This window comes from Dendrobates tinctorius, unplaced genomic scaffold, assembly GCF_039654945.1.
Source record: "Dendrobates tinctorius isolate UK_male_01 unplaced genomic scaffold, ASM3965494v1 ptg000074l, whole genome shotgun sequence".
NCBI classification, from domain to species: domain Eukaryota; kingdom Metazoa; phylum Chordata; class Amphibia; order Anura; family Dendrobatidae; genus Dendrobates; species Dendrobates tinctorius.
In genome coordinates, this window is record NW_027361742.1 from 16,110,725 (window position 1) to 16,399,082 (window position 288,358).

Consider the following 288,358-nt stretch of genomic DNA (forward strand, 5'->3'; position numbering starts at 1 on the left):
GAGCGTACCTACGATGATCCTAGATGCCTCGTCACAGCCGGAGAACTAAGCCTAAAGCAAGAAAAGGGGAAATCTAAACTGCCCCAGAGCAGACCCCAAAGCAATAGACAGCCCCCAAACATGTATTGTCGGTGAGACAAGATGAAAACACAAACACAGATAGAAAAATAGGTTGAGCAAACGATGGGGCCCACACTAACTAGAAAGGACAGGAAAGGAAAGATGCTGTCTGCAATCACGCACAAAACCTTGCCAAAAAATGTCCAACACTTTCTGATAGCAAAAACCCTGAAGTTGCTAGACTTCAATTCCCTATATCAGCACTCTGGTATAGTCTGAAGACAGAGCAAAAAGAGACCAATCTGATCAGGGACAAAATGCAAACTGGCATAAACAGAGACATAAGAATGGAAATTCAGCACAGCCCCAGCAGGGGCTGGCTGACCACAAAAACTGAGTAAACCAGACCAAATCTCATGTGAAAAAATAGCAGAGCACACTTAGCTTGAGAAGGCAGGAACAGAACTGGAAACCAGAACCTCAGGGCAGGAAAAATCACCAGCACAAAATTAGGGAGTCGGCTGTCTTAAATCCAGTCAGAGACTCCTGATGTCCACTCACGGTCCTCCTCCTCAGGTGGCAGGTCTCTGCCATTTAGATCAGCTTCATTACCTACTGTCACCACCAAAGGGAGCCCAGATGGAGAACTCACGACTCCTCTGTCAACACAGCCAGCTCCACCACCCTCACCAGAAGCCAGAGACAAACCAGAAAATGAGTTCACAACAGACGTAGTGTCAGGCGCAGGGGATGTAGTGGTGCTGACTAGGTTGACGCAGGAATAAGTGGAGGACACCAGGGCATGTAGTTCCAAAGCTTTACTCACAGTCTGTTGTGGTACAGGTGCCCGCATCCGTGCCGTGTCCTCCGGGTCAGGAGCTCAGTCAACCTCCAGGCAAGATGAAGTACTCCCTTCCAACACTCCGCCAACATGTGCCTTTTCTGAACGTCTCCTCTTATAGCGCCTTTAAAATGAAATACTCCAGCACTGAGTTACACTGGGGTTCCTCCTGTCCGATGTTCTTATGAACTCTACTTGTTCGGCAGACAGCTGTAGCCTGCTTCGGGGACTCCTTGCTACTAAGTCCCGGCTCACTACCGTTGCTGTTGTGCCCCCAAGTCTTGTGTGGGAATAAACTGGTAACTACTTCTATTCCTCCAGTGTCTGCTTCAGGACCATTAGTATCCATACAACCTCGGGGACCGGACCCTGGCCTTGCGCTGTGAACTTGGGAAGGGTTCTCCTCCAACCCTAATCCTTAGTCCTCCTATTCTCCTTACGTTCCGTACAAATCCTTTCTTTCATGTGGAGAATCAGGCTTTCATTCTAATGTCTCTTCCCTGTGCCAGCGTACTCAAATCACTGAGGACGGCTGCAACACTTCCTTCATCCATCCCTCTCAGGGGATCTTCTTTCTCTCTCTCCTGTCAGACTCACTCACTGACTTAGTCAGACTGACTGACTGACTGACTGACAAAACCCTAAGCTCTTCCTGCTCTTTTGAATACAAACTAAACTCCACCCGCCTCCCCGCACGCTTCGTGTTCCAAGCAGGGAGCCACCAAAGGGTGCTTTGCTACACTACTATGTTGTGTGGGATGCAGGTGTTGGAGCGTGGTCAGGTGTCTCCACCTTACCTGGATGGTGGGGTACCACACCTCAGGAGGAGGTGCAGTACCTCTGTGGCGACTGAACCCTCAGGAGCGCCACACACAGTGTAAGACAGACTAAATGCAACACAAAGAGATTGGAAAGGGGAACCAAACACTAGGGAAGGAGGAAGTGGAGACCCGTAGACTGATCTAACGTTACCCTGCCTATCCTACCGTCCCTATATAGGTTCCGCACCTATCGCCGGACAGGATGCGTAGTCCCTGTGTGACCCTGGTGCTAAGCCCTAAAGACAGTAAGGATAAAGGAAACCAGGGGGACACTTAGCTTGACTAGAGTCAGAAATAAACGCCACGCCCTCCAAACTCCAAGAAGATGCTAGCAGACTGCTACAGCTCCAAGCTTCAACATAGAAGTGTAAATAGAAAGTAACACCCACACCTCCCAACAGGAAGTAGGGAGTTATAAACAATGAAGTCCACAGTGTGGTCATTATCACTGGGGGAGGTGGCCACTAGTCTTCAGAGCAAACATCTGCAACCTTCTGAAGATAGAAACAGTGCAATAGTGTGCAGCCTCTGACACTTCCGTGACAAACTGGGGCCAAGTCACTCCCTTCCATGGCACATGAGCTCCTGATGCCGAGGATTGCTGGTCTTACTTCAATTAGGGTTTCCGCCACCTGCTATAGCAGGCGCAAAAAGCAAATATACAAGTATACAGTCAGGAGTGTAGTACAAGGGTAGGGTACCGATAGATTGCAATTACTGTGTTTTGTAGAATGTGACCACAGGGAGGTGCTGATGGATCACAGGTCCAAATCTTTGTTACGTGATTCTCTGGCTGCATCAGCTAACGGGCCTTCTTCCAGAGAAAGACTGAGGCGAAAATGAGTAGCTACCTATTATCCCCTAAACTTCTCCCTCCCACATGCTGTGCCAGCCCCTGGGCTGGACAGCCTCCCTCATTCCATAGCTGAGAGTATGGTTTTCCTGGCAAAACCGTGGATGCCCATAACTTTAAGCCCGAGGGTCTAACTAAGACGGCAGCAGCACCATTGGGTTCTGCTGGATTTTATATGGGCAGGGAGACCAAATATGCCTACCATATGTAATTCCTGGTAGCTATGCTTTATAACTCAATAACTCCTTACCCTGGTGATAAGCCCTGCATAGGGAAGGACAGGGTATAAACTTATCAATCCCCACTACCACTAAAGACAACTGAGGTAGACAAACAAGGGGAACACTTATCTTGAGAAGACTCAGAGTAGCAACACAGACGTCCTCTAGCAACACCAAAGAGGAAGATAGCTGACTGCTATAGCTCTAAGCCTCAAAGGGGGAAATGGAAATGTTACCGGCAACTTCCAGCAGCAAGCTGGGAGTTATTATTACCCTGATCTAGGCGTGTCAACTAGAGCCAAGGGGAAGTTGCCACTGGGTCTTAGAGTCAAAAGGACCAGGAAGAAGTCTGCAAAACAAACTGCTGAGACCTTCTGCAGTCAGATGCATTACAACTGCCTGCAGCCTCTGACACACCCGTGACACCTCTTTCTTTAAAAAAGGGTAAAAATCTATACTTATTTCTTCACTGAATGAATCACTTCACTAGTTGAACCGTGCACTACTATTAATTAGAACACCTCCTTTCATTAAGTGAGTCAATTACACCCAATTAGCAGCATATATATCATGACTGTTGATTCTGTTGGTTGCCCATTACACGCGTACACCTAGTCATAAATTTGTTACCAAAGTTGTATCATCTTTTCTGCCAAAAACAATAAGGATATGTGCGCACGTTGCGTATTTGCTTGCAGAAATTTCTGCAAGGTTTCTGCCTCTCTTGTGGAAAATACATGCGTTTTTTATGTGTTTTTTATGTGTTTTTTATGCGTTTTTGCATGCATTTTTGTAAATCCATAGAGCTAAATAAAGATATATTAAAAAAACAAAAATTGTGATGTCATTTCCTTGTCCAACCTCTTCTTTTCCATTCTCTATTGAAGACCATAATATCAGAACGAGTATATGTTTGGTTTATTATTTTTGTTTGCTTGCAGGAGACGTCGGAGATTAGGTGTTCGGTGAGTATGAATTTTGTATGTGAATATATATGTAATTAATTATGTAAATGTTTTGGGGTTTTTTTTTGCAAATGAACACAGGCGCCGGATTTTGGGATATTCTCCCATCATCGGCTCATGCTGTCTCTGTTATATGTGACAGCAAACATAGCCGGATGGGAGTAGTAGACACCAAAGTACCATCACTTCGTGCTGTTCATCACATGGGTACACATACACACAGACAGACGCAGACACCCGCAGGCAGACACACAGACACATGCAGACAGACACAGACACACACATACACCCGCAGACAGACACATACATATTCTCCGCTCACACACATTCTCCGCCCACACACTCTTCCTCCTTCTGACATAATTTCCTTTGACAATTCTGCTGCATTTTTGGCAGCAAATCTGCAGCAAATATGCAAACCTTTTTACACCTGCGTTTTTGCTGCAGATTTGACTGACTCAATTGAAGTCAATGAGTCAAAAACGCTGCAGAAACACAAATAGAAATTGACATGCTGCAGAAAATAAAACACTGCAAACACAGACAGAAATGTACTGATCATGTGCACAACACTTCAGGATTGTCATTGAATTACCTTGCTTCAGTATTCCATTGTGTTTTTGGAGCATTTCCGCGCATAAAAAAAGCATAAAAAATGTATTGTATGCACAAAGCTTTAGTATTCCATTGCATTTTTGGAGTATTTCGGCGCATAAAAAATGCCACGAAAACGCATCAAAACTGCATCAAGTGTACATAGCCTTATTAAACAAATCAGTGATGTCAGCTATTATTTTGCACATAACCATAAAAGCAAATCATAGTACATATATCATGAACCAATCAAAGTAAATAGAATATAAATCAAAGTGCAAATTCAATATTATACAGCTCTGACAAAAATTAAGAGATCACAGCACAATTTTATAAAAATCAGCTTCTCTACATGTCTGACAGCCATTCCATTCCAGTGTCAGTTAAATTCCAACCAGAATACACCTCATTCTACATAATGTGCTTCTGATTAGGTGATCACCTGAACCAAATCTTATTTAACGAAGGAAAGTATAAAAAACCCTGCAGTGGTGTTCACAATCCTCTTGGAATAGGACAAGCTGGATGCAAAACAAGTGCTAGTAATATCCCAAAAGTAATAGGAATGAAAAAATAACTTTTAACCATGCCAAAGGAGATGAAAAGAAAAGTCTTGAGTGAGGAAAAGAAGGGCTCAGTTACGGCTTTACTAGCAGAGGGATACAGTGAGCGTCATGTTGCCTCCATCCTTAAAATTTCTAAGATGGCAGTCCATTACAATAAGGTCAAGCAGCAGACATTGGGGACAACAAAACTCCAGACTCTCTACTGACAGGGATGACCGTCATCGTATTCAAATGTCACTCAGCAACCGCAGGATGACTTCAAGTGACCTACAAAAGGAATGGCAAATGGCAGCTGGGGTGAAGTGCACTGCAAGAACAGTTCATAACAGGCTCCTAGGGGCAGGGCTCAAGTCATATAAAGGTAGAAAAAATCCTTTCATCAATGAGAAGAAAAGGAAAGCCAGGTTGAAGTTTGCCAAAGACCATAAGGATTGGACCATAGAGGAATGGAATAAGGTAATCTTCTCTGATGAGTCTAATTTTTAGCTTTGTCCAACACCTGGTCGTTTAATGGTTAGACAGAGACCTGGAGAAGCATACAAGACACAGTGTTTTGCACACACCGTGAAGTTTGGTGAAGGATCGGTGATGATCTGGGGATTCTTCAGCAAGGCTGGAATTGGGGAGGTTAATTTTTGCGAAAGACGTATGAATCCAGCTGCATACAAGGTAATCCTGGAAAAACAGTTAATCCCTTCTGCTCAGGCAATGTTCCCCAACTCTGAGGACTGGTTCTTCCAGCAGGACAATGCACCATGCCACACAACTAGGTCAATCAATGTGTGGATGAAGGACCACCACATGAAATCCCTGTCATGGCCAGCCCAATATCCAGGCCTGAACCCCCATTGAAAACCTCTGGAATGTAATCAAGAGGAAGATGGATAGTCACAAGCCATCAAGCAAAGAAGAACTGCTTACATTTTTGTACCAGGAGTGGCATAAGGTCACCCAAAAGCAGTGTGAAAGACTGGTGGAAAGCATGCCAAGACAAATGAAAGCTGTGATTAAAAATCATGGTTATTCCACAAAATATTGATTTGTGAACTCTTCCTGAGTTAAAACATTAGTATTGTTGTTTCTAAATGACTATGAACTTGTTATCTTAGCATTATTTGAGGTCTGCAAGCACTGTATTTTTTTGTTATTTTCACCATGCTATATTAGAATTTTGGATAACTAGAGGAGGAAGACCTGTGAAGACTCAGACGTCAAGGTTAGATTTCAGAAAGGCAGATTTTAAGGGATTCAGAAAGAGAATTGGAGGGATCCAATGGCTGGATATCCTTAAAGACAAAAATGTCCAGGAAGGATGGGAAATCTTGAAAAATGAAATTCTCAAAGCACAATTGTTAACAATTCCGAAAAGAGGGAAGAATAGGAAGCATTTAAGGAAACCAGGATGGATGAACACAGAACTTAAGCACATGCTAAAAAGGAAGAAAAAAATGTTTATAAAATGGAAAGAGGGAAGCAAATCTAAAGAAGAATATAATGCTGTCTGCAGAACCTGAAGGGCACAAATCAGATTATCTAAAGCTGACAATGAATTGAGGCTTGCAAGAGACGTCAAAAGCAATAATAAAGGATTTGGGGGATATGTCAAAAGTAAAAGAAAAGTTAAAGATGCTATAGGATTTTTACAGGATGAAAATGATGAAATGGTAAGACAGGATGTTGAGAAGGCCGAACTTTTAAATTCCTATTTTGCATCTGTTTTCTCTCAGAAAGGAAATGTAACATCAACTGTTCTTCACTGTCCTATTAAGGGAAAAGAAGAATCCAGGATATCTATAAACAGAAAGATAGTGAGGAAACACTTAGCAAACCTAAATGAATTAAAGTCTCCATGTCCAAATGAATTACACCCCAGAGTACTGAAGGAGATAGCAGAAGAAATTTTTGAACCCCTCTCCATAATCTTTGAAAATTCTTGGATAAAAGGAGAAGTCCCAGAAGACTGGAAAAGAGCAAATGTTGTTCCTATCTTCAAAAAGGGGAAGAAGGTGGACCCAGGCAACTATAGGCCGGTGAGTCTGACTTCTATACCAGGAAAGATCTTTGAACAAATTATTAAACAACATGAATGTCAGTACCTGGATAAGAATGAAGTGATTAAACAAAGTCAGCATGGGTTTGTAACTAATAAGTCATGTCAGACTAACTTAATTTCCTTGTATGACGGAATCACTGATTGGGTGGATCAAGGAAATGCTGTAGATATAGTATATCTTGACATCAGCAAAGCAATTGACAAAGTATCTCATACAATCCTTATTGAAAAAATGACTAAGTATGGAATGGACAAGGCAACTGTTAGGTGGATTCATAACTGGCTTAGTGATCGGACCCAAAGAGTGGTCATAAATGGCTGCACATCCAGTTGGAAGAATGTCTCAAGTGGGGTAACACAGGGCTCTGTCCTGGGCCCTGTATTGTTCAGCATCTTTATCAATGATTTAGATGAAGGAATTGAGGGTAAACTGATTAAATTTGCTGATGACACAAAGCTAAGGGGGATAGCTAATACTAGAGAAGAGAGAGAGGATTCAAAAAGATATAAATAAACTGGAGCAGTGGGCAGCAACTAACAGAATGGTTTTTAACAGGGAAAAATGCAAAGTACTACATCTGGGCAATAAAAATGAAAAAGCATACACAGAAAGGGAGGAATAGAGCTAAGCAACAGCACATGTGAAAAAGACTTGGGTATACTAAAAGATCACAGACTGAATATGAGTTAACAGTGTGATGCATCAGCAAAAAAGGCAAATGCAATTCTAGGATGTATTAACAGAAGCATACAGTCTAGATCACGTGAAGTCATTATTTCCCTCTACTCCTCTTTGGTCAGACCTCATCTGGAATATTGTGTCCAGTTTTGGGCACCACATTTTAAAAAGACATCAACAAACTGGAGCAAGTTCAGAAAAGAGCAACCAGAATGGTGACCGGTCTGCAAACCCTGTCTTATGAGAGAAAGGTTGCAGGATTTGGGAATGTTTAGTTTGCAAAAGAGAAGACTGAGAGGAGACTTAATAGCTGTCTACAAATATCTAAAGGGCTGTCACATTGTAGAAGGATCATCTTTATTCTCATTTGCACAAGGAAAGACTAGAAGCAATGGGATGAAACTGAATGGGAGGAGACACAGATTAGATATTAGAAAAAACTTTTTGACAGTTAGAGTGATCAATGAGTGGAACAGGCTGCCATGAGAAGTGGTGAGTTCTCCTTCAATGGAAGTCTTCAAACAGAGGCTGGACAGACATCTGACTGGGATGATTTAGCGAATTCTGCTTTGAGCAGGGGGTAGGACCAGATGGCCCAGGAGGTCCCTTCCAACTCTACGATTCTATGATTCTATGATTCCATTTCTCATTTTCTGAAAATAAATACAAAATTTAGTGCTTGGAAATTTGAAGACATGTTGTCAGAAGTTTATAGAATAAAAGAGCAATTTACTTTTTACTCAAAAATATACCAATAAAGAGAAAAATCAGGCAAACTGAAAATTTTGCAGTGGTCTCTTAATTTTTGCCAGAGCTATATACACTGCTCAAACAAATAAAGGGAACACTAGAATACCACATCCTAGATATGACTGAATGAAATATTCCAGTTACAATTCTTTATTCATTACATAGAGGAATGCGTTTCGAACAATAAAACACAAAAATGTTCAATTTAAATCAAAGTTAATATCCCATGGAGGTCTGGATTTGGAATGATACTCAAAATCAAAGTGGAAAATCAAATTACAGGCTGATCCAACTTCAGTGGAAATGTCTCAAGACAAGGAATTGATGCTCAGTAGTGTTTGTGGGGCATCCACATGCCTGTATGACCTCCCTACAATGCCTGGGCATGCTCCTGATGAGGCGGCAGAGGGTCTCCTGAGGGATCGCCTCTCAGACCTAGACTAAAGCATCCGCCAACTCCTGGACAGTCTGTGGTGCAATGTGACGTTGGTGGATGGAGCGAGACATGATGTCCCAGATGTGCTCAATCGTATTCAGGTCTGGGGAATGGGCAGGCCAGTCCATAGCTTCAATGCCTTGATCTTGCAGGAACTGCTGACACACTCAAGCCACGAGGTCTGGCATTGTCCTGCATTAGGAGGAACCCAGGGCCAACCGCACCAGCATATGGTCTCACAAGGGGTCTGAGGATCTCATCTCGGTACCTAATGGCAGTCAGGCTACCTCTGGCGAGCACATAGAGGGCTGTGCGGTCCTCCAAAGAAATGCCACCTCACACCATTACTGGCCCATTGCCAAACCGGTCATGCTGAAGGATGTTGCAGGCAGAAGATCACTCTCCACGGTGTCTCCAGACTCTGTCATGTCTGTCACATGTGCTCAGTGTGAACCTGCTTTCATCTGTGAAGAGCACAGCGCGACAGTGGCGAATTTGCCAATCCTGGTGTTCTGTGGTAAATGCCAAGCATCCTGCACGGTGTTGGGCTGTGAGCACAACACCCATCTGTGGATGTCGGGCACTCAGATCATCCTCATGGAGTCGGTTTCTAACCATTTGCTGAGACACATGCACAATTGTGGCCTGCTGGAGGTCATTTTGCAGGGCTCTGGCAGTGCTTCTCCTGTTCCTCCTTGCACAAAGGCTGAGGTAGCGGTCCTGCTGCTGGGTTGTTGCCCTCCTACGACCCTCTCCACGTCTCTTGGTGCTCTGGCCTGTCTCCTGGTAGCGCCTCCAGCCTCTGGACACTACGCTGACAGACACAGCAAACCTTCTTGCCACGGCTCGCATTGATGTGCCATCCTGGATGAGCTGCACTACCTGAGCCACTTGTGTGGGTTGCAGAGTCTGTCTCATGCTACCACAAGTGTGAAAGCACAACCAACATTCAAAAGTGACCAAAACATCAGCCAGAACGCATTGGTACTGAGATGTGGTCTGTGGTCCCCACCTGCAGAACCACTTCTTTATTGAGGGTGTCTTGATAATTGCCAATAATTTCCATGTTGTCTATTCCATTTGCACAACAGCATGAGAAATTGATTGTCAATCAGTGTTGCTTCCTAAGTGGACAGTTTGATTTCTCAGAAATTTGATTTACTTGGAGTTATATTCTGTTGTTTAAGTGTTCCCTTTATTTTTTTTGAGCAGTGTGTATATATATATATATATATATATATATATAAATATATAATGCTCAATGTGTGTGTGTATGTTTGTATTGTGATAAAACACTCCGGGATCGCCTTTGCTGGGGTCAAAGGTCACGTGCGTTCAGCATGAAACTCAGGCGCAGAGCTGGGATTCGGGTATAACTGACACTGGGTCAAGTTTATTAACGGTGAAAGCAATGCATAAAGGAAAAAAAACATAAAACAAATCCTTGCCTGTCTGGCACTAACTAAACAATGTACAACCTAACTACCAACTGGCGGGCTTCTCCCGTCCAGCCAAACCACTGTTGCAGTGGGCACTGCATTCACTCACGTGTGTCTCTCACACAGACAGGCTCTCTGTGTTCCCAGGCTGAGAGACTCACACAACCACCTGGCATCCTTTTATATCCACCTCCCATTCATTATTCATTAGCAAGCAGGTGCGATACTGACCAGACTAGGCCACATAGGAAAGGAAACTGGGCGAGATATACCTGCACTCATCCACTATTCCCACATGATTCTCACAGTATGTATTGGCAACTGCACCATCATAGCTACAGCCACAAAATTTTGCACAGTCACACGTCTAGACCCCGAGAGCGTCATAGGCTATGTTGTGAGGCAAAATTTTAACCCCGCGCGTTCCAATTCACCAAACAATTTTGCCCCTATCTACATAATGGGGAAAAAGTGAAAGGAAAAGTGTTGGAGGCAAATTGACAGCTGCCAGATGTGAACAAGGGGGACTGAAAGAATGAGAGCGATGGCACCAAAGAGTATGTACCGTACAGTTGCTAAGTTGGGGCCCTGACATGGGATACTTGTGACACCCCAGAGTCCGGTTGTCACAGTAACATTACCTCCCTCTAACGGGTAAAGTCATGCTTGGAGGCAGAAAAGGGACCCCATGCCAGGCAGCATAGATTAACCCCTTTCTGTCATGTGACGTACTATCCTGTCCATGTGCCCTGGGATCTAATTCCCAGGGACGGGATAGTACGTCACAGCGATCAGCGGCGCCCACGTGGCGAGCGCCGCTGATCGCGGCCAGGTGTCAGCTGATTATCACAGCTGACACCCGGCACAATGTGTCAGGGGCGGTCACGAACCGCCCCCGACATGTTAACCCCTTGCACACCGCGATCAAACACGATCGCGGTGTACCAGGGGTTAAAGGGAAGCATCGGCAGGGAGGGGGATCCCTCCGTGCTTCCCTGAGCCCCCCCTGCAGGTCCCCGAATCCAAGATGGCGACGGGGACCTTCGGGGGCCTGCAGGGAGCTGGCTTCCTCATGCCTGCAAAGCGCAGGCAAGGAGGAAGCCTTGTGCAGTGCCTGTGACAGATCGCTGATCTGTCACAGTGATCTGTGATGTGACAGATCAGCGATCTGTCACAGGACAGTGATGTCCCACCTGGGACAATGTAATAAAGTTAAAAAAAAAGAGTGTAAAAATAATTTTTAAAAAAATCGCTAAATAAATTAAAAAAAAAAAAAAATTCCCTAATAAATTCATTTTTTGGAAATAAAAAAAACAGAACAATAAAAGTACACATATTTGACATCGCCGCGTCCGTAACGACCCGCCCTATAAAACTGTCCCATTAGTTAACCCCTTTAGCAAACCCCTTAAAAAATAAAAATAAAAAACGAAGCAAAAAATAATGATTTATTATCATATGCCAAACAAAAAGTGCAATAACGCACGATCAAAAAGACCCATATAAATATGCATGGTACCGCTGAAAATGTCATCTTGTCCCACAAAAAACGAGCCGCAATACTGTGTCATCAGTGAAAAAATAAAAAAGTTATAGCTTGCAGAATAAAGCGATGCAAAAATAATTATTTTTTATATAAAATTGTTTTCATTGCATAAAAGCGCCAAAACATAAAAAAAAGACCTAAATGAGGTATCACTATAACCGTACTGACCCGAAGAATAAAACCGCTTTATCAATTTTACCACACGCGGAACGGTGTAAACGCACCCCCCAAAAGAAATTCATGAAACGCTGGTTTTTGTTCATTCTGCGTCCCAAAAATCGGAATAAAAAGTGATGAAAAGATGTCACATGCCCGAACATGATACCAATAAAAGCGTCAACTTGTCCCGCAAAAAAAAAGACCTCACATGACTCAGTGGGTCAAAATATGGAAAAATTATAGCTCTCAATATGTGGTGATGCAAAAACTATTTTTACAATAAAAAGCGTCTTTTAGCGTGTGACAGCTGCCAAATATAAAAACCACCATAAATAGTAAATCAAACCCCCCGTTATCACCCCCTTAGTTAGGGAAAAATAATAAAATAAAAAAATGCATTTATTTCCATTTTCCCATTAGTGGTAGGGTTAGGGCTAAGGCTAGGGTTAGGGCTAGGGTTACGGATGAGATTAGGGTTAGGGGTGTGTTGGGGTTAGGGTTGGAGTTAGAATTGGGGGGTTTCCACTGTTTGGGCACATCAGGTGCTCTCCAAATGCAACATGGCGTCTGATCTCAATTCCAGCCAATTCTGCGTTGAAAAAGTCAAATGGTGCTCCTTCCCTTCCAAGCTCTGCCATGCACCCAAACAGTGTTTTACCTCCACATATAGGGTATCAGCTTACTCAGAACAAATTGGACAACAACTTTTGGGGTCCAATTTCTCCTGGTACCCTTGGGAAAATAAAAACATTGGTGACTAAAAGATCACGCTTGTGGAAAAAATACGATTTATTTTATTTTCATGCCCGGGCGTTATAAACTTCTGTGAAGCACTGGGGGGTTCAAAGTGCTCACCACACATCTAGATAAGCTCCTTGGGGGGTCTAGTATCCAAAATTGTGTAATTTGTGGGGGGTTTTCACTGTTTTGGTACATCAGGGGCTTTCCAAACGCGACATGGTGTCCGATCTCAATTCCAGCGAAAAATGTCAAATGGCGCTGCTTCCCTTCCGAGCTCTGCCATGCGCCCAAATAGTGGTTTACCCCCACATGTGGGGTATCAGCGTACTCAGGACAAATTGCACAATAACTTTTAGGGTCCTGTTACCCTTGGAAAAATAAGAATTGAGGGTGAAAAGATCATTTTTGTGGAAAAAATATGATTTTTTAATTGTACCACTGTACGTTATAAACTTCTGTGAAGCCCTTGGGGGTTCAAAGTTCTCCACACACATCTAAATAAGTTCCTTGGGGGGTCTAGTTTCCAAAATGGTGTCATTTGTAGGGGTTTCACTGCTTTGGTACATCAGGGGTTTTCCAATCGCGACATGGTGTCTGATCTCAATTCCAGCCAAAAAAGTCAAATGGCGCTGCTTCCCTTCTGAGCTCTGCCATGCGCCCAAATAGTTGTTTACACCCACATATAGGGTATCAGCGCACTCAGGACAAATTGCACAATAACTTTTAGGGTCCTGCTACCCTTGGGAAAATAAAAATTGGGGGTGAAAAGATCATTTTTGTGGAAAAATATGATTTTTTAATTGTACCGCTGTACGTCATAAACTTCTGTGAAGCCCTTGTTGGTACAAAGTTCTCTCCACATATCTAGATACATTCCTTGGGGGGTCTAGTTTCCAAAATGGGGTCACTTGTGGGGGGTTTCCACTGTTTAGGTACATCAGTGGCTCTCCAAACGTGACATGGCGTCTGATCTGAATTCTAGCCAATTTTGTATTGAAAAAGTCAAACGGCGCTCCTTCACTTCTGAACTCTGCCATGCGCCGAAACAGTGGTTCCCCCCACATATCAGGTATCACCGTACTCAGGACAAACTGCACAATAACTTTTGCAGTCCAACTTCTCCTGTTACCCTTGGTAAAATAAAAAAATTGAACCTGAAGTATTTTTTTTGTGAAAAAAAGTTAAATGTTCATTTTTTTTTTAAATATTCAAAAAATTCCTGTGAAGCACCTGAAGGGTTAACAAATTTCTTGAATGTGGTTTTGAGCACCTTAAGGGGTGCAGTTTTTAGAATGGTGTCACTTTTGGGTATTTTCTGTCATATAGATCCTTCAAAGTGGCTTCAAATGTGATGTGGTCCGTAAAAATAAAATGGTGTTGCAAAAATGAGAAATCGCTGGTCAACTTTTAACCCTTATAACTTCCTAAGAAAAAAAATTTGGGTTCCAAAATTGTGCTGATGTAAAGTAAACATGTGGGAAATGTTACTTATTAAGTTTTTTGTGTGCCATATCTCTGTGATTTAAGGGCATAAAAATTCAAAGTTGGAAAATTGTGAAATTTTCAAAAATTTCGCCAAATTTCCGCTTTTTTCACAAATAAACGCAAGTTATATGAATGAAATTTTACCACTTGCATGAAGTACAATATGTCATGAGAAAACATTGTCAGAATCACCAGGATCCATGGAAGCGTTCCAGAGTTATTACCTCATAAAGGGACAGTGGTCAGAATTGTAAAAATTGGCCCGGTCATGAACATGCAAACCACCCTTTGGGGTTAAGGGGTTAAAAATCACAATTTCCTGCTGCAAGTCAGAAAAAGGAGATGCCTTATAAATTCTGGCCAGCAGAGGGGGTTGGGGAGTCAGCTAGAAATCAGCTGAGGGAGTTGTCATGGAAGCAGCTGTGAGCTGTGAGGAGAAATGATGACAGTTTTAAACGTAAGGACGTGAGGTAAAGAGATCTTTCTGGAAGATCCTGTCAGATGAAGACAGGGAGCTGATCTGTGAAGAGGGAAAGTACAAGAGCAGAGACTGAGAGACTCTAGGGAAGCTAAAATTCTGCATATAGCAGACCCCTGAGTGAAGCGCTAATAAAAAGAAATGGGACATCAGAGTCCTAGGCTGACAGGAACTGTTAGTCCTGATAGCCGAATCTGAAAGTACATGGGATTGTAAATTCCTGTGCACATTAATCACCTGAGGGCACGGCAGTGGATAAGGAGCCAGGAGCCAACGGTGAAGAGAAACGGTACTCGTGGAATAGGCTCACGCTGACAGCCGTACAGGTTAGTGAAACCATCACGAATAGAGGGTCGCAGCATAGTTTTATACAGCGGAGACCCACACACAAAGCGCAGGAAGGAAGGTCCTAAATCCCCACCTGGCAAGGTGGATCCCCTGAATGCCTCCAGGCAAGCCGGACTCATTCCACCACCTGTATGTGGTACTCCGGACTGCAACCTATTACCAGTAAAAGGTAAAGAAACTGCACCTCTCTGTGTCTTTCTCTCATTTATCTGCACCCCAACGTTTACAGCCATTTTTACTATTTATTTAACATCTTTGCCCTGGGACTACAGCCCTACCTGTGGAGGGCTACAACATCATAGCTGCGCCCAACATCCATCCCAGAGAAGCAATTCCGCAGCGCTGGTCACCTCTGACTAGAATACCACAGGTGGCGTCACGTATTTCACCATCTTTAACCCCTTTCTGCCATTAGACGTACTATCCGGTCCATGTGCCCTGGGACTTAACTACCAATGGACGGGATAGTACGTCTAATGCGATCAGCGGCGCCCACATGGTGAGCGCCGCTGATCGCGGCCGGGTGTCAGCTGATTATCACAGCTGACACCTGGCACAATGTGTCAGGGGCGGTCACGGACCGCCCCCGACACGTTACCCCCTTGTACACCGCGATCAAACACGATCGCGGTGTACCGGGAGTTAAAGGGAAGCATCGGCAGGGAGGGGGCTCCCTCCGTGCTTCCCTGAGCCCCCCACGGCAGCGCAATGTGCAGCGCTGCTGCCGGGGGCTCTTTCCCTACAGGCCCCCGGATCCAAGATGGCGACGGGGCCTTCGGGGGCCTGTAGGGAGCTGACTTCCTCACTGCCTGCAAAGCGCAAGCATGAGGAAGTCTGCAGAACTGCCTGTGACAGATTGCTGATCTGTCACAGTGATCTGTGATGTGACAGATCAGCGATCTGTCACAGGACAGTGATGTCCCACCTGGGACTATGTAATAAAGTAAAAAAAAAAAAAAAAAAGTGTAAAAATAATTTTAAAAAAATCGCTAAATAAATTAGTAAAAAAAAAAAAAACATTCCCCAATAAATTCATTTTTTGAAAATAAAAAAAACAATAAAAGTACACATATTTGGTATCGCTGCGTCCGTAGCGACCCGCCCTATAAAACTGTCCCATTAGTTAACCCCTTTAGCGAACCCCTTAAAAAATAAAAATAAAAAATGAAGCAAAAAATTATGATTTATAATCATACCACCAAACAAAAAGTGCAATAACACACAATCAAAAAGACGCATATAAATATCCATGGTACCGCTGAAAACGTCATCTTGTCCTGCAAAAAACGAGCTGCCATACAGCATCATCCGCAAAAAAATAAAAAAGTTATAGCTCGCAGAATAAAGCGATGCAAAAATAATTATTTTTTATATAAAATTGTTTTCATTGCAAAAAACCGACAAAACATAAAAAAACATCATAAATGAGGTATCACTGTAACCGTACCGACGCGAAGAATAAAACCTCTTTATCAATTTTACCGCACGCGGAACGGTGTAAACGCACCCCCCCGAAAGAAATTCATGAAACGCTGGTTTTTGTTCATTCTGCGTCCAAAAATTGGAATAAAAAGCGATCAAAAAATGTCACGTGCCCAAAAATGGTACCGATAAAAATGTCAACTCGTCCCGCAAAGATTAAGATCTCACATGACTCGGTGGGTCAAAATACGGAAAAATTATAGCTCTCAATATGTTGTGATGCAAAAACTATTTTTACAATAAAAAGCGTCTTTTAGTGTGCGACAGCCGTTAAACATAAAAACCGCCATAAATAGTAAATCAAACCCCCCGTTATCACCCCCTTAGTTAGGGAAAAATAATAAAATTAAAAAAAAGTATTTATTTCCATTTTCCCATTAGGGTTAGGGTTAGGGTTAGGGCTAGGGTTGGGGTTGGGGTTAGGGCTAGGGTTAGAGTTAGGGTTAGGGCTAGGGCTAGGGTTAGGGCTAGGGTTAGGGCTAGGGTTAGGGCTCAGATTAGGGTTAGGGGTGTGTTGGGGTTAGGGTTGGAGTTATAATTGGGGGGTTTACACTGTTTGGGCACATCAGGTGCTCTCCAAATGCAACATGGTGTCTGATCTCAATTCCAGCCAATTCTGCGTTGAAAAAGTCAAATGGTGCTCCTTCCCTTCCAAGCTCTGCCATGCACCCAAACAGTGTTTTACCCCCACATATAGGGTATCAGCATACTCAGGACATATTGCAAAACAACTTTTGGGGTCCAATTTCTCCTGTTACCCTTAGGAAAATAAAAAATTGGGGGCAAAAATATCATTTTTGTGGAAAAAAATGATTTTTTTATTTTCACGCCCAGGCGTTATAAACTTCTGTGAAGCACTTGGGGGTTCAAAGTGCTCACCACACATCTAGATAAGTTCCGTGGGGGGTCTAGTTTCCAAAATGGTGTCACTTGTGGGGCGATTCAATAGTTTAGGTACATCAGGGGCTCTCCAAACGCACATGACACCCGCAGACCAATCCATCAAAGTCTGCATTCCAAAACGTCACTACTTCCCTTCCGAGCCCCGACATGTGCCCATACAGTAATTTTTTCCCACATATGAGGTATCAGCGTACTCAGGACAAATTGGACAACAACTTTTGGGGTCCAATTTCTCCTGTTACCCTTGGGAAAATAAAAAAATTGGAGACTAATTGATCATGTTTGTGGAAAAAATACGATTTTTTTATTTTCATGCCTGGGCATTATATACTTCTGTGAAGCCCTTGGGGGTTCAAAGTTCTCACCACACATCTAGATAAGTTCCTTAGGGGGTCTAGTTTCCAAAATGGGGTCATTTGTGGGGGGGTTCCACTGTTTAGGTACATTAGGGGCTCTCCAAAGGCAACATGACACCCGCAGACCATTCCATCAAAGTCTGCATTCCAAAACGTCAATACTTCCCTTCCGAGCCCCGACGTGTGCCCATACAGTAGTTTTCTTCCACATATGGGGTGTCAGCGTACTCAGGACAAATTGGCCAACAACTTTTGGGGTCCAATTTATCCTGTTACCCTTGGGAAAATAAAAAAAATGGGTACTAAAAGATGATGTTTGTTGAAAAAATGCGATATTTTTATTTTCACGCCCGGTCGTTATAAACTTCTGTGAAGCACTGGGGGGGTTCAAAGTGCTCACCACACATCTAGATAAGTTCCTTAGGGGGTCTAGTTTCCCAAAATTGGGTCACATGTGGGGGGTTTCCACTGTTTAGGTACATCAGGGGCTCTCCAAAAGCAACATGACACCTGCAGACTATTCCATCAAAGTCTGCATTCCAAAACGTCACTACTTCCCTTCCGAGCCCCGACGTGTGTCCATACAGTAGTTTTCTCCCACATATGAGGTATCAGCGTACTCAGGACAAATTGGACAACAACTTTTGGGGTCCAATTTCTCCTTGTACCCTTGGGAAAATGAAAAAATTGGTGACTAAAAGATCATGTTTGTGGAAAAAATACGATTTTTGTATTTTCACGCACGGGCGTTATAAACTTCTGTGAAGCACTGGGGGGTTCAAAGTGCTCACCACACATCTAGATAAGTTCCTTGGGGGGTCTAGTTTCCAAAATGGTGTCATTTATGGGGGGTTTCTACTGTTTTGGTACATCAGGGGCTTTCCAAACGCGACATGGTGTCCGATCTCAATTCCAGCCAAACACGTTAAATGGCGCTGCTTCCCTTCCGAGCTCTGCCATGCGCCCAAATAGTGGTTTACCCCCACATATGGGGTATCAGCGCACTCAGGACAAATTGCACAATATCTTTTAGGGTCCTGTTACCCTTGGAAAAATAAGAATTGAGGGTGAAAAGATCATTTTTGTGGAAAAAATATGATTTTTTAATTGTACGGCTGTATGTTATAAACTTTTGTGAAGCCCTTGTGGGTTCAAAGTTCTCCACACACATCTAAATAAGTTCCTTGGGGGGTCTAGTTTCCAAAATGGTGTCATTTGTAGGGGGTTTCACTGCTTTGGTACATCAGGGGTTTTCCAATCGCGACATGGTGTCTGATCTCAATTCCAGCCAAAAAAGTCAAATGGCGCTGCTTCCCTTCTGAGCTCTGCCATGCGCCCAAATAGTTGTTTACACCCACATATAGGGTATCAGCGCACTCAGGACAAATTGCACAATAACTTTTAGGGTCCTGCTACCCTTGGGAAAATAAAAATTGGGGGTGAAAAGATCATTTTTGTGGAAAAATATGATTTTTTAATTGTACCGCTGTACGTCATAAACTTCTGTGAAGCCCTTGTTGGTACAAAGTTCTCTCCACATATCTAGATACATTCCTTGGGGGGTCTAGTTTCCAAAATGGGGTCACTTGTGGGGGGTTTCCACTGTTTAGGTACATCAGTGGCTCTCCAAACGTGACATGGCGTCCGATCTGAATTCTAGCCAATTTTGTATTGAAAAAGTCAAACGGCGCTCCTTCACTTCTGAACTCTGCCATGCGCCGAAACAGTGGTTCCCCCCACAAATCAGGTATCACTGTACTCAGGACAAACTGCACAATAACTTTTGCAGTCCAACTTCTCCTGTTACCCTTGGTAAAATAAAAAAATTGAACCTGAAGTATTTTTTTTGTGAAAAAAAGTTAAATGTTCATTTTTTTTTTAAATATTCAAAAAATTCCTGTGAAGCACCTGAAGGGTTAACAAATTTCTTGAATGTGGTTTTGAGCACCTTAAGGGGTGCAGTTTTTAGAATGGTGTCACTTTTGGGTATTTTCTGTCATATAGATCCTTCAAAGTGGCTTCAAATGTGATGTGGTCCGTAAAAATAAAATGGTGTTGCAAAAATGAGAAATCGCTGGTCAACTTTTAACCCTTATAACTTCCTAAGAAAAAAAATTTGGGTTCCAAAATTGTGCTGATGTAAAGTAAACATGTGGGAAATGTTACTTATTAAGTTTTTTGTGTGCCATATCTCTGTGATTTAAGGGCATAAAAATTCAAAGTTGGAAAATTGTGAAATTTTCAAAAATTTCGCCAAATTTCCGCTTTTTTCACAAATAAACGCAAGTTATATGAATGAAATTTTACCACTTGCATGAAGTACAATATGTCATGAGAAAACATTGTCAGAATCACCAGGATCCATGGAAGCGTTCCAGAGTTATTACCTCATAAAGGGACAGTGGTCAGAATTGTAAAAATTGGCCCGGTCATGAACATGCAAACCACCCTTTGGGGTTAAGGGGTTAAAAATCACAATTTCCTGCTGCAAGTCAGAAAAAGGAGATGCCTTATAAATTCTGGCCAGCAGAGGGGGTTGGGGAGTCAGCTAGAAATCAGCTGAGGGAGTTGTCATGGAAGCAGCTGTGAGCTGTGAGGAGAAATGATGACAGTTTTAAACGTAAGGACGTGAGGTAAAGAGATCTTTCTGGAAGATCCTGTCAGATGAAGACAGGGAGCTGATCTGTGAAGAGGGAAAGTACAAGAGCAGAGACTGAGAGACTCTAGGGAAGCTAAAATTCTGCATATAGCAGACCCCTGAGTGAAGCGCTAATAAAAAGAAATGGGACATCAGAGTCCTAGGCTGACAGGAACTGTTAGTCCTGATAGCCGAATCTGAAAGTACATGGGATTGTAAATTCCTGTGCACATTAATCACCTGAGGGCACGGCAGTGGATAAGGAGCCAGGAGCCAACGGTGAAGAGAAACGGTACTCGTGGAATAGGCTCACGCTGACAGCCGTACAGGTTAGTGAAACCATCACGAATAGAGGGTCGCAGCATAGTTTTATACAGCGGAGACCCACACACAAAGCGCAGGAAGGAAGGTCCTAAATCCCCACCTGGCAAGGTGGATCCCCTGAATGCCTCCAGGCAAGCCGGACTCATTCCACCACCTGTATGTGGTACTCCGGACTGCAACCTATTACCAGTAAAAGGTAAAGAAACTGCACCTCTCTGTGTCTTTCTCTCATTTATCTGCACCCCAACGTTTACAGCCATTTTTACTATTTATTTAACATCTTTGCCCTGGGACTACAGCCCTACCTGTGGAGGGCTACAACATCATAGCTGCGCCCAACATCCATCCCAGAGAAGCAATTCCGCAGCGCTGGTCACCTCTGACTAGAATACCACAGGTGGCGTCACGTATTTCACCATCTTTAACCCCTTTCTGCCATTAGACGTACTATCCGGTCCATGTGCCCTGGGACTTAACTACCAATGGACGGGATAGTACGTCTAATGCGATCAGCGGCGCCCACATGGTGAGCGCCGCTGATCGCGGCCGGGTGTCAGCTGATTATCACAGCTGACACCTGGCACAATGTGTCAGGGGCGGTCACGGACCGCCCCCGACACGTTACCCCCTTGTACACCGCGATCAAACACGATCGCGGTGTACCGGGAGTTAAAGGGAAGCATCGGCAGGGAGGGGGCTCCCTCCGTGCTTCCCTGAGCCCCCCACGGCAGCGCAATGTGCAGCGCTGCTGCCGGGGGCTCTTTCCCTACAGGCCCCCGGATCCAAGATGGCGACGGGGCCTTCGGGGGCCTGTAGGGAGCTGACTTCCTCACTGCCTGCAAAGCGCAAGCATGAGGAAGTCTGCAGAACTGCCTGTGACAGATTGCTGATCTGTCACAGTGATCTGTGATGTGACAGATCAGCGATCTGTCACAGGACAGTGATGTCCCACCTGGGACTATGTAATAAAGTAAAAAAAAAAAAAAAAAAGTGTAAAAATAATTTTAAAAAAATCGCTAAATAAATTAGTAAAAAAAAAAAAAACATTCCCCAATAAATTCATTTTTTGAAAATAAAAAAAACAATAAAAGTACACATATTTGGTATCGCTGCGTCCGTAGCGACCCGCCCTATAAAACTGTCCCATTAGTTAACCCCTTTAGCGAACCCCTTAAAAAATAAAAATAAAAAATGAAGCAAAAAATTATGATTTATAATCATACCACCAAACAAAAAGTGCAATAACACACAATCAAAAAGACGCATATAAATATCCATGGTACCGCTGAAAACGTCATCTTGTCCTGCAAAAAACGAGCTGCCATACAGCATCATCCGCAAAAAAATAAAAAAGTTATAGCTCGCAGAATAAAGCGATGCAAAAATAATTATTTTTTATATAAAATTGTTTTCATTGCAAAAAACCGACAAAACATAAAAAAACATCATAAATGAGGTATCACTGTAACCGTACCGACGCGAAGAATAAAACCTCTTTATCAATTTTACCGCACGCGGAACGGTGTAAACGCACCCCCCCGAAAGAAATTCATGAAACGCTGGTTTTTGTTCATTCTGCGTCCAAAAATTGGAATAAAAAGCGATCAAAAAATGTCACGTGCCCAAAAATGGTACCGATAAAAATGTCAACTCGTCCCGCAAAGATTAAGATCTCACATGACTCGGTGGGTCAAAATACGGAAAAATTATAGCTCTCAATATGTTGTGATGCAAAAACTATTTTTACAATAAAAAGCGTCTTTTAGTGTGCGACAGCCGTTAAACATAAAAACCGCCATAAATAGTAAATCAAACCCCCCGTTATCACCCCCTTAGTTAGGGAAAAATAATAAAATTAAAAAAAAGTATTTATTTCCATTTTCCCATTAGGGTTAGGGTTAGGGTTAGGGCTAGGGTTGGGGTTGGGGTTAGGGCTAGGGTTAGAGTTAGGGTTAGGGCTAGGGCTAGGGTTAGGGCTAGGGTTAGGGCTAGGGTTAGGGCTCAGATTAGGGTTAGGGGTGTGTTGGGGTTAGGGTTGGAGTTATAATTGGGGGGTTTACACTGTTTGGGCACATCAGGTGCTCTCCAAATGCAACATGGTGTCTGATCTCAATTCCAGCCAATTCTGCGTTGAAAAAGTCAAATGGTGCTCCTTCCCTTCCAAGCTCTGCCATGCACCCAAACAGTGTTTTACCCCCACATATAGGGTATCAGCATACTCAGGACATATTGCAAAACAACTTTTGGGGTCCAATTTCTCCTGTTACCCTTAGGAAAATAAAAAATTGGGGGCAAAAATATCATTTTTGTGGAAAAAAATGATTTTTTTATTTTCACGCCCAGGCGTTATAAACTTCTGTGAAGCACTTGGGGGTTCAAAGTGCTCACCACACATCTAGATAAGTTCCGTGGGGGGTCTAGTTTCCAAAATGGTGTCACTTGTGGGGCGATTCAATAGTTTAGGTACATCAGGGGCTCTCCAAACGCACATGACACCCGCAGACCAATCCATCAAAGTCTGCATTCCAAAACGTCACTACTTCCCTTCCGAGCCCCGACATGTGCCCATACAGTAATTTTTTCCCACATATGAGGTATCAGCGTACTCAGGACAAATTGGACAACAACTTTTGGGGTCCAATTTCTCCTGTTACCCTTGGGAAAATAAAAAAATTGGAGACTAATTGATCATGTTTGTGGAAAAAATACGATTTTTTTATTTTCATGCCTGGGCATTATATACTTCTGTGAAGCCCTTGGGGGTTCAAAGTTCTCACCACACATCTAGATAAGTTCCTTAGGGGGTCTAGTTTCCAAAATGGGGTCATTTGTGGGGGGGTTCCACTGTTTAGGTACATTAGGGGCTCTCCAAAGGCAACATGACACCCGCAGACCATTCCATCAAAGTCTGCATTCCAAAACGTCAATACTTCCCTTCCGAGCCCCGACGTGTGCCCATACAGTAGTTTTCTTCCACATATGGGGTGTCAGCGTACTCAGGACAAATTGGCCAACAACTTTTGGGGTCCAATTTATCCTGTTACCCTTGGGAAAATAAAAAAAATGGGTACTAAAAGATGATGTTTGTTGAAAAAATGCGATATTTTTATTTTCACGCCCGGTCGTTATAAACTTCTGTGAAGCACTGGGGGGGTTCAAAGTGCTCACCACACATCTAGATAAGTTCCTTAGGGGGTCTAGTTTCCCAAAATTGGGTCACATGTGGGGGGTTTCCACTGTTTAGGTACATCAGGGGCTCTCCAAAAGCAACATGACACCTGCAGACTATTCCATCAAAGTCTGCATTCCAAAACGTCACTACTTCCCTTCCGAGCCCCGACGTGTGTCCATACAGTAGTTTTCTCCCACATATGAGGTATCAGCGTACTCAGGACAAATTGGACAACAACTTTTGGGGTCCAATTTCTCCTTGTACCCTTGGGAAAATGAAAAAATTGGTGACTAAAAGATCATGTTTGTGGAAAAAATACGATTTTTGTATTTTCACGCACGGGCGTTATAAACTTCTGTGAAGCACTGGGGGGTTCAAAGTGCTCACCACACATCTAGATAAGTTCCTTGGGGGGTCTAGTTTCCAAAATGGTGTCATTTATGGGGGGTTTCTACTGTTTTGGTACATCAGGGGCTTTCCAAACGCGACATGGTGTCCGATCTCAATTCCAGCCAAACACGTTAAATGGCGCTGCTTCCCTTCCGAGCTCTGCCATGCGCCCAAATAGTGGTTTACCCCCACATATGGGGTATCAGCGCACTCAGGACAAATTGCACAATATCTTTTAGGGTCCTGTTACCCTTGGAAAAATAAGAATTGAGGGTGAAAAGATCATTTTTGTGGAAAAAATATGATTTTTTAATTGTACGGCTGTATGTTATAAACTTTTGTGAAGCCCTTGTGGGTTCAAAGTTCTCCACACACATCTAAATAAGTTCCTTGGGGGGTCTAGTTTCCAAAATGGTGTCATTTGTAGGGGGTTTCACTGCTTTGGTACATCAGGGGTTTTCCAATCGCGACATGGTGTCTGATCTCAATTCCAGCCAAAAAAGTCAAATGGCGCTGCTTCCCTTCTGAGCTCTGCCATGCGCCCAAATAGTTGTTTACACCCACATATAGGGTATCAGCGCACTCAGGACAAATTGCACAATAACTTTTAGGGTCCTGCTACCCTTGGGAAAATAAAAATTGGGGGTGAAAAGATCATTTTTGTGGAAAAATATGATTTTTTAATTGTACCGCTGTACGTCATAAACTTCTGTGAAGCCCTTGTTGGTACAAAGTTCTCTCCACATATCTAGATACATTCCTTGGGGGGTCTAGTTTCCAAAATGGGGTCACTTGTGGGGGGTTTCCACTGTTTAGGTACATCAGTGGCTCTCCAAACGTGACATGGCGTCCGATCTGAATTCTAGCCAATTTTGTATTGAAAAAGTCAAACGGCGCTCCTTCACTTCTGAACTCTGCCATGCGCCGAAACAGTGGTTCCCCCCACAAATCAGGTATCACTGTACTCAGGACAAACTGCACAATAACTTTTGCAGTCCAACTTCTCCTGTTACCCTTGGTAAAATAAAAAAATTGAACCTGAAGTATTTTTTTTGTGAAAAAAAGTTAAATGTTCATTTTTTTTTTAAATATTCAAAAAATTCCTGTGAAGCACCTGAAGGGTTAACAAATTTCTTGAATGTGGTTTTGAGCACCTTAAGGGGTGCAGTTTTTAGAATGGTGTCACTTTTGGGTATTTTCTGTCATATAGACCCCTCAAAGTGGCTTCAAATGTGATGTGGTCCGTAAAAATAAAATGGTGTTGCAAAAATGAGAAATCGCTGGTCAACTTTTAACCCTTATAACTTCCTAAGAAAAAAAATTTGGGTTCCAAAATTGTGCTGATGTAAAGTAAACATGTGGGAAATGTTACTTATTAAGTTTTTTGTGTGCCATATCTCTGTGATTTAAGGGCATAAAAATTCAAAGTTGGAAAATTGTGAAATTTTCAAAAATTTCGCCAAATTTCCGCTTTTTTCACAAATAAACGCAAGTTATATGAATGAAATTTTACCACTTGCATGAAGTACAATATGTCATGAGAAAACATTGTCAGAATCACCAGGATCCATGGAAGCGTTCCAGAGTTATTACCTCATAAAGGGACAGTGGTCAGAATTGTAAAAATTGGCCCGGTCATGAACATGCAAACCACCCTTTGGGGTTAAGGGGTTAAAAATCACAATTTCCTGCTGCAAGTCAGAAAAAGGAGATGCCTTATAAATTCTGGCCAGCAGAGGGGGTTGGGGAGTCAGCTAGAAATCAGCTGAGGGAGTTGTCATGGAAGCAGCTGTGAGCTGTGAGGAGAAATGATGACAGTTTTAAACGTAAGGACGTGAGGTAAAGAGATCTTTCTGGAAGATCCTGTCAGATGAAGACAGGGAGCTGATCTGTGAAGAGGGAAAGTACAAGAGCAGAGACTGAGAGACTCTAGGGAAGCTAAAATTCTGCATATAGCAGACCCCTGAGTGAAGCGCTAATAAAAAGAAATGGGACATCAGAGTCCTAGGCTGACAGGAACTGTTAGTCCTGATAGCCGAATCTGAAAGTACATGGGATTGTAAATTCCTGTGCACATTAATCACCTGAGGGCACGGCAGTGGATAAGGAGCCCGGAGCCAACGGTGAAGAGAAACGGTACTCGTGGAATAGGCTCACGCTGACAGCCGTACAGGTTAGTGAAACCATCACGAATAGAGGGTCGCAGCATAGTTTTATACAGCGGAGACCCACACACAAAGCGCAGGAAGGAAGGTCCTAAATCCCCACCTGGCAAGGTGGATCCCCTGAATGCCTCCAGGCGAGCCGGACTCATTCCACCACCTGTATGTGGTACTCCGGACTGCAACCTATTACCAGTAAAAGGTAAAGAAACTGCACCTCTCTGTGTCTTTCTCTCATTTATCTGCACCCCAACGTTTACAGCCATTTTTACTATTTATTTAACATCTTTGCCCTGGGACTACAGCCCTACCTGTGGAGGGCTACAACATCATAGCTGCGCCCAACATCCATCCCAGAGAAGCAATTCCGCAGCGCTGGTCACCTCTGACTAGAATACCACAGGTGGCGTCACGTATTTCACCATCTTTAACCCCTTTCTGCCATTAGACGTACTATCCGGTCCATGTGCCCTGGGACTTAACTCCCAATGGACGGGATAGTACGTTTAATGCGATCAGCGGCGCCCACATGGTGAGCGCCGCTGATCGCGGCCGGGTGTCAGCTGATTATCACAGCTGACACCTGGCACAATGTGTCAGGGGCGGTCACGGACCGCCCCCGACACGTTACCCCCTTGTACACCGCGATCAAACACGATCGCGGTGTACCGGGAGTTAAAGGGAAGCATCGGCAGGGAGGGGGCTCCCTCCGTGCTTCCCTGAGCCCCCCACGGCAGCGCAATGTGCAGCGCTGCTGCCGGGGGCTCTTTCCCTACAGGCCCCCGGATCCAAGATGGCGACGGGGCCTTCGGGGGCCTGTAGGGAGCTGACTTCCTCACTGCCTGCAAAGCGCAGGTATGAGGAAGTCTGCAGAACTGCCTGTGACAGATTGCTGATCTGTCACAGTGATCTGTGATGTGACAGATCAGCGATCTGTCACAGGACAGTGATGTCCCATCTGGGACTATGTAATAACGTAAAAAAAAAAAAAAAAAAGTGTAAAAATAATTTTTAAAAAATCGCTAAATAAATTAGTAAAAAAAAAAAAAATATTCCCCAATAAATTCATTTTTTGAAAATAAAAAAAACAATAAAAGTACACATATTTGGTATCGCTGCGTCCGTAGCGACCCGCCCTATAAAACTGTCCCATTAGTTAACCCCTTTAGCGAACCCCTTAAAAAATAAAAATAAAAAATGAAGCAAAAAATTATGATTTATAATCATACCACCAAACAAAAAGTGCAATAACACACGATCAAAAAGACGCATATAAATATCCATGGTACCGCTGAAAACGTCATCTTGTCCTGCAAAAAACGAGCTGCCATACAGCATCATCCACAAAAAAATATAAAAGTTATAGCTCGCAGAATAAAGCGATGCAAAAATAATTATTTTTTATATAAAATTGTTTTCATTGCAAAAAACCGACAAAACATAAAAAAACATCATAAATGAGGTATCACTGTAACCGTACCGACGCGAAGAATAAAACCGCTTTATCAATTTTACCGCACGCGGAACGGTGTAAATGCACCCCCCCAAAAGAAATTCATGAAACGCTGGTTTTTGTTCATTCTGCGTCCAAAAATCGGAATAAAAAGCGATCAAAAAATGTCACGTGCCCAAAAATGGTACCGATAAAAATGTAAACTCGTCCCGCAAAGATTAAGATCTCACATGACTCGGTGGGTCAAAATACGGAAAAATTATAGCTCTCAATATGTTGTGATGCAAAAACTATTTTTACAATAAAAAGCGTCTTTTAGCGTGCGACAGCCGCCAAACATAAAAACCGCCATAAATAGTAAATCAAACCCCCCGTTATCACCCCCTTAGTTAGGGAAAAATAATAAAATTAAAAAAAAGTATTTATTTCCATTTTCCCATTAGGGTTAGGGTTAGGGTTAGGGCTAGGGTTGGGGTTAGGGCTAGGGTTAGAGTTAGGGTTAGGGCTAGGGCTAGGGTTAGGGCTAGGGTTAGGGCTCAGATTAGGGTTAGGGGTGTGTTGGGGTTAGGGTTGGAGTTATAATTGGGGGGTTTACACTGTTTGGGCACATCAGGTGCTCTCCAAATGCAACATGGTGTCTGATCTCAATTCCAGCCAATTCTGCGTTGAAAAAGTCAAATGGTGCTCCTTCCCTTCCAAGCTCTGCCATGCACCCAAACAGTGTTTTACCCCCACATATAGGGTATCAGCATACTCAGGACATATTGCAAAACAACTTTTGGGGTCCAATTTCTCCTGTTACCCTTAGGAAAATAAAAAATTGGGGGCAAAAATATCATTTTTGTGGAAAAAAATGATTTTTTTATTTTCACGCCCAGGCGTTATAAACTTCTGTGAAGCACTTGGGGGTTCAAAGTTCTCACCACACATCTAGATAAGTTCCGTGGGGGGTCTAGTTTCCAAAATGGGGTCACTTGTGGGGCGATTCAATAGTTTAGGTACATCAGGGGCTCTCCAAACGCACATGACACCCGCAGACCAATCCATCAAAGTCTGCATTCCAAAACGTCACTACTTCCCTTCCGAGCCCCGACATGTGCCCATACAGTAATTTTTTCCCACATATGAGGTATCAGCGTACTCAGGACAAATTGGACAACAACTTTTGGGGTCCAATTTCTCCTGTTACCCTTGGGAAAATAAAAAAATTGGAGACTAATTGATCATGTTTGTGGAAAAAATACGATTTTTTTATTTTCATGCCTGGGCATTATATACTTCTGTGAAGCCCTTGGGGGTTCAAAGTTCTCACCACACATCTAGATAAGTTCCTTAGGGGGTCTAGTTTCCAAAATGGGGTCATTTGTGGGGGGGTTCCACTGTTTAGGTACATTAGGGGCTCTCCAAAGGCAACATGACACCCGCAGACCATTCCATCAAAGTCTGCATTCCAAAACGTCAATACTTCCCTTCCGAGCCCCGACGTGTGCCCATACAGTAGTTTTCTTCCACATATGGGGTGTCAGCGTACTCAGGACAAATTGGCCAACAACTTTTGGGGTCCAATTTATCCTGTTACCCTTGGGAAAATAAAAAAAATGGGTACTAAAAGATGATGTTTGTTGAAAAAATGCGATATTTTTATTTTCACGCCCGGTCGTTATAAACTTCTGTGAAGCACTGGGGGGGTTCAAAGTGCTCACCACACATCTAGATAAGTTCCTTAGGGGGTCTAGTTTCCAAAATCGGGTCACTTGTGGGGGGTTTCCACTGTTTAGGTACATCAGGGGCTCTCCAAAAGCAACATGACACCCGCAGACTATTCCATCAAAGTCTGCATTCCAAAACGTCACTACTTCCCTTCCGAGCCCCGACGTGTGTCCATACAGTAGTTTTCTCCCACATATGAGGTATCAGCGTACTCAGGACAAATTGGACAACAACTTTTGGGGTCCAATTTCTCCTTGTACCCTTGGGAAAATGAAAAAATTGGTGACTAAAAGATCATGTTTGTGGAAAAAATATGATTTTTGTATTTTCACGCACGGGCGTTATAAACTTCTGTGAAGCACTGGGGGGTTCAAAGTGCTCACCACACATCTAGATAAGTTCCTTGGGGGGTCTAGTTTCCAAAATGGTGTCATTTATGGGGGGTTTCTACTGTTTTGGTACATCAGGGGCTTTCCAAACGCGACATGGTGTCCGATCTCAATTCCAGCCAAACACGTTAAATGGCGCTGCTTCCCTTCCGAGCTCTGCCATGCGCCCAAATAGTGGTTTACCCCCACATATGGGGTATCAGTGCACTCAGGACAAATTGCACAATATCTTTTAGGGTCCTGTTACCCTTGGAAAAATAAGAATTGAGGGTGAAAAGATCATTTTTGTGGAAAAAATATGATTTTTTAATTGTACGGCTGTATGTTATAAACTTTTGTGAAGCCCTTGTGGGTTCAAAGTTCTCATCACACATCTAGATAAGTTCCTTGGGGCGTCTAGTTTCCAAAATGGTGTCATTTGTGGGGGGTTTCTACTGTTTTGGTACATCAGGGGCTTTCCAAACGCGACATGGCGTCCGATCTGAATTCCAGCCAATTTTGCATTGAAAAAGTCAAATGGCGCTCTTTCCCTGCTGAGGTCTGCCATGCGCCAAAACAGTGGTTCCCCCCCACATATCAGGTATCGGCGTACTCAGGACAAATTGCACAATAACTTTTGCAGTCCAATTTCTCCTGTTACCCTTGGTAAATTAAAAAAAATTGAACCTGAAGTATTTTTTTAGTGAAAAAAAGTTAAATGTTCATTTTTTTTTTTAAATATTCAAAAAATTCCTGTGACGCACCTAAAGGGTTAATAAACTTCTTGAATGTGGTTTTGAGCACCTTAAGGGGTGCAATTTTTAGAATGGTGTCACTTTTGGGTATTTTCTATCATATAGACCCCTCAAAGTGGCTTCAAATGTGATGTGGTCCGTAAAAATAAAATGATGTTGCAAAAATGAGAAATCGCTGGTCAACTTTTAACCCTTATAACTTCCTAACAAAAAAAAATTTGGGTTTCAAAATTGTGCTGATGTAAAGTAAACATGTGGGAAATGTTCCTTATTAAGTTTTTTGGGTGCCATATCTCTGTGATTTAAGGGCATAAAAATTCAAAGTTGGAAAATTGCAAAATTTTCGCCAAATTTCCATTTTTTTCACAAATAAACGCAAGTTATTTGAATGAAATTTTACCACTAACATGAAGTACAATATGTCACGAGAAAAGAATGTCAGAATCAGCGGGATCCATGGAAGCGTTTCAGAGTTATTACCTCATAAAGGGACAGTGGTCAGAATTGTAAAAATTGGCCTGGTCATTAACGTGCAAACCACCCTTGGGGCTTAAGGGGTTAAACATTATCTTTATTTTTGTCACAAAAATACCACACAACTTTCCCCTATTCCATTTACTGGATGCCTCTGGGCCACGGACCGGGTCGCCGCCGCCGTGACACCGTCCCCCATGGAAGTCGACGGGCCCGGTACTGAGTACCCCCAGGCCCCGCGGGGCGCTCCATACTCACCACACACAGGGATATGAACACACACAAAATGCGCCACACACTACCACGTGCTTCAGCTCATATATCACCCTCAGCACACATTTCACCACACATACACCAACCTCGCCACATAAAAGTTGAAACACAAAAGTCGTCACTCAAAACTCGCCACGCTGTCCCAGAGCTGTTTAAAAGATGAAAAATGAGCTGTGATTGGTTGCTATGAGCAACAGTTTTCTTTGTAGACAGTTGTGGTAACTGAGGCCTATTATTCTTAGCATTTCTATGGTGTTATCGTCCTTCTGTAAAGCTGGAAATAACACAATTTATTACCGTGCCAACACAGACCACCCTCTGACACAGACTGCAGTGGGAGCCCAGTATCACACAGCATAGGATTAGATACACGGCTCAGCAGTCAGTATCACACAGGATAGGATTAGATACACAGCTCAGCAGTCAGTACCACACAGGAGAGGATTAGACACATGGCTCAGCAGGCAGTATCACACAGGATAGAATTAGATACACAGCTCAGCAGTCAGTATCACACAGGAGAGGATTAAATACACAGCTCAGCAGTCAGTACCACACAGGTGAGGATTAGACACATGGCTCAGCAGGCAGTATCACACAGGATAGGATTAGATACACAGCTCAGCAGTCAGTACAACACAGGAGAGGATTAGACACATGGCTCAGCAGGCAGTATCACACAGGATAGGATTAGATACACAGCTCAGCAGTCAGTATCACACAGGATAGGATTAGATACGCAGCTCAGCACACAGTATCACACAGAATAGTATTAGATACACGGCTCAGCAGACAGTATCACACAGAATAGGATTAGATACGCAGCTCAGCAGTCAGTACCACACAGGATAGGATTAGATACACAGCTCAGCAGTCAGTATCACACAGGATAGGATTAGATACACAGCTCAGCTGTCAGTACCACACAGTAGAGGATTAGACACATGGCTCAGCAGGCAGTATCACACAGGATAGGATTAGATACACAGCTCAGCAGTCAGTATCACACAGGAGAGGATTAGATACACATCTCAGCAGTCAGTACCACACAGGAGAGGATTAGACACATGGCTCAGCAGGCAGTATCACACAGGATAGGATTAGATACACAGCTCAGTAGTCAGTATCACACAGGATAGGATTAGATACGCAGCTCAGCACACAGTATCACACAGAATAATATTAGATACACGGCTCAGCAGACAGTATCGCACAGGATAGGATTAGATACACAGCTCAGCAGTCAGTATCACACAGGAGAGGATTAGATACACAACTCAGCAGTCAGTACCACACAGGAGAGGATTAGACACATGGCTCAGCAGGCAGTATCACACAGGATAGGATTAGATGCACGGTTTTTATGTGCAATATAATCATTATAATTTGTTATAACTAATCACAGTTGGTTACTATGCCCAGGCAACGCCGGGCTCTTCAGCTAGTATGTATATATATATATATATATATATATATATATATATATGTGCTTCTCACAAATTAGAATATCATCAAAAAGTTAATTTATTTCAGCTCTTCAATACAAAAAGTGAATTTCATATTTTATATAGAGTCATTACATAGAGAGTGATCTATTTCAATTGTTTGTTTCTGTTATTGTTGATGATTATGGCTTACAGCCAGTGAAAACCCAAAAGTCATTATCTCAGTAAATTAGAATACTTTATAGCATCAGATTAAAAAATTATTTTAAGTTCTGAAATGTTGGCCTACTGAAATGTATGTTTAGTAAATGCACTCAATACTTGGTCGGGGCTCCTTTTGCATCAATTACTGCATCAGTGCGGTGTGGCACGGAGGCGATCAGCCTGTGGCACTTCTGAGGTGTTATGGAAGCCCAGTTTGCTTTGATAGCAGCCTTCAGCTTGTCTGGATTGTTAGGTCTGATGTCTCTCATCTTCCTCTTGACAATACCCTATAGATTCTCTATGAGATTGAGGTCAGGTGAGTTTGCTGGCCAATCAAGCACACTGATACTGTTGTTTTCAAACCAGGTATTGGTACTTTTGGCCGTGTGGACAGGTGCCAAGGCCTGCTGGAGAATGAAATTTCCATCTCCAAAAATCTTGTGAGGGAAGCATGAAGTGCTCTAAAATTTCATGGTAGACGGTTGCACTGACTTTGGTCTTCATAAAACACAGTGAACCTACACCAGCAGATGACATGGCTCCCCAAACCATCAATCATTGTGGAAAATTCACACTAGACCTCAAGCAGCTTGGATTGTGGCCTCTCCACTCATCCCCCAGACTCTGGGACCCTGATTTCCAAATGAAATGCAATATTTACTTTCATCTGAAAACAACACCTTGGGACTACTGAGCAACAGTCCAGTTCTTTTTCTCCTTGGCCCAGGTAAGACACTTCTGGCGTTGTCTATTGGTCATGAGTGGCTTGACACAAGGAATGTGACACTTGTAGTCCATGTCCAGGATACGTCTGTGTGTGGTGGCTCTTGGAGAAATGACTTCAGCAGCAGTCCACTCCTTGTGAATCTCCCCCCAAATTTTTGAATTGCCTTTTCTTAACAATCCTTTCAAGGCTGCGGTTATCAACTTTCCATTAATATCCTTGGATACAGCACTCTGTGACCAGACAGCTTCTTTAGCAATGACCTTTTGTGGCTTACCCTCCTTGTGGAGCGTGTCAATGACTGCCTTCTGAACATCTGTCAAGTCAGCAGTCTTCCCCATGATTGTGGAGCTACTGAAACAGACTAATGGACCTTTTTAAACACTTAGGAAGCCTTTGCATGTGTTTTTTGTTAATTATTCTTATTTACTGAGATAATGACTTTTGGGTTTTTATTGGCTATAAGCCATAATCATCAACATTAACAGAAATAAACAATTGAAAAAACACTCTGTTTGTATATATAATATACACTCACTGGCCACTTTATTAGGTACACCATGCTAGTAACGGGTTGGACCCCCTTTTGCCTTCAGAACTGCCTCAATTCTTCGTGGCAGAGATTCAACAAGGTGCTGGAAGCATTCCTCAGAGATTTTGGACCATATTGACATGATGGCATCACACAGTTGGCGCAGATTTGTCGGCTGCACATCCCTGATGCGAATCTCCCGTTCCACCACATCCCAAAGATGCTCTATTGGATTGAGATCTGGTGACTGAGGAGGCCATTTGAGTACAGTGAACTCATTGTCATGTTCAAGAAACCAATCTGAGATGAATCGAGCTTTATGACATGGCGCATTATCCTGCTGAAAGTAGCCATCAGATGCCTGTTCTTAGCTGAGAGGAGTGGTACCCAGTGTGGTCTTCTGCTGCTGTAGCCCATCTGCCTCAAAGTTCGACGCACTGTGCGTTCAGAGATGCTCTTCTGCCTACCTTGGTTGTAACGGGTGGCAATTTGAGTCACTGTTGCCTTTCTATCAGCTCGAACCAGTATGCCCATTCTCCTCTGACCTCTGGCATCAACAAGGCATTTCCGGCCACAGAACTGCCGCTCACTGGATTTTTTTTCTTTTTCGGACCATTCTCTGTAAACCCTAGAGATGGTTGTGCGTGAAAATCCCAGTAGATCAGCAGTTTCTGAAATACTCAGACCAGCCCTTCTGGCACCAACAATCATGCCACGTTCAAAGGCACTCAAATCACCTTTCTTCCCCATACTGATGCTCGGTTTGAACTGCAGGAGATTGTCTTGACCATGTCTACATGCCTAAATGCACTGAGTTGCCGCCATGTGATTGGCTGATTAGAAATTAAGTCTTAACACACAGTTGGACAGGTGTACCTAATAAAGTGGCCAGTGAGTGTATATATATATATATATATTTAGTAATTAATTACAACATTTATCTTGAAAAAAATGAGATTTATTGTAAATGGTAAGAAGCTTCTCTATAATGTATTTTTGGATAAAGTCTGTTCCTTTTGTTCAGCAATGGCATGTCTACCTGGGGAATGATGTGCTTGATTGTTCCAGAAAGTTTAATCAGATCAATGTTTATTATATTTAGTAGCAGAAATAAGAATAAAGACAAGTAAATAAAATGATCAGTAAAAAAATGAGCTATATATGCAGTATAAGATGTCAGATAATGAAATAAAATGGAGGTTGTGTTCACATACAGATATTGGATTTTTCTCATACTTTGTTACTTTATTTTTTCCCTCATTTCAAGAGACTTCAGGCAATAAATTCTTAATAATTTACTGACAATCTCAACAGTAATGTGATTGAAGAGATTACGAATAGAGAAGCCCTAATCAGGAGTGCAAAGTTGGAAGCATAGTGATAAATAACTATGATTAATACTCCTTGTACAACTCTACTTGCTATGCCATCTAGTCTCAATATCTATCCCCTTCCTAAGTTCTTCAATATAAAACTTGTGTCCAATTCAGTCTTGCAACAGATAATTAAAAAAAAACAACGGTTTACTAATAAAGCTGTTTTGTCAAACTAATGTGTTTTCTCTTTTTAAATCATAATGACAACCCAAAACATCCAAATGACCCTGATTAAAAGTTCACATACCTCATTTCTTAATACCGTGTATTACCCGCTCTAACATCAATGACAGCTTGTAGTCTTTTGTGGTAGTTGTGGATGAGGTTCTTTATTTTCCCACTCTTCTTGGCAAAACGCCTCCTGTAAATTCCAGGGCTGCCTAGCATGAACTGCGCGCTTGAGATCGCCCCAGAATGGCTCAATGATATTGAGGTCAGGAAAGTGAGATGGTCACTCCAGAACCTTCACTTTGTTCTGCTGTAGCCAATGACAGGTCGACTTGGCCTTGGGTTTTGGATCATTGTCATGTTGGAACGTCCAAGTACATCCCATGCGCAGCTTTCTAGGCTGATGATTGCAAATTTGCCTCCATTATTTGCTGATAACGTGCTGTATTCATCTTTACGTCAACTTTGACCAAGTTTCCTGTGCCTTTGGAGCTCACACATCCCCAAAATATCAGAGATCCAATTCCGTGCTTTACAGTAGGAATGGTGTTCCTTTCATCGTACGCCTTGTTGACCTCTCCCCAAATCTAATGTTTATGGTTTGGCCAAAAAATTCAATTTTGTTCTCATCACTCCAAATTACCTTGTTCCAGAAGTTTTGAGGCTTGTCTCTGTGCTGTTTTGCGTATTGTAGGCAAGATACTCTTTGTGGCATTTGTGCAGTAATGGCTTTCTTCTGGCGACTCGACCAATGCAGCCCATTTTTTTTCGAGTGCCTCCTTTACTGTGCATCTTGAAGCAGCCACACCACTAGTTTTCAGAGAGTCCAGTATTTCAGCTGATGTTATTTGTGGGTTTTTCTTTGCGTCCCAAACAATTTTCCTTGCAAATGTGGATGAAATTTTTGTTGGTCTACTGTACCTGACCGTGGTTTTGTTTTTACAAAGCCCCTGATTTTCCATTTGTTAATAAACGTTTGAACGCTTTTCCCATAGATCTGTTGACAATTCTTTTGCTTTCCCCTTGACTTACAATCCAGAAACATCAGTGACTGGATGAAAGTGCAAGATTCTGTCTGGATCCTAGAAACTCACTCAGCTTTTATATACACACTGATTCCAAGCAAACAAGTCACAGGTGAGGATGTTACCTTTAGCAGCCAATCAAACCCATTTGTGTCAACTTCTGTGCATGTTATCAGGCCAAAATCACCAGGGTAGGTGAAATTTTATCAGGGTCATTTGGATGTTTTGGTTGTCATTATGATTTAAAAAGAGAAAACACAGTAGTCTGACAATAAATGGCTTCACCCAACCACTAACCATGAGTGGAGAAAAAGTTTTGGTATTATTCATATTCTCTAAAAAAAGGCCAAGAAAGCAAAAATTCTGCCAGGATATGTAAACTTTTGAACACAACGGTATATATAAACACCGACAACAAATGCGTTGGGACTGATTTACTTAGACAATCTAACATTTAGACAGTACTAACTTACCATAGACAGTTTTAAAATTTATCAAAGTGGCTGACGTTGTTTGATGAATTCAGAGCATACTTAGACAGTCTATTCTGCATCTAATACATCCATTAGTTGGTTTACTTTCATACAATAACTCATGGGATGGAAATTTTTCAGGGGGAAAAAACAGGTCTAAAAATATCTAATGATACTAAAAGAAAATGAGAACTGGAAGTGTGCACACAAGAAAAGTGTGTAATGATACTAAAAGGTCTAAAATGCACCATGGTGATGCAAAGATTATTTTGACACATGTAGCCTAGCAAATCACCCGACTATCTCTTTTGTCATTATTGTGATTTTTTTTTTTTTGGCAAGTATCAAATTTTTTAAATGGGCAATCTTAAAGCTAATGGTCTAAAAGAAAATGTTGGGACCAATCTCTGAATGTTTTAGGCTATGTGCACACGCTGTGGATTGGTCTGCGGATTTTTTATCTGCGGAACCGCAGGTAAAATGACCTGCGGTTTTACCTGTGGATTGGCCTGCGGTTTATCATCTCTACAATGGAGGAGATGGTAAACCGCAGCAAAATCCGCAGAAAAGAAGTGACATGTCATTTCTTTCTGCGGATTCAAAACCGCAGCTTTTCCGCAGTTAAAAATACGCAGCATGTGCGCAGCAGATTGTAAATCTCATAGGATAACAAGCTGCTGTACACTGTCTGCAGAACTGCTGCAGCTTTGCTGCGGCCAAATCTCAGGAAAGCTCTTTAGGTTTTGTCTTTACTACAGTGATGTATTTTATGTTCTCATTTGTTATTACTTTTATTGCTCTAGGACATTTTTTACTGTTTCAGATATTTATCACTTCCTGAGCCATGTCTTTATGTTATAGTCATAATCAGTGAGGGGAATGCTACAGTCTACTACAGTATTTATGTCATAGATAAAATCAATGAGGGGTCTTCTACAGTGTACTACCCCCATGATAGTACTCAAAAATGCATGTAGGCCTGCATGCATTTCACTGCAATCTGCGTCATTATCCATCAAGGTATTCCTGCAATTTATTTGATATCTATCTATGTTTGGTCTCTGAACCCTAATTATCGAACACACTGCATCTGCACATCTATGACAGAGGTAATATTTTGTACATGCGCTTTACTATAGAAATACATTTTAGCTGATTTTAATTAAATAATGTTTCCCTGACACTTAATCAGCATTATATAAACTTGGTTACACATGCATTTTACTAACATTGTTCATACCAAGTATATATGCTGGATATATATTGTGACAAGCTCACTGGTAAAGTACTGGAGGGGATATATGCATCACTGACGTTGTTAACTCAGTGATACAAACCTAGGGTACAATGCTCCAGCACACTGAGTGCTGAGAAGGCTTGTTGCAACAGCTCCAACAGCAGCAGCAACAACAGGAGGTGCTTTTGCGGCAGATGGAACTCCTCATAGCGGCTCTTCGTAAAAGGTCGGCAACCCTTCCTCCAAGTCCAGGTGATGACTCATACATACGGAAAGCAGTAAGACAAGTCATGCAAAAAATGACCACAGGTGATAAGCGATAATATTGAGGCATTTTTGACTGTGTTTGAAAGAATAGCAGAGCAGGAGAAGCTGCCACTGGAGCAGTGGGAAGAGGTCTTGGCCCTCTATCTAACTGGTGAGCCACAAAAGGCTTATTATGACCTGGACACAAAAGAATATGCCAAATTAAAAATGGAAATTTTGGCACACTCAGCAATGACTATGTCTGCTCGAGCTCAAAGGGTCCAACACTGGGCATATTGTGGTGACAAACTCCTCGCTCCCAAATGTTTGACCTGCTACATCTAGTACAGAAGTGATTTCAGAGTCCTCTACTCCAGCCCAGATGGTCAAGCTGGTTGTTATGGAAAGATTTTTCCACTCCTTTCCTAGGCCGGTGCAGGCCTGGGCTGCACAGGGAGACCACCCTGAGATGCAGATGACTTGATTGGCCTAGTGGAAAGGTACCAGGTGTTTGAGAGGTCCCTTAGGAAGCTGGACATTGTTGCATCCCCGTACTAGGGTACCAAAAAGGAGCCTGTCTCTCAAAAGAAGGGTAGTAGAGCCACAACAGGGGGGAGTCCGAGATCCCAAGGGGTTACTTAGGGGTCACCAAGGGCCATGGGTAGAGACTTAATTTGTTGGAGATGTCATGGTCCTTGGCACTTAGCTGTCCATTGTCCTACGTTCACTAAACAGATGGACTGCACCATATTGAGATGCTGCTCATATTATGCCTATCCAGACTGTAGTGTGGACTATCAACCCGGTGAGGGGCCACAGGCATGTTCTGTGACAATAAATGGGGTACTGGCATCTGAACTCCTGGAATTTGGTGATCCTGGAAAGGGCCACACTCCCCCACCAATTAATCCCCAGAAAACTTGTGGGAGTCCACTACCCCATTGCCAGAGTGACTATAAAAGCGAACTATGGTATAGAGTCCCATGAGTTTGGACTAGTTAAAGACCTAATACACCAAGTGATAATAGGGCATGACTTTAACTTGTTGTGGTGCTTACTGTAGAAGGCAGGGTTGCCAAGTTACTCAGACAGGAGCCGCTTCAACCCTGAAGAGTCCACATTGCAGTCGGAGGTGGATGAGTACTCCCTGTGTGTCCTGGCTGGTGATGAAGATGAAATAGTGACCCATGAGGCCAAGATTCCTGAGATAGGGGTTTCTGGGTGAATTTTGCAACTAGCCATAGGAGGATGTTACATTAAAAGGGGCATAGGACAATGTTACTGTGATAAATGGGGTTGCTCAAGAGCTGGGGGCCGATACAAGGTTGCCATATTTCGCAGTACATGAGGATTTGCTGTATAGGGTCACTAAACTGAGACAGGAAGTAAAAGAGTAGCTGTTAGTATTGTGTCTCTATAGGCATAGGGTACTAGACCTGGCCCATTCTCATGTCTTGGCTGGGCATCTGGGAGTAGACAAAACACAAGAACGGGTCCTTCAGAGGTTCTGCTGGCCTGGATGTCACTGAAAGATTGCCAATTATTGCTGGTCCTGCAATACCTGTCAGCTAACTGCTTCCATCTCCCACTTCTGAAGTCCCCTAGTGCTGTTAAGTTTTATAGAGTTCCCATTTGACCGGATTGCTATGGATCTTGTCAGACCACTAGTTAAGTCTGACAGGGGGCACCAATATATCCTGGTGGTGATGGACTATACAACATGGTAACCAAAGGTGGCACCACTGAGAAACTCCTCACTCAGGAGTATGGGCCCGTGAGCTAGTCTATACTTTCTCCTTTCGGGCCTGCCAAAGGAGTTCCTGATGGACTAATGGACTCCTTTACTGTCCAAAGTGATGAAGGAGTTGTATAAGGCTCTTCTGATTAAACAACTTAGTACGTTGGTGTACCATGCACAGATGGATGGCCTTGTGGAGAGGTTGAATAAGACCTTGAAGGCCATGCTTAAGAATGTCATCGAGAAGGATGGCTGAGACTGGGATTGACTCCTCCCATACCTGCTGTTCTTTATTAGGGATGTCCTACAGGCCCCTTACAGGGTTCTCACCTTTCAATCCATTATATGGACGGCAGCCTCGGGGACTTCTGGATATTGCAAAGGAGACCTGGAAGCAGAGGCTACACCCCAACCGAGCATCATCGAGCATGTGGTCCAGATGCAGGACAAGATCGTGAGGGTAATGCTAATTGTGAAGGAGAGCCTTCTTCAAGCACAAAATGCCCAGGCAAGGGACTACAAATGGTTGGCGAGGCTGAGACAGTTTAGCCCTGGAGACCAGGTATTGATGTTTGTCTCCAAGTTCGAAAGTACATTTCTGGTCAAGTGGCAGGGGCCATAAAAGTTGGTTGAAAAGCTAAGTGACTTCAAATTCAAGGTCCACCAGCCCAAGAGAAGAAATCTGTACTAGGTGTACCACACCAACCTGCTTAATCTTCAGCGAGAAAGGGAATCTGTGGAAGCTACGCGCCTGGGGGCCGATCCTGAAGCCAAGGTTGAGGATGTCACATTTGCAGAGACACTGTCACTGGCCCAGAAATAACAGTGCAGAGGAAGCAGGACCTGTTTTTGGAGTTGCCAGGATGTACACAGGTTGTTCAGCATGAAATCCTGACAATTCTGCACGTGCAAGTGAACCAAATGCCATAACGAATTCCCAAAGCCCGGTGATCTCAAAGGAGGTGAGGAGAAAGTTGAGACTGGGCATCATTGAGGAATCAAAGAGCAGTTGGTCCAGCCCCATTGTCCTGGTGCCACAGCCTAATGAAGAATTGCATTTTTGTAACAATTACAGGAAGCTAAATGAGATGCCCAAATTCGATGCATATCTGATGCCCCACATTGATCAACTCATTAAGAGGCTAGTGTCAGCCAGATAAATCACCAAATTGGACCTAACGAAAGGGTACTGGCAAATCCTCCTGTCCCAAAGTGCCAAGGAGAAGATGGCATTCTCTACACCTGATGGTTGCTTCCACTATACCAGAATGCAGTTTGGTCTTCAAGGAGCCCCAAGTACTTTATAGTGGACCATGGACCGGATCCTAGCCCCTCACAAAAAGTACGCATTTACACCATTTAGTGACTGAAGGTGCCAAAATCCCTGGCTTTGGACAGAGGAGGAAGATATGTGACACGGTCACTGGTCAAGTACTGGAGGGGGGATATGTATCACAGAAGTTGCTAATTTCAGTGATATGAACCTGGGGAAAAATGCTCCAGCACAATGAGTGCTGAGAGAGGATAAATGGCCAAGATAAAGGCTGAGTTTTTTATGAACAGCTGAAGAGTAGGTGAAAGACTGTTCACCATATCTCCACCCCAGGGTGGTATTTAGAAGGTAAATAGTCAACTTTCTGAATCATTCAAAGTTCGGTATGCCTGAAGGCGAGAGCTCAGAGCTATGTTTATAGTGAAAGCTAATTGCTGGACCCTGTTGTTTTTCCAGAATGGGCAGATCTACGCAGCCATATAGACTACTATACTATACTGTACTATATGTTATCTTTTGTTTTCCCGTTATACCAAAAAGGCCATATTTATTTTTGTTGAACTTTTCACTGGTTTATGCCATAACTTTTAATAAATCAGAAATATTCCTGTGCCTACCTTTGTGAGCAGCCAAGTGAGCCAATATACAGTACTGCAATATATATATACAGCTCTGGCAAAAATTAAGAGACCACTGCAAAATTTTCAGTTTGTCTGATTTTTCTTTTTACAGGTATATTTTTGAGTAAAATGTAAATTACTCTTTTATTCTATAAACTGCTGACAACATATCTTCAAATTTCCAAGCACTAAATTTTGCATTTGGTTCACTACAATACCGAGAAAGGTTATCAAAATTAGGTATATTTACTCTAGAAAAGAGAAGACTTAGGGGAGACTTAATATATATGTGCAAGTATATCAGAGGGCAATACAGAGATCTCTCCAATGAACTGTTTGTACCAAGGACTGTAACAAGAACAAGGGGGCATTCTCTTCGTTTGGAGGAAAGACAATTTCTGCACCAGCATAGAAGAGGGTTCTTCACGGTAAGAGCAGTGAGGCTCTGGAATTCTCTTCCTGAGGAAGTGGTGATGGCCAACTCACGGAATGAATTTAAGAAAGGAATGGATGCTTTTCTTGTGAGTAACAGTATAGAAGGTTACGAATAACAGAATATTATAGGTGGATGGTTGACCCAGCTTAGGGGAAGGAATTTTGTTCCCTATGGAGAAAATTGGCTTCTACTCTGTGGGTTTTTTGCCTTCCCCAGGATCAACAATGCAGAACAGCTGCACTAAAAATAGGCTGAACTAGATGGACATAAGGTCTTCCTTCAGCCTTCAAAACTATGTTACTATGTTATTTATTTTCAGAAAATGAGAAGTGGTCAAAAAAACCAAAAAAAAATTAGTGTTTGCAGACCTCAAATAATGCTAAGAAAACAAGTTCATAATCATTTAGAAACAACAATGCTGATGTTTTAACTCAAGAAGAGTTCAGAAATCAATATTTTGTGGAATAACCATGATTTTTAATCACAGCTTTCATGCGTCTTGGCATGCTTTCCACCAGTCTTTCACACTGCTTCTGGTGCAAAAATTTAAGCAGTTCCTTATTTGATGGCTTGTGACTATCCATCATCCTCTTTATTACATTCCAGAGGTTTTCAATGGGGTTCAGGTCTGGAGAATGGGCTGCCCATGACAGGGCTTTGATGTGGTGGTCTCTTAATTTTTGCCAGAGCTATGCATTCCCCAAACGATAGTCCTCTGTATCCCTGATCACACTGCCTTTGGGTGACCTTATGTCACTCCTGGTACAAAAATGTAAGCAGTTCTTCTTTATTTGATGGCTTGTGACTACCACTTCCTCTTGATTTCATTCCAGAGGTTTTCAATGGGGTTCAGTTCTGGAGATTAGGCTGGCCATGACAGGGATTTGATGTGGTGGTCCTTCATCCACACATTGACTGACCTAGCTGTGTGGCATGGCGCATTGTCCTGCTGGAAAAAACAGTCCTCAGAGTTGGGGAACATTGCCTGAATAGAAGAAATCAGCTGTGTTTCTAGGATAACCTTGTATGCTACTTGAGTCATACATCTTTCGCAAAGATTAACCTGCCCAATTCCAGCCTTGCTGAAGCATCCCCAGATTATCACCGATCTTCCACTAAATTTCACAGTGTGTGCAAGACACTGTGGCTTGTACACCTCTCCATCTAATCATTAGATGACCAGGTGTGTTAGGCGTCGAGTTTCCCCCACTGCACAGGGGGAATCTCAAGCCATATCCTCTGCGGTCTCCCATTCCTCTGCAACCGCAGAGACTCCTGCTCAGCAGAGATGTCAGTCCAGGCGTCTTGCCCAGGCTGATGCTAGGCGTCTGGTTGCTCCCTCTGGCTCTGCTAGAACTCCATGCTTGAGTCAGCAGCAAGCAGACTCCTCTGGGACTAAGTCCTGTCTTTTGCTTACTGTGCATGCCCATGGGATGACCTCTCATTGGAGGTCGGAGGTCACATGCGCAGGTCCCATTCCTGCTCGGATTGGTCCACTCCTGGGAAGGTCCCGGAAGGACGCCGCTATAAAAGAGTCGCATGGCCGCTTGGCCATGCGCTAGTATAGACTCTTGTGGCTTAAGGTGTGTATGATGATGGATGTTTGTGACTGCGAATGACTCATTATGAAACCCCTACCCTTGGTTGTGACTGTTGTTAGGGCTAAGTGGTTAGAGTCAGCGCCTGTCAGTGGCTAAGCTATATGCCACAGTGCATCCCAGTCCTCTGCACTATCTAGCGTCCGACTGTGCCTCCCTGCTCAGGGCACTGTCGTACCGTGCCAGGTAGCAGTAACCGCCAGTGCGACGCCGTGCGCACCTCTAGCGTTTTCCTCCCCACCCTGGGTGGTTAGTGACATCCGCCGAAGTGGTACTGTGCGCACTTGGCGCGATTGTATATGTTCTCATATGGTATCACTCTCCCCACATATAGAGTGGTCCTCGGGGAGGATTCTTGGTTGGAGTAAGTCCTGTGAGGGTAGATGTCAGAGGAAGTGCATACAGGTTGCCTCCACTGAGGTCCCCGCAAATCTTTTCTCGCTCCCTAAACACTATCAGCAGTACGCAGACATGTTCTCCAAGAAAGCAGCAGAAACTCTTCCGCCGCAACGCTCCTATGACTGTCCTATAGACCTCTTGGCTGGTGCCAAGCCTCCCCGAGGTCATGTGTATCCCCTGTCTCTCCCAGAGATGGAGGCCATGTCACAGTATATCAGGGAGAATCTGGCAAGAGGAATTATTGGGAAGTCGGTGTCACCAGCGGGGGCGGGATACTTCTTTGTTCAGACGAAGAATGAAGAATTGCGGCCTTGCATCGATTACAGGGGTCTTAACGCCATCACCGTTAAGAATAAGTATCCACAAAAACTTGGTCTACTTACAGACAGCCCAGCGACTAAATTCTCGCCAGGCCAGATGGTCGCTCTTTTTCTCCTGGTTCCACTTTACCCTTCATTTTTTGTTCATTGAGAAGAACGTCCAGGCTGACACTCTCTCTCGCTCCGTGGTGTCATCGGAGGAGGAGGAGACAGAGCCTCGCTTGATCATCCCATCTGAGAGCCTGAGGACCATAGCTCCAGTTGCTCTAGGTTCGGTGCCCCCGGGCAAGACCATTGTCCCTGCCCGTTTGCGACCGGAGGTCCTCTCTTAGGCTCACGCATCCAGGGTGGGTGGACACTATGGGACGAAGCGGACAATCGACCTCTTGGCGAGAACATATTGGTGGCCACATATGTCCCGGGACGTCGGAGACTACATTCGGGCGTGCGTCTCTTGTGCCCAGAATAGGTCTCCTTGGCAATGGCCCGCTGGGCTATTTTACCCCCTGCTGGTGGCAGACAGGACCTGGGAGATGGTCGGCATGGATTTTGTGAAGGGACTGCCCAAGTCCAGTGGCAGCATGGTCATCTGGGTGGTCACTGACCACTTCTCTAAAATGGTGCATCTGGTGCTTCTCTTCGAGGTTACCTTCTGCTCGGGGTCTGGCAGCGCTCTTCATTAAACATGTTTTTCGCCTGCATGGTATACCTGGACTTACTGAAATGCTTGTATGGATACAAATATAACTTGTTGCATCGTTAACCTGCCTAGGTGATTACTAACACCCACAACTCTAGATCTTCACAAGTGGTGGCAGCGGTGGGATCACCTATCTCTGAACAGCGTAGCAGAGAAAGTTACTGATGGTGACTTGGCAGAAGAGATGGCAGACTCCATCTACAAGAGACACAAGTAGGAGCAGCTGAGAGCCCTGTGCTCTGGGAGAGAGCTGGAGTGGTCGATGGCGGACAACCGGATGGCCCTAATACAACGCTTAGACGAGTGGGATCGAGAACACCCACAGGAGGAGATCAGTCCAGATGTTGAAGAGAACAGCCCAGTGGACGGACAACAGCCGCGGGCAATCATTCCAATGGCAGAGGATCGATTGACCGAGTTGGGGCGGGTGCTGGCTGCGCTAGGAGAGCGGGCCACAGAAAGAGAACGGGCGGCTGTGATAAGCAAATATCTTGGTGTCCATGTAGCCGTAACCCCACCACCCGCTGCGCAGATGACAGTGGATAACGGGAGAGAGGGACCCGCATCTTTGATGTACCGGGACATACCACAGTTTAATGAAGACACCACGGGTATTGATGACCATCTTCGATTATTTGAGAACCTCTGCCTGCTTCATGAGGTGTCCATTGAGGACTGGCCGAGATTTTTGAGTGTTGGCCTGACCGGAAAAGCCAGAGAAGCTTTTAATAACTTGTCTTCTGGGGATCAGAGGTGTTACGCTACCATTCGCAGCGCATTACTGGAGAGGTATGCCGTCACACCTGAAACTTACCGGAGGAAGTTTCGGGAGACTGAAAAGCCCAATGCACATACGCACCGGGAGTTTGCCAACACATTACGTACAGCATGTGCTCAGTGGATTGAAGGACTGGTAGCTCAGGAAGCTGAACATGTCTTGGATATATTCATGCGGGAGCAATTTATGTCCAAGCTCCCACGTGACATAAAGGAATGGGTGGCGGATAGAAAACCACTGAGTCTGGAGGAGGCTGCAAGATTGGCTGATGATTGGTCTGCCAATCGTCCAGGGCGGTGTGGGAAAACAGCTTCGGCAAGTCTGGAACAGGGGCTTCCCGAGAGGCCAGCGAGACCCATGGTCCAGCAAGAGGAGGAACTGCGAGGATTTCGTACTCTACAAAGAGGAGGAGGTCTTCAAAAACTTCAAGTACGGCCAGCATCAGGGCGAGGGGGATTAAGCTGCCATAGCTGTGGACGCATGGGACACTTCGCCAGGGAATGCTGGGCCCATTTGGGTCCACATCATCCGCATTTCCAACCTGTGAACAGTGTACTGCAATGGGGCTGGAATGCTGGGGGCGAGAAAAGAGGGGGAGGTCCACCAAAACCCCAAGTATGGCCCACATCAGGGCGAGGTGGATTAAGCTGCCATAACTGCGGACGCAGGGCACACTTCGCCAGGGAATGCTGGGCACATTGGAGTCCACGTAGCTGGAGGAGAATCTCTGAACATTCGGACAGCCCGACTACATTTAGACTGGGGACACAGCAAGGGAATGGTGGATGTGGGGGTAGTGCGACACCTACCTGTGGATGTGTTGCTGTGCAACAACTTTGGTCCTGTGGCACACCAACCCTGCTCCTGTGTCGCAACCCGAAGCCAAGGACTCATTCCCGCTGCATCAGAAGACCTTGACATGCCAAATAACCTCCCGCCAGTGTGGGAGAAACCACGGCAATGCTGATGGACTATCGAGACAGACTGAGGAAGCCACGAACTCTGGTAATTGTCGTCAGAAGAAGGATAGTCAATTTCATGAATTGGAGCCCAATGCTTGCCGTGCTGGAAAAGTGGGGGAGGAATGTGAGGAACTGAAATACTTTCCCAGCACAGATGACTAGTTACCTCAATTTATGTTGTATTTACATGCAATGACCTTATCTGGTGGGGGAATATGTGCCTTTCTTTCTCTCGGCAGGGTGCCACTTGGGTTCACACCACTCCAGACTGGCTGGAGACTTCACTCTCTGTGAATTCAATGTACATTGGTTAGGGGGTTGGGAGTAGAGTTGAGAGACTTGATGGGGGAGTGCAGTTGTGTCTGGGGATCTGAAGCGAAAGGAGCAGAGTTAAGTCCACTCCTGGAACCCATGAATGGACTATCGAACTTGGAACTAAGTTTTCTCGGGCTTCGGTCGTGAGATCTATATTCCCCTAGGAATTATCCCATGGACTATTTTTACTAACTTGTTGCTGATCCCGTGGACTGGGGCATTACATTGGGGTCATCTACCTGGACTTACTGAAATGCTTGTATGGATACAAATAAAACTTGTTGCATCGTTAACCTGCCTAGGTGATTACTAACACCCACAACTCTAGATCTTCACACCTGCTACCCTGGGCGGAGTTTGCGTTGAACAACGCTGTGGCCGATTCCACCGGTCAGACCCTATTCCTCCTCAATTATGGCCAGCATCCTTGCGTCCCTGTTCCCATGCCCGTGTCTTCCACCGATTCTAGGGTGGCAGACTGGGCGGTGGAGGCACGTGACATTTGGGACCGCACTCAGGATGCCATCCGGGCCATCAAGGAGAGAATGAGGTCTCCGCCGATGCACACCGGTGCCTTCTCCCCTGGCGACTTAGTGGACTCGACCCACAGCCTGATGTTACGGGCGGAGAGCCACACAAAGTTCGCACCTCACTACATTGGTACTTTCAAGGTCCTCGAACAGGTCAATCCTGTTGTCTACCAACTGGCCCTTCCCCCATGCCTGGGTATCACTGATTCCTTCCACGTTTCTCTACTTAAGCCGTTCACATGTCCCGGTTCTCCGAATCATCTGCCGGGACATCAAGCTTGTCCTCAGATGAGTTTGAGGTGAACGCCATTGTGGGCTGCAAGGTGGTACGTGGAAAAAAGTATTATCTGGTGAATGGGAGGGCTCATGGCCCAGAGGATCGGACCTGGGAGCCAGTGGAGAACATCCGCGCTCCACTACTCATTGCGGCCTTTGAGCGTAGCGAGGCTCAGGGGGGCCTAGGTGGGGGGTAATGTTAGGAGTCGAGTTTCCCGCACTGCGCAGGGGGAATCTCAAGCCATATCCTCTGCAGTCTCCCATTCCTCTGCAGCTGCAGAGATTCCTACTCAGCAGAGAGATCGGTCCAGGCATCTTGCCCAGGCTGATGCTAGGCATCTGGTTGCTCCCTCTGGCTCTGCTGTAACTCCATGCTTGAGTCAGCAGCAAGCAGACGCTTCTGGGACTAAGTCCTGTCTTTTGCTTACTGAGCAAGCCCGTGGGATGACCTCTCATTGGAGGTCGGGGGTCACATGCGCAGGTCCCATTCCTGCTCATGTTGGTCCACTACTGGGAGGGTCCCGGAAGGATGCAGCTATAAAAGAGTTGCATGGCCGCTCGGCCATGCGCTAGTATAGACTCTTGTGGCTTATGGTGTGTATGATCACGGATGTTTGTCACTGCGAATAACTACTTATGAAACCCCTACCCTTGGTTGTGACTGTTGTTAGGGCTTAGTGCTTAGAGTCAGCGCCTGTCAGTGGCTAAGCTATACGTCACAGTGCATCCCAGTCCTCCGCACTATCTAGCGTCCGACTGTGCCTCCCTGCTCAGGGCACTGTCGTACCACGCCAGGTAGCAGTAACCGCCAGTGTGACGCCGTGCGCACCTCTAGCGCTTTCCTCCCCACCCCAGGTGGTTAGTGGCATCCGCCGAAGCGGTACTGTGCGCGCTTGTATATGTTCTCTCCTTTTGCTGGCACCGCAGCTGTGGCGCCGAGCGCTGATGGTTTAGAGGAGCTCTAGTTCTGTGCCTCTGGGACAGGGCTCTGTGACCTCTAATTAGTGCTCACTCAGCCGAGCTCTGTGAGTTCAACAGGCTCCGGCGTTTGTTTTAGCGGCTCTGTGGAGCAACAGAGTTCGCTTCCATTCACACTGGGTGACGTTAACCCACATGTGAGCAAGCGTTCACTTACCATCTAGTTCCACCATTACTCAACAGCAGGTTCCATCTCTGTCCGGGCTGCGAACGCACCTCACAGCTTTTATTTTATTTAGTGCATTCCGCAGGCCCTAACAAGGTGTTGAGCAAAGCTGAAAATTAGACTCATCAGAGAAGATTACCTTTCTCTAGTCATCTATGGTCCAATAGATCTTCAGTCTTTGGCAAACTTCTGCCTGGCTCTCCTTTGCTTCTCATTGATGAAAGGCTTTTTTTCTACGTTTACATGACTTGAGCCCTGCCTCTAGGAGCCTGTTACGAACTGTTCATGCCATGCACTTCACCCCAGCTGCCATTTGCCATTCCTTTTGTAGGTCACTTGATGTCATCCTGCGGTTGCTGAGTGACATTCGAATAAGATGACGGTCATCACAATGAGTGGAGAGTCATTTTATCCCTCTGCTGGTCTGTAGCTTTGTTGTCCCCAATGTCTGCTGCTTGACCTTGTTGTAATGTTTGTTGCCCCCAATGTCTGCTGCTTGAGCTTATTGTAATGGACTGCTGTCTTAGAAATTTTAAGGATGGAGGTAACATGACGCTCACTGTATCCCTCTGTTAGTAAAGCCAGAATTGAGCCCTTCTTTTCCTCACTCAAGACTTTTCTTTTCAACTCCTTTGGCGTGGTTAAAAGTTATTTTTTCATTCTTATTACTTTTGGGATATTACTAGAACTTGTTTTGCCATCCAGTTTGTCCTATTGCAAGAGGATTGTGAACACCACAGCAGGGTTTTTTATGCTTACCTTTGTTAAATGAGATTTGATTCAGGTGATCACCTAATCAGAAGCACATTAAGTAGAAAGAGGTGTACTCTGGTTGGAATTCAACTGACACTGGAAAGGAATGGCTGTCAGACATGTAGAGAAGCTGACTTTTATTTTTATAAAACTGTGCTGTGGTCTCTTAATTTTTGCCAGAGCTGTATATACATGTGTGTGTGTGTATACGCTGCTCAAAAAAATAAAAGGAACACTTAAACAACAGAATAAAACTCCAAGTAAATCAAACTTCTGTGAAATCAAACTGTCCACTTAGGAAGCAACACTGATTGACAATCAATTTCACATGCTGTTGTGCAAATGGAATAGACAACAGATGATAATTGCCAATAATTTCCAAGACACACTCAATAAAGGAGTGGTTCTGAAGGTGGGGACCACAGACCACATCTCAGTACCAATGCTTTCTGGCTGATGTTTTGGTCACTTTTGAATGTTGGCTGTGCTTTCACACTTGTGGTAGCATGAGACGGACTCTACAACCCACACAAGTGACTCAGGTAGTGCAGCTCATCCAGGATGGCACATCAATGCAAGCTGTGGCAAGAAGGTTTGCTGTGTCTGTCAGCGTAGTGTCCAGAGGCTGGAGGCGCTACTAGGAGACAGGCCAGTGAACCAGGAGATGTGGAGGGGGCCGTAGGAGGGCAACAACCCAGCAGCAGGGCCGCTACCTCAGCTTTTGTGCAAGGAGGAACAGGAGGAGCAATGCCAGAGCCCTGCAAAATGACCTCCAGAAGGCAACAAATGTGCATGTGTCTGCACAAACGGTTAGAAACTGACTCCATGAGGATGGTCTGAGTGCCCAACGTCCACAGATTGGGGTTGTGCTCACAGCCCAACACCATGCAGGATGCTTGGCATTTGCCACAGAACACCAGGAATAGCAAATGCACCACTGGCTCCCTGTGCTCGAGTCACCATTGAGAGCAATCTGCTGCCTGCAACATCCTTCAGCATGACCGGGTCAATAATGGTGTGGGGTGGCAATTCTTTAGAGGGCAGCACAGCCCTCCAGAGGTAGCCTGACTGCCATTAAGTAATGAGATGAGAGCCTAAGACCCCTTGTGAGATCATATGCTGATGCGGTTGGCCCTGCGTTCCAACTAATGCAGCACAATGCCAGACCTCATGTGGCCGGAGTGTGTCAGCAGTTCCTGCAAGATGAAGGCATTGAATCTATGGACTGGCCCACCCATTCTCCAAACCTGAATCCGATTGAGCATATCTGGGACATCATGTCTCTCTCCATCCACCAACATCATGTTGCACCACAGACTGTCCAGGAGTTGGCAGATGCTTTAGTCCAGGTCTTGAAAGACATCCCTCAGGAGAACATCTGCCACCTCATCTGGACCATGCCCAGGCATTGTAGGGAGGCCACACACACACTATTGAGCATAATTTCCTTGCCTTGAGGCATTTCCACTGAAGTTGGATCAATCTGTAATTTGATTTTGATTATCATTCCAAATCCAGACCTTCATGGGATATTAATTTGGATTTACATTGATCATTTTTATGATTTGCAACTGGAATATTTCATTCAGTGATATCTAGGATGTGTTATTTTAGTGCTCCCTGTATTTTTTTGAGCAGTGTGTGTGTGTGAAGATATATATATATATATATATGTTAGGCGTCGGGTTCCTGCCTCTGCACAGGAGGGAACTCGAGCCTTGCCTTCTGCGGTCTCCCATTCCTCTCCAGCCAGAGAGGAGGCTGCTCAGCAGAGACATCAGTCCCAGCGCCTTGCTCAGGCTGATGCTAGGCGTCTGGTTGCTCCTCCTGGCTCTGCTATTGTATCATGCGTGAGTCTGCAGCAAGCAGATGCTCCTGGGACTAAGTCCTGCTTTTCCCCTACTGAGCATGCCCGTGGGATGACCTCTCATTGGAGGTCGGAGGTCACATGCGCAGGTCCCGTTCCTGCTCTGATTGGTCCACTGGGAAGGTCCCGGAAGGACGCCACTATAAGAGTCACATGGCCGCTCTGCCATGCGCTAGTATAGACAGTTGTTATAACTTGTGTGTGTGATGATGGATGCACGGAACTGGTGAATGACATTATGAAACCCCTCCTTTTGATACGCATGTTGCAGGGTTATCTAGTTTGAGTCAGCGCCTTATAGTGGCTAAGCCTAGTGCCACAGTGCTTCTTAGTCACAGCACCTCTCTCAGCACCATATTGTGCCATCTAGCACAAGGCACTTAGTGGCTGCATCCGCCAGCATGGCGCCGTGCGCAGGTCTAGCGCTTTCCTCCTTAGTCTGGGTGGTTAGTAGCTTCCGCCAGAGTGGTGCAGTGCACACTAGTGCGTTATTTCTTTGTCTCTTGCTGGCTCCGCTGCAGTGGCGCTCATCCGGCTGAGCCCTCTGAGTTTAACAGGCTTCGGCATTTACATTGTGCGGCACCGCAGTTCTGGGAATCAACAGAACTCGCTCCTGTACACACCGGGTGACACTAACCCGCGTGTGTTCATTTATTATTTGCCGTATAACCTCCACCATTACCGAGCAGCAGTTCTACATCTCCGCACGGTGGACCCCAGGCTGCGAACGCACCTCATTATCATCTTTATTATTTGATGGGTTCCGCCAGCCTAACATATATATATATATATATATATATATATATACACATAGTGTATAATGTAGAGTTGTGCGTGTGTGTGTGTGTGTATATTAGGATAGCATGATACTATATTATGTTGCATACATCATATAGGTGAGTGCTGTATATACATTATATAGGTGATACTGCTGTATATATGCTATATAGGTGATACTGCAACTATACTCACCTGTCACAGTATCACCCATATATTGTACTAAAAAGGCCGGTTTCACATTAGCATGTGTAATGCAAGAAACTTGCACAAGTCTCTCGCATCAATACTCAGGACCAGAGCGTGTGGCTGCATAGAAATACATGCAGCCTCACGCTCCAGTCCTGAGTGCCGGCGGTAGCACCGGCTGTTGATGATCACAAGGGTGCATATAGTTGGGGGGCACAGATCACAGGGGGGCATATTTCTGGGGGCACAGATCACAGTTGTGCATATATCTGGGGGGCACAGATCACGGGGGCATTTAGTTGGGGCACAGATCACGGGGGGCAAATAGTTGGAGGGCACAGATCACAGGGGTGCATATAGCTGGGGGGCACAGATCACAGGGGGGCATATATCTGGGGGCACAGATCACAGATGTGTATATATTTGGGGGGCACAGATCACGGGGGCATATAGTTGGGGGGCATAGATCACGGGGTGCATATAGTTGGGGGGAACAGATCACAGGGGGCATATAGCTGGGGGGCACATATCACAGGGGGGCATATAGTTGGGGGGCACAGATCACAGGGGGGCATTGTATTGTAAGGGGTTCCAAGGATTGTAATGAATAAGAAAATGTTCACACGAGAATTGAATTTACTTATCATTTATTAAGTAAATAAATTTCAGATGAAATAATAAACAGTATAAACAATAAATGCATATGAATCAGAAAGCAAGCATTACATACAATACATTATTAAGAGAGAAAATCCTTCAATCTGCATCCATCTCTCTCTCTCATCTCAGTCTCATCTCTGACTGTCACATCTCCCCTCTGCTTCCTGTGTCTGTCCTCTCCCTCCCTGTATATCTGTGTGCCCTTTTATGTGTAAAACTTCTTTGATGTCAACAAGGTATCTGTACTGGACACCAAAACTGCCTCCAATTAGGATAAACATCTCCTGGGCAAAGGTCCTTTTGTTAGAAGATGAATGTAAATGACTTGATCATTTGCATTCATTTGTTTGGAAGATATGTATTTAGATAATAAAAAAAAAACAGTTATTTGCCCTTCTTTGGTCTGTTTGACCATCTAGTTGAACAAGTTTCAATGACTTTCTGGGAACCTCCATGGTGATATACTCGTGTATAAGCCGACCCAACTATAAACCGACCCCTAATTTTGTCACAAAAAACTGGGAAAACTTATTGACTCGTTAATAAGCCTAGGGTGGAAAATACAGCAGCTACTGGTAAATTTCAAAAATAAAAATAGATAATAATAAAAGTAAACTTAATGGAGACATCAGTAGGTTAAATGTTTTTGAATATCCATCCATATTGAATCAGGAGCCCCATGTAATGCTCCATACAGTTCATGATGGCCCCATAAGATGCTCCATACAAAATACGCCCCAGATATGGCTGCACAAAGGTTAATAATGGTCCCATAAGCTGCTCCATAGAATAATATACCCCATATGCTGCTCCATAATGGTTATGGCCCCATATGATGCTCCATAGAATAATATGCCCTATATGCTGCCCCATAAGATGCTCCATAAGATGCTCCATACATTATGCCCCCATAAGATGCTCCATACATTATGCCCCCATAAGATGCTCCATACATTATGCCCCCATAATAAGCTCCATAGATTATGCCCCCATAAGATGCTCCATACATTATGCCCCCATAAGATGCTCCATAGATTATGCCCTATATGCTGCCCCATAAGATACTCCATACATTATGCCCCCATAATATGCTCCATACATTATGCCCCCATAATATGCTCCATAGATTATGCCCCCATAAGATGCTCCATACTTTATGCCCCCATAAGATGCTCCATACATTATGCCCCATAAGCTGCCCCATAAGATGCTCCATAGATTATGCTCCATATGCTGCCCCATAAGATGCTCCATAGATTATGTCCCCATATGCTGCTGCTGCTGCTGCAAATAAAAAAAATTACATACTCACCTCTTGTCGCTGGGGGCCAGGTGCCGGTGTCCTGAGCAGGCGGGGACACTGGCGCGCTATGTGAGATAGGTGCCGGTGTCACCGCTCTCTCAGGACCCCGGCACTGGCGATATTCACCTGTCCCCGGTCCATTGCTGTGCGCCGCTCTATCTTCCGGGTCCCTCTGTCAGTGACTGTTCAGGCAAAGGGTGCAGCGCGCAGTAACTATGTCACCATGCCCTCTGACCTGAACATAACAGCCAGAGTATGCGGAGGACAGAGCAACCCGCAACAGTGGACCGGGGACAGGTGAATATAGCTTATACTTAACCCCTCCTGGTGCGGTGTCTGCAGCCTCGCTTCTCCCACGTTCTCCAGCAGCTCTTCCTTCCTTCAGCAGTCATGTGGTACCGCTTATTAAAATCTTGAATATGCGCATATTCATGCATTTAATGAGTGGTACAACGTGACCGCTGTAGGAAGGTGCCTGAGACCAGGAGAAGAAGGGTTGCTGCAGAGATCGTGCCGGGGGGTCAGTATGATCTGACACCCCCGCTCCCCCTCCCCCGCCGACCCCCGGTATATGACTCGCATATAAGCCAAGAGGGGGACTTTCAGCCCCAAAAAATGGGCTAAAATCTCGGTTTATACGCTAGTATATACGGTATATATATATATATATATATATATATATACACACACAGTATAACTGATTGAAACCATATCAATAGCTGGTATTAATTATTTGAAGTGTTGAAACCATTAAAAATAACTTGTAGTATACAGGCATATAGCTGTGGGGCAAAGATCACAGGGGGCATATAGTAGTTGGGGGCAAAGATCACAGGGGGCATAAAGTTGGAGGGCACAGATCACAGGGGGCATATAGCTGGGGGCACAGATCACAGGGGGCATAAAGTTGGAGGGCACAGATCACAAGGGGCATATAGCTGGGGGTCACAGATCACAGGGAGCATATAGCTGTAGGTTCCTTCCCCACCCATTTTAAAGGGCTGGCAGTGGCAGCGGCCCACTTAGCCGCCAGCCCACCGGGCATCTGCCCGGGCATCCCAACAAGGACAACATCTGCAAGGAGTTTGTATGTTCTCCCCGTGTTTCCGTGGGTTTCCTCAGGGTACTCCGGTTTCCTCCCACATTCCAAAGACATACTGATAGGGATTTTAGATTGTGACCCCCATCGGGGACAGTGATGATAATGTGTGCAAACTGTAAAGCGCTGCAGAATATGATAGTGCTATATAAAAATAAAGATTATTATTATTTATTATTACTCTGCACTCATTACCTATATTAATTGCACCTGTTTGCACTCATTACACTCCAACCTCTCTAGCATGGCCAAGACCAAAGAGCTGTCTAAGGACACCAGGGACAAAATTGTAGACTGCAGAAGGCTGGAATGGGCTACAGGTCAATAGGCAGGCAGCTTGGTGAATTATTACAAAATGGAAGACACTCAAGATGACTGTGAATCTTCCTTGGTCTACGGCTCCATGCAAGATATCACCTCATGGGGTAAGAATGATTCTGAGAAAGGTCAGGAATCAGCCCAGAACTAAACGAGAGGAATTAGTCAATGAGCTGAAGAAAGCCGAGACCACAGTCATTACCGCTAATAACACTACACCGTCTTAGCTGAAAATAATACATGGCATGCAAGGTCCCCCAGCTCACAACGGAACATGTCCAGGCCTATTTGAAGTTCGCCAGTGACCATCTGGATGATCCAAAAAGGCATGGGGGGCATCGCCTAGGACCCTGGCTATGTAGGCAGCAGGAGTCCAGAGCTCCCGGTCTAATATCTTAAAAGCGACACATAAAGCGACTGGAGGTCCACTCAAAGTATTTTATTTGGTTCAGAAGAGATCCCTGACCACCCTGAACCACTTTGATTCTACTATCAAGCTCCTTTGTAAAGGGAGAAGTGAAGTTTCAATTTTCCAGAAGCAAATGGTGAGAGCAGTGGGGAAGCGGCCGAAGGATACCACTCTGCGCCATGGACTTTCATGAAGAGAAAATTTTACGTGCAGAGATTATCTGACAAGAAGATACTGTAACTAAATTCATCATCCCTTGTTCTGAGGTACCCATTTTTATTGTTTAAACAGAAGCACAACCACGTTCTGAACTTTCAATCCCAGCGGGCCTGCAGTGTAACAGAGCGGGGCTGAGGGGCGGAGTGATACCACTCTCCACTGTGAGCTCCTTTGAACAGAGGATCTGAAGACAAGCGCGGGCTCCCCTCTCAGAGAAGACCACTGGGACTGGCTTCCCTAATCTTAAGGTACCCATTGCCACCCGTTATTCCGGGGCACACCCGGCTCCTGGTCCCCTGGAGTCGGCATCCAGGCAGCACGTCGGCCGGATCTTTTTCCGCTGCGTTTGAAAATTGTTCCAACAGCTGTATAATATTATACTGCAGCGGGAATAACTTTGGTGCAGGGGTTCACATCGTAGGAGAAGTACCTATCCCTATGCCCTAATCGGAGACATAGCAATGGTCCTGCCTTTTGACCCAGGCGGGGGAACCTGCAACGCAATGGAGTGGTGCTGAGTGGCGGAGTAATACCGCTCGCCATTAGTGCGCTCCCTCAGGCTAAAATTTTCAAACGGTGTGCGCGTTCCTCTCCCTGTGGAGACTGACTCTCCTGACCTCGGGGCACCTCTGGCTACCCGCTAAACTGAGGCACACCCGGTTTTCAGCACCTTAGACCCGTGTGCAGGTGACGCGCCAATTAGATCTACATCCGCAGCACGTGAAAATAGTCCCTGCAGCGATACCAGGACAAGCAGCACAGGTCCTGCTCTGAAGTGGCTACGGCTCCTGGTGCATTACTGCTACTCCTCTCTACCCTTTGGGAGTACCCTGTTGAATCCTATTATATACTACACCGGGTTGGACTTCTTTATTGTAGATTGTTCCAGTGGTGCGCTTGTATCACCTGGAAACATTTCAAAGGCGGGAAAACTCATCTCTCATGAACAGGCTTTGTTACTAAGTCACAAAGGACCCTGCACATTGCTCAGTTAGGATCCCTTACATAAAGTCCTTCTTTCTATGCAGGAATAACTCTTCCTGAGGATACCTTGTCGGTGCAACATCTGGCTTTAAAAGGGACATTCACCAGGTTGACTCAATCAGACTTGGAGCAAATTGACTGCCCCTTCTCTGAAGGAGAATTATTGTCTGTTATCAATAAATTAAAAACCCAAAAATCCCAGGAACCGGATGGTTTCTCCTCCGAATGTTTCAGGACCTTTTCTAAAGCCTTGATCCCACATATGGTCTCAGTATTTAATGCAGCGTCCTCTCGGGGCTCCTTCACAAAAGAGATGCTGGAAGCTGTAATTGTTCTGATTCCGAAAGCGGGGGGGACTCAGAGAGGATGCAAAATAACAGGCCAATATCACTTATAAACAATGACATTAAAATTTATTCTAAATTACTTGCCGAATGGTTAAATATACTCTCTCGATTGCTCTCTGATGACCAGATTGGCTTTATAGGGGGACGTCAGGCGGCGGATGGAACGAGGAGAGTTTTGCATTTACTTCCCAGGGGCAAATCTATCCAATACTAGATCGGCGTTTCTGGCGTTAGATGCAGAAAAGGCCTTTGACAGGGTGAATTGGTCTTACCTGGAAGCAACTTTAACTAACTTTGGTTTTAGCCAAGGATTCTTGTCATCGGTCTTCGCATTATATTCTGCACCCACCGCCAGAATTTATGCTAATAATTGCCTCTGAAACCCGTTCCCCATTTCGAACGGAACAAGACAGGGGTGCCCTTTGTCACGCTTGCTCTTTGTATTAGCGATAGAGCCACAGGCTGAAAAGATCAGATCCAATAAGAATATTGCAGGATTTGATTTCCCCTCCCGTCGTTTTAAGATTGAACTATTTGCCGACAATCTCTTTTTGACCCTACTGGACCACTTGAATTCCATCAGAGCACTTGCTGCTTGGAAATGTTTTCAAGGGCCTCTTATTTCAAGATTAACTCTCACAAGTCGAAATTCATGACCCTCAACATGACTAAAACGGAAATCGAGGAGCTAAAGAAAAGTACTGAGTTTGCTCTATTTTTTTCAGACGCTCCCGATCACTCTCCCATTTCAATCCATACAAAATTTGCAAAACCTCCTAAAATCATTTGTGTGGAATGATAGGAGACCTAGAGTGTTTACAGAAATTCTATATAAACATAAGAGCAGAGGAGGTACGAGCATGCCTAACCTGCATGCATACTACTCGGGCCTTATTAATTAAGCAGAGCTGGTATTGGCTCAACAATAAACAAAAATTTCCAGTTTGGTTTTACCTGGAGAGACATAAGTAAATTTGGCTCTCTAAAAGAGTTGCTTTTCTACTTCTTGTTTCAAGAGCCTCGAAAGGTATCTTCCCATCCTATTTTCAGTCCCATCATTTCTGCATGGAGATCACTGATCAAACCATATAAAAAATTTAACAAAGTTGAACAGGCTTAGAGGTTTCCACTTTGTGTAGTGGCTTTAATATTTGACTTCCCTCTCTCAGAAATCTGGAGTAATTTAGGTATTAAAAAAATAAAAAACATACACAATGGGTCTAATTTTCTCACATTCAGCTAAATAAAAGCCAAACATAATGTCCCTTCCCTGAATTTATCAAATTCTTAATGCTGAAAGACAAGGTACAAAAAATCCTATTAGGCAAAGCATTTAATTATGAAATTGTGTCTTCACTGCTGTGCAGCCTAAATCACAAAAATACCTGGAGCTTAAGGAATATATACTCCTTTTTTAACAGAGAGGAACTCTCTTGCAAGAACATATATTTAAGGAGATGGGAGACCGACCTTGGGACTGTTGTTCCAATTGAGCAATGGGACATCGCCATAAAAAATACGTATAAATCTATCATATCAATGACTCTTCACAAGTCTTATTTCAAACTGCTTAGGCTAGTTTCACACTTGCTTTTTTTTGCAGCGCGGTTTTCCCGCAAAAAAACGCATTGAAAAAACGCATACATAAGCATACAACTGCTGCGTTTTTTTCAAGCATTTTTATGAGCATGCATGAAAAAAACGCAGCGTTTTTATGCGTTTGTATGCGTTTTTAGTGCGTTTTTACCGCGTTTGCGTTTTTTTCCAACATTTTTAGGTGGCCCCTCACACTACCCAAACCATGACTTTACTAACCCTAACCCTGACCCTAACCCTTAACAAAACCATACTTAACCCTAATCCTGACCCTAACCCTGACCCTAATCCTTAACAAAACCATACTTAACCCTAACCCTGACCCTAACCCTAACCCTGACCCCAACCCTAACCCTAACCCTGACCCTAACCCTGACCCTAACCCTTAACAAAACCATACTTAACCCTAATCCTGACCCTAACCCTGACCCTAACCCTTAACCAAACCATACTTAACCCTAACCCTGACCCAAACCCCAACCCTAACCCTGACCCTGACCATAACCCTAACCCTAAACCCCCTTAACTAACCCTAACTCTAACCCAAACCCCTAAATTCCATGGTTAAAAAAAAAAAAACGCATATGCAAAAAAACGCATACATGAGCATGCCAGTGCGCACATATGCGCATCCATAGGCTATAATGGCCATTTTTAGCGCAAAACATGCGCATATGTGCGCATGCGCTTTTTTGCAGGGCCAAAAAATGCAACATGCTGCGTCTGGAAAATACCAACGCACACCCCAAAAAAACGCAGCGCATGAAAATCGCATACATGCGCTTACCAGCGCGCAGGTATGCGCACCCATGTTAAATATAGGGGAAAAAACGCATGCGCAGGTATGCGTTTTTTTCCAGCGCTAAAAAACGCAAATGTGAAACCAGCCTTACCAGGTGGTATTATACGCATATCAGACTCTCCCACATTAACCAGGCCCACTCCCCCCATTGATGGAGAAGATGCGGACAACAGGGGAATCTTTTCCACATCTTTTGGTGTTGCCCGAAACTAAAACGTCTGTGGCTCCAGGTTTCTCGTCATATTGACTCATTTACAGACAATTTTACCCTGACTCCCCAAAAAGCATTGCTTTCTTTGGACTTGGATCAATTACACCCGTCGGTGAGACAGGTAGTTATTCACATCCTTTTGGTAGTTAAAAATAACTTGGCTTATTTTGGAAGAAGTCTGACCCTCCTAAATTCTCAGATATCCTAGACAAAATCTAACAACATAATGCTTTTGAATGGAGGTTTGCAGTTAGTAACAATAATATTCTCGCCTATACTAATAAGTGGAAGGTCTGGAATAGTAAATTTAGATGAGTTTAAATTTCTCTCATGCACCTCCTTAAGTGGTTGGACTAGACCGCCTTCTTGTATCTCCTCCTTAAAGGTTCAGCATTATTGTGCCTCTTATTGACATTAGTATTTTGTATACTTATTAATGTATGCTTTGTTACAAGGGTTCTCTATTTTTTATGACCCTTTCCCTTCCTATGTACATTTACCCTTTTCCCCTCCCTTTTTCTTGTTTCCCCTCCCTATCCACCTCCCAGTTTTATAAAAACTTTAATAAAAATATTTAAATACAAAAAAGGCATGGGAAGTCATGTGTTCAGATGAGACCAGAATAGAACTTTTTGGCATAAACTCCACTCACTGTGTATGGAGGATGAAGACGGATAACATTGTAAAAACCGTGAAGCATGGTGGGTGAAACATCATAATTTGGGGGTGCTTTTCTGCAAAGGGGATAAAACAACAGCACCGTATTGAAGAGATGATGAATGAAGTCATGCATTGCGAGATTGTGGCAAACAACCTCCTTCCCTTAGTCCAACAACCTCATTCCCTCAGTAAGAGCATTGAAGATGGGTCATAGATGGATCTTCCAGCATGACAATGACCCAAAACACACATCCAGGGCAAGTAAGGAGTGGCTCAGTAAGAAGCATTTCAAGGTCCTGGAGTGTCCTAGCCAGTCTCCAGACCTGAACCTTACCCATATGTGAGAAAAAAACGGTCCGTAATCTGGACCAAAAAAAACGGACGAGTCACATGGGAGTATCATGGGAGTACAATGCAATTTCTACACCTAGCATCCAACTTACATTCAAGTGCATTGCGATTGCTATCCAATTACAATGCGATTTTAGCATGAGCTTTTACATACAGCAGTTCTCTTTGTCATTTACACATCGTTTTCAAAGGTAATATTTGTCAAAACACACATATATATATATGTATATATATACTAGCTGAAGAGCCCGGTGCTGCCCAGGCATAGTAACTAACTATGGTTAGTTATAACAAATTATAATTATCCTCCATCCCATAGGCCCGTGCCCATATACCCATCACACATCCTCCATCCCATAGGCCCGTGCCCATATACCCATCATACCATCATACATATCCTCCATCCCATAGTCGAGTACCCATATACCCATCACACATCCTCCATCCCATAGTCCCATGCTCAAATACCCATCACACATCCTCCATCCCATAGGCCCGTGCCCATATACCCATCATACATATCCTCCATCCCATAGTCCCCTGCCCATATACCCATCATACATATCCTCCATCCCATAGTCCCATGCCCATATACCCATCATACATATCCTCCATCCCATAGTCTTGTGCCCATATACCCATCATACATATCCGCCATCCCATAGTCCAGTGCCCATATACTCGTCATACATATCCTCCATCCCATAGTCCAGTGCCCATATACCCATCACACATCCTCCATCCCATAGTCAACCATTATGACATCATAATGAGCAGCGGCGGGGCTTGCAACCTATGATGACATCAGCGTCGCCATGGCAACCGTTGTGACATCATAATGAGGGACGGGGCTTGATACGCACACACTGCTTCCCCATTATGCAAATAGGGGCATTATGACATAGAGGGGCGGGGCTTGACACGCACACACTTTTTCCCCAGTATGTAGATAGGGGCAAAATTGTTTGGTGAATTGGAACGCGCGGGGTTAAAATTTCGCCTCACAACATAGCTTAGGATGCTCTCGGGGTCCAGACGTGTGACTGTGCCAAATTTTATGGCTGTAGCTGCGATGGTGCGGATGCCTATCCCGGACATACACACACACACACACACACATACATACATACACACACATACATACATACATACACACTTTGAGCTTTATATATTAGATATATCTAAGATTGGGCTGGACATGACAGGGATTTGATGTGGTGGTCCTTCATCCACACATTGATTGACCTAGCTGTGTGGCATGGCGCATTGTCTTGCTGGAAAAACCATTCCTCAGAGTTGGGGAACATTGCCTGAGCAGAAATAATTAACTGTTTTTCCAGGAGAACCTTGTATGCAGCTTGATTCATACGTCCTTCGCAAAGATTAACCTGCCCAATTTCAGCCTTGCTGAAGCATCACCAGATCATTAGTGATCCTCCACCAAATTTCACAGTGGGTGCAAGGCACAGTGGCTTGTATGCCTCTACAGGTCTCCGTCTAACCATTAGACGACCAGGTGTTGGGCAAAGCTGAAAATTAGACTCATCAGAGATTACCTTACCCTAGTCATCTATGGTCCAATCCTTATGTCTTTGGTAAACTTCAGCCTGACTCTCCTTTGCTTCTCATTGATGAAAGGCTTTTTTCAACGTTTACATGACTTGAACCCTACCTCTAGGAACCTGCTACGAACTGTTCTTGCTGTGCACTTCACCCTAGCTGCCATTTGCCATTCCTTTTGTAGGTCACTTGATGTCATCCTGCAGTTGCTGAGCGACATTCGAATAAGATGACGGTCATCCCGATCATTGGAGAGTTGTTTTCGCCCTCTGCCAGTCTGTAGCTTCGTTGTCCCCAATGTCTGCTGCTTGACCTTGTTGTAATGGACTACCGTCTTAGAAATTTTAAGGATGGAGGCAACATGACGCTCACTGTATCCCTCTGCTAGTAAAGTCAGAATTGATCCCTTCTTTTCCTCACTCAAGACTTTTCTTTTCAACTCCTTTGGCATGGTTAAAAGTTATTTTTCATTCCTATTACTTTTGGGATACTCCTAGCACTTGTTTTGCCATCCAGCTTGTCCTATTGCAAGAGGATTGTGAACACCACAGCAGGGTTTTTTTACACTTTCCTTCATTAAATAAGATTTTATTAAGGTGATCACCTAATCAGAAGCACATTAAGTAGAATGAGGTGTACTCTGGTTGGAATTCAACTGACACTGGAATGGAATGGCTGTCAGACATGTAGAAAAGCTGATTTATATATACACTGCGTGCAGAATTATTAGGCAAGTTGTATTTGAGAGGATTCTTTTTATTATTGAACAACAACTATGTTCTCAATCAACCCAAAAGACTCATAAATATCAAAGCTTAATATGTTTGGAAGTTGGAGTGGGTTTTTTTTAGATTTGGCTATCTTAGGAGGATATCTGTTTTTTTCAGGTAACTATTACTGTGCAGAATTATTAGGCAACTTAATAAAAACCAAATATATTCCCATCTCACTTGTTTATTTTCACCAGGTAAACCAATATAACAACACAAAATTTAGAAATAAACATTTCTGACATTCAAAAACAAAACAAAAAAAATCAGTGACCAATATAGCCACCTTTCTTTACAATGACACTCAAAAGACTTCCACCCATAGATTCTGTCAGTTGCTTGATCTGTTTACAATCAACATTGCGTGCAGCAGGCACCACAGCCTCCCAGACACTGTTCCGAGAGGTGTACTGTTTTCCCTCCTTGTAGATCTCACATTTTATGAGGGACCACAGGTTCTCTATGGGGTTCAGATCAGGTGAACAAGGGGGCCATCTCACTATTTTTTCTTCTTTTAGACCTTTACTGGGCAGCCACGCTGTGGAGTATTTGGATGCATGTGATGGAGCATTGTCCTGCATGAAAATCATGCTTTTCTTGAACAATACCGACTTCTTCCTGTACCACTGCTTGAAGAAGGTGTCTTCCAGAAACTGGCAGTAGGTCTGGGAGTTGAGCTTCACTCCATCCTCAACCCGAAAAGGTCCCACAAGTTCATCTTTGATGATACCAGCCCATACCAGTACCCCACCTCCACCTTGCTGGCATCTGAGTCTGAGTGGAGCTCTCTGCCCTTTACTGATCCAGCCTTGGGCCCATCCATCTGGCCCATCAAGAGTCACTCTCATTTCACCAATCCATAAAAACTTAGAAAAATCAGTCTTAAGATATTTCTTGGCCCAGTCTTGACGTTTTATCTTATGTTTTTTGTTCAAAGGTGGTCGTTTTTCAGCCTTCCTTACCTTGGCCATGTCCCTGAGTATGGCACACCTTGTGCTTTTTGATACTCTAGTAACGTTGCAGCTCTGAAATATGGCAAAACTGTTGGCAAATGGCATCTTGGCAGCTTCACGCTTGATTTTCCTCAATTCATGGGCAGTTATTTTGCACCTTTTTTTATCAACACACTTCTTGCGACCCTGTTGGCTATTTACCATGAAACACTTGATTGTTATGTGATTCTGCTTCAAAAGTTTGGCAATTTCAAGACTGCTGGATCCCTCTGCAAGACATCTCACAATTTTTGACTTTTCAGAGTCCGTCAAATCTTTCTTCTGACCCATTTTGCCAAAGGAAAGGAAGTTGCCTAATAATTAAGCACACCTTATATAGGGTTTTGATGTCATTAGACTACACCTCTCCTCATTACAGAGATGCAAATCACCTGATTTACATAATTGGTAGTTGGCTTTCAAGCCTATACAGCTTGCAGTAGGACAAGTATAAAAAGGATGATGTGATCAAAATACTCATTTGCCTAAAAATTCTGCACACAGTGTATACTCAGTTTATGCATATAATAGATAGATAGAAGAAAAGCTGGCAATTCCTGTGCGTGTACAATAAAATCACACTGACAGGTTAGAATAGAATAGATAGAATAGATATCTACACATAGACTACATATATATAGATGTCAGTGACACACACACATTATATATATATATATATATATATATATATATATATATATATATATATATATATATAGTGAGAATCATGGGGGAATAGTGGATGAAGGCAGGTATATCTCGCCCAGATACCTTTCCTATGTGGCCTAGTCTGGTCAGTATCTCACCTGATGACTAATGAGCAGAGGGAGGCGGGTATAAAAGGATGCCAGGTGGTGTGTTAGTTGCTCAGCCTGGGGAACACAGAGAGCATTTCTGTGTGAGCGACACTTGTGAGTGAAAGCAGTGCTCATGGTAACCCTGGTTTGGCTGGACAGGAGAAGCCCTCCAGTTGGTAGTTAGATCGGACCCTGTTTAGTTAGTGCCGGACAGGCAAGGTTTTTGTTTTATGCTTTATTTTTCTGTATGTTTTGCTTTCACCTGAAATAAACCTGACCCAATGTCAGTTATGACCGGATCCCGGCTGTGCATCTGAATTTCATGCTAAACCCACGTGGCCTTTGACCCCAGCACAGGCGATCGCGGAGCGTTTTATCACAAATTGGTGGAGAATACGGGCACCACGTTGAAAGCATGAACATGGAGGACGTGGTGAAAGCGCTGGTACAGTCCACCGCCGTGCAGCAAGAAGCTAATTGGGTGATGATGGCCCAGCTGAAGGAGTTGGTGGACATGACAGCTACAGATCGTTCGCTTCTCCAGCAGGTGGGGCAGCGCATGGCGGCCTTACCTGAGGTTAACCCGGAAGCCGAGTCGAGAGTGATTCACGTGAATCGGTACTGGCAGAAGAAGACGACCGAAGATGACGTCGATACAGGCATACTTGACCACGTTTGAACGGACGGCAGTGCAAGAAAAATGGCCGAAGGCCCGCTGGGCCGGCCTGATTGCCCCGTTTCTTTCCGGTGAGGCCTAAAAGGCTAATTATGACTTAGAACCTGAAGCCGCGCAGGAATTTGACAAACTGAAAGCCGAGATCTTGGCCCGGCTGGGAGTGACGACCGCTGTCCGTGCGCAAAGAGTGCATAAATGGACTTTTCAGCCGGATAAACCACTGCGGTCACAGATATTCAACCTGATCCACCTGACGAAGAAGTGGCTACAACCCGAGGTGCTGACGGAGCCAGAAATGATCCAGAGAGTTGTCCTGGACAAGTACCTGAGAGCTCTACCGCCAGCCCTGAGGAAGTGGGTAAGTCATGGAAATCCTACGATGGCAGATCAATTGGTGGATATGGTTGAGCGTTACTCCGTGGCGGAAGGACTCCGAGACGACGTTACCCCACCTCAGTCTTCATCATCTCCACGTGGAACCGGTAAGACTGTTCCCGGGAGTAGGGGAGAAGGAAAAATCCCTAAGACGGGGGGGAGGAAACCAGGACTGCCCGCACGGTGAGGCCAAGAATAACGAACATTGGTCTAGGCAAGGGGCCTGTTAGGTGTTTTCGCTACCAAGAGATGGGCCACATCGCTGCGAACTGTACAGTCACTACTGAACCCATGCAGTGCGACGCCACAGACTCTCAAAAACGCATGTCTATGGTTGCCCGGGTAGTGAGTGTGAATGCCGGTCAAAGTAAGGTGGAAAAACACCTGTGTGATGTAATGGTGGATGGAAAAAGGGTGGTGGCATTGGTAGACTCTTGAAGTGTGGTGACCCTGGTGAAGGCCAGTCTGTTGTCAGCCCCGACTGGATCATCAGACAAATTTTCTGTAACATGTGTGCATGGAGACACCTGTTCGTACCTCACCGCGGTCATATGCATTTCTACTTCCTATGGGTCTGTGCAACATAAAGTGGGACTTGTCCCCGCATTGTTACATGATGTTATCTTGGGCCGGGATTTCCCCCACTTCTCGCAATTGTGGGAGAATCAGTTGATGCCCTAGGGTAACAGTGTATGGGATTCCTCTCCCAGGGCGCGTGTGGGTCCCGAACCCCTGGAGGAGGTTCCCCAGGGAGACTCTAGTGACGAGTCTACTAGAAATGAACTTCAGTTCCCGTTTTCAGTCATGGCGGGGGATATGAGGAGACCAGGGAAGAGGAGGGGGCAGGCAGCCGACCACCTCCCCGTTTGCTGGATGTGGAAGTCCAAAAAGATGACTTCCAAAGCGAGCAAATAAAGGATCCTACCCTTTCTCAGGCTAGGACAAATGTAAAAATGATAAATGGGGTACCCGTAGAACCTGGCACTAGGCTGGCATATCCGTACATGGTCCTGGAGAATGATTTATTATATCAGATAGAGAAAAAAGGGGAAGACACGGTGCAAAGATTATTTGTGCCAAAACCCTACCGGCAGAAAGTGCTGGACCTGGCCCATGGACATGTGATGAGAGGGCACCTGGGAGTCCAGAAAACCACTGAAAGGATATTACACTGTTTTGTTTGGCCAGGCATGCATTATGATGTTTGGGTATATTGTGAGTCTTGTCCTGACTGCCAGGCCTCTGCGCCTAAACCCCGGTTCCGTAGCCCTTTGGTACCCCTACCTATTATTGAAGTCCCGTTTGAGAGGATTGGGATGGATTTAGTTGGGCCCCTTCCACGGTCTGCCCGTGGTCACCAACATATCCTGGTCATCTTGGATTATGCCACTCGTTACCCAGAGGCCATCCCTTTGCGTAACACGGCCACCAAGACGATTGCCAAGGAACTAGTGCATGTGTTTAGTCGGGTCGGTATTCCAAGACAAATACTCACCAACCAGGGGACTCCCTTTATGTCACGGGTAATGAGGGAGCTCTGCAGGCTGCTACAAATCGAACCGTTATGCACTTCCGTGTATCACCCTCAAACAGACGGGCTGGTTGAACGGTTCAATAAAACTCTGAAGCAGATGCTGAGAAAGGTGATAGATAAGGATGGGAAAAACTGGGATTATGTACTTCCGTATTTGCTTTGTGCCATCAGGGAAGTGCCCCAGTCTTCCACGGGATTCTCGCCTTTCGACTTATTGTACGCCCGACGTCCCCATGGACTGTTAGACATCGCAAAAGAAACCTGGGAGGGTCAGGTCACTCCGTTTAAAACGGTGATAGATCATGTAACACAAATGCAGGACCATATTGCAGCTGCTATGCACATCGTCAAAGAGCACATGATGCAGGCTCAGGGAACCCAGAAAGGAATCTATGATAGGGGCGCCAAGATCCGTACGTTTACGCCCGGAGATAGGGTGTTGATCCTGGTCCCCACGGCCGACAGTAAGTTCCTGGCAAAGTGGCAGGGCCCCTTTGAGATTAAGGAAAGAGTTGGTGAACTAAACTACAAAGTGTATCAGGCAGGTAAAAGGTAACCTGAACAGATTTATCATGTGAATCTGATAAAACCCTGGAAAGATCGGTCTGCCTTATCAGTGGATTTGGCCTGGCCTGTCTGCTCGCATACCGTGCCGGAGGGTTGCAGAGACTCTCTCGGAGCGGCAAAAGACTGAGGTCAGGCAGTTTCTACTTCACAACCAAAAGTTTTTCTCGGAAAAACCCGGGCAGAATATGCTTATGAAACATGATATAACGGAACCTGGGGTCACTGTCAATGTGAAACCCTACCGAATCCCGGAAGCACGCCGTGAAGCCGTCTCCCGAGAAGTCAAGGCAATGTTAGAGTTAGGGGTCATTGAGGAGTCGCACAGCGCCTGGTCCAGCCCGATTGTGTTAATTCCTAAACCGGGCGGCACCATCCGGTTCTGCAATGACTTCAGGAAACTGAACGCGGTCTCAAAATTTGATGCCCACCCTATGCCCCGGGTCGACGAATTAATAGATCGGTTAGGGAAAGCCCGGTATATTACGACCCTAGATCTAACAAAGGGGTATTGGCAGATCCCTCTGGCGGAGGCTGCCAGAGAGAAGACAGCCCTTCCGGTGTAGCAAATGCCATTTCAGTATGTGTATATGCCGTTTGGACTGCACGGAGCGCCAGCGACATTCCAGAGACTGATGGATTGAGTCCTGAGGCCACATAGGCAGTACGCTTCTGCCTATTTGGATGACATTGTCATTTACAGCATGGACTGGGAGACACACCTCCGGAAAGTGCAAGCTGTGATTGAGGACCTGGGGGAGGCAGGTCTAACTGTGAACCCCAAGAAATGTCACATCGGGTTAGAAGAAGCCCAGTATTTGGGAGGGGTATGGTTAAATCCCAGGTCGATAAAATTCAAGCGGTTCAGAACTGGCCGCAACCAGTTAACAAGAAGCAGGTGCAAGCCTTTCTGGGGATCACCGGCTATTATCGCCGGTTCATCCCCAATTTTGCTACCCCCCTGACGGATCTTACCAAAGGGAAAGATTCCGTCATAGTTAAATGAAACTCAGCGGCTGAAGAAGCCTTCCATAGCCTAAAACGGGCACTTTGCTCTCAGCCCGAACTGGTGACTCTGGATTTCCGCAGCGAGTTTGTGGTACAAACTGATGCCTTTGAGACCGGTATAGGGGCCATACTGTCACAAGAGAGGGAAGGAGTGGAACACCCGGTCCTCTCTCTCATCAGGAAGCTGAATAAACATGAGCAAAAGTATGCGGTAGTGGAAAAAGAGTGCTTAGCCATTAAGTGGGTGATAGAGTCCCTTAAATATTATCTGGTGGGCAGAAAGTTCAGGCTGATCACTGACCATGCCCCTCTCAAGTGGATGCACTTGCACAAGGAACGGAATAGCCGAGTGACCCGGTGGTTCCTTTCCCCTCAGGCCTACACTTTTACGGTGGAGCACCGCCTGGGGGTACAGATGGGGAATGCAGATGCCCTGTCCCGAGTGCACTGTTGGGCGGAGGTTCTTGCTCGACCGGAGTGGTCTGAGCAGGGGGGGGATATGTGAGAATCATGGGGGAATAGTGGATGAAGGCAGGTATATCTCGCCCAGATACCTTTCCTATGTGGCCTAGTCTGGTCAGTATCTCACCTGATGACTAATGAGCAGAGGGAGGCGGGTATAAAAGGATGCCAGGTGGTGTGTTAGTTGCTCAGCCTGGGGAACACAGAGAGCATTTCTGTGTGAGCGACACTTGAGAGTGAAAGCAATGCTCATGGTAACCCTGGTTTGGCTGGACAGGAGAAGCCCTCCAGTAGGTAGTTAGATCGGACCCTGTTTAGTTAGTGCCGGACAGGCAAGGTTTTTGTTTTATGCTTTATTTTTCTGTATGTTTTGCTTTCACCTGAAATAAACCTGACCCAATGTCAGTTATGACCGGATCCCGGCTGTGCATCGGAGTTTCAAGCTAAACCCACATGGCCTTTGACCCCAGCAAAGGCAATCCCGGAGCATTTTATCACAATATATATATATATATATATATATATATATATATATATATATATATTGCATAGAGAGATAGCTAGAAGAAAAGCCGGTAAAACATCTGCCGGGTTATGTAAAATCACTGCAGGAGCCGACAGGATAGAAGAGATGGTTTACATACAATAAAGACAAATGGAATAGGTAGATCTATAGATATCAGTGACAAATACAATTAGTACAGTGTGTGTGTAAATACTTATGTCCCCCCAAAAAAATTGGGAAAAGTATTCAAGGAGTGATACCTTTATTGGCTAACCAGAGAGATTATATTTGCAAGCTTTCAAGGCTCAGAAGGCCCCTTCATCAGGCTGTTAAGGTACTGTCACACTTAACGATATCGCTAGCAATATCGCTATAACTTGTGACATAGCGATATTTCTAGCGATATCACTGTGTGTGATACTTACCTACGACCCGCTCGTTATCGCTGATCGTGCGAGAACGTCCAGGACTGTTTCTCGTCGTCAGCTTCCTGCAGCGCTTCCTGTGGAGAGACGAGCGACGAGCGTGGACGCGGGCAGGAGGACGTCAGGATCACCTAGTGTGACAGGTAAGTAGCGACCCCCGACCCCTGCGATGTCGCTGGTGAGATCTGCCTGTATGGCAGCTCACTAGCGACCACGTAGCGATGCACCAGCGATCCTGACCGCATCATATCGCTGGTGCATCGCTAAGTGTGACAGTACCCTTACTGAGAAGAGATGGCAACATTTATATAGGAATTATACAAAGACATGAGAGATGCTTGCTAGAGATAGGCCAAGGAAATCAAATTAAGGTTTTTGAATACATGTAGATGAGGTGGAAGTGTTCTATAAGACATCTGAAGATCTTCTTGTAGAGGTTTGAACTATAAGTGTTCTGTCAGACATCAGGAGACCTTCTTGAATGTTCATGTGAGGGTTGTACGTGACCACAAGCGGCACCCTGTTGTTATCCTCCTTCTGTTAGGAAAACATTCCTCCTGGATTTCAAAGTGATAGTAGGTGTAGCTTTCTATCCTCGTTTGAACAGATCCGAATGTACCTTAGAGCTTGACTGTAGATTATTGATTTTTTTTGTGTGTGTCTCGGATGAAAGCTGTTGCATCTCAAGTATGCCGGACGTCCTGTGGCTTTATGGTAAATAGTCGTTTGTATTTGTCTTTGATGTATATGGTCGTGTCTAGAAAATGGATTTGGGATTTTGAAAAGTTGACGGTGAGCTTGATGGTTGGGTGGAAAACATTCCTACAACAAGGATATCATCCACTTGTAATTGATGAACAGATCCACAGAGCTACAAGGATCACAAGAAGCAGCCTCCTGGATTACAAACAGAAGGAGGATAACAACAGGGTGTCGCTTGTGGTCACGTACAACCCTCACATGAACATTTTAAGGAAAATTGGCGCTGACCTCCAACCCATATTCCACAGATACCACAGACTGTAGGAGAGCAGAGGCAGTTCTGGGAATGGGAATACTACTTTCAAACAGCCTCCCAACCTAAGGAATATCCTTGTCAGAAGTGCCCTCGCATCACCATCAAAGACGGGCACAGTTCCCTGTAACAGTAAGAAATGCAAGACCTGCACCCACATACAGTGGGGCAAAAAAGTATTTAGTCAGTCAGCAATAGTGCAAGTTCCACCACTTTAAAAGATGAGAGGCGTCTGTAATTTACATCATAGGTAGACCTCAACTATGGGAGGCAAACTGAGAAAAAAAAATCCAGAAAATCACATTGTCTGTTTTTTTTCATTATATTTGCATATTATGGTGGAAAATAAGTATTTGGTCAGAAACAAGCAATCAAGATTTCTGGCTCGCACAGACCTGTAACTTCTTCTTTAAGAGTCTCCTCTTTCCTCCACTCATTACCTGTAGTAATGGCACCTGTTTAAACTTGTTATCAGTATAAAAAGACACCTGTGCAAACCCTCAAACAGTCTGACTCCAAACTCCACTATGGTGAAGACCAAAGAGCTGTCAAAGGACACCAGAAACAAAATTGTAGCCCTGCACCAGGCTGGGAAGACTGAATCTGCAATAGCCAACCAGCTTGGAGTGAAGAAATCAACTGTGGGAGCAATAATTAGAAAATGGAAGACATACAAGACCACTGATAATCTCCCTCGATCTGGTGCTCCACGCAAAATCCCACCCCGTGGGGTCAGAATGATCACAAGAACGGTGAGCAAAAATCCCAGAACCACGCGGGGGGACCTAGTGAATGAACTGCAGAGAGCTGGGACCAATGTAACAAGGCCTACCATAAGTAACACACTACGCCACCATGGACTCAGATCCTGCAGTGCCAGACGTGTCCCACTGCTTAAGCCTGTACATGTCCGGGCCCGTCTGAAGTTTGCTAGAGAGCATTTGGATGATCCAGAGGAGTTTTGGGAGAATGTCCTATGGTCTGATGAAACCAAACTGGAACTGTTTGGTAGAAACACAACTTGTCGTGTTTGGAGGAAAAAGAATACTGAGTTGCATCCATCAAACACCATACCTACTGTAAAGCATGGTGGTGGAAACATCATGATTTGGGGCTGTTTCTCTGCAAAGGGGCCAGGACAACTGATCCGGGTACATGAAAGAATGAATGGGGCCATGTATTGTGAGATTTTGAGTGCAAACCTCCATCAGCAAGGGCATTGAAGATGAAACGTGGCTGGGTCTTTCAACATGACAATGATCCAAAGCACACCGGCAGGGCAACGAAGGAGTGGCTTCGTAAGAAGCATTTCAAGGTCCTGGAGTGGCCTAGCCAGTTTCCAGATCTCAACCCTATAGAAAACCTTTGGAGGGAGTTGAAAGTCCGTGTTGCCAAGCGAAAAGCCAAAAACATCACTGCTCTAGAGGAGATCTGCATGGAGGAATGGGCCAACATACCAACAACAGTGTGTGGCAACCTTGTGAAGACTTACAGAAAACGTTTGACCTCTGTCATTGCCAATAAAGGATATATCACAAAGTATTGAGATGAAATTTTGTTTCTGACCAAATACTTATTTTCCACCATAATATGCAAATAAAATGAAAAAAAAACAGACAATGTGATTTTCTGGATTTTTTTTTCTCAGTTTGTCTCCCATAGTTGAGGTCTACCTATGATGTAAATTACAGACGCCTCTCATCTTTTTAAGTGGTGGAACTTGCACTATTGCTGACTGACTAAATACTTTTTTGCCCCACTGTATCACCAACAGATAAAGTCCACATATCCAACACAAATCAGGACTATAAGATCATGGACTATTTTTCATGTACATCCTCCAATGTCGTGTACATGATACAATGTACAAAGTACAATGCAGGGACATACATAGGAGAAACTAAACAAAAACTTCAAACAAGGATGAATCTGCATAGACATACGATAAAAAATGAGCTGGACACACCTGTACCTGTAAGAATACACTTCTCTAGCCCTGGACACAGTATGGCAGATCTAAAAGTCCTAATATTGAAAGGTTATTTTGATAGTGACAAAGAAAGAAAAATATGGGAGTTCAAATTTATACATATGTTTCAATCTCTAACAATAGGACTCCTTGTCAGAAGTGCCCATGCATCACCATCAGAAACGGGCACAGTCCCCTGTAACAGTAAGAAATGCAAGACCTGCACCCACATATCACCAACAGATAAAGTCCACATACCCAATACTCAATTTTTGGGGGTGATATAAGTATTTACATCTATTTTTATGGTTAACACGGTACCACAATATTATTTTGTATTGTACATCGTACAGTGTGTTTGCAAATTACTGAACATGTATTTAATGAATAAAAGATTACATACAATAATTAATAGCCAGCAAAGGCTATGCAGACCGCTGCGGGCTGATATTAATAGCCTTGGAAGGCTTCGCAGGAATTAGGCGTGGTCGTAAGTATGGTTTAATTAAGAATATTAAAGGAGTCTTCTGTGTCTTTATTTCAATTAAAGGATTTTTTACTGGGTGTCTGTTTTTTTCTCGATTGGATTCAGGTCTGGACTTTGACTTGGCCATTCTAACACCTGGATACGTTTATTTGTGAACTATTCCATTGTAGATTTTGCTTTATGTTTGGGATCATTGTCTTGTTGGAAGACAAATCTCCGTCCCAGTCTCAGGTCTTTTGCAGACTCCCAACAGGTTTTCTTCAAGAATGGTCCTGCATTTGGCTCCATCCATCTTCCCATCAATTTTACCCATCTTCCCTGTCCCTGCTGAAGAAAAGCAGGCCCAAACCATGATGCTGCCACCATCATGTTTGACATTGGGGATGGTGTGTTCAGGGTGATGAGCTGTGTTGCCTTTACGCCAAACATATCGTTTGGCATTGTTGCCAAAAAGTTCAATTATGGTTTCATCTGACCAGAGCACCTTCTTCCACATGTTTGGTGTGCCTCCCAGGTCAGGGGCGGACATAGACTGTAGTGGGCCCCTGTGCAAGAAATTTTTCGGGCCCCCCCCTGCTCTTCATAGGGCAACAAAGTTATTTGTTATTTGTTGTTATCTAATATTGAGGCTATGCAGGGCTGGATATAATATCTGTAGGGTGCAGCTGGGCTGTATTTATTATTTGCAAGTTGCAGCCTCCAAATTATATACACAGGCCAGCACAGCCTCCAAATAACATATATAGCCCACTAGCCCAGCATTGCCTCTAGTTGTTAATATATACAGCCCAGCACAGCCTCCAAATAAAATATGGTATACAACGCAGCATAGCCTTCAGTTAATATATATAGCCCAGAACAGCATTCAAATAACATATACAGCCCAGCATAGCCTCCAGTTAATATATACAGTCCAGCAACAGCCTTCAGGTAATATATACCGTGCCCAGCACAGACTCCTGGTAATATATACAGCCCAGCACAGCCTCCAGTTAATATATACAGCCCAGCACAACCTTCAGGTAATATATATGGCACTCAACACAGACTCCAGGTAATATATACAGCCCAGCACAGCCTCCAGGTGATATATACAGCTCAGCATAGCCTCCACTCCAGGTAATATATACAGCTCAGCACAGCCTCCAGGTAATATATACAGCCCAGCATAGCCTGTAAATAACATATATAGCCCAAGACAGCCTCCAGGTAATATATATAGGCACCCCCATTTCCCTTTGTTTCATAATGCTCTCTCCTATATGCGGTCTACTTTTGGCATAGTGCTTCTTGCACTACGTGGCCCCCCAGTTTATGCTGCTTCTCCCTATGTGGCCCCCCCAGTTTATGCTGCTTCTCCCCATGTGGCCCCCCAGTTTATGCTGTTTCTCCCCCTATGTGGGCCGCCCAAATCATGTTTCTTCTCCCCCATGAACTGCCCCATTCATGAGCAGCCAAGCATCTCCCCCAGGGACCCCTCATTCATGAGCAGCCATGCTTCTCCCCAGGGGTCTCCCCATTCTTGAGCAGCCAAGGCCATGCTTCTCCCCAGGCCAGGGGCCCCCCAATTCATGAGCAGCCAGGTCATGCTTCTCCCCAGGCCAGGGCCCCCCCATTCAAGAGCAACCAGGCCATGCTTCAAGTTCTCCCCAGGCCAGGGGCCCCACATTCATGAGCAGCCAGGCCATGCTTCCCTTCTCCCCGGCCAAGGGCCCCCCATTCATGAGCAGCCAGGCCATGCTTCCCTTCTCCCCAGGCCAGGGGCCCCCCATTCATGAGCAGCCAGGCCATGCTTCAGTTCTCCCCCAGGATGGAGCCCCCCAAAAATCATGCCTGCCATGTTTCAGTTCTCCCCCAGGAGCCCCCCAAAATCATGGCTGCCTCGGTCCCAGTCCCTCAGTCCTGCTCAGCTCTGGTACTCTTGCCTGGAGCAGGCAGGGCAGGCCAGACCAAGAGGATCCATCCACTCTCCGCACTTTCCTGAGCTGCAGCATTTAGTTATGGGGTACGGCACAGTGACTTCACAGACACACACTGACGCTGGTGCTGCGGCTGCAGCCACCGGCCGGCCGGCGCCACACGCACAATGAGTGACAGTCAGTCTGTCTCCTCTCCTCCCCCACAGTGGCAGCGCAGCACAGCACTGATGTTGATCTCACCTCAGGGCTGGCTCCTCTGCACTGGCGCTTGCACTCTCAGGACCCGCTCCCGCGCCCCTCCCGCAGCGCTGCTCTCCTCCTTGCGCCTCGGCTCCGCTGCGCTCCACATGGTAAATTTGAATAGGTAAATAATTAGCATACCACCCAACTTTTGAAGAAGGGAAAGAGGGACAAAGGCTGCGGTGCAAGTTTTAGGCCACGTCCCCGACCACACCAAGTTCACGACTAGTCACACCCATGTCCACGCCCAGCCACTCCCATTTAGCACTGCTGATCACACTGATTGCTATTAGGGGCATAATGGCTGGCATTATGGGCACAGTGGCTGATACTGTGGGCACACTGACTGGTACTAAGTAAAAGAAAGAAAACAGAGAGAGAGAAAAAAGAAACTAGAGAGAGAAAGAAAGAAAGAAAGAAAGAAAGAAAAAGAAAGGAGAGCGAGAGAGAAAGAAAAAACAGAGAGAAAGAACAGAGAGAAGAACAGAGAGAAAAAGAAGAAAGAACAGAGAGAAAGAGAGGGGAAAGAAAGAACAGAGAGCGAAAGAAAGAGGGGAAAGAAAGAACAGAGAAAAAGAAAGAATGAGAAAGAAAGAACAGAGAGAGAAAGAAAGAGGGGAAAGAAAGAACAGAGAGAAAAAGAAAGAGGGGACAGAAAAAAAGAACAGAGAGAGAGCGAAAGAAAGAGGGGAAGGAAAGAAAGAAAGAAAGAATAGAGAGAGAGAAAGAAAAAGAAAGAAAGAGAAAAAAAGAAAAAAAGAATAGAGAGAGAGAAAGAAAAAGAAAGAAAGAGAAAAAAAGAAAGAAAGAAGAGAGAAAAAGAAAGAAAGAGGGGAAAGAAAGAACAGAGCAATAGAGAGAAAGAAAGAGGGGAAGAAAGAACAGAGAGAAAGAAAGAAAGAAAGAGGGGAAAGAAAGAAAGAAAGAACAGAGAGATAGAGAGAAAGAAAGAGGGGAAAGAAAGAACAGAGAGAGACAGAGAAAGAACAGAGAGAGAAAGAAAGAACAGAGAGAGAAAGAAAAAAAAGATTAGAGAGAGAAAGAAAGAACAGAGAGAGAAAGAAAAAGAGAGGGAAAGACAGAACAGAGAATGAGAAAGAAACAGAGAGAAAGAACAGAGAAAGAAAGAAACAGAGAGAGAAAGAAAGAAAGAAAAATTCTATAAAGATACTATAGCAGCCCGGCTCCCATTGTAATGCCCACCTGAGCCTCCAGGTGCAGGACATATCATGATCTGCTCACATGGCCGGCATCCCTGATTCCAAGGCGATCCTGCTGTCCGCACGGTCAGTGGAGGACATGGTGATGGATCTAAAGCATTCCTGGTTCTGTCACAATCTCCTCATGAAATTACCTCATTTCCGGTCAGCTTCCAGCACATCACTTCCGGTGGAACGTCATGTGCAAGTTTTAAAGTGCTCCTCGGGGCTCTGCCGTATACTCCTGTGTCTGTGGGAAAAGTCCACTTTGTATGCCTCATACACACTTGGCTCCGCTCCGTACATCCAGTACACATATGGCTCCGCTCCGTACACCTCGTACACACGCGACTCTGCTCCGTACGCCCCGTATATGCGGCTACTCCGCTCTGTACACCTCGTACACATGCAGCTCCGCTCTGTATACCTTGTACACATGCGGCTCCACTTCGTACACACGCAATTCTGCTCCGTACACATCATACACATGTGGCTCCGCTCTATACACCTCAGACACACGGGGCTCCGCTCTGTTCACCTCATACACACACGGCTCTGCTCCGTACACCAAGTAAACAAGACTCCGCTCCGTACACCTCGTACACACGCGACTCTGCTCCGTACGCCCTGTACACGCGCTACTCCGCTCTGTACACCTTGTACACATGAGACAGAACAAGAAAACAGACTTGCAAAAATACTCTGCAGTAAAATATATGACAGTAATCAGCAAGTGCTGGATAACAAATACAGGGTATTTAGTCGATACTTTTTTTGCAAAAAAATGTATACCAAGCTGCTTCACCGTGTCAAGGTAACCCGTATCGAAGCAGTCCCTATCTAATGTATTTAAAACCTGAATTTCTGAACAGTGTCTAAAATGAACAGGATTCGGACATGCGCTTCTTAGTATGGGCTTGTGGTGCAAGACAGCTCTTTTGTGCATGCCACACAAGAGAGGGGTGGGGTCTCTCAAACCATGCTAGGCAAGGAAAAAACGGATTAAAAACACATGTGACATGCACAAGTGTGAACAAGTCGGTAAGACAACGTTCACACCACCCACTAACTGAGACACAACAAGAAAACAGATTTGCAAAAATACTCTGCAGTAAAATATATGACAGTAATAAGCAAGTGCTGGATAACAAATACAGGGTATTTAGTCGATATGTTTTTTTGCAAAAAAATGTATACCAAGCTGCTTCACCGCGTCAAGGTAACCCGTATCGAAGCAGTCCCTATCTAATGTATTTAAAACCTGAATTTCTGAACAGTGTCTAAAATGAACAGGATTCGGACAGGCGCTTCTTAGTATGGGCTTGTGGTGCAAGACAGCTCTTTTGTGCATGCCAAACAAGAGAGGGGTGGGGTCTCTCAAACCATGCTAGGCAAGGAAAAAACGGATTAAAAACACATGTGACATGCACAAGTGTGAACAAGTCGGTAAGACAACGTTCACACCACCCACTAACTGAGACACAACAAGAAAACAGATTTGCAAAAATACTCTGCAGTAAAATATATGACAGTAATCAGCAAGTGCTGGATAACAAATACAGGGTATTTAGTCGATACTTTTTTTGCAAAAAAAGTATACCAAGCTGCTTCACCGCGTCAAGGTAACCCGTATCGAAGCAGTCCCTATCTAATGTATTTAAAACCTGAACATCTGAACAGTGTCTAAAATGAACAGGATTCGGACAGGCGCTTCTTAGTATGGGCTTGTGGTGCAAGACAGCGCTTTTGTGCATGCCACACAAGAGAGGGGTGGGGTCTCTCAAACCATGCTAGGCAAGGAAAAAACGGATTAAAAACACATGTGACTTGCACAAGTGTGAACAAGTCGGTACAGTGTCTAAAATGAACAGGATTGTGCATGTCACATGTGTTTTTACACCTTGTACACATGCGGCTCCACTCCGTACACCTCGTACACACGCAATTCCGCTCCATACACATCATACACATGTGGCTCCGCTCTGTACACCTCATACACACGGAGCTCCGCTCTGTACACCTCATACACACACGGTTCTGCTCCATACACCTCGTACATGTGCGGCTTCGCTCCATACACCTAGTACACACGTGATTCTGCTCCGTACACCTCATACACACGCGGCTCTGCTCTGTACACCTCATACACACGCAGCTCCGCTCTGTACACCTCGTACACACATGGTTCCGCTCTGTACACCTCATACATACATGGCTCTGCTCCGTACACCTTGTACACACACGGCTCCGCTCCGTACACATCTTATTCAAACGGCTCCGCTCCATACACCTCGTAGACACGCGGCTCTGCTCCGTACACCTCGTACACACACGGCTCCGCTCCGTACACCTAAAACACACACGGCTCTGCTATATCCACACTGTAAAACCCTCCTGACCCCACACAGAAACTTTACCTCATCCAGCCAGCACCATGACAACCAGCACAGCAGGGTCCTGCAGAGTGCAGACAGACACAGAGGCAGACACGGCCCCTGATCATGTGATCCCTTACTCCTCCCCTCTCACAGGTCTTCTGCGCACAGATCACACAATGCCCAGCCACATCATTGCAGACTGCGGTGCGTCTATCTGGGAGGGCGAGAATGGCGTCGGTGGATGGGGGGGTGTGGTGGCTCAGTGCAATGCGGGAAAAATAGCGTCCTGGGCGGGAGGGGGGTTAGGTCCGCCCCTGTTCCAGGTGGCTTGTTGTAAACTTTAAATGACACTTTTTATGGATATCTTTGAGAAATGGCTTACTTCTTGCCACTCTTCTATAAAGGCCAGATTTGTGCAGTGTATGACTAACTGTTGTCCTATGGACAGACTGCCCACCTCAGCTGCATCTCAGATCACTCTTCTCCTTGTTTGAGATGAAAGTTTAGAGGGCCGGCCAGGTCTTGTTAGATTTGCAGTGGTAAGATACTCCTTCCATTTCAATATGATCGCTTGCACAGTGCTCCTTGGGATGTTTAACCCCTTACTGCCATGTGACGTACTATCCCGTCCATGTACCCTGAGACTTAATTCCCATGGACGGGATAGTATGTCATAGCGATCAGCGGCGCCCACGTGGTGAGCGCCGCTGATCGCAGCCGGGTGTCAGCTGATTATCACAGCTGACACCCGGCACAATGTGTCAGGGGCGGTCACGGACTGCCCCCGACATGTTAACCCCTTGAACACCGCGATCAAACACGATCGTGGTGTACCGGGGGTTAAAAGGAAGCATCGGCAGGGAGGGGGCTCCCTCCGTGCTTCCCTGAGCCCCCCACAGCAGCGCAATGTGCAGCACTGCTGCGGGGGGCTCCATCCCTGCAGGTCCCCGAATCCAAGATGGCGACGGGGACATTCGGGGGCCTGCAGGGAGCTGGCTTCCTCATGCCTGCAAAGCGCAGGCAAGGAGGAAGCCTGTGTAGTGCCTGTGACAGATTGCTGATCTGTCACAGTGATCTGTGATGAGACAGATCAGCGATCTGTCACAGGACAGTGATTTCCCACCTGGGATAATGTAATAAAGTTAAAAAAAAAAGAAGTGTAAAAATAATTTAAAAAAAAAAAAATATATTCCCTAATAAATTCATTTTTTGGAAATAAGAAAAAAACACAATAAAAGTACACATATTTGGTATCGCCACGTCCGTAACGACACACCCTATAAAACTGTCCCATTAGTTAACCCCTTTAGCGAACCCCTTAAAAAATAAAAATAAAAAACGAAGCAAAAAATAATGATTTATTATCATACCGCCGAACAAAAAGTGCAATAACGCGCGATCAAAAAGACGCATATAAATATCCATGGTACCGCTGAAAACATCATCTTGTCCCGCAAAAAACTAGCCACCACACAGCATCATCAGCAAAAAATAAAAAAGTTATAGCTTGCAGAATAAAGCGATGCAAAAATAATTATTTTTTATATAAAATTGTTTTCACTGCATAAAAGCGCCAAAACATAAAAACGACATAAATGAGGTATCGCTGTAACCGTACTGACCCGAAGAATAAAACCGCTTTATCAATTTTACCGCAGGCGGAACGGTGTAAACGCACCCCCCAAAAGAAATTAATGAAATGCTGGTTTTTGTTCATTCTGAGTCCCAAAAATCGGAATAAAAAGCGATCAAACTATGTCACGTGCCCGAAAATGATACCAATAAAAACGTCAGCTCGTCCCACAAAAAATAAGACCTCACATGACTTGGTGGGTCAAAATATGGAAAAATTATAGCTCTCAAAATGTGGAGATGCAAAAACTATTTTTACAATAAAAAGCGTCTTTTAGCGTATGACAGCTGCCAAAATTAAAAAACACCATAAATAGTAACTCAAACCCCCCTTTATCACCCCCGTAGTTAGGGAAAAATAATAAAATTAAAAGAAAATGTATTTATTTCCATTTTCCCATTAGGGCTAGGGCTAGGGTTAGGGCTAGAGTTAGGGCTGAGATTAGGGTTAGGGGTGTGTTGGGGTTAGGGTTGGAGTTATAATTGGGGGGTTTCCACTGTTTGGGCACATCAGGGGCTCTCCAAAGGCAACATGGCGTCTGATCTCAATTCCAGCCAATTCTGTGTTGAAAAAGTCAAATGGTGCTCCTTGCCTTCCAAGCTCTGCCATGCGCCCAAACAGTGTTTTACCCCACATATAGGGTATCAGCCTACTCAGGACAAATTGCAAATCAACTTTTGGGGTCCAATTTCTCCTGTTACCCATAGGAAAATAAAAAATTGGGGGCAAAAATATCATTTTTGTGGAAAAAAATGATTTTTTTATTTTCACGCCCGGGCGTTATAAACTTCTGTGAAGCACTTGGTGGTTCAAAGTGCTCACCACACATCTAGATAAGTTCCGTGGGGGGTCTAGTTTCCAAAATGGGGTCACTTGTGGGGAGTTTCAATAGTTTAGGTACATCAGGGGCTCTCCAAACGCACATGACACCCGCAGACCATTCCATCAAAGTCTGCATTCCAAAACGTCACTACTTCCCTTCCGAGCCCCGACGTGTGCCCATACAATAGTTTTCTCCCACATATGGGGTATCAGCGTACTCAGGACAAAATGCACAATAACTTTTGCAGTCCAATTTCTCCTGTTACCCTTGGTAAAATAAAAAAAATTGAACCTGAATTATTTTTTTTGTGAAAAAAAGTTAGATTTTTTTTTAAATATTCAAAAAAATTCCTGTGACGCACCTAAAGGGTTAATAAACTTCTTGAATGTGGTTTTGAGCACCTTAAGGGGTGCAGTTTTTAGAATGGTGTCACTTTTGGGTATTTTCTATCATATAGACCCCTCAAAGTGGCTTCAAATGTGATGTGGTCCTAAAAATAAAATGGTGTTGTAAAAATGAGAAATCGCTGGTCAACTTTTAACCCTTATAACTTCCTAACAAAAAAAAATTTTGGTTCCAAAATTGTGCTGAAGTACAGTAAACATGTGGGAAATGTTAGTTATCAAGTTTTTTGTGTGCTGTATCTCTGTGATTTAAGGGCATAAAAATTCAAAGTTGGAAAATTGCGAAATTTTCAAAATTTTCGCCAAATTTCCGTTTTTCTCACAAATAAGCGCAAGTTATTTGAATGAAATTTTACCACTAACATGAAGTACAATATGTCACGAGAAAACAATGTCAGAATCACCGGGATCCATGGAAGCGTTCCAGAGTTATGACCTCATAAAGGTACAGTGGTCAGAATTGTAAAAATTGGCCCGGTCATGAATGTGCAAACCACCCTTGGGGGTGAAGGGGTTAATATCCCACATCATCCCGTCAGCCTGGAGTCAGAACCAGAGCGCTGAGTGGAACGGTCCTAACTTCCATACTGGGGATCCCTTTAAGAGAGGCCTGGCATCAGAACCAGAGCGCTGAGTGGATTTGCCCTGACTTCCATACCAATGATCCCTTTAATAGAAACCTGAGTTGAGAATTAGAGCGCTGAGGGATTTACCCTAACTTCCATACCAGAGATCCCTTTAAGAGAGGCCTGTGGTCAGTACCAAAGCGCAGAGTGGATTTTCCCTCACTTCCGTACCAAGGATCCCTTTAAGAGGGGACTTGGGTCAGAAGCAGAGCGCTGAGTGGATTTGCCCTAACTTCCATACCGGGAATCCCTTTAAGACAGCCTGTGGTCAGTACCAGAGCATTTGAAGGCAATTGCCCTGACTTCCATACCAGGGATCCCTTTAAGAAAGGCCTGGGGTCAGTACCAAAGCGCAGAGTGGATTTGCCCTAAATTCCATACCAATGATCCCTTTAAGAGACCCTGAGGTCAGAACTACAGCGCTGAGTCGAACAGTCCTAACTTCCATAACGGGGATCCCTTTGGTACTGACCCCAGGGTCTCTTAAAGCGCTGGATGGATTTGCTCTGACTTCCATACCAATGATCCCTTTAAGAGGGAAGATGTGCCTACGGGATGGAGGATGTGTGATGTGTATCTAGGCACGGGAGGGGGGATTCATTTCTGTCATGTGATCTCTGCTCCTTTCAGGGGGGCAGGCAATGGCTGGGAGCTTATGTTTCCAGGGATGCTATATTTCTCCCACCATGTCAGTGTCTGCTGAGGTGTTGTCAAGTGGGAAAACTGTTGGTCATAGCAACCAATCACAGCTCAGCTACTTTAAGCATCTCTCATTTCACCAGAGCTGGTTAAGTGATTGGTTGCTATGAGCAACAGTTTTCCTTGCAAACAATCACAGTTCAGCTTCTTTTGAACAGCTCTGGTGAAATGAAAGATGCTTAGTGATTGGTTGGTGATACACACACACATTCATTTTTATATATAGAGATATAAATATTGCAATACTATCACAGTACCAGACTGTTAGAATAACACTATGGGTGTAACTAGATTACACAGGACATATTACCACTATAATTAGAACCCCGTAAACACCCGAAAACCTCAAATAGTTAAAGTCCAGTAATGAAAAAAGTCACCCAAATAGGTCCACGCAAGTGGTCAGACTACGCAGCCCCATACCAATGATCCCTTTAAGAGACCCTGTGGTCAGAACCACAGAGCTGAGTGGAATGGTCCTAACTTCCATACCGGGGATCCCTGTAAGTGAGGCCTGTGGTCAGAACCAGAGCGCTTAGTGGATTTGCCCTAACTTCCATACCAATGATCCCTTTAATAGAAGCCTGGGGTAAGAATTAGAGCACTGAGGGATTTGCCCCAACTTCCATACCAGAGACCCCTTTAAGAATGAAGATGTGCCTATGGGATGGAGGATGTGTGATGGGTATATAGGCAGGGAGGGGGGGATTAATTTCTGTCATGTGCTCTCTGCTTCTTTCTGGGGGGCAGACAATGGCTGGGAGCTTATGTTCCCAGGGATGCTAGATTTCTCCCAACCGGTCAGTGTCTGCTGAGGTGTTTTCTTGAGTGGGAAAACTATTGTTCATAGCAACCAATCACAGCTCAGCTTCTTTTAAACAGCTCTGGTGAAATGAAAGATGCTTAGTGATTGGTTGCTATGAGCAACAGTTTTCCTTGCAACCAATCATGAAGCATCTTTCATTTCACCAGAGCTGTTTAAAAGAAGCTGAGCTGTGATTGGTTGCTATGAGCAACAGTTTTCCTTGCAACCAATCACAGCTCAGCTTCTTTTAAACAGCTCTGGTGAAATGAAAGATGCTTCATGATTGGTTGGTGACACACACATTCAATTTAATATAAATATATCTACCGTATTTTCCGGCGTATAAGACTACCAGGCGTATAAGACGACCCCCCAACTTTTCCAGCTAAAATAGAAAATTTTCTTAGAAGTCGGGCGTCTTCTTATATGCGATGTGTCACCTTATATGCCGGGTGCAGGGGAGTGGTCCCGATGACAAAGGGAGGGTGTACGTGGAGTTATCATCCCCCTTTTACCTCATTGGTGGCAGCAGTGCTGTCTGCGGGTCTCTGTGCTGGGGATCGGCGGCTACTCCATCTGCACTGTGGCGGCTCTGTGCTGGGGATCGGCATCTCCTCTTTGTCCAGCGTGGGGTCGCTGTGCTGGGGGGCGGCTGCGGAGGCTCTCTGTCCAGCGTCGGGGCTCCTCCAGCATTTCCCCAAAGCCTGGAGGGTGTAAATGGTGTTATCATCCCCCTTTTACCTCATTGGTGGCAGCGCTGCGGCGGCTCCTCCAGCAGTGTGGCGGCTCTGTGCTGGGGGTCGGCGGCGGCTCCTCCTCTTTGTTCAGCGTGGGGGCGCTGTGCTGGGGGGCGGCTGCGGAGGCTCTCTGTCCAGCGTCGGGGCTCCTCCGGCATTTCCCCAAAGCCTGGAGGCCCAGGCAGCTCCATTGCTGCGATGCGGTGGCCTCCCTGAAATGGTCACCGGAGTACGTGTATGCTCAGATTCAGATCTCGTCTCCCGAGATCTGAATCTGAGCATGCGTGGGCTCCGGCGGCCATTTTCCCGGTGGCCACCACATCGCAGCAATGGAGCTGCCTGGGCCTCCGGGCTTTGGGGAAATGCCAGAGGAGCCCCGACGCTGGACAGAGAGCCTCCGCAGCTGCCCCCCAGCACAGCGCCCCCACGCTGAACAAAGAGGAGGAGCCGCCACCGACCCCCAGCACAGAGCCGCCACACTGCTGAAGGAGGAGCCGCCGCACCGCTGCCACCAATGAGGTAAAAGGGGGATGATAACACCATTTACACCCTCCCTTGTTCATCAGGACCACTCCCCCCATATGCACTCGTCGTATAAGACGACACCCGGCGTATAAGACGACCCCCGACATTTAAGCAGATTTTCAGAGGTTAAAAAGTCGTCTTATATACACATAGAATACATACCGTATTTTCCGGCATATATCTATTCTATTCTAACCTGTCAGTGTGATTTTACTGTACACCGTACATGAATTGCCGGCTTTTCTAAGAACACCGGTGCGTGAAAATCGGACAGCACTCGCATAGTGCAAGTGCTGTGCGATTTTTTGTTGCACCTATTGACTTGCATTGGCGAGTCTCATCAGAAATACGGAGCAAATTGCAGCATGTTGCAATTTTTTTCTCAGTCCAATTTCAGCTGATAAAAAAATGGCAGATAAGATGTAACACATTCAATAACATTGGTCCGAGTGCAATCCGATTTTTTCTCGGATTGCACTCGTCCGTTTTTCTTGCAAATAGGTACGTACCCTGAAGGAGAATCTTTGGAGGGAGATGAAACTGAATGTAGCCCAGCAACAGCCCCGAAACCTGAAAGATCTGGAGATCTGTATGGAGTAGTGGGCCAAAATCCCTGCTGTAGTGTGTGCAAACTTGGTCAAGGACTGCAGGAAACGTCTCAACTCTGTAATTGCAAACAAAGGTTTCTGTACCAAATAATAAGTACTGTATTTCTACTGTATCAAATAGTTATGTCATGCAATAAAATGTAAATTCATTATGTAAATATCATCCAATGTGATTTTCTGGATTTTTTTTTAAGATTCTGTCTCTGACTGTTGAAGTGTACTGACGATAAAAATTACAGACCTCTCCATTCTTTGTAGGTTGGAAAACTTGCAAAATTGGCAGAGTATGAAATACCTATTTTCCTCAATGTAGCGTTTACCTTGGTGGCCAAAAAGTTCAAGTTTGGTCTCATCTGACCATGGCACCATACTCCATACATTTGGAGAGTCTCCCACATGTCTTTTGGCTAACTCAAATGAGCCTTATAAGTTTTGTGTGTAAAGGCTTTTATCTGCCCACTCTCCCATAAAGGCCACTTCTATGGAGTGTACTGTTTATTGTGGTCATATGGACAGATACTTCAGTCTCAGCTTGGGAACTCTGCAGCTCCTTTAGTGTTACCTTTGGTCTCTTTGCTGCCTCTCTGATTAATGCCCTCCTTGACTAGGCTGATAGTTTTGGTTGGCGGCCCTTTCTTGGCAGGTTTGTTGTGGTACAATGTTTGTTTTTCATTTGATGATAATCGATTTGATGGTGCTCCAGGGGATCATCAGAGATTGGTTTTGTTTTTATAACCCATCCCTGATTTGAACTTCTCACTAACTTTGTCCCTGGTTTGTTTCAAGATCTCCTCAGTTTTCAGGGTGTTGTTTGGCTAGGCTGGTTTCACACTTGCGTAGGGCAGAACTGTGGAGGGCTGCGTAGTTCCTTCATTAAGCCCCGCCCACTGCTGCATCTCTTCCATTCAGCTCCGCCTACGTCGGCATGCGTCCTGCGTACCCTATCTTTAACATTGGGTACGCAGGCCATGCGAATGTATGAGGATGCCTCCGCATGCGTCATTTTGATGCTGCGCCGACCGCAATATGTTGCGTTTGATGCAGTTAGGTGCGACGTCAAAATGACGCATGCGGAGGCATCCGCATATATTCGCAAGGCTCCGTACCCAATGTTAAAGATAGGGTACACAGGACACATGCTGAGGTAGGCGGAGCCAAATCGAAGAGATGCGGCAGTGGGCAGGGCTTAATGAAGGAACTACGCAGCCCTCCACAGCTATGCCCTATGCAAGTGTGAAACTAGCCTTTGTGGTGCCTCTTGTTTAATGGTGCTGCAGTCTCGGAGGCCTTTTAGAAAAGGTAAAGTGTATATACTGACAGGCCATGTGACACTTAGGAAGTGCCCGTGTGCAAGCTAAGCATGTGACTTATGAAAGTAATTGCTTGCACCAGATATTTTTAGGGGCTTCACAGCAAAAGGAGTGAATACATATACATTTAATCCCATAAATGTCACTCATGCTTATATTTTTCTCACTTGACCAACTTAGACTATTTAGCGCTGATGCATCACAAAATGGATTACAGAAATATTTAAACACATGATGCGAAAGAAGCCGTTTCTGCAAGCATGCCACAAACAGAGTCGCCTGAGGTATGCAAAAGCACATTTGGACAAGCCAGTTACATTTTGGAAGAAGGTCCTGTGGACTGATGAAACAAAGATTGAGTTGTTTGGTCATACAAAAAGGCGTTATGCATGCGCTGTATTGTTGACCGATGCACAGTGACACCATCTGCAGCAAGATGATGCTGCAGGTCTTTGGAGGTGGTCTGTGGATTGTCCTTGACTGTTCTCACCATTCTTCTTCTCTGCCTTTCTGATATTTTTCTTGGCCTGCCACTTCTGGGCTTAACAAGAACTGTACCTGTGTTCTTCCATTTCCTTACTATGTTCCTCACAGTGGAAACTGACAGGTTAAATCTCTGAGACAACTTTTTGTATCCTTCCCCTGAAACGCTATGTTGAATAATCTTTGTTTTCAGATCATTTGACAGTTGTTTTGAGGAGCCCATGATGCCACTCTTTATAGGAGAATCAAATAGGAGAACTACTTGCAAGTGGCCACTTTAAATACCTTTTCTCATGATTTGATACACCTGGCTATGAAGTTCAAAGCTCAATGAGGTTACAAAACCAATTTAGTGCTTCAGGAAGTCAGTAAAAAGTAGTTAGGAGTGTTCAAATCAAGAAAATGATAAGGGTGCCCATACTTTTGCACCGGTCAAATTTTGTTTAAATGCAGATTGCACATTTTCTGTTAGTACAATAAACCTCATTTGAATCCAGAAATATAACTGAGTCCATCAGTTATTAGATATATGAAACTGAAATACCTGTTGCAAAAACCAAAATTGTTATAAAGAAAAAAGGTTAACATTAATAGGGGTGCCCAAACTTTTACATATGACTGTATAAGGTATGTTGAAAAGTTTATTAACTGCTACAACCCAGTTTGATTTTCCATATTTTTTCCACCCCATCCTCCAGGAGCCTTTTCTTTGCAGGGCGAGTTGTATTTTTGAAAGACATCATTCATTCTGTCATATAGCATTCTGGAAAACGGGACGAAAAATTCAATTGCAGGGGAATTGTGGAAAAAAAAAAAGTGCAATTCCACAAAGAATTTTGGGGTTTTCTATTTACCTTGTTCACTATATGGTAAAACTGACCTGGAAATATGATTCCCCAGGTCAGTACGAGTACAGATACCTAACAAGCATAGTCACCATTTTTCAAGACATGGGGTTGTGTAAGGGCTTATTTTTTTGCTAATAGCTTTTTGGGCCCTTATTGCATTTTATTGCAAAAAAAGTAGTGACAAAAAACCTCCTATATTTCTGGGGCTTTTTGTTTCTCGTTACGTTGCTTACCAATCAGATTAATGTAACATTTTGATAGATCAGACATTTCTGAACACGGGGAGAACACGTGTATTTTTTTTTAATGGGCAAAAGGGGTGTGATTTCAACTTTTTTTTTTTTACTGTATTTAATAGTCCCCTTAGGAGACTTGAAGCTGTGATTGTCCGAGCTGTACAGAGACATGCTTCATCACTGCTATGTATAGCAAAAATCACAATCTCCTTTGAACGCCGGCTACTCCTGTCTGTGTGTGTTAAATGCTGATGGCAGTGATTGAAAGCTGCATTTAACTGGTTAACAGCAGTGGGTGGATCTCTGATTAAATCAGGCATCAGTGCAGGGAATGATGTGGGCTCAGTGTGTGAGCCTGCACCAAACAGGGATATAGCTGATAATGCAAATATACATCATTGGTTGTGAAAGATAAAAATCAATTAATGTACATTAGAGATATTAAAACAGTTACGCATTAAGGACCCTATACACTGTTGGGCTGTAAGCAATCTACTATAATTCAGCTGATGGGTGACTCCAGATATTCTTACACAGGAACATTCAGATCAGCCAAGTGCTCCATGAAAGAGCTGCTGCCAGACTCCTGTCTGCAGCCTATCTGCCGGAGGACAACAGCATCGGGTTTTGGAAATCCAACAGGCCAGACTCTTATCCCCCCACCGACATCATCCACACATTAGCCTGTCAGCCGATAATAGACGCTTCAACTGGCTCAAGTCTAATGTAGATGGGGACCTTCAATCGTAAGGTGTTTCATGTTTACATAGATTGCCGCATTACAAGATCGTATACTAGCTTTGGACAACCGGATGCTATATTTGGACTCAAAGGCTTCTCCTTATGTATCCTATATGTTTTCCTTTTGGTAGGGATTGTGTTTTAGGCCATGTGCACACGTAGTGGATGGTGCTGCGGATTTTTCGGCGCGGATTTAGAAAAATCCGCAGGTCAAAAGACCTGCGGTTTACCTATGGATTAGCCTGCAGTTTTCCCCTGTGGTTTGACACCTGGACAATGGAGCAGGTGTAAAACCACTGCGGATTCTGCACAAAGAATTAACATGCTGCAGATTTGAAACCGCGGAAAAATCCGCAGCATGTGCACTGCGTTTTTTAATTTCCATTGAATACAATGGTACTGTACAACGCAGCAAAAGCTGCTGCGGATCCGCAGGGCTAAAAATTCTGCGGATCCACAGCAGAATCCGCAACGTGTGCACACAGCCTTACACATTTTCTACAAGCTAGACCCCCCCATCCTCTACTAACCCAGCTCACTAAATTGTCACCCCCTAGCATTTGTGCCCTTTTCAAAATGAGTCAATATATAATATAGCATCATCACATTGAAAAAAAATAATCGTGGGCACGTTCAATATTAGCAGTCAGGTTTCAGACATCAAATGTTATATGCTGTTAGGTTAATGTTCAGTTTGCTGAAGTGGATATTTAGGGGTTACTTATCGGATAATGCATACTTATATTCAAGTTCATCACTTTTCTTTATCTTATGTGAAAAGATTTACTGAATACAATTCTTGAGCAATTCAAAACACAAGTTGCAAATAGTGATGAGCAAACGTGCTTAGATAATGTGTTCTCCGAGCATGCTTGGGTACTATCAGAGTATGTTAGTAGTGACAAGAGTTGTTCTAGTCACTAAGGCTGCATGTTTTCAGGTTGTTTGCCGCAACACATGAGAGGGATTGACTGTGGACTAGGCAATCCCTGCATGTGTTGCGGCTATGCAACAAACATGGATTGCCGCAGGAACTCGAACATATTATCCAAGCATGCCAAAGATACTTTAACACTTATCTGAGCACATTAGCTCACCACTAGTTAAACCAGGGGTGGGGAACCTCAGGCCCCAGGGCCATTTATGGCCCTCGATGACCTTTTATCAGGCCCCGAGCAGATTCTCAGGGAATGTATTCTTGGGCAGGGAGCTGTATTTTGTTTGCCACAAGCTCATTAATTTCTTCTTGCTCTGTTAGCACACACATGCAGTGTTCACTACTGAACATTGAAGGGCATGAAATGAAAGATTAAGTCATGAGACCAGTGCCAGAGTCAGGATGTACTTTGTGGGCGGGGTGTTTGTACGGCCCCCGGAGGATGGTATAAATATCCAAATGGCCCTTGGCCGAAAAAAGATTCCCCACCCCTGAGTTAAACTCTTCCTACCTTGAAACAGGGCCATGGGTGGCAGTTGCCCAAACCTTCTACAGCTCTGGCAAAAATTAAAGGACCACTGCACAGTTGTATAAAAATCAGCTTCTCTACATTTCTGACAGCCTTTCCATTCCAGTGTCAGTTGAATTCCAACCAGAGTACACCTCATTCTACTTAATGTGCTTCTGATTAGGTGATCACCTGAACCTAACTGAAGTTAGAAACCGACTCCATGAGGATGGTCTGAGGGCCCGACGTCCACAGATGGAGGTTGTGTTTGTTATAAGTCTCCAAAAATAATGGAAGCAACAGAAAATATCCTCATAAAGAAAATAGATGAAGCAGCGACTCAAGGAGAAGTCATTATTATGGGGGACTTCAACTACCCTGAAATACATTGGGGAACCGAAACCTGCAGTTCCAGCAAAGGTAATAGCTTTTTGACAACTATGAGAGACAATTACCTTTCACAACTGGTTCAGGACCCAACAAGAGGGGGGGCAGTGCTAGACCTAATATTAACCAACAGGCCAGACCGCATATCAAATGTAAGGGTTGGGGGTCACTTGGGTAATAGTGATCACAAATTAATAAGTTTTCATGTACTTAATAAGATGTGTAGTAGAGGGGTTACAAGGACACTAAACTTCAGGAAGGCAAATTTCCAACGGATGAGGGATGATCTTGGTGCAATTAACTGGGACGATATCCGGAGACATAAAAATAAACAAAGAAAATGGGAGACGTTTATTAGCATCCTGAATAGGACCTGTGCACAATATATACCGTATGGGAATAAACATGTGAGAAATAGGAGGAAACCACTATGGTTAAATAGAGCTGTAAGGGGTGCAATAAGAGATAAAAACAAAGCATTTAGAGAATTAAAGCAAGTAGGTAGTGATGAGGCATTAACTAAATACAGAAGATTAATTAAATTCTGTAAAAAGCAAATCAAGACAGCAAAGATTGAGACAGAGAGACTCATTGCCAGAGAAAGTAAAAATAATCCCAAAATATTCTTTATCTACATAAATAGTAAGAAACTAAAAAATGATAGTGTTGGTCTCTTTAAAAATAGTCTGGGTGAAATGGAGGATGAGGATGAGGAAAAAGCCAATATGCTAAATGACTTTTTTCAACAGTATTTACACAAGAAAATCCCATGACGGATAACATGATCAGGGACAAAAATTCTCCATTAAATGTCACCTGCTTAACCCAGCAAGAAGTACGGCGGCGTCTAAAAATCACTAAAATTGACAAATTCCCGGGCCCGGATGGCATACACCCCTGAGTACTGCAGGAATTAAGCACAGTCATAGATAGACCATTATTTTTAATCTTTAAAGATTCCATAACAACAGGGTCTGTACCACAGGACTGGCGTATAGCAAATGTGGTGTCAATATTCAAAAAGGGGACAAAAACTGAACTCGGAAATTATAGGCCAGTAAGTTTAACCTCAACTGTGGGTAAAATCCTGGAGGGTTTTCTAAGAGATACTATACTGGATTATCTGGAGAAGAATAACCTCATGACCCAATATCAACATGGGTTTACAAGGGACCGTTCCTGTCAGACTGATCTGATAAGCTTTTAGGAAGAGGTAAGTTCCGGACTGGACCAAGGGAATGCAGTGGACGTGGTGTACATGGACTTTTCAAAAGCTTTGGATACAGTGCCACACAAAAGGTTGATACATAAAATGAGAACAATGGGGATAGGGGAAAATATGTGTAGGTGGGTTAAGAGCTGGCTCAGGGATAGGAAACAAAGGGTGGTTATTAATGGAGCACATTCGGACTGGGTCACGGTTAGCAGTGGGGTACCACAGGGGTCTGTTTTGGGCCCGCCTCTTTTTAACATATTTATTAATGACCTTGTAGGGGCCATGGAGTAGAATTTCAATATTTGCAGATGACACTAAACTCTGCAGGGTAATCAATACAGAGGAGGACAATTTTATATTACAGGAGGATTTATGTAAACTAGAAGCTTGGGCTGATAAATGGCAAATGAGCTTTAATGGGGATAAATGTAAGGTCATGCACTTGGGTAGAACGAATAAGATGTATAATTACGTGCTTAATTGTAAAACACTGGGCAAAACTGTCACTGAAAAAGACCTAGGTGTATGGGTGAACGACAAACTCACATTTAGTGGCCAATGTCAGGCAGCTGCTGCAAAGGCAAATAAAATAATGGGATGCATTAAAAGAGGCATAGATGCTCATGAGGAGAACATAATTTTACCTCTATATAAGTCACTAGTGCAACCACACTTAGAATACTGTGTACAGTTCTGGTCTCCGGTGTATAAGAAAGACATAGCTGAACTGGAGCGGGTGCAGAGAAGAGCGACCAAGGTTATTAGGGAACTAGGGGGTCTGCAATACCAAGACAGGTTATTACACTTGGAGTGATTTAGTTTGTAATAAGATCACCCCTAAGCCTTCGATTCTCCAATGTATAAATATATGCGGGGACAGTACAAAGACCTTTCTAATGATCTTTTTACTCTTAGGCCTGTGACAGGGACAAGGGGGCATCCTCTACGTCTGGAGGAAAGAAGGTTTAAGTATACTCACAGACGCGGATTCTTTACTGTAAGGCTGGTTTCACATTCGCGTTAAAACAACGCTGCGCCCTGCGTCGTTAAGCCCCGCCCCGATCCGGCTCCCTGCCCGCCCCATCCGGGATCACCGCCTACTTTCGCATTTGCACGCATTGCGATCGGCGCACCCTATCTTTAGCATAGGGTGCGCAGATCATGCGCTGCCAGTGTGAAAGTAGCGTGCTGCGCACTTTTGACGGTGCGCCGTGCGCGCCGAAATGCAGCATGTTGCATTTCGGCACGCACGGCGCAGTCAAAAGTGCGCAGCACGCTACTTTCACACTGGCAGCGCATGATCTGCGCACCCTATGCTAAAGATAGGGTGCGCCGATCGCATGCGTGCAAATGCGAAAGTAGGCGGTGATCCCGGATGGGGCGGGCAGGGAGCCGGATCATGGCGGGGCTTAACGACGCAGGGCGCAGCGTTGTTTTAACGCGAATGTGAAACCAGCCTAAGAGTAGTGAGACTATGGAACTCTCTGCCATATGATGTTGTAATGAGTGATTCCCTACTAAAATTTAAGAAGGGCCTGGATGCCTTTCTTGAAAAGTATAATATTGCAGGGTATATACACTAGTTTCCTTAATATTATATAGAAGTAGAAAAGCTACTGACCAAAAACAAGCAGGGATCACCAAAACAGTATAGTAAATTTTATTAGACAACAACCAACATAAAAACAATTAAAAGTCATAACACATGACAAATTGTACACTAGGCTCCTAATAAAGCCAAAAAGACATCCCCCATATACCTAAGAAAATGGCTAGGCAGTTAAATGTAATATGAAAGTGGTACAAATAACCTAAAGAGAGCAGTGTGTAATTTGTTGTTTTTTTGACTCAGTTACTACAATTTTTACATCAATGTCAACATCCCCTATCACTAACAATTATGACAGTAGTACAGAACAATCACAATTCAATGTAATATAAATACCACTAATGAAGATAAGAGGACAAGCTGAAATAAAGCCAAGGTAAATAAGATCCATGTATTACATCATCTAACGATAGAGGCACAAAATGCTCTGCAAGAGATAAATAAAAAATACTGCCCGCAATGTCCTGATAACATTCTTACATATGGGGGAGCTTGTGGAGTGCCCTGCCCGACGCGTGTTGCCTGACGAAGCCACCTTGCGGTGGCGACACGCGTCGGGCAGGGCACTCCACAAGCTCCCCCATATGTAAAAATGTTATCAGGACATTGCGGGCAGTATTTTTTATTTATCTCTTGCAGAGCATTTTGTGCCTCTATCGTTAGATGATGTAATACATGGGTATTATTTACCTTGGCTTTATTTCAGCTTGTCCTCTTATCTTCATTAGTGGTATTTATATTACATTGAATTGTGATTGTTCTGTACTACTGTCATAATTGTTAGTGATAGGGGATGTTGACATTGTTGTTTTTTTGACTCAATTACTACAATTTTTACATCAAATTACACACTGCTCTCTTTAGGTTATTTGTAGCACTTTCATATTACATTTAACCGCCTAGCCATTTTCTTAGGTATATGGGGGATGTCTTTTTGGCTTTATTAGGAGCCTAGTGTACAATTTGTCATGTGTTATGACTTTTAATTGTTTTTATGTTGGTGTTGTTTATGGTTGTCTAATAAAATTTACTATACTGTTTTGGTGATCCCTGCTTGTTTTTGGTCAGTAGCTTTTCTACTTCTATATAGTATGTCTTTTGCTGACTGCAGGAGGATCCCAACATTTCATTTGGTGGTGCCCTCCTTTGTTTCACTACTGTATTGATAGTTTCCTTAATATTGCGTTGATCCAGGGAGCTAGTCTGATTGCCGTATGTGGAGTCGGGAAGGAATTTTTTTTCCCAATGTGAAGCCTACTGTTTGCCACATGGGTTTTTTTTGCCTTCCTCTGGATCAACATGTTAGGGCAGGTTAGGACAGGATATGGGTTGAACTAGATGGACTTAAAGTCTCCCATCAACCTTAATAACTATGTTACTATGTTACCATGCAGGACACTTGGCAATTGCCACAGAACACCAGGATTGGCAAATTCGCCACTGGCGCCCTGTGCTCTTCACAGAAAAAAGCAGGTTCACACTGAGCACATGTGACAGACGTGACAGAGTCTGGAGACGCCATGGAGACCGATCTGCTGCCTGCAACATCCTTCAGCATGACCGGTTTGGCAGTGGGTCAGTAATGGGGTGGGGTGGCATTTCTTTAGAGGGTCGCACGGTGTTGGGCTGTGAGCACAACCTCTATCTGTGGACGTCGGGCACTCAGACCATCCTCATGGAGTCGGTTTCTGTTTGTGCAGACACATGCACATTTATGACCTGCTGGAGGTCATTTTGCAGAGCTCTTCCTGTTTCTACTTGCACAAAGGCGGAGGTAGTGGTCCTGCTGCTACGTCTTTGCCCTCCTACGGCCCCCTCCACATCTCCTGGTGTACTGGCCTGTCTCCTGGTAGCGCCTCCAGCCTCTGGACACTACATTGACAGACACAGCAAACCTTCTTGCCACAGCTCACATTGATGTGTCATCCTGGATGAGCTGCACTACCTGAACCACTTGTGTGGGTTGTAGAGTCCATCTCATGCTACCACGAGTGCGAAAGCACAACCAACATTCAAAAGTGACCAAAACATCAGCCAGAACGCATTGGTACTGAGATGTGGTCTGTGGTCCCCACCTGCAGAACCAATCCTTTATTGAGGGTGTCCTGATAACTGCCAATAATTTCCATCTGTTGTCTATTCCATTTGCACAACAGCATGTGACATTGATTGTCAAACGGTGTTGCTTCCTAAGTGGACAGTTTGATTTCACAAAAGTTTGATTTACATGGAGTTATATTCTGTTAAGTGTTCCCTTTATTTTTTGAGCAGTGTAATAGGAATTTAACCATGCCAAAGGAGTTGAAAAGTCTTGAGTGAGGAAAAGAAGGGCTCAATTCTGGTTTTACTAGCAGAGGGATACCGTGAGCGTCAGGTTGCCTCCATCCTTAAAATTTCTAAGACGGCAGTCCACTACAACAAGGTCAAGCAGCAGACATTGGGGACAACAAAGCTACAGACCGGAAGAGTGCAAAAACGACTCTCCACTGACCGGGATGACCATCATCTTATTCGAATGTCACTCAGCAACCGCAGGATGACATCAAGTGACCTACACAAGGAATGGCAAACGGCAGCTGGGGTGATGTGCCTTGCCTGTAGAAGCCTGTTACAAACTGTTCTTGCTGTGCACAAGTCATATAAAGGTAGAAAAAAAGCCTTTCATCAATGAGAAGCAAAGGAGAGCCAGGCTGAAGTTTGCCAAAGACCATATGGATTGGACCAAGGAGGACTGGAGTAAGGTAATCTTCTCTGATGAGTCTAATTTTCCGCTTTGTCCAACACCTGGTCATCTAATGGTTAGACGGAGACCTGGAGAGGCGTACAAGGCACAGTGTTTTGCACACACTGTGAAATTTAGTGGAGGATCGGTGATGATCTGGGGATGCTTCAGCATGGCTGGAATTGGGCAGGTTAATTTTTGCAAAGGACGCATGAAGCAAGCTGCATACAAGGTTCTCTTGGAAAAACCACCATGGTTACTTACCGGTAGCCGTTTTTTCCGGAACCCATGACGCCACACCTGAGAAAGGGATCTGCCCTGCCAGGACCCTACTGAAATATAAGGGGCGGCACCTCTCCCCCGCTTCAGTTGGTTACAGAGCATTGAGAGGACTTCCCGGTTAGTTACATGTTTATCCAACACCACATCACACAATTACACCCTATTAACGTGCACACCCATACGGTGAAAAAGGAGGGGGAATATATGGGTGCTATCATGGGTTCCGGAAAAAACGGCTACCGGTAAGTAACCATGGTGGTTTTCACTTCACCCATGAAAGCACACCTGAGAGATTTTTGGAGAATTCGAAACACCTTAGGGAGGGACCACCGCTTGCAGCACCCTTCTACCAAAGGTTAAGTCAGCAGAGGAGGATAGGTTTAATCTACAGTGTTTAAAGAAGGTTGAGGGTGAGGCCCAGGTAGCAGCCTTACAAATTTGATCAATCGATACCTCTGCCTTTTCCGCCCAGGAGGTCGCCACAGCTCTGGTGGAATGAGCCTTGATGCCGTCAGGAATCGGAACGCCACTAGCTGAGTAGGCTATACTAATGGCCTCCCTAATCCATCTGGCAATAGTCCCTTTTGATACTCCATAGCCCTTCCTGGCACCCTGCAATGCTACAAATAGGGACTGGGACCTCCTCCACTGGCTAGTGCCAGATATATATATATTCTAGCAGGGCTCTCAACATCCAAATTGTGGAATTTTTTATCCCCTGGATTTTTGCAAAAGGATGGAAGGACAATCTACTGACTTCGATAAAAATCTGATACTACCTTAGGTAGATAAGCGGGGTCCGTTTTTAATACCACCCTGTACTGAAAAACTTGTGTATAGGGTGGACTTGCTGAGAGAGCCTGCAAGTCACTTACCCTAAAAACGATTATTTTAGTGGCTCTTACATCGGCCCGTAGAGTAAGTTATTTTATGGGTAGTTGTATAGGCTCATATGGTTCTTTTGTGAGGGCCTCTAGTACCAGGTTTAGATCCCAAGGGGCTATTCTAGGTATTGGGATAGATCTAGACCTATGGCAGGATTTAATAAATCTAGCTACCCATCTGTTTGCTGCCAAGTTGCAGTTTTAAAGTGCAAGTATCCGCACTGGACGCGCCTTATGAGTGTTTACCGCTAACCCCAGCTGTAATCCTGATTTTAAAAACTCCAAGATGGCACTAATTGGGGGCTCTTGCCCTAATGGCTTACCTAGGAATTGTAGGAATTTATTCCATGTTCTGCCGTAGATATTAGTGGTCACCGACTTCCTACTTTTTAGCAGGCTGGCCACCAACCCGGGAGAGAACCCTCTATCCATTAGAACTGACCTTTCAAATTCCACACCGTCAGATGGAATCCTTTGACCTGAGCGTGGAATATTGGACCTTGAGCCAGTAGGTCCAGGATTTCCGGCAGAACCCATGGATCTGAGAGGGACATCATTCGCAGCAGAGAGAACCAGGGCCTTTTTGGCTAGAATGGGGCTATTAGGATCACCCTGGCTTGATCTTTCCTGATCTTTCTGACTACTGTTGGGATCACAGCCACTGGGGGGAACGCATAGGCTAGCCTGAAGTCCCACAGAATCTGCAATGGGTCCACAGCCCATGGCTTTTCCCTTGGGTTTAGTGAGCATAACGTCTTAGTTACTCACCGGTTAACTGTATTTTTCAGGGTCCATGACAGCACCACCTGAGAGAGGGGATCCGCCCTTCAGGAACAGGAAACCTACAGATACAAAAGGGCGGCACCTCTCCCACGCATCAGTTGGATTACAGAGCACAAGAGGACCTCCAAGGTTAATGGCATGATTTATGTACAATACTATCACTAAATTATTTATCACCAGTGGGTATATACAAGAGGAAGACGTGCACACCCAAATTAAACTAAAGGGAGGGAATATACGGGTGCTGTCATGGACTCCGAAAAATACCGTTAACCGGTGAGTAACTAAGACTTTATTCGGTCGTCCATGACAGCACCACCTGAGAGAATTACAGAGAGTAATAACTATTTAGGGAGGGACTACAGCCTGCAGCACCCTTATACCAAAAGAGAGGTCTGTGGATGCACCCAAGTCTAGCCTATAATGACTATAAAAGGTGCTCGGAGAGGACCAAGTAGCCGCCTTACATATTTGATCAATGGAGACTTCTGATCTCTCGGCCCACGAGGTCGCCATGGCTCTGGTGGAATGCGCCCTCAGCTTGCCAGGTGCCGATCTGCCTTTTGAGGTGTATGCTATTGAAATCGCCTCTCTAATCCACCTGGCTAATGTATTTTTTGACGCTCTAAGCCCTTTCCTAGGGCCTTGATGAGAGACAAACAGGGCATTATCTTTCTTCCAGGGATCGGTAACTGCGAGATATTCTATGAGACATCTCTTAACATACAGGGAATGTAGTTTCTCCTCCTTCTCGTTAGCTGGATTAGGGAGGAAGGATGGAAGGACTATTTCCTGTGTCCTGTGAAAGCTAGAAACTACCTTAGGTAAGTATGCGGGATCAGGTCTGAGTATTACCCTATCGTCCTTGAACTGTATATAAGGAGGACGCCTAGATAATGCCTGGATGTCGCTTACTCTACGAACTGAGGTTAGAGCTACCAGGAAGGCTACTTTGAGGGACAGGTTTTTTATGGAAGCTGATGAGATAGGTTCAACTGGAGCTTCTGTCATAGCCGTGAGGACTAGGTTCAAGTCCCACGGCATGAATCTATCCTTCACTATTGGCCTAGATCTACCTGTTGCCTTAATGAATCTACTGACCCTGTAATTACCCGCGATGTTGCAGCTAAAGAGGGCCCCCAAGGCTGATACTTGTACTTTAAGGGTACTAGTGGAAAGCCCCGTGTCCAGACCTTTCTGAAGAAACTCTAAGATTTGATTTATAGGCGCTGAACCCCCAGCGACTATTCCAGAGTACTGAAGGAATGTCTTCCAAATTCTGACATTAATTTTGGTAGTAATGATTTTTCTACTTTTAAGTAGGGTGTTAATCAGGTCTGGGGAGAAGCCTTTATCTTTTAGCAGTGTCCGTTCAAACTCCACGCAGTCAGATGTAGGCCAGCCACCTGAGGATGAAAGACTGGGCCCTGGGATAGGAGATCCGGGATGTCCGGAAGAACCCAAGGATCGGACACAGACATGGTCCAGAGGCATGAGAACCATGCCCTCCTGGGCCAAAATGGAGCGATAACTATAACCCTTGCTCTGTCTCTCCTGATTTTTCTCATCACCAGGGGTAGTAGCGATAGGGGAGGGAAAGCGTAGGCTAGCCTGAAGTCCCACTTTATCAGAAAGGCATCTACCACCAGGGGGTTCTCTCTGGGATTTAGGAAGCAGAATTGTCTTAATTTTCTGTTTTCCATGGTGGCGAAGAGATCTACCTCTGGTTGTCCCCACTTTTGTACAATCAGGTCGAAGATGGAGTTTTTTAGGGACCATTCTCCTTGCTTTAGCAGATTGCGGCTTAAGAAGTCTGCCATGATGTTTTCTTTCCCTTTTATATGTAGAGCTGTTAAAGATACAAAATGTTGCTCTGCTAGCCGGAACAACCGTTCTGCCACATTCATCAGGGGTTTGGAACGAGTCCCGCCTTGGTGGTTGATATAAGCCACGGTGACCTGATTGTTGGAGAACACTCGCACATGATGGCGCTGTAGATAAACAAGTAGCTTCTTATCTAACCTGAAAGAGCTGCCTGCTCTACTGCTGTCAACTGACATTTCTATCTGATGATGCTCCCATAGGCCCTGGACCAGAATCTCACCAATATGAGCCCCCCAACCGGAAGGGCTAGCATCCGTGGTGACTATGCGGGATATGTCATACTCCCAGGGAACCCCTCTGGATAAATTATCCTTGTCTAGCCACCACTCTAGGGACTCCCTTGTGTTTCAGGACAAGGTTAGCTGGCCCTCTAAGTAACCCCCAAGGATTCTTTGATGCACTAAAACCTCGCCCTGTAGTGTTCTTGCATGAAACTGGGCCCACTGGACCGCCGGGATACAGGACGAAAGAGAACCCAGAAGGGACATGGCTTTCCTGAGGGACATGGTAGGGTTATTGGAAGCGTTCAGGACCGGATAGTGTAGGCGAACAAGCTTCTCCGGAGGCAGACGGCATTCCTGTTTCTCAGAATCCAGGATCAGACCCAAGAATTGTTGGATTCTCATCGGCTGTAACCGAGATTTTTTGATGTTAAGCAGCCATCCTAACCGCTCTAGGGCAGACATTGCCCTTTGTAGCTGTTCCTAATTGTAGGGAAAACAGCGAAACATTGTTTGGAAGTCATCTAAGTAGGGGACTACTAGAATGTCTGATTCACGTAGATGGGCCATAACTTCCGCTACCACTTTAGTAAACACCCGGGGAGCGACTGCCACCCCAAAGGGGAGGGCCGCATATTGGAAATGCTGAACTGACCCATCTAACTGAACCACCACTCTGATGAAACGCTGATGAGCTTCATGAATAGGTAGATTTAAAAGATGCCTACTTCCATATAACATCACCATAAAGCAATTTTGAAACAGCAATTTTATTGTTGAATTAATTGTCTCCATTTTGAACGGGCGTATGACCAGGAATTCGTTGAGGGACTTAAGATTTATTATAGTCCTAAAGGAGCTGTCTGGCTTGCGGACCAGGAACAGAGGGGAGTAGAAACCTTTTTCCCCTTTCTCCCTCTGGAACCATAGTTAGGACCTTCTTGCGGCAAAGATCATGAACCTCGGCCTCCAGGGCAGCTTGTTCTGATGTGGAAGACCTGAATGGGGTGACCTTAAATCGATCTTGAGGAACCCAGAATTCTAGTCGTAGACCCGCAGCTATCACCCCCAGTATCCAGTTACTACTAGAAATCATAGACCAGGCAGGGTAGAAGGCAGCTAGTCTCCCCTCTACCGGAGCAACTAGTCATTGGGGCAGCTTTTTAGTGTCACGTGCTGGACCTTCCTGGCGCCCCCCTACTCCGAACATGAATCCTGTACCTTTCCTTCTTTTGTGATCCCTGGGCGGCCTTCTACTGAAATATCCTTTCCTGGTAAAGGGACGTCTATAAGAAGGGTTCGGCAGCCTGGGGAACTTCTTTTTATCCTCCCCAGCTTTCTCTAAAAGTTCATCCAGGACAGGGCCAAACAGATATTCCCCCTCACATGGAATGGAGCAGAGTCATGACCTGGCCTGGATATCTCCTGGCCAGCATTTTAACCAGAGAGCCCTTCGAGCTGCGTTAGATAAACCAACGGTCCTAGCCGCCATCCTCGCAGAGTCTGCCGAAGCATCAGCCAAAAAAGCAGCAGCACTTTGGATGATCGGTAGAGTTTTTCGAATGGATGCTCTTGAGGCTCCGTCCTTCAGCTGGGAATCCAGTTGATCCAGCCAGACCATCATGGATCTGGCCGTACATGTGGCAGCTGTCGCTGAGCTTAGAGCGCCTGCTGACATCTCCATGTTCCCTTTAGAAAAGAATCCTCTTTTTTTATCCAGCGGGTCTTTTAAGGAGGCCATGTCGTCGAAAGGTATGGAGGCTTTGGCTACTGCTGCGTCCAGCTTAGGGGCCTTATCCCATCTGCTTACCACTGGGTCATCAAAAGGGTACCTCCGCTTGAAGGCAGGTAGCAAGGAGCCCCTTTTCTCAGGTCTTTTCCATTCCTTATCTATCAGGCTCTGGACTTTATCATTTAATGGAAAGGCCCTGCGCTTTCTGGGATCTAGACCCCCGATCATGTCCTGTGCCGAAAGTTCTGGCTTTGCGTCTGCTACCCCCATGGTGGACCTTATTGCTTTAACTAGCCTATCCATTTGGTCTAAGGGGAAGCAGAATCGGCTAGAGTCTTCCTCCGAAGAAGACGAAGTGGAGGCCGGGGAATCTGAGGAGTCATCGTTCCTTGGGGCGGCTGAGGACTCCGAACCTGAGAAACTAATTTCTCTCCTCCTAGAAGAATCCCCTTTAGATAGGGCCTTCATCTCTGTCCTGATTATCTCCCTCAGGCTTGTGGTGAAGTCCGGCGCTTCTCCCCCGTCCATACAGGTAGCGGAAGAATGTAAGGGCCTGTCAATCTACCCCTGGGCCATCGTCCCCTTTCAAGATTCAAAGAAGCTTTATTGGCAGGACTAAATACACATTAGTTTTGCCAAAGCAAGTGTACAGAAGGGAATAGGGATAGGGACTGTAGGGATGTTGGGTAGGGGGTATAGAAGTCCATGGCATAGGGAAGGTGGAAGGGGGCAGATCCAGGATGAGGCTATAGAAGTCCATGGCATAGGGAAGGTGGATGGGGGGTTGGGGCATATCCAGGGTGGGGGCCATAGAAGTCCATGGCATATCATAGTTCTCTTTCTCGCAGTCTATGACATTCACATATTGCGCTATCTCCACTGCTCTCTTCTTCCCCCAGCAGGATATGTTTTCTCTTCCTCCTTCATGGTGGTGAAATCCAGGAAGAGATGCGAGTCTCCTGAAGTGAGTGTCCCTCACTGCTGAGTACTTGGAGCAGTGTAGCAGGAAGTGGGTCTCATGCCTCCTGGTCACAGTGTTGGCAGTCTTTCCTCCCTGGGCTTGTAGCTCTGCCTGTGTTGGCCGGATTCGATGGCCAGACTGTGGGCACTGAGTCTATACCGGCTCAGGATCTTACGGTCTCTGGCTCCATACCTGGAGAAACTCCAGGACTCCAGTCTGTAGTCTCTGTACTCTGGTACATGGTCAGTTTCTGTGAGCTGATGATGTCATTCTTCCAGTCACTTACGTATCTCTCCTGGCCTTCGTCTACTATCTTCCTGATTCCGGCTTTTGTCAGGTTGTTGTGATTGGTGTTCTGGTCAGGTTGGGTTTGGGTGAGCTGTTCCGAGGCTCCTGGTTTTTGTTTCTCCTACATGTGTCAGGGCTTTATGGTGATGGGAGCTTGGATTGCTCCTACGTAGGTGAGCCCGGAATGGCAGTGCCCTCTTTAGAACCGTTAGGTGTAGAGGGAATCTGCCCAGCTCGGCAAGCACTGTTGGAGGTGCTCCGATGGACTTGGAGAAGATGCTTGCAGAATTCCAGGTGGAATATTTCTGATGGGCTTGAATCCCACCTTGACCAGTCTGGGTAGGTGTGAGGACCCCAGACTTCACTGCCATACAGGAGGATTGGGGCGATGATAGTCAAAGATTTTTAACCAGACCCTCACTGGTGGCTTTAGATGGTAGAGTTTCCTTCGGATGGCATAGAAGGTTTTGCATGCCTTGTCTTTCAGGGTCTGTTTGGCTTGTTTGAAGCTCCCTGATCGGTGAATCTCTAGGCCCAGGTAGGTATATTTGTCTGTTCCTGTAAGGGTGCAGTTGTTGAGGATAAATGAAGGGTGCTGGTCTGATTTTCTCTTTCTCTTCTGGAACACCATGATGTTGGTTTTCTTTAGGTTGACAGTAGTGCCCAGGTGGAGCTGAATTTCTTTAAGATTTTCAGGTTGACTTGGAGGCCTTTCTCGGTTGGTGACAGAAGCAGCAGGTCATCTGCATACAGCAGGAATTTCACCTGCGCGTCGTGGAGGGTGAGACCTGGTGCTGTGGAAGATTCCAGAGCGGTAGCCAGCTCGTTGATGTAAATGTTGAAGAGCGTTGGGCTTAGGCTGCAGCCTTGTCTGACTCCCCGGATCTGCTGGAAATAGGCCATTCTTCTGCCGTTCACACTCTGCAGAGGTTCCCGGTGTAGGAGCTTTTGATAACATCATAGGTCTTTCCTCCTATTCCGCTCTCCAGCAGTTTCAGGAATAAGCCTGGGTGCCACACCGAATCAAATACGCCTGTTTCGTGGACTTTAAAAAGGCCACGAAACAGGCGTATATCTTCCCATTCTTTGTATTGTGGACGTGGCTCTGAATGAGGCTGTGCAGGGTGTAGATGTGGTCAGTAGTGCGGTGGTTTGGCATGAACCCTGCTTGGCTCTTGCTGAGGACGTTGTGCTCGGTGAGAAAACTGAGGATCCTCTTGTTCAGGATGCTGTTGAACAGTTTTTCCGGGTTGCTGCTGACACATATGCCTCTGTAGTTGGCTGGGTCATACCTGTCCCCATTCTTGTGGATGGGTGTGATGAGGCCTTGATTCCAGGTAAGAGGGAAGTAGCCGGCACTTAGCACAATATTGAAGAGTTTAACCATTGCGGCCTGTATTTCTGGTGGGCTGTACTTCAGCATTTCTGGCAGGATTCCGTCCAGGCAACCGGCTTTTCTACATCTTATGGAAGAGATTCTCTCTGCTACTTCCTGTAATGTAATAGGTGCATCCACGGGGTTTTGGAAATTTTTTACTTTTTGCTCCATTGCTTTTAGTTTTGCCATTATGCTTTTGGAATGTCTTTATAGAGGTCTCTGAAGTACTGGAGCCAGATGTTGCCATTTTGGATATGGATGTCTTTCTTGTCTTTTGTGCCCATGTGGCTCCATAGTTCCCAGAGGGAGTTGTCTTGGAGGGCGTCTTGGAGTTGGTTAAGTTTGGTGGAGATGTAACTGCTTCTTCCTCCTGAGGATGGTTTTCTACTGCCTTTGTATGGTTTCATAGAGGCCCCAACCACCCGGGTCTGAGGGAAGCCTGTTTGTTTGAGGCTGTTCTCAGGGTCTTCCGTACGGCTTTACATTCTCTGTCAATCCATCCATTGATCTGTTTTTCTTTTGGTCTCTTGTAGTTGACTTTTTTAAGGTCGGACAGTCTGGCCATATTGTTGAGGTCTTTTGCAGCTTGACTCACTCCCTTTCGGTTAGGCTGGTACTCGTAGTTGTAGAAGTGGTGGAGCATCCGCTGTATTTCAGGTCTGCTGGGAGCCTCTTTATACTTTAATGCCGACGTTTTGTGCCATTTATAGGATGGAGGCCGAGTGAACCCCTACCGTTTGTCGCACGCATGGCTGACAACTTTTTACGGTGGCCATCTGGTAAGGGGCAACTACAGAGGGTACATTCCCTCTGCTTATGTTTTTCGCAGGGGAGGAAAGCTACGGGAAAACAGAAGGGAACACTGCATCAGGGTACATTCACGGAGATCTCTTACCCATGCAGATGAGGCAGGTACCGGATCACGGAGGGAGGCAGGAGGGTCCTATAGTCTGGAGGAACTGCGGCTCTGTCCGCTCGTTCGTCTGTTTCTTCTGCTGGCCACTAGCATGAGGCTTCACCGTGGACTGTTTGTGGGCGCTCCTGCACCTCATCCTGCTGCTCTATGGGGGCTTCTGTCGTATCCATTGCTGGGCCTTCAGAGTCACCTCCTGCCTTATAAGGCCTCCCGGTGTCCCAGTCAGCAGGGGTCTGGCCGCGGCACCTCCCACCCGGGACCCCCCCCACGACCTTCCCGCCCCATGCTCTGGCTCCACCCCGGACAGCCGCGCACACCGGAAAGCCGGCCGGCACCCGACTTCTGGTTTCGGCGTTCCCGGCCCCGCCCCTTCCGCCGCTCGTGAGACAGTGGGAGCGCGCGGAAAGGAGCCGGCACGGCACCCCCGGCTCAGACATGCCTGCCGGCCCGGACGGAAAGGGAGACCGGACCCCGGGGGAACGCACCAGGAGGGGCCCGGGGCATACATACCTCCTGGTGCTGGCACTCTGGAGGCGGCTGTCCACCGGACCCTCTGCTCCAACCACTGCCGTGGCGACCTAGCCGGCCCCACCGTGCCGCTTCCAGGGACCCCAAGCTTGACCGAGGTAGGTGATCCCCCCGCTACCTGGGTCGGTCAGCCGGCCTAGGAATTCCTCGACGACTCCATGACGGACAATTTGAAGGAAGTCCCGTCCTCTAGGAACAGGAAACCAACTGATGCGTGGGAGAGGTGCCGCCCTTTTGTATCTGTAGGTTTCCTGTTCCTGAAGGGCGGATCCCCTCTCTCAGGTGGTGCTGTCATGGATGACCGAATAATCTCTCCACTTGCCTGTTGTTCTTGATGGCGAAGAGGTCTATCACTGGTTCCCCCCATAGCCGAATTACTTTCTGAAAAACGGACCGATTTAGAGCCCATTCCCCTTGCTTCAGTGTATTGCGGCTCAGAAAATCTATTTTGGTATCTGGTAGTAAAGAGGCTTGTTGCTCTGAATCCAGGATAAACCCTAGAAAGGTCTGGTTTTTTTTTTTTTTTTTTTTAGGGGCTGTAGTCTTGATTTTTTGACATTTATCATCCACCCCAGTTTCTGTAGGGTGTCGGTCACCCGTCTCAACTGTACAGTACAGTGGCTTTCTGAGCTGCCCACTATTAGGAAATCGTCCAGGAAGGGTATCATGATTGTGTCGTGAATTCGGAGGAAGGCTGTCATTTCCGCTACGACTTTGGTAAAAACTCTCGGGGCTATGGCTATGCCAAATGGAAGGGCTCTGAACTGAAAATGCCCTGGATATAGAGAGCCACTCTCAAATATTTTTGATAACCTGGGTGGATGGGGATGTGATAATTTAAAGGATGCATACTGACTACGGCCATAAAACAATCGTGATGTAGCAGTTTTATGGCTGTAGCGACTGATTCCATCTTGAAGGTCAGATTTTTTTTATCCACTGATTGAGGCCTCTGAGGTTTATAATTCTTCTGAACGACTGGTCTGTTTTTTTTTGGTTTTTTTTTATCAGGAAGAGGGGTGAGTAGAAGCCTGTTCCCTCCTGTATGCTCGGGACTTCAGAAAAAACCTGCCTGTCTAGCAGGCTCAGGATTTCTGATTCTAAGGCCACCTGTTCTTCGATCGCCTTCCTGATAGGGGTAATGACAAACGCTGTTTTCAGCTGGCATAAAAAAGGGATCTTCAGGCCTTCTCTTACGATGCTTAGGATCCAGGTATTGGAAGAGATGTCTTCCCATGCCTGAGAAAAGAGCGCCAATCTCCCCCCTACCGGAATACTGGCGTCATTGTGGGGATTTCTTTGAAGTGGAGGTGCCTCCATCAAACAGAAATCCGGACTCCTTTTTCCTTTTGTCTTCCCATCTCCTTCTATCCGCCGGAGGACGGCCCCTGCTGAATTTTCCTCTTCGAAAGGCCAGCCTCCTCTGATCTGTCGGAAACCTGGGAAAGCCTTTCTTTCTGTCACTTGCTTTCTCCAAGACGTCATCTAGGTTTTTTCCGAATAAAAACAGACCATCGCATGGGAGAGAGCATAGTTCAGCTTTAGACTGTAGATCACCTGGACAGCCTTTAAGCCACAATGCGCGTCTGGCGGCGTTTGAGGTTGACAGCTAGGGTGGCCGGATTATCAGAGTCAGCAGAGGTGTCTGCCAAAAAAGCTGCTGCCCTGTGCAGAAGATACATATCAGCCAGTATTTTTTCTCTTGAGACTTTTGACACTAGTCTCTCTTCTAATTGCTGCAGCCAAACCATTAGGGAACGTGCCGTGCAGGTGCAAGCTATTGCAGGCTTCAATCCTCCTGCTGTTGCTTCCCATGCATCTTAAGTAGGAATCCGCTTTATCTAGCGGGTCCCTATTAACCCGAGTCTTCCAAGGGCAGAGCCGATTTCTTGGATGACCTGGACACCGCTGCGTCAATCTTTGGGACTTTGTCCCATATTTGTGTCCTTATGCTCAAAGGGGTACCGCCTCTTGAGAGAGAGTGGAGGAAACCCGAGAGGTCAGGGGCTCTTCCCTCCTCTTCTGAGTTCCTGGACCTTTTCATTGACTGGAAAGGTCCGTTTTTTCTTCTCTTTTAGTCCCCCAAACATGACATCCTCCAGGGACTTAGACTCTGATGCTCTCCTCAAGGCCATCAGGGCAACGATGGGCCTACAGGAGGAAAAAACGGCTTATACAGTGACACGGGGCAAACCATGTTTCCCAGTAAAAGGGGTAGGAGGATGGGTGTTCTGTCTGGGATAAGTCCGAGGAAGAGCCTGACGTAGAACTAGGGGGATTCTTCCTACTTTTTCCCTTTTTTCAACAATGCTTTAAGTGAGCCTTCCATCTCTGACCTAATGGCCGATATAAGGTTGGTTGCGAAACTAGGCGCTTCTACTGCCATGGTTCGCTGGATGCAGCTGGCACAAAGGTCCTTTTGCCAGTCTCTTGCTAGGGGGCTTTTACATATGGCACAATCCCTATTCTTCTTACTCCCTGCTTTCTTAGGTTTTCCCTAAGGAATTTAAACATACAAAAGAAGGCCCCTATTAACAGCTTGCTAACATTCACGAAGACCACTCACCACCCGTAATCAAGGGTACCGGACTCGGAGGCTGTGTAGGAGCACGTGATCTGTGCTCTCTGGATCTTGAGGAGTCCCGCGACCTGCGGCTGGGGCGACTGCTGCTTGAACGGCTGCCATGTTTGTGAGCGGAGGGCTGCGAAGGAGGCAGTCGGTGGAGACAGCGAACGCTCCTGCTCTGACTCCATGATTACCTGTCCGCCATGCTGCCCTTCTTTAAATATCCTGCCTACGTCATGGTGGGCGTCTTCTCCCCTCCCCCCTGCGACCGCTGGCCGGCCGGCCCACCACTGCTTCAGAAAAAAGCCGGCGTCACACCCAGTGCCATGACACCGTCGCCTAGCTGACGTCAGCCGGCGCGCTCCCATGATGCCCTGCGCCGCTGACGTCAGTGGCCGGAAGACGCCCGAGGCTCTCCCTCGCTAGGCGCTCTGAGGGATCGAGACCACAGGCACGCGTGAGTGGAGGGAGGCACGGTGGAGCCGCCAGCAGTCAGGAGTCACCGCCCACACAAACCCGGAGCCCGAGGGAACCTCCGGGGACTGCGCATCCAGAAGCCAGACGCTACAGGTGAGCCCTGTTCTTCCCACGCCGGGACGGGTCTGGGACCTTCGCAAATGACAGGCACCGCCGCTGTCAGAGGGATTCCTTTCCAGGACAGGAACCCAACTGAAGCGGGGGAGAGGTGCCACCCCTTATATTTCAGTAGGTTCCTGTCCTGGCGGGGCAGATCCCTCTCTCAGGTGTGCTGTCATGGGTGAAGGGAAACCAGTTGATTCCTTCTGCTCAGGCAATGTTTCCCAACTCTGAGGACTGTTTTTTCCAGCAGGACAATGCACTATGACACAGCTAGGTCAATGAATGTGTGGATGAAGGACCACTACATCAAATCCCTGTCATGGCCAGCCCAATCTCCAGACCTCAACCTCACTGAAAACCTCTTGATTACATTCAAGAGGAAAGTGGATAGTCTCAAGCCATCAAACAAAGAAGAACTGCTTAAATTTTTGTACCAGGAGTGGCATCAAAAGCAGTGTGAAAGACTGGTGGAAAGCATGCCAAGACGCACAAAAGCTGTGATTAAAAATCATGGTTATTGCACAAAATATTGATTTCTGAACTCTGAGTTAAAACATTAGTATTTTTGTTTCTAAATGATTATGAACTTGTTTTCTTAGCATTATTTGATGTTTTTTATTTTCACCATTTCTCATTTTCAGAAAATACAAAATTTAGTGTTTGAAAACTCAGACAGGTCAGTAGTTTATTGAATAAAACTGCAATTTACATTTTACTTTAAAATATACCTACAAAGAGAAATATCAGACAAACTGAAAATTTTGCAGTGGTCTTTGGTTTGACAAAGCTGTATTTCTGAGTAAGCAAATGAATAATGTGTGTGTGTGTGTGTGTGTGTGTGTGTGTGTGTGTGTGTGTGACAAAGTGTATTGTTCTATTGACACAAAGCAACTACTGCCTCAGAGTTCTAAAAGATCTCTATACCCAAAAGAAATTGTATTCAAAGAAGAAAATGTATATAACATTTTATTAATCACAGAAAAAAGTAATTAAAATACATGATTGTACAACACAAAAACACAAAATATAGAAATATATGGATAAAAATAAGCATATATCTGTACAGTGAGGGGAGCAGGGTTTGCAGAATGGAAAATCATGGATAAGATATATATATATATATACACACACATACACATACATACATACACACACATACACAGTGGGTACGGAAAGAATTCAGACCCCTTTAAATTTTTCACTGTTTCATTGCAGCCATTTGGTAAATGCAAAAAGTTCATTTTTTTCTCATTAATGTACACTCTGCACCCCATCTTGACAAAAAAAACAAACAAATGCAGAAATTTTGACAAATTTATTAAAAAAGAAAAACTGAAATATCACATGGTCATAAGTATTCAAACCGTTTGCTCAGAAACTCATATTTCCTTGTGATCCTCCTTGAGTTGGTTCTACGCGTTCATTGGTGTCCAATTGTGTTTAATTAAACTGATAGGACTTGTATAGACAGGTGTGAGCCTTTCCAAATCAAGACCTCACAGCGCCAAATGAGAATCAAGAGGTCAAAGGAACTGGCCAAGGAGCTCAGAGACAGAATTGTGGCAAGGCACACATCTGGCCAAGGATACAAAAGAATTTCTGCAGTACTCAAAGTTCCTAAGAGCACAGTGGCCTCCATAATCCTTAAACAGAGGAAGTTTGGGACCACCAATAGTCTTCCTAGACCTGGCCTTCCAGCCAAACTGAGCAATCGTGGTAGAACAGCCTTGGTGAGAGAGGTAAAGAAGAACCCCAAGCTCCACAGATGCAGTAGGAAAATGGGAGAAAGTTTCACAAAGTCAACTATCACTGCAGCCCTCCACCAATCAGGCCTTTATGGCAGAATGGCCCGACGGAAGCCTCTCCTCAGTGCAAGACATACGAAAGCTCGCATAGGGTTTGCTAAAAAAACACATGAAGGACTCCCAGACTATGAGAAATAAGATTCTCCAGTCTGATTAGACGTAGATAGAACATTTTGGTGATAATTCTAAGGCACTGCTCATCACCTGCCTAATACAATCCCAACAGTGAAACATGGTGGTGGCAGCATCATGCTATGGGGGTGTTTTTCTGCTGCAGGGACAGGATGATTGGTTGGAATTGAAGGAAACATGAATGTGGCCAAGTACAGTGATATTCTGGATGAAAACCTCTTCCAGAGTGCTCTGGACCTCAGACTTTGCCAAATGTTCACCTTCCAACAAAACCCTAAGCACACAGATAAAATAACAATGGCTGGGCCAGTGTTGTTCTGAAGCCACTCCTGAGTCCTGACCTGAATCCAACTGAGCATCTCTGGAGAGACCTGAAAATGGCTGTCCACCAACAGTGACCATTCAATCTGACGGAACTGGAGAGGATCCCCAAATCCAGGTGTGAAAAACATGTTGCATCATTCCCAAGATGATTCATGGCTGTAAAAGGGTGCTTCTACTCAATTCTGAATACTTATGACCATGTGATATTTCAGGGTTTTTTTTTTTTGTTTTTTTTGTAATAGATTTGCAAAAATTTCTAATTTGTTTTTTGCAGTCAAGATGGGGAGCAGTGTTCATAATGAGAAAAAAAAATGAACTTTTTTGAATTTACCAAATGGCTGCAATGAAACAGTGAAAAATTTAAAGGGGCCTGAATACTTTCTGTACCCAATGTAAATTGTATAAACACACTTTATATGCACCTTTGGTTGGCTAAATGGATAATAAATTTGATTACATAGGACCACTATAATTTAAATCAATGGTTTATGGTAAATAAAGTAAAGCACAAAATGTAATTGGTTAAATTGTATAATTTATTATATGTAATTGTACAGAAATATGAATGTAGAATGTAAAATACCACAAAAAAAAAACTAACGTATATAGTGATCACAATTAACAAAAAACAGCCATGTCAAATGCTTTTGAATAAAAGTGACAAAAGAGCAGAAAATAATCACAGTATACTTCAAAGCAACCATATCAAATGCTGTAAAGTATGGGCAGCATTGGTGCAAAATAGATGCTAGTCACAGTTTGTATAAAAGACAGTCATGCCAAATGGTGTTAATTTATAAGCCACAATGATAAGGTACAAACCCTGGAATAGGCAGTGGCACACCACAGTTCCCCCTCACACTCCACTCCTCCCTTCGTCTCCATTTAGCCTGCCAAAGGTGCATATAAAGTGTGTTATTATATATATATTGCAACTTATATCTGTGATTTTCCATTTTGTACACCCTGCTCCCCTCACACAGCTCTATGCTTAATAAAAAACAATATAAAAATATGTGAATAAGATTATGTGTTGTACAATAATCATGTATATTAATTATTTTTTCTGTGATTTAACAAAATATTTTATATACATTATCTTATTTGAACACAGTTTCTTTTTGGTATGAGTATCAGGTTTAGTTTTCAAGACTTTATGATATATTCTCTATTTTTTGTATTTCTTTAAACAAAATACAGTAGGTTTTTCCTAAAATATCTGTGCTTAATAATGGGTTAAACCTCCCTGCTATGTTCTATTCTTTCCAACATATGGGTAGTTTTATTGACTTATTTTATTCCCTGGTTACCAGTCCCATCAATAATCTCCTGACATTTGTAATTATTTTTGTTAAAACTACATTGGGAAATTATATATACAATATACCAATGGCGCTAGTGTGCAGGGTTGATTCAGCAGCGAGTAAGGAACCCCCACACCACCAGGGGTGAAAATAAACAATTTAAACAAAATGATACTCGCGCTATGAATCAATGGAGAATAAAATAAATATATTATATATATATATATATATATATATATATATATATATATATATATATATATATATATATATATATATATATACACACACACACACACACCTGTAGGATCAAGGCAATAAACTCAGTACCCTCTGATCCATCAATACTCATAAGCATTAGATGTTAAACTACCTGTGGGATCAAGGCAATTTTTGTCTTTTTGTAAATATATATTATTCTCCATTGATTCATAGCGCGAGTATCATTTTGTTTACATTGGGAAAGTGTCTAAATTTCTTCATAGTAGGAAGGAGTTGGATCTTGGGTGGGATAGGATAGCAGAATTGTTGCAATCAGATGGGATCCACATTGTTCCAACCTGTTATCCAGAATATACTGATTTGAAGTCTCTCAGTAATCAAGTTACTTATACAATATAATAACAAGCCTTGCAACATGAGTTAGGCTAAATGTCAAACCAGACACTATTTAGACATGTTTCAGGGAGTTTGCCCTTCATCGGTGCAAAACACGAGGTCTAATTTGGTTGGATGAGTTTGCTCACTGTACAGATTGCCCAGTGCAGAAGCATGTTTGTCCCTCCATGCAGACATGTGACAGCTGCAGCAAATCATGCATTCAAAGATGATGCCAGTGATAGACAGCAATCGGACCAGAATAGTTCTTAAGGATATCGGTGGAGGCAATAAGAGCGGGTTCACTTACAGTAGATGGTGGTTGAACATAGTCCAATTCAGAAAGAACTGATGGGTGTATGGATGTGGAAATACACAAAGCATTAAAACATCAGGAAACAATCAAGTCCCAGCTCACTCCTTCCTTACCAGGCAACTGCCCAGGCAGTTGAGCTCAATTACACAAGGCAAGCAGTAATTGCTGTTGTATTCAACCTATAGATTTCTGTATTGCTACTCTCCTTACAATATAAGGCTCTTTAAACATTTTACTTATATTAAAGGAACACACAACATACAAATTGTGGCAATGGAACACCATAAAACTAGGTGTGCTTAACCCTGTCAACACATGCGCCGTACTAGTACTGTGTGTGTGTCGTGTCTCCCCCTTTGAGGTGGGCTCCGGGGGTGAGGCCACATCTTTCCCTGCACATGTCAGCTGTTTTTAACAGCTGACATGTGCCCAGAACAGCCGTGGGTGGAATCGCGATCCAACCGGGGCCATTAACCCGTTAAATGCTGCTATCAAACTGACAGCGGCATTTAACATGCGATTCGGGCAATGGGGCCGAAAATCCACCCATCAGTGACACCCGCCACATGATTGCGGGTCACCGATGGGTTGGCATTACAAACAGAGGTCTCCTGTAGACCTCTATGGTTGTGAATGCCGGAGTGCTATGAGCGCCGGCCAGAGAATCTATGGGGTATTGTCAAGAGGAAGATGAGAGACACCAGACCCAACAATACAGACAAGCTGAAGGCTGCTATCAAAGCAACCTGGGCTTCCATAACACCTCAGCAGTGCCACAGGCTGATTGCCTCCATGCCGGGCTGCATTGATGCAGTAATTGATGCAAAAGGAGCCCCGACCAAGTACGGAGTGCATTTACTGAACATACATTTCAATAGGCCAACAAGAACTGAAATAAATTAACTTTTTGATGATATACTAATTTTGTGCGATGCACCTGTATCTGCAGACGAATAGTGTGTTTTTTGGTTGTTTTTTTTTTACATGGCAGGTTCTCTTTAATCCTAACACAAACACTTCTAAGAAAATAATCTAATTATCAACTAAAGGGGGTTTTACACTAAGCGATATCGCTAGCAATATCGCTAAAACGTCACTGGTTTTGTGACGTTATAGCGATATTGCTAGCGATAGCGCTATGTGTGATACTTACCAGCGACCGGCTCCCCTGCTGTCCATCGCTGATCGCGCGAGAATGTCCGGCTCCATTTCTCGTCGGGCGCTTCCTGCTGAGACGACGAGCGACGCGTGCGGGAGGACGTCAGGATCGCTGTGTGTGAATGGTAAGTATCGTGCGCTGCGTCGCTGCTGCATCGCTGTGAGATCTTTCTGTATGAAAGCTCACTAGCGATCATTTAGCGATGCACCAGCGATCCTGACCGGGTCATATCGCTGGTCGGATCTCTGGTGCATCGCTAAATATAAAAGGGCCTTAAGTTCAAGTGGAAAAACCACCAGCAGAGCTGCCACTGCATGTGATTTACCATGAAAAGTGATGCATCTTCTATGGCTCAGTAAAGTTCAGACGTGTATATCACCTTCAATTATTAACAGTTCAACTGAAGAAAGCACATTTTTACAAAAAGAAAAAAAACAGTTTTTCAGACAGATGAAGCTGCATGTTTATTGATTTATATTTTATCATACTTGATGGTGAAAAAGAAAAACTCAAACTTTAATTTTCAAATGGTAAACTTTAGCAAGTTTGTTTTTACATGAACAAAAATAGAGTACTTCTTGCTAGCAGTCCTTTATCATACCATCCTCCCACTGCACACATTCTTCACTTCCATATTTTACCAGTCTGTCAACACAACATGCTGAATTGTGCAGTAGGGATTTCTATGGAAAACAGATTTATGCACAGGGATATAAGGGAAAAAGAAAATTGAGAGAGAACGCACCTTCCACATACAGTTCGGCGGTTTCAGTAAACAAGATCTAACCAAAATGTGGTGTTAAAAGAAAGGATTCTCTTACTATCAAAATATACATTTTGAATTGCAGACATTATGCAAATATTTAAAAAATAGTACACTGTTCATTCCGGTTGTAAATAAATGGCACCCTCTCTTTAGACCACAAAGATCATTTAAATCGAGGTAAGTTCATTTAGCCATCTCTAACAGACTTCCATGCTCTAAGTGAGTGATGCCACATTTAGCCATCCAAACACAGAAACTGCTCCTCAGAATCGCAAGTGAGATTTGTGCTTCACCATATACCTGGAAGAGAAAAATCAGGAAATCAATCTATACTACAGACAATAGCCATATTTGCACCACACAAAAGAATTCTTCCCGGAAATAATGTTGAAATAGATTACAGGATTAATAAATCCAGGACTCCACATCAGATTATTGGAAAAAAACACAAAATTAAGCCATTACAACTGTCAAATTTAAATATAAGTTTATGGCCATTTTTACTTTTTATCTATAATACAAAGGCTAGACTACCTGTCCAGGGTTTCCCAGAATCGCAGGAATACAGGTCTGTCCAGATGTCTTTTATGGTAACTTAACTCCAACACTGTCACATCCCATTTCTGTACATTGGGATCCAGTCGAACTTCGTCGTACTTGAGGTGGAAGGCTTTAACTGCATGAAGTGAACAAGATCAGAAGTTGTTCACTTTTTTTTTTTTTTTTGCTTACAATGTTAATAGAAATGTCATAATAACAGGACATCTAAATTCTCAGTAAAAGCATAGATCTTTCATAAGTAAAAGGATCGGCAATCTTCTGGTATAGTTCATCAGTGTTCACGAAGAACAGTAACTATTTTCTGTCAACAGATATGAATGAATGAGGGCTCCTTGTTTTGCAGGGTGATTTTTTTTTTATGGCCCATGGAGGTACATTTTCTTGGAGTTGAGGAAAAAAAAAAAAAAGAAAAAAAAAAAAAAGCAGTAATTCCATAAGGGACACAGTCCATCATATTACAGACAGGCCAAATTTGTATAGTTTTTGTTTTACTTTTAATACAAAAATGATTTTTTGGGGGGCTTGTATTTCAGCTTTTCTGTTGTAAAGCTAGGGGGTTGTGAGGAACGCAGGAGTGTTGATTATTCATTTTCCAATGTCATCGTTAAAGGCGTTCTGAGAATTAAATAAATTAAGTTATACAGGTCCCGAGATGGGTGTCAAGAGACCACACAGCTGTATCACACAAACCTCAGTAAGCTACTGCGGAAGCATGGCTGTCATATGTGACGAAATATACATCTTCCTCACTGAGCTCCACCCTTGGTTATCTCCAACTTCCTTCTCTAAGCTTTTTTAGTTTTCCATTTCTGCGCAGTCAGAGTCTCTGCACCGCTATAAAACGGTCAGAATGATGGAGGGAGAGGATGAAACTAGAAATCTCTATGCCGAGCACAACGTGGGTTAAAATATATTTCTTCCATTATCGCAGCCGTGCTTCCTGACGCCAAAGGGTGTGTGTGTTAAGGTATGTTCCCACAGTCTGTAAATGCTGCGGGTTTGACACTGCGTATATCCGCAGCTGTCAGATGTTAAAGCATAGTGGATGGGATTTCATGAAATCCCATCTCCACACTGCGTTCAGAGACGCCTCTGCCTTCGTTGCGTGAACGGACATGCAGCGTGACTTTCCAGACCGAAGCATGTCTATTTATGCTGCAGAGACGCTCATCTCCGCAGCATAAATTACCCATAGACTAAGATAATGCGGTTTTACCGCATCTAATGATAGTCACATGCGTATTAAGCGCGGGAACACAGCTTACTACGCATGTGAACTAATTTAAATAATGTCTTACCTTGTGCCACAGCATGAAGTTTGCATCCACTGCAGTTCTCGCGATGAGCTGAACTGACCGTGAGAACTGCCGTGCACGTGACTGCTGGAGACAGTTATCTCCGGTGGTCATCTACAAGCCCCACTGTGTCTGGATGTCAGGCTGAGTCGTGGCATAATGAAGGGGAGATCCCACTATTTTTGCTAACCATCCAAGGTAAGCAGACTGCTGCGGCCTGGTATTATCAGGCTGGTAAAGTTCATGGATTTTGGATCCTTACCTGCCTGAAATACCAGTCCCAGTAGTCTAATTTATTCTGGCTGGTTAACAAATATGAGGACACCACGCTCTTATTTTTTAAAAAAAAAAGTATTAAAAAGGAGGGGACCCCTCTCAGTGCTTTCCTCCACGTCCTGCATCATGTACTTCTGGCTGTGTCACAAGATTAACCATTATTTAAATTAGTACACATGCGTAGTAAGCTGCGTTCCCACACTTAATACACGTGACTAGGAAGATAATGCGGTTTTACAGCATCTAATGATAGTGAATGGGTAATTTACGCAGCTACATAAATTGACATGCTGCTGTCTGGAAAGACGCGCCACATGTCCGTCTCTGCAGGTGAGCCACGGGCATCAGTGCACGCATACTGGGTATGGGATTTCTTGAAATCCCATCCACTAAGCTGCATCATCTAGACCCTGCGGGATAGACGCTGTGGATGTACGCAGCATCCAACCAGCAGAGTTTGCAGATATATTGGGGTATGTTCCCACAGTCAGTAAACAGGAAATCACTTTTTTCTTCACAGAAGCCAACTTTCAATTAGCTTTATTTCAAGTGACAAAAAAAAAAAAAAAAAAAATGAAAAAACGCTTCAAAAACGCATGCAGATAAACAAACGAATAAAAAACGCACGTTAAAAACGCATAAAAGACGTATGTGACCTGCCAGTGACCGAATGCAGATTTGGTGTAGATTTCACCTGTGTCAAATCCTGAGCCATTCCTGATCGTGTGCACATACCCTTACGAGTGGCCAAAAGAGTTTGGTACATTCTGCAAAAAAAGTGAGCACTGGTGAACTTGGGAACTCAAAAAAAGCCTTGACGTCCACGGAAGACAACAGTGGTAGATCGCAGAATCCTTCCCGAGGTGAAGAGAAACCTCTCCACAACATCCACCTGAGTGAAGAACACTCTCCAGGAAGTAGGCGTTTCATTATCTAAGTCTACAGTAAAGAGCAGACTTAATGAGAGAAAATACAGAGGGTTCATCACAAGATGCAAACCATTAATCAGCTTTAAAAATAGAAAGGCCAGATTAGACTTTGGGGAAAAAAAAAAGGCTTCGAATGGCAGTGGGTCACTAGTATTTATTGTGATGTGACTGAAGGAAACAGCCGGATTAATTCTGAAATGTACAAGACGATACTTTCTGCTCAGATTAAATCAAATGCGGTAAGGATGATTGGACGGCGCTTCACAGTGCAGATGTACAATGACCCAAAACATAACACGAAAGCAAACCAGGAGCTTAAGGAAAAGAAGTGGAATATTCTGCAATGGCTGAGTCAATCACCAGATCTCAACCCCACCAAGCAGCATTTCACATGCTTAAGATAAAGACCCACGAACAAGCAACTACTAGAGTCAGCGTCAGAAAAGGCAAAGCATCACATAGGAGGAAACCCAGCATTTAGTGACATTCGTGGCTTCCGGACATCAGCCAGTCATTGCCTGCGAAGGATTCTTCACAAAGTACTATTTATGGCAATGTTAATTTGTCCAATTACTTTTGAGCCCTGAAATGAGGAGAATTTGTAGAAAAATGGTTGCCATTCCAAAACATTTCCCAGGATATTTTTGTTCAACCCCTTTAATTAAACTTGAAAGTCTTCAATTTACTTGTAACTCAGTTGTATCCCCTCAAATAAAAAATAGCAGCATTCAGAACCAAAATCACAGAGATTTGGACTCTGTCCAAATATTTCTGGCCCTCATTGCATATAATTTGTAATCCTTTTATAATAAAAACTTATTGACTTACATTGCTAGACATAGCAGTTTATATGAACTATACAAACTGCTATGTCTAGCAATGTAAGTCAATATATGTTACAGGAAGACCTAGTAAATCTTTGCATGGTTATATTGCGGAACCCACAGCTTTCCCAGAATTAAAGGGTTATTCCCATCTCCAAGATTTTACCACAAAATGTAATAATATTAGCATATACCTCCAATTAGCGAATCAGAAAAACTTTCCTACATTTCTATGTGCCTTTCCTCATGTGCAGGCATTGCAGGACCTTTGCTAGTTGCTAGTGGTTGCAACTGGATACCTGTCACTATATCAGTGGTTGTAACCATGGATACCTAAGGTCCTGCAATGCCCACACATTATTACACCTACTACATACCAAGATATGATCTTGGAGATGGGAATACCCCTTTAATAGGAGGCTGTTGTAGCTTACAACTACTTAAGGTAAGACAGGCACCAATTAGAAAAAAAAAAAAAAGATTTGATCTCAAAGTGTTGACCATAGGGACCACACATACAACAGTTGACATTACTACCAATGATGTTCAGAAAATAAAACAATACACTGTCATTGCAGTTTCTGAGTTTGTACACTTTTTTTTTTTTTATTTACAAGACTTGCTAAAAGATACAAACTTACTTTTTGCAAATATATCTACAGGAGATCCGTCCGGCAATAGCCAGGGCCAGCCTTTGAACTGCCAAGCGGGACCTTGAACAAACACTGCTACCACACGGTCCCTATAGAAAGAGCAAGTTTTGTTATAAAATACTCATGGCACAAATAACGAGGGTCTACAGAACATGGGAGCCATTCACATTACATAGTCTCAAAACCCAAAGTCAAGCTCCAACAGATATTCTCTGCCTCACAAACCCAACATGTTTTCTCAATATTACATTTATGCTCTCTTAGGATTCCGCCAGTTCAAAGAAGTTATTTTCTGCAACAAAACATTGTAGCTTCAGCCTTAATGAGAGACCATCAAGCTATTACTTATCTTCAGAAAGAAGACCAGTAAAGAGGAGAAACTTTGTAATTTATGGTACTCGGGAAACCTGCTTCCTTCACCTCCTCGAGTGACCTTTAACTCTGAATTCATAGGTAATATCTGTCTTCAATGACTACAAATGTTACTGAAAAGTATGTGCAGGGGAGAATGGTAACGGTGAGCAACATGAGAATGTGGGACAGACAGACATGCTGCTACATGTTCTCTTGTGATCGTGGTCACAAAATACATTTACAAGGGAATCTGCCATCACCTACAAGGTTCTGACATTCTTGAGAAAGTGCTAGTGCACCTGCTGAAGGCAAGCTATAATCTGCATCATGGCCTGAGAGAACTGGAGGAGCCACATTGTCACACAAAAGTGATATGGTTCTGCTCATGACACAACTCAGTCAAGGCCTGAGCCCTTAAATGTTTAATGACCAACCCTATTCAAGCCTTAAAATTGGGTTTAGGGCGCTGCTCTTCACCATGGAGAACAGGTGCAAAACATCCCCAAAGTGTACACCTGTCCAGGAAGGGAGCAGTAGGTGAAACACCCCAGGCCCAGCTTACCACCTGATGTAAAAGTGATCAATGCTGAAATATACCTCAAGGATTAGAAAATTTTTTTTCAGTTTGCGCCCTTTCGTATTCCAGCTGTTAGACTTTTTTTTTTTTTTTATTGATGTGGTTGCATGAATGTAATTTATTCGGTAGCCCCAACAGCAGAGCTTACTGAAAAGCCAACCCTGCCAAGTCTTTGATTGGGTGCGTGAATTCCCTGTTGATATGCCACAATCAAAGACGCTGGGATCGGAGGGAGGTTCCTTCCATCTTAGCTGTAAAGTAGAACAACAACTTGTTCATCGAGAACAATAAAGACACAAAAGATAAAAAAGGATGAAAAATTGCATGTAGGTGCTCACAGATGTAAAGCACTGGGTGGGATTTCATTAATATGCCAGTGACAGATATGGAGCTAATTTCATTTCCTAGACAAAGACAATAAGTTCGCCTTTTTTTGCGTAAAAAAAAAGCATGCTTACTGTCCAAGCTGCAAGAGTTAGTCAAAACAAACTATCTGTAAAAGAAAAAATTCTCTATGTGGAAAGGTAAATGTATTCAACAACTTTAGAGAGCAGGGAACACACCAGTCCTGCGGCAGCAGCTTCAGGGGCTGATCGATCACTCTGTACGGTACCGTTACACTGATACTTGTACCACCAGGCTGCATTTGGTCCTTTCGTCTCTGAATTAAAACTTCGTTTTCTCTCTGACAGCCTTGTTTTTTCTTTTCATCTGATGAAACAAACCTTTTAAATAAAATAAAACACACATTTAATATAAAAGTAAACACGTTATTAAACTAAAGAAAATGATAAAATTATATATTTAACATATACCGTATTTTTCTAATTATAAGACACTTTTCTTCCCCAAAAATTTTTGGGGAAAATGGGGGTGCGTCTTATATTGCGGATATATCTTACAGGCCGCGGTGGAGCAGGGTCCCAGGGTCGCTGCTGGAGGAGGCAAGAGTGGAGCTTTACTGCAGGTCGCAGGCTGGGATGGGGGGGGTGCTCTCATGTGCGCCGCTGTGGGTGTTTGGTGGTGCGGGGGCTCTGCCAACACTTTGTATAAGCCCAGAGCCCCGCACTAAGGGTATGTGCACACGTTGCGGTTTCGGGAGCGGATTTTTCGCACGGAATCTGCAGAATCCGCAGGTCAAAATGCCTGCATTTTCCCTGGGGATTTACTGTGGATTTCGTCTGCGTTTTTACACCTGCGGTTTACTAGAATAGGTGTAAAAACGCTGCGGAATCCGCACAAAGAATTGACATGCAGCGGAAATTAAACCACTGCGTTTCCGTGCGGATTTTTCCGCAGCATGTGCACAGCGTTTTTTGTTTTCCATAGGATAACTTGGTACTATACATCTCTTAGAAAACTGCTGCGGATCTACAGGGCCAAATCCGATGAGGATCCGCAGACGAATCCGCAACGTGTGCACATACCCTTACATGGTTTATTGTGCGGTGGACTCCGGGAAAATGGCTCCCGGGGCATACGCAGATGGAGATCTCGGCACCAAGATCTCAGGAGAAGAGATATCACCCCCTCATGCCAGCCTGTGGCCTGCATCAACGACCCTGCTTCACCGCAGCCACAACTACCAGTAAGCAATAAGACGCAAGTATAATAAGAAGCACTACCATTTTATTAAAAAAAGTTTTTTTTCCTATTTTTCCCCTCAAAATTTGGGGTGTGTCTTTTAATCCGGAGCATCTTATCTTTAAAATACGGTAAATATTCCATCCTTAAAAAAATAAAGAGCAGCAACAATACCTGCCAATGTTTTACATGCATCTTGCCTTTATCAAGCCAAACAAAGATGAGATTCAGCGTGACTGCAGCCAGGTATAATTTACTCTGGAAGGCTTTAGGTTTTGCGAGAACGGTTATAAAATACATACACATTTAAATGAATAAAAATTCAATTATGAAAAAAATGTTCTAAATATCATTAATTTAGTAAAAAGGAATGCTTTATCTACAGCACTCTGTCTGAATTTTATAGATGGCAGCTGCCATAAATTATTGTGTACCCGTCCTAGATTGCAGAGGTCGCACAAGTAGGATAGGCTGCATGTCCCGAGACAGACGTCCGACAGCTGAAAGGAAAAAAGCGCAATAGGGTCTTACCCGAGTAAAGATTGATATAAAATCAAATCATTATACTCACCTTATGTAGGAGAGTTTCAGACATATAGGAACGGAAGGTCAGGCTGCTGCACATCCAAAGGGCCACTCCGTGACCACGAATCATCAGATTGCAAAGGAGAAAGTTTATGGATTAAACGTGCGCTGCTCGACAGATCACTCCTTCCAGATTATGTTATTTGTACTTTTATTTCCCAACGCGTTTCGAAGTTTACACTTCTTCCTCAGGGGTACATGTCATCCCCTGAGGAAGAAGTGTAAACTTCGAAACGCGTTGGGAAATAAAAGTACAAATAAACAATCTGGAAGGAGTGATCTGTCGAGACAGACGTCCGGTCAGAGCAGTGGACTGCGAAATGCTTGTTCATGATGCCTGTCAGGTTGACTGACCACTTTATTTAGCGGAGAACATTCATCTCAGTCATCCTGACAGTTATAGTGCAGTGTAGGGAGTTCTTAGGTCGGCTGCACATGGTTAGATGGAAGTTGCCATCTTTAAACTCCTCACAGAGCGCACTACATAAAGCATAACTTTTTGCTAAATTTAGGAAAATGTTTAATATTCAAAAGAATTAATTTGATTTATATTATTACATTTCTCAGAGAACCCCCTTTAGGAGATTTAGGCTGGGGACCATAGCTGAAAAGAATATGCAGCCCCTTTCCAGTGCTACTGCAGGTGATGGACAGGGCTCTCACTATGGAAGAAACCTGTCACTCACCTCTAGCAGCGCTGGAAAATGCCAGACACAGACAAGTCTTGTTTCCTATTATGCTTCCCAGCCAAATCTTTTAAGTATGTGGTGTCAAACACCTGAGCGTTCCAGAGTAAAATACTTGTCTGCAATTGTGAAGCCAGCCTGATTCATGTTGCTCGCAGTTTGGGCTGCATAAGTTGGACAGGTTCTCCATTTTGTTTAAAATTGAAAAGTACTTCTAAAAACACGCTACTTTGCAATTCTCCCCTTAAAAAAAAAATCCTCAAAATTCACCAGAACAAGATCAAAGACAATCAAGTCTATAGTTCCAGCTGCCTAGGTTACTGGCCACCTCTACAGTCAGTAAGAGGCCGGGTAACTTCGCAAGCTGTTTATTATACAACCTGCAAGTGCCGCTCAGCTTGCCGAATTGCTGGATCCAGCCGGGATCGGTGCCCCGATGCGCCTCCAATGCTGCAGAGGCAAATCTTCCTCCAATTGCAGCTTCGGAGAGTGCGCAATTTAGACGAGTGATGCAACAATGCCACTTGTCCTAAATCTTCTCTGCGCAGACAACTCTTTATACCAGTGTTCCCCAACACCAGTCCTCAAGAGCCACCAACAGGTCATGTTTTCAGGATTTCCTTAGTATTGCCCAGGTGATGGAATTATTGCATGTGCACGTACTGCAATTATCACTTGGGCCACACTAAGGAAATCCTGAAAAGATAAACCGTTGGTGGCTCTTGAGGACTGCAGTTGGGGAACACTGCTTTAAACAAAACCTATTAGGAGCGGATCGCCTATGCAAGTAAAAGAGCATGTAATGTGTTAATTATCGCCTTTAGGCGATGTGCCCACATTGCAGAAATGCTGCGGAATTGTCCGCAGAATTTCCGCAACTCCTCTCTGCGGGTAAAACACATGCGAAATTTGCATGCGTTTTCCTGCAAAACACAAGCGTTATGCAAGCATATTTAGCTTGCAGAATGCTAGCGCTTTTTCAAGCAATTTGAAGCATCGCTTGGAAAAGTGATTGACAGGTTGGTCACACTTGTCAGGCATAGTGCTTGACAACCAACTTTTTACTATTGATGCTGTCTATGCAGTATCAATAGTAGAGATACAATATTAAAAATAATAATATTATTATTATTATTATTATTATTATTATTATTATTATTATTATTATTATTATTATTATTATTATTATTATTATTATTATTATTATTATTATTATTAAAAAAAATAGGGATATACTTGTCCTCCCGGACCTCAGTGGCACTGCCAACAAGTTCCAACCCCTAGGAACGTAACTTGTTGACAGCGCAGCTGAGGGCCGGGAGGACTCCAGGGGCCAACAGAGGGTGAGTATATCCCTATTTTTTATTTTAATTCTATTTTTTACAGGAATATGGTACCCAGGGCATGGAGGAGAGTCTCCTCTCCTCCAGACCCTGGGTACCATCTGCACATGAAACACTCACTTCACGCATGGTGGGCATGGCCACATGCGTAAAGTGAGTGTTTCAATGCAATCCTAAGGCAGCGGAATTGCTGCGATTCCGCAAAATTAATGGACATGCTGCAGATTTTTCCACAATGCAATTCTGCAGCGGCAAAATCCGCAGCATGGGCACATTGCGGATTGCATTGAAAATCGATGTGACGTGTTTTGTTAGTGTTTTTTAAGCGTTTCCGCAACGGCAAAAACGCAACGTGGGCACACAGCCTTAACGTGCTCTGCTTTTACTAGCATAAGGAATCAGGACCTGACAGATTTTCTGCAATCCCAACAGCTCATGTACGTTTACTACAATATTTTGCACGAAATGAAAATCTGTTTACCAAATGTATAACATTTTATGGGACTTTACTCTGTATTCTAAACATTATCAAGACAGTCAAGTAGGAGGGTAAAAGTTTTGAAAACAATGTTGTGCAGTGACAAAGCAAACAATCTCATATAGCTATAATAAAACCTACTGATTGGAGGCTGCACATACTGCACGCTGCACACACTGCAAGCTGTGATGGGAGGCTGCACACACAGCACGCTGTGATGGGAGGCTGCACGCTGCGATGGGAGACTGCACACACTGCTAGGACAGGGCAGTGCTACTATAACCACACTGCATTATTTTTCTTGTACTGGATCAGAATTACAGGCAGGACAATAATCCACAGCCATTGTGTCTTCAGAGTAGTTACAAAGATTTTCACCCATTAACAGACTGTTATCTATATGTAACCTGTAAAATAGTGTCCAAAAGTGAACAAATGCCGGCAGTAGACAACTTTAGTCTATTTTCATATATGCTCAGATGAAGATCTTGTCCAATTTACAATAATTCCTCTGTAGAATAAATGAAAACGTTCTTGTATAAACACATCAATAAAGTCTCTTTTCTGCTCAAGGGGTAACAAACATGGCAGAAAAGGACACGCATGAACCAACTTTCACTTTTTCCCCCCCTATCTTCTTGTCACAAATCAATGGATGAAAAGTGGATCAATATTACTGACAATTACTTACTTTAAATCTTGCAGTAGCTCTTTAGAATTTAGCATGGTTATGAGGGATGTGGTAGCTGCGGGTATAATAATAATGGGAGTTCTTGAACCTGTACAAAGGTGGAAAACATGATCATGATCTGTTCATTTCTTGCTATAATCACGTATACCAATTTAAAGCATTTCGAATCTTACCTTTCTTTTGGTTGGGCGGTGGTCTTGCTTGTGATACTATATGGGTAAGAAAAAAACAAAAAACAAAAGGATAATTTACTTATCCGCATGTACAAATAAGTGAGATAAAATGGTTTAGCTTGGTGGATTTGTTAGACTGGTTAAAGGTTACCACTTGTTTCTTTTCAAGGGGCTCTCCATTATTCAAGCAGAGATGTGCTGCAGGGCCCATCATAAGAAAAATTAACAGGAACATCCCTCCACTTTACTAACCAAACATCCTTCCAGTAAGTCTTAGTAAAATCATTTGCGATCATAGGCAATATTTTGGAAAATTCACATGTAGGCTTCGCTTTAACATCATGCTGCAGCATATCCATCTCGTATAGATGATCAGTAATTACATGGGAGATGGGTATACATCTCCACAACTACACGCACATCGTGCGGGTCTGGTTGCCAATTTCCATGTAGTCTTAACCACATATTTATATTCTTCTGCCATTTTTTTTTTAAACTTATTCTTAACTCCTTCACGACGTGCCATTTACATACCGCGCTGCGGGAGCTGCATTCACGCAATATACATATGGCGCCACTATTTCCGGTCTCCACACTGCATCGCGCAACGACCAAGTCAAGATGCCTGCTGCCTCTGACAGCAGGGATTCCCTGCACATCACCCCGGGGGGACATTTTTCTTTTTTTTAGCTAGTTAGAGTAGCAGATGTCACACCGTTCGTGACATCCGATTTTCTGTTTGAGAAAAAAATAAAATCGTACAGAATAGCTTTATAGGTAGGGAGGTAGAGGGTTTCGCTTTATAGGTAGGGAGGTAGAGTGTTTCTTTTGAAAAAAAAAAAAAAAAGTGTTAAATTGCCAGGTAATTTCTTAGCTAGTGCATTAGGGGAGTGTACATGACACTGTTTGTGGCGTTTTTCTTTTGCAAAAAAAAAAAAAATTTGTTAGCGCCGAGTAACTTAATAGGTAGGGCATTAGTGTACTGAACGGCAAATTTTATTTTCATTATATATACACACAAACTTTTTTCTTCATTCTTCTAAGTGTGCATTCTAAGTTTCTTTATTTTATTTTTTTTTTTTAATGAATAGTACCCTTTACACAACCCACGTGTAAAAGCACCACTTACACATCCCCAGTGTTTTGAAGAACAAAATAAAAATGGCAGATTCCTCAAGACGACTGTAGTCACCAGAGGAGGCATACACTTTCTTAGCCTCAGACACAGATTCAGGCAGTGAGTAAGGGTCCCATTACATTTAGTGATGCACCAGCGATCCAGACAACGATATGACCCGGTCAGGATCGCGGGTGCTTTGCTAAATGGTCGCTAGTGAGCTGCCAAACAGGCAGATCTCACCAGCAGCGATAAGCGATCCATCAGCGGTTGCTCTTACCTGTCACACTGCAACAATGACGACAACTTCCGCATGCGTCCATGCGTCGCTAGTCAGCGCCAGCGGGATGCCAACGAGAAAAAAATGAACCAGGACATTCGAGCGCGATCAGCGATATCCAGCGGGGGGGCGGTCGCAGGTACGTGTCACACAAAGCGATATCGCTAGCGATATCGCTGTTGCGTCACAAAATCGGTGACGCTTTAGCGATATTGCTAGCGATCACGCTATGTGTAAAAGGCCCTTAAGACGCCACATTCCTCTAATTCTCATCGAGGAGTGACCTGGACCCAGCAAGGCGCCCTAGGACCCAGACAACCGCTTCAGTAATCATTCCCATATGAACTCCACCCCCACCCTGAAAATCATCATCTTATTACTCTGGATTTCATCAGCAGCTCAGGAATCCAGTTTGATGCTGAAGGCCTCACTGAAATTGACTTTCAAATTCTTTTTCAGTGAGGAAATAAATGTTTTGGCGGCCCATTCAAATTTGTATGCCCATTAATGTTTCACTCAAAATCCCACATCACACGCCAGATAGACTCCTGTAAATGCAGCAGAGATTATGACATTTTGGGGCATTGGGCAGCATATAGGCATAGCCAGAAAACCAGAGATTCAGCAGTACTGCAGTACTGATCTACTGTACAGTACACCGGTAGTCCATATGGCCATGACAAGGACATGATTTGAAGAGATACGAAAATTTTTGCATCATAGTGATAATGCGCAGTGTGTCCTCCAAGAGATGATCAGAACTTTGTCTATGTAAAATTCAGTCAGTAGTTGAACACTTCAGCAGAAAATTTGCTGAGGCATATACACCCCAGAGGGACATCGCTAGAGATCTCTGGTTCATTTCAAAGGGAGGCTAAAATTCCAATACCTGCCCAGTAGGAGGGCCAGGTACGGAATTATACTGTACAAGATGGGCAAGAGTACCTCAGGGTACACTGACAGATATAGGGTCTACGAGGGAAGGACACCCAGATTGACCCCCCCCTGAATGTCCCCTTTTCCTGGGGGTGAGTGGGAAAATTGTGTGGGAATTGCTGCACCTCTATACTGTTAACTTTTACACCAGCATCCTGCTCTTCAAGACCCTCTCTGTCAGAGGTAAAGTTGCACGAGGCACCATCCAAAAAAAAAAAAAAAAATCTGAGACGCTTCCCTAAGCCACCAATTGGGCAAATGCTGAAAAAAGGCAAAAGCAGAGCCAAATATACTTGACCACCAGCATGTTGTCGCTACAAGGACAAGAGGAATGTCCTTATCCTGACCACCATACACCGTGACAACAGCAACTATGACACTGTCCCAGGTACCACAGCACAATTCCAAAAGCCAGATTGTGTCTTGGATTATAAGCAGCGCATGGGGGAGTGTAGATCTCTCAGATCAGGTACACAGACCATATAGTGACATGATAAAAGTATGGTACAAAAAATTGTTTGTGCACATTGTACAGATGGCATTGTACAATGCTTTTATGCTGTTTCGACCTGCAGGTAATATGGGGACCTTCCTTGCAGTAAGGGAAGGGTCACTGTACTTCTAAAACTGATGGTGCCCGTATCGTACCAGGTCAACATTTCCAGCAGAGGTTCCCCAAACAGCAAAGAAGGGAAGATCACAAAAAAGGTGCAGTGTACGCTCCAAGAGAGGAATCCGAAAAGAAACAAAATTACCATTGAGAAAACCTGGCCTTTGTATTAGGAATTGCTTCAAAATTTGTTTTTACTCTGTTGACACAACACACTTTTATAATATGATGTACTAAGCCCAACTTACACATTCCACCACATTATAAAGATTCAGTCTGTAGTACTTAAAGAAGGTAGATGGTAAGGACCAGGTTGCGGCCTTACAGATCTGCTCAATCAATATTTCTGCCTTCTCTGCCCAGGAAGTAGCCATGGAACCGGAGCACCATTCACAGAATAGGATAAACTAATGGTTTCCCTGATCCATCTGGCAATGGTATCCTTTAGATACCCCGTAACCCTTTCTGCTACCCTGGAAGGCTATGAACAGGAACTGATCTTTCCTCCACTGACTAGTCATGGACATCCACTCTAACATGGACCGCCCCATGTCTAAACTATGTAATTTTTCCTCTCCTGGATTATTAGGGTTATCAAAGAAAGAGGGTGAAGTGACCTCCTGGCTCCTATAGAATTTAAGAACTACTTTGGGGAGATAAGCAGGTTCCGGTCATAGAACAACCCTGTCCTCATACACTTGCGTGGAGTGGGGGGACATATAGACAGGGCTTGTATGTCACTTAACCTACGGGCTGATGTTAAGGCCACTAGCAACACAGTTTTATGCGTGAGGAATTTCACAGATAACTCCTGTAAGGGTTCAAATGGTTCCTTAGTTAGCGCCTCAAACTAGGTTCAGGTCCCATGGAGGAAGTTTCGGAACTATAACCGGTCTAGATCTCCTACAGGATTTAATAAATCGGGACACCCATCTATTGGATGCTAGGTTGCAATTATACAAGACACCTGTACCTTGAGAGTTTTAGTTGCAATCCCAACTGCAGAAATTCTAGAATATTCTCTACTGGAGCTTCATCCCCAAAGGGCCGTCCTAAAAACTCCAGGAATTTCTTCCATGTTCTACCATAGGTCTTTCATGTAATCGGCTTTCTACTTTTCAACAGGGTGGAGACTAGCCCTGGTGAGAATCCCTGCCGACTCATTAATGCCCTCAAATTCCATGTTGGCAGATGGAAGTCCTTCACTTGAGAGTGGCACACCGGTCCCTGGGTAAGCAGGACCGGGATATCTGGTAGAATCCATGGATCGGTAACGGATATCCACCTTAAAAGGGAGAACCACGGTCTCCTTGGCCAAAATGGAGCAATGAGAGTCACTCTCTCTTGACCCTCTGATTTTTCTGACGACCGCTGGAATCATCGCTATCGGGGGAAATACGTAGGTCATACTGAACTTCCAAGGTATCTGAAGGGCATTTACCACGAATGGATTCTCTCTTGAGTTTAATGAGCAGAAGTTCCTCACTTTCCTATTGCGTAAACTGGCAAACAGATCTATCTCTGGCCTGTCCCGTGTCTGCACTATTTGCTGGAAAACTCAAGGATTTAAAGACCATTCTCCCCGTCTCAATTTCTTGCAACTCAGGAAGTCTGCTTTTGTGTTTTCTATTCCCCTTATGTGAAATGCCGTAAGAGATAGTAGGTGTTGCTCTGCTAGCTGGAGCAGGATGTTCCCTGCCTCCATAAGGGTATGGGACCTTGCTTCCCACTGGTGGTTGAAATAAGTCACGACTGCATGATTGTCCGAGATGACCCGGGCATGGCGACCCCAAAGAAAGGGGAGAAAGTGTCTTAAGGCTCTTCCCACAGCTCTTTAAGTTTGAACTCTGATCTCTTTCTAGAGGAGACCAGGTTCCCTGCACTGAGTAGGCTCTCAGATGTGCTCCCCATCCACTACTGCTCGCGTCCGTCGTGATAACGTCCTCCACCGGTCTCAACCACTGGACCCCTGACACCAAATGCTCTCTTACTGTCCACCATGCAAGGGAGTCTCTTACAGCTAAGGAAAGATGTACCTTTCCCTCTAAATGCCCTTTTAACGACCTCTGTGCCAAAAGGACCTACCACTGTAGATGCCTTAGGTGAAACTGTGCCCATCTCACGGCCAGTATACAGGATGTTCGTGACCCTTGCAAAGACATTGCCTTCCTCAATGTCATTATAGGCTGCTGTATTGCTGACAGTGCCAGGCCCATTATTTTGGTTATCTTGTTCTCTGGTAGGAGACAGGCCCGGCACTTGGAGTCCAGAACCAATCCCAGGAAGGATTGTATCTTTGCCGGTTTAAGCTTTATTTAAGAGCATTTATCACTCAGCCTAGCTACTCTAGGGCCACGGTCACTTCCCTCACCTGTTCTACACAGTGATTTTCTAACCTCCCGACTATAAGGAAGTCTTTCAGGTACGGGATGATAATGATGTCCCGAGAACGAAGGTAGGCCATCACCTTCAACATTACCTTGGTAAACACCCTTGGGGCCACTGACAGACCGAATGGGAGGGCTGCACATGAATAGGGCCTGACCTGTCCCTGGACATACTGAGCCACCCTCAGGAACTTTTGCTGGTCCCGATAGATTGGGATGTGGTAGTAGACATCTTTCAAGTTTATGACCGTCATGAAGCAATCCTGGAACAATAGCATTATAGCAGTGTTCAACAAATACATTTTGAAGGAATAATTCACAACCCATCAGTTGAGCTTCCTCATGTTGACAATAGTCTTTAGAGAACCATACTGCTTCTGTATCAAAAAGAGGGGGGAATAAAATCCCCCTTCTTATCTCTTCCACCGGGACTTTACGCAGAACTCACTTTTGTACCAGAACCAAAATGTCCGTCTCCAGGGCTAGCTGTTCTCTTGGTGATTTCCTGAGAGGTGTTAATATAAATGTCTGGCGGGGTGGATGGACGAAGTCTATCATCAAATCGTCCTTGATGACACTTAAGATCCAGCGACTGGGGAAGATGTTCACCCAGGTAGGGAGAATGAGAGAGACTCCCCTACTACTTCTCACCTGACATCATGGGGGGGGGGCTTTTTTGACAATGTAGAGAGTCCTCTAAACATATACAGTATACAGACCCCTTCCTATCCATGAAGTCCCAGCTCTTTCTTTCTCCCTGGGGACGACCCCTATTAAATTTCTCCTCCGAAGAGAAGGCTTCCTAGCTTCCACCGCGAAATGAGGAAACCCTTTCTTGTCCTCGCCTTCTCTAAGAGGTCATCCAGTTAAGGACCAAAGAGAAACTGAACGTCACATGGGATGAAGCAGAGCCTATTTTTCGAAGGCAGGTCTCTCAGACACCCTTTTAGCCACAAGCCCATCTACCTCCGTTGGATAGGCTTCCCGCCCTAGCTGCCAACCTCACAGATTCTGCTGAGGAGTCTGCTAGAAAGGCCGCTGCTCCTTGCAACAAAGTCATATTGGCCAAGATTTCATCTCTTGGAACCTTATTCCTCAGTTGTTCCTCCATCTGTTGCAGCCAGACCATGAGGGAGCACGCAGTACACGTCCTAGATATTGCAGGCTTCAGACCCCCTGCGGCTGCCTCCCAGCTGTGCCTCAGGAACCCATCTGCTTTTTTATCTAATGGGTTTCTAAGCGTGCTCCAAGGGCAGGGACGATTTTTTTTTTTTTTTTTTTTAAAGAGAGAACTTTAGCACTTTGCTACTGCCCCATCGATCTTAGGGATGGTATCCTAACCCTGCGTACGTACGTATGTCGAGACCCCACAGGACACGCGGACGGCGCTTCCACTACATGAATGCCAGCATAGAGGTGCTCTGCCTGTACTGCCAATGCCGGCACAGGTGTGGGTGAGCAGATGCATAAACCTTCAACCCCGCCCCAGGTTTAGCACGCGAGTCCCTGTCAGGACAGGAATCCCAATTGAAGTACACACACGCATATATACACATACATACACACACCGTATATACTCGTGTATAAGCCAACCCGGGTTCAAGCCGACCTTCCTAATTTTGCCACAAAAAAAACTGGGAAAACATATTGATCCGTGTATAAGCCTAGGGTGGAAAATGCAGCAGCTACTGGTAGATTTCAAAAATAAAAATAGATACCAATAAAAGTAAAATTAATTGAGACATCAGTAGGTTAAATATTTTTGAATATCCTTATTTAATCTGGAGCCCCGTATAATGCTCCATATAGTTCATGAGGTTAATGATGGTCCCATAAGATGCTCCATAAAATGCTCCATAGCTTATGCTGCCCCATAGAATATGCCCCCATATGCTGCTGGAAAAAAAAAAAAAATGCCATACTCACCTCTCCTCGCTGGGGGCCAGGTGCCGGTGTCGCCCCTCGCTGCTCACCACTGTCTGCTGCGTCCTGTGTCAGTGACTGTTCAGCCAGCAGAGATAGACCATTATTTTTAATCTTTAAAGATCCCATAATAACAGGGTCTGTACCACAGGACTGGCATATAGCAAATGTGGTGCCAATATTCCAAAAGGGGACAAAAACTGAACTTGGAAATTATAGGCCAGTAAGTTTAACCTCAACTGTGGGTAAAATCCTGGAGGGTTTTCTAAGAGATACTATACTGGAGTATCTGGAGAAGAATAACCTCATGACCCAAAATCAACAGGGGTTTACAAGGGACCTTTGCTGTCAGACTAATCTGATAAGCTTTTATGAAGAGGTAAGTTCCGGACTGGACCAAGGGAATGCAGTGGACGTGGTGTACATGGACTTTTCAAAAGCTTTGGATACGGTGCCACACAAAAGGTTGATACATAAAATGAGAACAATAGGGATAGGGGAAAATATGTGTAGGTGAGTTAAGAGCTGGCTCAGGGATAGGAAACAAAGGGTGGTTATTAATGGAGCACACTTGGACTGGGTCACGGTTAGCAGTGGGGTACCACAGGGGTCAGTTTTGGGCCCGTTTCTTTTTAACATATTTATTAATGACCTTGTAGGGGGCAGAGAGTGTAGAATTTCAATATTTGCAGATGACACTAAACTCTGCAGGGTAATCAATACAGAGGAGGACAATTTTACATTACAGGAGGATTTATGTAAACTAGAAGCTTGGGCTGATAAATGGCAAATGAGCTTTAATGGGGATAAATGTAAGGTCATGCACTTGGGTAGAACGAACAAGATGTATAATTATGTGCTTAATTGTAAAACACTGGGCAAAACTGTCACTGAAAAAGACCTGGGTGTATGGGTGGACGACAAACTCACATTTAGTGGCCAGTGTCAGGCAGCTGCTGCAAAGGCAAATAAAATAATGGGATGCATTAAAAGAGGCATAGATGCTCATGAGGAGAACATAATTTTGCCTCTATATAAGTCACTAGTGCGACCACACTGAGAATACTGTGTACAGTTCTGGTCTCCGGTATATAAGAAAGACATAGCTGAACTGGAGCGGGTGCAGAGAAAAGCGACCAAGGTTATTAGGGAACTAGGGGGTCTGCAATACCAAGACAGGTTATTACACTTGGGGTTATATAGATTGGAGAATCGAAGGCTTAGGGGTGATCTTATTACAATGCATAAATATATGCGGGGATAGTACAAAGACCTTTCTAATGATCTTTTTACTCTTAGACCTGTGACGGGGACAAGGGGGCATCCTCTACGTCTGGAGGAAAGAAGGTTTAAGCATACTCTCAGACGTGGATTCTTTACTGTAAGAGCAGTGAGACTATGGAACTCTCTGCCATATGATGTTGTAATGAGTGATTCCCTACTAAAATTTAAGAAGGGACTGGATGCCTTTCTTGAAAAGTATAATATTACAGGGTATATACACTAGTTTCCTTAATATTGCGTTGATCCAGGGAGCTAGTCTGATTGCCGTATGTGGAGTCGGGAAGGAATTTTTTTTCCCCAATGTGAAGCTTACTGTTTGCCACATGGGTTTTTTTTGCCTTCCTCTGGATCAACATGTTAGGGCAGGATAGGATAGGATATGGGTTGAACTAGATGGACTTAAAGTCTCCCTTCAACCTTAATAAATATGTTACTATGTGGAGGGCGCGGCGCGCACTAACCACGTCATCACGCCCTCTGCTGGCTAAACGTAACTGACACAGGACGCAGCAGAGCGGTGAGCAGCGTGGGAACAAGGACAGGTGAATATTGAATATACTTACCCCTTCCTTCGGAGAACCGGGGGGCTGCAGAGATGCGCCGGGTGGGGGGGGGGGTAGTGTGATCTGACACCCTCGCCGACCCCCAGGTATGAAAATCTCGGCTTAGGCTAGCTTCACACTAGCGTTTTTTAGCGCTGCGCTTCGTGCGCAATAGAATCGCATAGAAAAAACGCATCATGCGTTTTGTATGCGTTTGCTTTTTTATGCGCATGCGTTTTAACCAGGTTCTAGCCATGTTACCTCTTAAAACGCATGCGATTTTAAACGCAGGTGTGCGCATGTCCATGCGCACGCCTGCGTTCCCACAGACTGATTTTTTTTGCGCATTCCGAGCGCAAGCGTTTTTTTGAGACAGGTCAGACGGACCAAAAATGCAACAGGTTGCGTCCGGCGCGCCTAGGCACACAAATAAGAATACAGAAAATAAATGGGAAATCTTTAAGAACATCCTAAATAGGCACTGTAAGCGGTTTATACCTTGTGGGAATAAAAGGGACAAGAAATAGGAAAAACCCAATGTGGCTAAACAAAATAGTAAGATGGGCAATTAACAGTAAAAAAAAAGCATTTAAACTACTAAAGCAGGATGGCACCGTTGAAGCTCTAAAATACTGTAACGAGAAAAATTCTTTATCTAAAAAAAAATAATTAAAGCTGCCAAAAAGGAAACAGAGGAGCACATTGCTAAGGAGAGTAAAACTAATCCCAAGCTGTTCTTCAATTATATCAATAGTAAAAGAATCAAAAGTGAAAGTGTAGGCCCATTAAAAAATTGTGAGGAAAGTATGGTTGTAGATGATAAGGAAAAAGCTAATATATTAAAACACTTTCTTCTCCACGGTATTCACATGAAATGCTAAGTGAAATGCCGAGAGACAAAGAAAACCTTATATTAAGGGTCACCAATCTAACCCAAGAAGAGGTGCAAAACCAGCTAAATAAGATTAAAATAGATAAATCTCCGGGTCCAGATGGCATACACCCACGAGTACTAAGAGAACTAAGTAATGTAATAGACAAACCATTATTTCTTATAGTTAGAGACTCTATAGCGATGGGGTCTATTCCACAGGACTAGCGCATAGCAAATGTGGTACCAATATTCAAAAAGGGCTCTAAAAGTGAACCTGTAAATTATAGGCCAGTAAGTCTAACCTCTATTGTTGGTAAAATATTTGAAGGGTTTCTGAGGGATGTTATTCTGGATTATCTTAATGAGAATAACTATTTAACGCGATATCAGCATGGGTTTATGAGGAATCGCTCCTGTCAAACCAATCTAATCAGTTTTTATGAAGAGGTAAGCTATAGACTGGACCAAGGCGAGTCATTGGATTTGGTATATCTTGATTTTTCCAAAGCGTTTGATACTGTGCAACACAAGAGGTTGTGCTGTCTTCCAGGTGCAAAAATTAAAGATGTGTCTGACAGGATATCAGGACTCTTCAGACCTACAGATGACTACCCATTCCTGCTACTACATGTGGGGACAAATGACACCGCGAGAAACAACCTGGAAACCATCTGCAGGGACTTTGAAGACTTAGGCAAGAAAGTGAAAGAACTGGGAGCGCAGGTGGTCTTCTCTTCCATCCTCCCAGTGGATGGCCATGGAACAAGGAGGTGGAATAAGATTCTGCAGGTGAACAACTGGCTACGTCGATGGTGCCGTCAGCAACGATTTGGATTTCTGGATCACGGAGTGAACTACTTATATGATGGACTACTTGCTAGAGATGGGGTGCACCTTACGAAGACTGGAAAGCATGTATTTGGAAGTCGCCTCGCTACACTTGTAAGGAGAGCTTTAAACTAGAACATGGGATGGGAAGCAAAAGACCAGAAAAAGCCATACACCTGACAAATGCTATTGAGAACTCTGCTATTAGAAGTGGAAGGGAAGAACCAAGACGAAAGAATCTAATTAATAAAAATATTGGAAAAAAGAGAAACCAATCACAAACTAAAATGTTTCTATACTAATGCACAAAGCATGGGCAACAAACAAGGAGAATTGGAACTACTAACACAGGAAAATAAATATGATGTAATTGGAATCACTGAAACTTGGTGGGACAATACACATGATTGGAATACAAGACTAGAAGGATACAACTTATTTACAAGAAACAGACTTGATAAACGAGGAGGGGGTGTCGCATTGTATGTTAGAAACGCGTATATCTGCACAGAGATTGAAGCTTCAGAGACTGGGAGTTCTGTGGAAACTGTTTGGGTAAGAATACAAGGACAGAACAATGGAAAGGACACCATTGTAGGCATTTACTACAGGCCGCCTGTGCAAGCTGAAGATATGGATGAACTCTTCATGCATCAAATGGCCAAGTTCTCCAAAAAATATGACCTAGTTGTCATGGGAGATTTCAACTATCCAGACATTTGTTGGGAATCTCTCTCAGGCAAAACTAACAGGTCAAGGAAATTCTTATCCTCTCTTGCTGACAACTTTATCTTCCAAAAGGTAAGGGAGAAAACAAGGGGAACTGCTACCTTGGATCTAATCCTTATAAACAGGGAGGAAATGGTTGAAGAGGTAAAAGTGGCTGGGACCCTAGGAGGTAGCGACCATGCTATTTTAGAATTTTGGATAACTAGAGGAGGAAGACCTGTGAAGACTCAGACGTCAAGGTTAGATTTCAGAAAGGCAGATTTTAAGGGATTCAGAAAGAGAATTGGAGGGATCCAATGGCTGGATATCCTTAAAGACAAAAATGTCCAGAAAGGATGGGAAATCTTGAAAAATGAAATTCTCAAAGCACAATTGTTAACAATTCCAAAAAGAGGGAAGAATAGGAAGCATTTAAGGAAACCAGGATGGATGAACACAGAACTTAAGCACATGCTAAAAAGGAAGAAAAAAATGTTTATAAAATGGAAAGAGGGAGGCATATCTAAAGAAGAATATAATGCTGTCTGCAGAACCTGCAGGGCACAAATCAGATTAGCTAAAGCTGAAAATGAATTGAGGCTTGCAAGAGATGTCAAAAGCAATAATAAAGGATTTTGGGGATATGTCAAAAGTAAAAGAAAAGTCAAAGATGCTATAGGATTTTTACAGGATGAAAATGATGAAATGGTAAGACAGGATGTTGAGAAGGCTGAACTTTTAAATTCCTATTTTGCATCTGTTTTCTCTCAGAAAGGAAATGTAACATCAACTGTTATTCACTGTCCTATTAAGGGAATAGAAGAATCCAGGATATCTATAAACAGAAAGATAGTGAGGAAACACTTAGCTAACCTAAATGAATTCAAATCTCCAGGTCCAGATGAATTACACCCCAGAGTACTGAAGGAGATAGCAGAAGAAATTTTTGAACCCCTCTCCATAATCTTTGAAAATTCTTGGAGAACAGGAGAAGTGCCAGAAGACTGGAGAAGAGCAAATGTTGTTCCTATCTTCAAAAAGGGGAAGAAGGTGGACCCAGGCAACTATAGGCCGGTGAGTCTGACTTCTATACCAGGAAAGATCTTTGAACAAATTATTAAACAACATGTATGTCAATACCTGGATAAGAATGAAGTGATTAAACAGAGTCAGCATGGGTTTGTAACTAATAAGTCATGTCAGACTAACTTAATTTCCTTCTATGACGGTATCACTGATTGGGTGGATCAAGGAAATGCTGTAGATATAGTATATCTAGACTTCAGCAAAGCATTTGACAAAGTCTCTCATACAATCCTTATTGAAAAAATGACTAAGTATGGAATGGACAAGGCAACTGTTAGGTGGATTCATAACTGGCTTAGTGATCGGACCCAAAGAGTGGTCGTAATTGGCTGCACATCCAGTTGGAAGAATGTCTCAAGTGGGGTACCACAGGGCTCTGTCCTGGGCCCTGTATTGTTCAACATCTTTATCAATGATTTAGATGAAGGAATTGAGGGTAAACTGATTAAATTTGCTGATGAAACAAAGCTAGGAGGGATAGCTAATACTAGAGAAGAGAGAGAGGATTCAAAAAGATTTAAATAAACTGGAGAAGTGGGCAGCAACTAACAGAATGGTTTTTAACAGGGAGAAATGCAAAGTACTACATCTGGGCAATAAAAATGAAAAAAGCATATATAGAATGGGAGGAATAGGGCTAAGTGACAGCACATGTGAAAAAGACTTGGGTATACTAATAGATCACAGACTGAATATGAGTCAACAGTGTGATGCAGCAGCAAAAAAGGCAAATGCAATTCTAGGATGTATTAACAGAAGCATACAGTCTAGATCACGTGAAGTCATTATTTCCCTCTACTCCTCTTTGGTCAGACCTCATCTGGAATATTGTGTCCAGTTTTGGGCACCACATTTTAAAAAAGACATCAACAAACTGGAGCAAGTTCAGAAAAGAGCGACCAGAATGGTGACCGGTCTGCAAACCCTGTCTTATGAGGAAAGGTTGCAGGATTTGGGAATGTTTAGTTTGCAAAAGAGAAGACTGAGAGGAGACTTAATAGCTGTCTACAAATATCTAAAGGGCTGTCACATTGTAGAAGGATCAACTTTATTCTCATTTGCACAAGGAAAGACTAGAAGCAATGGGATGAAACTGAATGGGAGGAGACACAGATTAGATATTAGAAAAAACTTTTTGACAGTTAGAGTGATCAATGAGTGGAACAAGCTGCCACGAGAAGTGGTGAGTTCTCCTTCAATGGAAGTCTTCAAACAGAGGCTGGACAGACATCTGACTGGGATGATTTAGCGAATCCTGCTTTGAGCAGGGGGTTGGACCAGATGGCCCAGGAGGTCCCTTCCAACTCTACGATTCTATGATTCTATGGTACACAAAATGAGAATGCTGGGTCTGGGGAAAAATGTGTGTAAATGGGTAATTGGCTTAGTGATAGAGAATATACCATTTATAACCACCCTCTGCTTTCTAACTGTGTCGCTGTGACCAGTGGGGTACCGCAGCGGTCAGTGTTGGGACCTATTCTCTTCAACGTATTCTGGTAGAAGGGTTGCACAGTAAAATATCGATATTTGCAGATGATACAAAACTATGTAAGGGTATGTGCACACGCTGCGGATTCCGCTGCGTTTCCGCAGCGGTTTTGGCCGATGCGGACCCGCAGCAGTTTTAGCTGCGGTGTACAGTACCATTCAAATGATTGGTAAAAAAAAAACGCTGTGTAGACGTTGCGGAAAAATCCGCGCGGATTTGCTGCGGTTTTGAAACCGCAGAAAGAATTGACATGTCAATTCTTTCTGCGGAATCCGCTGCGGGTTCCTATCTCCACCATTGTGGAGATGGTGAATCCGCAGGCAAAACCGCAGATAATCCGCAGGTCTTTTGACCTGCGGTTTATCTGCGGTTTTTGCAAAATCTGTGCGGATTAATCCGCAGCGAATTCCGCAGCGTCTGCACACACCCTAAAGCAGTCAATACAAGAGAAGATAGTATTCTGCTACAGATGGATCTGGATAAGTTGGGAACTTGGGCTGAAAGGTGGCAGATGCAGTTTAACATTGATAAATGTAAGGTTATACACATGGGAAGAAGGAATCAATATCACCATTACACACTGAACTAGGAACCACTGGGTAAATCTGACATGGAGAAGGACTTGGGCATCCTAGTTAATGATACACTTACCTGGACCAGCCAGTGCCAGGCAGTGGCTGCCAAGGCAAACAGGATCATGGGGTGCATTAAAAGAGGTCTGGATACACATGATGAGAGCATTATACTGCTTCTGTACTAATCTCTGGTTAGACAGCACATTGAGTACTGTGTACAGTTTTGGGCACCAGTGCTCAGGAAGGATATAATGGAACTAGAGCGGGTACAAAGGAGGGCAACAAAATTAATAAAGGGGATGGGGGAACTACAATACCCAGAAAGATTAGCAAAATTAGGATTATTTAGTCTAGAAAAAACATGACTGAGGGGCGATCTAATAACCATGTATAAGTATATAAGGGGACAATACAAATATCTCTCCAAGGATCTGTTTATACCAAGGAAGGTGACGGTCACAAGGGCCCATTCTCTGCGTCTGGAGGAGAAAAGGTTTTTCCACCAACATAGAAGAGGATTTTTTACAGTTAGGGCAGTGAGAATCTGGAATTCCCTGAATGAGGAGGTGGTGATGGCGAACGCAGTCGAAGGGTTCAAGAGAGGCCTGGATGTCTTCCTGGAGCGTAACGATATTGTAGCCTACAGTTATTGTTAGGTTCTTTAGAACGACGTAGATCTGGGGATTTATTCTGACAGAATTTTATAGGCTGAACTGGATGGACTAATGTCTTTTTTCAGCCTTACTAACCATGTTACTATGTTATTATGAAGCGCAGCACTAAAAAACGCTAGTGTGAAACCAGCCTTATACACGAGTATATACGGTGTATAATTTTTCGGACTGACTGACCTTCATTTCTTAAAGTAATGATGGCCACTCGTTTTCTTTACTTAGAATTTGTATTATGGCAAGACAAAAGCAGCTAACAGTCTATTCAGTAGGACTATCAGCTGTATATCCACCAGACTTCTGCACAACACAACTGATGGTCCCAACCCCATTTATAAGGCAAGAAATCCCACTTATTAAACCTGACAGGGCACATCTGTGAAGTGAAAACCATTTCCGGGGACTACCTCTTGAAGCTCATCAAGAGAATGCCAAGACTGTGCAAAGCAGTAATCAAATAAAAGGAGGCTACTTTGAAGAACCTAAAATATAAGACATATTTTCAGTTGTTTCACACTTTTTTGTTAATGATATAATTCCACATGTGTAATTCATAGTTTTGATGCCTTCAGAGTGAATCTACAATTTCCATAGTCATGAAAATAAAGAAAACTCTTGAATGAGAAGGTGTGTCCAAACTTTTGGTCTGTACACACACACATATATATATATATATATATCTATATATCTCTCTATATATATATATATATATATATATATATATATATCTCTATCTATATATCTCTCTATCTATCTATATATATATCTCTATCTCTGGCAAAAAGAGACCGCCACATCAAAATCCTGTCATGGACAGCTCATTCTCCAGACCTGAACCCCATTGAAAACCTCTTGAATGCAATCAAGAGGCTTACGGATAGTCACAAGCCATGAAACAAAGAAGAACTGCTTAAAATTTAACACCAGAAGCAGTGTGAAAGGCTGGTGGCAAGCATGCCAAGACGCATGAAAGCTGTGATTAAAAATCATGGTTATTCTACAAAATACTGATTTCTGAACTCTTCCTGAGTTAAAACATTAGTATTGTTGTTTCTAAATGATTATGAACTTGTTTTCTTTGCATTATTTGAGGTCTAAAATCACTTTTTTTTGTTTTGTTTTTTTCATTTTGACCATTTCTCCTTTTCAGAAAAAAAAAAAAATTATTGCTTGGAAACTCTGAGACATGTTGTCAGAAGTTTGTAGACTAAAAGAATAATTTACATTTTACTCAAAAATATACCTATAAAGAGAAAAATCAGATAAACTGAATATTTGAAAGTAGTCTCTTAATTTTTGCCAGAGATCACTGCAGGAGCCAACAGGATAGAAGAGATGGATTACACATAGTAAATAAAAATAGAATAGGTAGATATACAGATATCTGTGACTAATATAATTAGTATAGTGTGAGTGCAAAATACTGTACATGTATTTAATTAATAAAAGATTATTTTTCTGAAAACAATGGTGTGGGCTCCCGCGCAATTTTTGTAACATCTCACAGCTGTATACTTAGCCTTTACAGGCTATTACAATTGGAGGCCCTAAAATAAAAAAAATTAAATATAAAAAGAGACATAGGGTCCTCCTATAATTAATAACCTTCAAAGGCTATGCTGACAGCTGCAGGCTGATAGTTATAGCCTAGGAAGGGGCCATGGATACTGCCCCCCCCACCCCCAGGCTAGAAACATAAGTTCTCAGCCGCCTCAGAAAAGTCACATCTATAAGATGTGCTAATTCTGGCACTTAGCCTTGCTCTTTCCACTTGACCTGTAGCGGTGGCAAGTGGGGCGATAGTTGGGGAGGTTGAAGTCACCTTTCTATTGTCAGGTGACATCAAGCCCTGAGGTTAGTAATGGAGAGGCGTCAATAAGACACCCCCATTACTAACCCCATAGCCATATTGTATAAAAACAGACACTCAGAATAAAGTTCTTTAATTGAAAAAAAAAAAAAAAAAATGACAGACTAATACACCGTGCTAGCGGGGATCTCACGGAGGTCACCAAAGTTCAGCCTGGCTAGAAACGCAGCCTCAGTGACGTCACCGCTAGTGAGGTCGAACTGTCCAAGTTGAATACCATTTCTCCACCAGACATGGATTACGGTGTGGGACAGAATGACGGGATAGGTGAAGGATAGTGTTTTTTTTTTCTGGAGAACAAGGGCTTCGGTGGAATTAGGCGCGGTTGTAAGTATGGTTTAATTAAGATTATTAAAGGAGTGTCTTTTTTTCAATTAAAGGACTTTATTCTGGGTGTCTGTTTTTATACAATGTGACTTATGGGGTTAGTAATGGGGGTGTCTTACAGACGCCTCTCCATTACTACCCTCAGGGCTTGATGTCACCTGACAATACAAAGGTGGTACCACAAATAGGGGTAACCCATGCAGATTGTTTTTTGTTTTGTTTTTTTTTGTTTTTTATTTACAGGGCAGGAGCAGCTGATGAATACTCCCATCATCTGCTCCTTGCTCTCACTATTTGTAGGTGCAGCAGGTGTCGGATGATGGGATCAGTAGTCCCATCAGCTGACACCAGTGACCGGCGGTAAACTTTATACCTCCGATCATAGCTGAGCGATCACATGTTTTGACAGCGTGGGAACCGCAACTGTGACCAGCGGGGATGGTTTCACTGCCGATCAGAAGCGCTGTTTGCTGCACTGTCATGCATATGACAGCGTGTCAAACACTGGATTGTCGGGCCCCCCATTCAAGTCTGCCTTGCTTGGATGACAGGCTGTATGGACACACATCATGCAACCTGCCATCTAGAGGTAGCAGAGCGTGGGGTTACATCCTGCTGCCCTTGACTTCTCTGCAGCAAAAACGGTGCCAAAAAAAGTCAACCTGCATATTTGTAGCACTTTTTCACCACCCATTCATGTTAATGGGTGAAAAAAAACACTGAAAAAAAACCACGCAGAAAGAAGTGACATGCTCCATGTAAAAAAAAAAAAAAAAAACCCAGCAAAGCACAAGATACAGATGACAAAAAAAAAAAACAACAATGTGTGCGCATGAGATTTCTGAAATCTTTGTGGGTACTGTAAAAAGCAGCTGCAAATTAGCATTAAAATAACGCAGCAAAAACGCCCAGTGTGAACATACCCTTACATGGTTAAAGAAAAAAAAAAACAACTTCCGGGATCACACATAGAAGTGAGCCATCTAGTTACAATTATGGTGACGTTACTGAAAAGTTAAGCAGAACGGCCCTGATACCGGAGAGCGCATCGGTAGAGTATATTTACACACCCACACACATTTAATACAAAACTTTACGACGGCTTATCTTTACAAATGTATTATTCTGGATTTCCAGCAACGCTCAGGAGCACTGGCAAATCTGTTGCAAATCCACAAAAACTGGGCTTTTGTATTTTATTTTCACTTTTCTATTGAACTAAATGGAAATGTTGTAATAAAAAAAGCAATCTGTAGAAATTGACATGCTGCAGATTAAAATCCCTACAGTATGTGGATGCGAATTTTATATTCGCCCTCACTTGCTACTCCTGTAAAATGGTTTTGATGTTAAGTTCATAAACAGACAGAAAATCTGCAGTAAATCAGGCACATGTGGACAGAGCCTATGATAATTCAGTCAGTCAGGTTTTATTCATCGATTCTGTGTCAGACTTGGACCACAATGCACAATGACTTCAAGTGCAGGAAAACATGGCCTAGCTGTAATAAAGTGTAATATCCCAGGTCCAATACCCAATCGCACAAATGACATAACAGACATCTACATAGTAGGGAATGTGTGTGCGCGCAAGACAATCTAGATATTTCACATCTGAATTACACTCAATATTTTACAAGATGATTCATATCCCATTCAATTTCGATATAATGATAAAGCGGCATCTCAATATTCCTGCAGCAATCACAAATCATATTTTCATGACCATGCCTATGGGTATTCTGTATTTAGTCTTGTAAGAAAGCCCAATTATGAAGTGCAGATACAAGAGGGCGTGCTGAAATGTTGTGCAGTGTGCCTGCATATACCAGTTACAGAGACGGGCCTGCAAAGATTAGAATTTGGAAAAAATACCATAGAAAAATAATATTTTAGTTAAACTTACAGTATGTCAATTTCATACAGTTGTAATTCCAGCTTCACAGTGGGTCTGATTCCCTATCATGCTGTAATCGTCCAACAGCAAAATTTAATTGTTATTATTTTATATTTTTTTAAGGCTTGTATTAACTAAATATAATACACAGAGGTAATCTGTAATGCAAAAGCACTCTGGAGATCTGAATCTGCTCCGAAAGACAGGTCTGCCCTGCTCAGAAGTCATAGCACCACTACGGCCTATGACTGGCTTTAGTGATCAGGTGCAGACAATGATGGGCTGCAGTAGTGCCAAGACTGTGAACTGAGATAAGGCCCCTTTCACACATCAGTTTTTTGCCATCTGTCAAAATACGTCGCTTTTTGAAAAAAAAAAAAAAAAAAAAGATACGGTGACTGATGCCGCTGCATCCGTTTTTTCTCAGATTTGTATTAGAGACGGATGGCCTCACGTTTCGTCCGTCGGATCCATCAAAAAATTTTTGTTTGGCGGCCGGACACGACGCACAGAGCAACGTTTTTTGTGTCCGTTGAAAAATCGGACAGCGACCGATCCGTCGCAGTCCATCGTTTGCTAGAATGAAAGTCTAAGGGCACAGGATTCGTCATCATCTGTCAAATGACGGATGCTGGCGACTGATTTTTTTTTTTTTTTTTTTAACTGAGCATGCTCCTGACAGGCTAAAACACTAAATAAATTGCCGGCTTCTGTAAAATCATTCCCAAACCAGACATGATATGACACATGGTTTACATATAGTAAACCATATCATATCAAAGCAATTTATATATGTTAGTGTTTAATCAATTTAGTAGTTTGTGTTACAAAAAATTTGGAACTTTAGGAGTTAAAGTTAAGGTTATAATCGCGGAAAAAAGTTGCGTGGGCTCCCGCACAATTTTCTCCGTCAGAGAGCAGAGAGGGAAAGCCAGTGAGTGAGGGCAGATATTAATAGCCTAGAGAAGGACCATTGCTTTTGCCCCCCCCAGCTACAAAAATCTGCCCCCAGCCACTCCAGAAAAGGCCCATCTATAAGATGCGCCTTTTCAAGCACTTAGCCTCTCTATTCCCATGGCCTTTAGTGGTGGCTCATGGGTTAATGTCAGCTTGCTATTCAAAGGTGACATTAAGCCAGGTTAATAATGGAGAGGTGTCAATAAGACACCTCTCCATTATTAACCCTAGAATAGTAAAGGGTTAAAAAAAAAGACTAATTAAAAATTCTTTTAATGAAATAAATACACAGTTTTTGACCAAATTTGACCAAATTTGTTATTCTGCCAATCCAAAAAAAGCCCTTGTTCTGTAAAAAAGAAATAAAAAGCCAACAATATACATAGCTCTCCGCCATTCAGTCAGGTCTCCCGCTGCAATCCATCACAAGGGGTTAACTAGTTTACAACAGGGACCAGTGCTAATGCTATCAGCCCCGCTGTAAACCACTGCAGAATGAAAGAAATTATGTCTGCGCAGGCGCCGCGGCTGACCAGAGATGAACTGATTAGCGTGGGAAAGTTTCTGAACTTTTTCCCACGCTCCTGAGTTCACCTCAGGTCAGCCAGGGACTCCGCACAGCCTCACTGACGACCGCTGACGTCAGTGAGGCTGCGCTGAGTCCTTGGCTGACCTGAAGTGAACTCGATAGCGTGGGAAAATTTCTGAACTTTTTCCCATGCTGTCAGATCACCCTAACTCCCCGAGTGCTTGATCCATGGGGGAGCTGCTTGGTTTATATTCAATGAGTGAGAATATTGTACTGTCAGACAAGACGGTTAAAGCAGACATACACATTTGCTTGAACGATCATTTAACCACTGACTAAAATTCTGATGCGATGGGTGAAGAACTGCTTTTCACAGAATATTATTTCAACAAAAAAAAACCAAAAAAAAAAAACATTCATCTGAAAAAAGCAAAGCCGTCCAACGGTCTGATTGGCTATTGATCAAACTGTCTTTGGAGCAAACGCACTAAAGAAAAGAAATAATGTGTTAAAAGACCCCAATTCATATTTAGAAAGGTCACAGGTGCAGACATTTTGCACATCAAGTAGCCAAGACAATTTCCAAACTCCCACAGTAATAAAATGGTTGAAGACCTGTTTAAAAGCCCTTCATAAAAAACTGGACATAAACTAAGGCACAGCTCACAAACAGCAAGGAGAAAGATTTTGTTTCAGGCTGGTAGTCTTATTAAAAGCGTGCTCTAATTTCACTGTTTTATCACACAGCCCATCAACTCCCTTCTACGCCATCCAAGACTCAGTCTATTTTCTAGTCTTTAGGACAATGTTCACTGCTAAAAATATACAAAACCTACAAAACAGGCTTTTACCTACCAGAACTCCAAAGTAATAGAAGTTTAAAAAAAAAAAAAAAAAACCTTCCTACACACCAAAAACACTTAAAACCTTAACGAGTTAACACATCCGCAATAGATGTAATTTTTAAATCCAAAGACAAACCTAAATGACAAATAAACAGAAGTATCAGCCTTGTCTTCACAGGTGCCATCCGTTTCTAAATTATTATTGGGCAGCATTGTAGCTTTGCAGTGCTGGGTTCAAGGCTCACCAAGCCTCAGGTTCTCAGGACACTGGCTCAGGTTCACCAGTTACCTCCCACCCTCCAAAGACATACTGATTTAGATAGTGAGCCCCAATAAGGACAGTGTTGATAATGTACGTAAGCTGCCGCGAAATATAATGGCATAAAGGGGAAAAAAAACAAAAAAAACCCAGAATATACTTATTCCTGCATCAAGAAAAAGAGCAAAAGATATTTTAATTTTTCAAGTATAAAAATAAAAAAAACACGATATGAAAACTTGCTACACTCCACCAGTCACAGGTATGCCTTATACCACTTGTGCTAACACTAAACATACTGGAGAATACTTTTAGCACAATGTTATATAGCCCAATTAAAAAGAAACACAAATGCTCCCTATAGCAATTCAATAACGTAGCAGAGCATCCGAGGAGGCGGATTTCTATTCCCCGAGGCTCGGCTGTAAGCATGACAGCTGTGCCTGTTCCCCGCAGCCAAGCATTTGTATCGCCTAAACACTCCCCAGTGCACATCTAATATATTCAATTACCCACTCAATTCCTCAATATCTGCTGGTGGACCTACACACCAACAACTAGGGCTGCAAGCTGGAGCTTGTATTCTGTTACAAAAGTCCAGCCATGGTGAAAATAAAAAATAAAAAAAATATGAGACTTTCTATATACTTCATGCAACAAAAGACATTGTTCCTACGGCCTGCTGCACATGGAAAAAGCATATAATGCTGAATGGAGATGGTACTTGGCCCCCCATGTGGAGCAGTGTGAAATTGGAGGAATACACAGGTAGTGACCAGACCTGTGGATCTCTATAGGTGAATAGAAGGCTTGATAATCGCATCACAAAGCAGTACTGTGTGATTCAGTGTGTGCTGACCTATTGATGGAGGCAGGATAGAGGCGAGCGTACACCTGCACCAGTTAGGGTCCCGCAGCGTCAGTGCGGATGTGCAGGATCAGTGATCCAGTTAAGGCAGTGATTTCACTGAGTAAGCGAATGCAAACAATCAAGCTAAAGGGAGATGCGAGGCATGGTGATTAAGGCGGCAGAATAGTGCACAAGAGTGCATGGAAAAGCCCTTATTATATGAACTAAAGAAATTAAATTATACTGCAAAGCTGATTTTTATAGAGGTCAAGTCACAGATTGGCTTGCATAAGTAGTTTAAATAGAATTTTGGGGGAGGGGAAGCGACAGGCTCCCTTTTAAATTAAAGTAAAATGCTAGAACTGCTCACCTACAAGTTCAGTAAGGAAGTCTACCACATAGCCAAATATGCCCCAGCACAACTAGTCACATTTCTCAATAAGTCGGCAGTAAGTCATTAGTAGAAAAAGAATGTTTGATAGAACCCGCAGGTGCAGATTCTGCTGTAAGTACCTGGTCTCGGCACTGGCTGTGCGGCAGGGGCCTGAGTCTTTCTAGCTGAAGCACCTTCCTACAGAAAAGACAAAGGGTAGAATTGCTTTAGAATATCAGATGTACACAGTTCACAGCAAGAAACATACTGAGTTGCCAAACAAAACTCTAGCCATCCAAGATGTGATCAGCAGATTGTTGCTTAGTAAATATAATCCATAGCATATAGTATGTGTGACGTCACAGCATTCTACCACCTCAGCTTCAGTCCTACGTCACATCGGAATGTTTGACTGACAATTGCAAACAGTATGAAGTTTAAGCGATTCATTAATTCAATTGGAAAAGTTAGAAATATATTATAATAATGAGAAATGTTGGAAAAAAGGCCAAGTGAATAAGCCTGAAAACCAAGATCAGACGCTGCACTTTATAATGTGAACTAAAGGTTACAAAATTCCAATCACATTCTGCAGATGTTTCTCTGGACTTTCTTGCAACATACGGCAACAGCTGCACACAAATCAAAATGAGATTATAAAGCATTCTCACACTATACGGCCATGTCCAGACAGAAAAGGAAACATTCATCACAAAAGGAAACGCAAGAAAATATTCCCAACACAGGGACGGAGCTACCGTAAGTGCGAGCAGAAGCACAACCTAAACTATTAAAATATTACACAGTAGTTGTACCAACTCATCCAGCAGAAGTTTCCACACTTTACAAACACTTTCCTAAGGCCTCTTTCACACATCCGGTTTTTGTAATCCGGCACGATGCGGCGAAATTTTTCATTACCGGATCCAGCACCGGATCCGGTTTTGTCCCATAAGCTTTCATTGTCGCCGCATCGTGCCGGATGGTTATGCGTTGTGTCCGGTTGTTGCCGGGCACGGCAAAAATTAGCCGTCCGGCATCTGCAAAAAACGTTCTCTGCAACGTTTTTTGTCAGCGCCGGACCGGCTTTTTCCACAGCGCATGCCCAGACTCTGAATGTTAACCCCACAAGTGCCCGGCGAGAGAGAGAGAGATCTCTCTCTGTCACCCAGACACTTGTGAGAGATCTCTAACGCCGGGCACTTGTGGGGTTAACACTCACAGTGTCTGGGTGAGAGAGAGATCTCTCTGTGGGGTTAACCCCACAAGTACCCGGCAAGAGAGATATTCTCTCGCCTGGACACTGAGTGTTAACCCCACATGTCTCTCTCATCCCGGGCCTCAGCGTTCCCAGTAATGCCTTGCGAGACCTGTGATGACGTTGGTCTCGCGTTACTATAGCGATCTCGCGAGATCGCTAGAGTCACACGAGACTACGTCATCACAGGGCCTTGCCGCAAGGCATTACTGGGAACGCTGTGGCCCAGGAATGCAGCGCGAGACGTCGGAAGGTAAATATACCCCGATTTTTTATTTTTTATTCTTTTTTTTACAGGGGTATGGTACCCAGGGCCTGGAGGACAGTCTCCTCTCCTCCACACCGTGGGTACCAACCGCACATGAGATGCTTAACTTCCCGCATGGTGGGCATAGCCACATGCGGGAAGTAAGCGACTCTCATGCATTCCTATGGGTGCGGAATCGCGGCAATTCTTTGCGATTCCACAAAAAAGAATGAGCATGCTGCGATTTTTTCCGCGATGCGATTCCGCCGCAGAAAAAAGCGCAGCATTAGCACAGCATGTGCGGAATGCCATAGGAATGCATGGGGGGCGTTCTGTACAAGATTTTAAAACGTTTTTGCACCGAAAATCGTGGCAAAACGCTTAAAAATCGCATCGTGAGCACACAGCCTTAAAAAAAAGAAAAAAAAAAAAAAACACAGATCCTGCGCAGGTTGTGAAAAACTGATGAGACGATCAGTTTTCTGGACGGATCTGTTGCAGCAGCTGTAGGCTGAGGTAAACTTTGTCCCTTGTGGTGAGAGAGAGAGAATATTTTTATATGTGACAGAATGGAAAACGCAGCCATAGGGGTTAAATTAAATTAGAAATTATTCCAGGCATGCTCAGTTTTAAAAACTGAATCCGTCGCCGGATTCAGTCTTTTGACGGACAGCGACAGATCCTGCGCCCATAGGCTTCCAGTAAGGCCAACAACGGATGGCGCTGGTTCCGTTGCTGTCCAACTTTTCAACGTAGACAAAAAACATTGCCATGTCCGTTGTCTCTGGCAAACGGACAAAGATTTTCCGAAGGAGCCGTCGAACGACGGATAAAATATCCGGCCATCCGTCGCAAATACAACTCTGAGAAGAAAAAAAAAAAAGACAGATCCAGCAGCATCAGTTGCTGGATCCGTTTTTTTTTTTCCTTTTAAAAAAAACAATGGATTGTGATTGATGGCAAAAAACTGATGTGTGAACGGGGCCTACGGAGTAATGGAGGAACTATCATTTTCTAGAAATTGCTTGCGAAGCACAAAACAATTCAATGAACATTTCTGGGTCCTGCTCAAGACACAGGAAGTAATGAGGATGGATTAATTAGAAACTATCCGAAAAAAATGGCTGCACAATTAGTAATGGCTAAGGTTCCAGGTACATCACGTGCATTTACAGGAGACATACTCCCACAAAAACACAGTTGTACAAAAAGTCGATATTCTGCAAAAAAAAAAAAAAAATCACAGCCATAACTGAATATTGGACAAAGTCCTACCAACTACAATTGCCAAAAAAATATGGGGGTGTTTATAAAACTGGTGCAAAAAAGAAAACAAAAAAAAGTGGAGTAGCTTCCTGTAACAACTAGACCACTCATTTCCAAGAAACCCCGAGTAATCTCAGGTAATCTCAGAGGTGGAAGCTGGTTGGTTCCTATGAGCGCCAATTTTGAAAATCTCCTCATTCATTTGCGTTTGCAAAGGATCAAATGCAAAAACAGCCAATCCGGTATTACATAAACCCGATGCATTCTAAAGGCATAGAAGGCAAATTGTCTCCTGTACGTATTATGTGAGTATATCACAAAGTACAAATCACTACATCTACCACAATTTATAGATCTGCCTCTTTACAACTTGTATATAGGAGAGAGAGGTCACAACACTGGGACTTGCACCTATGGGTGCCATTGTGAGTGGAGATGTGGTGGAAACTCCTATTGATATGTATGGGAATGTTGGCCACCTCCCACTGACATCAGCACATGATGGGGCCCCATTGGTGCTATCCGCCCGCATCTAGTATATATTTATGACTTATCCAGTGGATATACGAGATGTAATGTAAATTCAATAGACAGAAGCAGTAGAGTTACTGCTCACATCATGATTTAATGAAAGCAAGACTTAAATCAGCCAAGCCTGACGCTAGTGGTCACCTGGATTAATAGCAGCCAGCACTAGACTACAGCCCGACATGCGTCAGGTCATCTGGCCTCCAGCACTATCACTGTGCAGATAGGACAGCAGTCCATGCATAAAGTATTAACACTGCAGCACCTAAGCCAGAGCCACGTAATGAAGGCAGCACAATCAGAAGGACGGCACAGGGAACCGCTTTATTTTAGGCATTTTTCTGGTAAATTCCATACAGGTTTGATTGGAACGTATGCACAATACAAGCCAGGAAAAGGTTAACAATGGCTGCTTTATATACACAGGAATCCCAACAGTCTCGGTAATAATCGTCCTAAGTGGAAAGCATAGAGGCAGCCTGCCTCCAGAGCAGGAGCAATGAATGCCAAGTGTCACGTGAGCGTTATTCAGGCTGTGACGTTGAATTCTGCTCTGTCAGAAGACAGCATCTGTCAAAGCCCACATATAAACCACTGCCTCCGAGAGAGGAGGCAGCAGCCTGGGAAGCAGCCCTGACTACCACATCCCTCCCCCTGCGAGCTCCGGCTTCTGGGCAAGCTGCCTAGCAACAAGGAAGGAGGTAAATCCTCTACTATTTAATTCAACACCACTACTAGGTGCTTTTGGCATTTTCTTCAGTGCTGCTGAGATCAGGCGGATTGGGCATGGATACAGATGGCTGAACGCTGCATTAGGGACAAAAGGAATGATCTGTGAAGGCTATCAATGCGGAGGGAGCTGCCCGACCATCTCTGAGCCGAGACGACAAACGCCGGGGATATTTTCACTTGTGATGGAGGGATATACACAATGTCCGTGACTGGAAGAGCAGCGAGGGCAAGCAGCTTACAGACAGTCAGCAGGCAGAAGCACAGAAGGGAGAATCGTGAAGCCAGTGCGCGTGTTCAATATCATCCCCCCCCAAATGATTACGTGCCAAAACTATTCTCAATAGGTGTACGGCTTCATAAAAACAAAAAAGGTATGTGTTCCCATATTCCTTGTCATTGTGCGGCCTGACTCGGGGCTAGGCTTGGTGGGCAGATTATCTGCAGAGATGCGTTTAACATGCACTCTGGGGAGGAGATGAAATGACAAGCCACAAAATAGATTAGATTGGGAATCTGGGAGAGAAGGGAAAATTCTGCGATATTACAGCAAGTCAACCCCCTTACAAAGTAGGTCATATTTAATCCTTATCTGAAGTAATCTGCAGCCAGCGCTGGAACAATCCAGCTGGAAAGATCAGGGAATCTGTACACAATATATGCGGATATTTCCTTGTGCCTAGAAATATGCACATAAATCTATATAAAATATGCGACGTAGCGATTAAATGACAATTACTTTCCATTTCAGTGATGTAAATATTGCATGCAGCGCACTGCAGAAATTGCATTAATCCCGAGCGTTACCGGGCTACAATAAATCATGCAAGTGTAGCCAATATAGATTGTGCTTACTTTGCCCTGGGCACCGCGAGCTGCTAATGAAAATGGTTTTACATTACAAAAATCCTACTGGCTCCTGCCCCAGGAGGGATATTTTAAGGCACAGATTAAACAGGTCATTGCCAGAATAAAACATTTGTCCTGCAGAAAACACATTAAAGTGAAGAATGTAAAAAGATGTATGTGTTATATGATGCGAGACAACCGAGAAACACAGCACACAGCAGCCGTTCACACGGCCTCCGAGCCTTAGCAATCGAGAAGTTAGGAAGTCTGAACACTTTGCTGAAATACAGAATTGGCTACATTGGATCAGGAGACTGCGTCACACCTTGTTAGAAATAAAATTAACACAAAGATTCAATATACAAAAATGCATAAAATAAAACAAGCACTTCAGAGTGAAAGAGGGGGAATAAAAGTCAACAGTTCCAGGGTTTATAGAACCAAAATGCAATACTACATACATTTTCCTATAAAATGCAGTTTGTAACATCAAAAGATAAAAAAAAAAGGTCCACACAAAATTAGTGTGACTTTGATTTCTGATATCTGTGCTGGTAGATTAGGTCACAGGTTCTTAAAAGGTCTAAAGAAATGATAAACCTATTAATTCAACACATTATGACCGTAGTAAAGCTGAACAATTTAATATAAGGTTTCCTTCTAAAATCTAGAGCCGAGTACTATCTAGGCGTCAGGTTGGTGTTACAGAGAGTAACTATCCGGCGATCTATCAAGGTAAGGTAGTTTATAGACTTGTATGCAGAGTGCAGTTCATTTCAGGCACTAGTTAGCAGAATTCAGACTCCCAGTCAGTGCCGCGTTCTACATGGAACATCCCCATACCCAACTGCAGAGTAATGCAAAGGCCTCTAGCGCCATCTAGTGGGCAAGCCAAGACCGTTCATGTATTAATCAAGCATTTTAACACTTGGCGAGCGCAGATAAAAAGGAAACTGGCCAATATTAATTTCTACCAATCTTTAATGAAAATGAAAACACACCAATTGTGTGCACAGCGGCTGTGAAGTCATTTAGATGCAAGCACTGTAATTGAAATTAGACTAAATAGTCCGGCTGCTGAACTGTGAAAATTAACTTTGACAGCGGCATCTTCTCATTGACTTTTTAAACACAATGTCCATCAGAGAACAGATGCTAAGCAGCGTAGTGTGACCAAGACATTGCAGCTCCAATGAACCTTTCTAAAGTAGCCATTTTTCACTATGCAGCTGGCAGAATGGGGTTTGACAAAAAATATACCACATACAGCAAATCTATCAGACACCCCATCAACAAATTGTATCCGACAGCACGCAATCAACCTTCAGTGAGATCCCATCAGGGTAACGTTTCCCTTCATGTCAAGTTGATGATGTAATGTAATGTAATGTAATGTAATGTAAAACCATTAACCATTAACAACAGGTCGTGAGCATGCAGTAGGGAGTGTGCAGACGCCGTTACATAACCGCTCCACCTTTCTCAAGAGAAGGATTCATTTCATGAGACAGGAAAAAGTTAAATCTCTAACCCATCAATCTTTCTTTTTTGTCCATAGGTTCTACAAGAAATGCTTAAACAAATGCTGAAGCAAGCAGACTGCCGACTTCCAAATACTGCCACCTTGGTGGGTGTGGATTAACAAGTGGGGATTGGGAGCAGATGCGGTATAACTGCATCAGGATTTCAGCAGCATGCTTCAGTGGAGGAGACGTCACTGCTGCCTTGCCAAGATGACCTGGAATAGCAAGCGCTCGCTCTTTCGGACCCATCTCACTGGGCTTTTGTCACTTGTGTTTTTGTTTGCCATGTTCCTGTTTTTTAACCACCACAACTCCTTCACTGGCAGAGTTGGAATGAAAGAAAATCCAGTGACTCATACAATACGTGGATTTAAGGCAACAAAAAGTGACAACAGCAGCTCCCTAAGGAATATCTGGAAGGATACCATGCCCCAGACCCTCAGACCACACACCTCATTGAATTTAAGCAACGCTGAATCACAGCATCAAGGGGTGACCGGCTTGGAGAATACTTTGAGCACCAATGGAAGCATTTACAGTGAAAAGGGCTTGGGTCGCCAAAACTTATACCATTATAAATATATCATAAATGAGCCGGAGAAATGCCAAGGGAAAACGCCTTTCCTCATACTGCTCATAGCTGCAGAGCCTCGGCAAATCGAGGCCAGACAGGCAATACGACAGACCTGGGGGAACGAGAGCCTGGCACCAGGCATTCATATCGTAAGGCTCTTTCTGTTGGGTCTGCACACAAAGATAAACGGGTTAATTGAACAGGCCATTGTGGATGAAAGCAGGCAATACCACGATATCATCCAACAAGAATATCTAGACACTTACTATAACCTAACTATTAAGACGCTGATGGGCATGAACTGGGTAGCTACCTACTGCCCACATGTGCCATATGTCATGAAGACAGACAGTGACATGTTTGTGAACACTGAATACTTGATAAATAAACTACTGAAGCCCGACCAACCACGGAGATCCAACTACTTTACAGGGTACTTAATGAGAGGCTATGCACCCAATCGCAACAAAGACAGCAAATGGTACATGTCACCTGATCTGTACCCAAGTGAGCGCTACCCCGTGTTCTGCTCTGGGACTGGTTACGTGTTTTCTGGAGACTTAGCAGAGAAGGTATTCAGAGTGTCTCTAAGTATTAGGCGGCTACACTTAGAGGACGTTTATGTTGGTATCTGTCTAGCTAAACTGCGTATTGACCCCATCCCCCCACCCAATGAGTTTGTATTTAACCACTGGAGAGTTTCCTATTCTAGCTGTAAATATAGCCACCTAATTACCTCCCATCAGTTCCAGCCTGGAGAACTGATCAAGTACTGGAATCACTTACAACAGAATAAGCACAACGCCTGTGCCAACGCAGCCAAGGAGAAAGCGAGCAGGTATCGGCACCGTAAAATGCACTGAAAGGGAATTTATACGGACTGGGTGCAATTTACAGAACAAAAGCATGTGCAGTGGCAAGTGTATGCGAGCTGTAAATGGGATGAGAAATTATTTTTTTATTTCAAAAAGCATATAAAACTATATGGGGAAGAAAAAAAATGAAACCTCGCACTAATAAAAATGTTGTGTGTTTAATCTGTGCAATAAGATGCATGCACACTTCAGTGGTACAGCTGCTGCTTTACGTGCCAACATCCAACTGGACAAACTTCCCCCAAAAACACTTAAACACACATGTATCTGCACTTTGGTAAAACACATTGTGCTTTCTGTGGGTGCCTTTAACTGTGGGAGTAAGTGAACCCTCGCATACCTGAACAAACGTGCAGTCTAAAACGGAGCTAGAAACCAAAAACGTCACCCATCACTGCATGTGGCACCGGGGGTTACTGACGTACAGGGCCCATTGTAGCTGTGCGCCTCATGGTATCCCAGCGGAGGGCACTCCACCAAATCCAGACTATTCTACTACACAATGTCCACGTCATTAGACCGCAAAACTAGTTCAGTTAATAAAGTGTTAATGGCGACATCTGGCTGAGCCATCCTTTTTCTGTTTCCAGTACAATGTACTTGCTTATACCCCAAAACTACAAGGCTATGTGCACACGTTGAGTATTTAACAGCAAAAACGCTGCGTAAAATGCACACTTCTATTAGAAAAAAAATTCCCATTTGAATAACTGAAACTTTGGAAAACTGTAAAAGAATGAACATGCTGCAGATTAATAATAATGATATGATGGTTCAAATTCGTAAGGAAAATCAGCAGCATGAGATTTCAGAAGTCTCATTCACTTTGCTGGTACGGGAAAACAGTCCACATCTCTGTGGCACAATTGCATGGAAAAACCAGCAAAAATACAGTGTGTGAACAAGCCCTGTTTAATCAAGGACAACCAATTTGTGGCAATTGCCATTTTAAATCTTTGAATGTTATGAAGTGTAATTTGATGCAAAACAACATAGATTGAAAGAGAAAAAAAATCCCTGATCCATGAATTACAAGATAGAATGGGCCTTTTTTTGTTTTTTTTTTAAAGTAAAACCAGAACAGTGAATGGCATGGACCAATTAGAGTATTTACAGAGACTGATGAAAACTTCCAACACGAGAACAGTCCACATGCTGGTAAAATGACATTTTTGTGTGGTATCTTTATAGTCATTTTGTAGTTGTGGGTTTTTTTAACTTTGCAAAGAACATTCGTCTTAGCTGGGAATTGAAAAGAAAATCTGAAAAACAAAACACTTCAAGTGGGCATTTTATGGTATTTCCTCAATTTTGGTCCATGAAGTTTTCCAAAACGTTAACAAGCGGTATGGCTTTTCAGGCATTTTATTTCACTGGCTGCTCTACCAAAAAAAAGGAAACACCTACAAAAATGTAATTAAATTCACTGTTTATTTTGGAAGCAAAAAATAAAGTAGTAAAGATAAAGAGGGGGGCTTTACCAAAATCACCATAAATGTATGCAGACCTTGCTTTAGAAGGAGACTGAGCACTGGCATCCCTACCACTAAAAGCACTATACAGCTCTTGTATCATATGCTGGTAAGTAATTCCAGGCATATTCTGCATCACATTTCAAGGTCTTCTGATCACTGGGAGAATGAAGGGATTGAGTTCTAATCTCCAGATATCATGCAAAAGGGGAGAACTCATTAACTGGGGAAAAAGACCGAGCCGAGTGCTCCTAGAAGAGGAGCGTTCCGACTGTGCACACACCTAGGAAGCGGCTTGTTTCATATTATGTGAACCATAGAGCCTCGCTGTTTCTGTTTTCTAGACCACCAAGAAGAACCCCCTCCAGAAACCAAAAACTAAAAGAGCTAAATCTCACACACTTAGATTGGATTAGAAGAGTGTGCATTAAGCTTTGAAGCGCATTGATCCAGGTGCTTTGGCAGCTCTCCCAGTAAGCTTCCAGTTCAGCTTCTGTGTGTTTGACCCGGGATTCCTGTATAATTAACAGGTCATATTTAAGGATGCAGCGTTTCTCCAATATGGTTCTGTATGTAGAGATGTATGTGCACCAGCTGGAGAGGACGGCATTTCAGTGATTTTCCAGCTCTGCAGTTTATTTTTTCTACATAACCACTCTGAGTGTGTATACATCATTCTGCTGCTACCACCAGGAATATGAAATATTCTTTCATTATGATGTACTAGTGTTCTAGAATGGTCAGCACTGGCTCAGCCAATGCCGATTACACAGCCCGATGTCGTATAGACACACAGTGAGGCTAGTGCAGGGCATGACCGGCAGAGAGAGACAAAAGGAAAGCGTGCCTCGTGCTGGGGAAATGGCTCCTCTGACCAGACCAATTTGTAGCAATAAAATTAAAAGAAGACTTAGTTGCATTACAGAAACACAATTCTCAATAAAAATTATGCTGCAACAAAAATTTTAAAAAAGTTAATATAAAAAATTACTGTTAAGAAAATTAATATTGGTGATTTAAAAAAAAAAAAAAATTGCTGTGGATATCCTTTTTAAAAAGGGGAATAATAAAAGTTCAAAATGTTTTATATACCAGAAAAGTACACTTCAAAAAAAAAAAAAAAAAAAAACAAGCAAAGCAAAGTCTGAGGCTATGTGCACACGCTGCGGATTGGTCTGCGGATTTGTATCTGCGGAACCGCAGGTAAAATGACCTGTGGTTTTACCTGCGGATTGGCCTGCGGTTTTCCCCTGCGGTTTATCACCTCTACAATGGAGGAGATGGTAAACCGCAGCAGAATCTGCAGAAAAGTAGTGACATGTCATTTCTTTCTGTGGATTCAAAACCGCAGCTTTTCCGCAGTTAAAAATCCGCAGCATGTGGACAGCAGATTGTAAATCTCATAGATTTACATGCTACTGTACACTGTCTGCAGAACTGCTGCAGATCCGCAGCGGCCAAAACTGCAGCAAAAACCGCAGCGTGTGCACATAGCCTGAGGTAACCCTAAAATGGCCCCCCTGAAAAATTACTTCTGAGAAAAAACAATCCCCCATTCACATTAGCCGAGGGTGAAGGTGGTGAGGCAGACATCTCTAATTTAAAAAAAAAGGGTTACTGTGCGCAAATATTAAGATATTAAAAACCATAGCCATGTAGTATTGGCTTAGACATTGCCTGTATTAAAGGCAAAATGTTTATATTAAAGGAATAATACAAAAAAAAAAAATTATAGAATTTGTACTTTTTCCCTCTTCTCTCTAAAAAAAAATAACTAAAAAATAAGCGAACGCGATTTAAGAATTGGTTAGGTTTCCCAAAAATGATCCACTAAGGGGGGTGGAGGGAATCATGTTCCACAGAAAAGCCTTCAAAACAGAAATAATCCACCAAATTGTGATATTGAAGGATTGAATTAAAACACGTGTAAGAAAGGAATGTACCACCAATAGTAAGTAATGGGGTTGTGTGATCGCATTGTACAGCTAAACTCTCCCGTGTAGAATAAGAAACACCTCCCAGTGGCAGTCTGGGAAGTGTTACGTCACATAACTGCTGCAGCTAATCAGCGCTCAGTGATCGGCTTTATTGGGAATACTGGGATCTGTATATAAAGGTGCTCTTCATCATTGCAGTTCTACCTCTGCTGATAATGACGCCATGTTCACATGTTGCATTTTTGATGCTTTTTTTTTTACTCATGCAAAACGTGCTCTCTTGCTGCATTTCTGTTATTGTACATTTGTCTTGTGTACATGCTGATAAAGCTTAGTGCACAAAAAAAAAAAAAAAAAAAAAAAATCTGAATCTACTTCAGCAGGTTTTAGCACAAAACACAAAAACTGATAGCCCTGTTTCTTGCACCACTCTGTCTTCAATGGGTGAAACACGCTGAAAATAGATGCTGAAAGTAGTGTCATCCTGCATTTGGCAAAAACCAAGGTATTGCACAAAGTACTGAGGACATAACCAAGCTGTGCGCATGAGATTTCTGAAATGTCAGACTTTGCTGGTACTGTAAAACAGCTGAAAACTTGCATAAAAACATGCAATTTGTGAACATAGCCTTAGTAAAAGGCTCGTACTATTTTTTATCTAGTTATATAGAGAGTTACACATGTATTTTTTATTATGCGTTTATCACATGAATGGTATTTAAAGAGGTTGTCCAACAGAAATTTTTTTCTAAAGGTATGGACTGTTTAAAAAAAAAATATATGTGATAAACTTAGGCATACTCCCCTACCAGTGGCCCCTCTGATCCAGTGCAGGCCCCCAACGACACTTCCAATCACCTGACCACTGCAGCGGTGCTGCGAGTTCACAATAGTGCAGACACTACTTATGGAGCCAACGGAGACCTCCGGAGTGGCCCGTACAGGGTCTCTGGCAGGTGAGAATGCTTACCTGTACTATTTTACATCCATCCCATTTTACTGTGGGACAAGCCTATTAAATAAGTGGCCATTTTCCGATGACATGCCTTTAAGGTGTTATCACGCTCACCCGTCAGACACAGTTACAAGCCACCAGACTGGCTGATAGCAGCACTGTACTATGAGAGCACACATCTATGGCGAGGCACAGGAGCCTAGTCATGCACTCCGACTGTACAAACAGCAGAGGATTGGTCTCATTCACACGTACCATCAGGTTTTTTGATGGACCATGGCCTCATTATAGTCTATGGTGTCATTCACAGACAGTGTGTCTGTATAAAACTCCGACATGTCTGTTTTTCTCTGGCATCACTGACGAAAAGTGCCAATACAAGTCTAAGGGTCGGTGAAAATCACATCCAGCACACGGATGGCATCAGTGTACATGCCATGTGCTGTACGCATTTACCACTGAATAGTATAGGAAAAAACTGATGATACACTGATGGTAAAACCTAACAGACCAGACACTGATGACACTGCCACTATTTTTTTCCCATGTACCTGTTTAAACACTGACATGTGAATGAGGCCTAAAGTTTTGCCAGTAGGCTATTATGCATGCTGAATAAACTGAACAGGCAGCTTAAGGATATGTTCACAAGTCACATTTTTTGCTAGGTTCTTTGTGCAAAATCTGCAGCATTTCACGGCCCCAGCAAAGTGAAGGAGATTTCTTAGATCTTGTGCACACGGTTCCTTTTTTCTCTTGCAGATGTGAAGCAGTTTCAAATCTGCAGCATGTTGATTCCTCGTGATTTTGCAGCATTTTTCACCCATTTGAAAACGAAAAAAAAAATTGCACACTTCTTATGCAATGTTTTTTTTTCCTGCCAAGAGACGTTTTTGATGCAGAAATATCTGCACATACTTAATGCGTGCACATACTCCAAGTTAAATGAATACATTCGCAGGCGCCCCACCCCCCCCCGCCTCCCTGTCAATCACTGCTTTGAGGGTAAAAACGCACTGATTAAAGAAAAAAAATTTAAAAAAAGTTTCACACTTTGGAGCACGTATCGTACAAAAGTTTACAACACAACTTCTGTTTAACTGAAGCGCCGCTCTCCAGAAGAGCTGGTTCTGGTATGCACAGTACTTGTGAAATAACCCTATAGCACTACAATGAAAGGGTAATAAGCCGGTCATAACGGGCTTGTCTAATGCGGAGGAGCACAGTTTACCCACATACAAAGGCTCCATAGCAGAAGGCAGAGGCACAGCTGTAGCTGCCGGGCTCTGTAGGTCTGGGATTCTCCTACATAAGTAATATATACATTGTAAGTGTATAGCTCATACACAAATCTATATTGTATGTGAATGATATACAAGTTATATATTCCTCGACTGTCCCAATGCAAGACATCACAATCTGCTGTTTTCTAATGTGCTGCAAGTCAAACAATCTGCGGCTATGATTGAGACGACAAGTGCCATATAGTCAGAGTGCAGCTGCTAGCCAGAGAAAAAACAAACAAGGGCAAAGGAGCGGTAGTGGACACTTGAAACCCGGGGAGAAAAAAAAGGGAGAATTTGCATGTAAAGAGCAGATGTTAGACATCTTGGATGTTCAGGCACTTCTCATCCAAGCATCATTGAAAAATAGGTGTACATCGGTAAAGAACAAAAGCAAAATATTCAACGGTAAATACTCAAAATGAAAATCATGATGGAATTGAACAAAATTACCATGGAAACTGTTCTAAAAGCTATCTGCAGTGTGTTTAAATTGCCACAGCCTCACGAGAAGCCTGATCCTAAATGATAGCAGGGCTTTTGTTTTGCGGCGCAATTCAACCACTTTGCTGCTGAAGATCCTGAATTTGCGATGTACTAATGCATTCAGGCTGCTGGTGATTTACAGCCATAATTGGATGTGCACACAGTATCTGTCGGGTACTCAAAGGCAGGATTTAGATACCGGTTATACATGTGGCAATAGGGAATATGCTTACAAGATATACAAGAGCAGCTGCTGTGTAAGGGAGTGCAGAACCGATTTCTGTAATGTTCACATACCATCCTGGAAAACGTAAAACACTTCTAAACTTGTAGGTTACCCAATCATCCTAAACACGGCCAATAAATGTCTGCACAACAAGGCAGGTCCGGCTCATCTTACTACATGGTCTAATTCTCACACAGCCGCAGAATCACACCAACACTCAGAAGAGGGGGAAAGACCACAAAAGATAATCACAGAAAGGTTTCCACAATGTGGCTTTGCTTGCCATATACACACACGCCTCAATGAAGTCAATGGGTAATAACCCACCAACACTCAAGACAAAGGGCCTGATTCATTAAAGATTTGCCAGAATTCTCACATAAAAAGCTTTGAAATGTTGTAATACTTTTGCACAAAACGAAGTTGCAATTTGTGACTGTTTCACATTATTTTGTCTAGCTTCAACAAAGTGGGCAGAGATAGTGCGGGACGTGAAAAGCGTTGGCTATCGCTGTGCCACCAGTCTTACTCCAGCAAGGCCTGAAGCAAAATTTGTGGCGAAGGGCACATGGAGGAGATTGACACCTCGAGCCCTGCATACACCTGTTAATCAAGAAGCCTCGCACTCTACAGCACCCCCTCATCAAAACCACCTGTGTTGACGAATCAGGGCCAAGACGTATACCGCTATGTGCGCACAGGATTTGTAACCAGATCATTGCCTGGTTTAGTGAGTGTGGTCAAAATCAGATTGAAGCACAAAGGTTTCTATAAAATGCTTAGTTCCTAAAGGAATATTGACACTCCTGCGTTTGTACATACAGTATTCTTAACCTGCCATTTTGCACGTTGTGCTGCCAACTAGGAACGTCCATGGCTGAAATTCACTGTGTAACACTAATTAGTGCTTGCCTAAGACAATCAGCACAGGAAATAACATTCTGCAGTGGTTAGAAAAACACAACTTCAGACTTCTTTCTAATGCACAGATATTACCTTATTTTTCGGACTATAAGACGCACCTAGATTTTAGAGGAGGAAATTAGGGGAAAACAATTAACTAAAAAATGTGGTCAATTCTGTACTTAATATCCCCTATCCTGGTGTGCATGGGCCCCCTCATCCCTATCCTGGTAAGAATGATTGCCCTCATCCCTATCCTAGTATGCATGGCTCCATCTTTCCCTATCCTGGTATGCATGGCCCCACCAGAAAACATAAAAAAAAAATTTACACTTGCCTTCCCGGCGCTCCCTCGCAGCATCTTGTTTCGATGTCAGCAGCTGCTTTATGATTGTAAGCAGCACATGGCAGGGATGTCATGCGCTACTTGCAAGCCGACGGGCAGCTGCAGGAATACTCACTGCTCTGCAAGCTGGGACTGTGTGCGCAGAGAGCAGCGGGTGTCTGCCCGAGCCTTCCTGCTGCTGCTGGCAGTCACGTGTGCCGCTACTTAAGCAATGAATACTCACTGCTCTATGCACGCACAGTCTCGGCATGCAGGGCAGCGAGTATTCTGGAAGCTGCCCTTCGGCTTGCAAGCAGCGCATGAAGTCCCTGCCATGCGCAGCTTACAAGCATAAACCAGCTGCTGGCATTGGAACAAGATGCTGCGAGGGAGAGCCGGGAAGGTAAGTGTAATGATTTTCCCTCCTCCTCACTGGTTTCACTTTCCATTGATATAGATAACTGTGCGTGTCTGGGGGAGGAGCAGCTGCTCTCTGCACTGAGGCTGTTGGAGGGGAAGAATTTGTTACTGTGTGAGTAGGGATAGGCTTCTTTATGTGGACGGGGAGGGCCTGTAGCTATGGAGGGTGGGGTTGTTGCTATAGAGGGCATGTTTGGAGTAGAGTAGGAAGTTACGACTAGTTCTCATTTCAATGCCATAACACACCCCCCCTTGGACGTTCTGTTCAGCATATCTAGAAAACCGTGCAGACTAGTGACAGAAAGTAAATTACTTATTGTCATAATTCTGCAGCCCAGATATGTACTGAGATTATGTGAAAAGCCCGGACAACCTCTAAGTGTGAGAACTTGCACATTTGATGGCTGACTAAATACTTTTTTTCCCCCACTGTATGACCATACAATGATGGGAGGACAATGGAGCAGTATGTGACCAGACTATCAGCCTCATCTTTACAACTGGCAAAGGCTGAAAGTGAGGCCACATGCTCCTCCACAAACAGCCATTGTATGGACAGGTTTGACCACATGGCTCCTCCAACAGCCATTGTAGGGACTGGTCTGGTCACGTGTCGTGCACCAGCAGCAACTGTATGGACGGGTCTGGTTCACATGCTCCTCCACCAACAGCAACCACTGTATGGACAGATCTGGTCACATATTCCTCCACCACCAGCAGCCATTGTATGGACAAGTCTGGCCACATGCTCCTCCACCAGCAGCCATTGTATGGACAGGTCTGGTCACATGCTCTGCCACCAGCAGCCATTATATGGACAGGTCTGGCCACATGCTCTGCCACCAGCAGTCATTGTATGGACAGGTCTGGTCACATGCTCTGCCACCAGCACCCATTATATGGACAGGTCTGGCCACATGCTCCTCCACCAGCAGCCATTGTATGGACAGGTCTGGTCACATGCTCTGCCACCAACAGCCATAATATGGACAGGTCTGGCCACATGCTCTGCCACCAGCAGCCATTGTATGGACTTAAGTGCTAGCCAGTGTGTGAGGAAAGCTGCACTAACAAGTGAAAGTGTCCGGCCTCTTTAATAATGAAAGGGCACAAGGAATTAGAGAGCAAAATTAAAATGTATACTTTTATATAAAAACTAGGCTGTGCTCACACCTGCATTCGGAAATATATTTTGTCTGTTTGTTACAGGAACAAAGGAGATCCTGTCCAAAAGTGACCAACTACATAACGGAGAGAGCAGAAAGAAAAGGGCCTGACTCATTACTTTGGGGTTCATCTAAGTTGTTAGTTTTAGAACACACAAAGAAAAAAAATCTGAATTATGTGGTATCTGTTCTTTTAACAGTGGGGCTCTTCTACTTTGGTTTGCATCAGTTATGCAACAGTTTCATTTAAGAAACTTAAAGCAGCACTCCTCCTTATCCAAGTTTCTATCCTCTTAACATACAGTGCCTTGCAAAAGTATTCGGCCCCCTGGAACTTTTCAACCTTTTCCCACATATCATGCTTCAAACAAAGATAGCAAATGTAAATTTTTGGTGAAGAATCAACAAGTGGGACACAATTGTGAAGTTGAACGAAATTTATTGGTTATTTTAAATTTTGGTGCAAATTCAAAAACTGAGAAGTGGGGCATGCAATATTATTTGGCCCCTTTACTTTAAGTGAAGCAAACTCACTCCAGAAGTTCATTGTGGATCTCTGAATGATCCAATGTTGTCCTAAATGACTAATGATAAACATAATCCACCTGTGTGTAATCAAGTCTCCGTATAAATGCACCTGCTCTGTGATAGTCTCAGGGTTCTTTTTAATGCACAGAGAGCATGATGAAGACCAAGCAGCACAACAGGCAGGTCCGTAATACTGTTGTGGAGAAATTTAAAGCCGGATTTGGATACAAAATGATTTCCAAATCTTTAAACATCCCAAGGAGCACTGTGCAAGCGATCATATTGAAATGGAAGGAGTATCATACCACTGCAAATCTATCAAGACCCGGCCGTCCCTCTAAACTTTCATCTCAAACAAGGAGAAGACTGATCAGAGATGCAGCCAAGAGGCCCATGATCACCCTGGATGAACTGCAGAGATCTACAGCTGAGGTGGGACAGTCTGTCCATAGGACAACAATCAGTCGTACACTGCACAAACCTGGCCTTTATGGAATAGTGGCAAGAAGAAAACCATTTCTCAAAGATATCCATAAAAAGTGTTATTTAAAGTTTGCAACAAGCCACCTGGGAGACACACCAAACATGTGGAAGGTGGTGCTCTGGTCAGCTGAAACCAAAATCAAACTTTTTGGCAACAATGCCAAACGATATGTTTGGCGTAAAGGCAACAGCTCATCACCCTGAACACACCATCCCCACTGTCAAACATGGTGGTGGCAGCATCATGGTTTGGGCCTGCTTTTCTTCAGCAGGGACATGGAAGATGGTTAAAATTGATAGGAAGATGGATGGAGCCAAATACAGGACCATTCTTGAAGAAAACTTGTTGAAGTCTGCAAAAGACCTGAGACTGGGACGGAGATTTGTCTTCCAACAAGACAATGATCCCAAACATAAAGCAAAATCTACAATGGAATAGTTCACAAATAAACATGTCCAGGTGTTAGAATGGCCAAGTCAAAGTCCAGACCTGAATCCAATCGAGAATCTGTGGAAAGATCTGAAAACTGCTGTTCACAAACGATCTCCATCAAACCTCACTGAGCTCGAGCTGTTTGCCAAGGAAGAATGGGCAAGAATTTCAGTCTCTCGATGTACAAACTGATAGAGACATACCCCAAGGTACTTGCAGCTGTAATCGCAGCAAAACGTGGCGCAACAAAGTATTAAGTTAAAGGAGTCGAATAATATTGCACGCCCCACTTTTCAGTTTTTGAATTTCCACAAAAATTTAAAATAACCAATAAATTTCGTTAAACTTCACAATCCGGGGGGCGTGGCTATGGCAGCGACGGAGTAGGACGCACGCGGTGGAAGCTCCTGCCATCCTGACAAAAATCCGGTTGGCAGACTCTTGACCTCGCGCGCACTCACCCATTTTCTGACCCCTCTGGACTCGGGGTCGCTCCTGGACCCCCACGGGAGAGCGGGGCTGGACTTTTGTGAGCCGGCAGTTCTGGAAACCTGGGCGGCTGGCAGGGCCTGCAGGGAGCGGCGGCCATCTTGGAGGCGCGCGCTCTGCTGAAGAGACGCGGCGCCGAGCTTCATCGCTGCAGCGCTGAGGGAGCAGGACAGTGAGCTGAAAATTTAACTATCTGTGAGGGACAAGCGGGGTGAGCCCTGAAAAGTTGGGCCCCGCGTCCCCCTCCTTACCATATTGCCTGCCCTGCGCCATAACTATTGGGGCCTAGATCCCTCTCTGGCTGTGGCCCCTGTGAGAGTCGCTACCTGGGCTGTGGGGGCCCTTGCTTGCCGCCCGGGGCTGAACATTGCCTCCTTGTGAGACGCTGCAGGTCTGTGCTGTGCCTGGGTCCCTGCAATCACCCTCTGTACATAATACCCTGTCTGCCACATTAACTTGGGAGACCCCAAAGTGCACGGGTCTCTGCCATCCGGCTGTGCCCTATTGCCTTTAAAATTAGTTGTTCCAAAGGGTCCGGAATGGCTGCAGAAAAGCTAAAGGAATATGCCAGGATAGACCATGCTGAAGGCTCTAGATCTACAAAAAATAACCCCCCACAAGTTCAGTGTAAGAGCCGCCCCCCTGAAGGTGGAGTTGAGTGTGACCAGGGGGAATTAACCCTTAAGCAGGCGTCTGAACAACTCATGCAGGCCATCTCCTTGACCAGGACGTCTCTGACTGGGAAGATAGAGGACGTATATAATGAAGTGGGACGCCTCCGGCAAGATATGCAAGCCATGAAGGGCCGCATTACGGAGGTGGAGACGCGGGTATCCCAGGTGGAGGACACCATCACACCCCATGGAGGCTAAACTAACGAAAGTGGCGGGTTCCATGAATGCGTGGAAGCAAAAAGCAGATGACCTGGAAAATAGGATGCGTTGAAATAACATCCGAATTATTGGCTTGCCAGAGCGATCGGAGGGACAACATCCGGAGCAATTCATAGAAGATTGGCTTAAAACCACTTTGGGCGACGACTTTTCCTCGATTTTTGCGGTGGAGAGGGCCCACAGAGTCCCTACTAGGCCTCTCCCTCCAGGAGCCCCGCCTAGACCCTTTCTGGCACGCATTCTCAACTGCAGGGATAGAGACGTAGTTTTACGACTGGCACGGCAAAAGAGCCCTATCAACTTCAACAATGCCACGATCTCGATCTTCCCGGATTTCTCTGTGGAACTCCAGAAACAACAGGCGCAGTTTACGGAGGTCAAAAGACGTCTGCGGGAGAGGAACATTGTGTACTCGATGATTTACCCGGCCCGGCTCCGGGTGGTCCACGGGGGTTCTACTTCGTTTTTTACAGATCCGGCGGAGGCGGCGGAGTGGCTGCGATCCCATGGAGGGTCTGCCGAAAAGGAATCCTAATGCATCTTTTGTCAGTTGGTATTTTTCTATTAATCGACTGATTGGAGCTACACTCGGAAGCGTCCAAGATACCAACAATACCGGACACTGGGCTCAGTGATGGTATCCCCTTGTTTGCTCCGTGATAGGAGTACAGGACTCTACTCCCATGTTGTTCGTTGTTTATTTACTTTGTTTTTTTTCCGTAGAGGTTTTTGGTATTTTTCCTTAGGTTGTAACCGCAGTCGACAACAATTTCAGTCTACAGGTGATGTCTCTAAATTTTGCCCGGGTAATACCATGCACCATGTTCAGAATAGCAAAGTATGGGGTCGGAGTTAATATGTATGACATGGAACATGAGGGGAATAAAAACACCTCGAAAAAAGATCAAGGTCTTTTCACAGGTCAGACATTATCGCCCTCACATTGTGGCCTTGGTGGAGACGCACCTGACTAGGGATACGGTACGGTGCGTGCAGAGGCCCTGGGTACAATGGTCTGCCCATACATTCCACACCAGCTATTCCAGAGGGGTCTCTCTGTTGGTACATAAAGACGTCAGATGGGAGGCGGGGGAAACTCGGAGGGACCCTGAGGGTCGTTTTGTTTTTGTCCACGCTTTGGTGAACACCAGGAAATATGTAGTCCTATGTATTTATAACCCCCCTCCGGCTCGTACATCCATCTTGCAGAAAGCAATGAGTTTTGCCCTTAACTACCCAGACGCAGATGTTATTTGTATGGGCGATTTTAATATGGTTATGAACAACCGCCTGGATAAATTGAGGCTGGATGATGTGGCGACCGGGGGGTCCTCCCCAACGACTACAACCCCGTTGTCATCATTTATGGAGGGTGGCGGGTGGCTGGATTTGTGGAGGGAGTACACTTGTCACTCATCCACCAAACGCTCTCTATCACGCATAGACTATATATTCGGTTCTGACGGTCTAGCAATCTGGGTGGCTGATATAGAACATGGCAGTAGAGGGATCTCAGACCATAGCACGGTCATCCTTAAACTCAAATATGGGCAAGTAAACAGTGGGATAGCTTGGAAGTTAAATCCATTCTGGTTAAAACTGATGGGATCTCCGGACAGAACGATCAGTTGAATTGCTTCATCGCGTCCCACCTGGAGCCCCAGGATATTAATTTATTCTGGGATGCCCTTAAGGCATACCTGAGGGGCTGTTTGTCCTCCACGATCTTTTATATTAAGCGGGTTACCGCAGGGAAAGATGACGAGATGGAGCAACAACTGAAAGACGCGGAGGCAGCATATATATCTAGCCAGACCAGCGGGAACAGGAATGAGTGGCTGGCTGCCCAGAGGTTATATACTCTGCACGTGGACACTAAATCTAAGCGTAAATTGTTTTTTACTCGTCAATCCTATTATGAATTGGGGAACCAAACGGGCAAATTTTTGGCCTACCTGGTGCGCCAACATAACACCTCTAATATGGTTTTGCAAATTCGCAAGGTAGACGGTACACTGGTGTCTTCGACCGAGGATATTCTCGGCTGTTTTCAGGATTACTACAGGTCACTATATAAATCTAAAAGTGACTTTGATTCTTTAGGGTGCTTAGACTATTTGTCAGATATATCATTTCCCACATTAGATCCTGAGCAGCGGGCCCTTATGGATGCTGAGTTTACTCCAGAGGAGATAGATAACGCTATGACAGATATGGCTTCTGGGAAGGCCCCTGGACCTGATGGGTTACCTATTGAATTATATAGGAAGTACCGGGATATATTGACGCCACTCCTAGTAAAGGTCTATCGGGGAATATGGGAGGGGAATTCTATGCCTGAGTCCTTTTACGGGGCTAATATCATAGTGCTTCGGAAGGAGGGGAAGGATCCTTTAGAATGTGGATCCTATCGTCCCATTTCATTAGTGAATGTGGACTATAAAATTTTTACCAAGATTCTAGCTACTAGGCTGAATTCCATTACATTGAATCTCATACATCCAGATCAAACGGGCTTTATGCCGGGCAAAAGCACTTCCATTAACATCAGAAGAGTCCAGTCAATAGTCCAATATAGCTCCTTGGTACCAGACAACAGATGGGCACTGGCATCATTAGATGCTGCCAAGGCTTTTGACTCTCTTGAATGGCCTTTCCTTTCCGCATGTTTGCAGAGGTATGGCTTTGGCAATCAATTTATTACATGGATCAAAATATTATACATGAAACCTAAGGCCCGTATTATAATAAATAATTCTATATCTGAGTCTTTCATGTTGCATAGGAGAACCCGTCAGGGTTGCCCTCTTTCCCTGGCTCTCTTCGCTCTTGCGATTGAGGCACTAGCAATACGTATAAGGTCCTTCCCCAATATCCGAGGTATAGATATAGCAGGTTGGGGAGACACCATTGGCCTATATGCCGATGACATGGTGATATTCTTGAATAATGTGGAAGAAACTTTGCCGCAGGTGATATCCCTTATAGATAAATTTAGTAAATATTCAGGTTTACATATAAATTGGGAAAAATCTGCCCTGTTACCCCTTTCCCATGCTCCGATTCCCCAGCTAGAGGATCTCTCCTCGCTACCTATTGTATCTAGTTTTAAATATTTGGGCATCCACATCTCTAATAATAGTACACTTGATTTACAACTTAATGTCCACCCGTTGCTTGACCTGGTTAAAGCTAAATTTGCGTCTTGGAGTAGGCTCCCATTATCTGTGGCTGGACTCATTAATCTGATTAAAATGATATTACTCCCTAAATTTGGCTACTCGCTCCAGCACAGTGCAGTAGCGGTGCCCAAGTCCTTTTTTGTTAATCTTAATTCTCTGGTCACGTCCTTTATTTGGGGGAAAACTAGGCCCAAACTTAAATTGTCCACTTTACAAAGACCAAAGAAGGGACGTGGGGCGGCGCTGCCAGATTTTTTCCTGTACTACTTAGCTGGGCAGGCTAAAGCTTTAAATAAATGGATGCCGGGTAACTGCCTCCCTAATTCTGAAAGCCACCTGCTTCACGCTGCACAAGCGGATTGCCCATTAGGTTTCCTTGACTTGGAAAAAACTAATGCTCCACGTCTGCTGCCCCTGCTCCGGCTGGCTCGATTAATATGGAGGCAAATTAAGAAGGTAATAGGGTTTAAAGATGTAGCTGAAATGCCTCTGTGGAGTAATAACTTTTTTGGAGCTACTGAATCACCCATCCGCCGTTTTTTGGGCTTAGTATGGCGTTTCTTCAGTGGGAGACTTGTATGACCAGGGGACCTTAAAGTCTTTAGAACAGTTACAAGCTGCGCATGATATTCCAAGATCTCAATTTTTTCGCTATCTGCAGCTGAGATCGGCTCTTCGGTCGCATATGAGGGATGGGGGTGTGGACCGTACTATTTTGTCTTTACCTCTGATAGGAATTCTTAACTCGCAGGGTCCCCAGGGTCTCATATCCTCCTTGTACACATATATGCTGTCAGTAGGGGCAGAATCGGCCATAAGCTCTATAAGGATGAAGTGGGAACGTCTCATCCCTGATGCGCAAAGAGAAGAGTGGGAGGAGATTCTGGAGTCTCCGACTGGAGTATCACCATCTATCAATAACAGAATGATACAAATGTATATAATAAATCAATCATATTTGACTCCGTTGCGACTTTTTAGGATGTGTCGGCTTCAATCATCAGAATGTATGCGATGTCACTCGCCAGATGCTGATTTTATCCATATGGTGTGGCAATGTCCCATTATCCTACACTACTGGAAAGAGGTGACCACACTACTGACGTCCTTGATGCAGGCCCCTGTCCCTCTAGAGCCATTGATTTGCTTGTTTGGGGTATGGGAGGAGGAGATCTGGGATCGATATGCTGGGGTCTTCTTGCGCGAGACGCTGTTTATGGCGCGGAAACTGCTGGCACTAAGGTGGATGGGGGGCTCAGATCCTTCCTTTAGATTTTGGATCAAGTTGGTGAATTCGGTTGTTCCATATGAGCGCACGTTATATCACAACAGGGGATGCCTGGGGAAATTTGAAAAGATCTGGGAGAGGTGGAATTCCTCTCACCTTACTCTACAAAACTGAGACATCACGCACGACACAACGTGATCTAGGAACCAAGCTGCGGAAATAGTAGATGTTAGTTGAGATAGTGGTAGATGTAGTTTAGGAGTTCTAGTTAGCTCTTACTGTTACATGACAGGGTTTGTGAAATTTAAATTAAAGTGATATATGTATGGGGAAATACATAAACAGTTATCCTTTAAATATGTTCGGATGGAAATGTACACATTACCTTGTTTATTTGTAAGAGTGTGCAATTTCTTTGTATTCTGTTATCACAACTCATTGTGTATGATGTGCATTCTTTGTACTCTGGTGTTTAATAAACAAATTAAAAAAAAAAACAAAAAAAAAAAACTTCACAATCCGGCTTCCGCTCCTTACACTCTACTGAAACTGCCCTCACTAAATTCTCTAATGATCTACTAACAGCTAAATCTAATGGTCATTACTCCATGCGAATTCTCTTGGATCTCTCTGCAGCATTCGACACTGTGGATCATCAGCTCCTCACTATGCTCCGTTCCATTGGCCTCAAGGACACCGTTCTCTCCTGGATCTCCCATCTCTCTGACTGCTCCTTTACTGTATCTTTTGCCGGTTCCTCCTCCTCTCACCTTCCCCTTACTGTTGGGGTTCCTCAAGGCTCAGTCCTAGGCCCCCTCCTGTTCTCCTTGTACACTGCCGCTATTGGTCAAACAATCAGTAGATTTGGTTTCCAGTACCATCTCTATGCTGATGACACCCAATTATACGCTTCTTCTCCTGACATCACGCCAGCCTTTCTAGAAAACACCAGCGATTGTCTAAACGCTGTGTCTAACATCATGTCCTCACTATATCTGAAACTGAACCTGTCAAAGACTGAACTCCTTGTGTTTCCTTCCTCTACTAATGCACCTATACCCGACATTGCCATTTCTGTGTGGTTCCACTATTACTCCCCAGCAACATGCCCGCTGTCTTGGGGTCATACTTGATTCCGAGCTTTCCTTTGCCCCCCCACATTCGATCACTGGCTCGCTCTTGTCATCTGCACCTCAAAAACATTTCTAGAATTCGACCTTTTCTTACTTTTGAGTCTGCAAAAACTCTTACAGTTTCTCTAATTCATTCTCGTCTCGACTATTGTAACTCTCTTCTAATCGGTCTCCCTCTTACCAAACTCTACCCTCTCCAAGCTGTCTTGAATGCTGCAGCCAGGATCATATTCCTCACCAATCGTTACACCGATGCATCTACCTTGTGCCAGTCATTACACTGGCTGCCCATCCACTCCAGAATTCAGTATAAACTTATTACCCTCACCCACAAAGCCCTCCATGGCTCAGCACCAGCCTACATCTCCTCCCTTGTTTCAGTATACCACCCTACCCGCGCCCTCCGTTCTGCTGATGACCTGAGGTTAGCAACCTCAATAATCTGAACCTCCCACTCCCGTCTCCAAGACTTTACACGTGCTGCGCCAATTCTTTGGAATGCACTTCCCAGGTCAATACGATTAGTCCCCAATCCCCACAATTTTAAGGGTGCCCTGAAAACGCATTCATTCAGACTGGCCTATCGCCTCAACATATTAACTTAATCTATCCCTGTGTGGCACTGCCAAAAGTTTTACCATAACCAGGTTCCCCGCATCATGTTCCCACATGCTTTATGCATCCATTAGCCCTCTGTGTCTGTACTGATACACACTTAACATTATGGCTGGTCCATACAATCAGGGCAACTGTTACCACCCACCTTTCGTGTCTCCCTTTTTTTCCCCTCAGATTGTAAGCTTGCGAGCAGGGCCCTCATTCCTCTTGGTATTTGTTATAATCTATGTGATTATTGTTATGCTGTAATGTCTATTGTCTGTACAAATCCCCTCCGAAATGTAAAGTGCTGCGGAATATGTCGGCGCTATAGAAATAAAAATTATTTATTGTGTCCCACTTGTTGTTGATTCTTCACCAAAAATTTACATTTGGTATCTTTGTGTTTGAAGCATGATATGTGGGAAAAGATTGAAAAGTACCAGGGGGCCGGATACTTTCGCAAGGCACTGTATATTATATGGCACGGTGCACTTACAATTGTTTATTTTGCCTTTGTACCCAGAAAATTCTTCTCTTTTCTCTCCTCTATGTAGAAACATGAAGTTTCTTGCCCTGCATTTATAAGTCCCCACTTCACCTCCTGGCCCAGGCTGCTCCTCTCTCTCCTCGCTCCCCCCTTGACCTTCTGTTTCTACATAGAGCTTCTAGGGATTCAGTTAGTCAGTTTTTAATCACATAATGTGGTAGACCTAATGGCAAAGAGAAGAATTAGCTGGGTAGAAGGGAAAAATGACCAATTGTAAGTACACAGTGCTGTATAATATGATGACTGCAATATCTTAAGAGGCTAAAAGGAGAAACGTTACCCCCTGGATCCCGGTCAGACGCCTCTCGCCTGGCCTAACCAGATCTCACACTTTGCACTGACGAGGGTCATCACCCTGAAACACAGTGCCTGTAAATTGAGATTCTGGTTTGGCTTTTATCCTGTCATGTGACAAGGTTCGTTAAAGGGTCGACATTGAATTTTAGGATTGCTACTTCCTATAGGTGGCACTAGAGTTCTAGTCCATTTCCTCTTTGAAGAGAAGATTTGCATATTTCCCAGAGGAGCATTGCGGCTTAAAAGTTTCCTCGTCTCAGCATGCTTGACATGTCGCTTTCCTTAAGGAGAAACGTTACCCCTTGGCTCCATGGGAGGAGTGATTATTTAAATAAATTTCTCTTTTACCAAAACTGAACAAAAAAATTTACCTTCACAAATGCAAGTGTACCTAACCTGAGAAACCGTGAAATCTGAAATACTAGCTCCATACTTTTCTAGACCTTTTAACAAGGGCTATTATGTGCCCATAAGCACCCATCTCTTCCGCAGTTGTACGAAGTGACCTTTAGAAAACGGCAGTGACAACTTTGGCATACAAATAGAAAAGCTGAAAAAGATCTGCTACATTTTGTACAAGTCTCTTTGCAAAAATAGAATTTTAAGACAGGGTCTGTCCAACTTACAGTCACAGATTTCAGTGTCATTCCATGGTACGTCCCCATTGTGTCGATTTTAAAGCCTTCCGTTTCTGATGAGAAAAGAAAAAAAACAAACAAAAAAAAAAACCATGAAAGTTTTCACTAAATACAAGGAAACAAAAACCATGTAGTTTATATTGTGAAATCTGATGACAGATAGATTTTAGACCTGATGGGGGTTGGTGTACTTTGACAATAGCTGTTTATCAAGAGTAGTTAACGTTTTGACACTTTCAAAGATTATACACAGCCACTGTCTGTTGGTAACCTTAGAACAAACAGAATGTGTCAGAAGGTTTGTGCTATGTGATCTGAGAGCAGAATTATGTAGGGCCTGAGAATAAGATTCTCGCGCCGTGACACTTACTGGGCTGCTTAATATCATTTTGCTAAAATCAGTTTTATCTTCTGCAGATCTAGCAGTTCTCTAAATGCGGATTTTGGTAAATCCACACCCACAGATTGGCAGTTTTTTGTGTAAACTGTGCATAGGCAGAAAACTGCCAATCAGTGCTGTGAGCTAGGTTACTCAGAACCCATGAGCGTGGAGGCAGGTTTACTAGTCCTCTGGTGACAATCTCCTGCTGACATGTGATTTTATCAAAACCACGGAGAGCAGCCCAGCAAGTGACATCACTGATATCGGGTCTCTCCCGAAATTATACGGCTTTCACATTTGGTGGCAAAAACCTGGTGACAGATTTCCTTTGTCTTTTATACATCCTTACAATGTGAACCTTTCAACACAAAAAAAAAAAAAAATTAAGCAGAGGATAAAAATGCCTAATGACCAGAGGGATAAAATTAACAGGTAAAGGATCAGCGCAGATTAGGAATACTATAGTTCAATAATAACCATTTAAAAAGCACAACAAGAATGTACACCTTCTACAGCGTACATAATTACTTACCCTCTTTCCCTTTGAACCGTTCTTGATCGTATCGATTGTATATCTGTGGAGCTGGCTGTTTGTTTCTCAGTGTTGGGTCCTGAAAAATAAAGTTTCATTTTTTTTAGCCAATATAAAAGCTGGGAGCTTATAAATTGCAGAGAATTTTTGCACTCAATACAACATTTTTCTTAAAGGGATTGTGAACTATTGGACATCCCCCCCAGCTTAATCAGTTCAGGACACCATATAAAAACAGCATACTCTGCTCCTGCTGGGGGCATCACATGCAGGCTGCAGCCAATGGACAGCCGCTCGTCAGCTGCTGTCTACTATTTTATCAGAGCGGACGACCATCCTGACAGAATATTGATGGGCTGCAGCCACAGAGTGGCCTCACTGGCTGCAGCATGCAAGTGATACAATAAGTCAAGTCGCTCTGTGGGATCAGCGCCGCCTAAAGCAAGTATAGATTGATTTTACTTTACTTAGGGACCTGAATTGAATAAGCAAGTGGTGTCCAACCTTCAAGCTGGCCATACACATGAGAAATCTCTAGGTGTGAATGACAGATACCCCCCTCTCATGACATGCCCATACAGGAAGAAATTGCTCATGTGTCTTCATTACCAAGTCTGAAAAAAGCCGCTGTAAGACTCATCTCCCAAAAACAAAAGGATCATGCATTTACACTTCCACTGCCCTGATCCATCTCTACTCATATGTTGGGTGTCCTTCATCCCTAGGGTATGGGGAAAGGAGGAAGTGGGAGACTCCTTTTCGGCAGGTAATACACTGAGCCCACTGGCTAACAGCTCGGTTTATACCTCAGCAGTAAGAGAATCAGACATTGCCAGGAGAGAAAACAAAAATGAAGGACCACCACTAAAGTGAGCAGAGAGTCCCCAAATAAAGACTGAAATCTTTCTCCTAGAGAGCAAAATTTGATTTGGTTCAGTGGGGGACACGAGAAAACCTTAAGATGTCCAAAAGCAGGTGTTTAGTGAGGCTGGGCAGTGATAACTTGCTGATCAGTAGGCATCCCACCACTGAGGGACAACGCACTGCTTGGCAGATTAGGGAATTTGTATCCCAAATACAAAATTACATAGCGAGTCAGGCGCCCAACCGCTATACCATTCATTCCCTAAAGGGTTGCTGGAAAAAGCCTCACAGGGAATGAATGGAGAGAGCAGGTCCCACATGCATACTGCCACTCCATTCTATTGATCAACAAGTTATCACCCATTCTGTAGCTAGGAGAAAAAAAAAAAAAAAAGTTATTTTCACAAAACAATCACTTTAAAAGGAAGAAAGGGAATTGCAGAAGTACATGAAGGAAGGTCTGAACACACAAGCCAGTAGACAGAAAATCTTTGAAAGCGACGTGAACCCCTTCAGAGAAGCAAGGAAGAACTCTGCATCCGGGCCAGACTACGGACGACAAAAGTGTCATGGCAAGAATGATCGTGTCACACCAACAGACATAGGCTTTCTAGAGGTAGCTGTAGACAAGAGGCTGTATGTTTATTTGCACTGACTATGGTCTGCCAGAGAAGCCACTGACTTTTGGGTCATCAGCTGTAATGGTCATGTGGTTACTTTTTGGTGCCAAAATGAACTCTAAGGAATATACAGCTCTGGAAAAAATTAAGAGACCGCCACATCAAAACCCTGTCATGGGCAGCTCATTCTCCAGACCTGAACCCCATTGAAAACCTCTGGAATGTAATCAAGAGGATGATGAATACAATCCATCAAAAAAAGAAGAACTGCGTACATTTTTGCACCAGAAGCAGTGTTAATGGCTCGTGGCAAGCATGCCAAGACCCATGAAAGCTGTGATTAAAAATCATGGTTATTCCACAAAATACAGATTTTTGAACTCTTCCTGAGTTAAAACATTAGTATTGTTGTTACTAAATGATTATGAACTTGTTTTCATTGCATTATTAGAGGTCTGAAAGCACTGTTTGTTTTTTTTTTCAATTTTGACCATTTTTCTTTGTCAGAAGAAAATACAAAATTTATTGCTTGGAAATTCGGAGACATGTTGTCAGACGTTTAGACTTAGGCTGGTTTCATATTAGCGTTTTTTAGCACAGCGCATCGTGCGCGTCCATGCGCCCCTACGTTTAACATGGCGGGCACATGGTCTAGCGTTTGCACACGTTCGTATGTGCTCTCGTGCACATGCGTTTTTTGTAGTGTGAGCCTAGGCGCGCCTGACGCAACCTGTTGCATTTTTGGGTCCATCCAACGGCGTAAAAAAACGCATGCGCACACTTGCGCACGGAAAGCGCCAAAATAACACATTAGTCTATGGGAACGCAGGCGTGCGCATGTCCATGCGCATGCCTGCGTTTGAAACCGCATGCGTTTTAAGAGTTAACATGGCTAGGAACTGGTTAAAACGCATGCGCCTAAAAAACGCTAACGCATGCAAAACGCTAGATGCGTTTTTTGCATGAGTTTCTATTGCGCACGAAGCGCATTGCTAAAAAACGCTAATGTGAAAGTAGCCTAAAAGAATTTACATTTTACTCAAAAATATACCTATAAAAAGAGAAAAATCAGACAAAGTGAACATTTGAAAGTGGTCTCTTAATTTTTGCCAGAGCTGTAGTATCTGGGAGTTTGGACTTTTGAAACATTTGATCAGATCCTCACCACAAACAGCAAGTATCCGTATAAACAGGGAAAGATTTCTGATGGGTTTTGGAGACCGCTTGAGGAACCTGAAGGAAAGCAGCAGAGGCCCCAGCATCCTTGGCAAGTGACCTACTGTACCTATAAGGTAGTGGAATATAGAACTGACCCCACATAAAGGAGGGCGGAGGGGTGTACAGTTAACTAAGAACCTGAGTATAGCTGCTGACAGTCAAGTTTGTCCTGTGCCTTAGAATTAAACAAAAAGAAGGCTCGATCATACGATAATTGATTGCGTACCTGGGGAGCGTGGTACACAGAAATCCAACAAAGATGAAGACCTGCCACAGCTTATATGTCTATTAGACTACGTAAGATTAAAGGGGTGTTCACAGCTCCAAGATCCTATCCCAATATGTAGTAGACATCCACTTAGAAATGTAGTATAGTTGTTCTGATTTGATATGTCTCTTTCCTTATCCGCAGGCATTGCAGGATCTTTGGAATCCATGGTAACATCCATCGATACAGTAAGTTAGCTACTTGCACCTCACAGTCTATGGACTTTGCACATACAGAGCCTGGTGTGGGCGGGGGGCAGCTTTCTCAGCTCTGCTTCATTCTAAATCTAAAAGCTCTGACTGTCAGAACGGCTGCATCCAGTAATTACAGTGATACATCGTTGGATTCAAGGTCTCTTTACCTACATCACGCTGATCTCAGGTAAGGTAGCAAATCCTGCTGACAGTAGAGTAAGTAAATTCTGCAGAAACAACACCATTCAGAGACATGGAATAGCTTCCACAAATATCACCAACAATTCTGCACCAAGTGACTAATAATAATCATCTTTTTTTTTTATATATAGCGCTAACATATTCCGCAGCGCTTTACAGTTTCCACACATTATCATCACTGTCCCCGATGGGGCTCACAATCTAAATTCCCTATAAGTATGTCTTAGGAATGTGGAAGGAAAACTGAGAACCCGGAGGAAACCCACGCAAACACGGGGAGAACATACAAACTCCTTGCAGATGTTGGATTCGAACCCAGGACTCCAGCGCTGCAAGGTGCAGTGCTAACCACTGAGCCACCGTGTTTCACCACTGGCAGGAATAATGTACTGCAACACAGCAGTAATATAGAAGCAATGAGATAATCACATGCTCCATAGTGTCGAGGAGGGGTGGCCCAAAATTTGCAAGAAACCCACATCATTGTTCTGCCACCCATACAGATTTGGCATCTTCACATGTGACCTGTAACTACCATTTTATTAATACTCAACAGCGCAAAAAAAAAAAAAAAAAAAAAAAAAAAAAAATCACACTTCAGCTAAACAAAGTATTTACCGTTGGTGCAGTAGTCTGTACTGGTCTTGGCTCGGGTGCTCGACCCTCTTCCCTTGCTTTCACATTCTGAAGTATTGCAAATATATTTTTTGCAAAATTCTGAAAGATAAAAAAAGAAGATACTAATAGTAAAAATGCATTTTCAATTAAAATGAAATTAATTTTCATCTATGTCTTTATAGGAAAAGGCCCATGTAAACCTGTAATGTCATGATTTCAAATTCTTACAGTACAGCAATTAAGGGCCCGTTACACACAGCGATCTCGCCAGCGAGATCGCTGTATGTGACATCCAGCAGCGATCGCCCCCCCCCGCGGGGTATTGCTGATCGTGCTGGATTGTCCTGGCCCGTTTTTTCATTGCTGGTCTCCTGCTGGCCAGCGTGCATCGCTGCGTGTGGCAGCAGGAGCCAGCGATGAGCGACGCTGCACCCTGGTTACCAACGTAAACATCGGGTTTCTAAGGGCCGCGGGGCCCTTAGAAACCCGATGTTTACCATAGATACCAGCGTGCACTGCAGGCAGGGCGGGAGGTGGAAGCAGAGCGGCGCACAGACCGGAGTAGCTCTGCTATCTGCTACTCCAGTCTGTCAGACTGGACATTGTAGTACTATTTGATCGCGGGTTTTGTATTATTGGCACACCTAGGCTTATATTTAGTAGTGTTAATAGGCTATGTATTTAGTCGAGGCACACACTATATATTGTGTTGCAAGGATCACTACCTAGCGGTCATTGATATCTGGAGAGCGAGTGAGCCGGAGCATTTCATGCCATTAGTTCTATGGGGAGCTTCTCTTCATTTTGCATTTTGCTATGATATTTTTTCGGGCTAAATGTAAAAAAAATTTTGTTAGTCTGGCTTACCTCATAGTAATTTAATGGTTGATATTACATGTTTATTGTCAAGTATTATCTTGTCTCTCCATTTTTTCATACTTGTCTATGCTCTTGGATGTATTTAGCGTCTCGTGTCTTACAACAGAGGTTTTCATCAGTTTTCTGTTTTAATATGTTTCAATAAAATATATGTTTTATTTTGCATGTGCATAGTGCGGTTTCTGTTAATTTATACTACCGGTGGGACAGACGGGTTTTGATATCATGCCCCCTTACAGCCTGATTGACAGTCGCGTGTAAGAAGAGGGAGGAGCAGCAGATGGACAACCCACTCGTAATTATACACCCACATGTACACGGCTCAGCATGCCATCAATAACCTTGTTAATGGATGTCTGAGAAATGTTCTGTCAAGCTGAATGCACTTGAGCATGTAAAACAAAATTTGTTGGTGGCAGCTCATTGTGCAACAACATCCCAGAAGGGAGATACGTCAGGGGACGCTGCATACTATGATAGCAAATTTAGGATACACAGATTGCTCACATGTGGCCTGATGTTGTCAGATTGGTCCTCCTCATGGGACTATATAGTGTGACAGATAAACAAAATGCTCAGCATTCCACAGATTTGGTTGTGGAATCAGTAGTACACAGTCATTTCTCCGGTGTCCCAGGGGTCGTTTATCAACAACAGGCTGCATGCTGCTGATGCTACTGTGAGCAGCGTGTGGACTAAATGTGCTCCCGTGGCCTGCTACGTCTCCAGACTTGTCTCCCATAAAGCATATGTGGGATGCCATTGGACAGTATCTGCACAGGGAGACCCCAGCAGCAGGTCTAGAGGTGTGTGCAAAAATACATTCAGCATGGCAAAACATTCCTCAGACAACCAATAACCACCTAATTGATAGCAGCCAAGGCTGGAAGTGAAAGGATTCCTGTGTGTGCTGCTTATACTCCACATGGAATGAAGAAAAAGGTTTTGAAAAGTTTGCTTCCATTACCTGCACATGTATTAATCCCGTGAGCACTATAATTAAGGTTTTTCTTACTTGGTGTTACACTCAACACTGACATTTCAAGTCTCTTTTTCATTAATAATATTTTTGAGCCATAGTAACAAAAAAAAAAAAGCAAAGTTCACCATATACCAAGAGACATAATATAGTTTTATAGCAAGGGCTGTTATAGAAGCGACAATAACAAATGAGTAGGTTTTGCAATGGGGATATAGTTTTTCCCACAAATAAACCATTTTTTATTATTTAAACTGATTTGGGGGTAATTCTCCATTTTAACACTTAAAAACTTTAGATCAGATAGGCCGATTAATTTAGGAGGCACGGAGACCATTATTAGGCCTCGGCTTGCAGTAGAAACCCATCGGCACGCACTGATCGTGTTGTAGGGGTGCTAAGGGAGCGGTAGTGGTCACACTCCTAGCATGCTGCTGTCACTACTGAGCGCTGAGCCTGAATCCATCAGATAGTGCCCTCCCCAGTCCCAGCACATGCCAAACGAGCATAGCTGTGTATATCAGCTGACTCCTTTGGACGACACAGGTCCAACTTCTGTGCACATGTGGGAGATAACTTAGAATTTTAAAATTTCAAGTTACCGTATATACTCGAGTATAAGTCGATCCGAGTATAAGTCGACCCCCCTAATTTTGCCACAAAAAAATGGGAGAACTTATTGACTCGAGTATAAATCTAGGGTGGGAAATGCTCCATAGATTATTCCCCCATATGCTGCCCCCATAAGAAGCTCCTTAGATTATGCCCCCCATATGCTGCCCCCATGCTGCTGCTGCTGCATGTAAAAATAAAAAAATGACACTCACCTCTCCGTCGCTGGGTGTCAGATTCTCACCTGTCCTGCGTCCATGGCTGCTCCCCGCTATCTGCCACGTTATCAGTCAGTGACGTTCAGACTGCAGGGGGCGCAGCGAACACTAACCACGTCACCGCGTCCTCTGCTGTCTGAAGTCACTGACCGATGACAGACACAGACAGCAGCAAGCAGCCATGGACGCAGGACAGGTAAGTATCGCTATACTTACCCGTCCTGACGCTGTGTCTTGAGCCCCCAGCTTCTCCCCATGCTCTCTCTTCCTGCCTTCAGCGGTCATGTGGTACCGCTCATTAAAACTCATGAATATGCGCATATTCATGAGTTTTAATGAGCGGCACCACGTGACCGCTGAAGGCAGGAAGAGAGAGCACGGGGAGAAGCTGGGGGCTCAAGACACAGCGTCAGGACGGGTAAGTATGACCTGACACCCCCGCTCCCCCTCCGACCCCCCCGGTATATATGACTCGAATATAAGACGAGAGGGGGACTTTCAGCCCAATTTTTTGGGCTGAAAATCTCAACTTATATTCGAGTATATACGGTATGTCCATTTGCAGAAACAGGTTAACGACCAGGCACAGTTTATATTCTTGCATCGTTTTAAAGTCTCCAAATGTCTCTTACAATTGGCTAGTAAAGTCATTTTTGCCTCTTTTCATAAAAAAATTCATAAAATCAAGAAAGTAATGAATTCACTCACTTTCCCTGTACTCTGCAGTATGGTCGTTCTGGTCCTCCATACTCGCTCCCTGCTGACAATGTCTCTGGTAACATCCACTTCAGCATCCACAAAACTTCTCTGTTTTAATGCGGTTATATCATCATCCAAATCTGTTTTGATTGTGGTTTTTCTTTTTGCCATAATTTTGGCTTTGATGGCAGCAATTTTTTCAACAGACATGGCTTCTGAGAGGGATCTGAATATATTGTGGAAAAAAGGAAAGAGAAAGTGTAAAAAGCTCTATTGACTACGTGTTCTATGAAAACAGTCTTACATTAGGACACATCCAAACAGAAACTGGTGAATCAATCCCATCTCAGTTACTCCAACTCAAAGAAAACCTGTCAGGTTTTTGCTATGTAATCCGAGGACGGTATGAATGTAGGGGTTAAAACAGAACTCCATGATTTGTCACATGCCTGGCTGTGTGGTGCTGTTTACTTACACTGAAGTGTGTAGGGAATCCGTCACCACGTTTGACCTATCTAAACTATTAATATAGACATACAGATTATAGACCACTGAAGAGAGTGATACTTGAAGGTCTCATAAGATGTGTTGTTGTGGATAAATCATCTTTTATCACTTTATATAAATGACCTCTTCCAGGCTCTGGGGTGGACGCTGCCTGGAAGAGGACTCTGCCTCCAGAGCTTGTATTACCTGAAGGGGGAGTTACCAGTGTGATGTGTAATGGTTACCAGTGTGATTATTATTTAGATTATCTTTTATTTTTATATAGCGCTAACATATTCCGCAGCGCTTTACAGTTTGCACACACATTATCATTGCTGTCGCCAATTGCGCTTCCAATCTAAATTCCCTATCAGTATGTGTTTGGAATGTGTACAGTCATCGCCAAAAGTTTAGAGAATGACACAAATATTAATTTTTACAAAGTCTACTGCTTCATTTTTTCTAATGGCAATTTGCATATACTCCAGAATGTTATAAAGAGTGATCAGCTTAACAGCAATTACTTGCAAAGTCAATATTTGCCTAGAAAATGAACTTTATCCCCCAAAACACATTTCAACATCATTGCAGCCCTGCCTTAAAAGGACCAGCTAACATCGTTTCAGTGATTGCTCCATTAACACAGGTGTGGGTGTTGATGAGGACAGGGCTGGAGATCAATCTGTCATGATTAAGGAAGAATGACACCACTGGACACTTTAAAAGGAGGCTGGTGCTTGGCATCATTGTTTCTCTTCTGTTAACCATGGTTATCTCTAAAGAAACACGTGCAGTCATCATTGCTCTGCACAAAAATGGCCTAACAGGGAAGAGTATCGCAGCTAGAAAGATCGCACCTCAGTCAACAATCGCGTCATCAAGAACTTCAAGGAGAGAGGTTCCCTTGTTGCCAAAGAGGCTCCAGGGCGCCCAAGAAGGACCAGCAAGCGCCAGGACCGTCTCTTAAAAGTGTTTCAGCTGCAGGATCGGCCTACCAGCAGTGCAGAGCTTGCTCAGGAATGGCAGCAGGCAGGTGTGAGTGCATCTGCACGCACTGTGAGGCGGAGACTCTTGGAGCAAGGCCTGGTCTCAAGGAGGGCAGCAAAGAGCCACTTCTCTCAAGAAAAAACATCATGGACAGACTGATATTCTGCAAGAGGTACAGGGAGTGGACTGCTGAGGACTGGGGTAAAGTCATTTTCTCTGATGAATCCCCTTTTCGATTGTTTGGGACATCTGGAAAACTGCTTATTCGGAGAAGACCAGGTGAGCGCTACCACCAGTCTTGTCTCATGCCAATTGAAACCATTCATGTGTGGGGTGGCTTCTCAGCCAAGGGAATGGGCTCTCTCTCAGTCTTGCCTAAAAACACAGCCATGAATAAAGAATGGTACCAGAATGTCCTCCAAGAGCAACTTCTCCCAACCGTCCAAGAGCAGTTTGGCGATCAACAATGCCTTTTTCAACATGATGGAGCACTTTGCCATAAAGCAAAGGTGATAACTAAATGGCTCAGGGAACAAAACAGATTTTGGGACCATGGCCTGGAAACTCCCCAGATCTTAATCCCATTGAGAACTTGTGGTCAATCATCAAGAGACGAATGGACAAACAAAAACCTTCAAATTCAGACAAAATAAAAGCATTGATTTTGCAAGAATGGACTGCTATCAGTCAGGATTTGATCCAGAAGTTGATTGAGAGCATGCCAGGGAGAATTGCTGAGGTCCTGAAGAAGGGTCAACACTGCAAATATTGACTTGCTGCATTAACTCATTCTAACTGTCAATATAACCTTTTGTTACTCATAATATGATTGCAATTATATTTCTGTATGTGATAAAAACATCTGACAAACACACATAAAAACCAGAGGGCAGCAGATCATGTGAAAATATAATATTTGTGTCATTCTCAACTTTTGGCCATGACTGTAATGGCCGCTCTTTGCTCTCCTGATCTCACTGCAGAGCTGTGTGTGATTATACCTCACACATGTGCAGGTTCCTCTCAGCTTCCAGCTCATAGGCAGACAGGGATGTAATATTGTAGCAATACAGCAGAGCTCAGGGAGCTGCAAAAAATGTGTTTGCAATAAGACAAGTTTCCTTTCTCCTATTCTGTGTTTAATTACTTGTTTCAGTGGTAACTGCCCCTTAACCCCTTCATGAAAATAATCTTTGGAGGCAGAGTTATCTTTCAGGCAGCGTCCCCCCCCCCCCCCCGCCCCCTCCCCAGAGCCTGGAAGAGGTCATCTATATAAAGTGATACAAGATTATTTCTCAGCATCAACACATCTGATATGAGCACACAGGGAGGACTTTTTCTGCAGTCTGTAAACTGTATGCCCGTATTTAGTTTAGATAGATTAAATGTGGTGACAAATTCCTCCTTAATCACTTTGTGATTAACAGTGCTCTGACTAGCAAGTCTGACTCTGCCTCCTCCTGTGATAAGCAGCTCACTGTCTAAAGACTATGTACATACAGAGTCTGGCAGGGGCAGCTCTCAGCTCTGCTGCATTGCTAAATATAAACTGTATTAGAATGGCAGCACCAAGTAATCTAAGTGAAACATCACTGGATTCAGGGTCTCTGTCTACACCATGCTGCTCTCATATAAGGTAACAAAAACACGCTAACAGATTCCTATAAAAGGAGGCTATAAAAATACTCCAGATACCAACATCCTCCTTCCAGATACCAACATCCTCCTTCCAGATATCATTGCACCACAAGATAATTTAATGGGATTCATATCAAAGATGTCAGTAGCACCTTTAAGGACGGGTACCAAAGGGATCATGATTTATGGGTGGGGAGAGAAAAAAAACAAAACAAAAAACACTGAAATGCACAAAAGATCTGCACCCCCCCCCCCCCCCCCTCAAAAATAAAAAAAAGTTGGACACATTGGTATGGAGATCCTGCGACAGAGGGATAGGGGTGGAAGAATTTATAGGATCTCTTTATACTTTATTATAGTTGTGTCAAGTGTTACATTTTTGAAAATGTAAGTGGTTTTAACACCTCAAAAATATATAAAAGAATAGTGTTATATACCTGTCAGCGTTTTCAACATGGTGGATATTTCAAATCAGTCAGCATGATACAAGGAGCAATGTAAGTCTATCAAATGTGAATGAAACAAAGCCAAAAAGGTAACTCATTAAAAGCACAGCTTACCGAATTTGCTCAGTCTGCACAATGCCTTCTTTATGGCCTTCCAGCCTGGCAGCCAGTCTCTCTTTGTCAAGGCGGACACGTTCTTCATCCTAGGAAGTTAGCAGATCTCTATAAAGCCTACATTAACTATGTTATGCACTTTGTATTGTCCGCTGAGCGAGGAGACGTGAGAAAAAAAAAAAAAAAAAGGAATCCTGACTGACCACACTGCAAACCTATAATACTTTAAATCACTGATATCCTTTAAAAGGAAAACTAAAAATACACTTCATTTAATTGAAATGAAAACTGGGTGCCACGTCAAATTTTCAGAGCTCCCAAGGTGTCAAAACAGCAACATCTCCCCACAAGATCCTCATTTTTTTATGCTACAGCCCTTAAGGAATTCATCTAAGAGTGCTGTGAACATTTTTAACCCACTGGTACTTCACAGAATTTTATAACACTTATGGGAGACCAAAAAAATTGATTTTTTTCCCCATTTAAAGTGAACCCGTCACCAGAAAAACAAAATTAACCTGCATATATGGGGTTAATCTGCAGGTTAATAGCGTTGCTAACCTGTTTGATGCCAAATGAACTTCATTGCCCCCGCAGCGTTCCGGTTTCAGCCACGCAGGCGGCGTCTGCTCGGGTTCAGTCACCGCATCCCCCAGCCCTGACCTTTACTGGCTCTGTACAGAGTGGGCCATTTATATGGATACACCTAAATAAAATGGGAATGGTTGGTGATATCAACTTCCTGTTTGTGGCACATTAGTATATGGGAGTGGGGGAAACTCTTCAAGATGGATGGTGACCATGTACCCATTTTGAAGTCGGCCATTTTGGAACCAACTTTAGAAAGTTTTTGGAAGAGGGTCATGTGACACACCAAACTTATTCAGAATTTCACAAGAAAAATAACGGTGTTCTTGGTTTTATCATAACTTTATTCTTTCATGAGTTATTTACAAGTTTATGACCACTTATAAAATGTGTTCAAAGTGCTGCCCATTGTGTTGGATTGTCAATGCAACCCTCTTCTCCCACTCTTGACACACTGATAGCAACACCGCTGAAGAAATGCTATTGAGGTTTCCATTGATGAAGAATGGCCCCACTATCTTTGTACCCCATATACCACACCATACCATCAATTATTGGTGTCAGGTCCAAGCATTCCTACATAAACAGTTTCCTGGAAAGTGGATTGATCATCATGGGCCAGTTGAATGGCCACCAAGGTCTCCCCGCTCTGACCCCCTTAGACTTTTATCTTTGGGGTCATCCGAAGGCAATGGTCTATGCTGTGAAGATACAAGATGTGCAGCATCTGAAATCATTGGGGGACACACAGTGGGTGTTATGCTGCTGACCACTAGGAGGACACTAAGTAAACCAGAAAAACAAGTTAGCTCCTCCCCTGCAGTATACACCCTCTCGCTGGCTGAGATTTCTCCAGTTCAGTGAAAAAAGCAGTAGGAGCATAAACAGTCAACAATAATAACTATGTCAAAACCTAAGAATGCTACAGTGAGCCAATAGACTAAACAGGGTGGGTGCTGTGTCCCCCAATGGTTGGCTTGGAGAAAAGGATTTTACGGTGAGAACACAAAAATCCCTATTTCTCCTGCGCCTCATTGTTGGACACAGACAGTGGGACATCCTAAAGCAGTCCAAGGGTGGGGAATATACATCTGCTAATACCCCATGTACCACTGAGTCAACACTGAGGCACTGCCGATTGCAGGCTGTGTCTGCCGAAAGCTGCATCTGCAGAGGCCTGCGAATGAATTTGGTAATGTCTTGTAAAAGTATGCAGACTGGACAAAGTCGCAGCCTTTCAGACCTGTTCTGCTGACGCCTGGGGCCAAATGGCCCATGAGGCGCCCACTGAGCGGGTAGAGTGCGATTTAATCCCTGCTGGGACAGGCGTGTTCCTGACATGGTAGGATTCCTGAATCGCCAAGCAAATCCACCTGGCTAGCGTTGCTTTTGAAGCGGCTAGACCCTTCTTCTGCCCCTCTGGAAGCATGAACAGGGCAACTGACTTGCGGAAGGCAGCCGTCCACGAGATGTACCATCTCAGAGCCCTAACCACATTCAGGGTGTGGAGGGCCTTCTCAATACGATGGACTGGTGCCGAACAAAAAGGCGGCAAAATAATTTCCTCATTGAGATGGAACGAAGAGACAACTTTAAGCAGGAAGGATGGGGACGTCCTGAGAACTGCCTTGTCCTGATGAAGATTCAGGAACGGAGGACGGTAGGACAGGGCCGCCAATTCCGAAACTCATCCAATTGACGCAATTGCCACTAGAGAGACTACCTTCCAAGAGAGAACGGTCAGTGGCACTTCCTGCAGCGGTTCGAAAGAAGCCTCCTGTAAGGCCCCAAGAACCAGGTTAAGGTCCCATGATTCCAATGGCATTCTATAAGGAGGCGCCACATGGGGGACTACCTGAATGAACGTCTTGACCTGAATTTTGGTGGCAATTTTGCGTTGGAATAGCACCGACAAGGCCGAAATTTTGCCCTTGAGAGAGCTAAGCGCGAGGCCTAACTTTAATCCGGATTGAATGAATTCCAATATGTTCGGAATGGAAATATACCAGAGGGGATCGACCATGATCCTTGCACCAAGAAAAATGATAATTACTTACCGGTAGTTTGATTTTCCAGAGCCATGACAGCACCGCAGACATGAGAGATGGTATCCGCCCCCCAGGAAACCTGTAGCAGAGACATAAGAAGGGGGCGGCACCTCTCTCCTCAGTTTGTTTCAGAGTATGCAAAGGTAACCGCCTTATTAGTTTACATACATGTTATATAAAAGTGTCACTAATATTCATTTTCCTATTTTATATATTTTTCAGATACGACTTTAAATTTTCTAGTGCACCACACATCCATCACAAAGATAGGGCGGTAAGTAATTATCATTTTTTCCCTTCCCCATGATAGCACCGCAGACATGAGAGGAAAGACAGAATAGACTCCTAGGGTGGGACAACAGCAGACAACACTTTTCTCCCAAAGGCCAGATTTGAGGGCCCTAGGTCTAGTCTATAGTGCCAGAAGAAAGTGGATGGTGAGGACCATACTGCTGCCTTACAAATCTGCTCAACCGAAGCATTTACGCTTTCAGCCCAGGACGTGGCTATAGCTCAAGTCTGATCTAAAGAAGAATAAGCCAGTGCAATACCCATACGTAACCATCATGCAATCGTTGACTTTGAAGCTTTCTTACACCTGTTTGTCCCCTGAAAGGAGACAAAAAGGGCTGAAGACTGTCGCCATGATTTTGAGGCTTCTATATATTGAAGCAGGCAACGTCTGACATCTGTCCTTTTTCCAATCCTTTCTGGAGGAACTCTAGGACCTCTTTAATTGGTATTTTTTGGGCTGTCCCAGTCCATTGTCGGCCCGTGAACTAAGAATTTTTCCCAAATTTTTTGGTATTTACGTGAAGTTACCTCCTTTCTGCTAGCGAGCAGGGTGGTTACTAACAGGACTGAGAACCCTTTTGCTAGGAGTCCCCTCAAGTTCCACGCAGTGAGGTGCAGCCCGTGACCCCGGGGATGTTCTACTGGGCCCTGGTATAGCAGATTCGTGGTATCTGGGAAGATAGACATGCGTCTGAGATAGACATGCGTCTGAGATAGACATGCGTCTGAGATAGACATGCGTCTGAGATAGACATGCGTCTGAGATAGACATGCGTCTGAGATAGACATGCGTCTGAGATAGACATGCGTCTGAGATAGACATGCGTCTGAGATAGACATGCGTCTGAGATAGACATGCGTCTGAGATAGACATGCGTCTGAGATAGACATGCGTCTGAGATAGACATGCGTCTGAGATAGACATGCGTCTGAGATAGACATGCGTCTGAGATAGACATGCGTCTGAGATAGACATGCGTCTGAGATAGACATGCGTCTGAGATAGACATGCGTCTGAGATAGACATGCGTCTGAGATAGACATGCGTCTGAGATAGACATGCGTCTGAGATAGACATGCGTCTGAGATAGACATGCGTCTGAGATAGACATGCGTCTGAGATAGACATGCGTCTGAGATAGACATGCGTCTGAGATAGACATGCGTCTGAGATAGACATGCGTCTGAGATAGACATGCGTCTGAGATAGACATGCGTCTGAGATAGACATGCGTCTGAGCCATGTGAACCATGCCCTCTTCGGCCAGAAGGGCGCAATCAGGATTATTCGAGCTATGTCCTGTCGGATCTTTTTCAAGACTACTGGAATCAATGGAAACGGGGGGTTTGAAACGTATAGGCCAGACGAAATTTCCACTGGTGTAGTAGCGAATCCACCCCCTCTGTTCGTTCTCTTGGATTTAGGAAATAGAACCTGTCCACTTTTCGATTTTCCTTGGTAGCAAATAGGTCTACCTCTGGTTTGCCCCAGGCGGCGCAGATTTCCCCAAATATTTTTTGATATAAATAATCAGCCAGATAATTGTCTGCCCCCTTTAAATGTGTACCCGATAAGGATAGAAGATTGTTTTCTGCCCATGCGAATAATTCCCTGGCTTCTGCCATAAGGGTTGCCGACCTTGTGCCCCCTTGTCTGTTTATGTATACTATGACCGTGTTGTTGTCGGATAATATGGTGACATGTCTCTCTTGCACTTCTCGCTTTACTAGGGGAAGGGCTCGCCTTACAGCCGCCAGTTCTTTTAGATTTGAGGATGCATCCCTCATTCCGGGTTCCCACTTGCCCTGTAGGGTTCGTTTCTCTATGTGTGCCCCCCAACCACTCGGACTTGCGTCCGTGGTCAGTACCACCAAGTTTTGAGTAGTCCAAGGCACTGATCTAAGTTTTCGGTGCTCAGCCACCATTTTAATGACTCCTGCACTTGAGGTGAGAGAATGATCTCCCGGTTTAAATTGGAGGGACCGCTCTCCTGCTCGGATAGGATCTGCCACTGTAGTTCTCTCGTATGGGCTTGTGCCCACCGGATCGCTGGGATTGTTGCTGTTTACGTGCCCAGGAGCGACATTGCCTCTCTTACTGATATGGCTCGACCGGATTGTATCCGTTGTATTTTTTGTTGAATAGCCCCCATTTTCCTTTCTGGAAGAATGCACTGCTGTTTTAATGACTCCAATTGAATTCCAAGGAATTCTTGTGACTGAACTGGCGTTAATCTAGATTTTTTTAGATTGATCATCCAGCCTAACCTGGTCAATATTTCCAGGACCTTTGTAACTGCATTTTCGCAATTTTGCTTGTCGTTTGCTATGACGACTAGATAGGGTTCCAACAGGATATTTTCCATTCTTATAAAGGACGCTACTTCCCCAATGATTTTTGTAAATATACGAGGGGCTACTGATACCCCGAAGGGTAGGCACTGGTACTGGAGATGAGTGGGGACTTGAGCAATCTCTACTACCAATCTTAGATATTGTTGGTGTTCTCCCCATATTGGCACATGGTAATAGGTGTCGGTAAGATCTATTACTGCCATGTAGCAACTCGGGTCGAGTAGCTTCACTGCTGATCCCAAGGTCTCCATTTTGAATTTCTCTGTCCTGATGTATTGGTTCAGGGCCAGGGCTGTGGAGTCGGTAAGCCAAACCTGCGACTCCGACTCCCACATATATTGCTTATATTTAAGTGAAAAATTTATTCTAGTACAATGTGATCAGACATTAAATCATTTTTATGATACAATAAGATATTTAGATAGAACATAATATTTATTGGAATACAACTTTAGAACACAAAAAACTAATAAATTGTAAACATGTAATACACTATGTAATATCGATTACACATACATATTATATATATATATATATATATATATATATATATATATATATATATATATATATATATATATATATATACATACACATACACATATATATACACACACACACACACACACACAGCGTTCCAAATTATTATGCAAATTGGATTTAAGTGTCATAAAGATGTAATTTTTTGTTTTTCAAATAAATTCATAGATGCTATTGTGTATCAGGGCTCTTTGGATCACTGAAATCAATCTCAAACGCCTGTGATAATTAGTTTACCAGGTGAGCCCAATTAAAGGAAAACTACTTAAGAATGATGTTCCACATTATTAAGCAGGGCACAGGTTTCAAGGAATTTAGGAAAGAAAACGGATCTCTCTGCTGCTGAAAAGCATCAAATAGTGCAATGCCTTGGTCATGAGATGAAAACATTAGATGGTTCCCAAAAACTTAAACGTGATCATCGTACTGTTAAGAGATTTGTGGTTGATTCTGAGCACAGACAGGTTTGTGCTGATAAAGGCAGAATGAGGAAGGTTTCTGCCAGGCAAGTTCATCGGATTAAGAGAGCAGCTGCTAAAAAGCAATTACAAACCAGCAAACAGATATTTAAAGCTGCTGGTGCCTCTGGAGTCCCTCGAACCTCAAGGTGTAGGATCCTTCAAAGGCTTGCTGTGGTGCATAAACCTACTATTCGGCCACTCCTAAACAGTGTTCACAAGCAGAAATGGTTGCAGTGGGCCCAGACATACATGAAGACTAATTTTCAAACAGTCTTGTTTACTGATGAGTGTCGAGCAACCCTGGATGGTCCAGATGGATGGAGTAGTGGATGGTTGGTGGATGGCCACTATGTCCCAACAAGGCTGCGACATCAGCAAGGAGGTGGAGGAGTCATGTTTTGGGCCGGAATCATGGGGAAACAGCTGGTAGGGCTCTTTAAGGTTCCTGAAGGTGTGAAAATGACCTCTGCAAAGTATATAGAGTTTCTGACTGACAGCTGTCTTCCATGGTATAAAAAGCAGAAATGTGCCTTCAGGAACAAAATCCTCTTCATGCATGACACTGCACCATGTCATGCTGCAAAGAATACCTCTGAGTCATTGACTGCTATGGGCATAAAAGGAGATAAACTCATGGCGTGGCCACCATCTTTTCCTGACCTCAACCCTATAGAGAACCTTTGGAGTATCATCATGCAAAAGATCTATGAGGGTGGAAGGCAGGTCATATCAAAACAGCAGCTCTGGGAGGCTATTCTGACTTCATGCAAAAAAATACAAGCAGAAATTCTCCAAAAACTCAAGTTCAATGGATGCAAGAATTGTGAAGGTGATATCAAAGAAGGGTTCCTATGTTAACATGTAACTGGGCCTGTTAGGATGTTTTAGAGTTAAATAGCTTTTTTGTTCGGTGAATGTGACCTCCTAATGCTGCAAATTCCACAAATGAGCATTTTCAGTTCTTTAAAACATATCAAATGTTTAGAAATTCTACTGTGCATAATAATTTGGAACAGTGCAATTTGAGTTTTTATTCATTTTGGAGATTATACTGTTATCATTGAGAGGTTTCTTCAATAAAATTCGATGTATACTCTAACGGGTGACGACTTTTATTAGACTGACTTATTTGTACCGACTATTTAGGAAAATCAGAGAAAAATATCATTTGCATAATAATTTGGAACACAGTGTACACACACACACACACACACACACTATGTAATAAACTAAAAGTGGCAAAAAACAGTTCAACAAAAACATACCAAATAACATTTGTGCAGTCTATGAATTTGTTCTAAGAAATAAAATTGCCTCCATCAGATCCTCCTTCATAGATGACCTCAAATCTGACCTAATAATTTTAAGGCTAGAGAACAACCTCTCTACAGTAACTTGGGTTGGAGGCAAAGCCGTAACCACATGGGCAACATCTCTAACAATTTCCGGGTATAAAGGAATTGCCTCATGCACAGTCAGTTTTGATGAACGGTTGAATTTTTCTATTTCTTTGAGAACAAGTGAAACATTTTGCTGAAATATGGTCAATCCGCTTGCTACAGGAGACAGAGTGAAATCTTTTTCCTTGCGGCAACGCTTTGCCTGCTCCATGTCAGACAAATACTTGTCAAAGTCAAACTCCTCATCTGATGAGGATGAAGATATGGCAGCAGTAGCACTGTCAGGACCCGAGTCCTCTTGCGCCTGGCAGTCCTCCTGTAGGCCACTCTTCCTAACTGCTACCTCAGTCAGAGCTTCTTTTCCTTTAGTAAGCTGTTGATCATCAAGCAATATACAATGACTTGGGTCCACATAAACAGCTGCCAGAAAAATTTTATTTTCCAATAGCTGTGTCTCTCTCCGTTTCATTGAAGCAAAAATGCAATCTGCGATTAAACAGCAAAATAGCAAGTTCTTCCGCTCCCTCATGAAAATGCCAGGAGTTAAATCCTCAGCTTGTAATTTTTTAGTCACAGTAAATGGGTGATTAAGCAATTCCTTCAATTCAGCCACCTGTGTCCATTGACCTTCATTTAGGGTTACCTGAGGGATCGCCATATCTATAAGAAAAAACGGTTTTTAGTTGATCAACAATTGCCCTTTTCCAGCACGTCTCTTCAAGATGGAATCAATTTTAGGGGTTCTGGCGGCAATAACCAATTTCCTCACTTTTCCAATCAGATTTCCAGCATGTCCCTCTTGCAGACTATCTCTTATTGCCAGCTGCAGCGTGTGCACAACACAGCGCATGTGATGAATAGGAAAGTGTTTTGAAGCAGCTTCAACAAGATCATCTATTTCTACAGTATAATTTTGCTGTTCTTCTGTAGTAATATCTGTCTGTTCCTCAGTTACATGAACAGCACTGTGGCCTTCCATCTCAAACATACTGAATCCTAAATGTTCCTCTAGCTGTTGTTCATTACTCTCATTCATCAGTGTAATTGTACTTATGTTTGAAGCATTGTCCGTTACAATAGCAAGAACCTGTTCTTTGAGTTTGTAATCTTGCAGAACTTTTTCCACTAAGGCCAGGAGAAACTGGCTGCTGTGATGAGCTTTAGTATCTTTTACTGCCAGCGTGTTGGTAACAATTTTTGTTGTCACAAACATGTCGTACATTGATGGCAAAATAGATCACTCTGTGACGTGTGCAGGCATCCATTTTAAGAAACATGAAGCAACTTTTGAGAGTCTTTTTAAGATCTTCCTTTTGTTTAAGGGCTTCTTCAATCACTAATTTTCTAATACTTTCTCTTTCCAGAGAAACACCAAGTTTGGGGGCTATTTCTCCATTAAGAGCTGTAAAAGCTGGTCGTGCAAATAATGATAATGGTACACCGTCTTTCACAACAAGCTGTACGAGTTGTCTTTTAGACATATCTGCTGTCATTGTTACAGTAACTTTGTCACTTACAAAATATCTTGTTAATGATGTTTGAGACGCTCTTTCCTCCTCCTTTGCCTGGCAGGAAGTGTTAGTCTGTGTGCTACCCAGCTTTCATTCTTTTTGGTACAGATAAGATATGGAGACAGATATGGATAAATGGATAGATAGAGCAGATTTCTAATCTGCTTTTGCTATTGAAAACATTATCTATGAGCTCAAAAACCTTTCAGGTGATGCGGTTTTTTAAAAAGCTGATCTGCTTTTGCAGCTGAAAAACTTATCCACAAAAAACGCAGCAAAAATGCTTTGTGTGAATGTAGCCTTAGATCAGGAATAGAACAGCCATTTATAGGGCATTTCATAACTTTCCCAAATTCCTATGAAAAAATATTCAGCACATTCCATTCTGCATTGAACTACTGTACCCAATTTATTATATATTTTAGGAGTCGGAGTCGGTCCATTTTATACCGACTCCAACTCCACCAAAATGAGCACCGACTCCGTCTCCACAGCCCTGTTCAGGGCTTTGAGATTGAATATGGTTCTTAGTGACCCATCTGGTTTAGGCGTGAGGAACAGAGTGCTGTAAAACCCTTTCCCTTCTTGATGATACGGTACTTTTATTAGTACCTCTTTTTGTATGAGGAGTTGAAACTCCTTTTCTAGCGTGGCCTGATTTTTGGCTACCTGGGTCACTTTTACTCTTTGAGGTGGAAGGCTTAGAAAACTTAGTCGTAGGCCCCCAGCTAACAGGTCGGTTACCCTCTTTGAGGTGGGCAATGCTAATCATTGATGGACAAAGAACCGAAGCCTTCCCCCAACCGCCCTGGCGTCATTGCTTAGTATCAGGGTATCAGGTCTCGGGTTGGTTTTACTAAAAAGGAATCCTCTCTCTCTCTTTTCCCCTCCAGGGTCTGCCCCGCGTGGCTCTATCGTCTGGCCGCCCTTGGCTCCCTCTATTCCCTGTTCGACGAAAGGACGAGCGAGCTTCAGTCCACCGACGCCTAGGGAAGGGGGGGGGGGGGGTTGGAAACAGTTTTTTCTTATCTGATGCTTTTTCTAAAATTTCGTCCAATGCTTTCCCAAACAGGTATTGACCCTCACAAGGGACAGCGCAAAGTTTAACCTGTGACTGGAAGTCTGCCGACCAGTTTTTTAACCATAGTGCTCTGCAGCCTGAATTTGAAAAGGCGCATGCACGGCCGGCACCTCGGACGGAATCTACTGTGGCGTCAGCCAGGAATCCTGCTGCCTTCTGTAGGGAAGGTATTGCCTCCAGCAGTGTCTCCCTTGGGCATTTATTCTGAATTTGGTCACTTAATTCATCTAACCACTTGACCATGGCACGTGCTGTACAAGTGGCGGCCACCCCCGGCTTAAGCGACCAAGCCGATCCCTCCCAAGCAGATTTTAGAAAAGCGTCTACTTTCTTGTCAAGGGGATCTTTTAAGACGCCCATGTCCTCAAATGGCAATGCTATGCCTCTGGATGTACTAGCAATGGCGACATCTAGTCTGGGAGCTTTTTCCCCATTTATCGCATATCTCCTCATCAACCGGGTATTTACGTTTGAGCGCCTGCGGTATGGACATTTTTTTGTTGGGCTTTTTCCATTCCCTCTTGATTAAATGTAACAGGTTATCATGAAAGGGAAAAACCCTTAGTTTTTCCCCTCAAAATTACTAAACATAGCATCTTGAATTGATTTTGGCTCTTTTGGTGTTTCCAGTCCCATTGTGGACCTTACAAGTTTTAGTAATTTCCCAATGTCCTCAGATAGGAAATATGGACGACCCTTTTCCTCGTCCGAGAAATGCAGGTCCGAGTCTGAGGGCCCTCTCTCTCCTTGCTCTTCCTCAGACTATGTCGGTAGTTATTTCTGTGGGAGGAAGAGGAGGAGGTGGGGGCGGGGGTGAAGCGGGTGTTACATCGGAGATAAGTGTAGTCTGCTCCTTCAATTCATTTTTGACTGTCGACTTTACTTGATCCCAGATCATAGTTTTAATGCTCTGGAGTAAGGAGGGTGACTCTTCGGCCACTGTTTTTTTAATGCATGAGCGACAGAGTCGCTTCTCATAAGTTTTAGCTAGGGCCTTTTTGCATAATGCACACTCCTTGTTCTTTTGTTTTGATGTGGCCTTTCCCTAAGGAAGACATACATAGGTCAGTTGTTAATATAATGTGTTGCTTTACCAAGGCACTCACCCGGTCCTCTGGGTACCCCGGTGGCCTGTGGCTCTTCCTCCTGCGCACGCATCTCGCCTTCAGGATCCATCTGCGCCCCGTTGCTGATCTGGCTCTGCTATTCTGGAGCCTGTATGCAGCCTCTCCGGGACCGGTGGCACCTGCCTTGCTTCCCTTTTATGGAGGAGCGGTGGGCGCTTCTGGGACCTCTCCCTCCCGGAAGTGCCCAGTACACCGCTCCCCCGGCGTGTGACGTCACTTCCGGTGCGACCCTGGAAGCCGTCGCCACTCAGTCGGCGCCTGCGTCGTGGTGGCCACGCCTCCCCTGGCCCAGCCTCCCACTGGAGCGGCCGCTCGGGAGTCTCACGAGGAGGACATCGTTCACAACACCCACCAAGCTGGGCTGACAGGCGCACGCCACCGCGCCCCGCTGCCATCCTCTGCCCGCGTGACCTCGCCTCCTGACCGGCTGACAGCAGAGGGGGATCCCTCCGGAGGTACTGACTCTGCCCCCCCTCCCCCGGCATCCGCCTGCGGGAAACAGGAAACCAAACTGAGGAGAGAGGTGCCGCCCCCTTCTTATGTCTCTGCTATAGGTTTCCTGGGGGCGGATACCATCTCATGTCTGCGGTGCTGTCATGGGGAAAGGAAAAGTCTTAGTTACTCACCGGTTAACGGTATTTTTCGGAGTCCATGACAGCACCACCTGAGAGAGGGGATCCACCCCTTAGGAACAGGAAACCTACAGATACAAAAGGGTGGCACCTCTCCCACGCATCAGTTGGATTACAGAGCACAAGAGGACTTCCAAGGTTAATGCATGATTTATGTACAGTATTCTTTACAATTATAAACTTTTACCACCAGTGAGCATATACAAGAAATAGACGTGCACACCCCAATCAAACTATAAGGAAGGGAATATACGGGTGCTGTCATGGACTCCGAAAAATACCGTTAACCGGTGAGTAACTAAGACTTTATTCGGTCGTCCATGACAGCACCACCTGAGAGATTTACAGAGAGTAATATCAGCTTTAGGGAGGGACTACAGCCTGCAGCACCCTTATACCAAAAGAGAGGTCTGTGGAAGCACCCAGGTCTAGCCTATAATGACTATAAAAGGTGCTCGGAGAGGACCAAGTAGCCGCCTTACAAATCTGGTCAATGGAGACTTCTGATCTTTCGGCCCATGAGGTTGCCATGGCTCTGGTGGAATGCGCCCTCAGCTTCCCGGGTGGCGACCTGCCCTTTGAGGTGTATGCTATTGAAATCGCCTCTCTAATCCATCTGGCTAGTGTATTTTTTGATGCTCTACAACCTTTCCTGGGGCCTTGATGAGAGAGAAATTGGGCATTATCTTTCTTCCAGGGATCGGTGACTGTCAGATATTCTATGAGGCCTCTCCTGACATCCAGGGTGTGTAGTTTCTTTTCCTTCTCGTTAGTTGGATTAGGGAGGAAGGATGGAAGAACTATTTCCCGTGTCCTATGGAAACTAGACACTACCTTCGGCAAGTACGCTGGGTCAGGTCTAAGTATTACCCTATCCTCTTTGAACTGTAAATAAGGAGGACACCTAGATAAAGCCTGGATATCGCTTATTCTGCGGGCTGATGTTAGAGCTACCAGGAAGGCTACCTTGAGGGACAGGTTTTTTAGGGAAGCCGACGAGATAGGTTCGAATGGGGTCTCTGTCATAGCAGTGAGGACTAGGTTCAAGTCCCACGGCATGAACCTATCCTTCATTATTGGCCTGGATCTACCTGCCGCCTTAATGAACCTGCTTACCCAATAATTACCAGCGATGTTACAGCTAAACAGAGCCCCCAAGGCTGACACTTGTACTTTAAGGGTACTGGTAGAGAGCCCCATGTCCAGACCTTTTTGTAGGAACTCTAATATCTGCATTATAGGCGCTGAATCCCCAGCGACTACTCCTGAGTTTTGAAGGAATCTCTTTCAAATTCTGACATAAATTTTTGTGGTAATGATTTTTCTACTCTTAAGTAGGGTGTTAATTAGGTCTGCGGAGAAGCCCTTCTCTTCTAATAATGACCGTTCAAACTCCACGCCGTCAGATGAAGCCCAGCCACCTGAGGATGGAAGACTGGGCCCTGGGACAGGAGATCCGGGATGTCCGGCAGAACCCAAGGATCGGACACCGACATGGTCCTGAGGCATGAGAACCATGCTCTCCTGGGCCAAAATGGAGCGATGACTATAACCCTCGCTCTGTCTTTCCTGATTTTCCTCATCACCAGGGGTAGAAGAGATAGGGGAGGGAAGGCGTAGGCTAGTTTGAAGTCCCACTTTATCAGGAAGGCATCTACCGCCAGAGGATTCTCTCTGGGATTTAGGGAGCAGAATTGTTTCAATTGCCTGTTGTCTCTGGTGGCGAAGAGGTCTACCTCTGGATATCCCCACTTTTGAACAATCAGATTGAATATGGAGGAGTTTAGGGACCATTCCCCTTGCTTTAGCTGATTGCGGCTTAAAAAGTCTGCCGTGATGTTGTCTCTTCCTTTTATATGCAATGCTGTTAAAGATAGAAAGTATTGTTCTGCTAGATGGAACAACCGCTCTGCTACAATCATCAGGGGTCTGGAACGGGTCCCGCCTTGGTGATTGATATATGCCACGGCGACCTGATTGTCGGAGAACACCCGCACGTGATGGCCCTGTAGATACACAAGGAGCTTTTTAGCCGCCTGTTCTACTGCTGTCAATTCTTTTAGGTTAGATGACATTCCTAACTGATCATGTTGCCATTGGTCCTGGACTAATATTTCACCCATATGAGCTCCCCAACCGTAAGGACTAGCATCCGTGGTGACTATGCGGGTTACGTTATACTCCCAGGGCACCCCTTTAGACAAGTTATCCTTGTCTAACCACCACTCTAGGGACTCCCTTGTGTTACGGGACAAGGTTAGCTGACCCTCCAAGTAACCCCCAAGGACTTTTTGATGTAATAAGACCTCGCTCTGTAGTTTCCTTGCATGAAACTGGGCCCACTGGACTGCCGGGATACAGGCCGAAAGAGAGCCTAGAAGGGACATGGCTTTCCTGAGGGACATGGTGGGGTTATTGGAGGCGTTCAGGATCTGATAATGGAGGCGAACAAGCTTCTCCGGAGGCAGACGACATTCCTGTTTTTCAGAATCCAGGGTTAGGCCCAAGAATTGTTGGACTTTCATTGGTTGCAACCGAGACTTTTTGACGTTCAGCAACCATCCTAACTGTTCTAGGGCGGACATTGCGTTTTGTAGCTGTTGTAAACAATGATTCGCCGTTTTACCTACAATAAGAAAATCGTCCAGGTAGGGGATTACCAGAATGTTCGATTCACGTAGATGGGCCATGACCTCCGCTATTACTTTAGTAAACACTCGGGGAGCGACTGCCACTCCAAAAGGGAGGGCCGCATATTGGAAATGTCGAATTGACCCATCCAACTGAACCGCCACTCTGAGAAACCGCTGATGGCCTGCATGGATGGGTATATGGTAGTATGCGTCATTCAGATCTAACACCACCATAAAGCAGTTTTGGAACAGCAATTTTTTTTGCAGATTTAATTGTTTCCATTTTAAAAGGACGTATGACCAAAAACTTGTTGAGGGCCTTAAGGTTTATTATTGTCCTAAAGGAGCTGTCTGGTTTGCGGACCAGGAACAGAGGGGAGTAGAATCCCTTCCCCCATTCTCCCTCTGGAACCTCTATCAGGACTTTTTTGGCGCACAGGTCATGAACCTCGGCCTCCAGGGCAGCTTGTTCTGAAGCAGACGACCTGAGTGGGGTGATTTTAAATTGATCAAGGGGAACCCTAGAAAACTCTAGTCGTAGTCCCACGGCTATTATCCCCAATATCCAGCTGCTATTAGAGATCAGAGACCAGGATGGGTAGAAGGCAGCTAGTCTCCCTCCTACCGGGGTAACTAGTCATTGGGGCGGCTTTTTCGTATCTCGAGCTGGACCTTCCTGGCGCCCCCCTCCAAACATGAATCCTGTACCTTTCCTTTTTTTCTCCTCCCATCTGCCCTGATCTCTGGACGGCCTTCTCCGGAAAAAACCTTTTCTGGTAAAAGGACGTCTGTACGAGGGGTTCGGGAGACTGGGAAATTTCTTTTTGTCATCTCCAGCTTTCTCTAACAATTCGTCCAAGACGGGGCCGAATAGGTACTCCCCCTCGCAGGGAATGGAACAGAGACGGGACCGGGCTTGAATATCTCCTGGCCAACATTTTAACCAGAGCGCTCTTCGCGCTGCATTAGATAGACCCGCGGCTTTAGCCGCCATTCTTGCAGAGTCTGCAGAAGCATCGGCTAAAAACGCCGCGGCATTCTGAATGATCGGCAAACTTTTCCGAATAGAAGATCTTGAAGCTCCGTTTTTTAGCTCGGAATCCAGCTGATCTAGCCAGACCATCATCGATCTGGCTGTACAGGTGGCAGCTACCGCTGGTCTTAACGCTCCTGCTGACATCTCCCATGTCCCTTTAAGAAAAGAATCCGCTTTTTTATCTAGCGGATCTTTCAAGGAGGCCATATCGTCAAATGGTATGGCAGATTTTTTAGATGCTTTGGCTACTGCTGCGTCTAGTTTCGGGGCTTTATCCCATCTGTTTACTACCGGGTTATCAAAGGGGTATCTCCGCTTAAAGGCTGGTGGCATGGAGCCCCTTTTTTCCGGTCTCTTCCATTCTCTGTCAATTAGGTTCTGAACCTTATCGTTTAATGGAAAAGCTCTGCGTTTTTTGGGGTCTAGACCCCCGAACATTATGTCCTGTGCTGAGAGTTCCCGTTTTTTGTCCGCTACCCCCATGGTGGACCGTATTGCTTTCACTAATCTGTCCATCTGGTCTAAGGGGAAGCAGAACCGGCTAGAGTCTTCATCCGAGGAAGACGACGAGGAGGCCGAGGAATTATCGCCTTTCCCAGGGGCGACTGAGGTCTCCGAGCCTGAACCACTAGCCTCTCTTCTCCTAGAAGGTTCTCTTTGAGGTAAGACTTTCATTTCTGCCCTGATCATCTCTCTCAGGTTCGAAGTGAAGTCAGGTGTCTATTCCGCTACCTGCATAAACGGGGGAGAGTATAAGGGCCTGACAATCTACCCCTGGACTCCCTGTCTTTAATAACCCCTACCGTTTGCCGAATGCATGGTTGGCATAATTTTTTAGGGTGGCCATCTGGTAGGGGGGAACTACAGAGGGCACATTCCCTGTGCTTCTGTTTTCCCGTAGCCTTCTTCCCCTGAAAAAAAAAAAAAACATAAGGGAACACTGCATCAGGGTACATTCACGGAGATCTCTTACCCATGCAGATGAAGCAGGTACCGGATCACGGAGGGAGGCAGGGGGGTCCTTTCTGGAGGAACTTTCGCGGCTCTGGTCGCTAGTTCGTCTGTTTTTTCTGCTGGCCACTCGCAAGCGGTTTTGTCGTGGCCTGTTTTTGCGGGCGCTCCTGCGCCTCGTCCTGCTGGTCCAAGGGGGCTTCCGTTGTATCCATTGCTGGGGCCTTCAGAAGCACCCCAGCGGCATCCCATCTGCCTTATATGGCCTCCTGGTGTCCGGGCCAGCAGGTATCCTGCAATAGCACCACCCACCCAGCTTTCCGCACTCCCTCCCCCATGCTCCGGCCCCCCTCGCCTTACCCGGGTTGCCGCGCGACCCCCGGACGGGCATGCACCCGCGGCGCACGCCGGAGGCCGGCCGGCACCCGACTTCCGGTATCGGAGCTATCACTCCGCCCCTTCCGCCGCGTCACTTCCGCCGCTCATCAGAGCCCTGCGGGAGCGCGCGCGAAGGAGCCGCGCAGCGCCTCCTGGCCGGAATGCCCCACTGCCCCTCTGCGCACGCCGCCATGAGCCCGCCAGGGGCCAGCACTGACCGGGAGGACCGGGCCTGGGGAAGCGCAGCAGGACCGGGGCATACATACCAGGTGCTGGCGTTTTTGGAGACGGCATCCACCGGACCCCTGCTCCACCTGCTCCGTCCACTGCCGTGGTGACCTACCCGGCCCCACCGTGGCGCCTCCAGGGACCCCGCACTGACCGAGGTAGGAGACCCCCTCGCTACCTGAGTCGGTCAGCCGGCCTGGGTACTCAATGACGACTCCATGACGGACGATCTGTAGAGAGTCCTGTCCTCTAGGAACAGGAAACCAACTGATGCGTGGGAGAGGTGCCACCCTTTTGTATCTGTAGGTTTCCTGTTCCTAAGGGGTGGATCCCCTCTCTCAGGTGGTGCTGTCATGGACGACCGAATAAAAGAAGGTCTTCCAGGCACGGTGATAAATGCGCATGGACACAGGCTTCCTAGCACTAATCATGGTGGTAATCACGTCGTGAGAGCACCCAGCCTGTACTAAAAATCCAGGATTCAACGGCCACGCCGTCACAAACAGGGCCCAGAGTTGTGGTGGTAAATCGGGCCCTGAGAGAGTAGATCCATGCGATCTGGAAGTCACCAGGGGACGTTGGCGACTAGCTGTATTAGTTCTGCGTACCATGCTTGGCGCGGCTAGTCTGGCGCGACTAGGATCACTGGTACTCCCTCCACTCGGATCATCGTGATGACCCTCTGAAGCAAGGGAAGAGGGGGAAAGATGTACGAGAGCCGGAACCGGTGCCATGGCAGCAACTAGGGCGTCCACTCCGATGGCGCATGGATTGCGCGATCGGGCAATGAACCGAGGAACCTTGTTGTTTAGTCTTGAGGCCATGAGATCCACATGCGGAGTCCCCCAACGATGACAAATCTGCTGAAAGACTTCAGGATGAAGAGACCACTCTCCCGAGGCTGAGAAAATCTGCCGCCCAATTTTCTACTCCCGGGATGTGGCTTGCTGAGATGGGCGAATGGTTGATCTCGGCCCAATGGAGGATGGCCATCCTGCTCCGAGTACCTCTCTGGCGGTTGATATACGCTACAGCCATGGCGTTGTCGGATTGGATCCTGATGGGGTGACCTGCGAGGAGATGGTGGAAACTCCGTAGAGCTAATCTGATCACTCGTATCTCTAATATGTTGATGAGGAGACATGACTCTCGAGTTGACCAACGACCCTGTGTCGTGTGGTGACGAAAGACCGCACCCCAGCCCAGAAGACTTGCGTCGGTGGTTACAACCAACCATCTTACTGGGAGAAAAAGACCTCCCGTGATTCAGGGAGGACCTCAGTGTCCACCACTTCAGGACTTGTCTGACCTGCAGGGACAGAAGGAACCGACGGTCCAGGAAGAGCGGGCTCTTGTCCCAAGCTAACAGCAACGCATATCGTAAGGGACGGAGATGGAACAGTGCGAATGGGACTGCTGCCATTGCTGCCACCATCTTTCCGAAAAATTCTCATGCTGAAACGAATGGAGTGAGAAACCGGTCGGGAAAGAGTCCGCGCTGCCTGTTGTAAGGCTTGGGTCTTTTCTGGAGGGAGAATGACCAACCCGCGGGAAGTGTCCAAGATCATTCCTAACAAGGAAAACTTCTGAGCCGGTTTTGGGGAAAGACTTTTCGAAGATTATCTTCCACCCCAGCCGAGAAAGTGTATTAACTGTTATATCCACGGATTCCTCGCAGGCTGGAAGGGACAGACCCTTGATGAGCAGATCATCCAGATACGGTAACACCACTACTCCCCGACAGCCGCAACAAGTCATTGCGTAGAAGATTTATGAGATCTGGCTCCCCCAGCTCCAGATGCCCTTGGCCTGGGCTTCCAAGAGCGGTTAGGTCTGTATGAAACCTGGGAGCCTCTGTCTCCGCGCAGGGACCGGCCTGATCCGGAAGAGAAGGTAGAGGAAGACCAACCTGAATTGTGGCGAAAAAAAATTGAAAACGCGTTAGCTGTTGGTTGCGAAACGGCCGAACAGCCTTTTTGTTGGGGAATGAATTTACCCTTTCCCCCGGTAGTATCAGAAATTAGCTGGTCCAGTTTCTCTCCAAAAAGGCGACCAGTTTGATAGGGCAGAGAAGTCAACAATCTTTTAGATGTGGCACCCGCTCGCCAGTCGCGGAGCTATAGGGCTCTTCTAATGGAGATCGCATTAGCGGCAGTTTGAGCAACGCAATTGCGGCATCTAAAGAAGCATCCACTACAAGGTCCCCTGTGTGAATTATCTGCCTGGTGATGCTGGTTGTCCCCAGAGGAAGATTGCTACCCTAGAAGGCAGTAATTAAGACTTCTTCTCAAGCGGCCATTGCCTTAGCGACCCAAGTCGCCACGAAAGATGGAAAAAGCGCCGCTCCTGAAGCTTCAAAAAACTGAGCGGGCCAGGTAGTCAATTTGACGGTCGGAGGGGTATCTGACTGAGGAGCCCTCAGAAACGGATAGGAGCATTTTAGAAGCAAGACGCGATACAGGAGGGTCCACGGAAGGGGACTGTAACCAATCCTTCATTAGGTCTGGAGCAAAAGGGTATTTAGCCTCAGTAGACTTTTGCCCTGTGAACCGCTTATGTGGCCAATCCCTATGTTTCTGGACAATGTCCTTAAACTCCGGATGGCTGGTAAATAACCTGCGCACACGTTTGATCCTCTTAAATGAGATAGCGTGTTCTGGAGCGGGAATATTTTCTTCATCCAACTTCCGAATCCTGTTGACTGATTCTATAAGAGAATCGAGCGACTCTTGGTCAGTTGGAGGATTCTGAGGGACTGATGTGTCAGATTCGAATTCAGAGTCGTGTTCACTGCGAACATTAGGAGAGGGAGAGCGAGAGACAGAACTCGCCGATGCAGAAGCGCGAGCATGACTAGGAGACGCGTCATGGGTCCGTTTTCCAGAGACCTAACAATCCCTTGAACGAGTACGGCCCCTGCTGGTGGACTGCTCCTGGCAGTCGCCAGGGCACGCCTCAGGCGGTAAAGACGCTTTCTGACTTAAAAACAGAAAATTCAAAAATAAAATAAAAACGGTGGGGTCTGAAGCCAGACCCAAGTGCCTCCTATAGACACTAAGCAAGAACTGGAGAAATCTCAGCCAGCGAGAGGGTGTATACTGCAGGGAAGGAGCTAACTTTTTTTCTGGTTTACTTAGTGTCCTCCTAGTGGCCAGCAGCATAACACCCACTGTCTGTGTCCCCCAGTGAGGCGTAGGAGAAACAACGGATACTGGATGCCTGTGCTAGCATTTCTTCTGCAGTGTTTCTATCAGTGTGTCAAGAGTGGGAGAAGAGGGTTACATTGACAATCCAACACAATGGGCAACGCTTTGAACACATTTTATAAGTGGTCATAAACTTGTAAATAACTCATGAAAGAATAAAGTTACATTAAAACCAAGCACACTAATGTTTTTCTTGTGAAATTCTCAATAAGTTTGATGAGTCACATGACCCTCTTCCCATTGAAAAAAAAAGTTGGATCCAAAATAGCGGACTTCAAAATGGCCACCATGGTCACCACCCATTTTGAAAAGTTTTCCCCCTCCCATAAACTAATGTGCCACAAACAGGAAGTTGATATCACCAACCATTCCCATTTTATTTAGGTGTATCCAGGTAAATGCCCACCCAGTATTAGGGCTGGCTGTCAGTCAGGGACAGGCGTGATTACAGCCACCGCTGTGACTGGACTGAAACCAGAACATTGCGGGAGACAAATTTAATTTTCTCCCTGCAGCTTTCGGCTAAGTAACACTATTAACCTGCAGATTAATCCCATATCTGTAGGTGGTGACAGGTTCTCTGTAACCTCAAGCCTGGACAACCTCTAACGAAAATGTACATCATAAGTTGTAATAAAGTAGCTATGCAGTGAGACTGGGAAGACGCATACTTTGGTGTGAAAATATGATGCCTGGTGACTAGTGTGTGCCGTGACCAGCCTTTATTCATGTAAGGCATTGGGGTCAGAAGTATATCCACCCTGGATTTTACTGCGGGCATCTGTATACTGCCTGACCCTCACAGCGCTGATATAAATACTATAAGAACTGTATCGGAGTGCAGACAGAACAGTGTCAAAGAGGAGAAATGAGAAGCAGACACTACACAGATATGGCACATGCATGTTTACTAGAAAAATACTGAATTAGCCAAAAAAAAAAATGTAGTTTGATCAACCAAATTCCTTTTTAAAGCAGATATTGTGAAATGTTACTTTTCAATTTCTTATTCAGCTTGTTGTGGTGTCTGTGTGGGATACAGTTTGTCCTGTTACCATAATGGCCACAGAGGTTACAGTATGACAAGCCAAGTTCCTGTGTGATCATCACGAACCATGGACACTTCTATCTCTAACTCCAAGCCAAGACCTTGACAACAATTAATTTAAACAAAATGAGTATCTATTCTCTAAAAATATATAAAACTAGCTGCAGAAATCACAATTTTTTGGGACCATATCTGATTATATAAAAGTAGTTTATCACAGTAGATATTCATTGAATTGGATAAAGTGTGCTTGTTTTATTTGTTTTTTTTATTTACCGTGTTCACTATATGTGGCTGGAGGTAAGCAAATTGCATTCCTGTGATCACGTGCCCGAGATGTAAAACGATCTTGGAAGTCTTCTCCATATGATGTAGCGTTGTCCCCAAATTGGCCAATTTTGTGGGGAAGTAATAGCTCTAACCACAATCAGGCTTCACTTACTGCAATGTTTTATGTTTGCATGCTTAGATTTGCTAAAGATGTGTCGCCACATGAATATGAGTGTTGTCGTGACCAGAATGTTGTACACGGCCAGGAATTACCAGTACAGAATTCACTAGGCATGATGACCCTGACTGAAACTAAGGGCAAAGTAAACTTGCTGGAAGGGAAATATAAAAGAATGTGGGTGCCATGGCGTTACATACCTAGCTTGGCACCCGAGTCTACCACAAAGGAAAGTATTGTGGGGCAGCAGATAGAGCCTCTGCAGCTGTTCCGATGTAACCCCTACTCGGTCCAGCACCCCAGAGTCAGGAAGGTGTGGGGCTTCATTTAGAAAATTTCTATTTTGTAGTAGAATATTACCTCTATTCTGGGTTTCTTCGCTTCAGCTAATATTTCATCTGTAGCCCTCTTCACTAGTAAAGCAAGGCAAAAGAAATCTCATTTTAGTTACTTTTAGATTTCACGTTCCAAAAACCTGTACCTTACAAATCAGGATTTATACATACCCTGTGAAGATCTTTGAAGGCCAATTTCCAGAGGGGCACTTCTGTCTATACTGGCAGACGTTGCTGCAGAGGAAGAAAAGAAAAATCAATCATTGACAGGCAATTAAATATTCCAAAATGCATAACAGACTGCTTGCTAGAACAATGACAACACAGCAGAGTGCTGCGGGCGGCTCTGAGGACGGACAGTGAGGGTTGTGTGCACCTCTACTGCTTCACCTGGTTAAGGCCCCTGCCCTGCTGCACGCAAACACTACATCACAACCAGCCTCTGCAGGTCTGCCATTGCCACCGTCCATCCTCCCAATGGGTCTCACAGTGGACGTGTGGCAGAGACATAACTAATAGGAGACAGGAGGGCAGTGACAGGTCAGGACGCTTGACTTCAGGCTATTGTGACTGAATAACTGTATAAAAGGTTAGTATGTAGCGGAGCTAAAGACAGGGTCTAAAGTAGTGTCAGAATTAGGATGAGCAGTCAGAATATACTGACACCATGCTCCCTCAGCCCACCCCCCATCCACAGCAGAACGTCAGCCATTGTAAAACATACAACATATTCTCAATAGATAAACCTACACCTCAAGGTGTCTGTGAATGGGACACACTGACCATATGACATTTACTGGTAGGCACTCTTACTGGCACACATGGCTAGAGACTAATGAAACACTGGTAGACCAGCCACCAACCCTGGACAGTGTCAGACATTAAAATCATGCCCCCCTTATCTCTGGCTATAAATAAGCTTCAGCTGCCCTGGGTGCTGAGGACACACACCATGGACATTCACACGTAAGTGACAAGGACACGAACATTCACAGACATGTGGACACACTAAGGAACTGTGCACATGTTTTGCTTTTGTTGTGTTTTTTTTTTCTACACAGCTGTCACAAAACCTGAAGGATTTCATAGTACTAAAGTGAATGAGATTCCTGAAGACTCCACACACATTGCTTACTTTTTACTTGTAGATTTGCAACAGATTCAGATAAGCAGCATTTCAATTCTTTGAATTTTATGCTGCAAATTTCTCCCTATCTAATGAGGAAAAATCCACAACAAAATCATATGTAAAAACACAGCAACAATGTGCGTATTTTATGCTGCATTTTTCCTGCCAAGAGATGCAGAAATTCATTTCTGGTTTAAGACAAGTTACTAAAGAGGTGTAAATTATAATTAGAGATGGGCGAACTTGAACAGTAAAGTTCGGCTTCCCTACCGAACACCTACTGTTCGGGCACAGACACTGAGCATGGACTTCACAAGGAAATCAGTGTTACTGTTCAGGTTCAGTCCCCACAAACACAGGGTGCTTGTTGCGCTGTCTTGTGCATGACAGCACGACAAACACAGTTTCTGATAGGCAGTAAAATCATTACCTCAGGTCGGTCAGACAGCCTCGGTTCCCACTCTGTCATATGACAGCATGAGCCCGCAGCTGTGATCAGAGGTAAAATGTTTACTTCTGGTCACTGGCGTCGGCTGAAGGGACTAACTTCGATAATGCCTAGTCACTGATGCTGTGCTTCCAGCAGCTTATTCATCAGTGGTTCTCAGCATGGACGGTCGCATCTTGGCACTGTCCAGGTTGAAAACTGTTAATCCCTAGACATGGATTACAGCGTGGAACAAAGCGACAGACAGGTGAGGGTTACGGTTGTTTATTTTTGGTTTATTACAGTAGACGAGGGCTTCAATGGAATGGGAGTTAGGAGAGTACAACTTATTTCTAAAAAAAAAAAAAAAAAAAAAAGGAAAAGTGTGTTTTGTTTTCAAATAAAATAATAGACTTTATTCTAGCTGTGTGTTTATTTACAATATAACTATAGGATTAGTAATGGATAGGCATCTTATAGCCTACTCTCCATTTCTAATCTGTGGGCTTGATGTCAGACAATACAAAAGTGACATCAACCCAACAAACATGAACCCCATTTGCCACCGCTACAGGGCAAGAGGGAAGGGCCAGGCAAAGCGACAGAATTTAGATGCACCTTTTCTGGGCGGCTGCAGGTGGCTATTTTTAGGCTGGAGATGGCCCAGCATCCATGGCCACTTATCAGCCTTAGAATACCAGCCTCCAGCTGTCTGCTTTAGGAAAGACTGGTTGTCAAAAATGAAGGGGGACCCCACACCGTTTTTTTTTTTTTTGTTTGTTTGTTTTTTAATTATTTATTTAGAGCACAGCCACTGGATGAAGAATACTCCCATCAGCCGATGGGAGCAGCAGTGTCATCAGCCGATGCCAGTGACTGGCGGTAAGCTTTTTACCTCCAATCACAACTGCAGGCTCAGCTGTCATTTGACAGCATGGAAACTGCGGATCTCTGACCGGTTGTAATGATTTTACAAAAAGGGGAAGAAATTCAGCTCACCTTTCATTAGTTCATGCGAACTTGACATTGTCTCTGAGCACAGACACGTCTCTGCCAAAACGTCCTTGATACAATTCCAAGAAGAAAAAAGTCCAGCTCCAAGAGTAAAATTCAAGAAATTTGTCTGAGTCTAAGAGCGATGTTTGCTCGAAACGCGTTCAGAGATTCTTGGATTATCCCCATGCGGTAATTCCCTTTGGTTTACCAACTTTTGATCACGAGCAGCCATGTATTCAATTTCAAATAGTATCAAATACATTTCTTGAATTTTACTCTTGGAGCTGGACTTTTTTCTTCTTGGTAATGATTTTACCACCAATCAGAACCAGTGTTGAACATGACAGCGTGGCAAACACCGGATGTCCTAGCCTGGATGGGGTTCGGGTAATTTTTTTTCTTCTATTCTGCCGAAACCAAACATCCAGGGGTCCACCCATCTCTAATTATAATGAATTCAGATAGACCTGCCATAGACCATTTATTCTCTGTCCACTTTGGCAGAGCTGACCGAGATTGGTATAAAACCACTCCCTCTTTGAAGTGGTAATTTGCATGTAACATTTTAAAGACTTTTCAGAGTGTTTTATGCCATAAAACTGGTTTAAACAATTTGATGAATCAGGTCCATTGTCTTCTATTCTTTGGTTGCCACGGATAAAGTGTCCATGACAGACACCCAAAGTTAGGCTGGTTTCACAAATCAGAGTACTGCAGGCCATGACTCACAGACTTTCTGCAGCTCTCCTGTCCCAAACAAGACAGCCTTAGGCCTGTTTCACACATCCGTTTGTGTTCAGCAGTCAAAATCCGCCGTTTTGCAAAGAAAACGGATCCATTTTTCTTGGCGTATCAGTTTTTTTCCCCCATTGAGTTGCATTACCAGCGGATCTTGACGGATGGCCATCCGTTGGATCCGTTTTTTTGCAGACAAGCCAAAATTTTGATGTCCGCAGACATGCCCAAGCGAACCATGCAACGTTTTTTCGGGCAGCCGGATCCGCATTTCTCACTGTGCATGCCTGAAAGACCACTCAGCCGCAAATTTAACCCTAAACTCTGTTCTGGCGGCTGAAAAATTCTCTCTATTTTTTCCCTAACTAAGGGAGTGAAAGAGGGGGGTTTGATTTACTATTTTTAATCGGGTTTTTATGTTTGGCAGCTGTCACAGGCTAAAAGACGCTTTTTATTGTAAAAATAGTTTTTGCATCACCACATTTTGAGAGCTATAATTTTTCCATATTTTGACCCACCGAGTTATGTGAGGTCTTATTTTTTGCGGGACGAGTTGACAGTTTCATTGGTACCATTTTCGGGCATGTGACATTTTTTGATCGCTATTTATTCTGATTTTTGGGACGCAGTATGAACAAAAACCAGCATTTCATGAATTTCTTTTGGGGGGTGCGTTTACACCATTCCGCGAGTGGTAAAATTGATAAAGCGGTTTTATTCTTTGGGTCAGTAAGATTACAGCAATACCTCATTTATGTTTTTTTTATGTTTTGGCGCTTGTGTAATGAAAACAATTTTACATAATTATTTTTGCATCGCTTTATTCTATAACTTATTTTTTCACTGATCACACTGTATGGCGGCTCGTTTTTTGCGAGACAAGATGATGTTTTCAGCGGTACCATGTTTATTTATATACGTTTTTTTGAGCGCGTGTTATTGCACTTTTTGTTCGGCGTTATGATAAAGAATTGTTTTTTGCTTTTTTATTTTTATTTTTTAAGGTGTTCACTAAAGGGGTTAACTAGTGGGACAGTTTTATAGGGCGGGTCGTTAAGGACACGGCGATACTAAATGTGTACTTATTTTTTTTATTATTTCCAAAAAAGAATTATGGAATTTATTTTTTAAAATTTATTTAAGGATTTTTTATAAATTATTTTTACACTTGTATTTATTTTTTTTTACTTTATTTTATTGCCCCGGGGGGAAACATTACTGCTGATCTGACACTTTACACAGCACGGTGTCAGATCAGCGATCTGACAGGCGCTGCTGGTGGCTTTCTCAGCGCCTGCTCTCAGCAGGCACCGAGGAAGCCGCCTCCCTGCAGGCCCCCGCAGTCATCTTGGATCCAGGTGCCTGCAGGGAAGGAGACCCTCGGAGCAGCGCAGCACATCACGCCACCTCCCTGCGCGATTCTTCCCTGTGCCCCCGGGTACACTGCAATCATGTTTGATCGCAGTGTGCCAGGGGTGGTCCGTGACCGCCCCTGACACATAGTGCCGGGAGTCAGCTGTGATAATCGGCTGACACCCAGCCACGATTAGCGGTGCTCCCCCATGAGCGCCGCTGATCGCGCTGGATGTACTATTCCGTCCTTGGGACTTAGGTACCAGGTCACATGGACGGAATAGTACGTCCAATGTAGAAAAGGGGTTTATAAAAAAAAAAGCGTGGTTTATTCATTCAAGACCGGGCCAGGGATACTGACAGTTCTTTTTAAGGCAAGTATCAATTCTCATTGGTAATAAAGTTTTATATATGATAATGAATTCTCCTTTCATTTCCAAACGCCAATCAATCTATTTCACTCTTTAGACCTGTCAGCTTTAATGTGTTTAATGTAATATCGACTCTGCTTTTGACATCTGATGCATATAAATTACCTCCTCTCCAATGTTTCTCTACATTTTCTATACCCAGGAAGGAACTACTTTTTAAATTTACCCCTGTGTACTGCTTTATAATGCTGAGATAATGGATGTCCTGTGAATTGTCGCTTAAAAGGTGTTGTCTGGTTTAAATCAGTAAGTCTGCATTCTCAGGTCCTGGGTTGTAAACCGACAAATCCCCGCACCGCACAGTGAGAGCACTGCTGGGGCTATTATTCAGCTTGCATTCACACAGTGACTGCAGAGATCGATTTGGACCGGATAACCCCTTCAACGTTACAGGCATGTTCTTTCATCCTAAACCGCAATTCACGGTTAGTTCGCCCAAAATCTAATTTTTGACAGGAGAATTTGATACAATATATTATGACCTTGTCATGGTAAGCTATGTGGATTTTTATCCTAAATGTTTTCTAGAGTTCCGAAATTCCAACTACTGTGTGTTTTCTAACTACTGAGGGGGCACACATGATCATATACTAAACTTTTGAAGAATGAACATTTTCTTTAAAAGAACAGTCAGTAGCCCTGGCTGTGAAGCAGGAAAGTTCCTTGGAAACAGGCACGATTAAACCACACTTTTTTTTTTGCCTAAGAAAGAGTCTGTAGCCAGTGATGTCCCATGTGCTCAGGGCAGCAGGTTTCATAAAATGTCTCCGTAAGCATGATCGGTCAGAACGCTGCAAACACCGCTTTCAGCCAACCTCCAAAAGGCAGGAAGAACCATCCCGTGTACCATCGGTTCACCCAACTGACCGCTAGCAAGAAAAGGAGACCATGCACACCATCTGTGCAAATAGGTAGGCCAACCAAATATGTAAGCATTCACTACCTGATAGTCACCATTTATGTATACTAATCAAATAGAAATCGGTGCCTTTTGAGTGTTCGATTTTCACTGTCAGATTTGCTCACATCACTTTTTGCAAACAAGAAAATAGGTGCATTTAAAGAACACATTTCCTTTTTTTTAAAAACAACCTGGTGTATAGCCAGAAGACAACATGCAAGTAGAATTGCAGATATCCTCGGAGACGTATAGAAGAATTCTTTGTTTTTTGCCCCTTTACCTGTAAGGGCCTGTGCACACGGGGCTGATTTGTCATAAAACCTGAAGTGTTTCCTGATGTGAGCAAAGTGTAGAATCCTTACATCTAATGCAACACTCAATATTTGTGACTTGCAGATTTAAATCTGCTCCATGTCAATTGTTTCAGAATTTTTGCTGTAGATTTCACCCACACTATTGAGTGGGGAAAAATCTGCACCAAAAATGCACCAAATACTTAACATATGCACATACCCTTACAAGGTCAAAATTGGCCAGCTCTTTACTGTTACAGCTGCTTTGCTGATTAATAGCTTTTCTCTTCAAAATTTCGCCATATAATTTGAGATATATTAGCATTTTTATTTAGTGCTAATTTATATGGACTTTTCAGAGGGAGAGATGCTCACAGGGTCATGAAGCAAAGCAGTCTAAACACACGGCCCTCCGTGGTAAACACCGTGAAGACTAGCACTAAGACCCACCTATCTAGAACCATATCGCAGAATTACAAAAAAAGAAAAACGCACAATAGTCAGGGTAGCAGCAGGAATACAAAAAAAAAAAAAAAGACTGGACCATTATATCTTGACGACAAGTTGTCTAAATTACAATGACATATTGCAAAAATGGCATATAAAAAGTGTACCCAAAGGGGCAAAAACGTACTTACACGTTTCTCCATTCAAGTAAGCGAGAAGGTCTTTTCTGTCAGGTCTTCTGACAACCGGAATGTTTTCTGTCTGGGGAGAAAAGAGAAACGTAAAGCAATACACAAAATGATCAAAAACATTAATGTTGGAAAAAAAGATGTAATAAAAACAGGTACACATTAGGACTTTTTGTATTTGTGTCTCATCACTTTGGAAAAGAAAACATTCCATTGTAACTAGAGTTGAGCGACTTTGGTCGGATAGGGTTTCGTGAAATTGAGTGGATGAATGTCATCCGCTCAATGCCGACTTTTATTACCCATTGACTTGCATTGGGTCGGGTTTCGGACGAAACTCCGACTTTTTTTGCCCTAGTCGGACCAGTTTCATCTGAAACAAATTTTGCTTCAGTCGGGTTTCACGAAACCCGATCCGACCAAAGTCGCTCAACTCTAATTGTAACATCTTCAAATGTTATTAGCTAAAAAGGTATTTTAGGGGGAAAAAGAGAAACCAGGAAATGTAATTATGAATTCAGAAATATCTTAAAGTTAGTAAGTCACAGCCATCATGTCTGTATGCCGCCTTTTTACAATGACAGAAACCTGTTCCAAAAGGTCTGATGCTTTGGAGCATGTGAGGTAGGAAGCTCTGCCACCTTCCTTCATGTGAAAAGTGGTCCCTGTGGTTATTCTAATCCAATCCTGGAGATACCAGGGGTGCAGAGGTAATAAGAAGCTGCTCACACTGGGCTGATGGGTTGCCATGAAGCAGGGAGCCTGGTGAAGACCCCCCCGTGCATGTCATGACGGTGCTCCTCTGAATGCCAGTCGGTGGCTGGTGTTCTAAGGAGACCATGATCTGTGGTTTACACAGCAAGTAATGCTGTATATAGTACAAGCATTCGGAGGTTCATAGTTTCAAGTCCTCTAAGGGGGCTAGAAAATTAAGTTAAAACAAATATATTACAAATAAAATAACCTTGATTAATAAAAACAGTCAATGGCCAAAAAAAAAAAAAAAAAAATTGAAACACCAGAATTGCCCGTGGGCCGGATAAAAGGTCAGAGGGCCGTAAGCGGTGTCTGAGCCTGAGGTTCTCCTCCCCTGCTTTACACAATATCACCAATACTAACAGTGCCACTTATAATATAAATGGGATACACTTTCCATCAGCTTTTCACACTCAACAGCTTCCACAGCATAGCCACAGCCTGGGAACAGAGATATTAACATTTAACTCCCTCCGTATCATAAGTTATTGCAATTCATTAATGTGGTCCTTATCTATGCGCTTTGTATTAAATGGGATTGTTTTATATTATTTTGTTCTTTCACCATGGAATGTTTTCTTGTCCTTAGTTCACCAGTGTTATTAAAATTAGGTTTTTATGTCCATATGTAAATTGTAACTCTGTGGGTTGAGCCATTATCTGTAAGGTTCTCAGTCATTTATACACCTTTTTTACGATTGGTTAATGGTAATGTGGAGACAATACTGAATAAAGTCCCATCAAAATGCAAACATATACTGTTATTATACCTGACAAAGGCTTTATTGCCAAAGCAGACAGCAGTATATGTCAGATAAGCCAGGGTCCCACTAGCCCACCACATCAGATGCGATGTGCTAATGACACTCGGCTTCTGCTCTGCTGCGAGCGTGATCTGAGCGTCAGTGCTCCGATACTCTCACATGATGGGTTCGGAGCACAGCTGTGGAGGAGACAGAAATTAATTTCTCCATCTCCTCTGCTGCTGGAAGGAATCACACTGCAATGCACTCAAGTGATACCAGAGTTCAGTGCGATGTTTCATGCACACCATAGTCTCATATGGGTGACTGCAAAGCAAATTCAATATGCTGCAATATTGTTCCTGCCCGATTGCGACCTGATCGACGCAAAAAAAAAAAAAAAAACACAACTGAGAACAGAACCATAGGATTAAATTGGTAAGAATCATCCAATTTAATCAAAAGTGGGAGGGAGCCAAAGGGCTCGCTCACACTGGTATAAAATATGGAGGAGTGCAACGCAAGAAAACATCACACTGCACTCATGTTATTAAAATAGTCAGTGCCGATTCCTGCTAATCACAGTCGTCAGGTAGTGACGACAACACTTTGCGTCAATGGCTCATGCTGCAGTCAAACCTGGCGGCTCTGATGATCGTTGTCAGCACCTGACATCTGAATTACGGTCACTTTACTGTTAATCACAGTTACCAGAGCAAGTTTTGGGAAACATGGACATTGGAGCTTCTTGGGAACATTATTGGTAATAAATTAGTGAACGAGGGACAGTCTTTTGTTTTTATTTGTCTTTCCATGTTTTTCAGGTATCCAAATCTGGACTACATCGGTTCTGGTGGATTTCAGTGGTCCAGCATGGGATTTTTAAAAATGTTTTCAATAAATTAGTGAACAAGCGATTATATGTGGGGGGAGTCATTCTTCAAATAAAGTTGTTGTTTTTTTTTCCTGTGTAATTTTATTTTTGATTACTTGATTAGCAATGAGGGAGTCTGATAGACACCTCTGCATTACTATTCACAGGAGTTGATCACAGCTGACATCAACCCCAACTACCATTACCCTGCTTGCCACCACACATGGGCAATTGGGAACAGCCAGGCAAAGCACCAGAACTGGAGCATCTAATGTGATGCGCCAATTCTGGGGTGGCTGTGGGCTTGCATTTTTAGGCTGGAAAGGCCCCAATATCCAGGGACCTTCCCAACCTGATATCAGCCCACAGCTGTCTGCTTTACCTTTCCTGCTTATCAAAAATAGGGGAAACTGCACAACATTTTTTTTTAATTATTTATTTACTTAATAGGTTAAATAAGGTTAAACACCCTTTAGGTGTCACATGAAAGGCACTAAAGGATGAAAATGTATTATATTTAGTGGAATTGTGACATTCTATATCTACAGAACATCTAGCTATTCTATCAATATATAAAGCTGCTTTATTAGTTTTGTAAACTAGCTTTAAATTACATAGAATATTACAGTATGTAAAAGATGTTAAAAACAAATTGCATATGGCTGTCATACAGATGCTAGGTCAGGAAAAAAAAAAAAAAAAAAAAAAGAAAGAAAGACACACTCGCATAAGTTCAACCATACGGATTCCACTTGTCTAACTTATCAGGAGCAATATCGGACCAAATTTGTATATGCTAATGTGAGTGAGCCCTAAATGTGATTGTGGAATTAAATACTGGAACACTTAGTTTCTTTTTACATTGTATCACAATAAGCATCGCTAACGGGTAGTTGTCTATGAAAGATATTCGGCTTACTTCCTAATTAAAGCTATTTAGAAATGTGTTCATAATGATACTCTATTACCGTATATACTCGTGTATAAGCCGAGATTTTCAGCCCATTTTTTTGTACATATTCATGAGTGTAATGAGCGGTACCACGTGACCGCTGAAGACAGGAAGGGAGACAGTGGAGAAGCGAGGCTGCAGAGACCACGGCAGGATGGGCGAGTATAGCGATATTCACCTGTCCCCCGGTCCATCGCTGCTCACCGCCGTCTCTGCTGCATCCTGTGCCAGTGACGTTTAGGCAGCAGGGGGCGCAGTGACGTGGTTAGTGCGCGCCGCCCCTCTGCTGGCTGAACAGTTACTGACACAAGAAGGGGCAGACAGCTGCGATGGACCCAGGAGAGGCAAGTATGGCATTTTTTTTTGCAGCATATGGGGGCATAATCTATGGAGCAGCATACGGGGGGCATAATCTATGGAGCAGCATACGGGGGGCATAATCTATGGAGCAGCATACGGGGGGCATAATCTATGGAGCAGCATACGGGGGGCATAATCTATGGAGCAGCATACGGGGGGCATAATCTATGGAGCAGCATACGGGGGGCATAATCTATGGAGCAGCATACGGGGGGCATAATCTATGGAGCAGCATATGGGGGGCATAATCTATGGAGAAGCATATGGGGCATAAACTATGGAGAAGCATATGGGGGCATAAACTATGGAGAAGCATATGGGGGCATAAACTATGGAGAAGCATATGGGGGCATAAACTATGGAGAAGCATATGGGGGCATAAACTATGGAGAAGCATATGGGGGCATATTCTATGGGGGCATATTCTATGGAGAAGCATATGGGGGCATATTCTATGGATTCCACCCTCGGCTTATACACGAGTCACTAAGTTTTCCCAGTTTTTTGTGGAAAAATTTGGCAGGGGTGTTGGCTTATACACGGGTATATACGGTATATATTTTTTAGCTTCTATTGTAATTAGATTGCAGCTCCATCAGTTGGACAAATCATTTTTTGTCAGGTCTAGAGAGGCAAAATAGGCTATGCCTTCTACCCAGCAAATAAGTCACTCAGATCTGAAGATTTTGTTTAGCACAATAAGAAAATCATCAGAAAACAAAGTATTGAAGGTGAGAGAAAGAAGCCTCACTAATGAATTGCTAAAAGAAAATTATCACCTTACAGCATATTGTGGAGACCATGTCTATCTGGAAAGGGAATTGAGACTTAGAGGTCAAATGTGGGAGACGTTTAGGCTGAATGGAGGTGAAACTCTCTGCATTACTAATTTTCTCATCAAATTTTCAGATGGGATCCAGTTATAGTTGGAGTAACATGGAATTCGCAATCCCAGAAATTATGTAAAACATGACAGTGTGTCGCCATCTAAATGTACACCTGACTAAACACGTGTGGAGGGAACCCAATCCTATAACATAAGAACCGAAGGTAAATCCGTGAAGGGAGAGCCAACATCCAACACTTAATACACGTCACACAACTTACTGCAGCTCTCCGGACGTACACAGGATGGGAAAGATGAACATTGTTGAGCAAAAACAAGATGGAGTCAAGTGTGTAGTACTCTCGTGGCTGTCCTTCCTTTCCAGTCCTGTACAAAAAAAAAAAAAAAAAAAAAATCACAAAGAAAAGTATAAACGTTTTCTAGCATGCTACACCATTCAGAATTACAGCAAGGTAACTTCAACTCTAGCAAGCTATATGTTAAGGGTATAGACGTATAGACGCACACACAATATTGTTTAGACAATCTCCGTCACCAGGATTTTGATACTCCTAGAGCAGTGTGATATAAAGGCAAAGGGGAAGGGGGCGAGCAGCTGACTGTATAGAAATCAAAGGGCTGGAGAGAGGTGGCTAGTATGTTAGGAGATAACCCCCCCTCTACTGGAATCTAACAGCTGGCACTCTTGGCCAGGATCTGGGTAAGAACTAGTGACCAAGGTCCCTGGAAACCAGCTGTACATTATGAAAGGTACAGTCATATGTTAAAGTTTGTGCACCCCTATTAATGTTAACCTTTTTTCTTTATAACAATTTTGGTTTTTGCAACAGCTATTTCAGTTTCATATATCTAATAACTGATGGACTCAGTTATATTTCTGGATTCAAATGAGGTTTATTGTACTAACAAAAAATGTGCAATCTGCATTTAAACAAAATTTGACTGGTGCAAAAGTATGGGCACCCTTATTTTCTTGATTTGAACACTAAACACTAAATTGGTTTTGTAACCTCATTGAGCTTTGAACTTCATAGCCAGGTGTATCAAATCATGAGAAAAGGTATTTAAGGTGGCCACTTGCAAGTAGTTCTCCTATTTGATTCTCCTATGAAGAGTGGCATCATGGGCTCCTCAAAACAACTCTCAAAAGATCTGAAAACAAAGATTATTCAACATAGCTTTTCAGGGGAAGGATACAAAAAGTTTTCTCAGAGATTTAACCTGTCAGTTTCCACTGTGAGGAACATAGTAAGGAAATGGAAGAACACAGGTACAGTTCTTGTTAAGCCCAGAAGTGGCAGGCCAAGAAAAATATCAGAAAGGAAGAGAAGAAGAATGGTGAGAACAGTCAAGGACAGTCCACAGACCACCTCCAAAGACCTGCAACATCATCTTGCTGCAGATGGTGTCACTGTGCATCGGTCAACAATACAGCGCACTTTGCACAAGGAGAAGCTGTATGGGAGAGTGATGCGAAAGAAGCAGTTTCTGCAAGCACGCCACAAACAGTCGCCTGAGGTATGCAAAAGAACATTTGGACAAGCCAGTTACATTTTGGAAGAAGGTCCTGTGGACTGATGAAACAAAGATTGAGTTGTTTGGTCATACAAAAAGGCGTTATGCATGGAGGCTAAAAAACACAGCATTCCAAGAAAAACACTTGCTACCCACAGTAAAATTTGGTGGAGGTTCCATCATGCTTTGGGGCTGTGTGGCCAATGCCGGCACCGGGAATCTTGTTAAAGTTGAGGGTCGCATGGATTCAACTCCGTATCAGCAGATTCTTGACAATAATGTGCAAGAATCAGTGACGAAGTTGAAGTTACGCAGGGGATGGATATTTCAGCAAGACAATGATCCAAAACACCGCTCCAAGTCTACACAGGCATTCATGCAGAGGAACAATTACAATGTTCTGGAATGGCCATCCCAGTCACCAGACCTGAATATCATTGAACATCTGTGGGATGATTTGAAGCGGGCTGTCCATGCTCGGCGACCATCAAACTTAACTGAACTGGAATTGTTTTGTAAACAGGAATGGTCACAAATACCTTCATCCAGGATCTCATTAATAGCTACAGGAAGCGACTAGAGGCTGTATTTTTGCAAAAGTAGGATCTACGAAATATTAATGTCACTTTTATGCTGAGGTGCCCATACTTTTGGACCGGTCAAATTTTGTTAAAATGCAGGTTGCACATTTTCTGTTAGTACAATAAACCTCATTTGAATCCAGAAATATAACTGAGTCCATCAGTTATTAGATATATGAAACTGAAATAGCTGTTGCAAAAACCAAAATTGTTATAAAGAAAAAAGGTTAACATTAATAGGGGTGCCCAAACTTTAACATATGACTGAAAGCTCTAATTGCAGGAGAATGATGGAGAGAAAAAGCAAGTTATGCGTAGTTGCAGACAGAAAAGTAACACTTAAAATGAAGATAACAATAACATATGATGGCCATCACCTTACCCTCCTCCCTTTTCCAGAGAAATCAGTTAATTTGATCCTGCTGTCCACCACATATGCTTTAATGCAGCAACCTACAACCCCCCTCTCTCCAAATGATGTTACCAGACGCTAAGGCAAGATGGCTGCCACCACCATGAACAGAAATAAGAAAAATACAACAAAAGGAATCTGTTTCACTAACTGGTATGAACTATTAAAATGTAAAAGGGGTGATGTCCTGCCTGGAGACAGGAAGGAGGTCCCCATGCCAGGTAACACAGGTTAGGCTGGTTTCACATTTGCGCTTCAGGGCGCAGCGACGGCCTGCGCACGGCCGGCGCTAAGCCCCGCCCCCTGCCGCACCTCCGCCGGTAACTCCGCCTCCGGGCGCATGACGCTGCATGCGTCCCCTCTCTTTATCACTGAGGACGCAGGCCGTGCGCAGTATGCGTTTTTGCGGCGCCTGCGTCCTTTTGACGGTGCGCCGACCAGCGCCAAACGCAACCTGTTGCAATTTGGTTGCGCTCGGCGCACCGTCAAAAGGACGCAGGCGCCGCCAAACGCATACTGCGCACTGTCTGCGTCCTCAGTGATAAAGATAGGGGACGCATGCCGCATGCAGCGCCATGCGCCCGGAGGGGGAGCTACCGGCGGAGGCGCGGCAGGGGGCGGGGCTTAGCGGCGGCCGTGCGCAGGCCGTCGCTGCGCCCTGAAGCGCAAATATGAAACCGGCCTTACATGACAATTCCTGCTGCAGGTGAGAAAGGGGCGCTTCCTTATAAATTCTGGCCAGCAGGTGGGGTTAGTGAGTCCGTAAGAAGTCAGCTGAGATAGTAAACAAGGGAGTTGTTATGGAAACGGGAGCAGCTGGAGCTCATGACAAGAGAGTTAGGGCCCCATCGCACATAGCGACTTACCAGCGATCCCGACAACGATATCAACTTGTCAGGATCGCTGGTGAGTCGCTACATGATCACTGGTGATCTGTCAAACAGGCAGATCTCCGCAGCGATCAGGACCAGCGACGCCAAGCCGGCACATCGCTGTGTACATTAGTTACAGGGAGCTGGTAACTAAGGTACACATCGGGTTTCTAAGCGGAACACGTCACTTAGAAAACCGATGTGTACCTTGGTTACCAGCTCCCTGCATCAGCGCGCTGGTAACTAAGGTACACATCGGGTTTCTAAGCACCACGCGCTGCTTAGAAACCTGACGTTTACCTTGGTTACCAGCGCGCTGATCGCTGGTCGTTGTTCTCCCGCCTGTCACACGCAGCGATGCGTGCTGGCCAGCGGGAGACCAACGACCCAAAAAAAAAAAGTCCTGACCTTTCAGGAACGATCAGCGATAACTGGCACACACAGCGATCTCGCTGGTGAGATCGCTGCTGCGTCACAAAACTTGTGACTCAGCAGCGATCTCGCTAGCGAAATTGCTATGTGTGACGGGGGCTTTAGAGACAGTTGAGGTTGGTCTGAAACAAGAGGCTCTGGGGGAACTAAAATTGCGTATAGCTGACCCCAGAGCGAAGCGCTGATACAGTATAAAAAGGGATGCCAGAGTCCTTGGCTGGGCAGGAGCTGTACGCCCTGACAGCCGAATCTGGAGTAGAGGGGACTGCAAGTTTCTTGGACACAATGAATACTTGAAGGCACGGCAGCAGACGGAGTCCGGAGCTGACAGTGAACAAGACAGTGCCCTTGATATAGGCTCACGTTGTCAGTTATACAGGTTAGAGATCATCACGCAGGAGAGGAGCGCAGCTTAGCTACAAGCAGCAGGGGCCCGAAAACAGAGCGCAGAAGGAAGGTCCCCAACCCCACCTGGCAAGGTGGATCCCCTGAATGCCTCCAGGCGAGCCAGACTCAATCCATCAGCTGTATGTGGTACCCCAGATTGCAACTACTTTCAAGTAAAAGGCAGAAAGAGCAGAGGAAAGCCCGTCCCCAGAAAGTGTCAGGAGCAGACAGGAAGGAAAGGGAAGAATAAGCAGCAATGGTGGCCGCACGTGAAGTAATGGCAGCGGTATGTTGCACAGAAGGAGATAAAAGTACAAGTGCAGGGGAGCTGGAGCGACAGCTCCAGGATCCGTCTCTGACCGTGGTAGGAGGATGGGAGTTAGAGCAGGTCAAGCTACCAAATACAGCAGCTGCAGCAGACCCAGTCACCAGGTCTGAGGGTACCCTGATAGGCCCCCTTCATGTCGCCGCGGCCCCTACACCAACAGAGGTTAACATTTTAAAGGACATTTACACAGGAGGGTATTGGCACCATTGTGCCTTGTTTTCTTTTGCCCAGTTAGGCACAAGATTTACAGTTTTTGCATATTAATTTCAAGAACTTCTGAGGTCATGAACAGTGAATGATCCTAAAACTTTCCTTTGTAAATACGTAGTTCCGCACCTCTTCAGGTGCTTCTCTTTGGTTTTACGTAAGCCTTTTTACAGTGATAAGATTTTACCATGGCAACAACAGCAGACCTGAACAAAAACCCGTTGGGTGTGGCCAAAGATTGGGTCTAAAGGGACAGCATCAATTATGTCCTGCAGCCCACCCAGGACCACCGTTGGAGGGTTGGAGCAGGTCCTCCACCAGCAAAAGAGAGACTTCAAGATACCCCAGTTGGGACAGAGTGCTCATTGGTTACCAAGAATAGTTGAATGTCTAATGAAATGTTGACAGTATTTCAATATTGATAGGGTTGAAAGCACTTTTCGTAGAATATATTACTAGAGTAGTAATGTTTAGTAAGTAACAGTCTTGTTTCACAGATAAGATGTTAAGAGTAGGTGGCGAACCAGAGATGGTGGTTGTCACCCGGAAGCAGTTAGGTATATAGAACATACCGTGCAGTGCCTTTCTGAATCCTGCTCATGTAGGTATTCTTCACATGATCAGGTTTTATATACATTAGATAGGACTGCTCCGAAAAGGGTTACCGTGACGTGGTGGAGCAGCTTCGTATACATTTTTTGCAAAAAACGTATCAACTAAATACCCTGTTCTTGTTATCATTTTTTATTAGCATTGGCTGTCTACTGTTATGTATTTTTTACAACAGAGTATTTTTGCACGTTTGTCATACTGTGTTTTTTCTTTGTGTTTCAGTCTGTAGGTGGTGTGAACAGTTTCTTACTGACCTGTTCATTCTTTTGCATGTCACATGTGTTTTTAATCGACTAGAGTAATAATGTTTAGTACCGTGTTTCCCCGAAAGTAGGACCCCCCCGAAAGTAAGACAGGGTGGGGGTTACGGGGGGGTCCTTCAATGTAAGGCCTCCCCCGAATGTAAGGCAGGGTTGGGGGCCGCTGTGAAATGTAAGGCCCTTACCTTTGGGCCGCCGCTGTCCCCCATTGGGTCCCCAGGCTCCAGAGGTGTCCTCAGGTGCAGCTGGGCGGGTCCAGCGCTCATGGGGTTAACTCGCCGTGTTAACCCCGCAATCCGCCCAGCTCAACAGCTCATTGGCCGCCCCTGTTCCCCACGTCACCGCCGGCCCCCGGCTCGAGCACTGATTGGTCCAGCAGCTCGGGCTGTAATTGGCCGCCCCAGCCCCACGTCACCGCTGTTTCCCTGCTGATTGGCACAGCGTTCCCTGCAGCACAGGCCTTCCGCACCCACAGCCGCACCGCAGAGGAAAACGTCCAGCATTTAAAAACCAAGTAGGGAAACATGCACTGTATAGGGTATGGGGCTGTGTGCAGTGGGATACGGCACTGTTATGGGGTGTGGGGCTGTGTGCAGTGGGATACGGCACTGTTATGGGGTATAACAGCATGTTAATAAATGTTAATTTATTGGTTAAAAAGAAATTGTCATTTTTTTTCGGCTAATGTAAGACCTCCCCCGAAAGTAAGACAGGGTGGGACTTTTTGGGGTAAAATTAATGTAAGACAGGGTCTTACTTTCAGGGAAACACGGTAACAGTCTTGTTTCACAGATAAGATGTTCAGAGTAGATGGCGAACCAGAGATGGTGGTTGTCACCTGGAAGCAGTTAGGTATATAGGATATGATGTAGGAATAGCATAGACAAAGGTAATATAACTAAAGTTAGTTTGTAACATTTAAGAAGTGCCTCCCATAAAGGGAAGTTGTGTTATTGAATTTACCTGTTGACATGCATGTTCAAAAATTTTGTATGTTTCGGGGGGGGGGGGGGGAGAATGTGGCACCCCTGAGGGTCCAGTCGCCACAGAGGTACTGCACCTCATCCAGAGGTGTGGTGTCCCACCCTCAGGTAAGGAGGGAGCACCACCCAGGACTACTAACACTCGCACCCACACACTAGCTTAGTCAGGGCATCTGAGTGTACCCTTCGGGAGGATGGCCTCATCCCAGGCTGGCTAGGAAAGGGTGCTGAGGAATTAGTGGGGAAGGTAGGTAGAAGGGGAGGTGCTTAGGAAGTGGAGTGATTGAGGACATCCAATCAGTGACAGTGAGGTGACAGTTAATGGGAGGAGTTAGTGTGAGGAAAACGGAAGATTGTTCTGGAAAGATCCAGTCAGTCAGTCGGTGGACAGGACAGTGGAGAAGGACTGATGTGGGGAGAGTAAGGGACAGCAAGGCACCTTGAATAAGAAGAAAGCTCCTAAGACAATAGAAGGGGTCCTAGGGGCACGGATAGTGCGAAAGCCAACCGTGGGGCCCGTATCCTGGAAAGGACCAGGTCGCAGTAAAGGAGCCAGCACGAGGCTAGTGGAGAACTACAAGGCTCAGCTAGAAAGCCGGAGGCTGAGGTAACTTTACGTACCTCAGTGAAATCCACAAGCTTTCCTCAAAAAGGCAGCCATAGAGATAAAGGACCCCAGGGCCTGACCCATGTCGCTTGGTAAGGTCCGAGGCTGCTGCGTTGGGGACACTGCTTATGAAGGCGCAGGGCAGGAGAAAAAGGAGAGTAGCGCAGAGAGACGGCCAAGAAAGAAGAACATAAAGGAGTCCCAAAATGGTGTCATCAATCCACCTGAGAGTTTGCTGGACCCCTCCCCCGGAGGACACAGTACCAAGCGGGTCATCGTGTGCACAAGAATTGTGAGTAAAAACCCAAAAACTGCACCCAACTGTTTCCTTCGTGTTATTAACATCTCGCCTTTTTTACACCGCATTCACCATCACCGGCTCAACTGCCATGGGACACAGCTCTGCCTGTGGAGAGTTTCACCATCCCTGCTGCCCTAACACCGTTCCTGTGGATCTGCATTGCAGCGTCGGCTACCCTTGCCGAATACCACAGGTGGCGTCACGGTTCCCCTTTCCCTATGATTATCCTACCATCTTCCCCCTCATTGAACTTCCATCTACACTAGACACTCAGGGCCACGGACCGGGTCACTATCACCACCGTGACACACTTCCCCTTTAAAAGAGCCTGACCGGCCCAGTACCGAGTAACCTAAGGCACTGCAGGGCACTCCAACAGCAACCTACAACCCCTCTCTCCAAATGATGTTACCAGAAGCTAAGGCAAGATGGCTGCCACCACCATGAACAGAAATAAGACAAATACAACAAAAGGAATCTGTTTCACTAACTGGTTCGAACTATTAAAATGTAATAAAGATGACAAGTTTCCTAAAAGGGAACCCGTCAGAAGGATTGTGCAGTGTGTACAGTAACCTACAGTGTCAGGTCGGCGCCGTTATACTGATTAATGATACCTTGGTTGATGAAATCCATCTTGGTGGTTGCTTAATCATTATTTTCAGTTTTGAGTTAATATGTTTATGCTGTGGGCCAGCTTGTGGGTGGGGGGAGTTCTTCATGTGGTGCCCATATTAACTATTCATACTTAAGACTGCTGACACTGATCCCCTCACTGACTTTCACCCCTAGTTTACATAATGAATACATGTACATACTGAAGAAAAAAAAAAAAAAAAACTTTCTGCAGGCAGGTGCCAGCTGTGGCTCCTGTGCTGCCTCAATCGCTTTTGTACTGTGTTTATAATTAAATGTGGTTGAGGTTATCCTGTAAAAAAAAACAAAACAATCCATTTGAAAATGCCGCCCGCGCAGCAGCAGCTCTTGGTGTATATAGAGGTGATCCGATGGTTGCCATTGTGCAGGTGCCATCTTGCTAGAGAAAAAAAAAATTCCTCCTCCAAAACGGCACCTGCGTAATAGCAGCTATCGGCAATCGCGGCATACCATACTGTAATTTTCACCTTGTATGGTGAACGACGTTGACAATAACAATTTAAAAAATAAATGTTGCCAAAATTGCAGTTTGTTAATTTAGGCTAAAAATAAGTGATCAAAAATGTATTCTGTAATTATACTAAGCCTAACCTTCACGTAAGTGGACTTTTCTTTGTATCTGAATGCATGTTTAAAAAAAGGAAACCGTTTAACAAAAATGGGTAAGATTAAAAATAAGTGATCCAAAAGATGTATATATTCCAATATGGCACTATTAAAAACTACAGCTCGCTATGCAAACACAAGCCCATATACAGCTCCGTAACTATGAAAATGAAAGTTAGAGATCTTCTAATATGACGACCAAATAAGTGACTTCTTTTTCAAAAGTAGTAAAAAAAATCTAAAAATAAAAAGTATAGACTGGGTATCAGTCGTACCAACCTGCAGCAAAGTAACTAAAAATGTTTTAAAAATTTAAAGGAATTCCATAATGTTTATTTATGCTTATAACTAAAAGGGAAAAAAAAAAAAATTAAACTGTGATCAAAAAGTTGTTTAAATTAAAAAAATGATACAAAAAGCAAAATATATTAGTTTTTTTTTGTTACCAGCCTCGCAAGAGATAATAAAATGTCATTAAAAAGTCACGTGGACTACAAAATGGCACCAAGGAAAATGACAGCTTGTACGGCAAAAACTAAGGCTTCATATAGCCGCACTGATTGAAAGCAGCAAAACTTAAAGGGAATCTGTCACCCTTTTAACCCCCTATCAGCTGCCGGCATTGACATCAGGGGCTTATCTACAGCATTCTGTAACGCTGTAGATAAGCGCCCCCCCCCCCCCCCCCCGATGTAACCTGAAAGATAAGAAAAACATGTTAAGGCCCCTTTACACATAACGATGTCCCAGCGATCCCACCAACGATCCAACATGGATGGGATCGCTGGGACATCGTTGGACAGCCCCTCCAGCGATTAGGACCAGCGAGCAAGCTGGTTTCCAATGTAAACAGCGGGTATCCAGGAGCCACGGCTCCTGGATACCCAATGTTTACATTAGAAACCAGCGTCGCTGATCGCTGGTCTCTCGCGGCCACACGCAGCGATGCGTGCTGGCCAGCGGGAGACCAGCGATCAAAAAATGGCCCAGAACGATCGAGCACGATCAGCGATACCCGGCAGGGGGGCCGGTCGCTGATCCCCGTCACACACAGCGATCTCGGGTCGCTGTGTGTGTGATGGGGCTTTTAATTTCTACTGACCGCAAGGGGCGGTCTGGTCCGACGCCTCCCATCTTCATAGGATGACGTCCTCTTCTTCCCGTCCTGTAGTGGCTCTGGCGGAGGCGCACTGCTCTGCCCTGTTGAGGGCAGAGCAAGTTCTGCAGTGCGCAGGCGTAGGGAGAGGTCTGGCGCCTGCGCACTGCAGTATTCTGCTCTGGCCTCAACAGGGCAGAGCAGTGCGCCTGCGCCAGAGCCACTGCAGGACGGGAAGAAGAGGACGTCATCGTATGAAGATGGGAGGCGTCAGACCGGACTGCCCCCTGCGGTGAGTAGAATCTAAGGGCCCCGTCACACACAGCGAGATCGCTGATTTTGTGACGCATCAGCGATATCGCTGTGTGTGACAGGATCAGCGACCGGCCCCCCCTGCCGGGTATCGCTGATCGTGCACGATCGTCCTGGGTCATTTTTTGATCGTTGATCTCCCGCTGGCCAGCACGCATCGCTGCGTGTGGCAGAGAGAGACCAGCGATCAGCGACGCTGGACGCTGGTTTCTAATGTAAACATCGGGTATCCAGGAGCCGCGGCTCTTGGATACCCGTTGTTTACCCTAGAAACCAGCGCAATGCTGGTTTCCAAAGTAAACAGCGGGTATCCAAGAGCCGCGCAGCTCTTAGATACCCGCTGTTTACATTGGAAACCAGCTTGCTCGCTGGTCCTGATCGCTGGAGGGGCTGTCTATGTGACAGTTCACCAGCGATCAGCCTAACGATGTCCCAGCGATCCCATCCTTGTTAGATCGTTGGTGGGATCGCTGGGACATCGTTATGTGTAACGGGGCCTTAAAATGTTTTTCTTATCTTTCAGGTTACATCGGGGGCTTATCTACAGCATTACAGAATGCTGTAGATAAGTCCCCCCATGTCAATGCCTGCAGCTGATAGGGGGGAAAAAAAAAGGTGACAGATTCCCTTTAAGGTGGCCAGAGTATGGCGGTCCAAAAACAAATTTTTTTTCAAAGCGTATCAATTGTACAAAAGTTAAAAACTATATAAGAAAACCACGGTATATTATTTTGGTATCACCACATGTGTACTGACCCACAGAATAAGGTTAATGTATTATGCAGCCTGGCAAATAGAGAATTTAAAACCGCAAAAAAAAAAAAAAACCACCCAGTTTGAGAATTGTCTTTTTCTTTATGTTATTTGAAATAAAAAGAGTAAATGAAAGTTTTTACTAAGATACATGTATCCAAAATTATGCCCCTTACAAACTCATCCCAAACAAAAACAAGCCCAGAAAAAGTTATCACTTCAGGAACTCGACAATACAGCAGTAAAAAAAAAAAAAATCTGTCAAAGGCCAAAACTGGCTATGACACCATGGGGTTACGGAGCCATACAACATTCCGTTAAACTATGGAGGGCCTTCAACAATTTTTCAGTGACGTTTCCTGTTTTATTAACTGTGTGTGGCCCAAGCATTAGGACGCCCAAAGCAGAAGGGATTGTGTGTTCCAAGGCCAAGAACTGGATAGTTAACAAGGTTTCACAGTGCCCTTGTTGGCAGCTAGGCTTATATAGGTTATTTATATGTCCAGTATTGCTGTGTGTACAACCTCATTAGACAGAAGTCTTATAAAATGTGCGTCATACAACCAGAGAAAAGCACAACACTTATTAGAACACAGCTTTATCTGCATCCACAGCAACTAAAATCACAAACAAAACATTCAAACTTTGAACATTTTCCGCACAAGAACAAGCCCACTATAGTGGGGGCCTCCTGATCATGGCTGCCTCCAGATATCGAAGAAACGCAAAACCACACAAGTTGCATTTCAATGAGTCCAATCCTCTTTTCCTCACACTGAAGAAAAATCTAAACTAGGAGCTCTGCCTGTGGTTTATTCTTATCGGCCTGATCATATGGAAAGATTAGTGGCATCACATATTTAAATGGATCAATCAAAATTTTCAACATGATCCTGGAGAGCCCCAGATACAAGTGTAAGGCACAGAAAGCAAGGAAAGGGGCAAACTGCAGCCAACTTTAGGTAGGGGCAGACTGGGTGGAAGCAGCCTAACATCACCCTCCAGGAGCTGCCTGGACTGACAGCTGAACACACTGGACCAATACGACTGACAGCTGCCACCTACAGCGTTCTACAATGGCATATGATATGACAGGCTAGGTTGAGATTTGCAGATGTCAGAGCTGCGGAGGGCTGCGTAGTTACTCCATTCATCTCCGCCTACGTCTGCATGCGGCCTGCGTACCTATCTTTAATATTGGGTATGCAGGCCATGCGGATGTGTCCGCATGCATCGTTTTGATGCTGCTGCGATCGCAACAAAATGCAACATGTTGCGTTAGGCGCAGCATCAAAACAACGCATGCGCAGGTATCCGCATACATTCATCACTGGCACCCAGTCCTGGTGCCGTCCAGGGCTCCTCGCCTTTCTGGAGACGCGGAACATTCTCTCTCTCGCTGTCATCCATGGAACTAGCACAACACAATAATAGCACGTCAAACGCAACATGTTGCATTTTGTTGCGGTCGCCGCAGCGTCAAAACGACCCATGCAGACGCATCCATCCACATGGCCTGCGTACCTAAAGTTAAGATAGGTACGCAGGCCGCATGCAGACATAGGCGGAGCTGAACGGAGGAGCTTCATGGAGTAACTACACAGCCCTCCGCAGCTCTGACACCCACAAATCTGAACCTAGCCCAACACCTTTCTTGTTAGTGGGAGCCCCGCATCACACACACACCCCAGGTCCTCATGGACACGCGAGAGCCCCACGTACACACACACACAGCAGTACACGGGAGCCCCCCCCCCCCCGTCTCACTCACACACACACAGCAGTACACCCCCCCCCCCCCCGTCTCACTCACACAGCAGTGCACGGGAGCCCCCCCCCCCCCCGTCTCACACACACAGCAGTACACGGGAGCCCCCCCGTCTCACACACACAGCAGTACACGGGAGCCCCCCCCCCCCGTCTCACACACACAGCAGTACACGGGAGCCCCCCCCCGTCTCACACACACAGCAGTACACGGGAGCCCCCCCCGTCTCACACACACAGCAGTACACGGGAGCCCCCCCCGTCTCACACACACAGCAGTACACGGGAGCCCCCCCCGTCTCACACACACAGCAGTACACGGGAGCCCCCCCCGTCTCACACACACAGCAGTACACGGGAGCCCCCCCCCGTCTCACACACACAGCAGTACACGGGAGCCCCCCCCCCTGTCTCACACACACAGCAGTACACGGGAGCCCCCCCCCCTGTCTCACACACACACAGCAGTACACGGGAGCCCCCCCCGTCTCACACACACACAGCAGTACACGGGAGCCCCCCCCGTCTCACACACACACACACAGCAGTACACGGGAGCCCCCCCCGTCTCACACACACACAGCAGTACACGGGAGCCCCCCCGTCTCACACACACACACAGCAGTACACGGGAGCCCCCCCGTCTCACACACACACACAGCAGTACACGGGAGCCCCCCCGTCTCACACACACACACAGCAGTACACGGGAGCCCCCCCGTCTCACACACACACACAGCAGTACACGGGAGCCCCCCCGTCTCACACACACACACAGCAGTACACGGGAGCCCCCCCGTCTCACACACACACACAGCAGTACACGGGAGCCCCCCCGTCTCACACACACACAGCAGTACACGGGAGCCCCCCCCCCCCCCCGTCTCACACACAGCAGTACACGGGAGCCCCCCCCCGTCTCACACACAGCAGTACACGGGAGCCCCCCCCCGTCTCACACACAGCAGTACACGGGAGCCCCCCCCCGTCTCACACACAGCAGTACACGGGAGCCCCCCCCGTCTCACACACAGCAGTACACGGGAGCCCCCCCCGTCTCACACACAGCAGTACACGGGAGCCCCCCCCGTCTCACACACAGCAGTACACGGGAGCCCCCCCCCGTCTCACACACAGCAGTACACGGGAGCCCCCCCGTCTCACACAAACACACAGCAGTACACGGGAGCCCCCCCCCGTCTCACACACACACACACAGCAGTACACGGGAGCCCCCCCCGTCTCACACACACACACAGCAGTACACGGGAGCCCCCCCCGTCTCACACACACACACAGCAGTACACGGGAGCCCCCCCCGTCTCACACACACACAGCAGTACACGGGAGCCCCCCCCGTCTCACACACACACAGCAGTACACGGGAGCCCCCCCCGTCTCACACACACACACACACACACACACAGCAGTACACGGGAGCCCCCCCGTCACACACACACACACACTAGCCCCACTTCACTCTCACAGGGTGCAGTACACGGTAGCTCCCCGTCTCTCACACGCACACACACACACACACACACACACACACACACACACAGCAGTACACGGTAGCTCCCCGTCTCTCACACGCACACACACACACACAGCAGTACACGGTAGCCCCCCCGTCTCACACACACTAGCCCCACTTCACTCTCACAGGGTGCAGTACACGAAAGCCCCCCGTCTCACACACGGTGCAGTACACGGAAGTCCCGCACCAGCAGGTCCGCTCACACACGGCGCCTCTATCACTCACCCCCAGATAACATAGTTCGTCTTGACGTTCTTAGGCCAAGAAAACTCCCCGAATATAACTTCATCTCCTTTGACGTTAATATCCTTCTTCTGGATGTTGTACTGACGCAGAACGCTCAGCACGTCCGCCATCTTCTCCTCCTCCTCCTGACTGCTCTGGCCGCAGCAAGGACCCCACCAGAAGAGCTGACTGGAGGAAGCGCCTGATTCGTCCGCGGTAAGGACCCATGTGCATAAGCTGCCTTGAGAACTGCCTGTCGCTGGAAGCACCAGCACAACATAGGCGGCTTAGTCGAAGCCTGATTTCTCGGATCTACTGTGCGCATGCGCAGTCTGCACGTGTGTATTTGTTTTCTGTGGAGTTTCGTGTTTCCTGTAGCTTCTTGCTTTTCTGGGTTCCGTGTGCTATTTGTTGCGGGCGCATGCGTGTATCCCTCCATGATACTGGGCTAAGCCTCGGCCTGCAGCTGCTCAGTCATATATACAGTGACACCTGCACTATACCAGAGAGAAACAGCCGCTCGTGTGGTCTTGCAGATAGTGCTAGAGTTTATTCACCACAGGGTAATACAGATAGAGTGATAATAAGGTACGAGGTTAATGACGCATGTACCCCGCTAACCTCGTACCCCGCTAACCTCGTACCCCGCTAACCTCGTACCTCGCTAACCTCATACCCCGCTAACCTCATACCCCGCTAACCTCATACCCCACTAACCTCTTACCTCACTAACCTTGTACTTCACTAATCTCATACCCCGCTAACCTCGTACCCCGCTAACCTCGTACCCCGCTAACCTCGTACCTCGCTAACCTCATACCCCACTAACCTCGTACCCCGCTAACTCGTACCTCGCTAACCTCATACCCCGCTAACCTCGTACCTCCCTAACCTCATACCCCACTAACCTCGTACCTCACTAACCTCGTACTCCACTAACCTCTTACCTCACTAACCTTGTACTTCACTAATCTCATACCCCACTAACCTCGTACCTCACTAACCTCGTACCCCACTAACCTCTTACCTCACTAACCTTGTACTTCACTAACCTCATACCCCACTAACCTCGTACCCCACTAACCTCATACCCCACTAACCTCGTACCTCACTAACCTCGTACCTCACTAAACTCGTACTCCACTAACCTCTTACCTCACTAACCTTGTACTTCACTAACCTCATACCCCACTAACCTAGTACCTCACTAACATCGTACCCCGCTAGCCTCGTACCTCGCTAACCTCATACCCCGCTAACCTCGTACCTCGCTAACCCCCTACCCCACTAACATCGTACCCCGCTAACCTCGTACCTCCCTAACCTCATACCCCACTAACCTCGTACCTCACTAACCTCGTACCCCACTAACCTCTTACCTCACTAACCTTGTACTTCACTAACCTCATACCCCACTAACCTCGTACCTCACTAACCTCGTACTCCACTAACCTCTTACCTCACTAACCTCTTACCTCACTAACCTCTTACCTCACTAACCTCGTACTTCACTAACCTAGTACCTCACTAACCTCTTACCCCACTAACCTCATACCTCACTAACTGCAAATCCTCTCTCCAAACCATCCTGAATGAAGCGATCGTTCTCATCTTTTTATGTAGCCTGTTGTGAGTTCATTTTCCCCTTCACTACTGAGGCCCGAGGAACTCCCTCTTCTGGTGAAGATAGGTAGTGAGCCTGATTGTCAAACACCTGGGGCTGATGATGATGACTGGCAGAGTGGAGTTAATGACTGGATATAAGGCTGCCGACGCCCTTCTGGCCTGCGGGTGATTTCTCTGTGGACTTCTAGGAAACCAGTCTGATTCCTGCTCATCTAAAGCTAAGATTTCTGCTTTGCCTTTTTGCATTAGTGTTTTGTTTTTCTGGATTCTGCCATTCCCTGCTGGGGTGAGCTGAATCTCCTTTTGCCTGTTGCACTGTCTTCAGAATATTCCTGAGTACTGACATAGCCTTTTTGAAGCCTAGCGTCTTCAGGGCCTTTGTTACTATCAGTTTGTTGGCTCTTATTTTCATAGGGTTTTTTACGGATTGCAGACAGCAGCCTTCCTGTCCTTTCCTATCTAAGCTAGCTTGGGCCCCATCTTTGCTCTGTCTATCTTTCTGTCTGTGTTTTGTGCTTTCTTCTTGCTTCACCGTCATATGTGGGGGGCTGCCTTTTGCTTTGGGGTCTGCTCTGGGGCAGTTTAGATTTCCCTTTCTGTCTTTAGGCTATGTAGTCCTCCGGCTGTGATCGAGGGGCCTAGGGCATCGTAGGAGCCCCCCACGGCTACTGCTAGTTGTGTTGATAGGTTCAGGGGTCTGCAATCCGATAGCTGCCAACTTCTCTGGTTTTCTGGACTTAGCTAGCATTTCTATTTTTGCCTCCTACGGTGACTCAATCATAACAGAATCACCCGCCATACCGCAGATCCTAGGGTACTCAATTGCAGGAAAGAATTGTATAAAAAAAAAAAATAAGGGTGTGTATATTTTTTCCTCTATATCTCTGAGGCCGTAGGGGGAATTTTTTTTTTTCTCTCAATGGAGATAAAGCAATTGTCTGATCGTGTGGAGCAGCTCGCTACGGAAGTGCGGGGAATTTCCGCCTACCTTTCTCATTCACATGCTGCTGAACCAAAGATTCCTACACCTGATGTATTTTTTGGGGATCGGTCTAAATTTTTGAATTTCAAAAATAATTGTAAATTATTTTTTGCCTTGAAGCCTAACTCGTCAGGGAGCTCCGCGCAGCAGGTTAAAATTGTCTTCTCTTTGCTGCGTGGCGATCCCCAGGATTGGGCGTTTTCTTTGAAACCAGATGATCCTATTCTGACTAATGTGAACGCATTTTTTCAGGCCTTGGGGTTGTTGTATGACGAACATAATGCCATTGATCAGGCTGAAAAGACCCTGCTGGCATTGAACCAGGGTCGTGATTCTGCAGAATTGTACTGTCAAAAATTCCGAAAGTGGGCAGTACTTACTACCTGGAATGATAATGCCTTGGCTGCTCTCTTTCGGAAGGGGTTGTCAGAAGCCATAAAAGATACTATGGTGGGATTTCCTGTTCCCTCTGGTCTTGACGATTCTATGTCTTTAGCCATTCAGGTTGATCGGCGTTTACGCGAACGCAGAGCTGCACGAGAGGTGTTGCCACCTGTTGAACAGATGTCTGAACCTATGCAATGTGATAGAGTTTTTTCCAGAGAGCAGCGTCAGGAGTTCCGAAGGCGTAATAAGTTGTGTTTTTCCTGTGGAGATGCCTCGCATATTATTTCTGTCTGTCCTAAACGCGAGAAACGCCTTGCACACACGTTTTCTGTTGGTGGTGTTCAACCTAAGTTTCTTCTGGCTATTACTCTGATCTGCTCCCTGTCCACATTTTCCGCCAAGGCTTTTGTGGATTCTGGAGCAGCTCTAAACCTAATGGACTTGAATTTTGCTAAACGTTGTGGATTTCCGATGACACCTCTGCAGACGCCTATCCCTTTGAGGGGGATTGATGCTACTCCTTTGGCTAAAAATAAACCTCAGTTTTGGACCCAGGTGGTAATGCGGGTCGCCCCAGACCATCAAGAAAATTGCAGGTTTTTGGTGTTACATAATCTGCATGATACTATTGTTCTGGGGTTTCCCTGGTTACAAATTCATAATCCAGTTTTGGATTGGAAATCTGTGTCTGTGGTGAGTTGGGGTTGTCGGTGTGCCTTTAGTGAGGCTCCAGTGTTTTCCACCTCTCCTCAGTCGCATGATGTTCCTGATTATTTGGCGGACTTTTATGATGTATTTAGTGAGAATGAGTCTGCGTCTCTGCCTCCTCATAGGAGTTATGACTGTGCAATTGAGCTGAACCCGGGGTGTAAATTCCCCAAGGGTCGGCTTTTCAATTTATCTGTACCCGAGCACGAGGCTATGCGATCCTATATTAAGGAGGCGTTGGAGAAGGGTCATATTAGACCATCCTCGTCACCCTTAGGTGCCGTTTTTTTTTTTTTTGTAGCCAAAAAGGATGGATCATTAAGACCTTGTATTGATTATCGTGCTCTCAACAAAATTACTGTTAAATATCAGTATCCGTTACCCCTGATTTCTGATCTATTCTCCAGAGTTAAAGGTGCTTGCTGGTTTACCAAGCTTGACCTCAGGGGGGCGTATAATCTTATTCGCATTAAGCATGGGGATGAATGGAAGACGGCGATTAATACTCCGGAGGGACATTTTGAGTACCTGGTGATGCCTTTTGGGCTCACTAATGCCCCTTCTGTCTTCCAGTGCTTCATGAACGATATTTTCCGAGATTTTGTCGATAAATTTTTGATTATCTATCTGGATGATATTTTGATCTTCTCCAAGGATTGGGATTCTCATGTGGAACATATTCGGACTGTGTTCCGGATCTTGAGGGAGAATTCCCTGTGTGTCAAAGGATCTAAATGCCTTTTTGGAGTACAGAGGATTTCTTTTTTGGGATTTATTTTGTCCCCGTCAACTATTGAAATGGACCCGGCCAAGGTACAGGCCATTTACGATTGGGTACAGCCCACTTCTTTGAAAACCCTCCAGAAGTTTTTGGGTTTTGCTAATTTTTATCGGAAATTTATAGCAAAATTTTCTAGTATTGCCAAGCCATTGACTGATTTGACTAAGAAGGGTGCTGATGTGTTAAATTGGTCTCCGGAGGCTGTTTCTTCCTTTCAGGAGCTGAAGCGAAGATTCACCTCCGCCCCGGTTTTGCGGCAACCTGATGTCTCACTTCCGTTCCAAGTAGAGGTGGATGCTTCTGTTATTGGTGCAGGAGCTGTTTTGTCCCAATAGGATCCTGTAACATCTAAAATGAATCCCTGTGCTTTCTTTTCCCGAAAGTTCTCCCCATCTGAACGTAACTATGATGTGGGGAATCGGGAACTGTTAGCCATGAAATGGGCATTTGAGGAGTGGAGACATTGGTTGGAGGAAGCTAAGCATCAAGTCGTGGTCCTCACTGACCACAAGAATTTGATTTACCTAGAGTCGGCTAAGCGCTTGAACCCTAGACAGGCTAGGTGGGCCTTGTTTTTTACACGTTTTGATTTTGTGGTTTCTTTTCTTCCTGGAACTAAGAATGTCAAGGCTGACGCCCTCTCTAGGAGCTTCTTTGCTGATTCTCCTGTGGTGACCAAGCCTGCTACCATCTTAGGCGAAGGGGTAGTTCTTTCTGCCATCTCGCCCGATTTGAGACGTGCTCTGGAAGAGTTCCAGGAGGACAAACCTGAGCGTTGTCCCAGTGGAAAGTTGTATGTTCCTGACCAGTGGAAGAAGAGAGTGATGTCTGAAGTTCATTGCTCTGCTTTGGCTGGTCATCCAGGTATTTTTGGTACTAGAGATCTGGTGAGTCGGTCTTTTTGGTGGCCCTCCTTGTCTCGTGATGTCAGGAATTTTGTGCAGTCCTGTGGGATGTGCTCCCGGTCTAAATCGTGTTCTCGCTCTAGTGGGTTGTTGATGCCTTTGCCTGTCCCCAAGAGGCCATGGACCCATATTTCAATGGATTTCATCTCTGATATGCCTGTCTCTCAAAGGATGACTGTTATTTGGGTGATTTGTGATAGGTTCTCTAAGATGGTTCATCTTGTACCACTCCCTAAGTTGCCGTCTTCCTCTGAATTGGTGCCCCTGTTTTTACAACAGGTGGTTCGCTTGCACGGGATTCCTGAGAACATTGTATCTGACAGAGGAGTCCAGTTTGTGTCTAGATTTTGGAGAACTTTCTGTTCCAAGCTAGGAATTCAGTTGTCCTTCTCCTCTGCTTTTCACCCTCAGACCAATGGGCAGACAGAGAGAACAAACCAGACCTTGGAGTCATATTTGAGATGTTTTATTTCTGCTGATCAGGATGATTGGGTTTCATTTTTGCCCTTGGCCGAATTTGCTTTAAATAATAGAGCTAGTTCTGCCACTTTGATGTCACCTTTTTTTTGTAACTTTGGGTTTCATCCTCGATTTTCTTCAGGGCAGGTGGAGCCCTCTGCCTGCCCAGGTGTTGACACTGTGGTGGAGAGAATGCACCAGATCTGGGACCAAGTGGTAGATAAGTTATCTCTCTCCCAGGAAAAGGCCCAGCGGTTTTCCAACCGACATAGGACCATTGGTCCCCAGTTTAAGGTTGGTGATATGGTGTGGTTATCAAAAAATATTGCTATGAAGGTGGCTTCTCCTAAGTTTAAGCCTAGATTTATTGGACCTTACAAGATTTTGGAGATTACACAGGTCAACGAAAAAAAATTTTTTTTCTGGTGTCCAAAATATTTTAATGAATTTGGGGTATTTTTGGGGTGCTGATTCTGAATATGTCATCAGTTTTGCCAGATTGGCTCAAGTTTTTGAGATTTTTGGTATCTTATTTATAGCACTTGTTGGTAAATGCGACGCATCATCTCATTAATTTCTTTGGATTAGTACTTGAACTGAGCAGTTCTCAATATAGTTTTGTGTTAATTAGTGTTCTAAAAGTTTGTTCATAGCTTGATTTTTGCACTAACTTTATGTTGTTGTCTGTTTTCCAGTGAAAAGCATGAACTCATCATGAAGAAGTTGTCTTAACGATCCAGACTCATTCTGTTACATTTGTGGTGAATATACACTGCCAAAACATAGAAGAAACATAACACACTTCGTAAAAAAAGTGTATTTTGCCTATTTTGGGGTTATGCTTGGGGACCAAGACAAGTTTTGGGCACCACACATAGTGTGCAAAGCATGTATCGAATTATTACGAAAATGGAGCAAAGGACAAAGAAAAAGCTTCAAATTTGGTGTTCCAATGGTGTGGAGAGAGCCAAAAAATCATCATGATGACTGTTATTTCTGTGCAGTGCAAGTGCAAGGATTCAATAAGCATAAGAAACGAAAATGGGAGTAACATGGAATCTGCAAGAAGGCCTGTCCCTCATTGTGAAGATGTGCCTGTACCTGTGTTTACCATAAATAACAGTCATCATGATGATTTTTTGGCTCTCTCCACACCATTGGAACACCAAATTTGAAGCTTTTTCTTTGTCCTTTGCTCCATTTTCGTAATAATTCGATACATGCTTTGCACACTATGTGTGGTGCCCAAAACTTGTCTTGGTCCCCAAGCATAACCCCAAAATAGGCAAAATACACTTTTTTTACGAAGTGTGTTATGTTTCTTCTATGTTTTGGCAGTGTATATTCACCACAAATGTAACAGAATGAGTCTGGATCGTTAAGACAACTTCTTCATGATGAGTTCATGCTTTTCACTGGAAAACAGACAACAACATAAAGTTAGTGCAAAAATCAAGCTATGAACAAACTTTTAGAACACTAATTAACACAAAACTATATTGAGAACTGCTCAGTTCAAGTACTAATCCAAAGAAATTAATGAGATGATGCGTCGCATTTACCAACAAGTGCTATAAATAAGATACCAAAAATCTCAAAAACTTGAGCCAATCTGGCAAAACTGATGACATATTCAGAATCAGCACCCCAAAAATACCCTAAATTCGATGAAATATCTTTGGCACCAAAAATGCTGTTGACCAGTGTTATTAATCCGGTCTCTTTTCGTTTGGCTCTTCCTGTCACATTTAAAATCCATAATGTGTTCCATAAATCTTTGTTGAAGAGGTTTGTTGAACCTGTTGTTCCGGGGGTTGCACCTCCAGACCCTGTATTGGTTGAAGGTAACATGGAATATGAGGTAGAGAAAGTACTGGATTCCCGTCTGGCTAGACGGAGACTCCAGTATTTGGTTAAGTGGAAGGGTTATGGTCAGGAGGATAATTCCTGGGTCTCTGCCTCTGATATTCATGCCAAAAGATTGGTGCGTGCCTTTCATCGGGCTCACCCTGATCGCCCTGGTGGCGTGGTAGAGGGTTCGGTGACCCCTCCTCAAGGGGGAGGTACTGTTGTGAGTTCATTTTCCCCTTCACTACTGAGGCCCGAGGAACTCCCTCTTCTGGTGAAGAAAGGTAGTGAGCCTGATTGTCAAACACCTGGGGCTGATGATGATGACTGGCTGAGTGGAGTTAATGACTGGACATAAGGCTGCCGACGCCCTTCTGGCCTGCGGGTGATTTCTCTGTGGACTTCTAGGAAACCAGTCTGATTCCTGCTCATCTAAAGCTAAGATTTCTGCTTTGCCTTTTTGCATTAGTGTTTTGTTTTTCCTTGTTTTTCTGGATTCTGCCATTCCCTGCTGGGGTGAGCTGAATCTCCTTTTGCCTGTTGCTCTGTCTTCAGAATATTCCTGAGTACTGACATAGCCTTTTTGAAGCCTAGCGTCTTCAGGGCCTTTGTTACTGTCAGTTTGTTGGCTCTTATTTTCATAGGGTTTTTTACGGATTGCAGACAGCAGCCTTCCTGTCCTTTCCTATCTAAGCTAGCTTGGGCCCCATCTTTGCTCTGTCTATCTTTCTGTCTGTGTTTTGTTCTTTCTTCTTGCTTCACCATCATTATATGTGGGGGCTGCCTTTTGCTTTGGGGTCTGCTCTGGGCCAGTTTAGATTTCCCTTTCTGTCTTTAGGCTATGTAGTCCTCCGGCTGTGATCGAGGGGCCTAGGAATCGTAGGAGCCCCCCACGGCTACTGCTAGTTGTGTTGATAGGTTCAGGGGTCTGCAATCCGATAGCTGCCAACTTCTCTGGTTTTCTGGACTTAGCTAGCATTTCTATTTTTGCCTCCTACGGTGACTCAATCATAACAGTAGCCACTACACTGACGTCTCTACTCCACAAGTCATTACACTTGTTGCCATTCACTTAATGCTGGGTTCAGATGATGGTATGAAAAATCACAAGTAAAACATTTTCCTCCATATTGTCATATGTGTGTCCATTTTTTACATCCGTGTGGCATATAACAAATTGTGGCCCCTCTGGCCACCACCTGCCGCCCACTTCCCTATAATCTCAGTGTGCAGACAGTGGTGAATACATTGGTGAAGGACAGAACTGAAGGCTCCTTCTTCCGTGAATCAGCGCGTGAGACAGCAGACGTGATGACTTCATTACATCGTGTTTGCTGTATGGAGAGTCAGTGCATCGGGGATAGGGAGCAAGGTACAGTAAGGAGGTGGTGTTGTCTTTTCATATGTGTTTGGATACATGAGGGCTTATACTATATAGTATCGCATCGGGAGGATCGTGATGTAGCGTTGACCATGTGTTGTGCGGCACTGTGAGCAGCACACCTTGAGAAGGAGATGTGGTGAACAGCCATCCCGCCCATCTCTTTAGCTGTTCTGGGGTCCTCCTGTAGTTATGCTTAACGTTTGAAGAAACTGGTGTCCTCCTAGTCGAGGCAAAATTGGCCCTGTAATTGCCCAGCAGTAGTTATGAAGTGGTAGAGGCAAATTGGCCCTGTAATTGCCCAGCAGTAGTTATGAAGTGTTAGCGGCAAATTGGCCCTGTAATTGCCCAGCAGTAGTTATGAAATGGAAGAGACAAATTGGCCCTGTAATTAGACACCAGCAGTGAACAGGCAGAGGAGCAAGGCAACACATCCGCACAGCAAGTCGGCGTGAGGTAAATGACGAAATTCCGCGGGATCCAAGATGGTGTCGGCGAAATCTCGCGAGATTTCACCGACGCCATCTTGGTTCCCGACGTCGTCCACGCCGGCGACATGTTCTTGCGGTGACGCCATCTTGGATCGGCGAAATCCCGCGATCCTCAAGATGCCATAGGCGAAATGGCATAGGCAAGAGGTGTGTGATGACGGCTGGCATGGTGAGGAAGGTGTGTGTTAGGAAGGTATATGGTGTCGGGGAGTGTGGGGGGGGGCAGAAGAGGCACAGTGCTACCGCCAAAGGCAGCTTCTGTCTGGATGTGACATCACCAAGTTACAACCGGACGGAAGCTGCTTAGCGCATTTATTATTATAGATAGGAGGCAATGTGGGGCTCCTGCTGCATTTAAAGGGAATCTGTCACCCCTTTTTTGAGATATCATATAATGATATCATTCAATTGTGTGTCACATAAGGATTCTCTTCGTACTTTTGCTTCCCCCAGACCCCGCACCTTTCATGCATAAATACCTTTTTTATATCGGTTCAGATGTATGTAAACTGCCACGGTCCGGTCCGATGGGCGGGGCTTATTCAACTGCTCCCCCCTCCCTGTCTTGCTCTACACAAGATGAAATGCGTAAAGCAAGACAGGGAGGGGGGGAGCAGTTGAATAAGCCCCGCCCAGCGGACCGGACAGCGGCAGTTTACATACATCTGAACCGATATAAAAAAGGTATTTATGCATGAAAGGTGCGGGGTCTGGGGGAAGCAAAAGTACTAAGAGAATCCTTATGTGACACACAATTGAATGATATCATTATATGATATCTCAAAAAAGGGGTGACAGATTCCCTTTAAGGGGCCATGAGGGATTTCCTATTGTATATAGGATGCTATATGAGGGCTCATACTGTATATAGAGGCTATACTCTATGAGGGTTCATACTGTATATAGGGGCTATGTGGGAGCTCATACTGTGTATAGAATTCTATGTGAGGGCTCATACTGTATATAGGGGCTATGTGAGGGCTCATACTGTATATACAGTTGTGGCCAAAAGTATTGACACCCCTGCAATTCTGTCAGATAATACTCAGTTTCTTCCTGAAAATGATTGCAAACACAAATTCTTTGGTATTATTATCTTCACTTAATTTGTCTTAAATGAAAAAACACAAAAGAGAATGAAGCAGAAAGCAAAACATTGATCATTTCACACAAAACTCCAAAAATGGGCCAGACAAAAGTATTGGCACCCTCAGCCTAATGCTTGGTTGCACAACCTTTAGCCAAAATAACTGCGACCAACCGCTTCCGGTAACCATCAATGAGTTTCTTACAATGCTCTGCTGGAATTTTAGACCATTCTTCTTTGGCAAACTGCTCCAGGTCCCTGATATTTGAAGGGTGCCTTCTCCAAACTGCCATTTTTAGATCTCTCCACAGGTGTTCTATGGGATTCAGGTCTGGACTCATTGCTGGCCACCTTAGAAGTCTCCAGTGCTTTCTCTCAAACCATTTTCTAGTGCTTTTTGAAGGGTGTTTTGGTACATTGTCCTGCTGGAAGACCCATGACCTCTGAGGGAGACGCAGCTTTTTCACACTGGGCCCTACATTATGCTGCAAAATTTGTTGGTAGTCTTCAGACTTCATAATGCCATGCACACGGTCAAGCAGTCCAGTGCCAGAGGCAGCAAAGCAACCCCAAAACATCAGGGAACCTCCGCCATGTTTGACTGTAGGGACCGTGTTCTTTTCTTTGAATGCCTCTTTTTTCTCCTGTAAACTCTATGTTGATGCCTTTGCCCAAAAAGCTCGACTTTTGTCTCATCTGACCAGAGAACATTCTTCCAAAACGTTTTAGGCTTTTTCAGGTAAGTTTTGGCAAACTGCAGCCTGGCTTTTTTATGTCTCGGGGTAAGAAGTGGGGTCTTCCTGGGTCTCCTACCATACAGTCCCTTTTCATTCAGACGCTGACGGATAGTACGGGTTGACACTATTGTACCCTCGGACTGCAGGGCAGCTTGAACTTGTTTGGATGTTAGTCGAGGTTCTTTATCCAACGTCCGCACAATCTTGCGTTGAAATCTCTTGTCAATTTTTCTTTTCCGTCCACATCTAGGGAGGTTAGCCACAGTGCCATGTGCTTTAAACTTCTTGATGACACTGAGCACGGTAGACACAGGAACATTCAGGTCTTTGGAGATGGACTTGTAGCCTTGAGATTGCTCATGCTTCCTCACAATTTGGTTTCTCAAGTCCTCAGACAGTTCTTTGGTCTTCTTTCTTTTCTCCATGCTCAATGTGGTACACACAAGGACACAGGACAGAGGTTGAGTCAACTTTAATCCATGTCAACTGGCTGCAAGTGTGATTTAGTTATTGCCAACACCTGTTAGGTGCCACAGGTAAGTTACAGGTGCTGTTAATTACACAAATTAGAGAAGCATCACATGATTTTTCGAACAATGGTGCCAATATTTTTGTCCACCCTCTTTTTTATGTTTGGTGTGGAATTACATCCAATTTGGCTTTAGGACAATTCTTTTTGTGTCTTTTCATTTAAGACAAATTAAATGAAGATAATAATACCAAAGAATTTGTGTTTGCAATTATTTTCAGGAAGAAACTGAGTATTATCTGACAGAATTGCAGGGGTGTCACTACTTTTGGCCACAACTGTAGGGGCTATTTGAGGGCTCATACTGTATTTAGGGGCTATGTGGGAGATCATACTGTATATAGAATTCTATGTGGAGGCTCATACTGTATATAGGGAGGCTATGTGAGGGCTCATATAGTGTGGGGGCTCATACTATGTACAGAAGGCTATGTTAAGGCTCATATTGTATAAAGGAGTCTATGTGAGGTTCATACTGTATATATGGAGTTGTGGGGCTCATAATGTATATAGGGGCTATCTGGGTGCTCATACTATAGGTGTTATTTCGGAACTCATCTATATAAAATTGAATGTATGTGTGTGCGTATCACCAACCAATCACGAAGCATCTTTCATTTCACCAGAGCCATTTAAAAGAAGCTGAGCTGTGATTGGTTGCTATGAGCAACAGTTTTCCCACTGTAGAAAACACCTCAGGAGACACTGACCGGGTGGAAGAAATCTAACATCCCTGGAACATAAACCCCATGACAGAAATGAATCACCCCCTCACCGAAGTGAGGGCAAATCCACTCTGCGCTTTGGTACTGACCCTAGGCCTCTCTTAACCCCTTCACTACCAAGGGTGGTTTGCACGTTACCTCCCGGGCCAATTTTTACAATTCTGACCACTGTCCATTTATGAGGTAATAACTCTGAAACTCTTCCATGGATCCCGGTGATTCTGACGTTGTTTTCTCGTGACATATTGTACTTCATGTTAGTGGTAAAATTTCATTCAAATAACTTGCGTTTATTTGTGAAAAAAATGGAAATTTGGCGAAAATTTTTAAAATTTCGCAATTTTCCAAAGTTGAATTTTTATGCCCTTAAATCACAGAGATATGGCACACAAAAAACTTGATAAGTAAAATTTCCCACATGTTTACTTTACATCAGCACAATTTTGGAACCAAAATTTTTTTTTGTTAGGAAGTTATAAGGGTTAAAAGTTGACCAGCGATTTCTCATTTTTGCAACACCATTTTATTTTTACGGACCACATCACATTTGAAGCCACTTTGAGGGGTCTATATGATAGAAAATACCCAAAAGTGACACCATTCTAATAACTGCACCCCTCAAGGTGCTCAAAACCACATTTAAGAAGTTTATTAACCCTTCAGGTGCTTCACAGGAATTTTTTGAATGTTTAAAAAAAAAAAAATGGAACATTTAACTTTTTTTCACAAAAAAATTACTTCAGGTTCAATTTTTTTTATTTTACCAAAGGTAACAGGAGAAATTGGACTGCAAACGTTATTGTGCAGTTTGTCCTGAGTACGCTGTTAGCTGATATGTGGGGGGAACCACTGTTTCAGCGCATGGCAGAGCTCAGAATGGAAGGAGCGCCGTTTGAGTTTTTCAATGCAAAATTGGCTGGAATTCAGATCGGACGCCATGTCACGTTTGGAGAGCCTCTGATGTACCTAAACAGTGGAAACCCCCCACAAGTGACCCCATTTTGGAAACTAGACCCCCCCAAGGAACTTATCTAGATGTGTGGTGAGAACTTTAAACCCACAAGGGCTTCACAGAAGTTTATAACGTACAGCCGTACAATTAAAAAATCATATTTTTTCCATAAAAATGATCTTTTCTCCCCCAATTTTTATTTTCCCAAGGGTAACAGGACCCTAAAAGTTATTGTGCAATTTGTCCTGAGTACGCTGATACCCCATATGTGGGTGTAAACGACTATTTGGGCGCATGGCAGAGCTCAGAAGGGAAGCAGCGCCATTTGACTTTTTTGGCTGGAATTGAGATCAGACACCATGTCGCGATTGGAAAACCCCTGATGTACCAAAACAGTGGAAACCCCCACAAATGACACCATTTTGGAAACTAGACCCCCCAAGGAACTTATCTAGATGTGTGGTGAGAACTTTGAACCCCCAAGGGCTTCACAGAAGTTTGTAACGTACAGCCGTACAATTAAAAAATCATATTTTTTTCACAAAAATGATCTTTTCACCCTCAATTCTTATTTTTCCAAGGGTAACAGGACTCTAAAAGTTATTGTGCAATTTGTCCTGAGTACGCTGATACCCCACATGTGTGGGTAAACCACTATTTGGGCACATGGCAGAGCTCGGAAGGGAAGCAGCGCCATTTGACGTTTTTGGCTGGAATTGAGAACGGACACCATGTCGCGTTTGGAAAGCCCCTGATGTACCAAAACAGTGAAAACCCCCCACAAATGACACCATTTTGGGAACTAGACCCCCTAAGGAACTTATCTAGATGTGTGGTGAGCACTTTGAACCCTCCAGTGCTTCACAGAAGTTTATAACGCCCGGGCGTGAAAATAAAAAAATCTTATTTTTTCCACAAACATGATCTTTTAGTCACCAATTTTTTTATTTTCCCAAGGGTACCAGGTGAAATTGGACCCCAAAAGTTGTTGTCCAAGTTGTCCTCAGTACGCTGATACCCCATATGTGGGAGAAAACTGCTGTATGGGCACACGTCAGGGCTCGGAAGGGAAGTAGTGACGTTTTGGAATGCAGATTTTGATGGAATGGTCTGCGGGTGTCATGTTACTTTTGAAGAGCCCCTGATGTACCTAAACAGTGGAAACCCCCCACAGGTGACCCCATTTTGGAAACTAGACCCCCTAAAGAACTTATCTAGATGTGTGGTGAGCACTTTAAACCCCCCAGTGCTTCACAGAAGTTTAGAACGACCGGGTGTGAAAATAAAAAAATCGTATTTTTTCAACAAACATGATCTTTTAGTCCCCTTTTTTTATTTTCCTAAGGTAACAGGAGAAATTGGAACCCAAAAGTTCCTGTCCAATTTGTCCTGAGTACGCTGATACCTCATATGTGGGAGAAAACTACTGTATGGGCACACGTCGGGGCTCAGGAGGGAAGTAGTGATGTTTTGGAATGCAGACTTTGATGGAATGGTCTGCGGGTATCATGTGCGTTTGGAGAGCCCCTGATGTACCTAAACTATTGAAACTCCCCACAAGTGACCCCATTTTGGAAACTAGACCCCCCGCGGAACTTATCTAGATGTGTGGTGAGCACTTTGAACCCCCAAGTGCTTCACAGAAGTTTATAACGCCCGGGCGTGAAAATAAAAAAATCATTTTTTTCCACAAAAATGATATTTTTGCCCCCAATTTTTTATTTTCCTAAGGGTAACAGGAGAAATTGGACCCCAAAAGTTGTTTTGCAATATGTCCTGAGTAGGCTGATACCCCATATGTGGGGGTAAACCACTGTTTGGTCGCATGGCAGAGCTTGGAAGGGAAGGAGCACCATTTGACTTTTTCAACGCAGAATTGGCTGGAATTGAGATCAGACGCCATGTTGCATTTGGAGAGCACCTGATGTGCCCAAACAGTGGAAACCCTCCCTTTCTCCTTGCCCGTGGCTTCCTTCCCTGCTGTGTATTTCCTTGTGTCCTCCCTGTCTGTGCATCGGCACCCTTGCAGCTCTGTCTGTGAACCTGCACCCTTGCAGCTCTATCTGTGCATCTGCATTCTAGCCGCTCTGCCTGCACGGCTCCCTAGCCGCTCTGCCTGCACGGCTCCCTAGCCGCTCTGCCTGCACGGCCCTCTAGCCGCTCTGCCTACCCGGCTCCCTTGCCGCCCAGCCTACTCCGCACTACTGCAGCTCTGCCTACTCCACACTCCTGCCTATATCCATACCTGCACCTCCTGTGTGAACAGGTCCAAATCCTGTTCCAAGATACACCACTCCCTCCTGCCTGCACCTGCTGTGTGAACAGGTCCCTACCTGTCCCTTCTCATACCACGCCCGCCTGTCCTGTGTCTCCAAGCCGTGTCCGCCTGTCCTGTGTCTCCAAACCGTGCCCGCCTGTCCTGTGTCTCCAAGCCGTGCCCTCCTGTCCTGTGTCTCCCAGCCGTGCCCTCCTGTCCAGGGTCTCCAAGCCGTGTCCGCCTGCCCTGTGTCTTCAAGCCGTGCCTGCCTGCCAGTGTACCAAGCCGTGCCTGCTTGCCCTGTGTCTCAGCCGTGTCCTCTTGCCCTGTGTCTCAGCCTGCTTGTCACTCACACCTGTCCAGGTGTCCTGTTCCTGAGTTGGATCAGCAGCCACAGCCAGACACCACCCTGGAGTGGCACCCAGCAGCTACCTGCCGCACAAGCCTGACCTCACCATCAGAGGCTCCAGCGAAGACCGAGGTAGCTGCCGTAGTTACGCCCCTTCCAGGGTAGTCTGGTTTGTGGCACAGTGGGGCCACAACCCCCCGGCTCGCGCCACTCAGCCAAGGCGTGAGCGTGACAGTTTGCTCAGGCCATGGTCCCCGCTGAGTCCCATGTCCTTCCGCTCATAGAGCATGATGAACTTTCTCCCTGCCAGTGTGAGCCACCGGAAGAGTTTGTTCCGCCTTGCGTGGTTCCAATTGTTGAGACTTCTGAACCACTCATAGTCGCCAAGGCCATCTATGAGCAGCTCCTGGCCTATGAAGAGCACGACCCAGAAGACCCACCTAGGTTCTATGGGGACCCCAAAGAGTGCCAAGGGTTCCTGAAAAAGTGCCTGCACTACATCCTGCAGAATGCAGCTTGTTTCCCCTCTGACCGGGTCAAGGTGGGATACATCATGTCCTACCTCGCTGGTGATGCCTTGATGTGGATCTGTCCCCTTTGGGAAGCAGGGGACCCTGTCGTCATGAGCCTGGGGGCCTTCCTGGTGGCCTTCCGTAAAGTGTTCGACATGCCTCGCCCAGCTGCTCTTGAAAAGTCTTCCCCTCCAAGCTTCCAGAGACGAGGAACCTGTGAGTGAATCGTCTCAACCACCTATGACCGTCCAGCCATCACCTGTTACATAGTCTGCTGATGCGGCCTCCCGTGCAAGATCCAAGAGGGTCTAAAAAGAAGAAGCGGGCCAAATTGCAACCGGAATCTGGCCTCTGCCCTGTGAAGCCCGTACTCCAGAACCCTGGGCCAGTAGGAGAGGCTGTCCCTGGCGAGAGTCCTCCCTCTCCATTAAAGCCTATGACTGTTTTGTTGCCTTCTGGGAGCTTTGGGGTGTTCGAGCCACCAGCCATACAGTGTCGGTGTGTGATCTCCATTCTTCAGCTCCAGAACCCGGCGTGGGCATCGTCTAAAGGTGGCCGAGCCCTCTTTGAGAACAGTCTAGTCCTACAAGGACAACTACAGCTCCATGTCGGAGCTTTGTATACGAAGAAGTTCGTCTTCCATTTGCTGTCTGGTATGCCCATGGGTCATTCTGAACCAGAGATCCTGATGACCATTTATGTTTGGAGACCCAGCAAGGCACCACACTTGAAACAACCAAGTAACAAGAGGTGTCTGGTTCCCTTGCGTCGCATTCAGTCAGCAAGGTCGTCTTCTTCGCCTGGTTTGCTAGTCGCCGAGTCAAGGTGTGAGGATGCCTCTGAAGAGGGGGAGGCGGTCTCAGTCTCCTCACACATCCCCAGCGACTATACCAGTGTTCTGCTCCCAAGAGCACCCCTGCCTCTTGATTGTCTTCCCCAGGATAAAGGGCTGAAGATGGATCCAGAGTGTATGCCTTCAGCTCCCCTGAGGCCTAGGGGTGAAGGTCCCAAGACAGAGCTTCACTCATCCTCTAACCCGGAAGATGTGGTCCAGTTTTTTCAGGGTAACAGGCTGAAATGGCTCCCTGTATGTATGCCTCCAGCTTCCATGTGGCAGGTGGATGAAGAGGTTGGAACAGTGGCCTACGTATCTCCGTTTCTCACCCTCCTGGAGGAGGTCAAATTTTCTTTTGACAACGTGATGAAATTGGACTTATTGAAGGTGTCTTCAGTTTCCAGCTGGCCGGCTGATCTAGGGATCAAGTCTGAAGCTTCCAGGTCCCTACTTTCTGACAATCAGGAGGAAGACGTCCTTGTACCCTCTGTGTTGGAAGCTCTTGGCCACCAAGAGACTGGGCACTCAGTGATTCCGGATGGCACGCCTACTTCACATCACCTGAAGGATGCCCTGTCAGCCTGGACTGTGTGTGGTCCAGTACTCCTTCTTCTGGTCATTCTGGCAGGCTTGAGAAAGAGGGTCCGTAAAGGGGGGGTACTGTAACAACCCTGCTGGCGTCACTGCATGGCCTCCCATCCCCCGCACATCAACTTACTGCTCCGGGTCATGCTGTGAATTCTGTCTGTTGCCAGTCCTGTGCTCTGTGCCTCTGCTCTCCTGTATGTTTCCTGGCTATGTGTGTATAGGGGGGTGGCGCCAGAACTCTCTGGTTCTTATGCAGTCAGGGTGCACCTGTCTAATCTGTCCCTGACCAATCACCTAGAGCCCTTGACTATTTAGTTCTGCCACACCCACTGAAACATTGCCTGAGCAATGTCTAATCTCAGTTAGTATCTTGCTGCTGAGGAAGCCAGGCCCTGTTCTGTGTATTTCCTCCTTCTCTGGAGGAATACTTCTTGTCTTGCTTTGTACCTTGTCTGCCTGCTAGGAGGCTGAATAACCTGGCCCTTGAGCCTTGGTTCCAGTACCTTGTCTGTACTCTGTCCTACCTTAGTCTCCCTTTCTCCTTGTCCGTGGCTTCCTTCCCTGCTGTGTCTTTCCTTGTGTCCTCCCTGTCTGTGCATCGGCACCCTTGCAGCTCTGTCTGTGAACCTGCACCCTTGCAGCTCTATCTGTGAACCTGCACCCTTGCAGCTCTATCTGAGAACCTGCACCCTTGCAGCTCTATCTGTGCATCTGCACTCTAGCCGCTCTGCCTGCACGGCTCCCTAGCCGCTCTGCCTGCACGGCTCCCTAGCCGCTCTGCCTGCACGGCCCTCTAGCCGCTCTGCCTGCCCGGCTCCCATGCCGCCCAGCCTACTCCGCACTACTGCAGCTCTGCCTACTCCACACTCCTGCCTATATCCATACCTGCACCTCCTGTGTGAACAGGTCCAAATCCTGTTCCAACATACACCACTCCCTCCTGCCTGCACCTGCTGTGTGAACAGGTCCCTACCTGTCCCTTCTCATACCACGCCCGCCTGTCCTGTGTCTCCAAGCCGTGTCCGCCTGTCCTGTGTCTCCAAGCCGTGCCCGCCTGTCCTGTGTCTCCAAGCCGTGCCCGCCTGTCCTGTGTCTCCCAGCCGTGCCCGCCTGTCCTGTGTCTCCCAGCCGTGCCCGCCTGTCCAGGGTCTCCAAGCCGGGTCCGCCTTCCCTGTGTCTTCCAGCCGTGCCTGCCTGCCAGTGTACCAAGCCATGCCTGCTTGCCCTGTGTCTCAGCCGTGTCCGCTTGCCCTGTGTCTCAGCCTGCTTGTCACTCACACCTGTCCAGGTGCCCTGTTCCCGAGTGGGATCAGCAGCCACAGTCAGACACCACCCTGGAGTGGCACCCGGCAGCTACCTGCCGCACAAGCCTGGCCTCACCATCAGAGGCTCCAGCGAAGACCGAGGTAGCTGCCGTTGTTACGCCCCTTCCAGGGTAGTCTGGTTTGTGGCACAGTGGGGCCACAACCCCCCGGCTCGCGCCACTCAGCCAAAGCGTGAGCGTGACATCCTGCTATTGCATCCTGTTGAGGTACTACTATTTACTATTACTTATGTACAGGTTGGGGTGCTTTTTCTTTATGGATCTAATTGATCTATTTGTCATGCATATATATCTTTAATACTATCTGTGACCAACCTGCCTAGGGCAATTCATGGATGCTGTATTACCACCAATTTAATTCTTTTAGCCACATTGTCTTCTTGTCCTGTATTTAATTGAGTTAATAAAGATTGATATTTGGTTATTTCTAATGGGCTTCATGACTGTTTTTGTTTTTGGCTTCTTTGTATATACTATTGTTTGCAGTTGGTCCTTATTCTAGCCCATATGATATGTGGATTAATTCATTACATTATTTATTGGTATCTGATGATTATGAGTGGAGTTTTCTTCCATCTTTCCCACTTTATTATGCTTGCCAATATTATTTTCTGCATATAGAGAGGCAATGTGAGGTTTCATACTGTGTATATGGGGCTATGTGGTGTCATGATCCAGCGTGGATCTGACAGATTAAATGGATAAGTGAACTTTTTTTCCTTTGGCTAGGTGCCAAAGTGATGTGATTGCCCCCGGTGGCCATTAGAATTATTACACGTGGTGTCGTTCATTCTAAGTTGCCCCGGTGGTGGTGAGCGGTAGTGCACTTTAGTTTCTTTGGTTTAATGTGCACTTAATTACAAATCAGGTGTTAGGCTCTATAAAAGGGAGCGAGGTAGGTTCAATCACGGTTGGTGATATTGTGTTCGTCATTTGGGAAGCAAGCCTGGGTGAGGAAGGAGCTGAACATGAGTCCTGCGCAGCCCAGCAAGAGGGGACGAGTGGCAGCTATGTGGTCTGCAAGAAGGGCTGGCATGGCGTGGTGGAGTCAGTTTATGGTGTCGGCAGGAGGTACTTGCATGGCTTGGTGGAGTGACGACTATGGAAAGAGTTGCACTCAGCATGCGGGACTTGGTTGCTGAGAGCTGGACTCAAGTATGCTTGAGTTTTTGGGCAGGAGCTGAACTCATCTTTGGGACTCTGTTTACTGGGCAGCTGCAACTGGTGGTGGACTCTGCTCCAAGGCTGCACTATGGTGAAGGATCCAGTTATGGTGATAGATCCGGGTGGAGGAGAAGATGCACACAGGTGGTGGGCTCTGTTGCTAGGAGCGTACGCAACAGAGCAAAGCTAAATGGTGTTTCCCCTGTATTGTCATTTTTCCTCTTGTGTGTTTAGTGCAGTGGTGGGATTAGTTTCCGCAGCGACCAATTCCCTAGTGAGGGTTTAGGTTCAGGGCGAGCTAGGGTTTTTAAGTTTCTGTGCGTCGCCCGGTGCGGAACCGGCATAGGGAACGATAGGAGTGCAGGGACACTGGCTCAGGGGAGTACAGGAGGTCTCCACTTCCCTATTCCCTATTGCAGGGCCCACCATTGTTAATGTTACCCAGGTTCCCCTTTATTATTTAAATTCGCCTTACTGGAGGCGGGGTTTCCAAACTACTGTATTATAACGTGTAATACCTAAATTCACCAGTTGGAGGCGGTGTATCCAGCTGCACGTCTTATTATTTAAATTCGCCCCACTGGAGGCGGTGTATCCAGGGTCACAGGTGTCTTATGGGTTCGCCTTGCGGTACTCGCTGCGTCCAGACACACGTGACCGTGACATGTGGAGGCTCATACTGTACAAAATAATAATTTTATTTATATAGCGCCAATATATTCTGCAGCAGTTTATAATTTACAACATATACAAACAATAAATAGAATGCAAAGTAACGCATAATTCAACAGTTACAGGAGGAGTGAGGGCCCTGCTCACAAGCTTACAATTTGTGGGGGCTCTTACTGTATATAGGAGGCAACGGGGGGTTCATGCTGTATTTAGGGGGCTATGTGATCACTCATACTGTAAATAGTGAGGCTATGTGAGGGCTTACAGGTATACTCTGTATATAAGGCTATGTGGAGGCTCATACTGTTATGGACAGACCTGGGTTGGAGTAGTGGTATTGCAAGCATCGGCAGGTAGCTATCAGGATCCTGACAGTGCCGGCGTACAGTCTCCACTGAGCAGGGACTCACCCACACTGTAGGGACCTCTGGGGATCAGGACAGCCAGAAAGTATAGGTGCACAGGACCTGAGTGATGAAGTTCAGCAAGCCGGCACGGGACCTAGGGTCACGTGACTGCAAGGGGGCAGGGCTTAGCGTCCTGCTTTCAGAGAAGACAGAAAACTCAGAGTCAGGCAAAACGGAGTTCATACACAGTACGGACAGCGAGGTACAGGAAGGATAAACAGACGGGAGGTCAGACAAAGCCAAAGGTCATACACAAGAGGGCGACGTGGTACCAAGGGGACGAGCAGAGAGAAGTCGGGTCACAAGCAGAGAGTCATACACGAGAGGTAGCGCAGTACAAGAGGAACAGACAGAACTTGTAACAGGGACAGAACCGGATCAAAACCAAACAAGCAAGCAAGATATCAGGCACAAGGCACACGTACGCACAAGGTCAACTAACTCAGCCGAGGGCAGGAATATAACTGACACCGGACCTAGGTCCAGTGAGCATTAAATAGCCGCCCTCTGCCAGGGAGAGGCGGAACAATTAACCCCCAGTCAGACCAGGACGGGCCAAAGCGAAACCCCATCCTGGATCATGACAGTAGCATAGGGATAGCCAAGAAGTCGATACACAGGAGCAGCAATGTAGTTTAAAGTAGCAGTATGTGGCATAGTCACCAAGAGCCAAGGAGTCGGTACACAGGAGCAGCAGTGTAATCAAAGGCTATGTGCACACACTGCAGATTCACCTGCGGGTTTTCTCCCGTGGAACCGCAGGTAAAACCGCAGGTAAAGTGACCTGCGGTTTTGCTGCGGTTTGGCCTGCGGTTTCACACCTCTACTATGTTAAAGGTGTGAAACCGCAGCAGAATCCGCAGAAATAATTGACATGCTGCGGAAAAAAAACCGCAGCAAAACCGTGCAGAAAAAACCTCAGCGTGAGCACTGCAGTTTTGAAAACCCATAGGCTAACATGGTAAAGTACCATGTCTGCGGAACTGCTGCGGTTCCGCAGGGCCAAAACTGCAGCGGAACCGCAGCAAAAACCGCAGCGTGTGCACATAGCCAAAGAGTAAAGGAGCAGGTGAAAGGAAACTTGACTAGAGGCTGGTAGCTCAATAATATCACAGGGAAGGGAGTGCTATGCCAGGTTTAAAAGTGTTCAATCAAGGTGAAGACAATCAGGATCCCAGGGTGAAGACAATCAGAACCAACAGAGGTACAAGTATCTGAGTTAGCACGGAACTGTCCAGCCAGCTGAATAGCTCAGATGGAAGAGCTCCCGCCTTGTGCACAAGAGCTGCTTTGTTTGAGTCCTGACACATACTGTATATAGGGAAGGCTATGTGTGGACTTAACTTTGGGGCTGTTTGGGGGCTCATACTGTATATAGGAGGCTATGTGTGGGCTCATTGTATAGGAGGCTATGTTAAGGCTCATACTGTACATAGGGGGCTTATACTATATATAGGGGTTATGTGGGGGCTTATAATCAGTGTGTGAGACAGCAGATGCGATTACATCAGTTCATCTATAAGAAGAAAGTTTAAGTGTCTAAACTGTAAAGCGCTGCGGAATATGTTGGCGCTATATAAATAAAGATTATTAAGTGCGCATCTTGGTTCCTTAAGAACAGTAATGTTGAGCCGTCCCTTATTGAGTTGATTATGATCCTGCTAAAAATTAATACTCGTATTTGTTTCATATTTAAGGATCAAATTCTTTTACAATTACAAGGCACAGAGATGGGGGTATCCTGTGCCCCATCCTAATCTAATTTGTTTTTAGGATTTTTTTTGAGAAGGAAATTTTCCAATACTCTCCCATTACAGGTACATACAAAATCCTTAACTGGATAAGGTACATTGATGTACTATTTGTTTGGGATGGGTCCATTTAATGTCTGGGAGATATGATGTCTGCACTAAACAATAATGATCTTAACATCAGATTTACATATTTACATACATCTATGGCCACAAGGTGAACTTTTTGGATATAGACATCGAGGCAACCCTTGAAGGCATCATAAAAACAGATATATTTTGTAATCCGCACATCCAAGCTCTTTCCACCTCCTGTCGCCTCCAGCTCAAAAATATTTCCAAAATCCGTCCCTTCCTCAACCCTCATTCTACTAAAATGCTTGTGCATGCCCTCATCGTCTCCCGCCTCGACTATTGCAACATCCTTTTCTGTGGCCTCCCTGTTAACACCCTCGCACGCATCCAGTCCATCCTTAACTCTGCCGCCCGACTAATTCATCTCTCTCCTCGCTACTCCTCCGCTTCTACCCTCTGCATATCTCTTCACTGGCTCCCATTCCCTCAGCGCATCCAGTTCAAATTACTAATGCTGACCTACAAGGCCATCTATAACCTGTCTCCTCCATATATCTCTGAACTAGTCTCCCGATATCTTCCCTCACGTAATCTCCAGTCCTCTCAAGAGTCCTTCTCTCCTCCACACTTATTCGCTCCTCACCCAACCGCCTCCAAGTCTTCTCCCGAATAGCCCCCATCCTCTGGAATTCTTTGCCCCAACACGTCTGACTATCAACCACACTCGGATCCTTCAGACGGAACCTGATAACCCATCTCTTCAGGAAAGCTTACAGCCTGCAATGATCCCTGCTGACTCCTCACCACTACTAGAGCTACCACCTCACCATCACTGGAGCTGCTGCAACCCCCCAGCCTACTGTCTCCTTTCCCACCATCCTGTAGAATGTAAGCCCGAAAGGGCAGGGTCCTCTCTCCCCTCTATATCAGTCTGTGATTGTTAGTTTGTTTACTGTAAGTGATATCTGTACTTTGTATGTTACCCCTTCTCATGTACAGCACCATGGAATCAATGTTGCTATATAAATAAATAATAATAATAATAAACTAGTAGCCATTGCATGCATTTGGGATCTGCAGCGAGGCAGGCAATTTCAATTTGTAAGCCACGTCATTGATGCAACTTAGGATCTCAAAGGGACCAATTTAGCGTGGGCCTAGTTTATGAGAGGGAATCTTAAGACTTATATAACACGAGGATAGCCAGACCTTATCGCCCGGAAGATATGGAGGGGCGTCCAGGCGTTTTTTGTCAGCATAAGGCTAAGTGCACACGTTGCAGAAAATTTCTGCTCAAAAACCTGAATCCCTTCCCAGAAACCGCACCTATTTTTCCGCGGCGGTTTTTGATGCGTTTTTTCCGCAGTGGTTTCAAACCGCATGGAAGAAGCCAAAACCGCGGAAAAATCCGCAAAATTAATGAGCATGCTGCGTTTTTTACGGCGATGCTTTTTTTTCGCGGTAAAAAAAAACGCATCAATGTGCACAAAAAGTGCAAAATGCATAGAAATGACTGGGAAGCTTATTTTTAGCGGTTTTATAGCGGTTTTATAGTGAAAACCGCTAAAAAAACGCTGTGTGTGAATACAGCCTAACCCTTCATTCTGCTACTAGCTTTTTCTAGAGCCTCTTTAGTCTCCTCCCAAATTTAGGAGAAGTCCAAGGACAGGGAGTCCGCCGCCAGTACACCCGAGACGGGCAAAACGGGAAGAGGGATGCTGGGATGCTGCCCAAAAACCCAAAAAGGGAGACTTGGAGTAGGATTTACTGGGGTGATTGTTGTAGGCGAACTCAGCCCATGGAAGAAGAGAAACCCAATCATTCTGGGGAACATTGGAGAAGTGCCGAAGGTAGGATGTTAGGGCTTGATTGATTCGTTCCACTTGACCGTTGGACTGCGGATGATAGGCTGAGGAGAAGTCCATGGTTACCTTCATTAGTCCGCAGAGGGCTCTCCAGAAACAGGAGGTGAACTGGACTCCTCGGTCAGACACAATATGCTGTGGGAAGCCGTGCAGTCGGAAAACATGGTGTAAAAAGATCTTCGCCAGTTCGGGGGCAGAAGGCAGTCCAGGCAAAGGAATAAAGTGGGTCATCTTGGAAAACCGGTCCATGACCAACAAGATATCGGTACAGCCTGAGGAAAGAGGTAAATCAGTGATGAAGTCCATAGCAACATGGCTCCAAGGAGCTGAAGGCACAGGCAGCGGATGCAGGAGCCCAGAAGGAAGCTGCCTGGGGATCTTGTTTCTGGCGCAGGATGAGCAGGAAGCAGTGAATTCCAAGACGTCTTGGCGAAGCGATAGCCACCAATAATGTTGGGAGATCAGGAAAAGAGTTTTCTTGACTCCAACATATCCGGTAATCTTATAAGAATGTCCCCAATTCAAGACTCTCACCCTGTCACAAGCCGACACAAAGGTTTTGCCAGGTGGTGGGGTCGTTAAGCTTAGAGGAGCCACAGTGATGATCCTAGCAGGGTCGATGATATGTGCTAGCCTCTCCTCTACATCTACTGGTTGGAACAACCTTGATAGGGCTTCAGCTTTGATGTTCTTATTGCCAGGTTGGAAGTGGAGTTCGAAGCCAAAATGTCCAAAGAACAAAGACCACCTGGCCTGCCGCGGGTTGAGTCTTTGGGCTGACTGAACGTAGGCCAAATTCTTGTGGTCCGTAAATATGATAAACAGATGAACAGCCCCATCAAGGCAACGCCATTCCTCTAAAGCCAGTTTTATTGCCAGGAGTTCTCGGTCCCCAATAGAATAATTGCGTTCAGGTGAGGAGAAGGCTTTAGAGAAAAACCTGCAGGTGACCAACTGACCAGAGGCGGACCTTTGCAAGAGGACTGCTCCTGCTCCAATGGATGATGCGTCAACCTCGAGGATAAGTGGCCTACTGGTGTCAGGTCTGTGGAGCACAGGGGCTGTAGCAAATTCTTGCTTCAGAGTCTGGAAGGCGTTCTCAGCCTCGGAGGACCAGTGAATGGGGTTGACCCCCTTGCGCACAAGGGCAGAATTAGGTTTGGTCAAGGAGGAGAACTGAGGGATAAATTGCCTATAATAATTGGCAAAGCCAAGGAAACATTGGATTTCCTTTACTCCAAGGGGACGTGGCCAGTTGAGGTCAGCAGATACTTTCTCGAGATCCATCTTCAGACCGGACTTTGAGACAATATGTCCAAGAAAAGGCAAAGAGGACTGCTCGAAGGCGCATTTCTCCAAGTTAGCAAAAAGATGATTCTCTCTTAGACGTTGTAAAACCTGACGAACATCTCGTCGATGGGCGGATAGGTCCGGGGAAAAGACGAGGATGTCGTCGAGGTAGACCACAACACTGGAGTAGAGAAGATCCCGGAAGATGTGATTTCCGAATTCTTGGAATACAGCAGGAGCGTTGCAGAGGCCAAACGGCATAACTAAATACTCATAATGACCATCATGTGTGTTAAATGCGGTCTTCCACTCATCCCCTGTGCAAATTCGGACCAGATTGTAGGCTCCTCGAAGGTCAAGTTTGGTAAATGCGGAGGAAAAACCAGTTCCTCCCACGTCACCAATGTGACGTAACTACACAGGCACAGCTCTCCAGCGCCCCCTTTGTCTCTCAGGTCAGTAAGGGAACTGCACCTAGAGCAAATGGCCGCCGGGGAGGATGTCCTGTTATCCGCTGGGTATTCTAAGATTCGTAATCAGAGTAAAAGCATCAGCCCAAGATTAATTTTATGGTTTAATTGCCTTAAGGGCGCACTAGATAATTACAGAAATATACAGTAAGCTATACAATGGAATTACAGTGGATTTGCAGTCAGAGTAAAATATAACAATAAGGGTACAAGGCTTGGAGATATTAAGTTGGAGGTCAATTTACCAGATCGTAGGTTGCATGCGGGTGCCGGGAGCTCTGCAGTCCACAGGTACAAGAATCTTAGTTGCCGGACAGACCCCAAAGCACGGGCCGCTGCTCCCCTTGGCAAATCTGTCCCCAGTTCCTTCTTAGATCATCATCGTCTGGTTCATCTGTGAGAGTGAGTGTCTCTGCCATGTGCTGCTAGTTCTTAAGCATGCTGGGTTCCTCCCCCTGTGTCAGAGGGTGGGCTAATAATCTCCACCCTTTAGCTCCCTGCAGAACTTATTCCCAATATCTAAGAAAGGGGGTAACTTTCTACAGCAAAATCAGATCAGGACACGAGAGGTACCAGTGAATGCGGTTTGTTTTGACTGTCGTGTGGAGAGCAAACATGGCCCCATTGGGTCGCTGTGGAGGGCCAATCTGTATATCTCAGGTCCCAGAGCCCTCACCGTCTCAGGAGTCGCACTGCCAGATGCGTGATTACCTCAGGGTCGGATATTTTTTATGAGTCTATAACTCGAAAGGTGTGCTCATAATCCATGATCCTAGGATGGAGTCGAAGAGTCTGGGAGAGACAATGGATGTGTATTTCTGTGTCCAGCTGACAGGTATATTCTAATTGAAACCCCCAGGCACCTTCCTGCCCCATGCTGGCGTGGCTCCTACTCAAGCTTTGAAGTTCTGCTTTGGCTTTATCTCATTATCATACTAAAAGACCTTGCTATTCAATATTGGAGCACTAAATCCTGTTTTCTTTAATATGCTTACAGGCCCTGGGGGGGTAGGAGCAGTTAGCTGCCTGTAATTCTAGTGAACTAAGGTGAAAATGGACAGGCCAAGCTCAGACATGAGGCGAGCATTAGGCCCCATATCCAAGATGGCAGCTGCTCCTTCATCATAGTAAATATTCGCGCTCCCCTCAGGCGGTCAAAGAGCTCTGGGATAAGTGGCAACGGGTATTTGTTCTTCACCATAATATTGTTCAGGCCTCTGTAGTCGATACATGGGTGAAGGGAGCCATCCTTCTTCTTTACGAAGAAGAAGCCTGCGCCAGCAGAAGATTTCCGAATGAAGCCTCAGGCCAGATTTTCCTCAACATACTCCATCATGGCTTAATAATAATAATAATAATAATAATAATAATAATAGTAATCTTTATTTTTATATAGCGCTAACATACTGGCTGGACAAGAACACGGGGCTCACAGGCAGGGCAGACACACGCTGGCAGGCTGGACAAGAACACGAGGCTGACAGGCAGGACCGAGACACAGCAGACAGGTGAGGCAGAGAGGGGCCTGAGAAGAAGGGAGACGCTAAGCTAGCGCCACCGCAATAGATAAACAGGCGTCTTACCAGCGCTGACGTTGAGCTAAAATACTCAGTGGGTGCCGCCATTATGGGGCGGGACCACCGGGTTACGACCTCCCAGGAGGCACCACGGCGAGAGGAGTGCGACCGTGCATGCGCAGGCCACAGACGCGCCGCAACCCCGAGCAGACAGGCGGGGAGCGGTGGGGACGCGCCGGAGGGCGGGCGGGTGAGGAGGCACGGCCGTGACAGTGACCATTCACAATCACACTATTTCTAACATGCTTTTCGAAATGGGTGATTTACTTTGCATGTGTGATAAAAACTTTGTTGGCATGAGCACACAGGAACTCAGGATTCACGAGAACACAAAGAGAGAGAACACATAAAGGACATTAAAAATTCTGAATGTGCTTAAGATGATGAGCAATTAAAAACATTACCTCACCATTTCAAATGTTGCTTGCCATGATTCAAATGCAAATCTACTAACGATTAAAGCCATCAATCAGGTATCTTTGGGTTCAAAGGATGATAACTTGTTCAAAGTTCTATCCCAGATCAAAAGCCGGTGGATTTACAAGCTCAATACTGTGATTTGTTTGAAACTTTTTGCTTTGGGTCATTCTTATACAAAAGTGGGTATTTTTAGATTATTTTATGGTATTTTTATACATAATTTTAATTTTGTCTGCTTTATAATATAATTTTCTGTCCTGAAAGCTGCTCCTATGCCTTTGCACTGTCCTACGGCAACACCACATACTCAACAGGTAATAATCACTTCATATAAACGCTGCCATATGGGTGTCTGTTTGTTTTGTTGAGTTGCTGGGTAAGGACTGAATATATACAGTCATATGTAAAAGTTTGGGCACCCCTATTAATGTTAACCTTTTTTCTTAATAGCAATTTTGGTTTTTGCAACAGGTATTTCAGTTTCATATATCTAATAACTGATGGACTCAGTTATATTTCTGGATTCAAATGAGGTTTATTGTACTAATAGAAAATGTGCAATCTGCATTTAAACAAAATTTGACCGGTGCAAAAGTATGGGCACCCTTATCATTTTCTTGATTTGAACACTCCTAACTACTTTTTACTGACTTCCTGAAGCACTAAATTGGTTTTGTAACCTCATTGAGCTTTGAACTTCATAGCCAGGTGTATCAAATCATGAGAAAAGGTATTTAAAGTGGCCACTTGCAAGTAGTTCTCCTATTTGATTCTCCTATGAAGAGTGGCATCATGGGCTCCTCAAAACAACTCTCAAATGATCTGAAAACAAAGATTATTCAACATAGCTTTTCAGGGGAAGGATACAAAAAGTTGTCTCAGAGATTTAACCTGTCAGTTTCCACTGTGAGGAACATAGTAAGGAAATGGAAGAACACAGGTACAGTTCTTGTTAAGCCCAGAAGTGGCAGAACAAGAAAAATATCAGAAAGGCAGAGAAGAATGGTGAGAACAGTCAAGGACAATCCACAGACCACCTCCAAAGACCTGCAGCATCATCTTGCTGCAGATGGTGTCACTGTGCATCGGTCAACAATACAGCACACTTTGCACAAGGAGAAGCTGTATGGGAGAGTGATGTGAAAGAAGCCGTTTCTGCAAGCACGCCACAAACAGAGTCGCCTGAGGTATGCAAAGCACATTAGAACAAGCCAGTTACATTTTGGAAGAAGGTCCTGTGGACTGATGAAACAAAGATTGAGTTGTTTGGTCATACAAAAAGGCGTTATGCATGCGCTGTATTGTTGACCGATGCACAGTGACACCATCTGCAGCAAGATGATGCTGCAGGTCTTTGGAGGTGGTCTGTGGATTGTCCTTGACTGTTCTCAGCATTCTTCTTCTCTGCCTTTCTGATATTTTTCTTGTTCTGCCACTTCTGGGCTTAACAAGAACTGTACCTGTGTTCTTCCATTTCCTTACTATGTTCCTCACAGTGGAAACTGACAGGTTAAATCTCTGAGACAGCTTTTTGTATCCTTCCCCCGAAAAGCTATGTTGAATAATCTTTGTTTTCAGATCATTTGAGAGTTGTTTTGAGGAGCCCATGATGCCACTCTTCATAGGAGAATCAAATAGGAGAACTACTTGCAAGTGGCCACTTTAAATACCTTTTCTCATGATTTGATACACCTGGCTATGAAGTTCAAAGCTCAATGAGGTTACAAAACCAATTTAGTGCTTCAGGAAGTCAGTAAAAAGTAGTTAGGAGTGTTCAAATCATGAAAATGATAAGGGTGCCCATACTTTTGCACCGGTCAAATTTTGTTTAAATGCAGATTGCACATTTTCTGTTAGTACAATAAACCTCATTTGAATCCAGAAATATAACTGAGTCCATCAGTTATTAGATATATGAAACTGAAATAGCTGTTGCAAAAACCAAAACTGTTATAAAGAAAAATGGTTAACATTAATAGGGGTGCCCAAACTTTTACATATGACTGTACCTCTATGGCACATGGATATATTTCCCATTTATGCCTCTCATATACAGGGCTCAACTCTTTCCCCTGAGATCCAGCTAACTCTGCACTGGCAGTTTTTTCATGTAACCCCTCATTGCCCATTGGACCTTATGTTAGCAGTTTCAAATTTTTATTGGAAGTAGTTTGAGCAACCGTATGCTTTGTTTTTCTTAAGGGATTTGCTTCTTTTCTATATATATTTTTATAACATAGTGCTTAAATCACATTCCCAATATCCTAAACATACACACATGGGCAAAGGAGAGGAAAAAAATGGATGTGCCCTACAGGACAAAAACAATCACCTGATCTAGAAGAGACGTAAGAGTGCATGTAAATAGTAATTTAAATCTAAATAACACTAGACCATAACAATAGCCCTGCCAGGGATCCATAAACGTGTGAGCAAATTGAATGGTAAAAGCACTCACTGCTTAACACAAGAAAAGATCAGCTCTCCTTACCCATATTAAATGTCTGCACATCGCGCCGAGGCCCCAACTCTTTCCCCTGAGATCTTGCCAACTCTGCACTGGCAGTTTTTTCATGTAACCCCTCATTGCCCATTGGGCCTTATGTTAGCAGTTCTCAATTTTTATTAGAAATAGTTTGAGCAACCGTATGCTTTGTTTTTCTTAAGGGATTTGCTCCATTTGCTATATATACACTCACTGGCCACTTTATTAGGTACACCATGCTAGTAAGGGGTTGGACCCCCTTTTGCCTTCAGAACTGCCTCAATTCTTCGTGGCAGAGATTCAACAAGGTGCTGGAAGCATTCCTCAGATATTTTGGACCATATTGACATGATGGCATCACACAGTTGGCGCAGATTTGTCGGCTGCACATCCCTGATGCGAATCTCCCGTTCCACCACATCCCAAAGATGCTCTATTGGATTGAGATCTGGTGACTGAGGAGGCCATTTGAGTACAGTAAACTCATTGTCATGTTCAAGAAACCAATCTGAGATGATTCGAGCTTTATGACATGGCGCATTATCCTGCTGAAAGTAGCCATCAGATGTTGGGTACATTGTGGTCATAAAGGGATGGACATGGTCAGCAACAATACTCAGGTAGGCTGTGGCGTTGCAACGATGCTCAATTGGTACCAAGGGGCCCAAAGAGTGCCCAGAAAAAATTCCCCACACCATGACACCACCACCACCAGCCTGAACCGTTGATACAAGGCAGGATGGATCCATGCTTTCATGTTGTTTACGCCAAATTCTGACCCTACCATCCGAATGTCGCAGCAGAAATCGAGACTCATCAGACCAGGCAACGTTTTTCCAATCTTCTACTGTCCAATTTCGATGAGCTTGTGCAAATTGTAGCCTCAGTTTCCTGTTCTTAGCTGAGAGGAGTGGTACCCAGTGTGGTCTTCTGCTGCTGTAGCCCATCTGCCTCAAAGTTCGACGCACTGTGCGTTCAGAGATGCTCTTCTGCCTACCTTGGTTGTAACGGGTGGCAATTTGAGTCACTGTTGCCTTTCTATCAGCTCGAACCAGTCTGCCCATTCTCCTCTGACCTCTGGCATCAACATGGCATTTCCGGCCACAGAACTGCCGCTCACTGGATTTTTTTTCTTTTTCGGACCATTCTCTGTAAACCCTAGAGATGGTTGTGCGTGAAAATCCCAGTAGATCAGCAGTTTCTGAAATTCTCAGACCAGCCCTTCTGGCACCAACAATCATGCCACGTTCAAAGGCACTCAAATCACCTTTCTTCCCCATACTGATGCTCGGTTTGAACTGCAGGAGATTGTCTTGACCATGTCTACATGCCTAAATGCACTGAGTTGCCGCCATGTGATTGGCTGATTAGAAATTAAGTCTTAACACACAGTTGGACAGGTGTACCTAATAAAGTGGCCAGTGAGTGTATATATTTTCAAGCCCTTTTCTTTTTCCCACAGTGCATTGGCTTATACTGTTCATCTGCCACTGCTTTATACTGTTCATCTGCCACTTTCCACCCTTTAATAGGAGGTAATTTATTTGCCCTGTCTTTTTATCTTGTTTTTTATTCTTCTGTAAACCAATAAAGATATACCTTTTATCTCATTTTTCTAGTTTCTTTCACTTCTTATCATTATGGTACCCTCCATAATAGATTATGTTATGCTGGCTTTTATATATACTACATGAAATCTTAACTCATGTGTAAGGAGGTGGCGGGGACCCTCACGTGCCTCCTCTCCCCTGGACACTGTTCACACGATTACATGCAGCACCTCGTTGTTTATTAATGTGAAATGTAATGTTTATGTACTGTTATGTCATGTATCTGTCATGTACTGATGGTATGTGGGAACCGTACAGCACGTGCCACAACTACCATCCTGGCCGACTTACAGAATTGGTGTAGTCGGCAGGATTGCAATGCCTTGTGTACAGAAAAGCTTGAATATGGCCAAGATGGTGGACATTAGAGTTAAAGATGGCACCAAGCACTGACAAAAAGATGGCAGTCAGTGGCGAGAAAACTGGGAGCAGTGCCGCCCACCGTGGGCGCCCTAAGCAGAAAAGGGAGTGAAGATGGATGAAGCAGTGGCCTGAGCCGAGGCCATATCCCATAGTGACTGGTGCCCGTCTGAGATGGGCGCAGCCAAAAAAGCCCCGACTCAATGCCACTTTTATTCCCCATTGACTTGCATTGGGGTCGGGTTTCAGACGAAACTCCGACTTTTTTTGCCCTAGTCGGACCAGTTTCATCCAAAACAAATTTTGTTTCATTCGGGTTTCACGAAACCCGATCTGACCAAAGTCGCTCAACTCTACTGGTGGCAGCTCTGGGCCTAGGCAACCTCACTCACATCCCATGTCTGGCATATGTGGGTCGCCCTCCCAGGGCTGTGGGGTACTCGGTACCGGGCCGGTATCAGTGGGATGTGTCACAGCAGCGGTGACCCGGTCCGTGGCCCTGGGCGCCCAAGTAATAGGAAGAAGATGTGAATGGTGGAATGTAGTTAAATGAATAGTTTGAGACGCCACCTGTGGTGTTCGGCAAGGGAGGTGTTAAGCTGACGCTGCATGCAGATCCTTTTGGGACAGATGGTGTGGTGCAGCAATGGCGGTATAGCCCTCCACAGGCAGGGCTGTTGTCCCAGGGCAGTGTAGATGTGGAGACACTTAGGTGATGTAGTGTCTGGCGCAGGGGATGTAGCAGTGTCAGGCGGATGGACGCAGGAAGGAATGGAGGACACCAGGGCATGTAGTTCCAAAGCTTTACCCACAGTCTGTAGTGCCCGCTTCTGTGCCGTGTCCTCCGGGTCAGGGACTCGGTCAACCTCCAGGCAAGATGGAAAGCTCCCTTCCACACTCCGCCAACTTATGTGCCTTTCCTGAACGTCTCCTCTATAGTGCCTTTAAGTGTGAAGATCTCCAGTACCGTGTTACACTGGAGTTCCTCCTGACAGATGTTCCCAAGAACTCTACTTGCACGGCAGACAGCTCTAGCCTGCTTCGCAGACTCTCTACTCCTGAGTCCCGGCTCTCTATCCGTATTGCTGTTGTGCCCTCAAGTCTTAGATGGGAGTAGTGCATTTACAGTCCACTACTCCTCCAGTGTCTGCTGCAGAACCATTAGTGTTCATACAACCTCGGAGACCGGGCCCCGGCCTTGCGCTTAGAACATCTAGGCAGGGTTCTTCCTCTAACCCACGTCCTCTGTGTTCCCTTTTACTCCTATGTTCTGTACTTGTCCATTCCCTTCTATGGAAGCTCAGGCTTCAGGTCAACGTCCTTCTCCTTCTTTCCCTTCCTTTCCCGTGCCAGCTGGCTCAGGTCACTGAGGCAGCTGCAGCACTCCATCCTCCATCCCTTCTCCCAGGGATCCCCACTCCTCCCGAGTGGCTTCCTTCCTCACTGACCTCCTGTCAGACTGACATGTCATCCTAAACCATCCCTCTCATATATATATTCTGAACTCCACCCACCTCCCAGCACGTCTAGTGTTCCAAGCAGGGAATCACCAAAGGTGCTCTGCTTCTCTCTAAGCAAGGAGCCGCAATGTGGTTATGCTGAACTACTCTATTGTGTGGGGTGCGAGTGTTGAGCGTGGTCAGGAGCCTCCAACTTACCTGGATGGTGGGGCACCACACCTCAGGAGAGAGGAAGGTGCAGTACCTCTGTGGCGACTGAGCCTCAGGGGCGCCACACATGTGCTCAACTTGGTCGTGCAGAGCTTTCTGAGGGACTATCCGGATCTTGATTCACTGCTGCACAATGTCCGCATAGAGTGCGCTCACTTGCGGCGTTCCAGCATGGCAAGATCGCGCAATGCAGCTCTGCAGCGCCGATTCCGCCTTCCGGAACATCGCATGATATGTGACCTACCCACCAGGTGGAATTCAACGTTACATATGTTGGAGCGGGGTTGTGTGAGCAGCAGGCAGCAGTAATGGAGTACCAGCTGCATCAGGCGCAAACAAGTCGCATTGTGCGCCGGTCACACTTCAGCACCACTGAGTGGGCCTCTATGAAGGACATCTGCCACGTTTTGCGTGCCTTTGATGATTCCACGTGGATGGCGAGTGCAGATGATGCACTAGTCAGCATGACTGTCCCCCTTATCTGCCTGCTTCAAAAAACACTGCAAGCACTAAGGGAGGAGGTTTTGGAAGAGGTGGAGGATGAGGAGTCACAAATGCCATCTGCTTCTGGACAGTCTACGCAACGTGGTTCCTCACAAAGGCCTAGGCAGGGGACACTTTGTGAGGAGGGTGAGGAGGAGTCAATGGAGGAGGAAGACATCTCTCCAGATGAGGGAGGTACACAATGCTCTAGTAGTCAGTATGTACAGCGAGGGTGGGGTGATGCAGAGCAGGCAGAGATGACGCCTCAAGCAGGGGACAGCATTTCTTGGGCAGTTGGGAGTCTGCAGCACATGGTTGATTTCATGCTGCAGTGCCTGAGAAACGACCGCCGCATCGCCCACATTCTCAACACGGCTGATTATTGGGTGTACACCCTCCTAGATCCTCGCTACTGGGACAACTTACAAAGCCTCATAACACCGTTGAACCGGGAGCGTAAAATGCGGAAGTACCAAGACACACTGGTGCATTCCATCATGTTCTCCATTCCACCCGAGAGCAGTGCTGCTAGTGCTTTACAAAGCAGCTCTGTGCGTCGAGGCAGTGGAGGAAGCTCTGCACAAAGAGGGAGCAGAGGCAGCGCCTCAGCACAAGGCAAGACCAGTGTGGCCCAAATGTGGCAAAGTTTTGTGTGCCCGCCACAAATGTTTACACCATCACAGATGGCTCCAGTCAGCAGGAGGCAACGTTTCCGTCAGATGGTGACAGACTACATGTCTTGCCCTGTCAGTGTACTCCCAGACGGCTCTTCCCCCTTCAAGTTTTGGGTCTCTAAGCTGGATACATGGCCAGAACTTAGCCAGTATGCATTGGAGGTGCTGGCTTGCCCTGCTGCTGGTGTATTATCGGAACGCGTCTTTGGTGCCGCAGGTGGTGTACTAACAGACCGTAGCACGCGACAATCCTCCAATAACGTTGACCGCCTTACTTTTCTGAAAATGAACAAGGCCTGGATCTTGCCGAAATTTGCCAGTCCTCTTCCAGAATAAATAATTGGTGGGCAACAGTATCCAGGTCTCCTGTTGTGTTCATGTGTCTACCACCTGAACTGTAATCCCTGGGCTCCAACACCGCTAGTTGTTGCTCAGAAGTGCCGTCTGCACAGAGAAAAACACTAGCTCCTGTGTTAGTGGGGTTCAGTAACGCCAGCTGCTCCCCTGCTGTGTGTCCGGCAATATCTCCTGCTCCCTCCATATTCAAACTACATCAGATTTTACACTTGCTCCAAGTAGGCCTCAGCCTACTCCATGATTGAGCCTGGGCTCCAACACTGCCAGTTGATGCTCAGATGTGCCATCTGCACAGAGAAAAACACTAGCTCCTGTGTTAGTGGGGTTCAGTAACGCCAGCTGCTCCCCTGCTGGGTGTCCGGCAATATCTCCTGCTCCCTCCACATTCAAACTACATCAGATTTTACACTTGCTCCAAGTAGGCCTCAGCCTACTCCATGAATGACCCTGGGCTCCAACACCGCCAGTTGTTGCTCAGAAGTGCCGTCTGCACAGAGAAAAACACTAGCTCCTGTGTTAGTGGGGTTCAGTAACGCCAGCTGCTCCCCTGCTGTGTGTCCGGCAATATCTCCTGCTCCCTCCACATTCAAACTACATGAGATTTTACACTTGCTCCAAGTAGGCCTCAGCCTACTCCATGATTGAGCCTTGGCTCCAACACCGCTAGTTGTTGCTCAGAAGTGCCATCTGCACAGAGAAAAACACTAGCTCCTGTGTTAGTGGAGTTAAGTAATGCCAGCTGCTCCCCTGCTGTGTGTCCGGCAATATCTCCTGCTCCCTCCACATTCAAACTACATCAGATTTTACACTTGCGCCAAGTAGGCCTCAGCCTACTCCATGAATGACCCTGGGCTCCAACACCGCCAGTTGTTGCTCAGAAGTGCCGTCTGCACAAAGAAAAACACTAGCTCCTGTGTTAGTGGGGTTCAGTAACACCAGCTGCTCCCCTGCTGTTTGTCCGGCAATATTTCCTGCTCCCTCCACATTAAAACTACATCAGATTTTACACTTGCTCCAAGTAGGCCTCAGCCTACTCCATGAATGACCCTGGGCTCCAACACCGCCAGTTGCTGCTCAGACGTACAGTCTGCACAGAGAAAAACACATGCTCCAGTGTTAGTGGGGTTCAGTAACGCCAGCTGCTCCCCTGCTGTGTGTCCGGCAATGTCTACTACTGCCTCCACATTCACACTACTACTGATTTCAAACTTGCTCCAATTAGGCCTCTGGCTCCACTCTGTTTCTGGTATTTACCCTGGCCTCCAACACTGCCAGTTGCTGCTCAGAAGTGCCGTCTGCACAATCAACACTTGTTCCTGTGTTACTGGGGTTCAGTAACGTCAGCTGATCCCCTGATTATGTGTCCGGCAGTGTCTCCTGCTCTGTCCACATTCCCACTACTAGTAGTACTTGCTCCAATTAGGCCTCTGTCTCCACTCTGTTTGTAGTATTTTCCCTGGGTTCCAGTACCGCCAGCTGTTTCCCGGCATTGTCTTTGGCACAGGTACTCCCTCCTGCCCAGCCTGGTTCCAGCACGCCTGCTGTTTCCGGATAGTGTCAATGTCACTTTGCCACCAATACGTTGTCCTGTTGCGGACGGGTTAGGCCTGTTTCACACTTCAGTTTTTTGTGTCAGTTAAAATCCGCCAAAAAGGCGGAAAGCGGATCCGTTCCTAACTGATGTGAACGGATGCCACCGGATCCGTCTTTTTGACGGATCCGCCGAATGAAGAATTTTTAAGGAACCGATGCCCGGGAAGGAGAGAGAGAGAGAGAGCTTTTTCTCTGTCTGCCAGAAATGATTTTAGGGTTAAATTTCCTCCTCACTTCATTCCTCCGGGCATGCGCTGTATAAAAATGCGGATCCTGCAGTACAAAAAATGTTACATGGTCCGTGCAGGCATCTCGGCGGACGCAAAAAAATTGACGGATCCGCAAAAAAACGGATCCAACGGATGGCCATCCGTCAAGATCCGCCGGTAATGCAAGTCAATGGGGAAAAAAACGGATCCGCCAAAAAAAATGGCGGATCCGTTTTTTTGCAAAAACGGCGGATTTTGACTGATGGTCAAAAACGGAAGTGTGAAACAGGTCTTAGCTGAGTTTATGGTGCCTGCAGTTTATGGGCTTCCTATGTGGGCTGCGGGATCAGGCAACAAAGGCTGGTTCCGTAGTGCCAATAGGACAAGCACCCCCTGAAGGACTGTGGGTTTCGGTAACTGCGGCCGGCTCGCGGCCTTGCAACTTTGTTTTTCATGGGTACCTTCTGCTACCCATCCGGGTTCCAGCACCGTCAGCTGGTCCTCGCTAGTTCCATTGGCTCTTGCAGCTTCTGCTACCCCTCCGGGTTCCTGCACCGTCAGCTGGTTCTCGGCAGTGTCTTTGGCACGGGTACTTCCTCCTGCCCAGCCTGGTTCCAGCACGTCTGCTGTTTCCGGGTAGGGTCAATGTCACCAATACGTTGTCCTGTCGTGTTGCGGTCGGGTTAACCGAGTCTATGGTGCCTGCAGTTTATGGGCTTCCTATGTGGGCTGCGGGATCTGGCAACAAAGGCTGGTTCCGTAGTGCCAATAGGGCAAGCACCCCCTGTAGGACTGTGGGTTTCGGTAACTGCGGCCGGCTCGCGGTCTTGCAACTTTGTTTTTCATGGGTACCTTCTGCTACCCATCCGGGTTCCAGTACCGTCAGCTGGTTCTCGGCAGTGCCTTTGGCTTAGGTGCCTTCTTCTTGGTATCCGAGTTCCAGCAATGTCTGCTGGTCCTTGGTAGTGCTTTCTAGCACAGGTACCTCCTGCTTAGTAACCAGGTTCCAGCACCGTCAGCTGGTACTCAGTAGTGCCATTGGCTCTTGTTCCTTCTGCTGCCCATCCGGGTTCCAGCACTTCAGCTGGTCCTCGCTAGTTCCATTGGCTTTTGCAGCTTCTGCTATCCATCCGGGTTCCAGCACCGTCAGCTGGTTCTCGGCAGTGCCTTTGGCTTAGGTGCCTCCTTCTCAGTATCCGAGTTCCAGCAACGTCTGCTGGTCCTTGGTAGTGCTTTCTAGCACAGGTACCTCCTGCTTAGGCTGGTTTCACACTTGCGGTTTTTTTTGCGGGATTTTAGCGCTAAAAAACGCATGCGATTTTTTTTCCTATACTTTGCATGGGATGCGCTTATGTGCGCATACACATGCGTTTGTATGCGTTTTTCCGCGCATGCGTTTTTTTGCGGTATGCGCTCGGGCGCACAAAATGCATCCTGTTGCATTTTTTGAGCGTCCGACTTGCCTCAAAAAAACGCATGCGCACGCAATGCGTTTTTTTACAGCAAGACACCCATTATAAGTCTATGGGTGCGCATATGTGCGCATTGGCATGCTTATGTATGCGTTTTTGTGCGCATGCGTTTTTTTTTACCATTAGTTGGACAATGGAATTTAGGGGTTTGGGTTAGAGTTAGGGTTAGTTAAGGGGGTTTAGGGCTAGGGTTAGGGTTAGGGTCAGGGTTAGGGTCAGGGTTAGGGTTAGGGTCAGTAAAGTCATGGTTTGGGTTAGTGTGAGGGGCCACCTAATGTTGGAAAAAAACGCAAACGCGGTAAAAACGCACTAAAAACGCATACAAACGCATAAAAACGCTGCGTTTTTTTCATGCATGCTCATAAAAATGCTTGAAAAAAACGCAGCATTTGTATGCATTTGTATGCGTTTTTTCTATGCTTTTTTTTGCGCTAAAAACGCGCTGGAAAAAAAGCAAGTGTGAAATTAGCCTTAGTAACCAGGTTCCAGCACCGTCAGCTGGTCCTCGGTAGTGCCATTGGCTCTTGTTCCTTCTGCTGCCCCTCCGGGTTCCAGCACGTCAGCTGGTCCTCGGTAGTGCCATTGGCTCTTGTTCCTTCTGCTACCCATCCGGGTTCCAGTACAGTCAGCTGGTTCTCGGCAGTTCCTCAGCCTTCTTGTACCTTCTGCTACATTTCCAAGTTCATGCTTTTGGAAATGGTTTTTGGTTATCACTCTGGATCTCCCTGACGATGACCCTGAAGACGACGACCCTGAAGACCACCCCGAAGAAGACGACGACCACGAAAACGATGATCCTGAAGATGACGACCCGGAAGACCACCCCGACGAAGACCAAAATGATGACCCTGAAGAAGATGACCAAGAGGACAAAGAACATGAAGACAACCACCAAAATACAGAACAACAAGAGACAGAAGACCAAGAAGCAGAAGACCAAGAAGCAGAAGAACAAAAAGCAGAAGAACATTAAGCATAAGACAAAATCAGAGCAAAAGATATTATCTAAATTACAGTACAAGCAGAAGAAGACTAAGCAGTGTATGGGGGTGAGTCCGATCCTCCTCGTGGTGCCCCTGGAAAATGCCTGCTGCTGCAGGCCAAACTGAACGCGGACAAATCCTGTTGTAAATCTTTTGTGACAGGCAGAACGGAAGGTGTAATCTTCAAACTTTTATAGATAACAGCTACAGGAATGACTGTCACAAATAAGAATATGATGAAGAAGAATAGGAAGATGAAGAAGTTGAATATGAAGAATAATAGTTGAATAAGAAGAATATGAAGAATGTAAAAAAAAAGAATAATAGGAAGAAGGTGAAGAAGAAGAAGATGAATAAGGTGAAGAAGAAGTTGATGAAAAAGATGCTGCTGCTGCTGAGGATCATGAAGGAGAAAGTGTGGGAGAAGTAAAAAAGAAGGTGAAGAGCATGGAAGTAGTGAAACATACATATCTGACAAAATATAAAAAAGGTTAACATAGTCAATATCTTTGTAACTCCGAACGTTTTTAAAAAAAATATTCCTGCTATTCCATTTGATTGGGCTAAACCTCTATGCCTTTAATGTCTCCTCCACCTCCCCCAATACATTCTACATTATTATTAGTTGTTTTTCTTCATGTAGAAATAACCTACAAGGAAAGAAAGGGTTTTTTTTAATTCTGATATTTCTGGCCCATTGACTTGCATTGGTTTCCGGTATTGGAATCGGCGATATCCGATACTTTTTGGGTATCAGTCCGATCCAATCCGATATTTCACGATATCGGATGGTATTGCTCAACACTAGTGTCACGGCTCCTGCTCACCTCTCTGCGCGCTCTGCCCGGCGCGCTCTTGCTTCTCAGCGCGTCCCCGCGCCCGGCCTCCGGCTCCCTCGGCGCCGGGTGCGAGCACACAGCTCGCGGCCTCCTGGGTAATCTGACGTGATAAGCACCGCCCCCAACATGGCGGCGCCCACCGCTACATATGCTCGGCGCCTGCTCAGGTAAGACGCCAGGTTATCTTATGCGGTGACACTGTCTGGTGTTCACTGCGTTCTCAGTCCCCCTCCTGTCCTCTGTCCGTGCTGAGTTTAGTTCCTCAGGTTCTCTCTTGTCCTCTGCCTGCTTTATCTCTGGCCTGCCTCTCCTGTACTCTGCCCTCCCAGTCTTCCTAGTGCTTTCCCTCCTCGGTCCTGCCTCCTGCTCACCCCTATCCGTCTCTGTTATCTGCCTTCCTACGCCTTGTACATCTTTGTGCCTCTTTGCCTTCACAGCCTCCAGGTCTGTACACCCCCGGCTCTCCGGTCCAGTATCCCGCTTGGTCTCTGCGTTGCTGCTCCTCAGCTCTTCGTACTCTTCTGTGCCTTCTTACCCTCTATTGCCTCAGTCGTCCCTTTGGTTCCGGCTGTTGCGGCTCTATCCCCTGGAGGCCTGTCCCTAACACTCCCTGTATAGAGGGTGGTCCTCACCTGGGCACTCGACCCCGGGGGCTCTGGAGCCGTGACCCAGAGGGTCCACTTTCAGGAACATCTCTATTTCTCCTCAACACCGTAACAGCATAACCAGGCCATGGACCCCGCTGGAGCCACGGCTGCTCAGAAAGAGTTAGTTTTCCTTCGGGAGAATCAGACGCGCATGATGTCCTTCATGAAAACTATGGACTCGCGTCTTTCCGCCCTCCAGTCCTCTGACCCTGGAAACGCCGCCCAGTTGGCCAGCTTGCAACAGGAATTGGTGCAGCAGCGAGACACCCAGTCTCATATTCTCAGCTCTATTGCTTCGGTGGACGGTCGGTTGCTCGCTTTGCACTTGGCTGCGTCTGCTCCTCCAGCCGCGGGTTCCCATCCTCCTCCGCGGTTGGCCAAGCCACCCCGATATAGCGGGGACGCCAAATTATGCGGGGGTTTTTTAAATCAGTGCCGTCTCCATTTTGAATTGCCGCCCCAGCAGTACCCCACAGACCGAGCCAAAGTGGCCTTCATCATTTCTCATCTAGAGGGGGACGCTTTGGCTTGGGTCAATCCGCTCTGGGAACGGGATGACCCAGTAGTGACTCAGCTTTCCGTTTTTCTGGATACGTTTCGTCAAATTTTTGATGAACCGGGCCGTTTAGCTTCCACCACCGAGGCTTTGTTTAACTTATGTCAGGGTTCTTTAACGGTGGGCCAGTACGCTATCCAGTTTAGGACTCTCTCCTCAGACTTGGGTTGGAATAATGAGGCCTTGGTGGGCGCTTTCTGGCGAGGTCTCTCAGGTCGTATAAAGGATGAGCTCGCTGGCCGTGACACCCCAACAGCTCTTGAGGATTTGATCTCTTTAGCTACTCGAATTGACCTCCGTTTTCAAGAGCGTGCCAGGGAGAGAAGGGTCTCTCGCCCATTTTTTTCTGTCCACAGGCCACCCAGTCCTCGACCTAGGAGTCTCCCTTCACCACCGAAACCCGAACCTATGCAGGTGGATCGCCTGAAGCTCTCTGACTAGTGTCGTAGGGAGAGGAGCCTTCACGGTCAGTGTTTCTACTGCGGTAGCGGTTCCCATCTCATCCGAACTTGTCCGGAAAACTTCTCCGCCTAGGCCAGGTAATAGAGGCCTCCCTAGGTGTACATGATACCTCTCTCCCTCTCACTTTGTCTGTCCTCTTGCATGTTGGTGGGAAGCGGGCTTCTCTGGAAGCCTATGTGGACTTGGGTGCGCCGGGAATTTTATTAGGCTAGAGGAGGTTAATAAGCTTTCTGTTCCCGTGAGGGCCTTGCAAAAAACGCAGGTTCTCGCCTCCGTAGATGGTCGACCCCTGCTAGAGACTGTTACTTTGGTTACCCATGAAGTGGAGTTGCAGGTAGGGGCACTGCACAAGGAGAGGATTACGTTTTACGTTTTAGCAGGTATTTCTCACCCTATCCTGCTTGGCCTTCCTTGGCTGCGGCTCCACGAGCCCACCTTAGATTGGCATAGTGGCAACGTCTTGCGCTGGGGGGAGTCTTGTCGGGCTCAGTGTCTGCTGTCGGTGCGTCCCGTAGGTGTCCCTCTCCCTTACCTTGTTCCCCCTTGGATTGCCGCCGGTGTACCATGATTTTTTGGATGTTTTTGACAAAAAAGAGGCTGAGACTCTTCCTCTGCACCGTCCCTACAACTGCCCCATCGAGCTCGTTCCTGGTACCATTCCGCCTCGTGGTAGGATTTATCCTCTCTCTCTGGCAGAGACCCAAGCCATGTCAGAATACATCCAGGACAACTTGGCCAGAGGCTTCATTCGGAAATCTTCGTCCCCTGCAGGAGCAGGCTTCTTTTTCGTAAAAAAGAAAGATGGGTCCCTGCGCCCGTGCATCGACTATCGTGGCTTGAATCGTATCATGGTGAAGAATAAATATCCACTACCACTCATCTCTGAACTTTTTGACCGTTTGAAGGGGGCGCGTGTGTTCACCAAGCTTGATCTACGAGGGGCCTATAATCTGGTTCGCATACGCTCCAGGGACGAGTGGAAGACGGTGTTTAACACGCAAGATGGACACTACGAGTATTTGGTTATGCCCTTTGGGCTATGCAACGCACCTGCAGTATTCCAAGAACTCGTTAATGGCGTCTTTCGAGATCTCCTCTACTCTTGTGTCGTGGTCTACCTAGACGACATCTTGGTCTTCTCTCCTGATATGGCCACACATCGCCGAGACGTCCGCCAAGTCCTTCTACGTCTCAGAGAAAACCACCTTGCCGTTGGAGATAGAGAACTTTTGGCCATAAAGATGGCTCTCGAGGGTGCTCTCCATCCGTTCATCATTTTCACGGATCACAAGAATTTGGCCTATCTTCAGTCTGCCCAGAGGCTCAACCCTCGACAGGCCAGATGGTCACTGTTTTTTGAAAGATTTGACTTCGAACTCCATTTCCGACCCGGGGAGAAGAACATCAAGGCGGATGCTCTTTCACGGTCCTTCCTGTCTGTTGACAAGGAGGAGGGTCCAATCCATCTCATTGACCCTGCCAAGATCCTTACCGTGGCTCCAGTAAGCCTGGTCTCCCCACCATCTGGTAAAACCTTTGTTCGGAGTGGAGATAGATTAAAAGTTCTAAGCTGGAGTCACTCTTCACGATTCTCTGGACATGCCGGAGTTAACAAGACTCTCTCGCTGGTCTCCCGCCATTACTGGTGGCCTTCGCTTCGCAAGGATGTCCAAGACTTCATCGTCTTCTGCCCTTCTTGCGCCCGGAACAAGGTTCCCCGGCATGCTCCTGCGGGACTCCTGCACCCGTTACCTGTACCTGCAAACCCATGGACTCATATAGCCATGGATTTTGTCACTGACTTGCCTCCTTTGTCCAGATGTACTGTGATTTTGGTTGTCATGGATCGATTTTCCAAAATGGCCCACTTCATCGCTCTGCCTGGTCTACCTACTGCTCCCGAGTTGGCAAAGATCTTTTTGCTTCACATTTTTCGCCTCCATGGTTTCCCTCATCGTATTGTCTCAGATCGAGGAGTCCAGTTTACCTCCCGTTTTTGGCGAGCTCTCTGCGGATTACTGAAGATAACTTTGGATTTCTCCTCAGCCTATCACCCTCAGTCGAATGGTCAAGTCGAGCGAGTCAACCAAGCGTTAACATCTTATCTTCGGCATTTTTCTAATGCTCCTCAAGACGACTGGGTCTCTCTCCTTCCTTGGGCGGAATTCGCCTACAACAATCATCCAAGTGAAGCCTCCTCCAAATCTCCCTTTTTTGTGGTTTTTGGTCAACACCCCGGTATTCCTCTTCCCGTGTCCCCCACCTCGGGTGTGCCGGCAACAGATTCCTTGTCTGTGGACTTCTCTCAGATTTGGAGGGAGACCAAAATGGCTCTTGAGAATGCCAGCCTCAGAATGAAGCGCTATGCCGACAAGAGACGGCTAGATGTTCCCCCGTATCGTCCTGGGGATAAGGTATTGATAGCTTCCCGACATATCAGGTTGAAAATCCCCTCCTACAAGTTAGGTCCACGTTACATTGGTCCCTTTGAGATCTTAAGCCGGATCAACGACGTGGCCTACAAGTTGATATTACCCGCCTCACTAAAGATTCCCAACACTTTCCATGTATCTCTCCTTAAACCAGCCGTGTTTAACCACTTTCATTCGGCACCTTCTCAAACCTCCCAACCATGTAGCTCGGGTAACACCTTTGAGGTACGGGATATTTTGGCTATGAAGACTGTTAAAGGAAAGACTCTGTTTTTGATTGACTGGAAGGGCTTTGGTCCCTAGGAGAGATCATGGGAACCCCAAGAGAATAATGATGCTCCCCGCATCATGAGACGGTTTCTCTCCAACGTTAGGAGGAGGGAGCGTAAAGAGGGGGGTACTGTCACGGCTCCTGCTCTTGCTCACCTCTCTGCGCACTCTGCCCGGCGTGCTCTTGTTTCTCGGCGCGTCCCCGTGCCCGGCCTCCGGCTCCCTCAGCGTCGGGTACGAGCACACAGCGTGCGGCCTCCTGAGTAATGTGACGCGATAAGCCTCGCCCCCAACATGGCAGCGCCCACCGCTGCATATGCTCGGCGCCTGCTCAGGTAAGATGCCTGGTTATCTTATGCAGTGACGCTGTCTGGTGTTCACTGCGTTCTCAGGCCCCCTCCTGTCCTCTGTCCGTGCTGAGTTTAGTTCCTCAGGTTCTCTCTTGTCCTCTGCCTGCTTTATCTCTGGCCAGCCTCTCCTGTACTCTGCCCTCCCAGTCTTCCTAGTGCTTTCCCTCCTCGGTCCTGCCTCCTGCTCACCCCCTATCCATCTCTGTTATCTGCCTTCCTACGCCTTGTACATCTTTGTGCCTCTTTGCCTTCACAGCCTCCAGGTCTGTACACCCCCGGTTCCCCGGTCCAGTATCCCGCTTGGTCTCTGTGTTGCTGCTCCTCAGCGCATCGTACTCTTCTGTGCCTTCTTACCCTCTATTGCCTCAATCGTCCCTTTGGTTCCGGCTGTTGCGGCTCTATCCCCTGGAGTCCTGTCCCTAACACTCCCTGTATAGGGGGTGGTTCTCACCTGGGCACTCGCCCCCGGGGGCTCTGGAGCCGTGACCCAGAGGGTCCACTTTCAGGTACATCTCTATTTCTCCTCAACACCGTAACAACTAGACACCTGTGACAAAATTATAGACCTGCACAAGGCTACAGGACAATAGGCAAACTACTTGGTGAGAAGGCAACAATTATTAGAAAATGTAAGAAACACAAGATGACTGCCAATCTTCCTTGGTCTGGGGCTCCATGCAAGATCTTGCCTCATTGTGTAAGGATGATTCTGAGAAAGGTCAGGAATCAGCCCAGAACTACACGTGAGAGCCTGGTCAATGATCTGAAAAGAGCTGGGTTCACAGTCTCAAACATTATCATTAGTAACACACTACGCTGTCATGGATTAAAATCCTGCAGGGCACGCAAGGTCCCCCTACTTATGCCAACACATGTCCAGGCCTGTTTGAAGTTGGCCAATGACCATCTGGATGATCCAGAGGTAGCATGGGAGAAGGTCATGTGGTCACATTAGACTAAAATATAACTTTTTGTTATCAATTCTTTTTGCCTGTTTGGAGGAAAAAGGATGAGTACAACCTCAAGAACACTGCCCCAACTGTGAAGCATGGTGGGGAAAACATTATACTTTGGGTGTGCTATTATAGCTCTCGAGCCTTGACTGCATGGAGTGAGCGTGGATTGTGGCCCTACTGTGCCACAAACCAGACTACTCTGGAGGGGAGTGACTAAGCAGCTACCTAGGTGTTCACTAGAGCCTCTGATGGTGAGGTTAG

General features: G+C 45.0%; 2 protein-coding genes across 3 annotated transcripts; one reads left to right on the forward strand and one right to left on the reverse strand.

Annotated features, from left to right (window-relative positions):
- Positions 1–118,368: 118,368 nt before the first annotated feature.
- Positions 118,369–240,853, reverse strand: CDC73 (cell division cycle 73). Its single transcript, XM_073582890.1, has 17 exons — positions 240,536–240,853; positions 226,346–226,451; positions 221,557–221,626; positions 214,825–214,887; positions 214,679–214,731; positions 192,354–192,442; positions 188,692–188,908; positions 185,296–185,394; positions 181,313–181,391; positions 180,387–180,451; positions 153,066–153,123; positions 129,706–129,741; positions 129,533–129,620; positions 124,729–124,890; positions 123,223–123,323; positions 119,231–119,372; positions 118,369–118,996 (listed from the first exon to the last, which is right to left on the reverse strand). The coding sequence occupies exons 1-17, from the start codon at positions 240,664–240,666 to the stop codon at positions 118,960–118,962; spliced, it is 1,596 nt and encodes a 531-aa protein (XP_073438991.1). The 5' UTR covers positions 240,667–240,853; the 3' UTR covers positions 118,369–118,959.
- LOC141096346 (beta-1,3-galactosyltransferase 2) lies at positions 156,794–161,331 on the forward strand. 2 transcript variants are annotated; one of them, XM_073582887.1, is made up of 2 exons: positions 156,794–157,327; positions 159,361–161,331. In XM_073582887.1, exon 2 carries the CDS (start codon positions 159,497–159,499, stop codon positions 160,760–160,762), a length of 1,266 nt encoding a protein of 421 aa, XP_073438988.1. In that variant the 5' UTR covers positions 156,794–157,327; positions 159,361–159,496; the 3' UTR covers positions 160,763–161,331. The 2 variants fall into 2 exon arrangements, with proteins under 2 accessions (XP_073438988.1, XP_073438989.1); XM_073582888.1 differs by having other exon boundaries at positions 156,806–156,925.
- Positions 240,854–288,358: the final 47,505 nt, after the last annotated feature.

What these genes read in the sequence shown, in the direction of transcription:
- LOC141096346 (XM_073582887.1), top strand. Translation starts at nt 159,497, where the DNA reads ATGCTTCAGTGGAGGAGACGTCACTGCTGCCTTGCCAAGATGACCTGG.
- CDC73 (XM_073582890.1), bottom strand. Translation starts at nt 240,666, where the DNA reads ATGGCGGACGTGCTGAGCGTTCTGCGTCAGTACAACATCCAGAAGAAG. An exon ending in ACGAACTATGTTATCTGGGG is followed by an intron (nt 226,452 to 240,535) that starts GTGAGTGATAGA and finishes TTTTTTGTACAG; the next exon opens with GACTGGAAAGGAAGGACAGC. An exon ending in ACAGCCAGTGCCGAGACCAG is followed by an intron (nt 129,742 to 153,065) that starts GTACTTACAGCA and finishes TTACCCATATAG; the next exon opens with TATCACAAGCAAGACCACCG.